Source organism: Trachemys scripta, chromosome 1 (genome assembly GCF_013100865.1).
Source record: "Trachemys scripta elegans isolate TJP31775 chromosome 1, CAS_Tse_1.0, whole genome shotgun sequence".
In the NCBI taxonomy this organism is placed as follows: Eukaryota; Metazoa; Chordata; order Testudines; family Emydidae; genus Trachemys; species Trachemys scripta.
The window spans coordinates 306,733,171-306,968,328 of NC_048298.1; the positions used below are offsets into that span (position 1 = coordinate 306,733,171).

The 235,158-nt window shown below is 42.4% G+C and overlaps 4 protein-coding genes across 5 annotated transcripts in view; 2 read left to right on the plus strand and 2 right to left on the minus strand.

Moving 5' to 3' along the window:
* Positions 1-12,255: 12,255 nt before the first annotated feature.
* Positions 12,256-25,693, plus strand: EEF1AKMT1 (EEF1A lysine methyltransferase 1). 2 transcript variants are annotated; one of them, XM_034758776.1, is made up of 5 exons: positions 12,256-12,407; positions 19,578-19,736; positions 20,929-21,011; positions 23,252-23,532; positions 25,517-25,693. In XM_034758776.1, the coding sequence occupies exons 2-5, from the start codon at positions 19,581-19,583 to the stop codon at positions 25,669-25,671; spliced, it is 675 nt and encodes a 224-aa protein (XP_034614667.1). In that variant the 5' UTR covers positions 12,256-12,407; positions 19,578-19,580; the 3' UTR covers positions 25,672-25,693. The 2 variants fall into 2 exon arrangements, with proteins under 2 accessions (XP_034614667.1, XP_034614668.1); XM_034758777.1 differs by having other exon boundaries at positions 20,932-21,011.
* A 16,684-nt stretch (positions 25,694-42,377) lies between these two features.
* IL17D (interleukin 17D) lies at positions 42,378-64,004 on the minus strand. Its single transcript, XM_034758778.1, has 3 exons — positions 63,781-64,004; positions 62,912-63,210; positions 42,378-43,443 (listed from the first exon to the last, which is right to left on the minus strand). The coding sequence occupies exons 1-3, from the start codon at positions 63,793-63,795 to the stop codon at positions 43,125-43,127; spliced, it is 633 nt and encodes a 210-aa protein (XP_034614669.1). The 5' UTR covers positions 63,796-64,004; the 3' UTR covers positions 42,378-43,124.
* Positions 64,005-68,935: 4,931 nt separating this feature from the next.
* Positions 68,936-162,787, minus strand: IFT88 (intraflagellar transport 88). The gene is given in 27 exon segments (XM_034758779.1): positions 68,936-69,249; positions 70,083-70,181; positions 90,040-90,100; positions 95,988-96,094; positions 100,163-100,228; positions 101,402-101,454; positions 111,040-111,155; positions 117,587-117,737; positions 119,679-119,776; positions 119,778-119,788; positions 121,106-121,292; positions 122,787-122,873; positions 132,142-132,241; positions 137,120-137,206; positions 139,766-139,836; positions 142,726-142,957; positions 143,080-143,194; positions 144,096-144,198; positions 145,727-145,831; positions 150,816-150,906; positions 153,962-154,031; positions 154,119-154,182; positions 154,896-154,949; positions 157,928-157,984; positions 160,016-160,078; positions 161,615-161,710; positions 162,646-162,787. Coding segments are annotated over 26 exon segments (2,460 nt in total). The 5' UTR covers positions 161,705-161,710; positions 162,646-162,787; the 3' UTR covers positions 68,936-69,127.
* Positions 162,788-178,439: 15,652 nt separating this feature from the next.
* Positions 178,440-235,158, plus strand: part of CRYL1 (crystallin lambda 1) — a 66,546-nt gene continuing 9,827 nt past the window's right edge. The window contains exons 1-6 of the mRNA XM_034758780.1: positions 178,440-178,623; positions 181,338-181,445; positions 201,225-201,351; positions 212,052-212,213; positions 213,837-214,031; positions 231,823-231,928. Coding sequence (XP_034614671.1) covers positions 178,583-178,623; positions 181,338-181,445; positions 201,225-201,351; positions 212,052-212,213; positions 213,837-214,031; positions 231,823-231,928 — 739 coding nt within the window. The 5' untranslated portion in view covers positions 178,440-178,582. The remainder of the gene's footprint in view (positions 178,624-181,337; positions 181,446-201,224; positions 201,352-212,051; positions 212,214-213,836; positions 214,032-231,822; positions 231,929-235,158) is intronic.

The following is a 235,158-nucleotide window of genomic DNA, read 5'->3' on the forward strand; positions in this document are numbered from 1 at the left end:
TTTGTTGGACAACATCCCTTCACAGTTAATATTGTATATCGTCTATTTGAACATATTTTTAGTAATATTTGCAAGACAGTGAATTGTCTTCAAATTCATTCCTAGAAACCCTATCGCTTTCCTTAAGAGATTTCTTGTGTGTGCAAAAAACTACTCTTGCACTAGTGATGGGGAATTACCATTGTATCCTTCTGCATTATTCCATCTTCCTTCCAATTGTTCCAGCAAATGGATGACAAATTTATTGGAGCTGCTTTTAAAGTTCATGTCTGAGTTTTTACTTTTTATAAAAGTAAGTGTCTTCAAAACATAGGCCTTTGGCTGAAGGGCATTAAGTCCTAGAAACATGAGCAACAGTAATAATTGCTAATCTTCCTGGTAATACCAAGAGTTGAACCTCTGGGGCAGATTCTTCTAAGGGATAATGACAAATATTTTTATTTTTTCTGGTTCTTATTGATTAAGAGTAATAACCACTGTCATAACAAATGTCTCCAATATTTTCAGAACTACTTTATTTACCTCAATGTGAACTTCTAAATTTTTATAAACTATGGAAATTTGGGAATTCCCTAGAATAATTAAGTCAGCAATAAGTCAGCCTACTAATTTGTTAACATTCAAACAATATAATACACCTACCAATTACCTCTTAGATGAATCTGGCCCATTGTGTGTTCAAGACAACTGACACAATGTAGCTGTTTTCGTAGCTACATTGATGTTCAAAAATTGTCAAAGATTACTTAAAATGTTATGTTTGTTTGCTCTTTCATTTTAAACATGTTTTATGTTAAAGGGACACTGTCCAGTGTTTTTAATTTGCAATTTTTTAAACTTTGTCACATATATCTCATAAGCTTGACAACATATTTTTCCTATTTTTGTTCTTTTTTTCCTTTCATGTCAGAATGTTAAACATTGATCTTCCCACCCCATCTAGTGTTTCTTATAGAGCAAATGCAAAGATATTTCTGCATGCTTGTGTAACAACCTCATAGATGTCACTAAAGTTCTGGGAATATGTTTTTGTTAAGCTCTGGCCTTTCTGCTGGCCGTTTCAGTACCTAAACTACTTGATCACACTCTCTTCTTAAAGACAGCCTTCAATGAGATTCTTTGAAACTCAGCCACTAAGAGCAAGATCCGAAGTCTATACAACAGACTCCCAATGACTTCAGGGGACTTTGAATCAGGTCCTAACCTTCTGTTTAGAGACACTGATGTGATTAACATCACTGCATTGAGTTTCCTCTCACTGTACAAAGTGAATAATGCTTTTTAAAACTTGTCAAATTTAAAAAAAAATAGGCATAGAGAAATCAAATTGATTTAATTATAAACCATGTATCATAACTGTACTATATTTTTGTCAAAACTTAAGATGATTTTTTACCAAAATAGATTGCTATCACAGTGTCTTAATTCTCAGGTTAGAGATCCAAATAATTTTTCTCTTCCCTGCACCTCCCCTTCTTTTTGGTTTAAACGATAATTTCTAGCTTCAGGGTTTCCCAACCCCACACAGCTACAGTTTAGCACTAACCTAACTACTTCCCTATGCTTCAACCCACTAGAGGCTAGAGTCCTGTAAACAAAGGGTATCTGGTTGGTTAATGAAATACAAGGACTGGGGGAACAGAGGTCCATGCGGATTAGGGAGGGATGGTGTTCACCGAACCTCCACTTCCAGGCCTCATTACATCTTAATTATCTCCTGTAAATCGCATAGGAAGTCTGTTTAATGTGGTATTTAATTGGCAAGAAGTTTTCTCCTTGAGTGATAAAGGACTTTGTTTTCCTCAGAATTTGGAAAAAACTGTTTCCTCCCTGCATCTAAATCCTGCTAATCAAGTATGTCCGAGATTTGAATTTGGGTCTTCTGCCCGATAGTGTGTAGCACTTACCTAAGCCACAATTTTTAAAACATGCCTTGTTTTAAACATTTAGCTGGATATCACCCTATATGTTATTTAAACCATATGGTTTTAGAGAACAAGCTTGGTCCAAAATGTCGATTGCATTTCTTAAATCTAATTATAAAGAAATCATCTTAATTAAAAAATAAAATTAAAATAAATTTAGTACTTCTATTATAAAACATTTTATATAATTGAAACTGAAATGACTTAGTCACCTTTTAAAATAAAGGTGTGGGTTTTTTTATGAGAATGGTCAAATGGACTGAGCACAAGAGAGGAAGACAAACTCCTAAATTCTAACACCAGATTTGCCGCTAACTTTCCCTGTGGCCTTGGACATGTCATTTAAATTCTCTCTCTCGGTTTCCGCATCTGTACAACTAAGAATACTTACATACCTCATGGGTTGTTGTGAGGATTAGCTGAAATCTATAAAATGTTTTGAAGATCTAAAATGCTATCTAAGTGCTAAATATTTTTCATTTTACTGCTTATGTAAGGTGGAAGATTGACCACACTGAAAATTGAAGTGCTTTGTACCCATAAGAGAGATACAGCACAGGCAGCAGTAGTACTGCAGTATTTCACAGTAATAACACCTGCTGTAAAATTTAGTTGCTTGGATTGCTACTGTCAAATAGGGTCTTTTTTTTTTTTTTTTTTAATTAAGGGAAGCTTCCCTACCAGTGTGCGCCTCAGTTCCGTTCTAAAGAGTGAGATGGTGGTAGTTTCTGTGCTAACTCAGTCTTTGGTGTCTCTACTGAAATTGCCAGCAATGGTGCCAATTACAGTAGTATTTGCTTTTTGGGGGGAGGAGGGGCAGTATGACCATGAACAACTAGCTTGATTAGGAACTAAAATTACTAGCTCAATTTTACAAGGCCCCTGTCTGTGCTGGTGAGAGAAACAGTGGTCAGTGTACCATGTGATTTAATGAATCAGCTTCTAGCATGTTTAGATCCCGTCTGCTGTGGTTGGGAAAAACAAGATAGTGTTTTCTAACAAGCACAATGTGGTTTATTAGTGAAGTGTTAACATGATTTCCCTGGCCAGGATAAACACAGTCATAAGTTATCAGTTAATTGTTAGAATCTTTCTCACTAGAGTTTTTTGTGGTTGTGCCCTAGGAATCAAGGCATGAGCCTTCCATTCTGCTCAATGGACCAAGATTCTACTTTTCCACCACCACCCCTTTTTTTTCCTCTCCATTTTTTATAACTTCTGTCACACCACACTCTTTTGAAAAGTTTAGAATATATTGGTAGATGACCCTCATCTCTTCAAATGATAGATGTTACCTGCACTATATTCCCATCCACTGTGCCTGATGGTGGCTAAAATCCTTCCTGAGCCCAGTTTTCATGACACTGCAATCTGCCATTGGATTATTCTGGATTTTACAACTAGGAAAATATAAAATATCTTATTTAGTTGATCCCTTTGTACAAAATAAGGAACCTCTATGCAGTGCACTTGCAGTTTTATGGTGACAAATGTCACTCAGTCTCTGTGTAAATATTGTAATTTTTAAGAAGACTGTTTCAAGTTTAAATACAGGGATTGAAGTGCTAGTTAATTTCAAGTATAATTTTACCTGGACATAGTTGAACTTTACTGTTGAAGGTATGAAGTTGCATAATACTACTTCAGATATTGCAGCAATAAGAACTTAGGAAACAAATGGCTATGTAATCAAGCCTTGTCACAAACTAATTTCCAATTTTAAAATGAACACTTTATGTATTTTTTAACATCCGTAAATGGGGGAGGGTAACATTTTCCACTAAAGATTTTTGTTACATTTTGTTTTGGCCATGTGTGATTTGTGTGTATTCTTGTTTGATATTTTTTCTAGTATTTAACTTGCATTCAAGCCCTCAAATAGGTGTTTGTTGTACAGTCATATAATAGAAACAGAATATTATGAAATCACAAATCAAATTTTGCTCTTGATTACATCAGTGCAAATTGGGGGTAAATCAACTGAAGTTAATGGAATAACTCTAGATTTACATCAACATAACTTGGAGCAGGAATTTGGTCCTAAATATCCAAAAATGCAAATAGGATAGATGGTACACAGTAAAACAAGTATTCAGTATCTTCATCAAGAGGGGGAAGGGACAAATGTAAAATACAGTTGCCCCCCAAAAGCATGTAATGAATTTTCAGTTACATACTGCATATGAACAGAAATTGGTGATCTAGAAATCTGTATTCATCCTGAACATCTAAACAGTTTATTTCACTTCTTGGCACTGAAATGTTTTCCAAACTTTATCCTTCTGCTGTGGCACATAAAGTTAAATCTACATATATGTTACAGATGCCTTTCAGAAATGTTCAGTTAGCGGCTTTGGTTTCTCATGTGCTGTAAGCTAATTGTATTTGGGTTAATCAATAGCTACTCTGAATCTTTCCCCTTTCTCCTCTGCTCATTTAAATGTTCCAAAGAACCGCTTCACAAACCCTGAAAGTAAAATTACACTACAGCTTGCTATATCTTGACTATGTATCACTTTAAACTTACTGGCTTCAGAAGTACAATTATGACCATAATAGCTATATATTGGCCTGTTTTAGTCCAGTGAAAGCCTGGGTAAAGGAGAGAAGCGTTTTAAGTAGTTTAGAGCAAATCTCAGAGAGCAACTGACAATTTTAAAGCAGCAGCGTATCAAAGAGCCTTTCATGTAGATATTGAGTTAATCTGCTTTACGTTAACAAATGAGGTCTGGAATAAACTTGAATGATTTGGGTAAAAGCCTTTATTCACACTTATTTGTGTAAGTGTACGCACAAAAAATTTCATTTTGCCTTTATGTACTACTTGCCTTGACTGTGCATTGTAGATTTCTTAAATTCAATAGGTTCCCTCCGGCCCCCCAGTTGCCATTTGTTGTAAACAAAAATGTTTGAAACAGTCTTCCCAGTGAAATGATTTTATCAGCTATGTTTTAAAGATCAGCAAGACAAAGCTGAAATTAGCTAGTGAGAACAAACAAAAATCTGCAATCGTGATTTAAAAAATATTAAGTTAATCTTTAAAAATAAATAAGTCACTGAATTTGTTATCCAATTTCATCTTGGTGGGATAAGGAAACATTGGAATTTAAATTAAGCACATTTTTTAAAAACACAAAAGACACGTTTTGGAATTGCATTGGAGATCTGCATTCAAAAATAGCATCATAGTAAGGCTGATACTGCCAAAACAATTATCATTAAGTAGGTTTTACTACTATTAACTAGAAATATTTATTTCTGGGTAATACAGTAGTCAAATTATTCTCAGATAATACTGCAACTATAAATTGTGATTTGTTACTAATCACAATGCTTACTTCCATTCACATATTTAAGCCTCATGAAACAACTGTTTTCAACTTAAAATCTGTTAATGCAGTCAAATTATTTTTAATTGCCTTTACAAATTAGCAGAGTAATATAGTAGCTTTGCATATCATGTGTCTTTCCCCCCCCCCCCCCCCAGCAACTGGCCTTCGGGGTTACTAGTTATTGTTGCAAACGAGTAGACATTACAAACTTTATTAGCTTTATCTCAGTCGTTGGTATTATTGGTAATAGATACCAGTTGGGACTATGCTATGTCCCACCACATATCTGTTGCTGAATTTGGTATTTACTGCATGGAAAGAAGTCATCACAATAAACCCAGCAAAAGCTTATTGATTTGAAAGCTACCTTCAGATCTGTTGTTCTAATAAGTTGCCAGGACACTCAATATTTTTAGTACTGTATCCACGTTCCTTAATTCTTGGTTTATGCCAATGCTCTTTAGTGGCATTTTGTTACTTCAAACCATTGTTGTAATTGCTAAAAACACCATTTGAAGTCTTTGGAAGATCACTGATGTCCTCTCACAAGATCAACACTATACTGGGAAGGCTTACATTCTTCTGCCATTCGAAAGAAAGACTGTTCTTCTAAAGTACTTTTTGCCTGCCTTCAGGCTTTTATGCACTTTCATGATTTCTTAAAAACTGCTGTTGAAAATGTACTGTATCTTGCATATGGATTTTGATAAGTGCACATGTATTTAAATATTAACTCACTCAGACTCAGGAAAACAAGAAAAATTAGATACCTGTTTTGTATCTTGGTTAAAATGTTTGTTACCTACATCCTTTAAGGTGGCCAGATCATGTCTAGATCCCATGAGTGTAATTGTATTTAATTACTAGTGTAATCTGTAAAAGAAGGGCAGTGTAGTTGGAATTTATGGAAACTTCTGTCTGTCTTACTTTTGTTAGACCTATAGTCTGAATTGGAGTTTTTTTTAAAAAAAATCCCATTTTCAGAAAAATATCTATTTTTTTCCATAACCTTAGTTTATTTCTATTTGCTTCCTCCTCTTAAAAAGAAAGTATGAAATAAGTGCAGAGGTATCTGTAGGAAAACTTGTGTAAAATGTGCTGCTGTACAAAATGTTTGCTACTTGACTGCATTTTTGTTCCACTTTAATTTTACTGGTTTTGCTAAATATATTTTATATATTTTTCTTCCTGCTTCTTGTGATGGCAGAGTGTGATTACATCTTTGTTTGAAAAAGGCCAGTTGAAGACCCTTTTGTCAGCCTCTCAAAGGCCAACAAAATCTGCATGTTACAATAATATACATGTTGTGGTAAGACTGGGAGGACCTTGAATAGCTTATACTGGGCTTTCAGAGAAAATAGGATGATCCCACATTTATGCCACATAGCACAGTCCATTGATATGGGAAATGTTCTGTTAGCTCATTTAGATATTGGAAATTCTATATTGTTTCCATTTATAACAAGAATTTTTAAATTAGTCCTCTGGTTGCTGTTAAAAAATCAAGTTTCCACACAGTTTTCTCCCGTACTTGGAAGAGGAGATCTGTGGTAATGGCTGGCAAAGGTGGACTTATGAATGGCTTCTATGGTAGTCTGACCACAATCACCAACACAGCCATCATGGTAGGCTCTAATTTACACCTTAATCTGCATTCTCAGCAGATGTTCAGCTCTCCCCTGAGGGGAACAAAGGGATATACATCTAGGGTGGTTGTGTAGCCTGGGGATTGCCAGTGTTGTCATTCTGCTACTTTTCACAAACTTTCCAATGAGATTCTAGTCTTAAGTGACTCTCAAAATGGTTGCGTGGAGGTGCATATTTGTGGTTCAGTGGCTTCCAGGTGAAAGTCACTGTTTGCAAATGAAAAGTATTTTGTTAATCTCCCCCTCCCCAACTAGCAGCCTTGAAAATTCACCTAGAATATGAAAATCAAGCTCTGTTCTTTCTGGCTTACACATCACTAACAATAAAGATTCAGCAATTGTAATTTAATTTTATTGATGTGCCAGTCAGAATAGAATACCACTTATTCTTTCATAAAGCTGGGGTCACTTTTCAGAGTAGAACTGCATTGTTTAAAATTCATTATTTTTCCTAACAAAGAACTTCTTTCCCTTATGATCTCTACTAAGATCATCAAAAATAAGCAGAATTGGCATTTGCTTGCAAGCAGAAATTCTCTATTGCATCAAATTAGTTTTTAGCATATCTATCCAATTTTAAAGATAGCAATGTCAGAGGAAAGAAATTGAATTCTGTTGAATAAGTTAGTAAGAGTCAGTGATGCAGCTATAAAGAAAGGAACCAGATCTGTTTTTGTGAGAGTGCAGTAAGTGATTTACCTAGAAGTGAGTTTACTCACAGAGTAGGAAACTGACTAAACGATCCTTAATCAGATGCTGCTTTTGGCAGCACACACTACCACAGACACTCCTTTTGTTTCTTATGATGGCTTTTGAGTTTGACCCTACAGCCATATAGAAAGGACCCAGCAACTCATGGTTCCTAGTCATCAAGTTTGATCTCTGGTTTTGTCTGCTACCAGATAATGTCCAAACCCATAATCAATGATTGTCTGCCAAATCCACACATCTTTAATTCCCTCCAGCTTCCGGTAACTTTTTTGGGGGGGAAGAGGAAACTTTTAGACAGAAATCTGGATCAGAAGTGGAGCTCCTCCCTCTGTCCTGTACCTTATGCTTGAGCCTTATAGCCCTTTCTGTAGAGCTTTACATCTTAAATACTTTTCATTAAATCTTCATGGCATCCCAGGGAGGGAGGTAAATAACTTATTAAATTGGGAGCCGATCCCTAATATGCAATATTCTGTACCACTAATGGAGGTAGAAAGTTACCTCATTTAAAATGTCAGCTATTTTTGATTATTCAGCAACTCAAAGGAAGTTTTGGAATTGAAATAACCAATGCTATAGTAGCAGTGGACTTCCCCCTGGCTCATTGGTGCCATGTGGCAGAATCCTCCACAGAATCCTCTTTTGCTGGATTTTAAGTAAAGGCAAGAGACAGACAACACATTATATTGGAAGTATGGGACTGGTGAAGGGTGTAAGAGCCTTCAACGCAAGAGCTTTTAGTTCTCTCAGGGATATATGCAATCTCCAGGAAATAGCCATAGAGAATAAAGTGTGGTTCTACAGCTACTAGATGAGGAGGAGGATTAATGAATTGTTGCTTGATAGCTTATATTTATCTTCTTCTCAAAATATTTTGAGTAGCTTAATGTTTCTTTAAATTTGTTAAAAACACATTCCAGGCTACTAGTTCTCTCGTACTACTTGCCTCCTGAGCTGGAAAATGGCACTGAATGTAAACAAGGTAAGGGAACTTAAAATCATCATCATCTACACATAGTCTACTAAAGACTGTTGCACAAGCCCCTGCCTACGGTTGATGGTGTCACACCATGCGTTGTGTAGTAAAGTTCCCAGATCTGACGAAGCGCTGTCCACACCAATACTTTTCGTTGTTAAAACCTTTGTTTCTCAGGGGTGTGAAAAAACACACACACCCCGAGCAACACAAGTTTTAACGCCAAAAATGTCAGTGTAGGCAAAACCTTATTCTTGAAAACCTCTGATGCCTGAGAATTCACAACCTCCCTAGGTACTTGTCCCCATGCTTAACTATCCTTGTAGAGTTAGAAAGCTTTTTCTAACACCTAACATGAATCTCCCTTGCTACAGATTAAGCTGATTACATTTTATCCTCCCTCCTCCCCTCAATGGATGTGGAGAACAACTGATCACAGTTCTCTTTATAACAACCTTTGACAGAGTTGACAACTACCCAGTTGTTTAACCTTTCCTCAGAGGTTAGGTTTGCTGAACCTTTTATCACTGTTTTTGCTCTAGTCTGGATTCTCTCTCGTTTGTCCATTTTTTTTTTTTTTTTTAAGAAAAAAGTGTGGTGCCTCACCACCACTGTGTAGAGAGTGTAATTTGTCTCAATCTTACATATTCTACTCCTGTTAACACAACACAGAATTTTCCTTTTACAATGCATTACATTAACTCTCAGTAGTGATTCATAGATTCTAGGACTGGAAGGGATCTTGAGAGGTCGAGTCCAGTCCCCTGCCCACATGGCAGGACCAAATACTGTCTAGACCATCCCTGATAGACATTTATCTAACCTACTCTTAAATATCTCCAGAGATGGAGATTCCACAACCTCCCTAGGCAATTTATTCCAGTGTTTAACCACCCTGACAGGAACTTTTTCCTAATGTCCAACCTAGACCTCCCTTGCTGCAGTTTAAACCCATTGCTTCTTGTTCTATCCTTAGAAGCTAAGATGAACAGGTTTTCTCCCTCCTCCTTATGACACCCTTTTAAATACCTGAAAACTGCTATCATGTCCCCTCTCAGTCTTCTCTTTTCCAAACTAAGCAAACACAATTCTTTCAGCCTTTCTTCATAGGTCATGTTCTCAAGACCTTTAATCATTCTTGTTGCTCTTCTCTGGACCCTTTCCATTTTCTCCATCTTTTTTAAAATGCGGTGCCCAGAACTGGACACAATACTCCAGCTGAGGCCTAACCAGAGCAGAATAGAGCGGAAGAATGACTTCTCGTGTCTTGTTCACAACACACCTGTTAATACATCCCAGAATCATGTTTGCTTTTTTTGCAACAGCATCACACTGTTGACTCATATTTAGCTTGTGGTCCACTATAACCCCTAGATCCCTTTCTGCCGTACTCCTTCCTAGACAGTCTCTTCCCATTCTGTATGTGTGAAACTGATTTTTCCTTCCTAAGTGGAGCACTTTGCATTTGTCTTTGTTAAACTTCATCCTGTTTAACTCAGACCATTTCTCCAATTTGTCCAGATCATTTTGAATTATGACCCTGTCCTCCAAAGCAGTTGCAATCCCTCCCAGTTTGGTATCATCCGCAAACTTAATAAGCGTACTTTCTATGCCAATATCTAAGTCGTTGATGAAGATATTGATCCACTGGAACTCCCCAATCCTTGTTGACAATATCCTTTATTCTCTATTTTGTATTTGGTTTTTCCTTTTTAAGTGTAGTACTCTGCACTTGTCTATTGAATTTCATCTTGTTGAATTCAAACCAATCCTCCCAATGTATCAACATAATTATGAATTCTAATTTTGTTCTCTAAAGTGCTTATAACCCCTTCCAACTTGGTGTCATTTACAAATTTTATAAGCATACTCTTCACTGTCATGGGCAGCATGTGATCCCCCATTTAGGGAGACAAGCCCCTGGTCCCACCCTGCTGGAGCACTACCCCGAGTCCCAGCCCACAGCCTGGCCTTTCCCAACCGCCCTGTCCTGGCCCAGCTGCCCAAGCACCAACTAGCCCAGCCAGCCCGAGTCCTAGGCCACCGGCCTGTCCCAGCCACCCTGAGCTTCCTGCCAACCCTACCCTACCAGCTTTGGGGGAGAGGCTGAGTGAGGGTGGGAAAAGTGGGACACAGGAGCAGGCCCTCAGGGCAGAGCCTGGGCAGGGCCACAGCCTGGCTATTTGGTTTAGCCTCCCCTGGACTACTATGCCTTGTGCCCATGGCTACAGCTTCCCCCAGCTGCTGAACAGGTTGCCCTGCCATAGGGTTGCCAACTGTCTAATCACACAAACCTGAACACCCTTGCCCTGCCCCAAGGCCACACCCCTGCCCTGCCCCTTTTCTAAGATGCTGCCTCCTGCTCACTCCACCCCCCCCTCCATCACCTGCTCTCGCACCCTCACCCCACACACACACTTTCACTGGGCGGTGCAGGGGGTTGGGGTCTGGGCTCTGGGCTGGGCCTGAGAGGTTTGGAGTGTGGGAGGGGGCTCTGGGTTGAGCCTGGAGCAGGGGTTGGGTTGCAGGCTCTGAGAGGGAATTTGGGTGTGGGAGGGGGCTCAGGGATGAGAGTGTAGGGTGTGGGTTCTGGGAAGGAGTTTGGGTACAGGAGGGCACACAAGGCTGGGGCAGGTGGTTAGGGCGGGGGCTCCAGCCAGGCAGCATTTACCTCAGGTGGCTCCTGGGAAGCGGCCGGCATACCCAGCTCCTAGGCAGCCAGGTGACTCTGTGTACTGCCCCCGCAGCTCCCCCATTGGCTGTGGTTCCCGGCCAATGGGAGCTGTGGAGTTGGTGCTCAGGGCAGGGTGCAGAGACCCCCTGAGCCTAGGAGCCAGATGTGCCAGTCACTTCCGGGAGCCATGCAGAGCTAGGGCAGGTAGGGAGGAATCTGCCTTAGCCCCTCTTTGCCGCTGGACTTTCAGTGACCTAAAATCTCCTGGTTTGGCTTCAGTAGCCTCCGGGAGATCAAACCCGATTCTGGGAGACTCCTGGCCAATCTGGGAGGGTTGGCAACCCTACCTGTTAGAGAAGGAAATTAGATGGGTTTGGCATAATTTGTCCCTATGTTGGCTATTACTTTTATGACCTTATTATCCTCCAGGTTTTACTAAACTGTTTAATAATTTGTATTTTACCCTGTATTTGGGGGGGTATTGAAGTTAGGCTGGCCTATAATTCACTCCAGAGCTTCCTTTTGCCCTGTTCTGAAGAAAAGTACCCTGACAGCACTGTGAGACCAACCTTTAGCAGGGAGGATTTAAGTAAAAGCCCGAGAACAAGAGAAAGCGACTCAAAAAGGCCCAAAGTCAAAACTAAAACAATCCAACCCCTAGGGTTGCAGGTGGGGCCAGGCAGGCAGGGCTGCCGCAGGAGCAGACCCCTGGTCCAGCAGGATGCGCCGGGCTGGAGCAGTGGCTGCAGCGGGGCCGTCGTCCCCTTCCACCCGGGGCGCGTAGGCAGCCCTGGCCAAGGCAGCGTGCGGGGCTGACGGTGCCCTGGGCCGAGCACCGCCCCCCAGGGCTGCAGTTACTGAGCCAGGCCGGCGCGCGGCCCCGCACGAGGCTCAGGGAACGGGCCGCGTGCGACGGGAGCGTTGGGCTCTCAGCCACAGGGCGGGCCCGCCCACTGTGACGTACCCAGGGGGCGGGAGCGATGGGTCGCCAGACTCACCAGAACCGGGCGCAGCCGGCATCGCGTGCGCGCCCCCGCTGGCAGGGTCGTGCACGTACAGCGGGAGTGCGCCTGGTCGCTCGCGTAGGTCTCAGTCTCTAGTGTCGGGGTGCCGGGCCCGCGCCCGGAGCGAGCAGTGTCCGCGGTGAGTGAAGTGATGAGGCCGCTTCGCCTTGGGGCCGGGGGTGAATGGGATGAAGGCTCCAGGGACAGGAGTGTGGGGTGTGGTTGGGCGGGCGGAGCATTGGGGTCGGGTTCGGAGGGGTGGTTTTTCGGGGGAGCATTAGGGTCAGGTTGGGGGAGGGGGAGCATTGGGATTGGGTTTGGAGGGGTGGGTTTTGGGGGTAGCATTGGGGTCGGGTTGGGGAGGGGGTGGGTTTTGGGGGAGCTTGGGGTCAGGTTGGGGGAGGGGGAGCATTGGGAGTGGGTTTGGAGGGGTGGGTTTTGGGGGTAGCATTGGGGTCGGGTTAGGGAGGGGGTGGGTTTTGGGGGGAGCTTTGGGGTTGGGTTGGAGGAAGGGGGAGCTTTGGGGTTGGGTTTGGAGGGGTGGGTTTTGGGGGGAGCATTGGGGTTGGGTTGGGGGGAGGGGTGGTTTTGGTGGAGGTGTTGAGTTGCAGGGGGGAGCGTTGGAGTTCTGTTGTGTTAATTTTGATGGATTATATGGGCCTAAAAAGTTAACGTGACCCAGTCACCGACCAGCATCAAACTCGGTGTTAAAGAAGGTTCAGAGTTCGGTATACAGACCTCAGGCTGTTTAATACCAGGGCAACTGGCAAACACATTATAAATCCTCTTTAAGTTTTCAATAAAGGTACAGGAAATGAAGGGGGGGAAACAATTCAGCATTTGAAATGTAAAGTATTTAAATAAGGCTTTCTTTTTAACAACATCCTTTGTTCACTTTTGTGTTAGCTATAGAGAGTCTGTAGAAGGAAAAGCCTCCTTGTTAGTTGAGATGAGCTGCTGGTGGTGTTAAAATCCAATCCAATTTTCTAGAAGAAAAAACAAGACAAACACAAGAGAGCAGAGGAAAAAAACAGCAAAGATGGAAAATGCAGTTTTTGTCTCCAGTGTTGACTCGCTTACTGGAGAAACACAGACCTAGTACGTGGTCTTGTTGGCCACTCCAAGTACTGGCAACTTATACCAGCATCAGGCTATCTACGGCCATGGTTCTCAACCTTTCCAGACTACTGTAGCCCTTTCTTGCATATTCTACATGTCACCTCATTTAAAAACTACTTGTTTACAAAATCAGTCATAAGTATCACAGCACACTATTACTGAAAAATTGCTTACTTTCTGATTTTTACCCTATAATTATAAAATAAATGGATCGGAATATAAATATTGTACATACATTTCAGTGTGATACTTGAGCCTGTTTTTCACTTGTGAGCCTTATCTGAAGCCTGAGCAAACTCCAGCAGCAGGGCTGAAGCATGTAACTTAGCTTTGCAGGGCCCCCTGTGGCATGGGGCCCTGGGCAGTTGTCCTGCTTGCCACCCCCTAATGCTGGCTCTGCACTTATGATCCTCTGAACCCATCCTGTGATCCCCCCTTGGGTCTGCAACCCCCCAGTTTGAGAAACACTGATCTAGATGAGTTGAGTTACCCCCTGGAAGATCTTTGTATACCCCGAGGGGTATGTGTAACCCTGGCTGAGAACTATTGATCTGCAATGATGTCACTTTTATCCTTATTCTGATCTGGGCTTCAGAATGATTTGCTCTAGATAGAATTGGTCAAATTCAGAACCAATAGCAAGAGTATAAATTAATGGCGATATCCTATCTCCTAGAACTGGAAGGGACCTCAAAAGGTCATCCAGTCCAGCCCCCTGCCTTCACTAGCAGGACCAAGTACTGATTTTGCCCCAGATCCCTAAGTGGCCCCCTCAAGGATTGAGCTCACAACCCTGGGTTTAGTAGGCCAATGGTCAAACCACTGAGCTATCCCTTCCCCCTGCATTATATTAGTAGTAATTTTATAGGTGTTTATGCTAGGCAATTTAACAGACTACTAAGAACAAAATTAGTCTTAAAAAGACGTATTTGTGTTGGGTAGCTTGACTGCAGAATTTTCTGCTTGTGTGAAAGCAGTGAACCAGGCGTCTTTACACTCTAAAGCACAGGGTTTAGCCTTTAGGCCCTGTAAAACTGAATCAATTTTTTTTTTTTTTTTATGGGGTGGAGAAGAGGACATAAAAAAGCCAGTTTTTGGAACCCATTTTTTGAACTTATTTCTACATTCAAATTGATAATAAATATGTCCCCTTTCTGCCAAACCAGTCTGAAAACCAAATTAACTACTACATGATATTCTGAAAAGGCCTGTGTGTGTTCGGTCAGGGCTCTGATCTATAGAGACAAACACTTCCATTGAGTCTGTGGAGTGACAGACTAAACATTCCCAATGAGCACTGTTCAGTTGACCATCTCACAGTTGAGGATTAATGAACATTCCATGTTAAATATAACCTCTTAGCAAGTGGTCAGATGGCATGTGCAATCTTAGCAAATCAAGTTTAGAATGCATGTTTTGATCAGAGTGCTGCAAAGAGAGAGAAGCCTGGGCAAAGAATTATGGGAGGTGAACATAGTTGTAACTAGGATATTGAGAATTAAGTGTGGGAAAAGAAAAGGGTAGATCTTTATATTTAAAAACATCTATATTTATGGCTAATTATCATAAAGAATTATACAATTTGTAGGGCTGTCAAGCGATTAAAAATTAATCGTGTGATTAATTGCACTGTTTAAATAAATGGTATTCTATTGTTTAATATTTTGGATGTTTTCTACATTTTCAAATAAATTGATTTCAGTTATAACAGAATGCAAAGTGTACAGTGCTCACTTTATATGTATTTTTTATTACAAATATTTGCACTGTAAAAACAAAAGAAATAGTATTTTATTATTCACCTAATAGAAGTATTGTAGTGCAATCTCTTTATCATGACAGTTGAATTTACAAATGTAGAATTATGTAAAAAAACCAAACTGCATTCAAAAATAAAACAAAATAAAACTTTAGAGCCTACAAGTCCATTCAGTCTTATTTTTTGTTCAGCTAGTCGCTCAGACAGACAAGTTTGTTTACGTTTGCAGGTGATAATGCTGTCCGCTTCTTGTTCACAATGTCACCTGAAAGTGAGAAACAGGTGTTCTCGTGGCACTGTTGTAACTGGCGTCGCAAAATATTTATGTGCCAGATGCACTAAAGATTCATATATCCCTTCATGCTTCAACCACCATTCCAGAGGACATGCGTCCATGCTGATGACAATGCAAAGCAATGTGGACCGACATATGTTCATTTTCATCATCTGAGTCAGATGCCACCAGCAGAAGGTTGATTTTCTTTTTTGGTGGTTTGGGTTCTGTAATTTCTGCATCGGAGTGTTGCTTTTTTAAGACTTCTGAAACTATGCTCCACACCTTGTCCCTCTCAGATTTTGGAAGGCACTTCAGATTCTTAAATCTTGGATTGAGTGCTGTAGCTATCTTTAGAAATCTCACATTGTTACTTTCTTTGCGTTTTGTGAAATCTTCAGTGACAGCGTTCTTAAAATGAACAACCTATGCTGTGTCATCATCTAAGACTGCTATAACATTTAATATATGGCAGAATGCAGGTAAAACAGAGCAGGGGACATACAATTCTTCCCCAACCAGTTCAGTCACAAATGTAATTAACTTTTTTTTTTTTTTTTTTTAATGAGTGTCATCAGCATGGAAGCATGTCCTCTGGAACGGTGGCCGAAGCATGAAGGTGCATATGAATGTTTAGCATATCTGGCATGTAAATACCTTGCAATGCGAGCTACAAAAGTGCCATGCAAATGCCTGTTCTCACTTTCTGGTGACATTGTAAATAAGAAGAGGGCAGCACTATCTCCCTTAAATGTAAAAAAACTTGTTTGTGTTAGCAATTGGCTGAACAAGAAGTAGGACTGAGTGGATTTGTAGGCGCTGAAGTTTTGCATTGTTTTGTTTTTGAGTGCAGTTATATAACAAAAAAAATCTACATTTGTAAGCTACACTTTCATGATAAAGAGATTGCACTACAGTATTTGTATGAGGTGAATTGAAAAATACTATTTCTTTTATTGTTTTTACAGTGCAAATATTTGTAATAAAAATAATATAAAGTGAACAGTGTACACTTTGTATTCTGTATGAGGTGAATTGAAAAATACTATTTATTGTTTTTACAGTGCAAATATTTGTAATAAAAATAATATAAAGTGAACTGTACACTTCGTATTCTGTGTTGTAATTGAAATCAATATATTTGAAAATGTAGAAAAGCAATCAAAAATATTTAATAAATTTCAATTGGTATTCTATTGTTTAACAATGCGATTAAAATTGCGGTTAATCGCGATTAATTTTTTTGAGTTAATCACATGAGTTAACTGCGATTAATTGACAGCCCTAATTTTTAGATACTATAATAATAAAAGATAGTTTCCATTGATGCTTATGCACAACTTCCATGAACAGTCATTTCTACATGGAGAAGAGGCTATATTCCTCAATTTACAGTCTTGTATTACATTCAGATTACATATACTATTGTGTTCTTTAATAGTAAATATTAGTATTTCATTATTTTGTTGAATCCTTCGATCAGAAGTAGGTGAAACACATTTGTTGAAAGAATAAACTTCTTTATCACTTCTTCCTAGTAATTATCAGGTGTCTAATGATTTCTATTTGACCTATTACTCCACCAGGTGGCACTATTTCCAGTGAGAGAATGATTGTATTTAACTTTCACAAAAAAATAGTATGGTTCTTCCAACAAATTCATAGAGTTTAAGGACAGAAGGGACCACTAAATCATCAAGTGTGACCTTCTGTATATCACATGCCATAAAACTTCATCCAGTTACCCCTGCACGTATTTGAGTAATGCATAACTTGTGTTTGGCTAAAGCTAACTTCCAGAAAGGCAACCAGTTTTGATTTGAAGACATCAAGAAATGGAGAATCCACCACTTCCCTCCATACCCTGTTCATCACAATTACACAATCTTCCGCTTTCAGCAAGGGCTGTCCTTGTAAACCTACCTGCTTACCATGTTGTGTGAATAATATCTATAACGTGTTACAGAAGAGACACTGAGCACATCTATGAAGGAAGAGACTTGTCCACTCAGTATAGCATTCGGCAGAGAAAAGAAGAACGTAAACAGATTTGCAAGAGATTACCTACAAACCAGAAGTATCAGTGGCCAAGGAGTTCCACTTTGAACCTGCCAGTTTATTCAACCATGTTTTAGTATGAAACATCATCATATATGTTTAAAATAATTCTTTGACACAAAAATAAAAATGCATCTCAGGTTTTAAGATTTTCAGCCAAAGAATCCAATCCAATCCAAAATGGGCATTAAGGTATTGGGGAATTGTATATCTTTTGGAGTAGGCACAACGGTGCTATCTATATAAAGTAAAGAAATAATATTTGAATACACATACTGCTTACAGAGCACCAAAGTACAGCGGTATGTTTCTCTCAGGTTGTTTTGGTTGGATAGACATTTATTAAGCATATTAATGCTTACTGCTTAATTAACCTGTGTCCCAGACAACTACAACTTGGCCAGTCATGCTTCCAAATATTAAGAAGAGAAAGACAGGTTCTGCAGCACACAGCAGGATCTCTTTCTTTCTCACATCATTACTCTCAGCATTTCCAACGAGGTACCAAGTTTGCTGCATTTTGTCCAAGGGAAGCATGGCAGTGTTATGAATGTTTGTATTACCTAAACACCACCATTTCTAAAAATAATGGTGGGGAAGGTGTAACAAATGCCTTTTAGTTATGCAGAGGGTAAGGACTGGAGTTAAAGGAAGCGGTACAAGATGAGATAACTCGGTTGAAGGATTCAGATGTCATTTATAAAAATGCCAGAACTTCTCAATTGATGTACAGTGTGCCTGTTCATCCAGCTGTGACCCCCATTCATATTTGTAAATATACAAATTTCTAATCATGCAGTGACATTTGGGAGGGATGTCTTCATGAGCCTCCCGTCTGCTTTGTTTTGGCTTATGGAGGACTCTCCAGCATTTAGGGACATCTTTATATAATGTGATATTAGAGTGAGGTGAGGGCAATATTGATCCTAGGACACAAGTTTATTTCTTGATGACCCCGGAGCATCACTTATCAAACTGACTGCTGTGCAGTTTTGTGCTTAGTTTGTTAACATCGAAGTGGCCAGTAGTACTTCCAAAGAGTTTGTTGACATTTTCATTTTATACTTAGGGCCTTTTATTTTACTTGCTCTGTTTAATGGGGTTAAATGCTACCATTCTGATTTAGTGGCATTTTACACTCAGATTTCGCTGCTGGAAATGACTACACAAGGTGTAGGGCAACAGAGTCAGGCCCTAAATTTGTAAAGGGCTTATAATTAATAAATTCAATTTATACATTTTAATACACTTTTTATTGAAAAGGATATTTAAAAATAAATCTACATAATATGATCATTTTACAATATGTTCTTAATAATAGTTTGTAGCATTATCTCTGTACTGGATGGCTGCTTTCTGCAGTTAGCTTGTTAACACTGAAAGAAATCCCATGTAATGTAGTATGTTAAGTGACTGAATTTTCATTATGAAAATGATAAACACAGATGAGAGTCTGCTTTCCCCGCCCCCTTTCACTCCTGGTAATGCAGATCTTTCGTGTCAGTTATTATTCCTGCAGGCAATTGATCATTTTCCACCTGATTAATAACCATGAGCCTGTTCCAACAAGTTAACAGGAGAACATGCTTTATATTGGTGAGCTGACCATATGAAATGTGTTCTAGTTCTTGCTAATTATTTAGCACTAATTGCATCACACTTTTTAGGTGGAAAGGCAGGATCAGAATTCTACAGGACTTGAAAAGTACGCAAAGGCCTAATTAGTTAGAGGCTGATAGTAAAAAAATGGTGAGTGGTCCTGGAAGAATAACACACCAGTAAGATCAGTCAGCCCTCAGCTGTAAAGAAAGAGAATGGTTCTGGGACTCTGCCCTGGACTGGGCTTGGAGACAAACTATTTCATATCTGCCTCTGGCTGGTAGGTATTTGATACACTTAAATATTACCCATCCAATCCAACCTCCATTTTACACTGCAAGAGAGAATGTGCTTTATTTTGTTGGCTCCTGGCTTCAGGACGTTTAGTTTTCTGGTTAGTAGGTGTTTCACTGTTTGACGTTTTATCTCAAATGAGCTGGTCTTTACTAAATGCTATTGTCATTGAGAAAAGCTGAGTTTAAACACTTCTTAACATCTAGAGAATGGGTGATGATGATGATGACGACGACATCCCTCAGCTTTCATCCCATACGCTGGCTGCCCTGCAGGAGTTCTATATAGATCAGCGACAGAGAGAGGGCACAAAGATCTCCCAAGGGTTTAAACAGTATTCCGTTGGCTCAATAGAGGAGGACTGGGTAAGAAACTAAACTTCAGAGTCTGCAATTCAATTACTTGTAGTGCCCAGTTACAGAGGAGCAGAAATGTGAGGCTTCTTTTGGGAAGTGAAGAGGAAGGGGGAATGAAAAAGGGCATTTTCAAGAGTGGGGGACTCTAATGATGCTGCTTCCACACTATAAAAGTCAAAGTCTCCTTGACTTGTTATTGAAGTTGGATGTGGTGTTTTTTTGTTTGCTTGTTTGTTTTATCTGGCACTAATTGAAATTGACATGGGGGGGGGGGGGGGAGAAAGATGCCAAGACAAGTAGCTGCCCTCTCTAGAAATTTTAGTTCCAGACTGGGAGGGTGGAGGAAGTACAGATTTTTCCTTTGGTGCGTGTGTGAAAGAGATGCAATTGCGACATTGTAATAATGTGGAAATAGCACACTCTTCCCTCTCTTCTCCCATCATGCTTCTCTGTTTTTTACCTACCTTACTTGGACAGGTGACTTGTCCCTTCTTACCTGTGACTGATGATTCTGGCCATGAGGTTTTCTGGCTCTCCTTTTCCTGTTCCCCGCCCCCCCCCTTTTTTTCTGATTGCTGTCATCCCTGACTTTCTCCTTCCTACCCTCTGCTATCTCATTTTTCCTTTTCTTCACTGCTACCACTTTGACTTTTCCCATCTCTCCACTCTGGCTATCTCCTTGCCTTTCACAATCCTGAGCTGGTATAAACTGTTCCCAACCTCAAAATAAATGAATGACTTCTTAATAACACAATTTTAAACTACTTAAAGACTGGGAGTTAAAATATCTGCACGCTGCAGGTAAACAATATATTTGGATTTGGATTCAGCATTGGTAACAGGGCAGAGGTACTAAATAAAGGAATGATCTAAATAGTCTGGTATAGCTTGGTTTTGTTGAAATAGTAATAGATTTTTATAAAACTCTGGCAACATGTAAGTGTGAAGTAGCTACTATTTATCGGCTTGAAATACTAGTTTATAGAGGAAATAACAAAACTGTCAGTAAAGAAATCCCTTTTCCAGCTCAGTTAGTAAGAGTTGTTCAGATGTGCAGGATTGCAATTTATGATACAAAAAAGTTGTTGTGGATTTTGGTTTTCCTTGAATGGGGCTGATATTGGTTAACAAAAAGTGTCATATACTGCCCAGTCAGAAAGACTGATGCTGTCAGTAATTGTTTGTGCATGATTTTCCCCAGCAGTTGAGCCAGTTTTGGTATGATGATGAAACTGCATTGTGCCTGGCTAATGAAGCTGTTCTGGCAGCTGGAAGAGGTGGCAGGTAGGTTTTCTTAATTATTTTATAAATTAAACATTTTGTGCTTCTTCTTACTTAAAATGTTCTAGGTAGGCTACTTTCAATCATGTTTCTCTAGATAGTACAGAAAAATCAGAATTTTGGTAGTAAGAAGTAGAAATCCAGATTAGACAAACACTTGTCAGGGATGGTCTAGATAATACTTAGTCCTGCCGTGAGTGCAGGGGACTGGACTAGATGATCTCTCAAGGTCCCTTCCAGTTCTATGATTAGCAGTCACTTCATGGTTAGACCACAGGACTGGGAGTTGGAAGGCCTGGATTTTAATCCTGCCTGTGACTGATTCCCTATGTGGCTCTGAGCAACTCATTAACCAGCCTAGTTGATCACACTTACCATATCTACCTCATGGAGTGTTTTGCAGCTTAATATTTGTAAAGTGCTTTTATGGTCCTTGAGTAGAGGTGCTGTACAAATGTTTATCTTTCATTTTATTAATAACTAACAACACCACACCAGTCAGCATGTCCGTTATTTTAAACTTCTGCTCTTAGGATAGGTCTACATTACTGCTTGAGTCGATCTAACTTGCGTCACGTAGGGGTGTGAAAAAGATACCCCCATGAGCAACGCAAGTTACAGCGACCTAAGCACTGTCCACACTGGCGCTGTATCAGCAGGAGATGCTCTCCTACCTACATAGCTTCCGCCTCTCGCGGAGGTGAATTAATTATGGCGACAGGAGAGGTCTCTCCCCTCAGCATAGAGTGTCTTCACCAGACATGCCACAGAGGTGCAGCTGCACTGATGTAGTGTTCCTAGTGTAAACCTGCCCTTAGGCATGTTTGTAAGGAGAGAGACTGGAAGCTTCACTCCGGATTGCTTTCTTCACACAATAAAAACCACAGACTAGAGTCCTTTTTTATGTTTTGTTTTGGCGTTCTGTTTGTTTTTATTTTTTAAATTATGACTTAGTTTCCCCCTTTCTTATCCCCCTCTGTCCATTAAAATAACATAACAGGAAATTTTGTTTTTTTCCCAAAAATTCGTCTTTGAAAAAAATTATTTTGAACTTTATTATTAAAATTTCAATTCTGTTTGCATATTGCTATAAAACAAGCTTTGCTCAGTAAGTAGTGCTTAAGTACCCAGTGCAGCAAGGTACTAAAGCATACATTTAAGCATATTGCTGAATCAGGGCCTAAAAACCTACCGTATATACTCGTTCATAAGTCGAATATTTTTGGTTTGGTAAAAAAGTGATGCATCAGAGCGGGTGTATAAATGGGTCTACACCAAAATTTGATTATTTTAAACTCTATGGAATAATTGAATTGAATATCTAATACATTGTCATTTTGTTTACTTGGAGTGTCTGCAGGCATGGAGCCCCTCAGCTCCGTGTGGCCGCGGTTCGCTGTTCCCAGCCAATGGAAGCTGCGGGAAGTGGCGCCGCTTCCCGCAGCTCCCATTGGCTGGGAACAGCAAACCGCGGCCACTGGGAGCTGAGGGGCTCCGTGCCTGTGAACGCTCCAGGTAAACAAAAAGCCAAAGTTTTCCAACCCCTGAAATATAGGGTCGGCTTATGAAAGGGTCATACAGTTTTTGCTATTTTTGCCTACGCATTTTGGGGGGTCAGCTTATAAACGAATGGGCTAATGAACGAGTATATACGGTAATATATTTATAATATATTAAACCTATATTAATTATTGTAATTACATTTGTTTTGAGAATGTGTATGTGCTTATCTGTCTGCTGAGTGCTGGTGCTACAAGCAGCCATACCATTGATTATCTATGCTGCTAGTACTCTATTATCATTAGCATGATGTAGTTCATTAATAACCTTCATAACTATCTGCATGTAAATCCTGTCATTTTTAATACAAAGAGGTAGGCCTTGATCCCTGCTGGGGGACAACAGATTCTGCTCAAATGAATGCATCATTATGGCTTTTATACTGAGAGGCTTGTTGTGGTTGATTGGTTTGTTCAATGCAAAATTATAGTGAATGTATTAAAAGCAGAAATCCAAGTGAAAGCAAAAGGTTATAACTTAAAAGTGAGGTCCAATTCAAAACCCAGGATCTAAGTACCTCAGAACTTTTGGGGCTTCGAAGAGAGGTCAAAATCCAGATCTAATTTTGCAAATAGACCTGACTTTGGGGTGTTAGAAATCTAAATCTTATGGTCTGCGCCCAATTCTAATATAATCTTTGTCTGTTAAAAAGAAGGTTCTGAATTATTTCTTTTTCTTTTCAGGATAGCGTGTGTTAGTGCTCCAAGTGTTTACCAGAAACTGAAAGAACAGGATGGCAAAGATTTTTCAGTGTGTATACTGGAATATGACAAAAGATTTTCTGTATATGGAGAGGAATTTATCTTTTATGATTACAACAACCCATTGAATTTACCTGGAAATCTCATACCACACAGTTTTGACATAGTATTAGCGGATCCACCCTATCTGTCTGAGGAGTGTCTCAGAAAAACAGCAGAGACAATCAAATACTTAACAAAAGGAAAGATTCTGCTCTGTACAGGTACACCATCTGTGTTTTTTGAGAGAGGAAAAAATATACTCAATGTTGTTGCTCTAAATATTTTTATTATCTATTTTGGTGATGTTCCAGTGGAACCCAGGCAGGGGTCCAACAGAACCCTGTCTGCCAGGCAGGCTTACTTCCGGCTTGCCTGCTGAGCTCCTGCCTGCCAGGCCGCCCTGCAGTCAGGGACTCCAGAGTCTTCAGGGTCCCTGGCTGTGGGACAGCCCACCAGGCAGACTGGCCTGGAGCAGGGCTCCATTCCCTTTCATGGAGAACTTCAAAAATTCTGGGTTTTGTTCTGAATCAGAACTAACAAGTACTGTTACTATGCTGTAGGTTCTTTAACTGTTTACGTATGTTCCCTAACATTTTAACTGCCCCGAGGGCTGAGATTTTAAACAGTGGCAGAATCCTTCTACGTTACCTTTAGCGATAAATGGGTCTACCAATACACTTGTGCTCCTCGATGAAACGGAATTGCCTTTCTTAGTACAGCTCTAGTTGTATTAGGACAAAATGCATTGTTTTTAGGAAATCCTGACCACTGAGCTGTACAGTTTTATAGCCTGTGTATGCCTAATGCCCCTCGTACACATAGGGAATGTGTATTCAATGCCTGGGAATCCCTATATATTTCTGGAGCTGAACACCATTGAGAGTCTGTTCTGTTTATAGAGAGCGATTTGTCTAGTGCTTAGAGCAGCAGTTCTCAAACTGTGGGTCAGGACCACAAAGTGGTGACTCCGTTTTAATGGGGTCGCCAGACCTGGCTTAGATTTGTTGGGGTCCGGGGATGAAGCCTGAGCCCCACCGCTCAGGGCCAAAGCCCAAGGACTTCAGCCCTGCGTGGAGGGGCTCAGGTTATAGGCCCCCTGCGTTGGGCTGATGCCCTTGTGCTTTGGCTTTTCCTCTCCCTCCCCCCGCCTGGGGCAATGGCCCCTTCACCCAGAGCAGCGGGCTAAGGCTTCGGTCCCCCCTCATGGGGTCATGTAACAATTGTTGTTGTCAGAAGAGAGTCACAGTGCAGTGCAATGAAGTTTGAGAAACCCTGGCTTAGAGCAAAAAACTGAAACTTGGGACTCTTGAGTTTTCTTCCCACTTGTGCCACTGACTGCTGTGTGAAGTTGAGCACACACTCGAGCTCTGTGCCTCAGGTTAGCTAACTGTTAATACCCCTGTGAAGTAGGTATTGTTTTTTATGAGCTTATTTGTTGTTTGTAAACTGCTTTGAGATCATCTAAGAGAAGAATAGTGTTGTTCTAATTAACTAAGAATTCTCTGACAGGAACACACACTGTAATTAAGGGGGTTGTTTAAGTTTAGTTACACTAACATGAATACCACTTTCAAGGGTGATTTTTTTTTTAAACAAATAGTTTTAAATTTATTTGAACTCATTGAAAATAAGTGAAAAATGCTGCTGCCTTTAGGAATTTGCAAGTTCCTAAATTCTGCAGCTGCTGGCTGAGGTTTAAGCTGCCACATAGCTCTTCCCTGAGTTTTTTTAAGAAGGTTGTACTTGAAAAGTAAAGGTTGGGAGCCTCTGCTCTAGTGCTCTAGTGTGTTACTTCCCTCGAGCAACTCTGGTTTTGAACTGGGTAGCTTTAAATATGACACTCTGGAGCTACTCACTCATCAAATGGCAGCAGTGTGTGAAATTTGAGACTGTGTCTCATTTGGCTCTTGATCTACAGTTGAGCATGTTCAAGGGAGAACAATCAACCCCAGGGGAAGGGGATAGCCGAGAAAGCACCTAAAACCATTCTCAGACCTTTTCCCTCCTTTCTCTCCTTCCTTTTCCCTCCCTTGGGACTCCAACCCGCTCTGTGGCCCAAGAGCGCTTGATGTCACAGAGCTTTACAGAGGATTGTAGAAGGGAAGTAAAAATAGGGGGATGCTGGAGGGACAATTTAAAGAAAAAAGCATAGAATGTGCTGTTACCTTTCTTTGTCATCAAATCCTGTTTTTTTTTCTGCTTCAGGTGCAGTCATGGAGGAGCAGGCAGCGAAGCATCTTGGTGTGAAGATGTGCAATTTTACTCCAAAACATACACGAAACTTAGCCAATGAATTTCGATGTTATGTGAATTATGATTCTGGACTAGACTGTGATTCTAGCTGTTCAGAGTGTACATAAAATAAGCGAAACAGTCTATCAATCAAGTCCATTTATTCCTTCTTTCAGTGATGTCTGCAATCCTCATTGCTTTGTTAAAGGTGTTGCTCCAGGTAATGGTTTCTGGGCTAGCTTTAGACATCTAAATATGACCAACTCTGTAATCTGTTAAATCTGCCAACATTTACAACTGATTTCTTTTGTTACCCTACTTAGGGCTTGTCTTCACATACAGCGAGAGCTCCTGAGGCACAGTTGCACCAATGCAGCTGTAGCGCTTTAGTGAAGGTGCTTCGATGCCGACAGGGGAGCTTCTCCCATCAACATAGCACTGTCTACAGGGTTAGGTTAGTATAACTACATCACTCAGGGATGTGGAATTTTTCACACCCCTGAGCAACATAGTTATACCAATATAGGTCTGTAGTGTAGACCTGGCCCTAAGTAGATGAATGGGGACTGGTTGGTTCAGATGACTTGGTAATGGGAGCTTTTCTATTCTAAGTCATCAGTTAGACCTGATCGGTGGCCTTTCCCATATGAGGGCTGTTCCATGGGTGCAATGAAGGGGGGCGGGGTCCAGGTGGCCTGGTCCAGCTGCCCCTCCCACCCGGCCATAGATTAATGCTACTACAAATTCCCAGTCCCAGTCTCTCCAATTGGAGGGTGGGGAGAGGTTCAAGCCAATTCTGGTCTCTTTGTGGGGGAAGGGAGAGATCCTGAGCTGTCCAGGAGGGGGGTTTCCTGAACGTGGCTCCCTGCTTCCCAGAACCCCAGGCCACTATCTCCTCATGCTTCCTCCTCCTCCTCCACTTTTGCTTCCAGGCTCACTCCAGAAGGAGAGATGACAGCTCAGTGAGGGCATGCACAACAGCGCGACAGGGAACCTTACGCATGCCCACACACACAGGGCTGGATGAATGCATTGGCAAACCAGGCACATGCCACATTTGTTGGAGTGGGGTGGTGTCCCAAAATGTTTTGGTTTTGTGTTTGTTTAACCATGCAGATTCGCACACAAACTGAAGGAACTTCACTCACTTGAGGAAGTGGTCATGTGCCCTGGCACACACAGTCACATTCGCAGTGTCACTCAAATTTTACTCAACTGCCCCTCTGTCATAATGAGGGGTGGCCAGGCCATATTTCAGTGGGGTTACGACCCCATGTGCCAGGCCACAGCACCACTCACTCAAGTGAGTGAAATTCTTTCAGTTTAGACACAAATCCTAGAATCCTAGAATATTAGGGTTTGAAGAGACCTCAGGAGGTCATCTAGTCCAATCCCCTGCTCAAAGCAGGACCAACCCCAACTAAATCATCCCAGCCAGGGCTTTGTCAAGCCGGGCCTTAAAAACCTCTAAGGATGGAGCACCAGTGGAGGAGTGGGCAGAGACAGGCCTCGCACACAGCTGAGATTCACTTTCTCCTTGGTTCTGTTGGGAATAGCAGAGGACAGCACTGGGTAAAGAAATCGCTTCCTTCTCAAACAGCAGTAAGTGAACAGGCTGGGATGGGAACTTACTGCAGTAATATGTATGGGATAAAACAACACAGAAGTGTATTTTTTCCCTTCCCATTTATCAGCTGTTTGTTACTCACATTAGAAGGTAGGGACCCAGAAGTGTGTGTTTGCCTAGGGCCAGTGATGGTTAATTCGGCCCTGCCTCTCAGAATGCAATGCATGCATAAAGCGGGGTCCCACTGCCAAAGAAATTGTGAACATAGCACATGTATAGTGAGCTCTGCTTCTTGGCAGGTAATCTGGGTCGCCTTCTTAGGAGAATTCTGGTTGTGCCTCATAGCTGTTCAGTGGGCTTGATGGAACGAGTTTGTGGACGCAGTCCAGTTTCTGATCCACAGGTGTCTGTCTCACAGGAAATCACCATCACAATTTGTACTAATTAGTCTCAGCAGCCACCCCAACTAGGCACAAAGACTGATTAATTTTTTTTTTCACCCCTAGATATGGTCCCTCCAGAACAGGGGTGAGAGCTGTCTGCACTGTACTTGTTGTGTTTGGTCCCCCTGGTTTTCAACCTGGCACCTTTCACAAGCAATAACTATTTGAGTGGAGGGGAAATAGTGATGTCATTGATATATTGTTAAAAGCAGAGAGAGGCCTCTTCAGAAGCAGAACTAGCTAAGGTTTATCAATTACTTTACACCTAACCAGTAATGGGCATAAGTGAAAAGGGATTAATTTGGAATTTGCAGCTGTTACTTTTTAAGGAAATAATTTCATTTTGACATAACACATGCCTGTCAGCTATTGATTCACAGTTTTAAAATTTGTAGTTATTTTTCAACTTTTCTGAATAGTTAAAACAAATCCACACTTTCTTTTATTAGCAAGATGTGTAAATTTTCATTATTGCTTCCCACCTTGTAAGCTGCTCTATGATGAACATCTGCTATTCTGGGGAAAAATTAAAAAAAAAAGTTTTATTAACTAGTAAACAATTCTCTGCAGAAATGAAGTGCATACATTTGGAATGTTCTGTATTAGATTTTTTTTAAAGAGCCCATTTTGGGTTCTTAAGTCAGGCATATTACTGTTCCAGAGGAACTGTAAACCTGACATTTTAGTGGGAAAAAAAACCTAAAATACTTATTTCCCCATTAGGAGGAGCTTGACCTTCATTAAAAATTCTACACAAATGAGGCAATAGCATTTTTGTTTACTGCGGAACCAACCAATAGTCACTTTACTGCTTCATACTGTGTTCATATGTTTTCAGTTTGAGCTAGTGTAATAGCTGGACATAAGTTATCCATGCACTGCACTAATGCTCACAGTGCACCCTGGGGTGTTAAATCACACATAGCAACTAATCTGGGTAAAGAGATCTGCCAAAACGCTGGCATTATAATTTTTAAAATCAAGGTGAAGACCATTTATAGGGTGAGTCAAGTGTGTAGCTTCAAGAACTTGCTGCTCTATTTCCAAAGTCCCGTTTTTTAAATTTTTGCTTCTTATTCCACAAACACGTGCACCTTAGAGATTTTTTTAGAGGTAGTTGGAACTTATAAAGTTACTGAGGCATAATGGAACCTATTGATAAACTTGTACCATGAAATAAATGTAACGTTTTATATTTGTGGAATTTGGCTGTATTTTCAAAAGTTAAAACAGATAGTAATTAAAAACATTTCTCTTTTAGAATACCAGACATTTTTGGTAATCTGGGAAACTTGAAAAGACAATTTTATCTAGCTCTTTGGCTACACTTATGTGGTAGTCTTCACCCCAAAATCCCAAAGCACTCAATAATTTTATAAACTATATATGTACATATCTTCCTGCACACACATTATATATAGGGATTACATTTAAAAAACTACAGTAAAAGAAATGCTAAGATTGAATCAAGCACTCAAAAGTTAGAAAATGTCAGAATTAAAGTTGCCTGGGCAAACTTAATTCAGCCCACTTGTACATGGGTATGCATATGATAGTCTTCAATTACATTATCACATACTTCCTTTTTTCACAGGACCCCGGCCTCATTCACACACTTTATATATTTTTGCAATATGTGAGCATTTGGTATATGCCAGATAGAAACCAAAAGGCGCATATTGAAGGAGAGTGCTGCATGATGTTAAGTTTGAGCTGAGCTCCTGTGCTACTCCTCAAAGCAGTTATCTTCCCCCTTTGTGACAGAGGGACAACATTATTGAGCCCAGCTACGTTCTTTGAATAATGTTATTGTAACACTTTTTCCTTTGTAGGTACAGTAGTTCTTCCTATATCAAATGATAGCTCTAGGGTATCTAAATTGGATATTTTTACAACAGTGGTACAAGTGTAAACTAATACTGTAGTAAATTGCCACTTTGCACTCTATCAGCATTAATGCTCTTGTAAAAAGATATAGTATGTATATACCAAATCTCAGTCTTTAGCTATTCTTATGTTACAATGGTAATACAGCAAAACACAGAATGTCCACTAAGTTCTTGCAATGTATTGGGGACAACTTCTTGTTTCAGAAGGTGGAGGAAGTAAGCAGGAGGACAGCTATTTTGAGTCTGACCAATAGGGAGGAATTGGTTGCATGTCTGAAGATGGAAGGCAATTTGGGTGAAAGTGGTCATGAAAATATAGATTTCATGGTTCTAAGGGAAAGGAAGGCATGAAAGCAGCAGAATAAGGAGAATGGACTTTAAAAAAGCAAACTTTAACAAACTCAGAGCACTGGCAGGGAAGAAAATCTAAGAAAGGAGTTCAAGAGAGCTGGTAGTTTCTCAAGGTGACTATTAAATGCACAATTGCCAACTATTGTGATTCTCAGGAAAGATAGGAAGAATAGTAAGAGACCAATATGGCTCCATCACAAGCACTTTACTTATCTCTCCAGGTGTGGGGGCTTCTCTGGAGATGTTATAAGCTGAGTGAATTTGCTTAAGCACCCACTGCTCTTCTCCTATTTACCCTTTCCATTAAATTCATACAATTCCCACAATACACACACACAATTGCATTTTTAATGCAATGTACCCAAAATGTATTGAATGTATTCAATAAGGTTTAATTTAATTCAGGATATTGTCTGTCACATGGAGTACAAAAAAATAGCATAAGCAGATAGGGACAAAATCAGAAAGGCTAAGGCACAAAAAAGGGTTAAAAAAAGAACTAGATAAGTTCATGGAGGACAGATCCATCAATGGCTACTAGCCGGGATGGGCAGGGATGGTGTCCCTCACCTCTGTTTGCCAGAAGCTGGGAATGGACGACGGGATGGTTCACTTGATGATTACCTGTTCTGTTCATTCACTTTGGGACACTTGGCATTGGCCACTGTCGGAAGACAGGATACTGGGCTAGATGGACCTTTGGTCTGACCCAGGATGGCCGTTCTTATGCTCTTACAAAATGAGTTACGCCTAGCAAGGGACATAAAAGGCGACAAGAAGAGGTTCTTTAAATGCATTAGGAATAAGAGAATGATGAACTTAACTGTAGGCCCTCTATTTAGTGGGGAAGGAGAGCTAATAACTGATGATGTCAAGAAGGCTGAGATGTTTAAACCTACAGTAAAACCTGTCTTAGCAACCACCTCTGAAGAGAGACCACCTGTCACGAGAGACTATTTACAGAGGCCACAGAACTTTTTCCCTATAATTTAACTGTGAAGAAACGGAAGAGCAGCCACCTGTCATCTGTGACCAGTGACTACATTTTCTTTCTCCCTTCAGAGGTGGGTGCCCAGCCAGCCGCCACCACTCTCCGCTCTGCCTTCAGAGCTGGGCAGCTGGAGAGCAGCGGCTGCTGCCCTTACTTCTGCACTGTTGCTGGCGGCGGCACTACCATCAGAACTGGGTGCCGAGCCAACAGCTACTGCTCTCCACTCTGCCTTCAGTCTGTGTATGAATCAGAACTGGAAGTTGAACTTGAACAAACAGGAACTTGAAAGGAAGATGTGAACGTGTGGAAACGAAAGATGTACTGTAAGTTACAATTTAAAGCTAAAAGAAATCAACATGGAAGCAAAAAAGAAAAAATGCAAATGCAAAGTGTTTCTTACACTAGAGCATCATGTTAAAGCAATATCACAACTAGAAGCTGGTACCAGTGGCCGTTAAATTGCCAGACAGTTTGGAGTTGGAAAAACAAAAATCCAAAATCTGTTACGATGGAAGGCAGAAATCCTCGCTGATTATGAGTTAAATGCAAATTCTTCAAAGAAAATTAAATGTGCCAAAACTGGAAATGAAGAAGTCAAATTTGTACGTATAGTTGGGATTTTTTCCCCCAATGTGCATTAGCTACATGTACGATGGCCACTGTCTGCTTCTCCAGCACTGCGTGTAAATCTGTCTAGATGTCTTGGGAGACCTGCACCCTTAACACACCGCAGGTAATTCACCACATGGTTCTCCTGGTCATCACAAACCCAACTACATATTTCTAATAACTGAATCCTCCATACTATTACCTGTCTCTTCCTAATAACTGAGTTCCCGCCCCTGGAGGGTATTCTCAGCGCGAGAGGATATCACAATGTCAGCTGGAAGGAGGGTCCCAAGTAAATGATCATTCCCTCTACTCCAGTTTGATGTTCTCCTTTCCAAAGCCTTTCATCTACCTGAATAGCACAGAGGCTGTCCGAGTAGGGGTGGGACAGTTCTACTGTGTCCCAGAAAGTCTTGTCTATGTACTTCTCTGTCTGCCTTAGCTCCTCTGGTTCCGCCCCTGTGGTCTCAAGAGTCTGATTTGGTCTCTGAGAGCCATGAGCTGTTTGTACCAAATGTGCACACGCATGCCACCTGTCCACAAGGCTGGTGATCATACATGCTGCATTCAGTGCAATAAACTGGATAGCCCAGCCCCCTCTCTGCTGCTGGACTTCTGCCTGCATTATTTTTACTTTTGCAACTTTTTGTTTAGTTTCTTTGGCAGGTGTTTATTGGCCTAAGTTTAAAAATATGTTTATTAGGTGTATCTGGCTTTCATGCTCCCTCTCTAAGCTCCCATGTTTGTGCTCCTGTTCGCTATCTCCTCTGGTTACTTAGGAACTGGCTTTTTAAACCCCTGTTCTCTCTGAGTAGTCCCGCCCCCTTGTCAAGGGACCCTAAATGGATCAGGAAACAAAGGATGGTAGACTAGAGCCTCATTAGGAAGCTCTCAGCCTTGCCTAGCAGGCTGCTAGGCTCAGCACACAGCCCCCCAAACAGACAACACTATAAACTTCAATCAAGGAGGCCTATGGCAAGCAGCAAGCACACAACAAACTAAAACTAACAGACCACAAACTCACCCCAGGGTTATAAGGAATAGTCAGGATGGATTTGTCAAGAACAAATCATGCCAGACCAACCTAATTTCATTCTTTGACAGGATAACCTGCCTAGTGGATAGGGAGGAAGCTGTAGACATGATGTATCTTTGTTTTAGCATGGCTTTTGACACAGTCCCACATAAAAACGGCCATACTGGGTCAGACCAATGGTCCTTCTAGCCCAGTATCTTGTCTTCTGACCGTAACCAGTGCCAGATACTTTCTAGGGACCGAACAGAACAGGGCAATTTATCAAGTGATCCATCCTCGCTCATCCAGTCCCAGCTTCTAGCCCATGGCATTCTCATGAGCAAACTAGGGAAATGTGGTCTAGATGAAATTATTATAAGGTGAGTGTATAACTGGTTGGAAAACTGTAGTCAAAAAGGAGTTATCAGTGGTTTGCTGTGAAACTGGGAGGGCGTATCTAGTGGCATCCTGCAGGGGTTAGTTCTGGGTCCAGTACTAGTCAATATTTTCATTACTGACTTGGATAAGGGAATGGAGAGTATGAATATAAAATTTGCAGATAATGACAAGCTAGTAGAGGTTGCAAGCACCTTGGATGACAGGGTAAGAATTCAAAACAACCTTGACAAATTAGAGAAATGGTCTGAAATCAACCAGATGAAATTCAATAAAAGCAAATGCAAAGTACTTTGCTTAGGAAGGAAAAATCAAATGCACAACTACAAAATATGAATAACTGACTAGGTGGTAGTTCTGCTGAAAAGGATCTGGGGTTTATAGTGGATCATAAATTTAATAGTAACAATGTGATGCATTTTTCTAAAAAGGTTGATATTCTGGGGTATATTAATAGGACAGTTGCATGTAAGACATGAGAGCTAATTTTCCCACTCTGCTTGGCCCTGATGAAACCTCAGCTGGAGTATTGTGTCCAATTCTCAGTGCTACGTTTTGGAAAAATTGGAGAGAGTCCAGAGGAGAGCTACAAAAGTGATAAAAGGTTTAGCAAACCTGACCTATGAGGAAAGGTTAAAAAAACTGGGCATGTTTAGTCTTGAGAAAAGAAGACTGAGGAGGAGACAAAATAAGTCTTCAAATATGTTAAGGTCTGTTATAATGTGGATAGTCATCAATTGTTTTCCATGTCCACTAAGAGTAGGACAAGAAGTAATGGGCTGAATCTGGAGAAAAGGAGATTTAAGTTAGATATTAGGAAAAACTTTCTAACTATAAAGATAGATTAGTGCTGGAGTAGTCTTCCAAGGGAGGTTGTAGAATTCATGCCATTTGAGGTTTTTAAGGACAGGTTGGACAAACTTCTGTCAGGGGTGATCTAGATTTACTTGGTCCTGCTTCAGCGCAGGGGGCTGGACTTGATGACCGCTCAAGGTCCCTTCCTGCCCTACATTTCTATGGTATTAGGCATAACCTTTGGTATAATACCTTTACTACTGGTAAAAGTTCACTGAGAAGAGAAGGAGTTAGAATTTTAGTCACATTATTTTGGTGAGGATGAGCTTAGTGAACCTTTTGAAGCTAGCACTAAAATGGTTAAAAAAATAATACTTTTGTCTTTATAGGTAGCTTCTGGTTTGGTCCTATGACAGGACCCCAGGCCCTAATGAATGGTGGTAACCTAGACATCTCAGTAAAGATCTTAGTGTCTGGAAATGGTTTCCCCTTAGGAGATGGATACTTGCCCATGAAGTTACTTCCTCAGTTCCCTACCTATTCCTCACCACTTTCTAAAAGACTGCTCCTACTTCTGGAGTCCTGCCTGGTGAATGCCAGAAGAGCCCACCCTTTCCTCTCCTTCAGAGGGAGAACCTCTGATATGCTACCTCTGTTGGCCCCATCTGCCTGCATGGAATATTTGCAGGTTTGCTGCTGTTTGTTCCTCCCTCAACCCCCATGCTGCTCTGTTCCAAAAGGGAGGGGTTGGAAATGATCATTTTTAGGGAGGGAAGGTGCACTAGGGGGCTGCCCAAAAGCAGAGTGGAGAGGCATGGTCATTAGCGAGTCACTGCGAGCATGTGTTCCAACACAGCCCTGCCTCTCAAAGACCAGAAACCCTCCTTGCCATAATATCCACCACTAGCCTGAATCCCCTAAAAATTAAAGTACCCAGGTGACATCCAGCTGGGGTTTAGTTATTTTGCAAAGGATTATGCTCTTACTTCATTATGAAAATAGGAAAACAGAAAATTAAATCCATATACGTTTGCACACAGATTTCTATCTCACTATTGCAGCGTGGTTTAGATTCACTACCTCAGATCTCCAGACCACCATCCAGACAGACAATGTAGTACCTACTCACACACAGAAATCTTGTCCCCAGCTAGGTGACTAGCTACTCCTGCTTTAAATGGGACAGGTCTCCAGACCAGAAGCAATGGGTTTCCAATTAGAGAAGTTCTTCCTCCTCCTTAATCTGTTTGAGCAAACTGCTCCAATCACAAGATGCATCTAAATTGTTGCTTCACCATTTAGGTCCTTGATTAGTTTTAATCTCCATTTATGTCTGATTCTTAATATAAAGGCATCTTACTGGGCTCTATGTTGTATTCATATTTAAAAAAAACTACACTAGCATCTCCAAAGACCAGCTCAACATGCAATCTATTTTCCGGTGGTGGAACTCAATTTCATCCTGCCTTATTCACCCACCACCAAGAAAACAAAATCATCTCTTGATGTATAATGTACTTGTTTATGCTTTAAAATTAGCACTCTGTTGACACATGATTATGAAGATGAGCATAAATTTAGATTTTTGTAGATGGATGCTCAACAGAGTAGGTCAGTTTCTACTGGCATCTGTCTTTTGAGTATGCTAAGCTTTATGAACTATTGCTTTGTCCTTGTGCTCTCAAAAAGTGTCTTTGTGGAGCAGGATTCTTCAGCTTTCACACTGTATCTTCTTAATATTGAAATGGTCTGGCTTTACTGGAGATTATACAGCAGCTTGGGTAACAGCATTCACACCTGGAGCTGGGGGAGCGGAATGGTTTTCTCATCTCTGAAATGTTCCAGGTTTTGAAAATTTTCCCATTCTGTAGTGGGACAAAACCAAGACCTTTCAAAGTGTTTCACTGAAAAAAAGAGAGTGAGAGATGCCCACCTCAGAATATCCAATAGCCTGGGGATTAGGGCAAGTGGGTATGGGAGACTGTGACCGAATGCACCCCCATATTCACTTCCTAAACTATAATCTTTGTATAAAATATGACTTGTGGGGTATCATTTGAAAACTAATAACTCACTGGTCAATAATGTCATGGTGAAATGTATGTAGCAACCGTATATGTAAAGTTGTGAACATAAACTGAAATTATGACTGAAATGTGTTTACCTGACAAGTCTGGGGAGGGGGTAAATCTGTTTCTCAAAGACAAAGGACAAGCCGATGCCTCTAGCCAGGTGCAATCAAAGTTGATTGGCAATCACCTGCCAAGTGGCCATTCTTTGCCAATGAAGGGGGGCAGGAAGAAGCAATCATGTAGACCCGTTTCACCATGAGACTCCATATCTCCATCCTCACTGTGGGAAGGAACTTTATCTAGGGGTAACCCTCTGGAAGATTCATTTCAAAGGGTGATTGGGCTATAACAGTGAGGGGCAAAAACACCCCAGGTTCTTTCTCCTTACCTTGCTCTCTCTTTCAGCAAAGGAGACAAAGGAACCAGCCCTTTGACTTCATGGGGGTGGATCCTGGCTGGAGAATTAGGTCAGCAATGTTGCTGGGAACACATGGTAAGGATTTTACCTTGAACCAAGTCTAGCTTGTTAAGTTTTAGTTACTAGAAAGTGTTTCGTCTTCATATCTTTTGTAACCATTTTGGACTTTAATACCTTGTATTTGTTCTCACTTAAAATCTTTGTAGTTAAATAAACTTGTTTTATTTTTTAATCAAAACGAATCCAGTGCTGTGTTTGAACTGAGTTGTGTGGATAACTCCAATTAAAGTAGCAAACTGTTGGATATTGACCCATTACAGGGGCAATGGTCCTCTAATATCTGAACTCTCCAGGAGAGGGCTGGACAGTGCAGAACACGGGTTTTGGGGAAAATTCAGGCCTGGGAGTGTGTTGGGGTCACCATGCAAGTAGTAATCAAGGCTGCTGGAAGCCAGAGTGTGGTTGGTGTGTTGCTGACAGGCTGCTGGGGTCAGAGTTACTGGACCAGTACTGCAACTATATACAGATACTCAAGGCATGACCTGCTTGCTGGTACGCTGTTTGTGAGTGACTCAGGTTGGGAGCTACAGCCGTAAAGCATTGTGAGGCACCCATGGTTGATTGGCAGGTGGTGATGCAACCCTCACTGGTCTGGCTTGCAACCCGGAATATGACAGAGACTGTAGTTCAAGTCCCTGGTCTCCATCAGGCAGAGAGAGAGAGACACACTCACCTAAGCATATCCAATAGCCTAGTGTTAGAGCAAGTGGAAGTGGGAGACTCTGGTTTAACTCCCCAGTCTGGGCTGTCTCCCATACGCCCAAAGTACCAGCTATCCTGGGTTGGGTGTCTACTCTTGTCCTCTCTCGGTTTTGACAAGTGTAGAAGCAGGGAACGTAAGAGAGGGTTTAAGTGCAGCCATTTAAGTGTCAGAGACAGAGCAACTGTTCTATCAAGTCTTAGCCTAATATCGCGAGACCTGTAGAAGCAGGGCTCATGTCAGAAGCGAGTTGAAAACAGCAGAATAGTCAGTGGGACCTAGCCTTGAGATAACAATGTTTGAGACGAGAAAGTGAGAAAACACTGGAATAGATAGCAAATAGCCTAAATAAAATGCAGATGTTTTTAATTAATGCACGTCACAAAGAGGTATAAATGCTTGTGCGATTTTGCTTGTACTTTGGAGCAACTGAGGCAGAGATACTCTCTGTCAGCTGTGTTCTTCCCTTGCAATTGCATGTCCTGAATAAAGCTGTCTCTGATTTTGTTCTTCCAACCTGAGAGTGGAGTTCGTTTCTTCCACACCAGCAATTCCATTTTGGACCTGAAAACCTTTCATGATGCAACATTTGTCAAACCTGATACAGGAGTTTTGAGTTCACTGAAAAATTCCCACCCACATCTATTCATGGCGTACTCTTTGTTGCAGTAAAGCAGTTAGCATTTCACACTAGTGTGACCACGAAAGTGTATTCATCAAGTGCGGTGGGACCAAAGACTGGTCTAGCCCCTAAGCTGCATTTGCAGGCTCTGGGCAGCGGAAGGGTTTCTCCATATCCTCACAGTCACATATGTGGTGACTGAAAATGTGGCATTTGGAGGAAAAATGTATCCATGGTCCTTGGGTGGAGTGTAACAGCCCTGTGTGAGACAGGTCACAACACAGCTCTGTGCACTCCCTTCAGGACACTACTGAAGTGGTGCAGCCAATCACACTGTCTAGGACTGGCCGAGCTGCTTTTACGAAGGCAGCATCTGCATATACATGAAGAATGGTGCAGTGTGCATCCCACATGTAATGCCATACAGATACAGACCATGTACATGCACACACACACGCACACACACGCACACACATCATGCACCACTGCACATGCAAGATATCTGTATCTGTGGGGTGGCTGTGTGCCACTCCCTCACAAGTAGGTCACCTCCCACAAGCACATACCTCAGAAAACATGGGTCTGAAATGGGTCAGCTCCACGATCCAAAAGCCACTGGTCAACAAATATCTGCTCAGAGCTGTGCTGCCTTGCTGTCTCTCATTTTGTTTGCTGACCCCATATCTGAGCATGAGCTGGGCTCTCCTCTCAGCAGGAGCTATTGTATACACAAGAGGAGGCTAGCTGATGCCACCACACAATACATTATCTATGAATGGCTAAGTTTCCCTCACATGTGTCTTGGCCATTTCTAGCAGCTGACCTGTTGCCTAACACTTCAGACACCCGTGTATGTAGATGTCTACCAGCTTGCTGTCTGGCTGCAGGACATTTTTTTTTGTGTGTGATTCCACATACATTACGGTCTGTCTCGCATATTTACACTATAGTGACTGGCTAATCAAAACAAAACTAGCCTCTCAAGATGTTCACAACCTTCTTGCATGACCTGAATTTTCCAGTCTCTCTTAGGTTTTTACTATACAGAAGCCTCTCTTTACTAAGGAGAGCTTTGCATGTATTGAAGCTCCTAATTTATTCCAGGACAACCTCAATAAGGGAAAACATTTTCCTGGCACAACAGAAAAAGTAGTTTCAGCTTTGAATTGTTTGCGTTTATTGGACCTGAATTGGGTTCAAAGAGGTGTATCATGCCTTCCTTGTGTCAACAATTTGTGAGCCTTGAAGTAATGCCAATGAACCTTCGCCCCACCCCTTTCATGCAGATGTAAGGCCGTTCTAACGTGGTGGTATCTGAGGGCTAGGAGCTGGAGTATGTCACATCACAGCTGATGTCAGATTGTGATAAGTTCATAACATGGTAATTAAAAAAAAAAGACGTGGCTAAATTTAAGCTCCTAACGCTTCAAATGCAGCAATAAAATGGAGCTTTTAATAACTATGCATCAAAGGAGTGCTGTGAGAAGTAATATGTGTACAGTGCTTTGGAAATGTAAAATGCTTTTGCTGTTAAATAGCACTATTAGTAGCAAACAACTATGCACTCTACAACAGCCAGCATAGTTCTAAAAACCAGGCACCTCTCCTGAAAGGAAACCGTCTCCGCTGACAAATTATTCACACACGTGACCGAGAAGTGGATTAATAAAGGAGGTTTGTAACTCAGGCAAAATTTTACATGAGCTCACTTGTAACCTTGAGAAGATGCTTTCTGCACCTGTTCCTGTACAAAGAGGGAGAGGCCTCCAGCACACATAATTTATTGATCCGCTGAGATTTTGCACTGGTCTAATACTTTCCTCTGACTCAGCCAATTTTCAAAACTTTCAAGTCTAAGCCAAGGCATGTGTAATTTTTCTTGGTTTGAATTGACCAGATCATGTTCCACTTACCTGATTTTTCTTCAGCCTGTTATTCCCAGTGGCTCTCAAGAACGTGCGCTTGTGACTTGAAAATCTGAAACTGATCTCATGGCTTGTGCCTGAAAGACTTCATGGAGAATTGCTTAACAGGTGGTCATCACATAGCAGCAACTTAAAACAAACACCACAGTCACTGAGATACTTTTATGAGAAATAGATTTTCTTTCCTCCACATCATGCGAATAAATCCATGTCCGCTAATAAATGATTTGTTGTAATTGGCAGTGTTGTTGTAGCCATGTTGGGCCCAGGATATTAGCGAGACAAGGTGGGGGAGCTAGTATCTTTCATTAGACCAACTTCTGTTGGTAGAAAAAAACAAGCTGTCAAGCTACCCAGAGCTCTCCCTCAGGTCTGGAAAAGGTACTTGGAGTGTCATAGCTAAATACAAGGGTGGAATAGATAAAGCGTTAACCCATGTTTCAAGAGACCATTCCAAGCGATGTTAACAGCTCATACAACAAAGGAGGATTATTGGGTTATCGATTGTTGTAATGAACCATAAATCCAGTGTCTTTATTAAGTCCATGATTTTTGGTGTCTAGCAGAGTTATGAATTTAAATTCCCAGGCTCATCTTTTGAAGGTGTTGTGGAGTGTTAGGATTATTAATAATATTTGAAATTATTAATATTAATGGGAAACCACCCTACAGTAATTTTACCATACATTCCTTTATTTAATCCAAAGGCCAAACGGTACTTGATGAAGTTGCTCTTAAAAATCTAACTGATAAGCAATTTACTACAAACAGTAACAAAACATTTATAAGCATTTGATCAAGATATTTATAAACAGGCTAAACCCAGGGGTGCTGAGACCCATATTGGTTGGCTCCAGCGTGGGCTGGCAGGTGTTAGCAATGAACCTGTTAAAAGATAACTTTTTATACCCTTTGTTGCGGATTGTGGGGGAGTTAGGGCCCTGCACCCCTCTTCCCGAGATTCACTGCGAGACTCAGCCAGCCAGTAAAGCAGAAGGTTTATTTAAGGACAGGAACACAGTCTCAAGCAGAGCGTGTAGGTACGACCAGACCCCCTCAATTAGGTCCCTCTGGGAGGTTCAGGGAGCTTAGACCCCAGCTTGGGGTTCCCTGCGTTGCACCACCCAGCCCCAACCGAAACTAAACTCCAAACTCCTCCCGCTGCTCCTCTCCTTTGTTCAGTCTCCCGGGCAGAAGGTGTTAATTCTCCCCACCCCCGTTCCTGGCTCAGGTTACAGCTCAGGTAGCTTCCTTCAAGGGAAGTCCCACATCCCCACTGCAACCCCCCTGCAACATTCCCAGGTCAAATCTGCCCTGCTCCCTGCTCCGTCACACCCTTTAACAAACAAGTGATGTCATTGCCAATTACTGGCTTCATCTAAAAACCCGTTTGAGACAGTTCACCCTTAATTCCGGTCTTAATCCAGATAAGATTTACAATCTCTTTTCTTCCCAAGGCCTTTCCTCCTTATCTCTTCCCCTCCTTTCTGAGGACCAACAGCTTTTTCATTGAACCTGGGTTCCCACAGGAGATAATGCGGATATGTGGGGTGGGAAAGGGCCCTGTTGGCTCATTTTAAGACAGATTCTTTGTTTGATTTTTAACCATCTGCAGTCACCCCTATCGGTCAGAGGCCTTCTTTTTAGAAACTTCCTATTATTTCATTAGTTATTCTTTGAACCAGCTATCCTCCCTACTTCATTCCTTTTAGCTTTATCACTTAGTATTTTTGAGGCCTTCTACTTGCTACTCAGGACCTTTCTTTACAACACATATATATTTCCTTAACCAATAAGCTAATTTTAATTCTTTAATTTTATACCTATCCTACATGCAGGGTCCCTTTGAGGATGAGGACTGAGAGGTCAGATATGGAGTGATCACTTGGTGAAACATAGTCACCTATGGATCAAATGGTGTTTTTGTCTTTTATCATTTTTTTGTATGTGTTCATTTGAGAGTGTAATGATTGTCTGGTTTCACCCACATAGTTGTTATTGGGGCCTGTAGTGCACTGGAGGCGGTACACCACATGTTTTGATAGGCATGTGTAGGACCCATGGATCTTGAACGGTGTATTGCAAGCTCTATATCCTGAAAAATTTAGGGCACTGCTTAGTGAAGAAATATAAGTATGTAAAATTCTGAAATTACAGTATAATCTAAACAACATATGGATACCACTGTTAGGTCCACCAACTAGAACATCAGACCTCTGCAAAAATATGAGATCTTACTGCCCTCCAGTGACTGTCGCCTGCTGGGGGTTTAAGACCAAATGCTGCTACATACACAAGTGCTGGAACTAGGGGTGCTCGGAGTGCTGCCACAAGCCCTGGCTTGAAGTGGTGTCCATCATATAAAGGGTTTACAATTTGGTTTAATGGTTCTCAGCAACCCCACTATACAAATTGTTCCAGAGCCCCTAACTACATAATCAGAAATCTTTCACGGGTTGTTAGCCAATTATTGATAATGCACAGGAAAGACAATAACACACATTGTACAAATATCTGAATTTCATTAGTTCTCTTTACTATTGACTTTCCCTCAGTGGGATTTATTGTCAACATGAGAAGGCTTGCAATGTTACAGGATACAGCTGTCATGACTAACAATTAAGAGGTTGACAAGGAATGGGATATAATGTAGAATACTTGTGTCCCAGAGTCCATCTCTTTATTATATTTGTGTCCTTTTACTACTAGAAAGATTTAAACCATATCAGAAAAATTAATATTTCAGTTTTGTAACATTCTAGTCAATGTTTTATCAGCAGGTTTTGTACTTGTAGCAGAGTGGAGAATTTAGCAATAATAAAGAGAGTTTATTAACTCAGTTTATTAAAACAGGGTTCAAAAAAGAACTAGATAAATTCATGGAGGATCATGAATAACCATCAATGGCTATTAGCCAGGACGGACAGGGATGGTGTCCCTAGCCTCTGTTTGCCAGATGCTGGGAATGAGCGACGGGATTGATCACTTGATGATTACCTGTTCTGTTCATTCCCTCTAGGGCACCTGGCACTGGCCACTGTCGGAAGTCAGGATACTGAGCTAGATGGACCTTTGGTCTGGCCCAGTATGGCCATTCTTACGTTCGTATGAGTGTCTCCTTTTATTGAGTATTATATGAATGACTTTAGCAAGTCAACACAGTTGAAAGATACTAGGTGGCAACGGTTTCCCATTTTGTAGACTCTAAATAGCTATGGTTGTAGCAGCCAAGAACATCATTTGGAGTTTTACAGTCTGCAATGTAACAGGAGGACCCCAGCAATCAGAATTACTGGCTTCCTTTCTACTGCTAACATGGGACATGTGCCGTAGTTAAATGACTTTACATAGAATTACCAAAAGGCAGAATATAAAATTATTGTAAAATATTTGCAACCAGTAGTTTGTTATGAAAGTAGCTGGCATGTTACACGGTTATAGCACCTTCTAAAAATTCATCCAAAATAAGCAAGGATAAAATAAAATTGCGTTTAACTCTAAACAATACAAACTTAAAGAAGCTGAACTTTGAAAAGATCCTTCTTACTTGATGTGTCTTGTCTGCCATGGCTGAGTAACAATCTACTGAACACAGCCTTCGCTTTATAACTGCAACAGATGTAGTTAGAAAGACAAAATTGTTTCCCCCCCTACTGCTATATAATCTCCTGAGTCAGTGAAATAGTAACGTGAAGCCAATGTTGTACACAGGGGTCCTTGAATGGGTCTCATTCAGATGCTGGCTTGTTGTTCTGGTTTACCAACAACTTCATTTCTTGCTTATCTATGCTGGAATTGACACTGTCTGCCTCTTTTTCCTGCTCCGGTACACAAGTGCACCCCACAGGGATAGTGACGTAATCCTCTGTGTACACGTAGCGACCCCCAGCACAAGCTGAAGTGCGGCGCAAGATGACGGTTGGCATGTACACTGGGGTGCTGCGGAAGTGGAAATTCTCCTCGCCATAAATCCCAGTGAGACAGCCCTTGCACAGACAGTACGCTTCAGGAATGTATTTGGGATACCTTGTGGGATTGTAGGAAATTCTGCATGGAAGTAAATAATAAATATTCATTTCATGCTTTTATGTAAGCCAGCTGGAAAATATTATAACAAATGTTGACATCAAATCACATTATATAATGTGTTGGGGTTTTTGCCAGGCAAAACAGCTGTAGCAATTGCTGTCATGCTGCTTAGTTGTAAAGTGGAAAGAAAAAGTGCTGGGCAGCTTACTGACCTGACCAGGGTCTGGGACACGGAGATCTGACTTGCCTTAGTTTCTAAAACTGTCAGATCGAGACAGTCAGACACAGAACTGTTTTGAATCTTGAACTCAGCAGCAAAGTAAGGGGGCCACCAACAGGAGACTCTAACATGTTCAAAGCTTCAGGCTGTCTTTCACGGGGGTTTGCTGCAGCCACAGCTTTGAGGTAGAAATATCCTTTATTATCTACCACCCCTGGAGTTAGGCACCTTAGCCAGGTCAGCTGTTTTCCATAACCAATTAGAGAGCCTCCCCCAGTGGTTAGGGTACTCACCTGGGCTGTGAGAGAGCTGCTGATCTGGCCTGAGTTGATGCAGGTATTTGAACCCAGGTCTCCTGCAGGGTAGGCGAGTGACTGAACCACTAGGCTATTGGGCATTCTGGGATGCTAGCTCTCACTAGTGCCTGATGAAGCTGTTCCCATTATTTATACAAAGGGAACGGCTTCAATAGGAGAGACTGCAAAAGCTGCACCCCAGACTGCCCAATAGCTTGGTGACTAGGGCACTCTCCAGGGATGTGGAAGACTTGGGGTCAAGTCCCTGCTCCAAATCAGGCAGAGTGGAGATCCCAGGCTCTTGGGTAGCCTATGGCATGTGCCTGCCAGCCAGCCACAGAAATTCCCAAGCTGCTGCCCCCTGGCTGGGGAGTGTGTGAGTTAGGTGTGCTCTGAGCACACCTGCTGCAGCAGGCCCTGCTAGTGTGATAGGAAGGGGCATGAGAATCCTGCAGGGCTTAGACGTGAGCACAGGGCATGGAGCAGCTTGTTAGCTCTGGGACAGTGTCAGGAATTAGGCAGATTTGCCCACTGGTGGAAAGTTGGATGATTATGGGGATTTAGGTGCCTTCAGCATTACCTGGCAGCTGAGCAGGCATTTTGTGAATTTCAGTGGCATCTAAATAGGCAGTTGGCTAAGTCCCTCTGTGACTCTAGTTCCAACTGCCCAACTAGAGGTGAACTGCAAAACCAATTTTATTTTTTGCCCTCTCCTGCTATTTTATGAGGTGGCAGTTGTGTATTATTTTCATAGAACAATTTTTCTGAGGCAAAAATTAAGTTAGATTGAGGGCAGCTTGTAAATAAAGATTAAGCCACAGGTCAACTACCCTCACCTCCACATCCTTCCTCAAGAGCCACTTCTGCTCTGCCACCTACAAGAAATCAGCCACGCAATGATGGGTTAGTTGTAGATTCAGGGAGAACTGACTACTTAAACTATAAGAAAAGTCCATAGCCCAGAACTCCTAGTCAGACCCGGCGCTTGCCCTCTGGCAGGACCTGATCTCTGCTGAGTTGGCTTAGACTGTTTTATCAGAGGACCTTATGTAAAAGGAAAATGAATATGCAGAATTAGACTGTGGAACTCATTGTTACAGGATGTTATTAAGACAAGAAAACAAAAAATCATCACTAATAAAGTTTGCAGGTGACACAAAAATTGAGAGAGTGATAAATAATGAAGAGGTCAAGTCACTGATTCAGAGCCATTTGGATTGCTTGGTAAACTGGGGGCAAGGAAACTATATGTGTTTTAATATGGCTAAGTGTGAATGTATACCTCTAGAAATAAAGAAGGTAGGCCATGATTACAGGATGGGGGGAATCACAAAATCACAGTACTGGAAGGGACCTTGAGAGGTCATCTAGTCCAGTCCCCTGCACTCATGTCAGGACTAAGTATTATCTAGCCCATCCCTGACAGGTGTTAGTCTAACCTGCTCTTAAAAATCCCCAATGATGGAGATTCCACAACCTTCCTAGCAGGGCCAGCTCCAGCTTTTCTGCTGCTCCAAACAGCAAAAAAAAAAAGGAAGAAGAAGAGCGGCAGCACTTCGGTGGCAGCTAAATCGCGTCGCTTCTTCGGCAGTGGGGTCCTCCCTCTCTTCCCTTTCGGTGGCAATTCGGTGGCAGCTCAAAGAGGAAGAGAGGGAATGAGGGACCTGTCACCGAATTGCCTCCGAAGACCCGGACGTGTCGCCCCGATACCAGATGGAGTGCCGCCCCTTTGAATTGGCCACCCCAAGCACCTGCTTCCTACGCTGGTGCTGCTCCCTAGGCAATTTATTCCAGTGCTTAACCACCCTGACAGTTAGGAAGTTTTTCCTAATGTCCAACCTAAACCGCCCTTGCTGCAATTTAAGCCCATTGCTTCTTGTCCTATCCTCAGGTTAAGAAGAACAATTTTTCTCCCTCCTCCTTGTAACAACCTTTTATGTACTTTAAAACTGTTATCATGTCCCCCCCTCAGTCTTCTCTTCTCCAGACTACACAAAAACCCAATTTTTTCAATGTTTCCTCATAGGTCTGATTTGTGACTCTGAAAAAGACTTGAGGGTCATGGTGGATAATCAGCTGTACATGAGCTCCCAGTGTTACACTGTGGCCAAAAGAACTACTTTGACCCTGGGATGCATGAACAGGGGAATCTTGATGAAGAGCAGGGAGGTTATTTTATCTCTATATTTGGCAACTGCTGCTGAAATACTATCTCCAGTTTTGGTGCCCACCATTCAAGAAGGCCGTTGATAAATTGGAGCGGCTTCAGAGACGAGCCACAAGAATGAATAGAGGATTAGAAAACATGCCTTAGACCTTGTCTACATTGGCAAGTTTCTGCGCAGTAAAGCAGCTTTCTGTGATGTAACTCCTGAGGTCTACACACTGCCACGCCACTTCATGTTCAGAACCTGCACAGTTACAGCATTGTAACAATCCACCCCGACGAGAGGCATAGAGCTTTCTGCACCGGGGCTACAGTGCTGTGGTGCCAGTGAAGATACCCTGGTCGATTACAGCGCTGTGATTGGCCTCCGGGAGGTGTCCCACAATGCCTGTTTTTGCCTCTCTGGTCATCGGTTTGGACTCTACTGCTCTGCCCTCAGGTGACCAACTGTGAGCCCTGCCCCTTAAATTCCTTGGGAATTTTGAAAGTCCCTGTAGCAATGCGAAGACTCACCAGTTTGGCGCCTCCTGCTGGTCGTCCTGGGAATTAACTCTCCAGCTCTGAAGCACCATCTGTTGGCCGAAGTCCCGCTTGCCGTTGGCCCCCATGTCCCTCCCGGACCCCGGTGCCCCTTCCCTTGGGGTTCTGCCCTCTGCAGTAACCCCACAGTCTCTGAGTCACCTCTCCCAGGGGAACCCCCAACCCTCTATCCCACCTTGTCTCAGGGGCTACTGCCAGTCTCCATTTAGCCCCCACTCACTAGGGCAGACTGCAGTCTATAAACCACTCATCATCGGCAAGGGGGGGGTTGGACCTGCTGCCTTTGCCTACCCTGGGCTGCACCTCTGCAACCCCCGTACCTGCTTTGGGCCTTCAGCAAGGCCTCAGCCTGGGGAGTTGCCAGGCTGGAGCTCCCCAACTCCTCTGGCCTTCCCCCAGCGCTGCTCCACTCCAGGTACCCTTTTCTCCCAGGCAGCCCAGTTCTTCTTTCTCCAACAAGAGAGAGAGAGACTCTTTTTCAGCCTCTGACTCACAGCCCTTTTATAGGCAGGGCTGGCTTTAGGAACTGCGGGGCCCGATTCGAATACCCGGCAGTGGTCCGGGTCTTCGGCGGGTCCTTCACTCGCTCCGGGTCTTCCGCGGCACTGAAGGACCCGCCGCTGAAATGCTGCCGAAGACACGGAGCAAGTGAAGGACCCGCCACCGAAGACCCGGACCGCCGCCGAGTGAGTAAAAAAATTAAAAAGGCGCCTTAGGCGCGGGGCCCTCTTAGGCGCGGGGCCCGATTCCGGGAATTGGGGGAATCAACCTAAAACCGGCCCTGTTTATAGGGCCAGCTGTGGCTTGATTGGGGCATGGCCCCAGCTGTGGCTGCTTCCCCAATCAGCCTACCCTATTGGCTCCCTGGAGCAGCTCTTTCCCAGGGCTGTTTTAACCCCTTCGGGGCTGGAGCAGGGTAACCGCCCCACTACAGTCCCCTTCCTGTTTTCTTGTGTGCGGTGGTGTCAGCGCATCTTTCCAGGTGACCATGCCTGCTCCACGCACCAGGCGATCCCCTGCTTGGAACAATTCCAAGGTGCTGGACTTCATCTGCATTTGGGGAAAAGAGGCTGTTCAGTTCCAGCTGCACTCCAGGAATTATGATAGCTATGGTCAGATTTCATAATGTCTGACAGAAAGGGGCCATGACTGGGACACACTGCAGTGCAGGGTCAAAGTGAAGGAGCTGCGGAACGCCTACCACAAGGCACAGGAGGCAAACAGCCGCTCCGGTGCTGCGCCCATGAGCTGCCGGTTCTACAAAGTGCTGGATGCAATACTCAATGGCAACCCCACCTCCAATGCAAAGGCCACTGTAGCTACTTCCGTGGCTCACTTATCAGTCAAGAGTGGACCATTCCGTGGCTCACTTATCAGTCAAGAGTCGACCAAGCCAGGAGGAGGAAATCTTGGATGAGGATGTGGAGTGGGAGGGGGACCCAGAGGCAGAGGAAGACTCGGAGGTCAGAAATGCATGCAGCCAGGAGCTCTTCTCTATCCTGGAGGAGACTAGCCAGTCACAGCTGTCAGAGCTTGGCGAAGCGCAAACAGGAGAGGAGGCTCCTGGTAAGTGGCTTTGATTTTGGGAATTGCTGAAGCAAGTTGTTAGGGGCAGGAGGGTTGCAGAAAGCAGGCTTGTGTTTGTATGATGCGTGTACCACCACATGTCCAGTCTGAGTGGCGGCAGGGTGTTGATTGACTCCCTCACTTCGCAGGAATCTGAGACTCCATGAAACTCTCAAGGAGATACTGGGCAATCCGCTGCTGCAGGTTCTTTGGCAGAGCTGCTTTGTTTCTTGCCCCATTAAGGATAACGTTCCCACGCCACTCTGCCGTCACGGGGTGGGGGGGAGTGAGGCGACTATTGCTGCACACAGGCGAGCTGCATAAGGTCCAGTGCGGAAGCTGCAGTCTTGAAGAAGATACTCCCTTGATTCCCTGCTCACCCTCAGCAGTGAGATATCTTCCATAATAAACACAGCCTGTGGAAAATGTGGGGATAGAAATGATTATAAGGCCCCCCCCTACAGTGCTGGCTCTCCCCAAGAGCCACGTGTGCAGTACGGTCCTGGAACACTGATTTACCCAGCCCCTGCGGTTACTCACCATTTTGGGGGTCTTGTGGCGCATGGGTGCTTGCCTGGGGTCAGCCAGTTAGTAACAGTGTTTTAAATCACCGAATCAGTTGTCTCTGTGTTGCAAACAATACTGCTCCTGTAAAATGTTGCATTTTGGCTTCACAGATATGACCGTGGGAGCCCAGCCTCCCTCTTTATTATTGCCAGCTGAACAGCTGAGCAGAATTAGAAAGTGGCCATGAAGAACTAAAGAAGACTTTCTTCGTGATGTCATGATGCAGTCCATGGCCGAAAAATAAGAATTGAAGGAGTGGTAAGATAGCGAGAAGAGGGACCAAAAGGAGAACACGGTGCGCCAGAATGAAGCCACGGAGCAGCTCTTAAATGTTATGGAGCTCCAAGCGGACACGCTCCAGGAGATACCAGCACTGCAAACTGAGCAGCTCCACGCCCGCGCTCCCCTCCCAGCCGGTGTCGCAAAACTCTTTTCCATGCGCCCTCCAGACACTGCCAACACACTCTTATCAACCTCCTGGCTCCAGTCTGTACCTGCTGCATTCCACTCCTCCCCCATCACAGTCCAGCCCTGCGGACTCCCAGTACCCACTGCACTCAACACCCGTCCCTCTGCAGTTTAGCCCTGCTGAAATACAGTACCTGCTGCACTGTACTCCAAAGGAGAAGATTGGATATGATACTTGGACATACACAAATCTTTAACTGTCCCGGGACCCCACCTCCTCCTGGGACCCTCCCTTCCCCCTTCCCCCTCAGTGCTGATGTGGTTTTTTTTGTTTGTCTCTCTCCTCTGGTTGTTGTTTTTTAATAAAATAATTGTTTTGATTTGAAAGCAATCTTTATTCTATTAATTGAAAGCAAACAGAGCCTTGCAAAGCAATAGGCAATTTTCTTAAATCTTCATAGTGCATCGTCTGCACCAATCACAATCACCTCCTAGAATTACAAACACTACACTATTAGTGTCTTTCAGCTTCAAATTCTGCCTCAAGGCATCCCTGATCCTTATAGCCCAGTGCTGCGCCCCTCTAATAGCCCTGGTCTCTGGCTGTTCAAACTCAGCCTCCAGGTCCTGAGCCCCTGCGGTCAAGCCCTGAGTGAAGCTTTCATCCTTCCCTTCACAAATATTATGGAGCATACAGCACACAGCTATAAGCATAGGAATATTGTCATTGACCAGGTCCAGCGTCCCATTTAGGCAGCGCCAGTGTGCCTTTAAACAGCCAAACGCACACTCAAAAGTCATTCTCCACTTGCTCAGTCTGTTGTTGAACCACGCCTTGCTGCTGTCAAGGTGGCCCGTGTATGGCTTCATAAGCCACGACATTAAGGGATAGGCAGGGTCTCCCAGGATCACAATGGGCATTTCGACTTCCCCTATGGTGATCTTCTGGTCCAGGAAGGAAGTTCCTGCTTGCAGCTTCCTGAACAGGCCAGTGTTCTGAAAGATGCATGTGGCATGCACCTTTCCAGACCAGCCTGTGTTAATGGCCGTGAAACACTCACGGTGATCCACAAGTACCTGGAGCACCATTGAGAAATACCCCTTCTGATTAATGTACTCGGTGACTAGGTGGTCTGGTGCCAGACTTGGAATATGCATGCCATCTATCGCCCCTCCGTAGTTAGGGAAGCTCATTTGTGCAAAGCCATCCACAATGTCATGCATATTTCCCAGAGTCACAGTCTTTTGGAGCAGGATGCGATCAATGGCCCTGCACACTTCCGTCAACACAAGTCCAACGGGTAGACTTTCCCACTCCGAACTGGTTAGCGACCGATCAGTAGCAGTCTGGAGTAGCCAGCTTCCACAGTGCAATTGCCACACAATTCTCCAGTGACAGAGCAGCTCTCATTCTTGTGTCCTTGTGCCGCAGGGCTGGGGTGAGCTCATCAGACAGTCCCATGAATGTGGCTTTCCTCATCCAAAAGTTCTGCACCCACTGCTCATCATTCCAGACATGCATCACGATGTGATTCCACCACTCAGTGCTTGTTTCCTGAGCCCAAAAGCAACATTCCACTGTGGTCAGCACCTCCGTGAACGCACAAGCAATCTCGTGTTGTAGCTACTACACATGGCGAGATCAATGTCACCACTCCTCTTGCCTTTGTAGTTTAAGGACTAACTCCACTGCCACTCGTGACGTGTTAGAGCGAACAGCGTATTGGTCCACAGTGCGGGAGCCATTTCTGCAGACCGAAGAGGCAGAGCACACAGTACACAAACCGTTGAAAGATGGGCGCCAAATGCTGACGGAAGCACAGGGATTGCTGAGATACGAAGCAATGCATCACATGACCCCCTCCACCTTCCTACAACTCTTAGCAGAAGAGAAAAAGAGGAAGAGATGCTCTGTGGGATAGCTGCCCAGAGTGCACCGCTCCAAATAGTGCCGCAAGTGTGAACATGCTATTGTGCAGGCAGCTGACACACAACAGAGGTTTCCTTTCAGCTCTCTCTGAATGGCGCTGTCACTGCTGGTGCTGTAACTCTGGCAGTGTAGACATACCCTAAGATTGAGCTCCTTGAGTCAACCACTATATTTAGCTTAACAAAGAAAAGGTGAAGGCATGACGTGATTAGTCTGTAAGTATCTACACGGGAAACAAATATGTGATAATGGGCTCCTCAATCTAGCAGAGAAAGGTATAACACAATCCAATGGCTGGAAGTTGAAGCTAGCCCAGTTCAGACTGGAAATAAGGCACACATTTTCAACTATGAGAGTAATTAACCATTGGAACCACTTACCAAGGGTCATGGTGGATTCTCCATTACTGACAATTTGTAAATCAAGATTGGATGTTTTCTAAAAGATCTGTGCTAGGAATCATTTTGGGAAGTTCGTTGGCCTGTGTTATACCGAAGGTCAGACTAGATAATCACAATGGTCCCTTCTGGCCTTGGAATTTATGAATCTATGAATAAGAACTTAGGAAGAGTCAAAGACAGGTAGGATGTTTATTCAGATAATAAGAATATCCAGTTATAATAGTTAATGGTAAAAATAGAGTATTGGAAGAGAGGTAAAATCTCATGCTTCAGGATTTAAGCCAATCTCTAATTAAAAGGGATCATGATTAGACCTTCATGGAGGGCAGGCTACCTTACATCTGCTTACTCTGGGGTTCTTGTCCCTTTGTCTGAAATACCAGGTGCTGGCCACTGTTGGAGACAGGGTGCAAAACTAGATGGACCACGAATCTGATCCAGTCTGGCAACTCCTGTGTTCCTATACGAGAGTTAAAATTTCCCTCTTTATTGAAAAGAATGAAGACATTTACTCATGTATAATGCAAACTAAACTCATTACCTCCTTACAGTCTCTAAATTAACTAGTTGTAAGCTGACATGCTGGACTTCACATTGGTTGCCTGAACTACATTTCCCAGAATGCCACAGGCCTAGGGTCTAGGGTCACACCCACTTCCCAGATATAAAAGCCGCAGCCTGTTGGTGTATCTTTATTTTAAGGAGTATGCTGTGGTGGGTAGACTACAGGGATCCCCCTCAGACAGAAACACAACTGATTTCAACAGCCCCATAATAAGGTAAATTTTGGCAATCGATGCATACTTTGGGTTATACCATATGGTATGTTGTTGTCTCTTAAATGTTGGCTTTTCCCACAGAACATAAATAACTCCTTTAAACTCAAATGTCAACAATGTCACAGGCCTCTTGCAACCTTCCTCTTTCTCCACTATGCCTGCTCTCTTTCTTTGGGTAATACCTGTGTGTTTCAAAATTACCACAAGTCAGATCACCATGAAATAAAAAGATTTGGGACCAGGAAAAGGGGGATGATGAATAATCTTCATCTCTTACATTGATATATGTAAAACTCTCACCTCACACTGAGCTATGACCAGTAATTTCTATGCCACACACCTCTGCCACTTGATTTAGGTTGTTATTGGACCCCATGAAAGCACTTCATAGAATATCAGGGTTGGAAGGGACCTCAAGAGGTCATCTAGTCCAACGCCCTGCTCAAAGCAGGACCAATCCCCAACAGTTCCCTCAAGGATTAAACTCACAACCCTGGATTTAGCAGGCCAATGCTCAAACCACTGAGCTATCCCTCCTGCCTACTTCTTCACTGGCTAATAGAGGCTTCTTGCCTCATGCAAAGATATGAGTTTTTAGTTGTTTTTTACCTTCACTGATCCACCCTGAACTTTCCCCAAAAATATCCTCTAAGCAGAGGGGTATATATTCTCAATTTCATGGTGCGGGGGAAGGGCACTTGGGAAAGATAGATTGGATCAAAATGGGTGTTGTATGGAAAGTGTCTTACAATCTGAACTGTGGGGTTGCTACCTTAACTCCATAGTAATAAAAGGAAGGGAAGAAATCTGAGCTGATTCTGAGCCTGAATCCAAATTCTGGAAAGGTTTTGGAGCCGGACCAGAACTTCACGGCTGGTTTCACTCCATAAAATAGGCTGAAGCTAAACTCTGCACCCAAATGTCCCTGAACTTTGAATCTGGATCCAAGCTTCTGAGGCTTCAGCCCAAATCTTAATAGGAAACCTTTACTCTAAAGCCTCATTGTCTTTCTGTGCTTTGTCTCCTTTGGGGTGAATTGCTCAGAGATCACCAGGGCTGCTGTCATGAAAAGTCCGTCAGCTTTAATGTCTTCCTTTCATACAATCTGTGCCACTGCACACCTGTTCCTGTATTCATGTGTAGAACCTGAATGTTCACGTACAGAGTCCATGTACATCCTCAACTGTGGCAAATCAGTGTAGCTCCATTGCTCATAGGATTGCAATTCATAACATACTTGTTTCTTTCCCTAGAAAAGGACTAAAAATGTTTTATTTGTTTATAAGAAGTATCAGTACTGAATAGGTTGGGGCATGTTCTAATTTCACATGCACACTTTCCCACATGTGACTAAAGATGTGACCATGTAATCACTGTGTTATTGGTGGTTAATGCTAACTGGCCTTTAGGCAGCAGTTCAAACATACAGAAATGATCTCCTGGCAGTCAGCTGTACAAAAATGTTGTGTTTAATGTTTGTTCTAAATAAATTTAAATTCCCTACTGAACTGAAGCGGCTGGTGAAATGTGACTTGTTTTTGGCTTTGCTCTTTCTCGTGACCCTGTTGAGTGCTTTGAGAGCTCCCAATGAAAAGCAAACTTCCTGCTGTTTGCTTAGTATGATTGCAAACTTTGAAAGGCCACTTTGTCAGAAGGGGCAACACTTGCAAAGCATTGACTTGTCTAAAGATTTGGTTGTCCTATAGTGCTGTGCCTGTAGGTGATCTTCATAATCCTACTTTATCACTTATGTTGCACTTTACAATTTCCGAGCGCTTTACATGCACTCTGTCAGATTCAGTGCTGGGATGAGCACCTGCAATCCCGCAGAATTGCAAAGTCAGTGTCAGTGTGTCCGTTCACACCAGCAGTCGATTGTCCAATATATATGTGAAACAAATTAAGTGTAAAGTGAATTAACTAAAGAACTCTACAACACTTCCAGTAGAGAAGTAGGTACCTCTCCATAACAAAACTAGCACCATTGAAATCTCCACCCTGTAAACTGTTCAGAATGTTCAGTAATAGGAGGATGCTCTGCATTCTAGAACTCTGATAAGGTCCAGTTGATCATTACACAGATGCATTAAAGTAAGGATCTGATTAATAGCAGATTTGTGTTCTGCGGCACCTCTGTGCTATTTCACTGTATCATACGATAATGCTGAACTCTGTAAAATATCCTGGATATGGTGCTTGAAAAAGTCAATGGAAGTTTACTCACAAGAAAAATCCCTTCCCTTGTATAATTTCTTTTAAAGTACTGCAGTTTTTTAAGCCAGCCTGAGCCTCAGTTAGCAAAGATGAAGATGGATTTCCTCCTGTAATTCTTTACTAGAATTTTAAATACATGAGCACTAAAACTGGCATTTTTATAGAGAGAAAAATCATTTGTAAAAAACAAAACAAACACACTAATAAAAACCATTATCACTTGGAAGAGGGATGACTGAACATTAGATTATAATAAGTGTATGAAGAAGAGGGTATTAGAAAGTAAAGGATATTCATCACCTTCTCCGTATGGGAAGCAGGACAAGACTCCAACAGGAGATCAAATCACAATTGGTGCTGCTGTAGTAAAATTCCATCTGACTCCTACCTTAAATATTTTGTTGTACTAAATGTTATTCAGCAGGACTCAGCGGGGGAATAGGATGGCCAAGAGGAACCCAGCAATTTAGCTCCTGTTTAGGAAATTTTGGAGATGTTTGTTAATATATTCATCTTAGGGTATATCTTACTATGTAACCCACTGCTGAAGTAATAACCTGAAGTATGTTGTAAAAAGGAGATGGTGATTATTTAATTAACAATGACAACGAGCCTGATATTGTACAGAACACAAAAATAAAGGCAGGCTAAGGCCTTAAACCTGCTTCAGGATCCACTAGTGTGGACACTTTCCCCCAGGCCTGGGGGCTGCAGAAGCTGATCCTGATGCAGGATCGGGTCCTAAGAGACAGACACAGAGAGGCTATACTGGGGAATCCAGAGGTGAGAGGGACTTCATGGTTGTTTTTGTGTAATGTATCTAGCCACTTCTTGTGGGACTCAGGGAGAAATGGATTTTTTGGAGAGACTTGAATACATTCCTACCAATCAGCTATAAATGATTATTACACTATTTATATACTGGAGGATAAAAACAAATCTGATTAATACACCTGCCTTATTGGAATGCCTCATGCACCCACAACTAACTATTGGATGGACATTTTGCCATGGATGTCAGGGGGACCAGGATATACCATGATTCCGAGACTGAAGATCAGATCCTGCAAACATTTAGTTGTGTGTAACTTTACTCGTTGTGTGGCTCTGCTCACATGAAGAAAGCTGCTCATGTGTCTGTTGATACAAGTTTAGTGTGTGGGGCTTCTCTTACTTTAAGTGAGCGCAGCCCCTTCTGTTCAGGGCAAGCAGCACTTTGCAGGTGGCAAACCAAGCACTAGTACCAATGTTACTGAAGCAGTGCTAAACTTGAGCAATGACCAAGAAGCACAGGCCTTGCCAGCTCCTCCTAAAAGCAGATGTCAGTTGACCCCAATGCATATTCATGTAATATCCTTAGAAAGGAAGAGCAGTCCCTGAGTAGACATATGACCCTCCAGAGCACAGGCAACCTGCAGGGCTCACTGTTCACAGGAGCTCTTGCGGTAAGCATGGATAATTCTGGGCCCCATCTTGTGAAGTGCTCAGCAAATCCAGTGAGATCCTGAGCGTGCTCAATTCCCATTGACTTTAATTTAGTGACTTCAGTTTACTGGCTCTTTATAGCTCTGCAAAGTAACAGTGATATGGGTAATTAAATTTCATGCGACAGGTCGTATACTGATCTTCTTTGGCCAGCAGGATGGGATTTCAATATTAGGCAGATGTACTTTTATGCATCCCCCCTCCAACAGCCTCCCCCTGAAGCACCACGGGTTAGGTACTGCCAGCAGCGAGATCCTGGACCAGATGGGCCTATGGTCTGATCCATATGGCAACTCGTGTGTTTTGGAGGGGTAGCAAGCCAAAAAATGATGTAAGTCTTGATGTTTGCATAAGCAAATGAAGGACCAAAGGATAGGAAAGCAGTAATAAATGCATAACAAAGATAAGGGAAGAGGCTGCAGATGGATCGTGCATGCATCCTTACAGCCTAAGTTGATTGCTTTGAAAATATATCTGTGTAGATGGATATAGAATTACACACTTGGATGAGGGATGTGGTAGGTGAGTGTCAGACACTAGGATTTCAGTGCAGCATTTGATTCTTTCTCAGGAACTCTTATATGACAAATCCCAGGTGGTTTGGTTTGGAATGCTGTCATGTGAACTGAGAGATTAAATAAGGAACTGTGATAAATGGCAGTGTGCTGAGCTGGGGGCAGGTGTCCTGGGAGGTACTACAGGGCTTGGAGCTAGGCCTGGACTGACTTAACCTCTTCATTATTCATGATGGGGGATAGAATTAATGATGGGGGTATAAACAGGATGTTAATGATAATGAAATCTGCAGATGCTGCTGCATTGAGAGCTGCTGCAAATACCAAATGAAGACAGAGAAATAATACCAAAGATCCCAGACAGATTAAAATCAGGGGCAGAAACATAAATTTGGGAAAAACTAAGCTAATGCACCCGGAAAGAAAAAAAAATCTATAATGTAGCTCTTGAATGGCAGAGAGAAAACTGGAGAGCACTAAGGCTGCTAGACGTCAGGGTGACAGTGTGTTTGTGGCAAAATCTGAGCGTTTTTAGACCTGCATGTTCAGTGGTGTCATGTCACAGAGTAGGGGAAGGGACAATCCCTCTGCATGCAGCACCAGTGTGATCATACCTTGGACTCTACACTCACTTCAGGGCAGGCACCCTGCCACCAGAAAAACACTGGCAACTTAGCGGAAATTAGAGCAACAAATGATGATCAGATTGATGGCGGGCAGTGGCTTGCAAGGAAAGTTAGAGAGAAGCTAGGCTAAGAGGCTGCTAAAGTGGGGATGATCATTATCTACAACAGGGGCGGGCAAACTTTTTGGCCCAAGGGCCACATTGGGGAATAGAAATTGTATGGTAGGCCATAAATGCTCAGAAAATTGGGGTTGGGGTGTGGGGGGGGCTCTGACTGGGGGTGTTGGCTCCGGGGTGGGGCCAGAAATGGGGAGTTCAGGGTGTGGGAGGAGGCTCGGGCTGGGGCGGGGGGGGTGAGGGGTGTGTGTGAGGGGGTGAGGGCTCCAGCTGGGGGTGTGGGCTCTGGGGTGGAGCTGGGGATGAGGGGTTTGGGGTTTAGGAGGGTGCTCTGGGCTGGGACCGAGGAGTTTGAAGGGGGGATAAGGGCTGGGACGGGGGTGCAGGAAGGGGTGCAGGTTCTGGCTGGGGGTGCGGTCTCTGGGGTCGGGCTGGGGATGAGGGGTTTGGGGTTTAGGAGGGCGGTCTGGGATGGGATCAAGGGGTTTGGAGAGCAGGAGCGGGATCAGGTCTGGGGCAGAGGGTTGGGCCATGGGGAGAGGCTCAGGGGGTGCAGGCTGTGAGCGGCGCTTACCTCAAGCGGCTCCGGAAGCAGCAGCATGTCCTTTCTCCGGCTCTGCACGCTGCCCCGTCCGCAAGCACTGTCCCCACAGCTCCCATTGGTGTGCATAGGAGCTGGAGCGGAGCCACGCTGGGTCCAGGAGCCACGTGGTCTGGCCGCCAACGTAATGCCCCGGCCAGAGTGCTGGAGCGGAGTCGAGCCGTTGGTGCAGCTCGCAGGCCAGCTTAAAACTGCTTGCGGGCCGGATTCGGCCTGCAGGCTGTAGTTTGCCCACCCCGGTCTACAATGACTCAAAGAATGAAAAATATCAAAGAGGGAGAGGAAATATTTAGGGTGGCACTTGCAAAGCTAGATAACCACTGCAACAACTTACCCAGGGGTATGGTGGATACTCCATCACTTGAAATCTTTAAATCAAGATTGCATATCCTTTTAAAAGATATGCTGTTGCTCAAACAGTTACGGGCTGGATTCAGGCATTACGGGGTTAAATTCTATGGCCTGTGATACATAGAAGGCCAGACTAGATGAGCTAATAATCCCTTCTGGACTCAGACGTCTATGAAATCACAGACTGACATTAAGAATTTACAGTACCATAGACAGTAGAGGACAAGAGAATATATGTCTTAAATAAGATAATACATTTTTATTGTTTATCGTATGATGGCTCCTGGAGCCCCATTATAGTAATGATCTAATAAGACTGAATATCAGGCAAATTTTCCTGCCAACTAGATCTAGTTTTAGGCAGTGAATGCTAGGTCTCTGCATCACTGGGCCAGTAGTTTGCAGGACAGCCCCAGGATTCCCCTCCAATCATGTATTATTTTCAAACATTCTTTTGCCTTCATTCTGAGCTCCAATTGAAAATTTAAACTAAAAATAAAAAAACAGTTGTTATAAAACATGGGGGGCTTCTCTGTTGTTCAACACAAGCTGCCCTCAAGGTTGGGAGGAACTCCCCAAAGCCACCTCTTTGTCTTCCTTCAAAACCCTCTTCAAAATTCTCCTTTGCCATGATGCTGACAAAAAGTGTGAGGCCAATGACGTGCAGAGACCACTGCCTCTCTCACTAACCAATACTAGCTCACTGTTTCCTTGTGCTCCCAGTCTGACTGTATCCATCTGTTGTCTCTTGTCTTATACCAAGAATAGCTTGTAAACCCTTGGGGGCAGGGAATGTCTTTTTGTTCTGTGTTTGTACGGTGCCTAGCACACTGGGGTCCTGGCCCCTGACTGGGGCTCTTAGGTGACACAGGAATACAATACTGTAAATAAATATTAAAAGTCTAGGGTTACTTGAATGGCTAGAGAGAGGTTGGGGCTGTCTGACTGGCACAGTCTGAGATGTCTGGAGGAGGATTTATGGCTTTATGATCCCCCTTTTCCTAAGACTGGCCCCATTCCTGTGGTTGGTGCTGGGTGAACAGACGGCTATACCTGTGCTGAGATCCACTGAAGTCAAAGAAGTCTGTCCACACAGATACGATGGCAGAATTGAGGCCTTGCTTTGTTGTTGTTATCCCAGGTAGAACAACATCCTGAGAGGACCAATATATGGCAGAACAAATGGGTGTGAAAAGAACAGTACTTGTGGCACCTTAGAGACTAACAAATTTATTAGAGCATAAGCTTTCGTGGGCTACAGCCCACTTCTTCGGATGCATATATAGCCCACGAAAGCTTATGCTCTAATAAATTTGTTAGTCTCTAAGGTGCCACAAGTACTCCTGTTCTTTTTGCGGATACAGACTAACACGGCCGCTACTCTGAAATGGGTGTGAGTTAGTTAAGTTATTGGTATATGCTATTCTCAGCATTTCAACATATTTGGGGTTTCTGTGTATTTTTTATGTAGCTATAAAAAAAATCCTCAATGTTTACAAGAAAATGTAATATTCCTAAATACGAGTTTGTCTATAAAGGCCTCATTGAGCAAATGAACTGTTTTTATCTCACATGGGATTATTTTTTGAGCTAAAAACAAGCAGGGAACATGCCACAAAGTAAATATTTATTGGAGGTCCTTAATGAGGTGGTATTTTTATCTTCAAGCCTGCTGCCCGACTGTGACTTTGTCCTTTAATCAGAGCATCATAACAGGAGCACGTATGAAATTTAAAGAGAAATACAAGTTCTTTTGGGTTTGGGCTTGTTTTTAACTCTCTATTGTTCAATCTCCTTTTAGAAGATTGAAAATAAAGGACCCAGTCCTCTATTCCTTCTTCAGACACAATGCCCAGAGAAGTACAGGGGACAGGATCATAGCTTGTTTTCAATGCTTTAAAAAACTCATTTTATTTTACTTCCTTGTGTGTGGCCTGGCATCCTGAGAGAGAGAAGCCAACCCCTTTGTAGTGGGGAATGTGAAGGTACCTCCTTGGAACATCATAACTGTAAACATGGCACACGTTGCACTTGGATGCATTTTAGATCCCAGGACAGGGTCTGGGCTTAACGATACTAACTGCTATGAAATGCATGGATCTCACTGTTATGCTGTGTCCACACACACACTTTCACTATTAGTTTTTTTAAAATATCTTTGTTACTCAACAGGATTATCACCCATAGCCCCATGGGGGCTTCTGACCTAAATCAAGGCATTGTGAAAGCACAGGGCCTCCTGCCTCCTCATCCTGATCTTTTCTGGATTTCTCAAAATCGCCGAGTTTCAGTGGGGAAAACCCCTTCTGTCAGAGTGAGAGTGGCTGCCCCAAAAGGAAGGATCAGATAGCATTACCAAACCCCTACACTGGAGTAATCTACACAAAAGACAATGTGGACCTAAATTTCAGCTTAACTTTCCGATTCCAGGCTGTTTTCAGGGCCAGCAGTCAGGAAAAATACCTTTTTATTTCTGAGTTTCAGATATGGTACGGAGGATCTTAAGAGTCAAGCATGAAGCCCCATGGTATTGCTGATACTGAGGGTTTGTCTCCACTACCAGCTAAATTGGCACTGCTGCAATCGATGCAGCAGCGTCAATTCAGCGGGTCTGGTGAAGACATGATAAGTCGATGGGAGAATGCTCTCCTGTTGACTTCAGTACTCCACCTCCCTGAGAGGCCGAAGCTGTGTCAACAGGGGAGTGTCTCCCGCCGATATAGTGCGGTGTAGTCGATCTAAGTTACATCGACTTCAGTTACATCGACTTCAGTTACATAACTTAACTAGTGTAACTTAGATCAACTTACCTCGTTAGTGTAGACAAGGCCTAAGTCGTCATTTAGAGTATAACTGCACTTTAGGATATGGTAGCTTTTCTTTATTTAGTAACAGATTTTTTTTTAAGTGTACAGTAATGTCTCTCTCTTTGAGGAAATCATTTTAAAATATTAATGGTTCCCACCATTGTTGGTGTTCTGCTCCTGCTTTCTTCATAGTTTATTTTTTCTGCTAAAGGCCAAATGCCTCCTAAATGTTTAACTTTACCTTGGATTGGATTTCCTTTATTTATTTTCAGTGAAATGTTAGGTAATCGAGTCATGTTTCCACCCACATTTCTCTCATGCACGTATCTGTTATTTCCTGCTGTAACTGAAAAAATAAATGTACTGAAAATTCAGAGCTCTTCACTGAAGAGGTTACTGTCCCTTAGTCCCAGTCTATGTCGTTATATCAGATTCCTGCACTGTCCTAGGCTCTGACTGCCAGTCAGATGCTTCCTTTCACAAGGTGCAGTTTATTAAACAGGAAAGATTGTGTAATTTGTAACTACCGTTCCCTTTCCAACGGCATCTATATCATGTCCGACCTGGTATAAACCTTCATTTCAATTAGGAGTGTAAGAGTGCTCCTAAACTACATGTTTCAGAGTAACAGCCGTGTTAGTCTGTATCTGCAAAAAGAAGAACAGGAGTACTTGTGGCACCTTAGAGACTAACAAATTTATTAGAGCATAAGCTTTCGTGGACTACAGCCCACTTCTGACTTGACCAATTGTGGGTGTGTACCTCCATGGAACAGCTGCAAAATTATGGGGGATTCTTGGTGGCAGTTTTACAGGAGAGAGTTGATTCTGCATGGGGCAGTGTGTACCAAGTGCCACCTTCGGATGGTGGTGAAAAACTTTCTATTTAAGAAAAAAGCTTAATGTCAACTCTATTTCCTTGTTCACTTCTCTTTCTAGCCTGTTTTATGCATTTCTCTTGCAGCTTTATATTTTTACCTCACACTGCACTATTTTCTAGCATATTTTAATTCTTTAAATCTCTTTGTCTGTTTTTTTTCTAATATCTTTTAACCACTGCGCTCCCCAAGATGATTCCTCACACCTCAGGATCAATGCTACTGAACCCAGCCTTCGGCCCGACACTTAGTTCTTCCGTCACTGCAGAGCAGCAGGCCAGGCCATTCACACCCAACTGCAACATCAAAGGAAAGTCAAAGTGACTCCTGAGTCAGCACTGACAGCAGGTGGGGAAGTGAGTGGGCTTCAGCCTTTTTCTTGGGGGGGAACACGGGACCTTGACATTATTGTCAATGTTAGGAGTAAAATCCTGGCCCCATTGAAGCCCATGGCAAAGCATCCATAGGGCCAGTATTTCACTCCAAGAGTTTACACTCTTGTGTGTTCCAGCATCACTACTCCATGTGCAAATTATTGTGAGACATTCTCTTAGAGACTGATGCTCAACACATCTCTGTTCTGGGAGGCTTGTCTGAATGGAGCTAGGTCCTTACATGAAAAGTAGAATCATGCCACAAAGTTACAGAAACCTTTATGCATGTTAATTAAGGAATCTCAGGTTTTCAGAGGTGTAGATTTTAAGCCCACAAGGGACCGTTATGATAATCTAGTCTGACCACCTGCATAATATGGACCCATAGAGCCTCACCGCAGCAACTTCTGCATCAAGCCCATAACTTCCTACTGAGCTAGCACTTATCTCCCAGAAAGACATCCTGTCTTCATTCCAGCCTTCCTTCTCTACCTGCCTTTGTTGTGCTCTGTGCCAGGGGAACAACTCTGATCTGACAAGAAACTCGGCCTGTGAAGAAGACCATGGCAGCGGTGGCCCCATAATCCCCACACTTGGCTTATGACACCCTTGCGAGTGTAGCAAAGTAAATAAGGGCTCTAGTCACCTGTAAGACCAGGGGGAGACGCTGTGCAGGTTGATAGGGAGGCGGTACTTTTTCTCAGTGGCTGCTCTGCCCCCTGCCGGACAGCTCATGTTATGTTCTTTCTCCAGCGGTTCCAGCTGCAGGGTGTGGTGGAAGGCGCTGAGCATGCCCGCGGTGAGCCTCCCGTACAGCTGTTCCAGCAGCTCCTCCGGCCGATCGGCGCAGGTTCGAGTCCGCACCGGGCGCCTGTTCACCTTGAAGGCCTCGGATGTGGGGTGACCCAGCCCAGCGAGGAGAAGAGCTGCCAGCAGCACCCAGCCCTATAACAACACAGCGAGAAACGACGCTTCCTCGTGGGCTGCTGCCTCCTTCCTGCCCTGCCCGCCAGGCCGCGCGTTCCTATGGCCCCTGCCCAGCGGCCGCCCCTGTAATCCCCGGGGCCGGCGCCGGGCGATTCGTGGGAGTTGGGGGCACGTCTCTGTCCCCGAATCCAGCGCCCCTCTCCCCCCTAGAGGAGCCCCCACTGCACAGCGCTCTCCGCTCCCCTGGCACCGACCGAGAGCGCAGCTCCGCTGCCTCCAAATCCCCCTGCCGGGTTCAGCTCATCCCAGCCCTTTGGAAACGCATCTGATCTGTAGCGCTGCAGCTTTTACTGCCCCCCGCTCCCCCCTCCCCCGTTACCCTGGCTCTGAATCAGCCCGCGCCAAACGGGAACGAGCCCCAAGGCATCAGCTGGCAAAAGAGAGTGTGTATATGTGTGTGTGTGTGTGTGTGTGTGGGGGGGGGGGGGGGCGTTGATCGCAAGACGGAACCACAAGTGTCTGCCCGATCGTCTGCTTCCCCTGGCACCGTATAACGGAGCCGACCCGTTGCCCTCCCCCCGCCCTTACCTGGCCTTGCTGCATGGTGGGACTGGGCTCAGGCGAGCCTGGCCGCGGGAGCTCGCCGATGACAGCGCCGGGGTGTTAGAGACCCGGACTCGCTCGGTGGAGGAGCTGGAGCGAATGTTGGACAAGTGCCCCGCGGCTCGCTGCAGCGCCCCGGGTGCCAAGAACATTTTAGACGCTCACAGCGGAGGCTAATTTTCAAAGCCTCGAGCTCGCCTGTCCTGGCGTATGGGGAGGAGTGGGGAGGGTCAATGAGCCCATGTCCGAATATGGCAAGCACCCAAGGACGCTGCGCTGAGCAGTGCCAGGCGAAGGGAACAGCTGGGTCTACCTGGCTCCTGCCAGATGCTGCCCGTGTCAAAAGCCAAGCCCCTAAAATTGTAACGTCAAAACAGAGACCCGGCTTAATTGCCCCCGATGCTCCGAAACCCGCGCCCCGCTGCATCCGGAGCATAAGCCCTGCAAAAACCCGGATCCGGCACCTGGAGCTGCTGGATCCCGCCATATTTTGGGCCCTAACCTGCAAATTCTAATGCTTGACTGGGGAACATGTCCATCTTCTCCTACTGCACTTAGTAGTTTGGAACAGGCGCGAGCACCACAAAAAAAAAATCAGTGATGGCCCCTGGATCTGGATGGATTTGGCGCTTTTGGGCCCCAAATCACAATCTGTACAATCATGGACATGGAAAACAAACCGAGCCACTCTTACTTCACCTGGGCGCGGCTGCATCATGGTGCACTGTACATGCACCGCATGGCTACTGCTGATTCTAACATTCAATTGAAACGTGTTTAAAATTAATCTGAAAGATGTCTCAGGCTCCACACTGCTTTGAAAAGTTCACTCAAGAGCCAACTACTGTAGCTACCACACATAATGTGATCAGTCCCTCTGCAAAATATGTGTGCAAGGGCTTGCAATTTAGCTGTATCTAGAAAGATCAAGATAGGAACTCTGGGCTGCTATAGCTTCCCTGGAACACAGTAGCTTGGAACAGAGTCCTTTAATATACAAGATCCTGGTCTAACCAGAAGGTAACACTTTGTGGGCCTAAATGGAAAAATAGGTACAGCTCTCCTGGATCCAGGCCCATATGTGGGCTTTTCAAGTGTGGCAGAAGGCTCATTTCATATGGGACCAGGAGCCGCTGGGCTTGGTCTCTATGTAGTAGAATTTAGAGGTTGGTGGCCCCAAAAATTCTGCATTTGGCATGGTCCAGGGGTACCATATGTTTCTGCATTGCTCTTGCATGGGGTTGTGCCAGAACCTGTGCTTTCTGTTATCTATTTTGATGGTAAAGTTTGGGGGGATTGGTACCCCAAAATAGTAGGACCCAGCAGGCTCCAGGTGCTGGCTATGTATCTTTGCAGAACCACTAAAGAGGGGTGCATTGGGGCAGGGGGTCTGGATTTTCCCCCCAGTAAATTTGGAGCAGTTGCACTTCTCTATGTAAGTGGGATTGGAATCTGTAAAACTAGCTGGCTGTAGGCAGCAGATCTATCTTGTGTTTGTTGTGGTGCTGTACCACTTCGCTGAATGGTCTGGATTTTTGGTGCACTAATGGCTGCTTCATTTTTCTTGCATTTAGCCTGTAGAATTGGGGGACAGAGAGTTGAAAGTTTGGCAGGATATATACAGTATCCAAGGGAGGAGGGATAGCTCAGTGGTTTGAGCATTGGCCTGCTAAACCCAGGGTTGTGAGTTCCCTCCTTGAGGGGACCACTTAGGGATCTGGGGCAAAATCAGTACTTGGTCCTGCTAGTGAAGGCAGGGGGCTGGACTCAAAGATCTTTTGGGGTCCCTTCCAGCTCTATGAGAGAGATATATGTCCATGTTTTACCATTCCTGTTGGGCTGGGAGGCATCAGCATCCAGATTTTCCTAGTGAAGCAGAAGTGGCTATGTTCACTTTCTATCTATTTTGCCTTGGGACCCAAAATTGCCCAACTGGGGTTTTGCCGTGCACATGCTCTAAATTCCAGAATATGTATGTGCACTAGGAGCAGCAAGGCTAATTCTCTATTTAGACATTTGAATTTGGGGGCTTGAGGCTGAAAATGTGGCTGGATCTAGGTTTTTGTAACCCTCCTGCACTAGCCTCCATTGAGGTCAGGATTGTTTTGGTGCAGAGCCATTTAGAATTGCTCTTTATTTGGATGGTATAATTTGGGAAGTTGGGCCAAAGAATGGCAGGATTCAGACAGATCCAGCTTTTATCTTTTCCCAAAAAGATTATCAGAAAAGCACTTTGGAATTGCTTTCAGTCTACATTCATATGGGAGAAATGAAAGGAACAGTTAGTTTATACACATGAAGCTCTACAGGTCAGAATAGAAAGATTGTGTCACTGCTGCCTTCAGAGTATGGATGGTGGAGATTCTAAGCAATGAGTACAAGCCTGATTGCAAATGGCTGAAATAATTCTTAGCGACCATAGACTAGGATCAGCACTTCAGAGCCAAACACCTTAGAACGGGATCTGAGCTTTGCTGCTTGCCCTTGCCTTTAATGGTTGTAACAAACCCTGGATCTATTCTAGAGGCGTTTTATACCACACTCATGACGGTTGTCTCCTGCACAGACAAGATTTACCCTTATTGGAGGGAGTTCCCTTGTGCCGGAGGAGTGAAGTTGTTACCACAGTCTTCATCCTGCAGCTTTAGCTGATCTTTTAGATGCCATGGAGCCTCTTTTAGACAAGGACTGAGACTTTGAACTTGATTTGACATTCTGTGGGAAGCCAGTGTAGAGAGCAGAGGACAGGTTTGGCAACAGGTCATACCTCAATGTGGCTGAGAGGAAGTGCTGCAGTGTTCAATATTACTTGACATTTCCTCACTGCTGAAGGTTTCATGGCCAGGTATATTGCATTGCTGTAATCCGGCTGAGAGGTGACTAAGGCTTGAATAACTGAGGCCAGTTCATTGTCCACCAGGCTGGGACAGAGTCTCTTTGCTAACCAGAGACAATAGAAAGCATTGCTTCCAGATGCTGCTATGTGAAAGCTTAGTTTCAATGAGGCATGTAAGAGTGCTCCTAAACTACAGGCTGACTTGACCGATTGTGGAGGTGTACCTGCAACCAAAGAAGACTGCCTCATAGTTGCAAATCTTCAAAATACTTTCCTCTGACCACCAGCATCACCACTATCTTTCTCAGGTTCCACTTCAGCCAGCTGTTCTTTACTGATAAGCAGATCCCATCCAAGCACTGGGCCTTCTTGGTGGCAGTGGTTTGTTTGTATGTACTGAAGGATAGGTAGAGCTGTGGGTCATCTGCACACACTTTGGAAAATTTCAGATGTAGATCCAAATTATGTCGCTCAGGACCACAACTGTTAATTAAAGGCCCAATCTTCTGGTCTTTATTCAATCAAATTTCCCATTGAATTCTCTTGTAACTTTGCAGCTAATGGAAGTTTTGCTTGAGAGTGTGGAGATTTGTCACTGTACCTAGCTCTTTCACCTCTATTTATTAATAAGAGCTCATGTTTCAAGAGAGTGAACAATAAAGTGTATCAATATGTTTAATATGTACTAGTGTAGTGTAGTTTGACTTCAGTGGGCCTTGGATGAGGCCCACAATAGCAGCTGCATTGCATGCCTAGTTTTCTACATCATGAGAGGGACAGAGAAATGCAAAATTCTGACCTGACCATTGTGTAATGGCCCCATGTATGAGCAAGGTGCTAAGCTACTGGTGCAGTGCGTGCCCTAGACAAGGCTTCCAATCCCTTCTGATGCTGCAGGTCCAGGACTGCAGGAATTGCTGATGGAGGCAGCTGAGGCCCCAGAGTTACTTCCTTTGTCATGTCCCAAACTTCAAAAATTTGAAACAAGTTTATATTTAATGAAAACTATTATGGCTGGATGGAACCCATATGGGGCAGCTAGGCTTAGCTCGTCAACAGCTAACTATCTTTGAGGATCTCTGGACCCTAATTCCTGGCCATGCAGCTGTCTTTGATGCAGGGTTCTACCCCAAAGACTTCTCCAACAGATGATCCATCAGCCAAGGGTTGATGATGTCAAGTGATTTGATTCCATCTCTTGGGTTTGGAAGTTGGTTCAAGTGCCTGGTTGATTTTGTGGTTAATATAAATCCGTCACTTGTGGTTATCAATGTCAAATAATTAAGGCAATGTTTATGTCACGGAGGTCATGGATTTTGTGACTTCCAGAGAGCTCCCTATAGTCTCTGCTTCAGCCCTAGGGGCTGCAGGACTCTGTAGCAGACAGCCAGCGGGGCCCTGGCAGGGTTCCAGCAACAGGTGACAGCAGTGACAAACGACAAGGGGCCCCCTGCAAAGTTCCAGTGATAGATGACAGACTCTTGAGGGGCCCTCCTCAGGGTTCCAGCGACGGGCAACAATCTCATGTGGGGACAGGGGGACACCTTGGGTGAGTGGCTGGGGTGTCCCATTTTCTCTTTGGGAAATATGGTCACCCTGTAAATATCTCCATATCAGACTTGTTCGGTTCACAAGTAAAATGATGTTTTTTCTGTCAGTTCTGCACACAACCTGGGATCTGAAAATCAAGCTCAGTTCTCAATAACTAATATTCTGCAACTGAAATTGAGTTACCAATTCTGTTGATGATGCACATGCTAGAATAAAATCCAGCGCCCTCTGACCACACACTGGGCTAACAGAAGTAAAATGACAAAAATATGATACTTTCCTTTTAAACACCCAAGGGCTGACCTCGAGTGAGGAAGTAGGTGCCAATTTTGAAGTCTGAGTGTAGCTGCATTTTGGCTCAGATTCAGCAAATCATTTAAGCCTGATCTTAAGTATGTGCTTAAATCTCATTCAATTAAGCATTTGCTTATGTGCTTTGCTGAATTGGGCCTTGAAGATGACAGTGTAATGTGTGACACCATTAAAGTAAATCAGTTCATATTGATTATGAAATAAATTCTGCTCTCTCATTAGGCCTGTGAAATTCCCATCCTTCTTGCATGACCTTTGAGGTATTTGGGGTTGAAAGATGCTATAAAAATGTAAACCACTCAAGAGACATCTATGCTTGATACTGTTAGAATGTGTAATATCTGTGCAAACAAAAGCTTTCTAAATTTGCTACAATTCACAACCAGTTTGTTAGAAAAGTGCCTGAGCACTGCTTATATGCACGATCAAAACAAAAAACTCTTTTTACTGTTTTTATTGATTATAATAGAAATTCTTGACTTGATATATATATACACATACACACACACATTACCATAAATACAACATAAATTTTTCTCAAACATTTTATCAAATTCTAATACAAAATTATCATTTCTGAATATTTTTCTGCTAAAACTTTCAAAACACATAAATGTTATCCTGTACTGCACATTATTCTGGAAGCAAATCCTCTCCTAATTCTTCATCAGCAAACTCATCTTCATCCATTCTTTTTCTTGCTGCAGTTTTTGGTCTCTCTGTTTGTGGTCCAAGTGGATCTACATAGGAAGCATCTAGGATTCAAAAGAAAAGAGTTGAAACAAACTTTATTTTAAAGCAATTTAGCTTGTATCAATCACACAAGACTAAAATCAAGAATTATGTGGAGCATGCTATAGATGTGCATGATGCTTTACAGGACACATGAACGACACTGATTTCATGCCCTGAAAAGTTTACCGCATTGGGATTTAGTAGCTAAAACCATTATACCCAAGTGCAGTTTTACTGAAGTCAATGAGATTCTGCATGGGTGTAAGAGTCTATGCAGGTTTGGGTTCTACATTACCCCATTACAGAACAGGAGGAAGAGAACAACAGTGGTCATGCAAATGTTCTGGTGGCTAGAGTTTCCTTTTCAAAATTATTTCTATTGCTTTATTACAACTATATAGTTAATATGCAAGACTTAGAGAAATAGGTTTTAGGAAGGAGCTTGGCAGAGGAGGAATGGTGGATGGGTTCAGTAAGAGAATTCCAGGCATTAATGAATTTCAATGGGATTGAGGTGCCTATCTCCCTTAGGCTCTTTTGAAAAGCTCCCCTTAATAAAATAAGAATGTGTGATGGTAAAAGTACAAAAACTGGCAGAGGATTGCAGTGAGCAGATTCAGTAGTTTAAATCACTTTTTAAAATGGATACGTCCCTTTGACAACATACAAGCATAAGTTAATGATTTTATGGTAGACCTGGGAACAAAGAAGCTATAACTATTTTTCATCCATGTTTCATGATGAAAATGCTTCCACAATTTATGCAATTCAATATGATTTTCAGCAATTATTTTTCTCATTCCATTTGTCTAGGCAAGATGGAGCAACTTAGAAGGTACCACAGTCCACTTGCCTATTTCTTTATTACCGCTGCTTTCATAAGGCTCATTTGTTCCAGGCAAAGCCCTTAGCTTGGCGCTTAGTCGTTCCCCCTTAGAACTACCGCCACTATCTGGAAAAAAAAAAAAAAAAAAAAAAAAAAGAGAAAAACCACAATAAAACACTGTCGCATACTTCATGAAAGCAAGATAGGCAATTGAAATTGGACTAATTTGCATTAAATAATTTTTTTTATATCTTATACCATTATTTTCCTGATGGCCATCATATTGAATTTTAATACAGATTTCTAAAAAATATGACCTCTGTGATCTGTGTATGTGTGTCAAAATACGCAGTGCCACTCATGCTAGGATAATTAAACTTTTATTTTACATCTTTTTAGCTTCAAATTCTAACATCTTAAAACCTCTATTAAAATTAAGGAAAAGTAATATTTGAGGGTTTAAATAGATTACAACATGTGGTTCCTACAAACAATGCCTGTTTTACAATGCATACAAACATTTCAGACACGTATATCTATTCATATATTAGTGTGATCCACCTGTCAGACAGTATCAGTCTTAAATCAAGAACACTTACTTTGCCTTTCATTAGAAAAGTCTGAGTGGCATGTGCTGTTGGCATGGCAGTGAGGCACAGTTCATACATACAGTACATCTTGGCTCTGCGTCTTGCTGTAAACATTCTATTCACAGCTCAGTTTGCAATGGGCCCCCTGGAATGTGACTGTTCTGATGGCTGCCTAGTATCCAGACACTGTCAGATTAACATTCTATTGCCACAGCAGTATTCCAGACCCTCTAAACGGTCCATTCACAGGGCAGCCTTGAATCTTTTTCAGTTTATAGGAAGCTTTCAATTTTGTCTGCTGGAACAATTTGTGATTTAATATTTTGCTTCCAGGGGAAAATGCCCCTTGTTTTGGATTGGTGTATTTACAGAGCATCTTATGCCATGCAGCCAAACATAAAAATACTTCTTTGCAACATGCAACAATGCTGTTATTAGAAATGTTCCCAGCTGAAAGGGAACAGGCAAAGGGTATGAAGTCAGGAGAGGGCTACAAATTGTAATTCACATATTTATTACAAATATTGTTAATAAATTGTTATAATTTTTACAAAGGTATTCTTCCCCAAGGAAGACAAATATTTATTTTACTCTAATATTATTGCTGAGTGCAGCGTGCTCAGCCATTCACATGCCTTACAGGAGGACACTGCTTCTGCTCCAAGGAACATATAATCTAAGTCAGACAGAGAAAAGACAGTTTTGGGTATCGGGTGAGGAGAAGGATTTATTATTTATCTATCTTTGGTGGATTATTATCAAAAAGCTTCATGGATGAAATGTGTTTTAAGGAGGGATTTGAATAAACAGAAATCAATTGGGAGACAAGGGGCCTGATCTAAAGCTCAGTGAAGTCTCTTATTAACTACAATGTGCTTTGGACAAGACCCAGGGGCCAGGAAGCGAGTAGCAAGCTGGAAGAAGTATGGAAGAAGGTGTGAAGATGAGAATCGGAGGAGGATTAAAAAAGGTCTGCAGGGAGAGTGAGAGAATAGGTAGGATCTGTGCACGTAGGTGTTACAATAATACAAATAATAAATAATAAAACCTTAGGACTCTGAAGACAGTAAGTTTGCACTTGATGATGAAAGTGACAGGAAAGGAAGGGATTTGAAGGGATATGAAGAGGGGAATCACATGGCTGGGACTGCCAGACAGGAAGACTACTAATGGCAGCAATTGTATAGATTTAATAGGTTAGTTTCAGAGAGAAGGAGGTTCCTGAAACCAAGATAAAGAAAATCAAGGTAGCATGTGAAAGGGTTCTGACAGTTGTAAGGAAGAGAGACGCACATAATTTAGAGATATTGCAAAGAAGCAGCAGCAGGGTTTGACATAAACAGAAAAGCAGAAGAGCTGAACATAAATAGGAAAACCAGAAATGCAGACAGACTATAAATAAACTGAAGACTTGAAGAGCTCTGTGTCGCTCAAAAACTTGTCTCTTTCACCAGCAATGTCTAATGAAAGATATTACTTCACATACTTTGTGTCTCTCATAAATAAACCATCCACTGTACTTTAGTACCCTAAATTGAGCAATTTTAACTATGAGGCCTCTTGGACTGAATCCTAAGGCCCTTATGTAGCTTTTACTTAGTCCTTACTCAGGCAAAATTCTCATGACATTAAGTTAATGGGACTTGTGACTGAATAAAAAAAATTGGGAAATCCACATCTACTCTAACACAAGAAACCACTTTTTTCTGACAAAACAAAACTAGCAGACTGAAAAAAATGAACGTTTTCTGAAGTGAAATACATGTGATTTGCTTTGTTTGCATATTTACTCCTTACACATAAAACAGCACCCATGTAAAATACAGTTCATTCTACTAACTAGTTAGACCTACCACTCTTTTGTATCTGCCTTTAAATACTGATACACTTTTACTAAGTTATTTGCTTTTTCAGCACCTAGCCCAGGGATCGGCAACCTTTGGCATGTGGCTCGCCAGGGTAAGCACCCTGGCGGGCCGGGCCGGATTGTTTACCTGCCGTGTCCACAGGTTAGGCCGATCACGGCTCCCACTGGCCACGGTTCACTGCTCCAGGCCAATGGAGGCTGCGGGAAGCGGCGTGGGCTGAGGGATATGCTGGCTGCTGCTAACCGCCACCCCCATTGGCCTGAAGCGGCGAACCATGGCCAGTGGGAGCAGCAATCGGCCGAACCTGTGGATGCGGCAGGTAAACAAACTGGCCCGGCCTGCCAGGATGCTTACCCTGGTGAACTGTGTGCCAAAGGTTGCCGACCCCTGACCTAGCCTATTACCAAGTTTCAAACCAATCTGAATTTGCTAAAGATGTGCTCTGTTGATGCTGAGCTGGCTGGACAGAAGTGGAGGTCTGTTAATCATTGATATAATTCTGAAATCAACTGTCCTGTCTTCCATAAGTTTACTTCCATAACTAAGATGCTCACCTTCCAGACCAACAACCTCCCAATTAGCAATGACTCCACCCATTCTTTTTCCACTCTGGGCTTCTAGACATTTTTTTTCCCCATTTGTTTCTTAATAGGCATAAAAAGACCCATTCTTTTGTTTTCATCACTTCCCTTTTAACTTTTAAAATAAAGTTTTCACTTAGAGATTGAAATTAGAGCTTGATTTAAAAACTTTCAAATGAATGCTATATTTATATAAATACTTTAGAATGACATACAAGTTCAGAGAAAGAACACTTCCCAAAAACTCTGCTGAGTTGGGTTTTTTTCTGGAAAAAACTGAGTAAGGACCTGAGGATTTAGATCTCTATGCTAATGGGGTGCATATCCACGTTCAAAACATTTAAAAAAAAAAATCCCACAAGATGGAATAAGCCTGGCTGTAAAACCCATAAAACAATGTAGAACACTTTTTTGTATCTTCTATATAAGTAGTACAACACAAAATAACAGTGTTCACCTCTCATTGATTTTTTTCAGTCTTAAAAACATCATATTTAGTGAGCTACCAGAGTCAAACCAACCAAGAAACTGATCCTTTTGCTTTTGCTCAAGCAAAATTCCCATATCCTTGGGGGGTTATGAATAGAGATTGAGAGCCGCTCCTACTTATCACTAAGGTAATCTTTGCTTTTGGGAGGTGTTAAACCCTAGCAAGGGATGCATGATTTGGCCGTCACTGGGTAGTAATTAATAATCTTGCTGACTGAGAGCTTTATAATACGATTGGTAAGTAGTGAAAACTTCTGTCATAAAATTTTACATTTTGCAGCTCTCTTTGCTTATAAATATTTTATATATTTTTTCACTCTCTCTGAATGTGTAATTTGGCCAACTCCATGGAACTTAATTTTGCAATGTAGACTGTAGGATCTTGGGACCCCACACTGGACAGAAGAATTTCAAAGGAAGAGCTGGCTCTTAATGCATTTTAGCACAAATGTGCATACTTTACAGAGGTGAGATTTTTAGTCTGTAGTGAACAGAAAATCTGGTTTGCTTTAATATGCATTCCTCACTTGTGGGTTATAGAAATAACACCAAATTTCACCAAAAATGGCCACTGATTGTCTGCCTGTCTAGCCAAGGAAAAAAGGAAACAGCTGTAAAATTAAATAAAAATGTGTTATTAAAAATGCATCACCCTTGATTAAAGAATAATTTACACAGACCTTTTAACACTTCTGAGAAAGGACTGTACCTATTTTCAGGGAAAAGACAGCTGCCAAAATGGGAGGAAAGACAGAGATCATGCAGAGAAAGTCAAAAGAAACCAAAAGCAGGACAAGTTCACAAACCTATTATAACCACTGGGTTGACAGAAGGCATGTATAAAGAAAGAAAAATATAAAGATAATCATAGAATCATAGAATATCAGAGTTGGAAGGGACCTCAAGAGGTCATCTAGTCCAACCCCCTGCTCAAAGCAGGACCAATTCCCAGCTAAATCATCCCAGCCAGGGCTTTGTCAAGCCGGGCCTTAAAAACCTCCAAGGAAGGAGACTCCACCACCTCCCTAGGTAACGCATTCCAGTGTTTCACCACCCTCCTAGTGAAATAGTTTTTCCTGATATCCAACCTGGACCTCCCCCACTGCAACTTGAGACCATTGCTCCTTGTTCTGTCATCTGCCACCACTGAGAACAGCCGAGCTCCATGCTCTTTGGAACCCCCCTTCAGGTAGTTGAAGGCTGCTATCAAATACCCCCTCATTCTTCTCTTCTGGAGACTAAACAATCCCAGTTCTCTCAGCCTCTCCTCATAAGTCATGTGCTCCAGACCCCTAATCATTTTTGTTGCCCTCCGCTGGACTCTTTCTAATTTTTCCACATCCTTCTTGTAGTGTGGGGACCAAAACTGGACACAGTATTCCAGATGAGGCCTCACCAATGTCGAATAAAGGGGAACGATCACGTTCCTCGATCTGCTGGCAATGCCCCTACTTATACAGCCCAAAATGCCGTTAGCCTTCTTGGCAACAAGAGCACACTGTTGACTCATATCCAGCTTCTCGTCCACTGTGACCCCTAGGTCCTTTTCAGCAGAACTGCTACCTAGCCATTCGGTCCCTAGTCTGTAGCAGTGCATGGGATTCTTCTGTCCTAAGTGCAGGACTCTGCACTTGTCCTTGTTGAACCTCATCAGGTTTTTTTCTGCCCAATCCTCTAATTTGTCTAGGTCCCTCTGTATCCGATCCCTACCCTCTAGTGTATCTACCACGCCTCCTAGTTTAGTGTCATCTGCAAACTTGCTGAGAGTGCAGTCCACACCATCCTCCAGATCATTAATAAAGATATTAAACAAAACCGGCCCCAGGACCGACCCTTGGGGCACTCCGCTTGAAACCGGCTGCCAACTAGACATGCAGCCATTGATCACTACCTGTTGAGCCCGACGATCTAGCCAGCTTTCTGTCCACCTTACAGTCCGTTCATCCAGCCCATACTTCTTTAACTTGGCGGCAAGAATACTGTGGGAGACCGTATCAAAAGCTTTGCTAAAGTCAAGGAATAACACATCCACTGCTTTCCCCTCATCCGCAGAGCCAGTTATCTCATCATAGAAGGCAATTAGGTTAGTTAGGCACGACTTCCCCTTCGTGAATCCATGCTGACTGTTCCTGATCACTTTCCTCTCCTCTAAATGTTTCATAATTGATTCCTTGAGGACCTGCTCCATGATTTTTCCAGGGACTGAGGTGAGGCTGACTGGCCTGTAGTTCCCCGGATCATCCTCCTTCCCTTTTTTAAAGATGGGCACTACATTAGCCTTTTTCCAGTCATCTGGGACCTCCGCCGATCGCCATGAGTTTTCAAAAATAATGGCTAATGGCTCTGCAATCTCACCCGCCAACTCCTTTAGCACCCTCGGATGCAGCGCATCCGGCCCCATGAACTTGTGCACGTCCAGTTTTTCTAAATAGCCCTGAACCACTTCTTTCTCCACAGAGGGCTGGTCACCTTCTCCCCATACTGTGCTGCCCAGTGCAGCAATCTGGGAGCTGACCTTGTTCGTGAAGACAGAGGCAAAAAAATCATTGAGTACATTAGCTTTTTCCACATCCTCGGTCACTAGGTTGCCTCCCTCATTCAGTAAGGGGCCCACACTTTCCTTGATTTTCTTCTTGTTGCTAACATACCTGAAAAAACCCTTCTTGTTACTCTTAACATCTCTTGCTAACTGCAACTCCAAGTGTGATTTGGCCTTCCTGATTTCACTCCTGCACGCCTGAGCAATATTTTTATACTCCTCCCTGGTCATTTGTCCAATCTTCCACTCCTTATAAGCCTCTTTTTTGTGTTTAAGATCAGCAAGGATTTCACTGTTTAGCCAAGCTGGTCGCCTGCCATATTTACTATTCTTTCTACACATCGGGATGGTTTGTTCCTGCAACCTCAATAAGGATTCTTTAAAATACAGCCAGCTCTCCTGGACCCCTTTGCCCTTCATGTTATTCTCCCAGGGGATCCTGCCCATCTGTTCCCTGAGGGAGTCAAAAGTCTGCTTTTCTGAAGTCCAGGGTCCGTATTCTGCTGGTTCATGGTAAATGGATTCTTTGGTTCAGTCTTCACGGCTGAGGATGTTAGGGAGATTCCCAAACCTGAGCTGGCTTTTGTAGGTGACAAATCTGAGGAACTGTCACAGATTGAAATGTCACGAGAGGAGGTTTTTGGAATTAATTGATAAACTTAACATTAACAAGTCACCGGGACCAGATGGCATTCACCCAAGAGTTCTGAAAGAACTCAAATGTGAAGTTGCGGAACTGTTAACTAAGGTTTGTAACCTGTCCTTTAAATCGGCTTCTGTACCCAATGACTGGAAGTTAGCTAATGTAACGCCAATATTTAAAAAGGGCTCTAGAGGTGATCCCGGCAATTACAGACCGGTAAGTCTAACGTCTGTACCGGGCAAATTAGTCGAAACAATAGTTAAGAATAAAATTGTCCGACACATAGAAAAACAAACTGTTGAGCAATAGTCAACATGGTTTCTGTAAAGGGAAATCGTGTCTTACTAATCTATTAGAATTCTTTGAAGGGGTCAACAAACATGTGGACAAAGGGGATCCAGTGGACATAGTGTACTTAGATTTCCAGAAAGCCTTTGACAAGGTCCCTCACCAAAGGCTCTTATGTAAATTAAGCTGCCATGGGATAAAAGGGAAGGTCCTTTCATGGATTGAGAACTGGTTAAAAGAGAGGGAACAAAGGGTAGGAATAAATGGTAAATTCTCAGAATGGAGAGGGGTAACTAGTGGTGTTCCCCAAGGGTCAGTCCTCGGACCGATCCTATTCAACTTATTCATAAGTGATCTGGAGAAAGGGGTAAACAGTGAGGTGGCAAAGTTTTCAGATGATACTAAACTGCTAAAAAACTTCAAAAAGATCTCACAAAGCTAAGTGACTGGGCAACAAAATGGCAAATGAAATTTAATGTGGATAAATGTAAAGTAATGCACATTGGAGAAAATAACCCCAACTATACATACAATATGATGGGGGCTAATTTAGCTACAACAAGTCAGGAAAAAGATCTTGGAGTCATCGTGGATAGTTCTCTGAAAATGTCCACGCAGTGTGCAGAGGCGGTCAAAAAAGCAAACAGGATGTTAGGAATCATTAAAAAGGGAATAGAGAATAAGACTGAGAATATATTGTTGCCCTTATATAAATCGATGGTACGCCCTCATCTCGAATACAGCGTAAAGATGTGGTCTCCTCATCTCAAAAAAGATATACTGGCACTAGAAAAGGTTCAGAAAAGGGCAACTAAAATGATTAGGGGTTTGGAACGGGTCCCATATGAGGAGAGATTAGAGGCTAGGACTCTTCAGCTTGAAAAAGAGGAGACTAAGGGGGGTTATGATAGAGGTATATAAAATCACGAGTGATGTGGAGAAAGTGGATAAGGAAAAGTTATTTACTTATTCCCATAATACAAGAACTAGGGGTCATCAAATGAAATTAATAGGCAGCAGGTTTAAAACAAATAAAAGGAAGTTCTTCTTCACGCAGCGCACAGTCAACTTGTGGAACTCCTTACCTGAGAAGGTTGTGAAGGCTAGGACTATAACAGCGTTTAAAAGAGAACTGGATAAATTCATGGTGGTTAAGTCCATTAATGGCTATTAGCCAGGACGGGTAAGAAATGGTGTCCCTAGCCTCTGTCTGTCAAAGGGTGGAGATGGATGGCAGGAGAGAGATCACTTGATCATTGCCTGTTAGGTTCACTCCCTCTGGGGCACCTGGCATTGGCCACTGTCGGTAGACAGGATACTGGGCTGGATGGACCTTTGGTCTGACCCAGCATGGCCATTCTTATGCTCTAGCTAGAGCGCAGGGTCGGGGGCTGGACTGCACGGCTCCCGGAAGCCGTGGCATGGACCCGCTCCGGCTCCTATGTGCTCCAATGGCTCCCTCCGGCGCTCCAATGGGAGCTGTAGGAGCGGTACCTGCGGATGGCGCAGCGTGCAGAGCCGCCTGGCCATGCCCCGCATAGGAGCCAGAGAAGGGACATGCCACTGCTTCTGGGAGCTGCTTGAGGTAAGCACCGCTCAGAGCCTGCACTCCTGAGCCTCTCCCCATGCCTCAACCCCTTGCCTCACCCCTGATCCTCTTCCTGCTCTCCAAACCCCTCGATCCAGGCCCAGAGCACCCTTCTGCACCCCAAACCTCTCATCTCCTGCCCCACCCCAGAGCCCGCACTCCCAGCCTGAAACTGCTCCCCTTCCCACACCCCTGCCCCAGCCCTGATTCCCCTCCCACCCTACGAACCCCTTGGTCCCAGCCTAGAGCACCCTCCTATACCCCAAATTCCTCATCCCCAGTCCAACCCCAGAGCCTGCACGCCCATCCAGAGCCCTCACCCCCTTCCACACCCCAACCCCAATTTTGTGAGCATTCATGAGCCGCCATACAATTTCTATTCCCCGATGGGGCCCTCGGGCCAAAAAGTTTGCCCACCCCTGTGGTAGAGGCTCATGCACTAAGCTCCAGAGGTCCCAGGTTCGATCCTGCCTGCTGACATCCAGGGTCTGTTGGTGTAACAAGTGGGGGCTCGTCCGAGATTTCAATTGGGGGAGTCTCTGAAGCTCGGGATACGCTTCCTCAGCTAGGGGAAGTATGTAACCCCGCCCATCAATAACCAGAGTCTGTCAGCATTACACATGTAACTAATCTGCCGACTAAGAAGTACAAAAACATTTGCAGAGAAATGAGAACCTTTTCAGCTGGATATAGCAGTGCCAAAACTTTTAAGTATTCCAAAGTAGAATTACGTATACAAGATTTTGTTGTACTAATCATTCTTCCACATAAAAATTACCGGTGATTTTGTTTTATATGTTCATTCTTTTTAGTTTAATTTTCCCTTCTAGCAATCTGCACCATCTGTATGTACAATAATCAACAGTAGCTTTTAAAGTGCAGCTGAAAGTATATGAGTGAACAATAATAAATGTGCACATTTATGCATAATGTAATTACACTAAATTTTACATTAAGCATATGACATAAGTAGCTAGGAAAAGCAGAGACACAAGGTGTTTTAGGTAATATCTTTTATTGAATTAGCTTCTGTTGGAGAGAGAGAAGCTTTCAGCTCTTCTTCTGTGTTAGCTCAAAAACTTGTCTCTTTCACCAAAAGAAGTTGGTTCAGTAAAAAATATTAACTCACCCACCTTGTCTCGCTAATATCCTGTGACCAGCACAGTTACAACAATACTGCATATTGGAAAATCAGAGTTAAGGCTGCTACTCTACCCTTAATCCACAGGCTGCTACTCTACCCTTAATCCACCTTGTTTTGTATATTGCAAAGGTCAGATATAAGTATATATTATTTATTTATTTTAATGCTTTATTTAGGAAGTTTTAACAGGTTTACAAATGCATGCCATGTAGATATAAAAACAAAGCAATAATCCTTACAACTCTATTTAGCAGAGTGTTACGATCTTACTGAGTGAGCATGATTACAACGTCCATGACTTGTCTTTTCTAGGGATTTTATGAACTCAAGTGAAATCTCGGATTTCATATTTAACAGACTAGTCATGTCAATCAAATGTTAATTTTAAAAATTGGTTAGGTGTGCTAGTGTTTTCACAGGGGAGTGTACTTTGTCTGAGTATTGAATAAATTGTCTCCAAATCTATTCTGCTGTGAATGTAATTGGTGCATTGACTTTTCCATAACAACCTCCGATTTTTTTGTTGACCTTTCCTCTAGAGTTAGCCTCACACTTGAAAATGACAACTAGTCTATCAGTAGCCTAGCAGCTACTAGCAGATGAGAGGTTAATTCTTCATTTTCTTGTGTGTGACCATTTGTGCTAGGAAACCCCAGGAGGATTGGCACCGGATTTTGTGCAGAGTAATAAATGCCAGGATTCGGAGTGTATTATCCATCTCTATGCATGTATAAATCCGATTAACCATTATGCACACAGATTGAGAGGAGAAGCAAGGGAGATTATGAGAGTGGTAGCCATAGTTCCAAGTTTACTTGCTTTTCGTGATTAAATATAATTTTTAAATCAAATTTATAAAATATCTTAACCTGCTTTTTGTACTCAAATTCTTTTAAAGGTTTTTTTATTTTTTGGTTCTTTAAACCAAAGAAAAATATTCCTTCAATTAATATTGTATTGGTCTATTGGCATTTTGGATGGACCAAAAATCAATACAGTGTGAATGGCCCTGCTAGACTAATTACAGCGATGATGTAGTAATGGCTTTTTAATAGAGAATGATAAATTGCTCCTTTGCAGATTAAAGTTAGTTTACTTTCACTAGAAGTTAGTCACTGACACAAAGAGCTAGTTCGACTCTTCACTATATGTGCCATTGTTAAATAAATAAAGTGTAATTGACTAAAATTTTGTGACTGCATAGAATATTGTTTTCATTATGGACAGTAACTCTTATTATTTTAAAAGTAAGAAGAGCAATTTTATCATTTACAATTTGTGTTGTTTCTAGAATAATGTAGGCAGAACTTATTTTCAGTCTGAGAAATGTTTGCAGTGGATCTTTACTGCAAATGCTTGTTTAGTCTTTCCAACAATTACTATAACTCAAAATTTATACCGTAGCAGATAAAACCTCTACAGAAATTTTTTGCTTCCATAGAGTTTCCATTGTCATCCTTTGTCTTAACATTATAACAAAGTGCAAGCTGGTCTCCATACTGGAGGAGAAGGTTCGAGGGCTGGAGAAACAAGTATCGACTCTGCGTTGCATAAGGGAAAATGAAGATTTCCTGGACAGACGTCAGGAGATGCTTCTACGGCCACAATGTTCTGAAGATTCAGAGCAGGCGGAGCAGGGACAGAAGGATTGTGAGGAGGTTTGGCAGCATGTGACCTCCAGAATAAGAAAGAGGAGCGTCCATGCACCAGCAATGGAGATACAGGTGAGCAATCGTTTCCATGTTCTCTCTACAGGTGCTAATGCGGAGAGTGGACTAGATGGCCCATCTGAGGGAAGGGAGCAGAAGGAGACTCCACCGATTGGAAGGCAAAAGATGCACTGTCCTAGGGATGGGGGTTCCACGACCACCACTCCCAAGAGGAGGAGGAGGGTGGTGGTGGTCGGGGACTCCCTCCTCAGGGGGACTGAGTCATCTATCTGCCGCCCTGACCGGGAAAACCGAGAGGTCTGCTGCTTGCCAGGAGCTAGGATACACGATGTGACGGAGAGACTGCCGAGACTCATCAAGCCCTCGGATCGCTACCCCTTCCTGCTTCTCCACGCGGGCACCAATGATACTGCCAAGAATGACCTTGAGCAGATCACTGCAGACTACGTGGCTCTGGGAAGAAGGATAAAGGAGTTTGAGGCGCAAGTGGTGTTCTCGTCCATCCTCCCTGTGCAAGGAAAAGGCCGGGGTAGAGACCGTCGAATCGTGGAAGTCAACGAATGGCTACGCAGGTGGTGTCGGAGAGAAGGCTTTGGATTCTTCGACCATGGGATGGTGTTCCAAGAAGGAGTGCTAGGCAGAGACGGGCTCCACCTAACGAAGAGAGGGAAGAGCATCTTCGCCAGCAGGCTGGCTAACCTAGTGAGGAGGGCTTTAAACTAGGTTCACCGGGGGAAGGAGACCAAAGCCCTGAGGTAAGTGGGGAAATGGGATCCTGGGAGGAAGCACAAGCAGGAGAGCGCAAGAGGGGAGGACTCCTGTCTCATGCTGAGAAAGAGGGACGATCATTGAGTTTTCTTAAGTGCCTATACACAAATGCAAGAAGCCTGGGAAATAAGCAGGGAGAACTGGAAGTCCTGGCACAGTCAGGGAACTATGATGTGATTGGAATAACAGAGACTTGGTGGGACAACTCACATGACTGGAGTACTGTCATAGATGGATATAAACTGTTCAGGAAGGACAGGCAGGGCAGAAAAGGTGGGGGAGTTGCGTTGTATGTAAGAGAGGAGTATGACTGCTCAGAGCTCCGGTATGATACTGCAGAAAAACCTGAGAGTCTCTGGATAAAGTTGAGAAGTGGGAGCAACAAGGGTGATGTTGTGGTTGGAGTCTGCTATAGACCACCAGACCAGGGGGATGAGGTGGACGAGGCTTTCTTCTGGCAGCTAGCAGAAATTGCTAGATCGCAGGCCCTGGTTCTCATGGGAGACTTTAATCACCCTGATATCTGCTGGGAGAGCAATACAGCGGTGCACAGGCAATCCAGGAAATTTTTGGAAAGTGTAGGGGACAATTTCCTGGTGCAAGTGCTGGAGGAACCAACTAGGGGCAAAGCTTTTCTTGACCTGCTGCTCACAAACAGGGAAGAACTAGTAGGGGAAGCAAAAGTGGATGGGAACCTGGGAGGCAGTGACCATGAGATGGTCGAGTTCAGGATCCTGACACAAGGAAGAAAGGAGAGCAGCAGAATACGGACCCTGGACTTCAGAAAAGCAGACTTTGACTCCCTCAGGGAACAGATGGGCAGGATCCCCTGGGAGAATAACATGAAGGGCAAAGGGGTCCAGGAGAGCTGGCTGTATTTTAAAGAATCCTTATTGAGGTTGCAGGAACAAACCATCCCGATGTGTAGAAAGAATAGTAAATATGGCAGGCGACCAGCTTGGCTAAACAGTGAAATCCTTGCTGATCTTAAACACAAAAAAGAGGCTTATAAGGAGTGGAAGATTGGACAAATGACCAGGGAGGAGTATAAAAATATTGCTCAGGCGTGCAGGAGTGAAATCAGGAAGGCCAAATCACACTTGGAGTTGCAGTTAGCAAGAGATGTTAAGAGTAACAAGAAGGGTTTTTTCAGGTATGTTAGCAACAAGAAGAAAATCAAGGAAAGTGTGGGCCCCTTACTGAATGAGGGAGGCAACCTAGTGACCGAGGATGTGGAAAAAGCTAATGTACTCAATGATTTTTTTGCCTCTGTCTTCACGCACAAGGTCAGCTCCCAGATTGCTGCACTGGGCAGTACAGCATGGGGAGAAGGTGACCAACCCTCTGTGGAGAAAGAAGTGGTTCGGGACTATTTAGAAAAACTGGACGTGCACAAGTCCATGAGGGTGCTAAAGGAGTTGGCGGGTGAGATTGCAGAGCCATTAGCCATTATTTTTGAAAACTCATGGCGATCGGCGGAGGTCCCAGATGACTGGAAAAAGGCTAATGTAGTGCCCATCTTTAAAAAAGGGAAGGAGGATGATCCGGGGAACTACAGGCCAGTCAGCCTCACCTCAGTCCCTGGAAAAATCATGGAGCAGGTCCTCAAGGAATCAATTATGAAACATTTAGAGGAGAGGAAAGTGATCAGGAACAGTCAGCATGGATTCACGAAGGGGAAGTCGTGCCTAACTAACCTAATTGCCTTCTATGATGAGATAACTGGCTCTGCGGATGAGGGGAAAGCAGTGGATGTGTTATTCCTTGACTTTAGCAAAGCTTTTGATACGGTCTCCCACAGTATTCTTGCCGCCAAGTTAAAGAAGTATGGGCTGGATGAACGGACTGTAAGGTGGACAGAAAGCTGGCTAGATCGTCGGGCTCAACAGGTAGTGATCAATGGCTGCATGTCTAGTTGGCAGCCGGTTTCAAGCGGAGTGCCCCAAGGGTCGGTCCTGGGGCCGGTTTTGTTTAATATCTTTATTAATGATCTGGAGGATGGTGTGGACTGCACTCTCAGCAAGTTTGCAGATGACACTAAACTAGGAGGCGTGGTAGATACACTAGAGGGTAGGGATCGGATACAGAGGGACCTAGACAAATTAGAGGATTGGGCCAAAAGAAACCTGATGAGGTTCAACAAGGACAAGTGCAGAGTCCTGCACTTAGGACGGAAGAATCCCATGCACTGCTACAGACTAGGGACCGAATGGCTAGGTAGCAGTTCTGCAGAAAAGGACCTAGGGGTCACAGTGTACGACAAGCTGGATATGAGTCAACAGTGTGCTCTTGTTGCCAAGAAGGCCAACGGCATTTTGGGCTGTATAAGTAGGGGCATTGCCAGCAGATCGTGGAACGTGATCGTTCCCCTTTATTCGACATTGGTGAGACCTCATCTGGAATACTGTGTCCAGTTTTGGGCCCCACACTACAAGAAGGATGTGGAAAAATTGGAAAGAGTCCAACGGAGGGCAACAAAAATGATTAGGGGTCTGGAGCACATGACTTATGAGGAGAGGCTGAGGGAACTGGGATTGTTTAGTCTCCAGAAGAGAAGAATGAGGGGGTATTTGATAGCAGCCTTCAACTACCTGAAGGGGGGTTCCAAAGAGCATGGAGCTCGGCTGTTCTCAGTGGTGGCAGATGACAGAACAAGGAGCAATGGTCTCAAGTTGCAGTGGGGGAGGTCCAGGTTGGATATTAGGAAAAACTATTTCACTAGGAGGGTGGTGAAACACTGGAATGCGTTACCTAGAGAGGTGGTGGAATCTCCTTCCTTGGAGGTTTTTAAGGCCCGGCTTGACAAAGCCCTGGCTGGGATGATTTAGTTGGGAATTGGTCCTGCTTTGAGCAGGGGGTTGGACTAGATGACCTCTTGAGGTCCCTTCCAACCCTGATATTCTATGATTCTATGATTTAGTTTCTCCGCAATGACTTTATCGTCTTTAAGCGCTCCTTTTGTATCTCGATCATCAAGGGGCCCCACTGGTTGTTTAGCAGGCTTCCTGCTTCTGATGTACTTAAAAAACATTTTGTTATTACCTTTGGAGTTTTTGGCTAGCCGTTCTTCAAACTCCTCTTTGGCTTTTCTTAATACATTCTTGCACTTAATTTGGCAGCGTTTATGCTCCTTTCTATTTTCCTCACTAGGATTTGACTTCCACTTTTTAAAGGAAGTCTTTTTATCTCTCACTGCTTCTTTTACAGGGTGTTAAGCCATGGTGGCTCTCTTTTAGTTCTTTTATTGTGTTGCTTAATTTGGGGTATACATTGAAGTAACTAGTACTCTTTTAAACCCTGTTATAGTCCTAGCCTTCACAACCTCCTCAGGCAAGGAGTTCCACAGGTTGACTGAGTGCCAGAGCGGGGTAATGCCACGGAAACTGCGTAGTGCAGCCCCTGACCCAGTGCCCTGGCTGGAGCGCTGAAGCAGGGCCGAGCCACGTGGTGAGGCCTGTGACCCAGCCGGAGCGCTGGAGCGGCCCCAGCTGGAGCAGGGCCAAGCCACGTGGTGCAGCCCCAACCCGCGGGCTGTAGTTTGCCCACCCCTGCTGTACCACATGAGCTAAAAACCAACTGGCTCTTAGCTAAGGGCTGGTCACTGGGGCTGGTGCTGCCACGTATGCAGCACACAGCTGCCTAGGGCACCATGAAATTTGGGGCAATTTGGTGCCGCAAATTTCATGGTGCCCTACACAGCTGTGTATGCTGCGTATTCCTAATTTAAATTTTTTTTTAGCAATAAACATATCCAAAAATCTTGAATAAAGTAACCCATATTTATGTTATTTGTGTGCCTCGGGCAGATTGCGTACATAGCATTTTTAAACTGTGAAACACAGATTTGCAATCCTGTTAAGCTATGCCAAGCACAGAAAAAATGAGTATTTAGGGCTTTTGGTCCCACTGGATCTTACTGCAAGTTTGTAAATGGGAGCTATACTACAATACAGTCCTTATGTCTATTGCCTCTTGTGTACCAACTTTTTCACCGATAGTGTTTCCCAAGGCTAGCATACCCAGTTATCAATCTGTGGTGCCTTTGACTACTTCTGAAAAGTTTAAGTAGTACATCTTGCCTCAACTTTTTATTGGGAGCACCAGTAGAAATACCTTCAGGCTCAGTACAGAGCCTCCTTTGTAATACTGCTTATTTGTTGAGCTGTTTCAAAAACTGTTTGATTTTTTGTCAGTTTCACAAAATTTGCATAAATGAGCATCCTTAGAACCTTTTCCTACAAAAGTTTGTTCCCAAAGCCTAAATTCTTTTCAGTCTCTCAGGCGTTAAATACAATAACTGAAGAACTCTGCACAAAAATCGAAATCAATATGGAAGAGTGCACAGCTATAGCTCAACTCGGACCCATTGCTCTTATGAGATTTGATCTCCTACATTAGCGTTCCAAGTGTCCATACATTTCTCTACTTGTGGTCTATGGTGGATGTATGAATCTGTGGAGTTGAAAAAACTCAGTGCCTTAGAATGACTAGAGCTTGTGGTAGAAGTTCCTAATGAGTTCAACTCTCGTTCCATTTTCCACATATATTTTTTGTCCTTAAGAGAAGTATTGACAAAATGCTAGCTCAGGATCTTTAAAGCTGTCTTAACTTCTTCTCAGCTAGGATCTTTCTTATTTCCCCTATTAGCTTTACTCTTGCATTTACATCCTTATTTATTAAGCTACCAAACATCCCTTTCTCTCTCAGGCTACGTCTACACTACCCGTCTGAATTGGCGGGTAGAAATCGATCTCTCGGGGATCGAATTATCGCATCTCGTCAGGACACGACAATTGATCCTGGAATTGACGCTTGTACTCCACCAGCGCGTAGGAGTAAGTGCCGTCGATGGGGGAGCCGCGGAGGTCAATTTGCCACCGTCCTCACAGCGGGGTAAGTCAGCTCGGATACGTCGAATTCAGCCACGCTTTTCACGTAGCTGAATTTGCGCATCTTAAATCGACCCTCCTCCCCCGTAGTGAGGACATAGCCTCAGGTAATGTTCCACTCTTTAACTCTTAACTCTTAACAAGGGTACATACGATGACAGAATGTAGCTGTGAAAGAGGAAAGGGGCCCTTTGCAACACTTACATGGATATCAGGGCCATTGTTTTGCACAAGTCTGAAACCTTTGGTCTGAGCCCAACGTTGCCCTCCATTTCTACCTAAACAAGCATGGGGTCCACAGGTCATCCTGCATGACTACTTTGTGACCAGACCATAGGTGCAGAGGACTTTGTTTGGGCCCAGCCCACTACAGTGAATTTCTTCCTTAGGGTTCATAAGTAGGTCCCTACCAAATTCATGGGCCATTTTGGTAAATTTCACAATCACAGGATTTTAAAAACCTGAAATTTCACGGTGTTGTAACCATGGGTGTCCTGACCCAAAAGGGGGTTGTGTGGGGTGGTTGCATGGATACTGTCGAGGGGATGTAGTATTGCCACCCTTACTTCTGTGCTGCTGCTGGCGGCAGCACTGCCTTCAGAGCTGGACCCCCAGACAGCAGCTGTGGCGCTTCCTGCAGCCAGGGGAGGTTCCTGGAGGTGGGTCTGACCTGGCTCCGGGAGTGGTTCATGCAGGGAAAGAGGAAGTTCCATCTCTCCCCAGCTCAGCCATCACCCACCCGTAAGGCTGGCCCTGCCCCCCGCATACCATGCCACCCTCACTTCTGTTCTGCTGCTGGCGGTGGTGGTGCCTTCAGAACTGGGTGCCTGTTAGCAGCCACCACTCTACATTCTCCAGTCACCCAGCTCTGAAGGCAGCAAAGAAGTAAGGGTTGCAATACTGCGAGCCCCCTACAACAGCCAGATTTCACAGGGGAGAGCAGATTTTATGGTCAAGAGCAGATTTCATGATCCATGACGTGTTTTCACAACTATGAATTTGGGTAGGGCCCTATTCATAAGGATCATGAATCTCCAAGATTCATATAGGTGACAAGAACCCAAAAATTAGTTATCAAAAAAAGAGGCAATCTGAAATGATGATATGGTATGTTTTCTAGGTATAACAGTTTCCTATAACTTCAGATTTAATTAATGTGAATAAATGTTTAGATGACAGTACAAGTGTGTGTGATAAAGCTGACTAAAACATCCACATACATACACATGTGGCAGTCATATCTATGCAATAAATTGCAGAACTATGTATTGTTCATCATGCACTTTTGACTGCCTGACCTGCACTTTGCTTACTAATCGATCTCTGTAGGATTTATTCTAATATTTCAAATCCCTGAGCAGATTCAAAAAACTGTCCCAGAAATCTTTTCTTCTCTCCCTCCTACCAACATGAGGAATTTCCCCTTAAAATTATCTTAGCCTGAGGCTCAAAACGACAATCCCCGACAAGTGATGGGGTTTCTCTATATAAAAATGTAATTAATTCAAAGTCTATCTCGTAGGACTGCAGAGCTAAAAATGGGGGCTTCATACCACTGCAAAATAGAAAGATAATCTCTTTGCTAAGGCACTCCAGAACTCCGTTCTAACCCCATAAGATCCTAAGATAGGAGACTTAATAGATGTAAATTATTTAAGTAATGAAAAGCTATTCTGGGTTATGTTAGTGGTTTTCATGGTTTTTTATGAGCCTTGTACAATTGGATAAGTGGTAATTAAGACATCTGGCTTTGCAGGTGGAAGGACAAGAAAAATAGTTCAATTTTTAGTAAAAAAACCAAACGTCCTGAACCATTCCACACATTGGTTTTCTGTAACAGGAAATGTAAGCAAAATGTACGATAGGTGGTATGAAGGCTTTCTAAGCATGTATTTGGTACCTGCTTAAGTCACTCATGGCTTTGCCATTCATGAGCAATGTGATGTGACCATTCACACATGCACAGTGACGTTCACTTGTGTGTGATCAGTCCAAAATGTCTTTTTTATAGCATCTATGGAAAAAACCCTGTATTTCTTATTTTATGGCACTATGCTAAATTTCTCTTGGGCCACTTACACATTATAGTGATCACCTTTGTTTATAAAATCCTCTTATCCCTGCTAGATTTTTGAAAAGCTGATTTTCTGTTGCATCTGTAAATCAAGGTGGTTATGCTGAACTGTAAATCTAAATTTGTCCCAGTATTGTTGACCAGAGAACCAATTCCGAGTTTTAGGATTGTGAGAAAGTGTCTACAAGTCATTGCAAAAATCTCCCCAATTAAAAACAATTCACAGAAGCATTTTACAAACCTGTTCTTATAGCTATTTTTTCTCTTTCTCAGGGCACTTGACAATAATAATTAATGGAGATATCCCATCTCCTAAAACTGGAAGGGACCTTGAAAGATCATCAAGCCCAGCCCCCTGCCTTCACTAGCAAGTACTGATTTTTGCCCAGATCCCTAAGTGGCCCCCTCAAGGACTGAACTCACAACCCTGGGTTTAGCAGGCCAATGCTTAAACCACTGAGCTATCCCTCCCCTCCTATAGACAATGACTCTTTAAAATGTGTTGTTTATCCAAAATTTAACATTCAAAGAGTGTTCAGTTAAACTATTTTATAAACAGGTCACAAATTTATTTTTAGAAAAACTGTGAGACCTGTATGTGCTATATAAACCCTAAAAAAAAACAAAAAAGCTACCATATTAGTGGAGATTTTACAGAGCAAAGATTAATATTCACAATACTAAGACCAAAGGAGCTAAAAAATGTAAGTGAAGTTTGCAAAATAATATTTATGCATTACTCAATATGTACTTGCATAAATATAAAAGGGTTTACAACACTTTAAGAAAAACTCTTCTTTTAGAACGTTGACAACTCCAACACTTAAGCAAAATTGTTATTCCAGGTACTTACCCCCACTACCACTCCCTTCTCTGCGGCTACGCGCACTGCCATCTCTGCCAGATTTAACACGCTAGAACAACAGTGAAATAAATTTGAAGGAATAAACACAAAAACCCTATTTAGCATAATTAGATTAGATAGAACTGCTGAAGCTCAAAATTCAATTTACTGCTATAAACAGTAGAGAACACTAAATTGGACTTAAATTACAGTAATACTGTATTGTGCAACTAAAATCTTATTTCTTCAGTACAAAAAGTTGCATTTAAAATCAGAGTTAAATACAATGTTTACACAGAACTAATGAAGTTCAAATAAAAAAATTCAATAAAATCTGTTCTTTCAGATAACATTTATATAAGAATAAAAATACCTTACATGAAGTTTTGATTAGTACAGCTGAAAAAATTCTCAAGGTATTCCCCTCTACATGAAAGTAGTATTTGCCTACTAACATCTTGTAAATCCAAGAAGTGTTTTATTATTGTAAAGATTCAAGTGGGGAGGAAGAAAATTTAGAAAGAGAAATATTTACCCCACAGGTCTTAAATTTCTAATATTTGGCACAGAACTGTATGTCAGGAAAAAAGTTAATTTAATTTGTTGTTGAGTGCTAAATCTAACATGAAGGCAATGGTAAATATTATAAAAACTATGTTTAAAAAGTCAAGTTTCTAGGAATGAGGAAAGGACCACAAACACCTTCCAGCTGTGTTATTTTTAGGATTATTTTAAAATGTTACTGTTATTTTGTCCAAGCAATACCTCTGTATTGCACGATTGACTGGGCCTCTGATTTCGAAATCCCAATATTCAGAGGCATATATCTTGTCAATTACAGAAAATATACATCTTAATAAGGAGCCTTTTGATGGACAGTTGCAAAGATTCAATATTTAGAGCCTCCATCTGTTAATTTATTTTTAAAAAAGCTCTATCTAAATTCAGTGTATAAAATTAAGAGCCTGTTTAAAAAAGATGTGTGGACTACATAGGCCTTTGGTTGAAAATCTAGATCATGTGACATAAAATGACTTTCCTAAGCAGTTTATTTTAATAGTTGAAATCGTTTAGCTGAGTGGAGATTCAGTAATAACAAGTTAGTTGAGGTTCTTTAAAGCCTTAACATTTTAGGACCTCATCCTGGAAACATGATGTACATATTTAACTTGAAAGCATGAAGCATAATCTAGTTAAATTCCAGTGAAGGGAGTAATCCCTTTGAACTCAGTGTGACTACACACATGAAGTTAAGCATCTGCATGACTGTTTGCAGGATTGAGGCCTTTGCCATCATCTACGCTATAAATACAACAGTGTCTGGTGGATTATTTATTACCTCCATCACAACCAATCTTCTCAAAGTATCCTAAAGATGTATGTAAATTCACATGCAAAGGGTCTAGTTTTACTTTGTGCATGGTTTTTATTATTTGATTTTAATTTATCTTGACCTCCAGTTAATGGTTGCATCATGTATAACTGAAAACAAAAAGGCACTTTAAAAATTCTGGAGACTGAGCAGCTGCAAAATGATTCTAACAGTCTCTAAACGATATGTACTGTATAACATACAAAGTGCGGGCACATGCATTCCAACTTCATACCCACAGCACTGTGTAAAGAGTATTTCAAACATAAGGGCAAATTTAAAAGGAAAAACTGAAAATGAAGGTAGTGGGTCTAATGTGAAACAAGTAGGTTTTATGTGTTGGCGTTTCATTTATGAAAACGCAAGATCAAATTCTCTAATGGGTCACAAGTGGAAATGAGTTTGCTTTACATCCTATTCCCACGTGGATGACAGAATCATTTTTGGCACAACTGGCAGCCTCTGGTCAAGAGTGGCCCAGGACTGGAAGAGCAGAAATGTGTTGCACATTAGAACGGAGATGCACTGAGGAAAATCATACCGTATGGTGTCTGTACATATTATCCCTGGTTCACATCACAGTTTATCATGTGCTCATTTTCAGTCATTAAATTCACGTAGAGAAATAAATATACAATACTACTACCTGTATTTGAACCAATGCCAATAAGATTTTGTAAATTTCTGTACAAGTACCAGTGTGTGCGCATCTCTTTTAAATGAAATACCAGGGAAATGTTAATGCACTAAGGAATATTCAGGTGAATATTCACCTACCCCCACAGATGTTTCCAGATCTCTGGCTGGACACCTTTAAGCGCTTGTCTACACTTGGAAATTTACAGAAATAGTTATTCAAGTGACATCATCATAGGACCTAATCACATCAGCCATACCATCAGGGGCTCGTTCACCTGCACATCTACCAATGTGATATATGCCATCATGTGCCAGCAATGCCCCTCTGCCATGTACATTGGCCAAACCGGACAGTCTCTACGCAAAAGAATTAATGGACACAAATCTGACATCAGGAATCAAAATACTCAAAAACCAGTGGGAGAACACTTTAACCTGTCTGGTCATTCAGTGACAGACCTGCGGGTGGCTATATTACAACAGAAAAACTTCAAAAACAGACTCCAAAGAGAGACTGCTGAGCTAGAATTGATATGCAAACTAGACACAATCAACTCCGGTTTGAATAAGGACTGGGAATGGCTGAGCCATTACAAACATTGACTCTATCTCCCCTTGTAAGTACTCTCACACTTATTATCAAACTGTCTGTACTGGGCTAGCTTGATTATCACTTCAAAAATTTTTTTTCTCTTAATTAATTGGCCTCTCAGAGTTGGTAAGACAACTCCCACCTGTTTATGCTCTCTGTATGTGTGTATATATATCTCCTCAATACATGTTCCATTCTATATGCATCCGAAGAAGTGGGCTGTAGTCCACGAAAGCTTATGCTCTAATAAATTTGTTAGTCTCTAAGGTGCCACAAGTACTCCTGTTCTTCTTTTTGCGGATATAGACTAACACGGCTGTGTTACAGCCGTGTTACTCTTACAGAATAAGAGTGGCCACATAGGAGTTTTCCAGAATAGCTATTTTGGTAAATTTCCAAATGTAGACAAGACCTTAGTAAGACTCATTGAAAAGAAGTGCATATTCCACAAATATTTAATTATCTATTTACTGCCTCACCACTTGGCACAGTAGTAAAGAGATCATGGCTTAGCCTGAAATATTGAGGAAGGGAAACTGAGTTTAAATTGCTGATGAAAACAGAGAGCAATAATTGACCTGTGCCTTTTTTTGTGGACTGAAATCAGTATCTGCAGGGAAACGTAAGGGGTGAATTTTACAATTTCTGAGCTACAGAACTCAACCTTTTAACAACTGGAGAGGCACAAAGTGAATCATAGTATGAGACCCTTATTTTGCATTGCAATGCTGGTGTTATGAAAGAACATGTAGGAATGATGCATTGTTGTGATTAACATAACATTCCAGTCATCTGCAAATTAGCCTCTCCAAATTATGGTTAATTTACCATAGCAGTAGAAAATGATTGTATTAGAGTTTGTGCTTCTATATACCTATGTCGTGATTAAATGGAGAAGGGTAGTATTCAGCAGCTAGTCCCTGGACTTTTAATGTATCAAGTCAAAATGAAATATTACATTTTTAACATCACTGAGATATTACTATAATCTTAAACAACTAAGTTAAACAATTTAATTGTTTAAATATTTTCACTAGTACTTTAATGCACAGAAGTAGTAAGTGTTCAAAAGTGCCCAGAAAACTCAGGTTCACATCAAATAAAGATGTTAAAAACAAACAAAAACACCTAACCAAACGAAAACAGTATTTGTATAAAAAGTGTGAATATTTTTTTTAAAAAAAGGAAAAAGGTGCTTTTCTTACATTTCTTAATATTTGCAGGTCTATGCTGCATAAGAACTCAGGAAAAAGTAGTGCTAATATTGTATACAAGTGAGTAATTACCTCTCCAACCCCAGGGACCTCCGCCCTCCAATTAAAAATTAATCCAGTTTTTATACAAGTTTAGTTTCTGACCTTTCCTGAGTAGAGTTTACCAGTTATTTCATGTTGTGGCAAACTGAGTGTGTTTGTAATGTGGACCATTAGCCACTAGAGATAAAGCAGAACCCATTTAACTCATTTCAGTGAGACCCTCTTGGAGTTGTAATCTGAAAAGGTAATGTTTTATCTGCTTAGCTGTTTCGTTACTAATGCCATAGTAGGGTGGCAGCACCACCAAAGTTAAGGCTGAGCCTTGTTTACTGTTTAGCAGTCAATTTTTCTAAATGCACTAAGTCCCACATGCTTCGGGAAACTGTCTTCAAAACTGTTATGTTGCAACAGGGGTTGCGGTTGAGTTTGTGGTGCAAATATGGGGTCATTTGATTGAGGAGTTCCCAATAACTAGTGCCCTACCAAATTCACTGCCATGAAAAACGCATCACAGACCGTGAAATCTGGTCTTTTACCTTATACTATACAGATTTCATGGGGAGACCAGCGTTTCTCAAATTGGGGATCCTGACCCAAAAGGGAGTTGCAGGGGGGTCACAAGATTATTTTAGGGGGAGTTCCAGTATTGCCACCCTTACTTCTGCCCTGTCTTCAGAGCTGGGTGGCTGGAGAGTGGCAGCTGTCAGCCAAGCGCTCAGCTCTGAAGGCAGCGTCGCGCCCGCAGCAGTGCAGAAGTAAGGGTGGCAATACCATACCATGCCACTCTTACTTCTGTGCTGCTGCTGGTGGTGGCTCTGCCTTCAGAGCTGGGCTTCCAGCCAGCAGCCGCAGCTCTCCAGCTGCTCACTCTGAAGGCAGCTCCTCCGCCAGCAGCAGCACAGAAGAAAGGATCGGAGTACTGCAACACGCCCTACAATAACCTTGTGACCCTCCAAAATTCCTTTTTGGGTCAGGACCTTTACAATAACAATACTTTGACATTTCATATTTAAATAGCTGTAATCATGAAATTTACGATTTTTAAAATCCTATGATCATTAAATTTACTAAAATTGACTGTGAATTTGGTAGGGCTCTACCAATAACCATTCCCCACATTATGAGCTTCTTTACATTTTCAATATGCAGTGAAATATATGTAGCTAACGAGATTATCTTGAATACTGGTATGACACGAGGGACCAGGAAATATTTCTTGGGGTAAATTTGGAGTCATTTATCAAGATGTTTCTCAGATACAGCCCTCTCCCCCAATAAGGAGCTGATTTTATTATTCAAATTGCTCTAAAGTCCATGTGCATAATAAGATTGTCTTGAAACCTGGTATTGCATGGCTGGGCTTGAGGTAGATTTTGAGGTAGAAGGGGGAGGGGAGGAGAATACATATTGAAATGAATGGGTCAGATCACACCACTTAAGAGCTGTTGTCAGGCTGTATTCATCTCCATGAGGTGTTTGGATTCACCTGAAAACATCCCCTTGAGATGAATGAGTCACTTCACATCTTTGCAATCCTCCTATGCTGCACAGGGTTGTGCAGAACTCCTTCTCCCTATGCTAGTCCCAAAAGTGGAGTACAGACTTTGGGGCTCCCTCTCACCCTTGCTACCACCATCTGGTGGATGTGCTCTTCACAGGCTTCTGTTTATTGCCTTCCTACTTGCCCTTGATCCTACTGGGGGGGCACGATGGAGGGCAGAGCTGATAGCTGAGTGACAGTGAGGTAGTCCCAGTAACCTGTCTTGTGCCCCCCGTCACGCCCCCTTCACTACTACCACTTCCTCAAAGCCAAGGGAAATTCACTGCCCAAAAACTTCATTAAGGCAGAATGTTACGTTGACTAGATGTGCCTTGTACCCTTACAGAATGCATCTATATTTAAACCTCTGAAAACCAAAGAATCCAAGAGTTATGGCAAAACCAACTTAAACGTCTGTACACCAGGAAGTGAAGGTACACTCTAGCTAGGCTAAAATATTATAGCAAATATTATTTTACTGTTCATTTTGCTAGGCAGTGAAGCTACATAATGAAAATGAAAAAATAATCCACTTTTCATAGGAGAAAACAAACATACCTGTTCCCTTATTTCTTTTAGTTTTTCCACTCTCTTGAGCTTTGTCACATATTCTTGAACTTCTTTCAGCCCCATATCTGTGCAGAGACGAACTAAGAACCGTAGACCTAATTGTACATTAAAAATATATTTAGAAAAGGGCTTGAAAGCAGGTGAAAAAATAGCAGTGTGTTTAACCTAGTCAAACTGAATTTATAGAGTAGCAGCATGGTCTTCTGGACATAGCAAAGGACTGGGGATCAGGGGTTCCTGCTTTCTAATACCAGCAACTCAGATTGGAATCTTATGCAAGCAATTTTAACTTTTCTGTGATTGACTGTAGAATGGTTAATAATACCCAAGGGGTGTTGTGAAATTCAGTTACTTAGTGTTTGTGAAATGCCTCGAAAATAAAAAGCATTATACATATGCTAAACTGCTATCGCAAAACCATTCCCCAATAGCATTTTATTGAAAATAAGTCATCAATGCCAAATGAGCTGAAAAGAATGGACACTAGCATAGTTACATTTTCTAATTACTCCAGTGTTGAGTCAGCACTTCTGACGCATAGTGGGTGGCCTTTTAGCTCCTGCGTTAATATCAATCTCTATAGAGTTCAAAAATTGATATGAAGGCTAAATGTGACTATGGTTGTCTATGCTATGGAGACTATGGCTGTGTCTACACCACAGACCTCACAGCAGCACACCTGTACTGCTGCAGCTGTGCTGTTGTAAGGTCTCCTGTGTAGCCACTTTATGCTGATGGAGATAACTCTCCCGTCGGCATAATTAAACCACCCCCAAAGAGCAGCAGCAGCTATGTCTGCGGGAGAGCATCTCCTGCCGACATACCGTCTCTTCTGTCGGTGAAACTCATGTCAGTCAAGGGTGTGCTTTTTCACACCCCTGACTGACAAAAGTTTTACCGACAAAAGTGCTAGTGTAGAGATAGCTATGCTGGTGTAGGTATGCTGGCATAGCCCTGTAGTGCAGATGCAGCCTACACTGACAGAAGGGGTTTTTCTGTCACTGTAGGAACATCACTTCCCTCAACAAAGCCCTCTTCTATTTTGACATAGCTGTGTCTACACTGGGGGTTTTATAACTTTTCAGTGTAGACCAGGCTTATATGATAAAACAGGAAGGACTTAGGGGAAGAGAGAACTCCTTTGAGCCACAGTCCCCAATTTGGAAAAGAGCTGCCACTGTCTCTGTGCACAGCAGCATGGAATGACACCTATCTAAATACGACGCTAAACTATCAATAACCAGTAAACAGAAGAAAACCTCAACAACTAGTTAAAAGGTGATTTAACAACAGCTGATGAAGCATAGGGAGATGGGAGAGCTTCTGACTCATTGCCTTTAGAAATTAATAGAACAGTGGAATGATGAACAGTGACAACTTTCCTAGTAGTTCTGTACTGCATCCTCAGTGTCATGGATTTGTGCCAGCAATGTTCAAAGAATGTTAGAATTACTGAAAGATTTTCAAAACAGTCCACTCCTTTGATTCACACACTACAAATATTAACATGCCTTATATTTTTTTACCTATAGATCTTAAAGTGAGAAACCATTTTGCAAAACTTGTGTTGCCATTGTTGACTTAACTGAGGCAAAAGTTTTGTTTTTCTACTGCAGTAGACCTCCGTAAAGCCTACTCTTCAAGAGAATTTAGGAAACCTGGTAAAATTACACATCTCTACCCCAATATAACGCGGTCCTCGGGAGCCAAAAATCCCTACCGCGTTATAGGTGAAACCCTGTTATATCGGGGTAGCGGCGGCAGGGCTACAGCGGTGATTTAAAGGGCTCTGGGCTCCCCACAGCAGCCAGAGCCCCAGGCCCTTTAAAGCGCCACACGAGCCTTGCTGCCGGAGCCCCGGGGTTACCGCGCTATATGCGAACCCGTGTTATATCGGGTCACATCAGGGTAGAGGTGTAGTAGCTGAAAAAAATGCTGCAAGTCTACTTTTAAAACAGGGCCGGCTTTAGCAAGAGCGGGGCCCGATTCCTGGGGGCGGGGCTTGCTGCAAGCCCCGCCCCCAGGACCCGAGCCACGCCGCGCTGCCGGGGAGGGCCGGTGGGGGGCCCGAGCCGAGCCGTGGGGGGGACCCGAGCCGCAGGGGGCCCCGAGCCCAGCCGCGCCGCAGGGGGGCCGGGGGGCCCCGAGCCGAGCCGCGCCACAGGGGGCCCCGAGCCCAGCCGCGCCGCGGGGGCCGACCCGAGCCGCGCGGCGGGACCCGAGCCGAGCCGAGCCGCCGGGGGGGCCCCGAGCCGAGCCGCGGGAGAGGGATGGGGGAGCCCGAGCCGCGGGGACCGGGCCGGAGCCGGGCCATGCTGGGGCCTGCGGGAACAGGCCGCGCCTCCCCGGAGCCCTTCTCCCGCCCCCACCCCAGCTTTTTACCTCATGCTGCCGGCCGGCCCGCCCCTGCTGCTTAGTCTCAGACTTCCCGCGAATCTCTGATTCGCGGGAAGCAGGGGAGGGGGCGGGGCGTGCAGGGCTGGGGAGGAGGGGGAAGTGGGCGGGGTGAACAGCTGCAGCGCGGGGCCCTCTTGGCGCGGGGCCCAATTCAGCCGAATCGGCTGAATCGGCCTAAAGCCGGCCCTGTTTTAAAATATAGTAAATGTTCTGCCTTAAACTGTTTAAAAATGTAATTCTGGTAAGTGGCAAACTGACTGTTGTAGTACTGAGGTTTTAAACAATAAGTGAGGTAAGGAGACTGCTACGGCAACATAGAGCAATGGTTCCCAAACCATGCTCTGTGATGCTCTTCCATTCACCCACAGAGCTGTTTCTGCCAGTGGTGAAGCATCTATCAGTCTTCACGAAGTGATGTTTCCTGCTACCATGTATCCCCAGTCTGGCACTCTCTAAGGGTTTCCAGAGACTACTTGAACAACTAAACTTTAAAAAAATGCTTCATGCCTTTTTGGTATACTTGGTTTTGGTAAAACTTTTAACCACAGTAAGATTTGTAGACTATAAAATGGAAGGATGTCAAACACAAGAAGAGAAACAGTCTGGTCTGGGGAGATGACAGTAGTAGGGTCTACAGGTAACAACGGATGTTTCTGTAAGTACACACACAGAACTTAAAGGGCTGGTCTACACTGGGAACTTACATCTCTCAGGGGTGACAAATCCACTCCCCTGAGATACACAGCTATGCTGACCTGACCCCTAGTGTAGACAGCACTAGGTCGATGGAAGAATTCTGGAGACCTAACTACTGACTCTCAGGCTAAGGGCTACACTACACACTTCCTTCAGTATAACTATGTCACTCAGGGGTATGAAAAATCCACCCCCCTGAGCAATGTAATTATACTGACCATAATCCCCATGTAGACAGCGCTATGTCAGCAGGAGAGCTTCTCCCGCTGACATAGCTATCGCCTCTCATGGAGGTGGAGTTATTAGAGCATCTTCACCAGAAGCGCTATAATGGCCATAAGGGAGGTGGATAACCTACGCTGATAGGAGAACTCCTCCCATCAGCATAGGTAGTGTCTACACTCAAGCACTACAGCAGAACAGCTGCAGCTGTGCCACTGTAGCGGTTTAAGTGTAGATGTACCTGGAAGAGTAAATAAACAGAACAGTTATAAAACTGCAGGAAGAAGATAGGAGGAAGGAAGTCAGTAAGCAAGTTTATTTTCATCTTCTTTCCTCAATATTGCCCTAGTATTACTTTAGTCAAGCCCTAGTCCACAAGGAATGTTCAGAATTAGTATTGGGAAAGAAGGCAGTCTGTGAGAATATTTTCTATCTTTAAAATACTTACATAATATGGATTACTAATAGATATATTCAATATAGTGTAGAGTAGGGGTCCCCAACATGGTGCCCACGGGTGCCATGGCGCCCGCCGGGGCGTCTAAGTGCACCCGTGTACTGACCGGCGGACGAGCATCCGCCGAAATGCCGCTGAGAAGCAGCGTCATCCAGAGGCGTCGCCGCCAAAATGCCGCCAACACCTCTGGATGACGCTGCTTGTCGGCGGCATTTCAGCAGCAACGCCTATTGACATTGCCGCTTGTTGGTGGCATTTTGGCGGATACTCGTCCGCTGCCACGATCCTCCGTGGCTCGTCGTCTGGCGCCTGCCAGACAAAAAAGGTTGGGGACCACTGGCGTAGAGTTTCCTTTACCTTGAAAGCTGCACCACTCAATGAAACAACTTACATTCAACATTCTCTGGAAATTTTCTGTGTATCTCCTTATATGTATCTAGAGCTTTTTGGTAGTTACCTGCAAACAAAATAAACAACATCACACACACACACATGTACAATGGCACAGTATCAGACCAGAAACTGATGTGACTTGGTACCTTCCAGCTTTTTTCAGCTGCTTTATTTTTAAGAGTATGTGGTTTAATAATCCTAGATCACAACTGATGCAGTTAAAGTTGGCATTCTTTAATTATTACCTGACTATAATAATTAAGGCTGGTTGTGAACAGCTGAAAAAAAATTCAAACATTTTTTTTAAATGATGGGTGGGGCTCAAACTGTCCTACCAGCACATTCCAATTCATACTGGGGATTTTCCCAGCATATCTAATGAACATAATGGTGGCCAAGCTGTCTTGCTCCTTTGCTGGGAAAGCTCTTCTGTGCTCGATTTTGGTTGGGTGCTGACTTTATCTTTCAATTCACATAGTCACCCAGCTTCCACTCCCCCATCCCATAGAATCAGGTAACTGGGCAAACAACATAAGAAAATCTGCAAATTTGTCATTCGGTTCTTCTCTGTGAGGCTCTAAAGGAGCAAGGGAAAGAGTGGGAAAAATGGGACAGCATGAAAGAAAAGTATTATTTATTAAAATATCTTAAGTGTTTTGGTGCGGAACAATACAAAGAGGAAGACACGGTCTCTGTCCCAGTGTGGTTATGATCAATAGCAGATTCAGATTGTAGAATCCCAGTTATAAAATTCAGCAGGTGAGAGCTCAGTCTCGAAGCGGCAGTGTGTATTCTGTTTGTACAATTTAAATTTTCAATTTTTTTTAATATCTAGAAATTGTACCCACTACATATATTGTAAATGTGGTCTGTTCAGCTGAGCAACTCTAGAAACTTCCTACTTGGCTATTGTGACATCATATGGTGCTCTGACATAAATCAAATACAATATGACTATTTACACTAGTTTGGCCTGTTCTTTACTTGCACAGGACTGCTCCACTCATAAGTACAAGACAGTACAAAGAGGAGTAATTAAATCCAGAACTTCAAGGAAGGTCATGCTTTGTTATACAGAAAATTCACAAAGCAGAAGCATGCTACAGGCTAAGGAGATTTTAGAACCAAGAACTCATCGAGAAGATGTACAAAAGATCAGTAGATAAAAATTCAAAATATATAAATTAAAAAAAATACCAATTATAAAAAAAATCACAGAACAAGTAGAAACACTTACCACTTCTTCTGTAACAACTAGCAACCATCAATTGCCATTTCACTTGTGTTGGTCTATGTATAAATAAATAAAAACATTTAGTACACAGTACTAGCAAATGATGAAATAGACGAATTGTTCTGTGAAGTTCAAAATATTGGTGTACATCCACTATTAAACCAGTCTCACAAAATTCTACTTGTCGCTCACTCAGGGTGAATCCTTTCTAGGAAGGGCACATAAACTAACAGCATTTTTTCATTATTAGCAAGTTAAAAGATAATAAAGATATAGCTATGTGTGGGCTGGTAAGTTGCCATGTCAATTCTTCAAAGCTGACCGAAACCATATGTGGAAAGCTCTTTGGACTGTATAGTCCTGATTGTTAATATGTCCTAGAAGCAGGGGCAGCTCCAGGCACCAGTGCAGCAAGCACGTGCCTGGGGCGGCAAGCCGTGGGGGGTAGCCTGCCAGTCCCTGTGAGTGCGGCAGCAGTCAGGTGGCCTTCGGCGGCGTGCCTGCGGGAGGTCCGCTGGTCCTGCAGTTTCGGCGGAAGCCGCGGGACTCTCAGATCACCCACAGAAACGCCATCGAATTTGCGTGACCGCGGACTGCCTGCAGGCATGCCGCCGAAGGCCGCCTGACTGCCGTGCTTGGGGCGGCAAAAAACATAGCGCCACCCCTGCCAAGATGATATTGCATTCTAACAATTTGTAGGGAGGCTTCTCTAGTGGAAATCTAGCATTTTTCTTTACCTTCCTGGCTGTACTGTTCGTCCATTATTTATTTATTTATTTTTATTCAACCACAGGTTAAGCCAATTTGATCTCCAAATAATTTCTCTGTTTGCAGTCTAGTGTTCTGCAAAATAAGCTTATGTAAGACAAGTCTGCTGCATATTTCTCAGTTGCAGCACATGTGTGCCCGCTGCACACAGCAATGGAATCCAAGAGAGCACCGAACACACCTCGATTGTAATAAAAATTATTAGTAGGCAACTTTAGGGTTACCGTATTTCCTCATTAAAAAAAAAAGAGGACACTCCACAGGGCCCTGGCCCTGCCCCAACTCCACCCCTTCCCCAAAGTCCCCGCCCCAACTCCGCCCCCTCCCCTGAGCGCCCCGCATTTCCCCTCCTCCCTCCCAGCTGCGAAACAGCTGCCCAAGCGCTACCGGCTTCACGGTTTGCTGGGCAGCCCCCAGACCTCCAGACCCTGCGCCCCCGGCTGGGTGCTTCCCCGGTGCAGCCGGAGCCCAGGAGGGGAAGCACCCGGCCGGGGGCACAGGGTCTGGAGGTCTGAGGGCTGCCCAGCAAACCGTGAAGCCGGTAGCGCTGGGGCAGCTCCGCTCTTCAGCTGCACAGAGCTGAGGTGTCTGGGGGGAGCTGCAGGCGGATTCCTCCACAGCGGCGGCTGCTGCTGCTCCCCCCAGACACCTCAACTCTGTGCAGCTGAAAAGCGGAGCTGCCCAAGTGCTACCGGCTTCACAGTTTGCCGGGCAGCCCCCAGACCTCCAGACCCTGCCCCCGGCCGGGCGCTTCCCCAGCACACCCAGAGCCCGGGAGGGGAAGTGCCATCCTAACTGGCCCCCTAGGACCCTATCCCCTACCTGTCCCCTGACTGCCCCAACCCTTATCCTCCCCCAACCCCCAGACAGACACCAGGGACTCCCGCGCCCCATCCAACCACTCCCCACCCCGACAGCCCCCCCCCAGAACTCCCGACCCATCTAAACCCCTCTGCTCCCTGTCCCCTGACTGCCCCCTCCTGGACCCCTGCTCCTAACTGCCCTCCAGAACCCCCCCTACCTAAGCCTCCCTGTTCCTTGCCCCCTCCTGAGACCCCCCCACCCTAACTGCCCCCCCAGGACCCTACCCCCTGCCTGTACCCTGACTGCCCAAAACCTTACACCCCCAGACAGCCCCCCCAAACTCCCGACCCATCCAACCCTCCCCCTGCTCCCTGTTTCTTGACTGCCCCCTCCAGAACCTCCCTGCCCCTTCTCCGACCTCCTGGCCCCCTTACCGGGCCACTCAGAAGAGCGTGTCGGGCTCCACGCGCAGCCCGACACGCTGCCGCGCTCCCCCACAGAGCGCATAGCTCGGTTCCCGCCCTCGCAGAGTGCTGCTGGGCAGGGGGAAGAGCTCCAGACTGCCGGAGGCCGGTTGCAAACGGCCGGCTGGCCGCGAATGCAGGGAGCGGGAGGGAGGGAGAGAGAGGAGGGGAGTGATCTCAGCTGCAGGAGAGAGGAGGGGGAAGCGGAGGAGGGGCTCTCTCTGGCTGCCGGAGCCCCATGCAAGTGGCACCATCCGTCCGGCTGCATTGTCAGCCGTGCGCACTCTGCATGGGGGGGAAGTCCGGACATTTACAAATTCCCCCCAGACGCTATTTTTAACTGAGAAAAGCCGGACATGTCTGGGGGAATCCGGACGAATGGTAACCCTAGGCAACTTGGTATGAAAATCCTACATTTTTAGGGCCCAGAATTAAGCTCCACAACTCCTTATACTGTTTGAATTGCATATGTTGCTAAAATTTGCCCCTGCAAGCTTCTCAAAAACACAATTCTGAATTCATTTCAAAATACATCTTAAAATGCAAGTTAAAGGGGGTGATTTAAATATAAAATATCACTGAATGATTGGAATTAATATACCACTAAAACAGAATTGAGAACTGGGGATCAGGGTTGAGGCAAAGTTACCATTTAAATGTTATTTTATTTACAATCAGCATAATAACAGCTGTTTAATGACTGTGGCATATTTTTAGGATTAACAACTTGCAAATAGCATGTACAAGTTTTAGCGCCAAACAAACTCCCAAATATTTATGTTCTGTTAGCTATAATTAACAATCTCCTCTCCTGGAAAATGAATTCTCACAGATACTGTAATTACACAGAAAAATCAAGAATTTCAGAGGTTAATAATTCACAGATACTTTTCAATCCATATGCAATACACAAAGTTTCATGCATTGAGTGGTTAGAGAATTAGGCCTTAAATGTTTAGGTCTGTGCCAGAAGAAGATTATGAAATCAGTATGAATTTTTTCTAGTTTCAGCTGTTTTCTTTCCAGTGTTTTAAAATGGACTAAGAGTGCCAACATACGTGACCCAAGAGCCTGACTGCATTACAAATTTGTAAGGGGTTGGCAGCTTCACTGAACAGCATGATAGCAAGTCTTTAAATCAGTGTTTCACAAATATGTTCACTGGTTTGTCTCCAGTTTTTAAAGCTATTTATTTTATAAAAGAAGCCAGTGGGTTGGGAATTTCCTGGTAGTAAATGACTAGTTGGAGAAATTGAGGCCTGAGGCAAACAACAAGACTTCAGTTACCAAGCAATGTCCAGTGCTGAAGATGCCATTTTGATTAACATTGTTTCTTTCCCCTTTCTGTGTCTGTTGTGTCTAGAGCTGCATGCTGCTGCTGCATTTGTTTTTGTTTAGGGTACCAATCCTTTCCTTACAATTAATAACAACCACAGTAACCAGTGGGAAAGTAGAACTTCATTTTGAGCATTTTACTAGAATTTAATTTCAATTATTTTTAGACTTTCTATATAGTAGTATATGTTAGTAAATGGGGCTTTAAATACAAGGAACTTCCCATGTGGACCTGACTGCAAGGACAAAAGGGATAATGGAATATTTCTATAAATTACTTTAACTATTAATTTCTATATTTAATGTTTGGGATTCTTTTGTAATTGTAATTTTCTTGTTATAAAGTTTGTAGAAGAGTCATATAAATATACTGTCTCAATCTTAACTACAAGACGAAAGGTTTTTGCTGATGACTTTCATTATTATTTGTAAAGGAAAAGTTGACAGATGGTTTTTGTATGTCATCCTGGAGATGGTGAGATTTCAGGTCATTCTGGTCTCATGAGGAAGGAAGTACCCAACAGTAGTGGGCCAGCCAAGAAAGCGGTCTCCATTTCTCATGAATTGTGGAGCTATGGTGGACATCCTAGTCATGGGGATAAAGGTGGTTGTTAGGTAGCTGAGGGTATGTCTACACTATGAAATTAGGATGATTTTATGGAAGTCAATTTTTAGAAATCGATTTTATACAGTTGATTGCGTATATCCACACTAAGCGCATTAAGTCAGTGGAGTGCATCCTCACTACGGTGGGCTAGCATTGACTTACGGAGCGGTGCACTGTGGGTAGCTATCCCACAGTTCCCGCAGTCTCCGCTGCCCATTGGAATTCTGGGTTAAGCTCCCAATGCCTGGTGGGGCAAAAACATTGTCGCGGGTGGTTTTGAATACATGTCGTCAGTAGCCCCTCCCTCCATGAAAGCAACGTCAGACAATCGTTTCACCCCTTTTTTTCCTGTGCAGACACCATACCATGGCAAGCATGGAGCCCGCTCAGCTCAGCTCACCGTCACCGCTGCTGTCATGTCCTGGGTGCTGCTGTCAGCAGACGGTGCAGTAGGACTGCTAACCGTCGTTATCCACAGCTTCTGCTGCAACTCTGCTCTCCTGCTCTTGTAAATGAGTTCAGTCTCAATAGCAAATTTCTCCAAATTGTCAGAAATCTGTGCGGTGCTAACCGTCATCATCCATTGCTTTCGCTGCAACTCTGCTCTCCTGCTTTCCTGCAGATACCATACCACGGCAAGCATGGAGCCCACTCAGCTCACCGTCACCGCTGCTGTTGTGAGCATTGTAAACACCTTGTGCATTATCCTTGAGTATATGCAGAACCGGGCTAAGAGATGCCAGCATGAGGAGGCTTTTGATGAGGACATGGACACAGATGTTCCTGAAAGCATGGGCTGTGGCAATTGGGACATCATGGTGGCACTGGGGCTGGTTGATACAGTGGAACGCCGATTCTGGGCCAGGCAAACAAGCACAGACTGGTGGGACCGCATAGTGTTGCAGGTATGGGATGATTCACAGTGGCTGTGAAACTTTCACATGCATAAAGCCACTTTCCTGGAAGTCTGTGAGTTGCTTTCCCCCACCCTGAAGTGCAGGAATACCAAGATGAGAGCTGCCCTGACAGTTGAGAAGCGAGTGGCGATAGCCCTGTGGAAGCTTGCAACGCCTGACTGCTACCGGTCAGTCAGGAATCAATTTGGATGGGCAAATCTACTGTGGGGGCTGCTGTGATCCAAGTAGCCAATGAAATCTTTGACATTCTGTTATCAAGGGTAGTGACTCTGGGAAATGTGCAGGTCATAGTTGATGAATCATAGAATATGAGGGTTGGAAGGGACCTCAGGAGGTCATCTAGTCCAACTCCCTTCTCAAAGCAGGACCAATCCCCAGACAGATTTTTGCCCCAGATCCCTAAATGGCCCCCTCAAGGACTGAACTCACAACCTTGGGTTAAGCAGGCCAATGCTCAAACCACTGAGCTATCCCTCCCTCCTTCTCCATTGCTGCAATGGGGTTCCCTAACTGTAGTGGGGCGATAGACGGAATGCATATCCCCATCTTGGCACCAGACCACCTTGCCAACCAGTACATAAACCGCAAGGGGTATTTCTCAATGGTGCTGCAAGCACTGGTGGATCACAAGGGATGTTTCACCGACATCAATGTGGGATGGCCGGGAAAGGTGCATGACGCTCGCATCTTTAGGAACTCTGGGCTGTTCGAGCAGCGGCAAGAAGGGACTTACTTCCCAGACCAGAAAATTAGCACTGGGGATGTTGAAATGCCAATAGTTACCCTTGGGGACCCAGCCTACCCCTTGCTCCCACGGCTCATGAAACCTTACACCGGCAGCCTGGACAATAGTAAGGAGCAGTTCAACTATAGGCTGAGCAAGTGCTGAATGGTGGTAGAATGTGCCTTTGGACATTTAAAAGCCGCTGGCGCTGTTTGCTGACTAGGTCAGACCTCAGCGCAACCAACATTCCCATTGTTATTGCTGCTTGCTGTGTGCTCCATAATATTTGTGAGAGTAAGGGGGAGACGTTTATGATGGGGTGGGAGGTTGAGGCAAATTGCCTGGCGTCTGATTATGAGCAGCCAGACACCAGGGCAATTAGAAGAGCACAGCTAGGCGCGCAGCGCATCAGAGAGGCTTGAAAACCAGTTTCATGACTGGCCAGGCTTCAGTGTGACAGTTGTGTGTGTTTCTCCTTGATGCAAAACCGCTCCCTTTGTTGATTTAATTCCCTGTAAGCCAACCACCCTCCCCGCATCGAAATAAAGTAGCTATTGTTTTGAAACCATGCATTCTTTCTTTAATATTTTTTTTAAAAAAAATTAGATAACGGACAAGGTGGGGTGGGAGAGGAGGGAAGGACAAGGCCACATTGTTTATTGTAGCGACACTACAAATCAATCTTCTGTTGCTTAGGCCATCCTCTGGAGTGGAGTGGCTGGGTACCTGGAGCCTCCCCTCTCCCCGTGTTCTTGGGCGTCTGGGTGAGGAGCTATGGAACATGGGGAGGAGGGTAGGCGGATATACAGTGGATGCAGCTGGGGTCTGTGCTCTTGTTGGCTTTCCTGCAGCTCTAACACATGCTTCATCATGTCTGTTTGCTACCCCAACAGACGCTTCAGCATGTCCGTTTGCTCCCCCATTAGCCTCAGCATTGCATCCTGCCTCCGCTTTTCACGCTCACTCAATTCTTTCCTGGCCTCTGCCACTGAATGCCTTCATGCATTGAGCTGTGCCCTATCAGTGTGGGAGGACTGCATCAGCTCGGAAAACATGTCATGGTGAGTGCATTTTTTCACCTTCTAATCTGCGATAACCACAGAGACGGAGATGATAGGGGGAGCATAGAAACATTTGCACCCGGGGGGAGATAAAAAGGGAGAGTAAAATTGGGTTGGCTTCTTACGCCTTCATAACGTGGGAATGTTTTCAAACTGCAGCGCCCCCCCTTTCCCAGAGCAAGCAATGGGTTGGGTTTCACATTTAAAAAGGAAGGGCTGCAGTATTCGGGTAGATGTGCAGCACACACCAACCCCCACCCCACGGCTATTCTCTGGGATGATCCCTACCCCCACCCCCCGCCGCGTGGCTATTCTCCGGGATGATCCCTTTTAGCCAAGCGCAAACAGCCCAGCATGAACGGGGTCCTTTTACTGTTCCCTTACAAAAATTCCCCTATTTCAACCAGGTGACCATGAACACTATTGCTTTTAAACCCTGTACTGTAGTTACAAATGTGCACTCACCAGAGGTGCCTTCTCTGGCTTCTGGGTTGGGGATCCCACCTTGGGAGGGTATTGGCTCCAGGGTGATGAAAAGTTCCTGGCTGCCGGGGAGAACGGATTCACCACTTGCCTGCTGCGCATTCTCCTCCTCCTCTTCCTCATCTGCAAAATCCTCCTCCGTTGTCCGTGAGACTCCCCCCTTGCAGGTGTCCACGGACAGTGGTGGGATAGTGGTGCGTCCCCCCCTAGAATGCCATGCAGCTGTTCACAGAAGTGGCATGTGTGGGGCTGTGACCTGGAGCGACCGTTTGCCTCCTTTGTCTTTTGGTAGGCTTGCTGAGCTCCTTAACTTTCACGCAGCACTGCTGTGTGTCCCTGGTGTAGCCTCTGTCCAACATGTCCTGTGAGATTTTGGCAAATATATTTGCATTTCTTCTTCTGGATTGGAGTTCTGTCTGCACAGATTCTTCTCCCCATACAGCAATCAGATCCAGTGTCTCCCTTTCGGTCCATGCTGGAGCTCATTTGTGATTCTGGGACTGCATGGTCACCTGTGCTGCTGAGCTCGCCATGCTGACCAAACAGGAAATGAAATTCAAAAGTTCCCACGGCTTTTCCTGTGTACCTGGCTAGTGCATCGGAGTTCAAAGTGCTGTCCAGAGCAGTCACAATGGAGCACTCCGGGATAGCTCCCGGAGGCCAATACTGTCAATTTGCATCCGCACTATCCCAAATTCAACCCAGCAAGGTCAATTTTAGCGCTACTCCCCTCACTGGGGAGGAGTAGAGAAGTCTATTTTAAGAGCCCTTTAGATCGACGGAACGGGGTTGGTTGTGTGGATGCGGTCATTTTTAAATCGACCTAACGTGGCTAAATTCGACTTAACCCCGTAGTGTAGACTACGCCTGAGTGTGTTGGAGATCAGGAACATGATCTTGAATTGGATCAGATAATCAATGGGGAGCCAATGTATCAATATAAGAGTTTATATATATATATATATATATATATATATATATATAAAAAAAATATCAAACTTGTGCTTTTAGTATTATTATTAATAATAATTTATTTGTTCTGTGGTTAGTGCCAGTATTTAAGGCCCCAATGTACATGTGATGTACAAATGCACAGAGAAATCTCTGCCCCAAAGAATTTACAATCTACACAGACAATGCAGACAAAAGGTGGGAGAAAGAATCCAAAAATACAGGCAATTTTGCCAGGGTGGCGATAGGCAAAAGTCCTGTTAATTCCAGTTTTATTTTCATTTTTTTGTTTGGTTATTTATGATTATCCCCTTGCCTATTTTTTTTAAATTATGTGAACTCTTGTGTTTATTCTATATATATTTTGCATTTAGCCCTAGTCTTTCTATTTTTGTTTACAATTTACTCAAACATTTGAGTTTAACTCTTGCCTTTTTTCCCTTTTTATTACATTTAACCCTAGCCTATTTGTTTTGAATTATTTTAAACCATTTTTTGTTAATAATTTTATATATATATATACACACATATATACACACACACACCACCTTTCCCATTCAATTAAAATATTAATTTCTGCTGCATTTTTAATAACCTTTCTGCAGTATAGTCTTTTCTTGAATGGTGTCTGGATTGCCCAAACACATAAATAGTTCCTTGTACTTTCAGGGGTATTTTAACCTTAGTGCCATACATGAATCAGACAGACGGTCAAATTTTAGATCATCATAAACAAGCCAAGTAATAATGGAGTTTGGCTCAGTCTGATTTTGGATAGGATTCCCAAAACACACAAAAAGAGAAATGGTACCTCTGGATTTCACGGGGTTATATGAATTTTAGCTTGTCTGTTGACACAAATTCCACATGGAAATATTATGAGGAAATATGTATTTTTCTATAGCTATAAATAATTTTGGTTGAACTCTAAGCTCCAGTTTCAAATTTGGCCTAATTTTTACATGTAGGTCACATGTATGTTAAACTCCCTTTGTAAGTCTAGAATAAAATATGCAGACTACCTTAAGTAGCTCATTCTGTGAAGTGCACAAACACAGTTTTACTAAGGCCAAACGTCACAAACACAGTTTTACTAAGGTCAAATATAAAATTCAGAATAAATTAGATTAGTCAACATATATCCATTGTTAGCTGTTAATATTGTACTGTTCGTGGTTTTATTTAATGTTTTCTGCAATTCTTTTTATGAGAATAGGAACAAGGAAACAAAATTAATTGCTGAAAGATGCTTTTGTTTATGAGGTTGAATCAACTGTCTTTACCAGATGAGGAAAGCATGGAAAGGAAGTCTTTTACTTTTGTTTGAATTAGAGCTGCCAATAGAAACAAAAACACCCCTCCAAACAAATACAAGGTGAAGAACCTGATGAAACAATACCTAAAGCTGTAGTTAATGCTAACATAGCTTATGGCAATTAACGTTCATGTCTCCGAGATATAATTACAAGAAGAAAAACCCTCAATACAAGATATTTGACTAAACATGCAATAACAATCATTACTTACTGAATAAGCGCTGCTCTCTCAAAGTACTGAATGGCTTTTTCACAAAACTGGGTATCAATGTAATAGGCTCCAAGCCATTCAATGACCTCAATGTTCGAAGGGAAATACCGATATGACTGACAAAATAAGGAAGGTGAAAGAAACATAATTTTAGTGATAAACAACATCTTTATTTTACTTCTGGAATATCTTACTCACTTAAGTGTTTAATTCTCCAGATGCCAAAAATATGTAATACATGAATGAAAGCACTGTACTATACCAACTAATCCCTAAAGAGAACTTGTCAGGTTTTGTAATTACAAAATACGTTTTAGAAGAGTTACCTGAGATGAGTTTCACATTTTCCATCAATCCTTACTAGAATTATTATTTTTGCATAGTTAGCAGCAGCGAAAGAGTATTTTTCCACACAAAAAAGTTTGCTTTCTTAGATTACTACTGTATGTAAATAAGTTAATTAAAAGGTTAAGCAAGTTGTTTCTATTACAAATTACACTAATCAGTTTCAGATAGCCAAGTAGTCTGCTGGACAACTCACTGAAAAACTTTTTTTACTATAAAAGTTTTCATTTATGTTTGTACAAATAAAATTAGAGACTTTCATTAAAAATAGCCATTTCTGAGAAAAATACTGGGCCAAATTAATCCCCAAATTAACATAGTTCCACTGACTTTCAGAATTACACCAGTGACGGTTGTGGCCCACTGACTTTACAATCTGAGGACTACATGACATATGTGAGATGGGCTGATAGTCTCATTCCTGTTCCTAAGGGAAAGGCATCTGCCTACATCACTCAAAATACCCTCTCAATTGGCACCTTTGTGGGCAGTCTCAGAAAAGATACCAAGGAAAAAAGTAAGCATGGTGAGTGAACTACTACTATGTCACATGTATAGCTGGCCCCTTTCAGAACAGGAGTGAGACACCCAATCAGAATAGCGCAAAGAAGCTAGTGCGGAGTGCCCTTGCTTTACATGTTCTGTGGATAAAGAGGCCAGTCTACAGAGCTGTCAGTCCTACACTTGGACAGGCAATAAACTAACTCTAAACATCTGAAAAAGAGAGTCAAGTGTATGCACATATCCACTTTATTTCAGTGGAATACTTCTAATCTGTTTTTAATTAATCTTGGGATCAATGCCATATAAATTAGCAAAACTTTTGTATTGACTATAGATTTTAGTTTTACTGATGGGGGAGCGGGTCTTGGGTATTATAAATAGGACTAATCTCTGGATTTACTAGAAACAAAATTTGTTACAAGTGTTCTATTGACATCAAGTGGAAATTTCCTATAAACTCTGTACAAAATGTTAACAATTCCAAGGAAATTAATACTAAGGGAACAATGCTAATATATCTGGAAGTGTACATTTTATATATATACACCTCTAACCCGATATAACGCGACCCAATATAACACAAATTCGGATATAAAGCAGTGCTCTGGGGGGGAGGGCGTGGGGCTGCACACTCCGGCAGATCAAAGCAAGTTCGATATAATGCAGTTTCACCTATAACATGGTAAGATTTTTTGGCTCCTGAGGACAGCGTTATATCAGGGTACAGGGGTGTGTGTGTGTGTGTTTGCTTATTTATTTATTTATTTTACCAGGTGGTCTGGGTTAAAATTGGCACCAGTAAGTAGAAAACCTGGGGTTTGGAAAAAGGCAAATTTAAACTAGACCAAAAAAAAAAGTAGTGAGGCATTTAGACTTTTAAACTTCATTCCAACAAATATCAGAGGGGTAGCCGTGTTAGTCTGTATCCACAAAAACAATGAGGAGTCCGGTGTCACCTTAAAGACTAACAGATTTATTTGGGCAGAAGCTTTCGTGGGTAAAAAACCCACTACTTCAGATGCATAGAGTAAAAATTACAGATACAGGCATAAATATATATTGGCATATGAAGAGAAGGGATTTCCACCTTACAAGTGGAAAACCAATGTTGAAGGCCAATTTAGTCAGGGTCGATGTGGTCCACTCCCAATAATTGATGAGGAGGTGTCAATACCAAGAGAGGAAAAATTGCTTTTGTAGTGAGCCAGCCACTCCCAGTCCCTATTCAAGCCCATATTGATGGTGTTAAGTTTGCAAACGAATTGCAGCTCAGCAGTTTCTCTTTGAAGTCTGTTTTTGAATTTTTTTTTTTTGTTGAAGAATGACTACTTTAAAAACTGTTATTGAGTGTCCAGGGAGACTGAAGTGTTCTCCTACTGGTTTTTGTATGTTATCATTCCTGATGTCTGATTTGTGTCCATTTATCCTTTTATGTAGAGACTGTCCAGTCTGGCCAATGTACATGGCAGAGGGACATTGCTGGCACATGATGGCATATATCACATTAGTAGATGTGCAGATGAATGAGCCTCTGATGGTGTGGCTGGTTCGTATAATGGTGTCACTAGAGTAGATATGGGGACAGAGTAGGCAACGGAGTTTGTTACAGGGATTAGTTCCTGTGTTAGTGTTTCTGTGGTGTGGCGTATAGTTGCTGGTGAGTATTTGCTTCAGGTTGGGGGGCTGTCTGTAAGCAAGGATTGGCTGGCCTGCCTCCCAAGGCCTGTGAGAGTGGGGGATCGTTTTCCAGGATAGGTTGTAGATCGTTGATGATGCGCTGGAGAGGTTTTAGCTGGGGACTGTATGTGATGGTCAGTGGTGTTCTGTTATTTTCCTTCTTGGGCCTGTGCTGTAGTAGGTGACTTCTGGGTACCAGTCTTGCTCTGTCAATCTGTTTCCTCACTTCCCCAGGTGGGTACTGTACTTTTAAGAATGCTTGATAGCGATCTTGTAGGTGTTTGTCTCTGTTTGAGGGATTGGAGCAAATGTGGTTGTATCTTAGGGATTGGCTGTAGATAATGGATCATATGATGTGTCCTGGATGGAAACTGGAGGTATGTAGGTATGTATAGCTGTCAATAGATTTCCGGAATAGGGTGGTGTTTATATGACCATCACTTATTTTCACTGTAGTGTCCAGGAAATGGATCTCTTGTGTGGACTGGTCCAGGCATAGGTTGATGGTGGGGTGGAAATAGTTGAAATCCAGGTGGAATTCTTCAAGGACCTCCCTTCCCGTGGGTCCATATGATGAAGATGTCATCAATGTAGTGTAAGTAGAGGAGGGAGCGTTAGGGAACGAGAGCTGAGGAAGCGTTGTTCTAAGTCAGCCATAAAAATGTTGGCATACTGTGGGGCCATGCGGGTACCCATAGCAGTGCCGCGGACTTGAAGGTATAAGTTGTCTCCAAATCTGAAATGGTTGTGGGTGAGGGCAAAGTCATAAAGCTCAACCACCAGGTGTGCCGTGGCCTCATCAGGGACACTGTTCCTGACAGCTTGCAGTCCATCCTCGTGTGGAGTATTGGTGTAAAGGGCTTCTACATCCATGGTGGCCAGGATGGTGTTTTCGGGAAGATCACCAATGCATTGTAGTTTCCTCAGGGAGGCATGGTGTTTCGAAGATAGCTAGGAGTGCTGGTAGCATAGCGTCTGAGGAGACAGTCCAAATAGCCAGATAATCCTGCTGTAAGAGTGCCAGTGCCTGAGATGCTGGGGTGTCCAGGATTTCAAGGTTTATAGATCTTGGGTAGCAGATAGAATACCCCTGGGTCGGAGCTTTAAGGGTGTGTCTGTGTAGATTTGTTCCTGTGCTGTAGCAAGGAGTTTCTTGAGCAGATGGTGTACTTTCTTTTGGTACTCCTCAGTGGGATCGGAGGATAGTGGTCTGTAGAATGTGGTGTTGGAGAGTTGTCTGGCAGCCTCCTGTTCATAATATGACCTGTTCATGATAACTACAGCACCTCCTCTGTTAGTCCTTTTGATTATAATGCCAGAGTTGTTTCTGTGGCTGTGGATGGCGTTGCGTTCTGTACAGCTGAAGTTATGGGACAAGTGATGCTGTTTGTTCACAATTTCAGCCTGTGCATGTCTGCGGAAGCACTCTATGTAGAAGTCCAGTCTGTCATTTCGACGGTCAGGAGGAGTCCAGGCAGAATTCTTCTTCTTGTAGCATTGATAGGAGGGTTCCTGTGGGTCAGTTCTCTGTTCAGTGGTGTGTGGAAAATATTCCTTGAGTCGGAGATGGCCAAAGTAGGCTTCCAAATCACTTGAGTGTTTTGCTGAATCAGGGCTTATAACAATAAGGCAAATGCTTCTTTTTAACATTGATCTGGGGGGAGTTAGAGCGGGGTGAGTGTGTATGTATAAGTATAAATAATAATTTTACCTACTTCTAAAATAAAGCCAACTATGGGGAAGAATGTGGCATGTTTACCAGTGCCAGTCAAACTATAAAACAATTTAGGACAAGAAATGAAGAATAATTTATCTAATTGTCACTATGGGAGAGATTTAGGTACAGTAGGCCAGGATGTAAATACAAGAGTTGGAATTTTACCAGGGTTAACACTCCTACTCTCCTGGAGAAAATGCTATGGCATTTTTTAATGGCCACAGGTGGTCAGAACTTCAGAAATTTTATTTCTGAGTACTAAAAAAAAAAAAAAAAAAAGCTTAGATATGCTTAGGTAACAATAGAAATATTGTTGCAAATTGATTGCATAATAAAGGTAAACAGAATGCACAACCAATACAGTAGAAGAGGCTGTACTGTACAAACATTAATTAGCTTATTGAATTAGGTATTAGCACAAATAAGAAAAGGTAGCCAAATAACCAGACACTGGTCACTTTAATCAAGTTTCACATTAGTAAGTTTCCATGGAAAGAATGTCATATACTTTACTTTTTTCTTCTATCAGCATTGCTGAGGCTTTGGTTCACTTCTGATTTACAGAGAGGGGGGATATTTACTAATGCCCTGATCCATGTCGGGACTAAGGCCATGTCTACACTTACAAGCTAGCGCTCGTGTAGCCTCATTATGCTGATGTGAGAGAGCTCCCCTGTTGACATAATAAAACCAGCTCACCAAGTGGCAGCAGCTATGTTGACAGGAGAGTGTCTCCTGCTGACATAGTGCTGTGCACACGAACACTTATGCCAGCAAAACTTATGTTGCTCAAAAGTGTGTTGTTGTTGTTTTTTTACACCGCTGAGTAACAAAAATTTTGCCGACATAAGCGCTCGTGTAGACACGGCCTTAGGCGTTGTGATGCTGAGCATCCCAGCACCTAACTTTTAGCCCGGGTCTACACTACAGACTTATGTCAGTCAGTACAACTAAATCACTCAGGAATATGGAAAATCCACACCTCTGAGCGATGTAGTTATACCAACATAAAAGTCTATAGTGTAGACCAGGACTACGTCAATGGTAGGGATTCTCCTGTTGACATAGCTGCTACCTCTCGGGGAGGTGGAGTACCTACGCTGATGGGAGAAACTCTCCCATTGGTGTAGGTAGCATCTTTACTAAGTGCTACAGTGGCACAGCTGCATTGGTACAGCTGTGCCGCTGCAGCGCTGTAAGTGTAGAAAAGCCCTTAGGTGCTGAAAAAAAAATCTCAGGAACAGCACTATTATTCACAAAGCCCAAGTTAGGGGCATAGGCTTAGAATGAAACCCACAAAACCAGCATGCTAGACAGGGAGCCAGCTAATCTAGCCAATGGGAGATGCCAACCAGAGGGGTGCATGCACTAATGCTCCCCCGCCCCTTAGAGTCTTTGGTGCCTAAACCCAGACTACAGGCAGGCATCTATCTTTGCTTGTGATTCACAAACCAAGGGAAGATAAGCATTCAGCCACCTAAGTCACGTGCAGGGTCTGATCTGGTAGATGTGCTCAGAGACCACCTACCATATCAGACCCAGGAGGCGGAAAGGGAGGGAGGCACTCTTTTATAGAAGCAGTTAGGGTATACTCACCTGGAATGTGGGAAATCCCCAATTCAAGTCCTCCCTTTTCCCTGATGAGAAGGGAATGAGGAGAAGTGATCTGAACAGGGATCTGCCATTTCTCAGGGCTTGACTACACCACCGCGCGGAGTCGATCTAAGATATGCAATTTCAGCTATGTGAATAGCGTAGCTGAAGTTGACGTACTTAGATCTACTCACCGCGTTGTCTTCACTGTGGTAAGTCGACAGCTGACGCTTTCCTGTTGACTCCGCTTACGCTTCTCGTTCTGGTGGAGTACCAGAGTTGACGTGAGAGCGCTCAGCAGTCGATGTATCACGTCTATACTAGATCCGGCGGGTAGTATAGACAAGCCCTCAGATGAGTGACCTAACCATTAGGCTATTGAGCCATTCCAACTCTTTTCACTGACCCAGTTAATATTTAATTATTAAATTATTTAATTAAAGAGGAAAAACTTCAATAGGAGAGATTGAGGGAGCCACACATCAGAATATCCCATAGCCTTTTTTGGTGTGCTCCTTATTATAAAGATCTGACAATAAAAGCTTGATTTACAAATAATTATACTTTCCTAAGGAAAGAATCTGATTCTCCTTACTTTCTGTACATACTTTTGGCAATTTAAATACTACTGTAAATAAACATTGCCTTGTCACATGTGCCTATTGCACCCTTTTATTTCTATAAATATTAGAAAATGCATAGGTCACATACCTCATAGTAATACTGAAAAGCTTGGGATTTATCGCCTTCGTTATCATACAATTCCCCTAGTTTCGACAGCGCATGTGAATCAGTTGGAACTACACTGATAAGCTGCATGAGCCACTCTATGGCTTGGTTGGGATCCTCCATTATTTCATATCTGAGGTATCTTCAGTTAAGGACAATTCAAATGGTGATCATATTTTGGTTTATCAAGAGGAATTCTTATCATGTTATATAATGTAAATATAATCCAAAAGTTGCATGTTGAAAAGATTTGCCAGACATAGCAATGTGACATATATTTTGTTTTTTTTTGCAAATTTACTTAACAATTTCTTCCCACTCAGAAGTACTTTAGTTTACTATAAATAACATAATTAAGTGTTAACAGTCTAGGCTTCTCTTTCAGCCTTAAAAACACTTTCGGCCTGGTTCTTCTCTCTCTCACTAATTTTACATTGGCATAATTCATTAACTTCAATGGATTTGCTCCTGATTTATAACAGTGCAACTGAAAGGAGAATTAGGCACCCTATTTCTATGCCTCACAAACTTCCTACGTTTTCTTAGTGTGGACCTGTGCTAAACAAAATGACAAGGCAAAATTGCCACCACATTATGCAGTACATCTGTTCCTTATGTGCCACTCTGTGCTGCATCTCTAAGAAGCACAGCACAGAATTTATGGCTCAGGAGAAGGGAGCTTTAAGCCACCTTTGCCCTCTTCCACTTCTGAGCAGCTCTGAGGGCTGGAGCAGTCCCCACTGTAATTAGACAGCTGTAAGGGGCCTCCTTGGGCTGCCCTACGGGTGCTAGCCCTGTTCATAATCCCCACAGAATGATGTACTGTAGCTCCTCCCCAACACACTCCTCCGACTCTCAACCCTGTCCCCAGAATGCCCCCTATGCCAGAGCTTGCAAGGGGGTCCTCTGAAGGCAGAGTTACCCAGTGTCAATACAAGGGAATACTCCCCCAGCCAGAACCAGAGCTTTAGAACCCCTTTATGCCACTCCAGTGCTTTAACCCATTGTAAAGAGGTGGGAGCAGGAAGAGGACCTCACCCCTTGTGTATAGTTAGATTCATATCTACTTACTTTTCTGACTATAAAAGTTTTATGACTTTCACTACTTTTAAAATTGCTGAGCCAATATTGCAATGGTATTCTATTATGCCTTGGAAGGGATTCTATTGTGGTTTGCACATCATCAACAGAATGATTAACTAAGTTCTGGCTGCAGAATCTTTACTGCTGATGAGGCATAGAGCCAAGAAAGACCCTAACTTGGCTTTCAGATCCCAGGCTGAGTTTGCAGGACTGACAGATGATTATGCTTTTACATGTAAACTGAGCACATCTGGTCTGGAAGCCACTGACACAATAAACAAGGAACCCTATGGAGCTATTTTTACAAATTCTCTTGTCAGAGTAGAACTTCACTGTAATGAACTATAATATTTTGTTTAAGGTTTTACATCCATTATACTTATGTGTTATATTATTTTCAAAATAACATCACTTGTATATTTAAAGAGTTACAGGGCTCTCCTTAGCTTTAATTATCCTTATACGAATAGGCCTTCCTCGGTGTTAGTCTACTGCAGGGGTCGGCAACGTTTGGCACGCGGCTCGCCAGGGTAAGCACCCTGGTGGGCCGGGCCAGTTTATTTACCTGCTGACGTGGCAGGTTCGGCCGATCACGGCCCCCACTGGCCGCGGTTCGCCGTCCCGGGCCAATGGGGGCGGCGGGAAGCCGCGGCCAGCGGGGGCCGTGATCGGCCAAACCTGCCACGTCAGCAGGTAAATAATCTGGCCCGGCCCACCAGGGTGCTTACCCTGGCGAGCCGCGTGCCAAACGTTGCCGACCCCTGATCTACTGGCTTCAGTGACACTGTTCACCAAAATAAAGGGTTGCAGAATCAGGCCTTATTTTTACACACCACATATATTTTAACCCCACATGAATGTCTCCTGATTAAATGTAAATTTTTTTTAGCCATACAAAAACAACTTTTATGTCTTGATTAAGACTAATCTCGTCTAATCCTCTAATAGAGACTAAATTCAATATTTGGCATCAGGACCCAGCAAAAGATACAAGCTTGCTATTTGGTAGAGAACTTGGGCACTGTTTCGAAGGATTGCCTGAAGTTTCAGAAAACAATCCAAAGCCTCGTCTATTCTGTTTAACTTTTTTATATGTTAAACCTAAAAATAAAAATTACAAAATGAATTCAACAAGCAAAACAAAACATCTGTACAGGCACAGTAATTTAGCGGTATAGTAAAGGAGAATGAAGCAGAAATGCAATATTTAGAGGGATGCTATTAACTTAAAAATCATATTTTTGTCTGAATTTTTTATTCCTGTATTATTGTAATAGGGAACACATGAAAGAGACTGAAAAAATATTTTTCTCAGTTTTCAGTTTGTTTAATTTGTACATTTGGCAGCCCTTTTCAGATAGTCAGTTTCACTGTTTTGATAGTCGGTCAGTTTTCCTTGTTTGTATTGGGTTTTCATAAAGCAACAACAGATAGAAAAAGCTTTTTTTTTTTTAAAAAAAAATAGGAAAACATGATTGTAAAGCCACAAGGATACTCAAGGCAGATGTGGTATTTGAAACTACCTTTAACTTTTTTTTTTTTTTTAAGTTGATGGAGTTTTTTTAAAAAGCAAGCTGCATCACTGCCTAGAGGTAAATGCAAAATAACTGCACTTTCTCCAATGATCACTCTCTCATCTCAACTGCATCTCAGTAGATTTGCTGTGCTGTTTGCTTAAGAACCATCCTGACAGTCCTTTCAGGCAGTGTGACCTGAATGAAGCAAAGCTGATTAGGGCAATGGTCATTATTTCAGTCAAGGCCCACAGCCATACATAATACCATCCCTTTAACAAGGGGCATCAGAAAGGGAAGGGGAGATAATTTGGTTGAGAAGTTCTATTTAAAACCTACATTTTGAACAGAAAATAGTGCTTTGTAATTTTCATCTTCAAAGTGATTTACCAACGTCAATTAGTCTAAGAACAGATGAGTAATATTGGTGCAGAGTTTCTGTGGAAGAGGTCTGAAGCAAAGGATATTATAGAATAGAATCACAGAATCATAGAATATCAGGGTTAGAAGGGACCTCAAGAGGTCATCTAGTCCAACCCCCTGCTCAAAGCAGGACCAATTCCCAACTAAATCATCCCAGCCAGGGCTTTGTCAAGCCGGGCCTTAAAAATCTCCAAGGAAGGAGACTTCACCACCTCCCTAGGTAACGCATTCCAGTGCTTCACGATCCTCCTAGTGAAATAGTGTTTCCTAATATCCAACCTGGACCTCCCCCACTGCAACTTGAGCTTTATCTCACTTTACATCTTAAATCATGAGCTAAAAGAATTAACAGTTTAATGGAAATGACAGAACATTTTAATTTCAATTAACATTTCTAAAAAAGACAAGTTTGAAAACTAGAATCTCAAACACATTAGTAGCCTTATCTAAACTCTAAGCCATGCAAACACCTTTACATTACCTATATTGTAAAGTGCTTCAGTGCATGAGGAATCATTCCGTAGAGCTTCCTTATAAAACTCTGCTGCTTTCTCATAGTCTCCATTTGCAAACACAGTATTTCCTTTATTAGTGAGAGCTGATGGGTTGTATCTATCAGAATTCACAGCTAAATCTGCATAGTTGGCTGCTTGTGCTAATTCATTCTCCTGTGTAAACAAGATATATATAGTATATTAACAACTTGTCAATCAATAATTTTCTTTGGAGCTAACCTTAGTCTGTTTATGGTTGATATAATAGCAGTCTGAAAAAATATTTAATACTCTTCAATCCTAATACTATTCTTTATGAGCTTGTAGAAAACAGACCAATCACACATTTTTCAGGTCATAGAAACCTGAAAATTAGAGAGTGATATCTATATTATCATCTTGTCCATCTCCCTCCCAATGCTGACTTGCTCCTTATATTGGTAGCAAAGGTGGGAGAAACACTGTAGAATCATTTAAGCCTCCGAAATGAACTTATTTTATATTCTACTTGAAAATTAATATTAATCAGAGAGGCAGAGAAGACAGCACAGAGCAGTATTCTAAATGTCGTTGTCTCCACTTCTCCCCAAGTCTAGTTATGGGAGTTAAGGGTGGGATCACAGCCCTATTACTGATGTGCAGGTGAACAGAACCCTGTTAGAGATGGAGGGAAGTAAAAGTGCAGGTGAGCCCAGCAGGAGACAAGGAATGGGTGACAGGCCAGGCAGCTGAATACATACATTCAGAGAGCACTATGGCAGCAGGAAGCCAGGGAACAAATAAATAGCAAATAGCTATAAGAAGAGCTTCATGAACATTAACTAATTCACCTTCACAACATCCACATGAGGGAAGAGTCTCTTATAGTCCAGTAGGGGCTCAGTCTCACTCCTCCTGGCAGCACAGCCAGAATTCTTCACCCACTTTCTAACTGCTGCTGCAGCCAGGAAAGGGGGTAATGGCATAGCAGTTGGAACACTCCTTTGTCTGCTCTGCTTCTTGTACCTCTAGAAAAGCAGAGCACTCCCACACTTAGGCGCTGATTTCATGCGTGCTCTGGAGCTGGAGCACCCATGGAAAAAAGTGCTCAGCACCCACCGGCAGTCCTGCCAATCAGCTCCTCTTCTTCCACCTCAGTGGCTCTCACCTGCCAGTGATCAGCTGTTCAGCAGCATGCAGGAGGCGCTGGGGGAAGAGTGGGGGCAGGAAGAGATGCGGGGAGGGGATGTGGTATGGGCCAGGAAGAGGCGGGGTAGGGGTCGGAGAGGGGGTGGGAAGAAGCGGGGCAGAGGCTTGGGGGATGGGGTGGAGAAGGGGCAGGGCCTGGGTCAAAGCAGGGGTCGAGCACCCTCTGGGAACTCATGAAGTTGGCGCCTCTGCTCCCACAGCCCCTACCTTCAAATAGGAAGTGAAGGCAACAATTGAAATTTAAATATTTAACATTTATAATAAAAAATAATAAAGTACTTTGCTCTTGCATAGCACTTAACAATTCAAATCATTGAACAGACATTGACTAGTTAAAATGGTGTCTTTTCTTACCTCTTGTTTTCATGAGCATTGTCTCAATGCTGAGACAGAACATGTAGATAGATACAAAAATTGCTATGGAAGTGTAGGCTCTTCTGAGCTCATAGTTAACAACAACAACAACAAAGGCATACTTACCAAATAATAAAGAAATGAAAGGTTTGTTGCAGCTGCACTTTTTACTCTGCTATCCTTTTTTTCAAACATTTTTAAAGTCTCCACAGCCTAGAATTAATTTACAAGCAAGTTACTAAACTGTAACAAACTTACTCAAACTATTACTGTGCAGGTCAATCCTATGGTTTTGTGAAGGAATAAACAACTAAAATTACTACTTGACTTATATTACTAGTTAGTAATTTATTAATTACTACTTAGACAACAATTATACATAACCTTTTCTACTGCAAAATATTTGATATTTTGTACTTTTAAAATTCCCACAATACTGGCAGTTTTGTTATCCAGCATATGGATTAGATTGAGAAAATACCTGAACTTTCTGTTCATATATCCACACTTTTCCATAGAAATTCCATTAATTAATTTAAAAAAAAATAATAATAATAAAAAAGAAAGCTTCACTGACGTTTTCATTTTGTCAACTACCTGTATTGTGTAAATATTTTCACTTTTTCTGTATCTTTACACAAGACTCACAAACAAAGATATAAATGTAACAATACAAAGAGTATGTAACAATACGTTGGGAGTACAAATATAAATACACAAAGCAAAATTTCTAACAGAAATGGCTAATCACTTTCACTTCTCATATTACACAACCTGCTCAGAGAAGTGAGGCTTGAGGACAATACATATGCAAATCTAAGGAGTTTTACATATCCCTTTGTACATCAGAAATTAACTTCATAAACTTTGGCGAGGTGATACTGATATGTGAAAAGAGTAACAAAAATGATATAATTAACTAACAAATTTAAAAATAGAGGGCAATTTTTTCAGCAATATAAGAAAGATTTATATCTATAGACCAAATATAACAAAATCTTTGGCTAGTTTCTACTAAATATTTACATTAGGTACATAAAAAATCTGTTTAATGATACTTTTGCCTCAGTTCCATTCTCCATTACATCAATGCAAATGTAATGACTTCAGGTTACCCACTATTTGCAGTTAAAATTCCTCCTTTTTCTCTACACAAGTTAAAATCTTGAATTTGCTTATCATAGTAATGTGAATGCATAATGCTCTCTGGTGGTGTGTCAAAGCAGGGGAAAAAATACAAGGTTTTTAAATGATCCACAAACATGCTATTTTTACATTACTCAAAACACATGACTAAGGCTAGGTCTACACTCCGGGGGGGGGGGGGTCCGACCTAAGATACGCAACTTCGGCTATGTGAATAGCGTAGCTGAAGTTGCGTATTTTAGGTCGACTTACCTGGCTGTGAGGATGGCGGCGAGTCGACCGCTGCCGCACCGCCGTCGACTCCGCTTCCGCCTCTTGCTGTGGTGGATTTCCAGAGTCGACGGCAGAGCGATCAGGGATTGATTTTATCGCGTCTTCACTAGATGCGATAAGTCGATCCCCAATAGATCGATTGCTACCTGCCGATCTGGCAGGTAGTGAAGACGTGCCCTTAGTGTGGCGTAAGAGGACATGTGAAGTTTACACAGTCAGCTGAAGTTTATTGCTCCCTAGCAAACTACATAGGAAGTACAAACTACTACAAAGCCGAACATTTTTTAATTATATAGAGTTCTCTGAAGAAAAGCACCAATTTGAGAGTCAAGGAAATAGTTTCAAAATGCATGACTTCAGATTTTATGGGCTTTGAAACTCAAGACTTTAGCTATAAGGATTTTGGTTCTCATTATGTATTTGACTGAATCAAGAAAGAACTGGTCCCACAGATCTACAAGTACAGTACTATGTCATGTCTGAGGTATTCTGCCATCAAATTGTTTCTTCAAGTTCAGGCTGCACATCTCAGTTACAATGGAATTTTGGTTTAGTGACCTTTCAGCTCTCTCTCTCTCTCTATATATATATATCGAGTTGCTTTCCTAAAGTCAATTTCCTATTGTTGCCGATTTGTTTGCCCTTTCCTTCTACTGATATGGTGGCACCTTTGGTTATAAAGATTAAAGCGGAAGTAAATAGACTGTGTGAGCTAGATGAAGCCATGACATGCCTTGGTATTAAAATGCCTTAGCGGTACTCATTTTATCATGGTGGAAGGTGGAAATGTTGATTCTATGTACACATCTCAATTTGGGAAGTTTACTTTTTAATGTATCATGAGGGTAATGGTCAATCGGAGACAACCATCAAAACACATTGTCAAAACCAATCCTTATAACTGGATTCCGATGTACACATTATATATATACAAGGGCCAAGTTTAAATGTAATGCACCTGGCCTAAGCTGTGTATTCCCAGTAACAGTAGTAGAACTCGCAAGGCTAAATCCCAGGGCTCTGCTTTAAAATTTTATACCAAAACCATCTTGTAAATTAAGAGAGATTCAAAACACCATTAACACACACAGATTATTTTAAAACAATATGGAAGTCTGAAAATAGCCAGGTAGATGGTCAGTAGGGATTTGATATCTATTTTACTTATGAAATTTATTTGTATCATTGACCTGAAACCATCTAATTGTGTACCTATCTAGTCCACATAACCATATGCTCATGTCACTGCTACTCTCACGTGTTAAAATCTTTTGTTAAATTACATTATAAAGTCTTCTGGGCAGATACACCCTTACTATGTGCTCGTACATAGTACAATGCCTAGAATGGTGAGGCCCTAATCCTACCCAGGGACCTCCCATTACTACCATACTAACATTAATAATGCTCCTCAGAATGTGGGTCCTTCATATTATTTCATGATTTAACTGTCCTCTGACTTCAGATTGATGCTACTGTTTCACAGTACAACATTCCAATCTCAAACTCTGTATAAGGTTTCAATTCAGCATTCCAGAAGTTCACCAGTTCCTGTACTAGCCCCGCAGAACAGAAATACCATTTAAATCTCACATCTGTAATTTTATTTCTCTTATAGTTTCCAGTAGAATTTATGGAAAAACTGTTGGATACAATGAAGCATGGAATTGGGGCAAAGAAGTTGAAACTCTAATTGATAACTACTGAATAGAGAGGATAGTTAGAATAGGTGACAGGGAGCCAGGAGTCCTGGGTTTTATGCCTGTGTCTGCCACAGATTCACTGTATAACCATGAGCAAGTCATGTAACCTCAAGATGCCTCCTTTTACCTACTCTCCTACCTTAGAGGGATGCTATTGTGAAGTTTAATTAATGAATTTTCACAAAGATCTTCAAGACACTGTGCTAGAAGGTGTTACATATGTAATTTTAGATAAAAATATACTTGAATTAGATGCAAACAGTTCTAACACAGCATAAGATCAAGAAATTCAAAAGGGAAGTTCCCACAGCAGCTTTAGGTCATATTTTATAATTACATTTTTGCTGCTTTAAAAAGATCCAAAATATGGAACAGCAAATTTTGTGTTATTTTAAGGTGAATTCAAAATTATTATTTTTCCTCTTATTTTTAAAGTTTTAATGCTTGCATCAATGTATGCTATAGTGAGTGTTCCGTTACACCCATTATAGTTACAGTGGCAGAAGATTTTCATTGTGACCTCTTTTTACACACTTAAAAAACTTCTTGAAAAGTTTACTTTGGGGACTGAAATTTTCCATGTTTGTTCTTTAGCCAAAGGTGAATGGTGGTGTAAGGTGGTTTTGTTGGTGGTGGTGGTGTTTTTGGAAGTTTGAGCAAAAATCCCATCAATTGTTCCTGAGTTTGCGGTTGTTCAGATGAAGACATTTTTTCCAATTTTATCATATTCTGTCCAAGCCTTTACCCATGGAACAGGAACTCTCTTCCATATTTTTCTTTGAATAAGATGCTAGAGTAATGCAAAGGTAAAATTGGAAATCTATGACACGTGAAAGTTAGGGAAGAGCATATTATGTGTATACTGTCTCTGTGTACATTCTCGAATTACTATACATGGTTACGGGTTGTATTTAAGTTTACAGAAATGCATTTTTCATTATATATTTGAGAAATTGTATGATCACATAAGTAAATACATGCATGCAGTGTTAAGGTAGTGCACTGTATCTTAACTTTCACATTTCCAGTCTTCTGAGTGTGGAGTGCAGCATAAAGAATCCAAAGCTACCATGTGTTTGCATTTGTAAGGGTTTTCCAGTTTAAGAAAATGATTCATTTATGTATTATGTACATTACCCTTATGTGAATATGGAGGAGCAAAAGGTATATTATGATCAGGAATGAGGCACTCAAAAAAAATGCAGCTTTTTTGTCTGAGGTTCTTACTTGCTTTGCCTAGGCTAAGCCCCAATACCAAGGCACTGAAAATAGTGACAGTGTCATGGAAGCAGCAGTCAGGTCACAGGATGCCTCCTGGTTATCTTGTTAATATAGGTGTGTCAAAAGAACAATTGAAAAAAGGGACTTCTTGGCTGAGTTTACATCATCAAGGCACCCAATCTTTTATATTCACAGATAGAATTTGTGCAGGTAATTCATTGGACTCAAAAGTATGAAAGAAGCATAGAACTTATTTAATGGAAAGAGTAAGTAGATGTTTGCATATTGCAGAACAGGTTGGAAAAGACAAGATCCTCCAACATACTATTTCCAAACTTGCTTATTTTTCATGTTGATGCCTTTCACTCATTCTTTATGCTTCCAACAATTTTAATAATTCAGTAGGAAACCAAGACAGTAGGGTTTCTGCTTTAAAACATGCTACTATTCAATTCTTGACGTTTCTTTTATCATTTTAGGCAGTGAATCTTCTACAGTTAAACAATGATAGTCAACATTCTACTTTCTCATTCTATCACTCTGATGGGGCACAATACACTAACATCTTCCATCTGTCTCAAGCATTTGCCTCAGATCTTCAATATAATTCTATACCATTTCATTTATTAGGTGAAAGTTTATTTCAGAAATTAAAAAAAAATAAAAAAAATGTTAATATTGAGTTAAGAAACACAATGGACAGCTATTCCAGTACCCCAGCCAATAGCACATGTAGATGTGGGCGGCAGAGAAGAGACTCAGATCCAAAATCTCTCTCAAGACTTGTGTATTGTGGCTCATCAGAACTGGGTAACATCACACAGGCCATGATCTATCACAGGACAGTATTGCACTGCTCTGCAAACACTGTCACCACATCACCTGTAAGAATGCATACTAGTGAATGCAGTATGGAGGGAATGGGAATGATAGAGACTAAAAGCACCTTCATTTAAAGAAGAATTGTTAGAGACTAGGGACTAAGATGAGCTGCACCACCATTTGGGTATTTAAGAGTAGGTAAATACATACACCTGAGAGGCCAAGGTAGAGGAAACTACTGCTCCATAAAAATGGCTAGACCAGGTGACTCCAGAGGTTTTTTCACCCCTGTTTTCTTCTTCCAGTACCCCATTATGGCAGCTGCAGCCAGTTTGAAATGTGTCAGCTATTTGACTCCAAACACTTAACTGTGAAGGACTAGGAAAGTGGTGTTCTCAGTATAGGACACTCAATTCTGAAATTAACTTCCAACAGAAACCCAGCAGAGTTTGAGATTTGCGAGGTTTAGGGTATGATATACAGTAAAATGCAGCTCTTTCATTAAGTTTTTTTTTCCCCCTAAAAATGGGTATCATAGGAATCAGCATCTGGACATTATTTGAATACAAGAAAGAATATAAGAATACAAGAAAATGGTCTAGAATCTGAATGATAAAATACTGCTCTCCTGAAATAGTTCCTCTAGGGTCAATCCATTTGTGTGTCAGGAAATGGGAAGGTAAAACTGGGTTTGTAAGTGAAACACAAAACCTTCATAATATTTCCACTAGAAGTACTGTTTTACTTACTCTTTTATTATGGGTGTAGCAAGGAAACTTTGCCAAGTTACAAACTAGTCTAGAAGACTAAAGCTAATTAAGGGCCATATTTTAATAATGTACCTACCTCTTCATACTTACAGTATCAAATAAAATGCGAGACACACAACGAAAGTAGCAATAGTGAAAGGAAAGCAAAAATTACATTTTTAAAAACACAGTTAAATTAATCTTACCATCAAGACACTGAATGTGTTAATGGAGACATATAAGATGAAAATATCTACTAAAGCATCAATCAACATGTGAGACTTTTGTGCTCCACTAAGAAATTGTTCAAATTCATCCAAATTTGAAATTTCAGAGTTTAGTCCTGGTCACTAATCTAAAACCCCAAATCATTGCACAGCTGCTGTCATTACACATTAGACACTGAGTCAGCTGTCAAATTCTAATGGGAGAAAAGCCAATATAAAGATAGAAACCTATCCTAACAGGCAGAAACGAAAAGAAAGGTTTGCAATGTGTCTATGAAGGAAAAAGTAGGAATACTTTTGCCTCTTTTGTCAATTCCTTGAACTTCCAAACAAAACAGAGCATATTTGTCTTTCAACATTTTAAAATGATCCTGTTCTACACTACAAAAGCATACTGTAAAATTAAATGGGATGATGAAGCATTTGAATATACCTATATTGTGAAATATTGCATATTAATATATTAATGCTTTGAGTGAGTATAACTTTATCTGGCTGTATCTATATATTCAAGACAATTTGTGCACATGCCCCATTAGATGATCCTCCCTATTGGCTCCTACACATCTATGTCAGCTCTAGTGTCAGCACTAGAACAACGGTGGCTTATCCTACACCTCCCTGGTAGTTCCACTGGAAGGACAGGCTTAGAACATAGATGCAAGGCACTGCCCACCCAAAATTAATCACTACTGTTTTTTTTATAGGAGATGGTCTGCAGAAAGGGCGGTCTTGTGGTTAACACACCAGACTCAAGACAATGGGGTTCAAATCCCAGTTCTACCATCAACCTGTGTGACCTAGGACAAGTCATTTAATACCTCTATGCCTCAGTTCCCCGTCTGTAAAATTGAGCTAATGCTACTTCCGTACCTCACAGAGACGTTGCTATGATAAAGTCATTAATATTTGTGAGATGCTCAGACACTATGGTGATGGAGGCCATAGAAGTATCTGTGTAGGTACTAACATAGCCCCAGAATCAAAAGTACCTAAGTGCTTTGGGGAACACTTTCTGTTTAAAAAAGTAGTATGTTTTTAGAGGTTCCTATATTATTATTTAAAAGTTCTATTGTAGTAGAACCTAGAAGCCAGTCAGACCAGGGCCCCATTGTGCTAGGTGCTGTACAAACACATATTAAATGACAGCCCTTACCCTACATTACAGTCTAAAATACAAGACATACCAGGTAGAAGAGACAAGTGGGTCTGAGTGGGGGCAGAGAAGAAAGGGTAACAAAGATAACAATTCTTAGCCAGTCAGGAGCTGTACTCTTTCTATATACTTTTCCTATAGTTTAATTAGTAGTTGTGTACATTCAAAGTTGCAAGGGTTTAACTAAAGGTGAGTTTTTAAATTGATTTAGTTAAATCAGTGCAAACTCCCTAGTGGAGACTTTTATATTACCTTATATACTCCATCATAAGCCAGTTCGTTTATAAGCCGCCCTCCGCCCCCCCCCCCAGATGGATAAGTAAAAATGGAAAATTTTTATAACCCGTTCATAAGCCGAATTATAATTCAGGGGTCAGCAAACTTTGGCTCCTGGGCCATCAGGATAAGCTGCTGGTGGGCCGAGATGGTTTGTTTACCTCGAGCGTCCGCAGGCACGGAGGTAAACCAAAGTAAACAAAGTGTCCCGGCGTACCGGCTGCTTACCCTCATGGGCCAGGACAGCAACTGGTGAGGAAATTTTGGGGGGGGGGGGGGACGGAGTATCTGGGAGTCAGGGGAGTAACCCCTGTGACCACCCCCCACATGACCCCACCCCTAGTCCGCAACCCCCACACTCTCTCCATCCCATCCCTTCCCACCTTATCTGGGGAGGGCCAGGGGAGGATGCCTCTCGCCTGGCTGGAGCTGCTCCGGCAGGCCAGACTGGGCGGCGTGGCCGCAGCATGTTCCAGCAGGCTGGGCCGGGCGGCACGGCCACAGCGTGCTCCAGTGGGCTAGGTGGCATGGCCACAGCCTGCTCTGGGGGGCGGGGCCGAGTGGCATGGCTGCAGCCTGCCAGCCCCAGAGCTGCAGCTGCTTCGGAGGCTAGGGAGAGAGCAGCGTGGCCAGAAGTGGAGAGACTCCAGCCCCGCCTCTTCCCTTCTGGCTCTGCTGGCTGTGCTGCCTCTCCTTGCTCCCTCTGTTGGCGGGAGGGGCTGTGTCCCACCTCTCCCTCTCTATACCCGTTCATAAGTCGATCTCCTTCTCTGGTGCTTCCCATTTTTACTAAAAAAATCTGGCTTATGAATGAGTATATACGGTAATTTAAAACTGGCTTCTATTTAGTTTACATTAATTCCTAACTGAATTATGCTAACAATAAGCCAGGTTTAAATCTGAGAGTCCACACAAGCATTTGCATTGGTTTAACTAAATCATTTAAAAACTGGTTTTAGTTAAACCAGAGCTACTTTGAGGATGGATAAGGCCTCAGAATACCAAACAAACAGAAATGTGACCCCTAAAGCCCTTTATTGTTAAAATATATGTATTTTTAGGTTCACTTTTTTTGTCCCAGTAGAATTAATTTAAAAATATCACAGTAAAATAGACCCCCCCCCTCTCCCTACCACAGAAAGTCTACTTTAAGTATGGAAAGACTATACTCATGCTCTTCCTTTATAAACAGGTTACAGTGTTTAATTCTTGGGGCCACTGCCTTACCTCTATTTCCTAAGTTTGTGCCTGCATGGAAGGACAAGAAGATGGACTGCAGTCCTGACACAGATTACAGTACCCTAATGGGGTGCAATAGTACATATGCAGGAATGGAGGAAAGGTATCACTGTTACAATACCACAAGCAAGAATATAACAGCAAGTGCATCTGCTCATACTCTGGTCTCCTATTAACTCCCTCCTGTGACAATAGACAAATTTAATGTAGGTAAAGCCCTCCTCAATCAATGTTTTTTGTAGAATTATTCTAATGAAGACCAATATCAACACTTTTATCAAGGTTGTGAGCGACTATTAAAGAGGAAGTTCTTGCTGGAAAAATATGGCCTTGCTGCTTTACATTACACTGGAGTTGAGAGCGCGCCTCCCAGTCCAGGTAGACAAACTCGCACTATCTTGAACAGAGCTAGTACATTAAAAATAGAAGTGTGGACATTGCAGTATAGGCGGGGTACCGGCTAGCAACTTGCATCCAAGGCTGTCAGAAACTTCTGAGCCTGAGCTTGGCTGGTTAGCTTGAGTCACTGCCTGTGTCACAACATCCACAGTACTATTTTGTGCACTAACCAGCATGAGTTTGTCTACTCCCACCCACATTGTAGACATACCCTCAGATGCCTCTGCCAATACAATATTCATAAAAATGTTTTTTTTTAAAGTACGGTACCTGATAGAAGTCCTTTTGCCTCAAATATGTAATTGCTTTATTTATTTCCAGGTCATTGGCTAACTCTACATAGTGGGAAGCTTTTACTACTTCAACACACCTACAACAAAAAGGAATTCACAGAAATAATTACTATAAATAATAAGTATCTGCATTAATGTCACTTCAACTCATGAGTGCTGCTAATTAATTATCTAGACAAAGTTTCTCTGCTATGTTAGGTACTCCCATGTTTGCAGACACATACAGTGTTTCCATACATTAAAAGTGTTTTAAAGAACAGTTCAAATTTAATCAAATTTGGCTTTTTGGATTCTATGAAAGAATTTGTAATGGTAAAACTGTACAAAGCTCAGGCCACATCTATAGTTTGGTCCCTGGGTACTACAATGACATAATCCCTAAAAATAAATATGTATTGATTCAATACATTAATTAGAAATGGTATACATGTCCCAGAAGTTGTGTAGTAAATGTGTACTGTATGAGAAAGTGAATTACAAAAAAATCTCTAAGGATACTCTCAGACATTATAATATAGCACCAGCCAAACTACAGTAGAGCTGGAGTCTGGCAACACATGTAAAGTTCATTTTTCAAACATCTCTCAGAAGGTTCTTTTTAGTTATAAATTATTCATGCCTGACCTCAGCTCAACCCCTCTTGTGTGTGTGACACCATCATCTCTAGAACCCAACTTATTTAGCCCAAGCCTCCAGCTGCATGATGCTAAACAATCATCCCTCTTCCTGTTCATCCCCTCTAGGGCAGTCTTTCATTATGCAGTGGTACCAGGAAAAGAAAGCTGACATGGAACTGAACATTCATAGCTTCCCATCCATTGAGGCACTCTCTTCCAGTCAGCACTTCTTTGGGCTTTATAAGGGTGGTATGTTCTGGAAAGAATTGGTGATATGGACCAGGATCTTTATTATATTGACAATCTGATCTTCTAGACAGTTTGGACTTAATTTAATTAAAGAAACCCCTCTCTGGTATGTCTCTGGAATCTCTCGTTTTCCTTGGGAGCTGGAAGTGAATGCTTTTTTATTACTGCAGCTTTGGCTTAGGGCCTTGTTAAATAACTTTGCACCATCAAAACCAGCAGATGCTATAATTAAGGCTGCGTATCTATCATGGAAGTCATGGATTCCGTGGCTTTCTGTGACCTCCATGACTTCTGCAGAGTCCAGTGTGGCTGGCTCCGGCTCGGCCTGCCCCAGGCCAGTAGCAGCAGCAGTTTGGATGTGGGAGGGGGCTCAGGGCTGGGGCAGGGGTTTGGGGTGCGGGGCAACACTTTCCTCAGGGGGGCTCCCCGGAAGCGGCTGGCATGTCCCTGCAGATCCTAGGCCAAGGGGGCTCTGTGCATTGCGCCTGCCTGCAGGCACCGCCCCCGCAGTTCCCATTGGCTGCGGTTCCTGGCTAATGGGAGCTGTTGAGCCGGCGCTCATGGCGGGGGCAGCTGTGGAGCCCCCTGGCCTTCCCTCCCCCTAGGAGCTGCAGGGACATGCTGGCCACTTCCTGGGAGCTGCGTGGAACCTGGTAGAGAGCCTTCCAGCCCTACCAACCCTCCCCCCACCCAGCACCAGCGAGAGTCTCGGGCCACACACTTCCACCTGCTTCCCCTCCAGCACCCATGTGCCCCTGGACTACCCCCCGTCAGAGCACCTGCGGCCCAAGTTTTAGTTAGGGGTATATAGTACAAGTTATGGACAGGTCACGGGCTGTGAATTTTGTTTACTGCCCGAAACCTGTCCATGACTTTTACTAAAAATACCTGTGACTAAAACGTAGCCTTAGCTATAATCTGTTTGGCATGTGAATCACCTCTTCACTGCCAAAGTCTCTTGACACCTCTTGGCATCAGAGGAAAAGGATTGTACTGAAAACATTACAAAACAGTCTGCTATGAGAGAAGAGGCCAGAGATACTTTGATGGCCAGAGTTAAAACCTTTTTAACCAAAAGATATAGGTCAGACCTGAATACTCCATCAATCCCTCATGGGAGGAAGATCAGACAATAGTCTCATGAGTAAGTTGCTTGTACTTCTTTTTAACTGAAGTTTGAGACACCTCAGTAACATAAGAAATCTACATAATATCCATGCCTACTTCATTTCTCTAAAGAAAATTAATCTGATTAAGCACAGATACCTGTAATATGCCATGAACTCAATGGAAAATAGCTGAAAATTCAACTGTCTGGTTAAGCTAGATTTTCAACATCTTTGTGTGGCTAGAGTTGTGCAAGGCAGCTAGAACATATGAGTGAATCTGCCCCAATATACACAAACCCATCTAATGTGTCTAATCATTTAATTAACCATTAAGTGAATGTCCATAACTTTGTCGTAAGCTATTAGATATAAAGAATAACTTTTTTTCAATATTTCATGGCAAGTATTTAGTGAATAGAGGCAGCACTAGGAAAGTTGAATGAAAACAAAAAGATAACTGTATATGTATTTATATACACCTACATGTATGCACAGACAATGCATAATGAATAAATGAATCTATTCTTTGGCTTCCTTTGAACACAACACCAGATCCACAGGAAGCAAATCTGACTTGCTAACGAGAAGCCACTCCTCACCAAACATATTTGTTTAGAATCTAAGAAGCCAGAGCAGCTATACTAGGGAAATAATATGATTCTATCTATTATTTAATCATCAAAAACCACATTGTGGGCTTCAGTGGACTAAAAACTTAAAATAACCTCTTACAGTAGAAGAGTGATCTATAGATAGGCGTACTAACAAAATGTAATTGTAGGATCTGCAAGTCTTGAAAATGTTCCTTTGCTTGTGTATATTCATAAATCATTAATAGTGGTAACTTATTTTCATTTTTATGGGCAGGAGAAATGAGTAGGGAAAAGCCCTTTTTCCTCAACAAGTTTCCTTCACTTTCATGTTACAACTATTTCAAATACTAAGGAAATTCAACACAAAAACTTCCTCTGGTGAAGCCGAAGCTGTAGGCACATATCAGTGGTTTGAGAGCATATTATCTTTCACGAATATTACAGTTAAAAAAACAAACAATAAGCCGTTCAAACATCAGAAACCTAGAATTCAAATTGCATTTTGAGAAGGCACCCTAATACCTTACTCTCTCCGTGTAGAGCATTTATATACTATCTTCTTGTCTTGAGTATTATGTGTACCAGAAAACTTTAGTTTAATATATTAATACATATACATCTCTGATGCTAATGAGCTGCTTTATGACCATGTTAACTTTTACACTTGTCGTGCAAATGTTCTAATAGAATGTGCTAGGCACATAAGGTTTATAAATGGAGCCAAGATAGCTCTGTCTAATGATGTAAGCAGAGTCTGAATGATCTCTCCCCTGACATCTAGTGATGAGCTTTAGAAGAGGACTTCAGGAGCTGATCTCATTTGCTTGGGCACACCCATCCTGCCTAGGTGCTCAGCATGATAGGATTGCTTGCTCAAATGATCACTTTTGGCTGGTGTTGGATCCCCAGTCTCCTTGTTATTGGGGCAGGAGTAATAAAAAGGCTGTTATCCTTGTTGTGTGAATCAAGGGCAGCAGAACTGTACTAGGCATACACTCATTGAGGGACTCATCCTCAACTAAACGGCACTCGTCAGGCAGGGGACATGGGTTCCAAAGCCCAATGAGTTGGGGGGGCGGGGGAAGAGAACAAGTAATTGTACCAGGTTGTGTGGGCCCTATGTAGACACTTACACACCATTTGACCCTTCCTCTCTCCACTGTGTAATACAAGAGCTAATTTAGACTCAAGTGAGAGTCTTGTTGCGCACACAGAGCTGAAATCACTGGTATCTAGGTCTAATACTTAGACCTGCTTTGGGATAGTGTCTCTGATGCAAGAGACTGCCCAGTGTGCACCAGCAGTGAGGTTCCTGCACTAACGGCTGAATTCATTGAGAGCTGTGTGGTGGCCTGAAGACCATAGCTGGTGGAGAGGCATGGTTGCTGGTGAAGAGGAGGGGCGAGCGAGTGCCCGGGCAACAGAGCAAGAAAGGTGCCTTCTTATTCTCCCCCTCCAACCAGGGTGAGAGGTGAATCCTGCAGATGCACCTGTGAACTCTGGGTCTGCATTGACCAAGGAAGACAACTGCACAGTGGGTTGCAGAGAAGGGACGGGTACGTTAAAGGGACTTTTGGTTGCTGGACTTAAGAACCTCAGGGAAAAGGACACTGCCCAACTTACTTGAGGGGTGGGTCTTTTGCTCATGGATAGTGTTTATGAATCCTGTTTGTGGTGTTTTCCCAAATTAACGCAGAGTTACTTTCCCCCTTTTATTAAAAGATTTTTTGCTACACTCAGACTCCGTGCTTGCAAGAGGGGAAGTACTACCTCTTAGAGGCGCCCAGAGGTGGTGTGTAATTGTTCCAGGTCGCTGGGTGGGGGCTCGAGCCGGTTTTGTGTTATAGTGTTGAAAATGAACCTCTAGATTCTGAACACACCTTTGTTGCTGCCAACTCTGACTGGCAGAACAGTTACATAACATTTAAACAATTGGTTTGCACATGGAACCAGAGGCCCTGATCTTGTGTGAAGTCATTAGCATCGGAAGAGTAAGACACTGTATATCTTCGGCATGTCACATTTAGACCTTTAGTGAAGAGTACAGAATGACTGTCTTCTGTATGTGATTTGTCTAATCAGGAATTTGTAAGATTCTTGTATGAGTACTTTGTATGAATGTAAACAGTCGTAAAGCAGCTCAATAACTATATGACTGACATTTGAGTTTCTATGATCTGTGAATTAAATTGTTTTGTAGATGGATAAAGCACAATATTTCTGATTTTTTTTTTCAGGACATTGCTATCAAAGCTGCCTTAAAAGTACTTTGGGTGCTTTGTTCGAGAAGCACAACTCAAATGCTACATTTCCACATTTGTGAACTTGGTTTTTTGATTATGGGCAGAAATTGGCATGCAGTTAAACTGAAGAAAACTGTCTCCTACCAGTCATAGCCTATGGCAAAGGAGGTTTCAATCGCTGGTGCAATCAATTTTGCAGCTGTCATGATATATTTTTCTGCCATGCCTTTCCTTAGGAATTAAAATATAGATATATATCAGTGTTTAGAGAAAGGATATATGAAAACATCAAAAACTTAGCTACCTTATCCGGTGCCTTGAATCGCTATTCACCAACTAAGTCTGAGCAACATCTATACAGTAACTCCTCACTTAATGTTGTAGTTATATTCCTGAAAAATGCAACTTTAAGCGAAACCATGTTAAACGAATCCAATTTTCCCATAAGAATTAATGTAAATGAGGGGGTTAGGTTCCAGGGACATTTTTTTCACCAGACAAAAGACTTTTTTTTTTATATATAAACACACACACACACACACACACACACACACACAGTATAAGTTTTAAACAAACAATTTAATACTGGTACACAGTGATGATGATTGTGAAGCTTGGTTGAGGTGGAGGAGTCAGAGGGTGGGATATTTCCCTTACTGCTAAATAATGAACTAGCAATTGGCTGAGCCCTCAAGGGTTAACTCTCTCACTCTGCAAGGCAGCAGAAATGGAAGGAGATATGCGCATTTCCCCTTTAAGTACACTGCCTTGTTAATTATATCAACTTGCTGAGACTGCAGCTGCTGCAAGCTCCCTCTGTCCTGAGCCCTGGTGTGTTACCCCATCTTCCATAGAGCAGAGGGAAGCGGAGAGCAGGGGGGAGGGGGACACCCTGACATTAGCCCCCCTCTTCCTTCCTCCACCCTGCACAGCAAGCAGGAGTCTTGGGGAGCAGCTCCAAGACAGAAGGCAGGAGCAGCACATGGCAATGGGGAAGGGGGGAAGGACAGCTGCAACTGCTAGCCTGCTGGGCAGCTGCTGCACAGGGAACTTAGGAGAGTGGGGAGCTGATTGGGGGGCTGCCAGTTCACCCTGGTTCCAAGCCCCCACCAGCTAGATGCAACGGGCTGCTCTTCCTGCAAGCAGTAGACAAAGCAGACAGCTGCCAAACGACGTTAGAAGGGAGCATTACATAACTTTAAATGAGCATGTTCCCTAATTGATCAGCAACATAACAACGAAACAACGTTAACCGGGATGACTTTAAATGAGGAGTTATTGTATTATTGTTTAATCAAGACATCAGTAAAATAATAGTATGATTTAATATTACATCTTTCAATGCGTAATATATAGATTGGGTAGCTAGTAATGCTACAGTATTTCTTAAGGCCAGAAGTTTTGTAAGACTTGCATAAATCCAAGAGAGAGGTTAGTCACTAAACTATATCATTACACAACAATCCTATCCTAGCATATGAATAGGAGCATAATAATTTATAATACAGAAAGAAGATCTGATAATACAGTATCTCAAAATAATAAAGGCCCCTTCGGGTATGCTTATATTGCAGTTGACAGTGAGCCTTCTATGCAGGTAGACTCATGCTAGCGGGGCTTGCGGTAGCATGCTAAAAATAGCAGTGTGGACTTTGTAGTTCGGGTGACAACTTGGGCTCTCAAGCCCACCGAGCCCCCAGTTCTGAGGTCAGGATAGTCACCTGACCTGAGAACCGCCTGAGTCTCTGCTGCAATTTTTAGCACACTAGCTTCATCCCTGCTGGTACAAGTCAGTCTTACTCGGGTTGGGAGGTTACTCCCAGCTGCACTGTACAATATCCCTACAGTCTAACATTTATATTACCTTCCAGTGCCAGCAGGCCACATATGCTGGATGCTTTGCAGTGGTCTAACATACTCATATACAATCCAGTGTGGCTTTTGCACAGGGCTCAGAAAATTAAAAAAGCCCTCTCCCCCCCCCACCCCTGAGCAGTGTATTTCACTGATGGGGAACTCGCATCAATAAGTGTTTTGTAACTTCTTCTCCTCCATTTGTTCGTCTTCCCTATCCCACTCCCTAGGGATACAGGACTGTGACCAAAGGCCAGATTTTTCTCCTTTTGCTTCTTTATTTTAGACCAAATACCTCCCCAGTTCCTAACTAACAGTTAGGAAGTAGAAGAAATGTTCAGAATAATGGAGCCCTTTGTTCTACTTGGCTGAGCTTCAAAATGGAGCTGTTAGCCAAGGACACAAGATTGGTTTCTGAAGGTCCCTTAAAATCTTATTCCCTGGCTACTTTTCAGCCAACCAGGCCAAAAATTGCCCACCTGTTTTAGCATATCTAGTATTTCTCCTGACACTTTCCACAAGCCCAACAGTCATTACTAGGGAATTTATGTAGTATTTTAAAGCCATCCCATCCAGAATAAGGAATAGCTCTCAGGGTACATCTATACTTACCTCCGGGTTCGGCGGTAAGCAATTGATCTTCTGCTCACCGTCGACACCGGTACTCCTGCTCCGCGAGAGGAGTACGCGGAGTCGACGGGGGAGACTGCCTGCCGTGTGTGGACCCGCGGTAAGTACCTTGTAGTTCGAACTAAGATACTTCGACTTCAGCTACGTTATTCACGTAGCTGAAGTTGCATATCTTAGTTCGAACTGGGGGGTTAGTGTGGACCAGCCCTCAGGCTTTGCAGCTTGGAAAGCTGATGTCAATTTCCATATGCTAGCAACCACGGAAGCATATGTGGAATGGATAGGGACCTATGTTTCCAGTATTACCTTTCACGTTCCATTTGCCGTAATTGATCATTTTTAATGGCTTCAATCAATAGGTTAGTATGTGGATCATCCTAAAAAATCAAAACAAAATAAGTTATGGAAATGTATATTTACATATATGGTACAGCCATATATGTACATTAACACAGAGTATAAGAAGCAACTGACATATTATACACTATACATTTTTTAAAAGGCATATTTCAATTGAACAATTAGACTGTCATTTTTCAAAGAACTTACGTAGAAAATATTTTTTTTTTTACCATTTTATAGGTTGACATCCTCTGACCTTAGGAATAATGAACTATTGGTTGTGGTTAACAAATTCTAATTACAAAATTAAAAATAATTACATTTGTGACTAATAGCCTTATACTGTTTGTCTGCTACTATATGTGGATCACACTTCATGTTAACCACATAGGTTACCAACTATTGTACTCTGTGTATCATATCTCTGGCCCTGATTCAGCAAGGCATATAAGCATGTGAGTCGTCTCATTGACAGCAATGGGACGACGCTCATGCTTAAAGTTAGGCACATGCTTAGTGCTGCACTGAGGCCCCAATTCAGCAAGGTAGACAGGGAGTCTGACTACATCACGTAATAGATCTTTTCTGTCTTCAGGTTCTATGATTATACATAATCATAGGTCTTTTCCATCTCTAGAGTCTATTAAATCATGAAGTCAGTCTCTTGTGTCAGTCTCACACACAGCATATCTAAAAAACAAGTGTGTGTGTGAGCGCGCACACGTGTACACACAGACACACACACTCCATGTATTTGTGGAGGATCTCTCATCAATACATAGATTATAAAACCAGAAGAGACCACTGCGATCATCTAGTCTGACCTCCAGTATAACACAGGCCATAGGATTTCCTAGAATTAATTCCTGTTTGAACTACAGTATATCTTTTAGAAAAACATCCAATCTTGATTTAAAAATTTCTAGAGAGGGAGAATCCACCACAACCCTGGATAAGTTGTTGCAGTGACTAATTACCCTCATTGTTAAAAATCTGCACTTATTTCTAGTCTGAACTTGTCTAGCTTCAGCTTCCAGACATGGGATCTTGCTATCCACCTTTGTCTGACAGACTGAAGAGTCTTTTATCATCAAATTTCTGCTCCTCATGTAGGTGCTTATAGACAGTGATTTGATCATCCCTTAACCTTCTCTTTGATAAGCTAAATAGATAGAGCTCCTTGAATTGTGTACGCCAGAACTGGACACACTATTCCAGGGGCAGTCACACCAGTGCCAAATGCAGAAGGAATATAATCTCTCCCCTCCTCCTCCTTAACAGTCTCCTATTTACACATCCAAATGTTGCATTAGCTCTTTTGGACATAGCATCACAATGGGAGCTCATGTTCAGCTGATTATTTACTGTGATCCTCAAGTGTTTTTCAGAGTCACTGATTCCCAGGATAGCTCCCTTCCATCCTCTTAATATGGCCTACATTCTTTATTCCTAGAAATGACTTAACGTTTTGGCCACATTAAAACACACATGGTTTGCTTATGCCCAGTTTACCAAGTAATCCACATCACTGTGTGTGATAAATGAATTTGACTTGCCTTTGAGCATTCATTTGCATTCTGCCCATTAATCCAGCTGTCTAGGATTACTTCTAAAACGTCAAACTTCTGAGTGGATTAGAAAAGATTCCCTTTTCCCCATAAATTGACCTGTCACAAACAGTTTCTTTTTTTCTACCAAATGTGGAATTTTATTCCAAATTATGCTGAGAGGCAGTGCAGGACAAACAATATTTAGCCCTACATCAACAACATCATCTTTAAGGTCCATTACATCGTCATGATGTAGGGCTAGAAATGGAGCTTTACTCCAGAAAAAGGGATTCACAGCTTTCCCACAGGATATAGAGGACTTGCTTATAGCTCTAGTAAATCATGACCTTGGATAGAAAAACTATTTTAGGCTATTTTAAGAGGTGTCTTAAGTTTATCTCACAATAGCAGATGTAAAGGTAGCCATCTTACAGCAAAAAAACTTCAGGATCAGACTCCAAAGAGAAACTGCTGAGCTTCAGTTCATCTGCAAATGTGACACCATCAGATCAGGATTAAACAAAGACTGTGAATGGCTATCCAACTACAGAAGCAGTTTCTCCTCCCTTGGTGTTCACACCTCAACTGCTAGCAGAGGACCTTACCCTCCCTGATTGAACTAACCTCGTTATCTCCATACTGATTCTTGCCTGCATATTTATACCTGCCTCTGGAAATTTCCATTACATGCGTCTGACGAAGTGGGCATTCACCCACGAAAGCTTATACTCCAATACATCTGTTAGTCTTAAAGGTGCCACAGGACCCTCTGTTGATTTTTAAGTTTATTTGTTATTTTTTCTTACCTCAGAGTCATGAACAGTTGGTCTCATGGTACAAGGGAGCCTAACTTTATTGGTGGAGGAATATTAAAAAAATAGTTCCAATAAACTAAAATGAACCAAAACCAAATCCTCTGTAAAACTTTAATAAAATTGTTTTTCTGTATAATATGTGTGCTATGATATTATAGGTTTTACTGGCACTCATTTGAGATGACTTGCATAACTTACTCACTGATTTGTCATTTTTATTATTTTAAACACGAGTATTTTATGTAAATGTTTTATAAATAAAAGTGGCAAAGCAGTAAGTCATCCCAAATGAGTGCCAACTCTATACTACAACACACAAATACATATTTTATGTATGTCACATTTTCTAGAAAAACTATTTTGGAAATGTTTTCAAGAGTACTATCACTAGTGAGTAGTACTGCCATCCTCAACTCATGCTGGTAAAACATCACACCATCGTGTGTATGTGTACACAGACATGTATGTACACATTATATAGAACAGATTTTTTTTCCTCAACATTCAAAATTTTCCCTCTGCAAATAAAATTTGTAGATTTTGCTTGGTTCATACTTACATTTGGTGAAATATATTTGTCATCATAATCAATTTCCAGTGGAACAGTGATCAGTTTTTGGAAAGCTTTTTTCATTTGTTCACGGTCTCCAATGGCAAAATAACAAAGAATCAGGTTGAAGCCTGCTTTCAGGTTTGGAGATGTGCTCATTATGTGTTCAAAGGAACTGATGCCATCAGTGTACTGGCCAGTTTTAATAAATGCAACTCCAATGTTCTGCATTATTTTAATCCTAATTAAAGAAATAATTGTTAAGTAATATTTATATTATTATTTTTTATTTTAATATTGTCAAATGTTCTACTGTATATACAAAACAAAAGGAATTTCAAAACTTTTACAGTATAAACTCACCTCATTTCTTTATGGACATTTGGAATCTGATCTAGAGCCATACGGTAGAATTTGATAGCTTTTGAATAGTTTCGTTGTTTTAAATAAATGTTTGCCATATTCACCTTCAGTCTGCCTATCACAAAAATAAAGTGAATGAACTATGTGCCAACCTTTTAAAAATATTCATATCATCCCTCCTCATGCAAACTTTGAACCAGTGAGACTGCAGAAGCACCTTTTTCATGTATCAGTACCTGTATCAGGATCTACTGGCCCTTTAAGCTAAAGCATGGTCCAAAACAGCCTGTTCCTGACTTCCACTCAGAATGGAGAGAATTCAGGGAGAGACAGCAAGGAATTCTAGGAAAGAAAGGACTATATAAAACAAGCTTCTTACTGAGTCTAGGAGATCAGGGATGAGACAGGATTTGCTGTGGTGTTCTCTGCTGAGAAAGCTTGGGGAAGCAGACCAGGAGAAGGTCTGGGAAGAGACCTGGAGACAGGCAAGATACAGAAAGAAACTGGAGAGGGTGGGAGAAGGGAATGAAGAAAGCGGCACAGAAGGTTCAAGATGGGAAGTGTTAGCTTCCTAATTTGGGGCCCATGGTTGGGGCTTCCATAGGACGAGAAGGAACCTCTCCTTCACTTCAGAATCAACAGGGGAAAACCAGGGCAGACAATAATGGAAAGGACTATTGAACTGTTCAGGCTAGGAAGGGAAAACTACTGTTGGTAATGACCAACCCTGCGCATCAGCAGTGATGAAGGAGGGCAAAGAATGTATTTTTTTTAATCTGGACTTATACTTAGCCTGGAAAGAGAACACTTTTTGGATTAGCTGGAGGACTAAACCACATCAAATCATCCAAGGACATGAGGTCTGACATTACAAGGTGGTGTTTGCTGTCAACTCTGACTGGCTTTCATGGGAGTTGAGGGCACTCAGGAGGTGCTCAGCATCTCACAAGTGAAGTCAAACAGCTGGTTAGTGAATGCGTTGCCATCAATATCAGGCATTTTGGTGTGTAACTTACCTCCATTGCTGAACATCTTATTTTTCACTATGACTTGATATGTATTTAGTGCTTCAGCATACATTTCATTAGCAGAATATTGGCTGGCCAAGTTGAAAAGAACCTGTAGAAAAAAGAAGGGAAAAAAAAGAAAAGAAAAGAAAAAAAAGAGAATACGTAACATAACCACATCTCTCTCTCTCAAAAAGTAACCAATATGAATCAAAGCATCCATTAGAAAAATTTTAATATACAAAATAGATAGAAAGATGCTTTAATATATTTGTTGACTGTGTAGCTCTTTCACCAACAGAAGTTGGTCCAATAAAATATATTACCTCATCCACCTTGTCTTTCTCATACTTCCCATTTTCCCAGTTATCTAAGGAAGAGGTAGCAAACATTTTGCATCCTAAATATGTCGGTACATAAGCTGTGGAGAACACACAGGACAAACATAAAATGGAATTTTTTTATCTGCAAATGTATCTTGTAGTAATGTGTTCCATGGTCTAATTGTGTGTTGGGTGAAAAAGTATTTCCTTTTATCAGCTTTGAACAATTTTGGACTTTCAATTGAATTGAATGCCCCTTGTTCTTGTATTATGAGACAGAATGAACAGAAGTTGCCTATCTACTTATTCTATACCAGGGTGCCCAAACCATGGCTCCCAAGCTGCATGTTAACTCTTTTACAGTTAAAGTGCAGCTTGCAGAAAACCATATGTCCCTCCCCCCATTCTCCGCCTACCAGACTTGCGGGGAGAACGTGGGGCTTCTTCCCTACGGCAGGCTGGTTGGGCTTCAGCCCTGCAGGAGGCACCTGCCGGGGCTCAGGACTTCAGAAGAAGCGGGGCTCAGAAGATCATAAGTTTGGCCATCCCTGCTTATACTGTTTGTTATTTTGTATACTTCTATCATGAGCCTCATGATATCCACCTATTCAGAGGAAGCTATCCCTTGCCAAAAGAACTCTCTTCACAGTTAATGTTACTTTTTAGGCCTAAATATGAGTAAATTATGAGGTGAGGTTGTTATTAAAATGTTTTTTTATTTGTAACTCATAGAATGTGTGTAATTTTTAGCGTAGTTCAACAAGGCGTACGCCCCTATTTGTGGTCTATCTGCTCATGAAGGGAGACTTCTGCAAGATGCTATTAAGAAAAACAGACAATCCTTGTCTGCATCCAGATAAATTATATCCATCACTTTCTTATTTTTAATTTTTTAACTTACCTTCAAATATATTATCAGTTTAGCCTGGCTTGACATATTCTTAGTGAAATATTTCCAGTACAGTATTAACTAATGTACAACTTTAAATTCTCCTTAAATATTAGGGCATAGACCCTACATAATCTTTTCTTAAAGCCTACTACCAATTTTAAGAGTTGAAGACAAACCCTTAATTTTAAAATTATCATTAAGCTTTAGGAATATTAACAACAACAAAAGTACCCTTTAATTGCTATTTTCCAAAATTACAGTAACTATTTCTAAATATACAGTGTATCTGATCTGGAAATTTGTTCTGGGAACTCTCAGAAAATACGTGCATTACAGCAAATTCAATTTCATTAAAAAGGCATGTTACTGAAAAGTACACTTTACACCCAGATCTTATTCAGGCACACAGACATTTCAGCACTTACTGAGTAAGTGAGATCTAAGTTGATGTTTTCTGGAGATGCAATTTGTTCACGTTGCCTCACCAACACTCTTTCCTTTCTTCCAGCATCTTTTGCCTTTTCCAGAGCCTTAAAGCAAATATTACAGTTTAGTCTTGCCTTCTGTCTTCCCTCTCAAGACCCACTCCCATATATTTAAAATAGAAATTAATACATTATTTTCATATATATATTTCCTTTATGCACACAGAGCATTTGCACACACACACACACACACACCTTATAACAGCTAAGCACAGGGCCGGCTCCAGGCACCAGCACAGCAAGCAGGTGCTTGGGGCGGCCAATGGAAAGGGGCGGCATGTATGGCTCTTCGGCGGCAGGTCCCTCAGTCCGTCAGAGGGAAAGACCTGCCACCGAATTGTCGCCGAAGAATGAAGCGGCAGCGGCGGAGCTGCCGCCGAAGTGCCACTGATCGTGGCAAAAATGCTGGAGCCGGCCCTGGATAAGCAGTAATATTACACAAAAAGCATGTTTAGATTAAAACAATATTCCGAAAGAAAATTCAGCAAAGCAACCTCCATAATACACTAGTCACCCTACAGTTAATGCAGGATCTCAAAAAGAGCATGAGAAGTAATGTCATAAACAAAATATGAAAACAAAAAACAGTCACACCATTTTACTTAGGGCCAGATTTTTAAAAGTATTTAGGCCTAATAACTTAAAAAAAAAAATAAAAAAATCTAGCCTTAAAACACTATGGCCTTGTCTACACTGGCTAGTTTCTGCGCAGTAAAGCAGCTTTCTGCATTGTAACTCCTGAGGTGTACACACTGCCATGCCACTTAGTGTGCAGAAAATGCGCAGTAGCAGCGCTGTAAAAAAGCTGCCCCAATGAGAGGCGTACAGCTTTCGGCACTGTGGCTACAGTGCCACGGTTCCAGTGTAGACACCCTGGTCGATTGCAGTACTGCGATTGGCCTCTGGGAGGTGTCCCACAATGACTGTTCTCACCTCTCTGGTCATTGGTTTGAACTCTACTGCCCTGCCCTCAGGTGACCAACCATGAGCTCCGCCCCTTAAATTCCTTGAGAATTTTGAAAGTCCCCTTCTTGCTGGCTCGGTGACGTGTGCAGTGGTCTCAGCCCATCTTTCCAGGTGACTATGCCTGCTCCACGCACCAGGTGATCCCCCGCTTGGAGCAATGCCAAGCTGTTGGACCTTATCAGCATTTGGGGAGAGGAGGCTGTCCAGTCCCAGCTGCGCTCCAGACGTAAGAATTATGATACCTACGGACAGATTTCACGATGCATGACAGAAAGGAGCCTTGGGTGGGATACACTGCAGTACAGGGTCAAAGTGAAGGAACTGTGGAGCGCCTACCACAAGGTGCAGGAGGCAACCTGCCACGCCGGTGCTGCACCCATGAGCTGCCGGTTCTACAAAGTGCTGGACATGATACTCGGTGGTGACCCACCTCCACTGTGAAGGCCACTATAGATACTTCAGTGATTCATGTGCAAGTCGAGAGTGGACCGAGCCAAGAGGAGGAAATCTTGGAACGAGGATGTGTAAGTGGGAGAGGGACCCAGAGGCAGAGGAAGACTCGGAGGTCAGAGATGCATGCAGCCAGGAACTCTTCTCTACCCTGGAGGCGGCTAGCCAGTCACAGCTGTCGAATCTTGGCAAAGCACAAACAGGAGAGGAGGCACCTGGTAAGTGGCTTTGATTTTGGGAATTGCTGAAGCGAGTTGTTAGGGGCAGGAGGGTTGCAGAAAGCAGGCTTGTGTCTGTATGATGTGCGTACCACCACATGTCCAGTCTGAGCGGCGGAACAGGGTGTTGATTGACTCCCTTACTTCACAGGAATCTGCCTCATGAAGATACTGGGCAATCTGCTGCTGCAGGTTCTTTGGCAGAGCTGCTTTGTTTCTTGCCTCATTAAGGGTAATTTTCCTATGCCACTCTGCCATCATGGGGCGGGGGGAGGAAGGTTGACAGTGCTGCACACAGGCGAGCTGCATAAGGGCCAGGGCGGAAGTCGCAGTCTTGGAGAAGACCCTCCCTTGATTCCCTGCTCACCCTCAGCTGTGAGATATCTTCCACAATAAACACAGCCTGTGGAAAATGTGGGGACAGGAATGATTATAAGGCCCCCCCTACAGTGCTGGCTCTCCCCTAAAGCCACGTGCTCAGTGTACAGTACAGTCCTGGAACACTGATTTACCCAGCCCCTGCGATTACTCACCATTTTGGGGGTCTTGTGGCTCATGTGTGCTTGCCTGGGGTCAGCCAGTTAGTGACAGGTATGTGAATAGTGGCTGTGTTTTAAATCACCGAATCAGTGGTCTGTGTGTTGCAAACAATTCTGCTCCTGTAAAATGTTGCATTTTGACTTCACAGATATGACCGTGGGAGCCCAGCCTCCCTCTTTGTTATTGCTGGCTGAACGGCTGCACAGAATTAGAAAGCGGCCATGAAGAACTGAAGAGGACTTTCTGGATGATGTCATGATGCATTCCGCAGCCGAAAAACAAGAATTGAAGGAGTGGTAGGACAGCGAGAAGAGGGACCAAAAGGAGAATGCGGCACACCAAAACGAAGCCACAGAGCAGCTTTTAAACGTTATGAAGCACCAAGCAGACACGCTCTAAGCGCTACTAGCACTGCGAATCAAGCATTTCTACACCCACTCTCCCCTGCAGCTGCTGTCGCAAAACTCTTTCCCACGCGCAACCCAGACACTGCCAACACACTCTTATCAACCTCCTGGCTCCAGTCTGTACCTGCTGCATTCCACTCATCACAGTCCAGCACTGCAGATTCCCAGTACCCCCTGCACTCAACACCCACCCCTTTGCAATTTAGTCTTGCTAAAGTACAGTACCTGAGGCACTGTACTACAAAGGAGAAGGTTGGATATGATACCTGGACATACACAAATCTTTAACCGTCCCAGGACCCCACCTCCTCCTGGGACCCTACCTTCCCCCTCAGTGCTGATTTTTTTTTGTCTCTCTCAAGTTGTTGTTTTTTAATAAAAGAATTGTTTTGGTTTGAAAGCAATCTTTATTTTATTAATTGAAAGCAGAGCCCTGCAAATCAACAGGCAATTTTCTTAAACCTTCACAGTGCATCGTCTGCACCAATCACAATCACCTCCTAGCATTACAAGTACTGCACTCCCAAGCATTGCAACAAATATTAGTGGATTTAAGCTTCAAATTGCTGCCTCACGGCATCCCTAATCCTTATGGCCCCGCACCGCACTGCACTCCTCTAATAGCCCTGGTCTCTGGCTGTTCAAATTCAGCCTCAGCGGTCCAGCCTTGAGTGAAACTTTCACACTTCCTTTCACAAATATTATGGGGCATACAGCATATGGCTATAAGCATAGGAATATTGTCATCAGCCAGGTCCAGCCTCCCATATAGGCAGTGACATCGGGCCTTTAAGCGGCCAAAAGCACACTCAACAGTCATTCTGTACTTGCTTAGCCTGTTGTAAAACTGTTCCTTGCTGCTGTCAAGGTGACTTGTGTACGGCTTCATAAGCCACGACATTAAGGAATAGGCAGGGTGTCCCAGGATCCTAATGGGCATTTCGACTTCCCCTATAGTGATCTTCTGGTCCGGGAAGGAAGTCCCTGAACAGCTTCCTGAACAGGCCAGTGTTCCAAAAGATACGTGTGTCATGCACCTTTCCAGACCAGCCTACGTTAATGTCTGTGAAACTCCCACAGTGATCCACGAGCGCCTGGAGAACCATAGAGAAATACCCCTTCCGATTAACGTACTAGGTGGCTAGGTGGTCTGGTGCCAGAATTGGAATATGCATGCCATGAGGGAGGGTCCAGAGGGGGGTCTGCAACTAGGGAAGCCCATTTGTGCAAAGCCATCCACAATGTCACGCACGTTGCCCAGAGTCACGGTCTTTCGGAGCAGGATGCGATTAATGGCCTTGCACACTTCTGTCAACAAGAGTCTAACGGTCGACTTTCCCACTCCGAACTGGTTAGCGACTGATTGGTAGCAGTCTGGAGTAGCCAGCTTCCACTGTGCAATCACCATGCGCTTTTCCAACGGCAGGGTAGCTCTCATTCTCGTGTCCTTGCACCGCAGGACTGGGGCGAGCTCATCACACAGTCCCATGAATGTGGTTTTCCTCATCCGAAAGTTCTGCAGCCACTTCTAGTCATCCCAGACATGCATGACGATGTGATCCCACCACTCAGTGCTTATTTCCTGAGCCCAAAAGTGGCGTTCCACTGTGATCAGCACCTCCGTGAATGCCACAAGCAATCTTGTGTCATAGCTACTACGCGTGGCGAGATCAATGTCAAACTCCTCTTGCCTTTGTAGTTTAAGGAATAACTCCAGTGCCACTCGTGACGTGTTAGTGAGAACAAGCAGCATGTTGGTCAACAGTGCGGGATCCATTCCTGCAGACCAAAGAGGCAGAGCAGAGGGCGCAGTACACAAACTGTTGAACGATGGCGCCAAATGCGGATGGAAGGGATTGCTGGGATGCGAAGCAATGCATCATGAGGCATTGGGACAGGACCCAGGATGCCCCGCGACCCCCTCCACCTTCCGACAACTCAGCAAAAGAGGAAGAGATGCTCTGTGGGATAGCTGCTCAGAGTGCACCACTCCAAATATCTCTGCAAGTGCCGCAACTGTGAACATGCTATTGTGCAGGCAGCTGACACTGCGAACACACTACAGTGGTTTCCCTTCAGTGTTCTCTGAGCGGCGCTGTAACTCTGCCAGTGTAGACATACCCTATGTGACAGCAGTGATCATCATTATATAATATTAGGCACATTATCTTAGCATTTCCAAATATCACTGACTTGGGTGGAGAGGAGAGAGAGAGAGAGACACACACACACACACAAAGCATCAAGCTTCTGTCTCCTTTGTGGCAATGCAGACCACGACCACAAAATCAGCCATAACAATATCAAAATTAAGACAACCTAACTTTAACAACTGGAAATTTTATGACCAACCAAAAGTCAATTTAACATTTAAAAAGCATATTTGCATGTTTGAAATGTCCCTGCATATAATAATATTAAAAGACAAATGAAACCCAGATAACTTACCAATTTTAAGTCTCCACAGCTGTTGGCAATGCAGCTTTCTTCAACCAACTCATTCACTTTTTTTTCTAACTGTCTAATCTTTTCTTCTGGACTAAAATTGGGTAAATAATGGATCATTTGTCTTATGCAAATACCAGTAATAATAGAAATATTTTTGAATACAGTATATTAAAAATAATGTATTATAGCTGTCCTGGGTCTCATTAACATGCCATAGCATCTGACATTTCTTAATGGACAATACAACTGTACAAGTGGCCCTTTGTTACTGCACTATCAAAAGTTCTATCAATAATGTGAGCTAGTGAAGAAAAAGAGAAGATCCTGCAGTTTTACCATGTTCAGCGAGCGATCCATTTAATGACAGAAAAGAGGTTTGGGTTATTGGGCTCTAATCCTCTTAATGTAACAAGCCTCAACTTGAGCTGTTTGGATAAAGATAGTATAGATGCATGCATTGGGTGAAACTTTCAAGAACCCACTGGAAATCCAATAACGCATATGTACTATTTTAAAGAGCTAGTTTAATCAAAAGTAGAAATTCAATTTGTAATGATAATTTTTTAAACAGTGTTAGCACAACTTTTCATCAAAATTACAGATTTTATCAAAAGCTGTGATTGATCCACAATTATTTAATCTGTGACAAAAAATTAGCTGCGTAATAATCTGATTATTTCCCTTCTTTCTCCACTTGCAGCATGTCCCACTATCCCTGGCATTCAGGAAGCCCAATGGCCCTGCATGAATCCCTCCTCCCCAATCTGCTTTGTGCCAAGTCTCTATCTAGCACCATCCAACATTTACACTAGACTAGTAACATTCACCACCTCAGTTCTGGAATAGGTGAAGTCTGTTTGGGTTATGAGATCCTGGAAAGAAGGAACAGAGGGAAGAAGTGGTAACATTTCCTGTGTCTTTCCTAGTGGGAAGATACGCTGAAATTCCTGCTATCAGTCTACAAGCACCACTAGCATCCCTTGCCAAGCAAGTACTCTTCCAGTCCTCTAATGGATCTGATCCTCTTCTGTACCACAGCACTCAGTGATGACAAAAGCCACACCTATATTCAGAATCCCGAGCCACGGACAGAGCACAAAATACAAGAGTGGGGTGGGAGGAAAGCTAGGTTTTTTTTAACCACTAGAGGCTCTATTCTCTTTCTGCAGGATATGAACAACCATGACTTCAACAGGAATCACACAAACCCCAAGCCTGCAAAAACCTAAGGACACACTTAACTTTAGTACCGTAAGTAGTTTCATTGAAATCAGTGGTACTATTTATGGTGGTATCACATTGGTCCAATATTATTTAATATTTTTATCAACAATCTAGACGATTACAGAAAATCTTTTGTGGTAAAGTCTACTAGGGTGACTAGACAGCAAGTGTGAAAAATCAAGACAGGGGGTGGGGGGAATAGGAGCTTATATAAGAAAAAGCCCCAAATATCGGGACTGTCCCTATAAAATCGGGACATCTGGTCACCCTAAAGTCTACAGATGACACAGATTGCTGGGATAGTAAATAATAAGAGGGATAGGTTACTGTTACAGAATAATCTGAATTACTTGGTTACCTTGGAATCTGTGAATTCCCCGGGTCATCCCCTTCCTACATGGCCATGGAAAGAATAGAATAGGATCCCTGCATTGCTGTGAGCGTGCTCTTAATCAGGGGTGGGCAAACTACGGCCTGAGGGCCGGATCTGGCGCATCAGGGCTTTGGATCCAGCCCACGGGATTGCCACCCCACCCCTGTGGCGCAGCAAGGCTAAGGCAGGCTCCCTGCCTGCCCTGGCCCCGCGCTGCTCCCGGAAGCAGTCAGCACGACGTCCCTGCAGCCCCTAGGAGAGGTGGGGGCCGAGGGCTCCACACGCTACCCTCAACTGCAGGCACCGTCCCCCACCGCAGCTCCCATTGGCCAGGAACGGGGAACCGCGGCCAACGGGAGCTTCGGGAGAGGTACCCATAGGTGAGGGCTGCACATGGAGCCCTCTGCCCACTCCCCAGGGGCTGCAGGGACTTGGTGCCGGCCACTTCCGGGAGCGGTGCGGGGCCAGGGCAGGCAGGGAGCCTGCCTTAGCCCCATTGCGCGCCGCTGCCACCCCGGAGCCACTCAAGGTACGACACACCGGGCTGGAGCCCGCACCCCAAACCACTCCTGCACCCCAACCTCCTGCTCTGAGCCCCCTCCCGCACTCCACACCTCTCCCTGCACCCCCCTTTGTCCTGAGCCCCTTCCTGCACACCGCACCCCCTCCCACACACACCGCACTCCTTCCCGCACCCCAACTGCCTGCCCCAGCCCTACATTCATGGCCCTGCATGCAATTTCCCCACCCAGATGTGGCCCTTGGGCCAAAAAGTTTGCCCACCCCTACTCTTAATACTTGCTGCTCCACATTAGGACAATGAAAATAATCAAACCCCATGTTTCAGGACGTCAGCAGGTCACCTGCAGGGAACAGGACGGAATCTCCTGACCTGATGCACTACTGGTCAAATGTATTCTTAGGGTGGGGATGGGGTTCACTTTCTTTTGAACCATCAGAGATTGGACCAGTGCTCTGAGATGGTACAGAGAATCGTCTTAGATGCCTGGCTGGAGTTTCTTGCTGACATACTTAGGGTCAAACTGATGGCTAGATTTTGGATTGGGATGGAATTTTTTCCCCCTAGGTAAGACTGGCAGGAAACTTAGGGGGTTTTCACCTTTCTCTGTAGCATGGAGCGTGGATCGCCTGCTACGCTTACCTGGGCGTAATCAATTCCCTGCCACTGCAGGGGCCTCAGGCATTGGCAGCACCTCGGTCTCTTTTGTTCTTTGCCTGGGGTACATAACAGTTTAGCTTCCCAAGGACCGAAATACTTTAGTCGATCTAAAATAACTAGACTGAACATAAGGATATCTGGGTGACAATTAATAGGGAAGACAGCGTAGATGATCTAATGGTCCCTTCTGGCCTTGAACTCTATGAAATCTAGTAAAGTTAAGCTTGTGCATGTTTGCAAGATCTGGGCCTCTTCCTGCAGAAAGAGAATCTGGCCCTTAGGCTTCCTGAGTACCATGTTGTTGTGATTTTTCTAAGAACACCGAAAGCATTTGTGGCAAAACAGAACAACAAAAACATGGCTACATACGTATCTTCATTTTTCATTTCTAAAGGAGGAGCAGGACCTCTTGCTTGACCAAGGGGATCAAATACAGAACCTGCAAATTAACACATGGCACTGAGAACAGTAAATTCTACGACAGACAGTGAATTCCACGACAGACAATGAATTCTATCCATCCTACCTCTCAAGGCTGCTTTAGTGTAACCTGCTGCATGAACTGCTGTCAGAGGTCGAGCAACTCCATCCTTAAATTAAAAGAAAAAGACATTTTTATAATTGAAAATATTCTGAAAACCAAAAATGGGGGAAAAGCAGGGGGATAAATTACATATTGGAACATAAGTGGGAAGCATACTTTATGGTTGATACAGCCTGACCTAGCATCAGTAAGCCTTGTTTACGCTGACTAGTGTCTTTCACAACCCTTAGGTATACTATAACAGACTCTACAGTAGCAAAATACATAACTGAATTATTTCTAAGTAATAAGTTACAAACAAATTGTTTTATTCACATATCTTATTCCAAATGCCTTTTTACATAGATAACCCTAATCCTTTTTGTTTTTGTTGCCGATAATTTTAACATATGCCATATAACTGTCTCTGATTTTTAAAATATTCTTCTTAAGGGCTGTCCTGTTAAACTAGTGGGTCTGTAATGTGCTGTCACATGCTGTCATGCTGAGTGTCAAGAGTTCTTTTTTTTCCTGGGCAGCAAGGATTGAGAGCCCTGAGAAATTAGGGGTCAGATTGAGTAGAATTGGACAAGACAAAGAGGCACAAGCTGTCTAGAAACCAGCTGTAATTCAGTAGCTGAGAAATCCCCAAGCTTGGGAGAGTTCACAGCTGGCAAAGAGACAGCATATCCACCTCCTGGAACATTTGCATTAAAAAGAGAACGTTCACAGTATAACTTCAGCGTACTGAGCCCACACTCAAAGTAAATAAAATATTACCTGTATAGCTCCTGTCATTGGTCTTCCCATTGATGACGATAATGCGGTCTTTGACTACCAAAATAAAAAAATATTAAAATTAAGAATCATAGGCTCTTTTTCTACTTTAGAAGTTTAGAACCAAAACTATAAATACTTAAATACGTAGTTGTTTCTGTCTCATGAATGTACAACTTTAGGATATGATCCTGCTCCCCTTGAAATCAATAGCAAAACTCCCATTGACTTCATTGAGTCAGGATATGCTTCTATTGGAGGGCATAAATATTATGAAGGTACATGATAACAACTCCATAGTTATGGTTGAGTTATAAAATGGATTTAAAATTTAAATAAATTCCCTGTTTTTCTCTAGAAGTAAGAGACAAGCCTTGTAAAATTTCACAGATTTACGCCCTTTGAATTTTCTGTATACTTTTTGTTTAGTCTCTGTTCACCATTTTTTAATGGGCTCTGGTTGAAATTTGTCCATGGCAATTGTACATTTCATTATTGACTTTTTTTTAATTGTCAATCAACACAAAAATTAGTAGAGAGGTGTATCCTGATAGACCTGGTACAATAGGTAGTTTTTATTTTTTAATTAGATTTAGGAGGACTTTGGCTGTTGTTCATGTTATAACTATAAGTTATATGCTTTATACCTAAACTAGAAATGTAAATATTGTTTAAAAAGTTAACCATTTAAACGATTAAAATTCTATTGGTTAAAGGGTTAATCAATTAAAGGGGGGAGGAGCTGGGGTTGTTCTGGCCGTTGAGCCAGCCATGGGGCTGGGGTCAGCTGAGGGCCAGTTAACCAGTTAACATTTTATATCCCTAACCTAAACCTGATAAAATGGGGCCAGGTGCCCATAAAAGCTTCTTCACTGTGAGCTATGCTTTTCTGCCAGATTTTAGCCTACAACAGAAAAGATATACAAGGGTTAATTTGCAACAGATAATTGATGATATGTTTTCCATCAGCAGATACACTTCTACCCCCTTCCCTGCCACTTAAGCATCTTCATTTATAAACAGTAACGGCTGCTGCATGCATAACACACGACAGCAAGTGAATGAAAAGTTAAGCCACCTAATAGTAAAGACCATCTACTTCTCCACCCACAGGCCCCCACCTTACTGTTGTGATAACTACTGTATACCGTAGATCATGCACCACAGTTTAAACTCTGTCTCACTAGAGATTCTTTCTGAATAAGATATTTAAGATACATCCTTTCCTATCTAGCCACACAGTTAAAACTTGTACTCTCACTATATTGCATCTTGATTACTGCATCATTCTTTTTCTGGTCTTAACAAATGCAATCTTGCCCCACTCTTATCTATTCATAATACTGCTGCAAAGATCATTTTCCAAGCCCACTGCTTTGACCATGTCACTCATCTTGTTGATTCCCTTCACTGGCTTCCTCTTCTCAACTGTATCAAACATAAGCTGCTTGTCTTCGCTTTCAAGGCCTTTCATGACACATCTCACGTGCTACCTATCATCTCTCTTCCAGTATTGAAAGGTTGACTCCTGCCTCCAATCATCTCATTATGTCAGCCTTTATTGAACACTTGTTAAATTTTCAAGCACCTTCATGATTTCTCCCAAATTTACCCCGCATGCTTGGGACAAGCTCCCTATAAACATCTGAAAACTAACTCATTATGCCCCTTCAGAATCCTCCTTTTCAGTGAGGCCTACAAAAACATTGACAACAGTTAGACTGTTGGAGTGCTGAGACCACAGCGTACCAGTCTGACCATTTTGTCTCATTGCTTCCTTATACTTCCTCATTGGTCTGTTTATATTTATCTTTTTTCTCTTGTCTTATATTTGGACTGTAAACTCTTGGGGCAGGGAGTGTCTTTTTGTTCCATGTTTGTACAGTGCCTAGCACAATGGGGTCCTGGTTCATGACTGGAGCCCTTACCTGCTATAATACAAATAATAATAATGCCAGCCTTCCATTACCATGGGAACTGCCCCTTGCACACAGCCCTTTACTAAACTAATTTCTCCAAACACCACTAATTCCTACACCAAATATCCACAACTATGAGTGTGTGTGTGTGGGGGAAATAATCTGGTAAAGGGGTGTGTCCAGATCAAAGGGCAGGGACAAAGGAAAGCCTACAGTTCAGTGACTTTCAATGGGACTTAGGCGCTTTTGAAAATTCTAACCAGCGAGCTTGCCTAAGAGATAGCTAAAGCAATATACCTGTCTAGAGAAGCACATACTTAAAGGATCTAAACACTGAGGAGAATGAGGAATTTTAAGGTGTTCCGAGAGAGTGTAACTAGAAGTAATGACATCAAATTAGACAACAGGAAAATTATGACTATTGGGAATAATTTCCTAACTGAAGTCCAGTGCACTGTGGAATAGTTTATAAGGGTAGTTCCATTGCTTGAGTTATTTAAATAGGACTAGATAAAAAGCACTCAAGAATGTTCCTTCCAATTTAATCTTGCAATGGCAGTGGGAGCCACAAGATGACCGAAGAGAAATTAGGCATCAAATATAGCTATAATTAAAGTAATTAATAATTAGTTATTCAAATGATCTTGTCTATATTTAGGGTTTAAGTACTAGAAAGAAATCTGTATAAAATTAAATGTAATTTGAAAATTCTTTAAAATTTAATATTTACCTTAGCATCATGCAATTTCTATAGCATACTCCAAAACTGTCCACCACATAAACACAAAGGGTACAGTCCAATTCCCTCTGCAATCAATGGAAGCCTTCCCATCAATTTCAAAACAAGTTCAATCAAACCTTTAATGTTGGATTCTGCCCCCAATTCAGTACCTAGGAAGCACTGTCGTGTATCTTGAAAAATCAGTAACTGTGACTTATCCAAGTGCACAGCTGCTGATATTCAAAGTTAAGCAATGAGTGTGGCTCACTGGAGGAAAGGATTGAGACAAAAAGAGACAACACCGTACATAGGCTTTAGAGGATTGTATAGACTCAAGCAAGACTCCAGGTAGAGCCTCTCTTTGATTAAGTTTAAAACACAGAACTAAAACTTACCCCAAACCCAGTAGCTAAAGGTCGTGAAGCTGATGTGCCTGGAATTTTGGCTGTCATCTTGGTAAAAAAAAACCAAACAAACCATAATTAATCCAAATGAGATTACTCAGTCTTTTTTACATTGGTTAATAAAACAAGTTCACAGAAATGATCATACATTAAAAAAAGTACAGAAAGTTCTATAGTGATGTCTCTATGTTCAGTTTTATTCATATAAATCATAGCTCCCTCTTTAAAATACACCTCTACCCCGATATAATGTGACCCAATATAACACGAATTAGAATATAACGCGTTAAAGCAGTACTCCGGCGGGGTGGGGGGGGGGGCAGGCTGCGCACTCCGCTGGATCAAAGCAAGTTCGATATAACGCAGTTTCACCTATAACGCGATAAGATTTTTTGGCTCCCGAGGACAGAGTTATATCGAGGTAGAGGTGTATGTACCTTTCTGGTGATTAAACTGCACATGATTCTTAACGGTTTCAGATCTTGTTTAGAAGCACACAGTCCTTACAACAGAATACAAATTTCAAAAGTAGGGTCTACATATCAATTTTCCATTTATTTTGAAAAAGGGTGTAAGAGTTTTGAAGTCATAACTAAATAAAAGTAACCAACATTATTTGAATAAAATTAAATTGTAACAACACTCCAGAGTTTGGTATATTATACTCCATTCCACCCTTGAGGTATGCCAAGGCCAACTTCCTTCTGAATGGATGCATTATGTGGGGACTCTTTAGAATCTGTCATTTCATTCTAATCAATATCTGGCTCATTTTATCCTTTTATATAGGAATAAGGTCAGGCCACTCTGCCATGTCGCTTTTAAGGATTTGAAGGATCCAACATAAAGACCTAGATGGGATATGTAGAGGAAGCGGTCCTGGGAACGAACAATGCCTGGAAGGAAATCCTGTCATTGTATCTTTAAGGGCCTGGGGCAGGATCCTTGCAGAGAGGGTGGAGCAAGGCTCCACCATTCCCCCACCAATTGGGAATGAGCTGGGAGAAGGGGACCAGCATAAATGCTGTCTCCTCTGTCATCTCAGGGAGCTGCCTGCAAACACTGAAGAGAGTAAGAAGGCTGCCTGCTGGATCCTGCTAGCATCAGGATTAACTGATGAAAAAGGGGCTAGTTGAGGCAGAAGCTGGCTAAGGCCCTACAGCTGGCTAAATTATAACCCAGCCCCAAGAAAGAGGATTGAGGCTCTTGCTATGAGGAGACTGACTGGCTGGCTGTTTCATTAATATATATCCTGCTGCCCCAGGAGGGATTGTTTGAAGCATAACCTCAGCTCCAGGAGGAGGTCTCCTGAAATGGGACAAAGAACTGACGAGGAGTCTTATAAGGAGCCAGAGCAAGGTGACTTTTGTTAGTTCCTCCAGGTAAGTCACACTTTGTAGAAACTTAATAAATCAGACTCCACAGAGGGGTGCATGCTCTTGAGTCAATGTAAATCTGGTAATTGATTGAAAGAACCCAAGGGGGAAGGCACATAAGGGTGTGTTGGAGAGGCTCACCCCCTGACAGATAAACACAAGAACAGCCAAACTGGGTCAGACCAAAGCCCAGTATCCTGTCTTCCGACAGTGGCAAATGCCAGGTTCCCCAGAGGGAATGAACAGAACAGGTAATCATCAAGTGATCCAGCCGCTGTCGCCCGTTCCCAGCTTCTGGCAAGCAGAGGCTAGGGATGCCATCCCTGGCTATCCTGGTTAATAGCTATTGATGGACCTATCCTCCATTAATTTATTTAATTCGTTTTTGAACCCTGTTAGTCTTGGCCTTCACAACATCCTCTGGCAAAGGTTCCACAGGCTAACTTTTCCCCATCCACATATTTAAGAAATAATCATTTATAAGAACCATACTTACTGTATGGTGGAAGTTTAAAATCTCATGCTGTAGCTCTAATAATTTTGGCCTTGTATCTCACATAAATGGCTAAACATTCTATCATCATTTTAGAAATGTACTGAGACGGAGACTTGCCCAAAGGCAGTGGGTGGCAGAGCCAAGATTAGAATCCAGATCTCCTGAGAATGTTTAGAAATATTGCAATATATTTTAAAATTTACTTACTGGGGGTCTTCTACCATGACTAGTTCTCACAGCCTGCTGAAAAGCTGTGTCATTTTCTAAATCCTGAAACAAAACAAAAATGTAAGAACTATCCAAAGACAACAAATAAAAATAAGTAATTTGCTCCTACAGTGCTTTACTATTGCCTGGGAGATGAGGAATAGGAGAGGGAGTGAGGGGAGATACCGAGACTTGCCTGGTGGGCGGGGAGGGGAGTGGGCAAGCCAGTTCCAGGCTGGAAAGGGAGCTTGGGGGTTCCTATCTGCTCCCAGGCCTGATTTTGGGCCCTGCAGCAGTCCCTTCAGCCCCTTTTGGTCTGACCCTCACCTCTGCCTCCCCTTCATCCCCACCAGGCATGCAAAAGTATATGTGAGGGTGGAGCCCCCAATATTTCCACTGTGGGGGACTAGCTCCGGTGTTCGGATGCCCTTGGATATTGCCAAATTACAGTTTGTAGTGTCAATAAGCTATGATTATACCACTAAAAGAACTTTTAGTTTACACAGAACAATGTCAAAACAGAGTAACCACTGAAGAATAGTAAAACACTGGGAGGAAATTGAGCTTGATTTATAATAGTTAGTAGTTACCATACACAGCATTTTTATTTCTGTCTAAAGGGCTGTACAGGCACTAATTTGAATGCTTAACTGATCCTAGTGTGCATCTCATATTGCTATTCCATAAACATATATTGGGTATTCCACTATTTATATATTTAAACATGCAGGATGTAGTATAAATCTTACTAGCTTATGGAGGAGGACATAGTGTATTTTCAATATGCTATAATGATCAATGAACTAGATGACCTATTATGTCTTTTTCCGGCTCCGCTCCAGCTCCAGGCAAAAACCTGCAGCTCCACTGCTCCGGAGCTGCTCCACACTCCAGCTCCGGGCTCCACTCCAAAGCCCTATTTTACATGACTTATGAAATCATGGAATCATAGAAATATATAGGTGCATGTGGTGAGGGACAGCTTTAGGGCAAAAGAAATGAGTTCTAGAATACTGGACCCAAGAAGTTCAAGTAGTTCAACATTGAATAGAAGCTATTAACTGAATGCTTAGTCTGCATTCTTATTTAATTGGGTTAAAATGATTTTATGCAACAGTAGTTTTCCAAATATAATTTTATTTTGATAAATTCTTGATTTTATTCAATTTAATATGTAAATTTGACTCAAAGAAAATCACAATGTGGTCCCATTGAAGGTGATGTCAAAACTCCCATAGAATTCAATGGGGCTAGGATTTCACCCCAGATGCCAAAACACAAACCTACTAAACCTCTGCTTTTAAACTGTTACAATTTAATATTTCATAAATTCTAATCTTCACAGCAAATAGACACTGGTTGAAGGTGCATAACAAAACTATCTCAATAGAAAACCGGCAATGAAATTATAACCACTCAAAATGATCTCTGAGACTTTTGATAAATCTTGATGGATGGGTGGAAGAAAACTAACTTCAAAGCAGTGATGCTTGTTGGTTTGTTTCTGATCATATCTAAAGCACTATCAGAATGCCAACTCCAGTGAAGATTGCCTTATATCATACACATATATAACTGAGAAATGGTAACTAGTTTTACCTCTGTGTCAAAGGTGGGGTTATAGTCATTGTAGCCAGAATAAAGATCATCTTCATCTGCTTTAGGTGCCAGGTGGACATTTTGCATCATTTTTACCTGAGAAACATTAATTATGCCAAATATTTTCTCAGCATAAGTCTGCTTACAATTGTAAAATTATGAATAGTACTAAGCTTTTTTTCGTTCACAAGAACTAGAACTTCAGACCTAATCCAAACCTCACTGAAATCGAACCCTGACTTCAGCGGGTTTCAAATTAAACCCTGACAAAAACGAACAGGAGTACTTGTGGCACCTTAGAGACTAACAAATTTATTAGAGCATAAGCTTTCGTGGGCTACTGCCCACTTCTTCGGATGCATAACGAAGAAGTGGGCAGTAGCCCACGAAAGCTTATGCTCTAATAAATTTGTTAGTCTCTAAGGTGCCACAAGTACTCCTGTTCTTTTTGTGGATACAGACTAACACGGCTGCTACTCTGAAACCTGACAAAAAGCTTCAACACAGACTTAAAGGGACACCGTCCCCTTGAAATCTAGTCTGTCTGAAAAAGTAACAAGCCCCGCTGCAGTCAAAGAGCTTCTGAGCAGATTCGAAGTACCCGGGGTTAGGAGAACGGACTAATAACTGGCCCGATGCGCTAGTCTTGCCATGCCTGTATCTGTGGCAGGGAGACAGAACTGAAGCTCGCACACGCCGGTCTCTGAACGCTCGCCCCTCGCCAGCGCTACACGATGCCGGACAGAGAAGAGCCGGGGGCTGGTGGAGCCCCCGCCCCTACCCCAGCCGGAGGGCGAGGGGCCCCACTGCGGTACGTCGCGTACAGACACCGCGGGAGACATGGGCGCCTTCCCAAAGAGCCAGGGCGACTGACCACGGCACGGGGAGGGGAGGGGAAGGAAACCGTTAGACTGTAACGGCGCGATGCGCCGTTCGCCCCCGGTTCCCCAGTACGGCCCCCGCCCAAAGCCCGCTCCGCAGCTGCTCCTGCATCGACCCCAGCCCCGTTATCTTCCCGCTCAGCCCTCTACCTTGTCCGGGAGCCCGCCCTGCGGCCCCGCTAGCAGGGGAGCCGTTAACAGGCCCGCACCACCCGGGCTCCGGGCAGTGGTCACTCACACGATCCCATCCCATAATGCACCGCGGCGAGCGGAGCGGGAGGGAGCAGTGCGTCCGGTTGCTAGGAGACGAGAGCGTCTCGATGCGGGCCCAGGTCCTTGTCGCGTCAGAAACAGCCTCCTGCGAGGCTCTGCCCTTGCTGAACGTGCGCCAGCGATTGGCGCATGCTCAGTAGCAAGTCTGGAAGCCGTGGCTCTCACTCTGCCCTGACCCTCAGTTTCTGCTCCCTGAGCGAAGGACGGGAGAAGAGCGGGGCCAAAAAGCGGAGGCGAAAGATCCACGGGGTTTGTGCTGCTCCGCAGCGCCCTATACAGGGCTGTGCTGTTAGAGGCCTCCTCTACCCCAGTGCCCCGGGCTCTAGCTGTGCCACGTGCGTCAGGGAAGCTGTAGATACCTGCCTGCTGGAGACTTGATTCTGAGGCAGGTCTTCCTTTTCCCTGCTAGGGTAGGCAGGTTCAGCCGTGAAACCCAGTCAGTTTCAGCAAAGCCAACCCCCGCCCCAAAACACACCAAACAGGCAACCTTGGCCTTGCTGAATGTGGAACAGAGAAAGGTGGAGGGAGCAACGCGCACAAAAAGGAGACGCTCCTTCATGACCCACAGTTCGCAAAGAAAAAGATTTGGAGGTGGGGGGGGGTGGATAATCAGCTGAACATGAGCGCCCAGTGCCAGGCTGTGGCCAAGAGAGCTAATGCAATCCTGGGATGCATAAATGGGAATCTCGAGTAATAGTCAAGAGATTATGTTTACTTCTGTATTTGACACTGGTGCAATTGCTGCTGGAATACTATGGTCAGTACTGGTGCCCACAACCAAGAAGGATGTTGCTAAGTTGTAGAGGGCTCAGAGAAAAGCCACAAGAATGATTAGAGAGTTAGAAAACTTGGCTTTAAGTGATTGACTCAAGGAGCAAAATGTATTTAGTTTAACAAAGAGAAGGTTAAGGACTGACTTGATTAGTCTACAATTACCTAAATGGGGAACAAATATCTAATCTATCAGAGAAAGGTATATCACAATCCAATGACTGGAAATTGAAGCTAAACAAATTCAGACCAGAAATAAGGCATACATTTGTAATGGGGAGAGTAATTAACCACTGGAATAATTTCTCAAGGGTCATGGTGGATTCTCCATCACTGACAATTTTTAAATCAAGATTGGATGATTTGGGGGGATTTCTATGACCTGTGTTATACAGGAGGTCAGACTAGATGATCACAATGGTCCCTTCTGGCCTTGGAATCTATGAATCAATGGGAAAAAAGATTAGTGAAAACTTTTAGGCCCTGATCCTTAAAGAGAACTGTGTGGACCACTGGGATAGATCAGGCACCTAAATATTTTGGTTGATGTAGGTTGACTATTCCTGTTTGATCCTTCTAGACTTCTGTGTAGCATCCATCATCATACCATCTGAGACACCAATCCTTCAAACACTTATGCATGTTCCTAACATTATGCATGACCTATTGAGGTCCCTTCCAGTCCCATGATTCTATGATTCTATGTGAGTACTTTATGGGTTACGTTAAGCATGTTTACAAATTGTAGCCTATGTGCTTACCAAGGGGCAGCATAGTCTTCTGCTCATCTTTCCTCACTCTTTAGACCAGAAAATTAGGACGGATGATGGTAATCCTATCAGAATATGCTTCCCCTCACTCACCTTTCCTCATCCCCTGGTTCAGGATAGCAAATTCTGACAGATGCTCATCTGTCAGTATTTGCTACAATTGTACCTGAGAAGAAAGATAAGCATTTTGATAGGGAGGCAAAAAATGAGATGCCCTCAATATGGGAAGTGTTTTCTGACTCCCGCACTCAGCATCCTGCCAATCATACAGTGCAGAGGCTGGAGTCCCGGACGATCTAATCTTGACTGCCCGCTGAGAAAAGTTTGTCTGCTTTATTGGGAGTGATGAGCATTGTATGCTTAGCATGTGTATTATGTTTTGGTAATTCTTAATAAATGGAGGTTAAGGATATTACTGTGTAAGGTTCTTTCACTGGTAAAAGACACTTCAAACCTGCAGAAGATTATGCCCTGAGTCCTAGGAATTGGGTAAGGGTGGCCCTAAGCTCTAGGAACTGAGTAAGGGTAGTTTCCTTTCACCCTGAGCCCTAGGAACTGGGTAAGGGTTGGGGTGCTTAAATTAACTGGGTTATGCCTTGAGCCCATGGAAAGGTAAAGGTGGGGTGCCCTAGAGTGTGAGGGTAACACATTCTGGAAACTGTTTTGCTATGTTTCTCTATATTGCATATAATAGAAAGTCATAACATTTATAACTTGTTTATTATTTGTATTGCCGTAGTGACTAGGAGCCCTAGTCATGGACCAGAACCCCATTTTGGTAGGCATTGTACAAACACAGAGAAATGGTCCCGAGCCTACACCAAAGATTTTGCAATCTAAAGCCATGTCTAAATTAGAAAGTTTTCCTGGTAGAACATTACCGACATTTCTATGTCAGTAGAGCATGTGCACACTTAGCAGCCTTTGTTGCTATGCTTCCTCACTGTCAGAGGTTCTGTCAGCAAAAGATGTGGTGCAGTATGTTTACGTATCCTAGTGTACCCAATACCACCTGTGACGAGTTGGATCACAGAACCCCCTTGGGAGCTGCCACCTGATGTGCCAAGACTACTTCTATCCCTGTTTTCCCTGCCAGCTCAGGACTCCAGCACCCTGTCTTGCTGAGCCAGTCACTCCCGTCTGCTCCAACAAAGACCCAGGGTCTGAATTACTTGCCCCAAAGCTGCAGGTTTACCTGAAAACAGCTCACAGAAGTGTGCTTGTCTTTAGCACTCAGATGCTCAACTCCCAATGGGGTCTAAACCCAGATAAATCCGTTTTACCCTGTATAAAGCTTATGCAGGGTAAACTCATAAATTGTTCACCCTCTATAACACTGATAGAGAGATATGCACAGCTGTTTGCTCCCCCGGTATTAATACATACTCTGAGTTAATTAATAAGTAAAAAGTGATTTTATTAAATACAGAAAGTAAGATTTAAGTGGTTCCAAGTAGTAACAGACAGAACAAAGTAAGTCACCAAGCAAAATAAAATAAAATGCGCAAATCTATGTCTAATCAAACTAAATACAAGTAATCTCACCCTTAGAGATGCTTCATTAAGATTTTTCCTCAGACTGGACACCTTCCAGGCCTGGGCACAATTCTTTCCCCTGGTACAGCTCTTGTTCCAGCTTAGGTGGTAGCTAGGGAATTCTTCATGATGGCTCTCCTCCCTCTGTTCTGTTCCACCCCTTTATATATCTTTTGCATAAGGCAGGAATCCTTTGTCGGTCTGGGTTTCCACCCCCCCTCACTGGAAAAGCTCCAGGTTAAAGATGGATTTCAGTTCAGATGACCTGATCACATGTCACTGCAAGACTTCAATACCCACTTGCCAGCACACATATATACAGGAAGACTCACAGGTAAAACATAGCCATCTGCAGACAATGGTCCTTGTTAATGGGAGTCATCAAGATTCCAAACCACCATTAATGGCCCACACTTTGCATAATTACAATAGGCCCTCAGAGTTATATTTTATATTTCTAGTTTTAGATACAAGAGTGGTACATTTATACAAATAGGATGATCACACTCAGTAGATTGTAAGTTTTGTAATGATACCTTACAAGAGACCTTTTGCATGAAGCATATCCCAGTTACATTATATTCATTTATTATCATATTTTTATAAAACCATATAGACTGCATAACATCACACCACCATCCGGTCCACAGTTTTGTGGGAAATTTTTGCAGTTCATTGTGGAATACCAGCAATACATTCAGGAAATTATGGGAGCTCGGGGTTAAATTTCTGCAATTCCCTTTCTTCCAGCCCATAACTTTTGTGACTTTTTAAAAAATTGCACAGTTCTTTGTGCTGCTCTTTCAGTGTCTGTTATCTTGCCATCCAGGATCACCTTGCACAGATTGGAGTTATTGTGTTTGTTTTAAAGACAAGTCTCATGATCCTTCTATATTTGCAGAGCTTCAGTGACAGCCACTGCCACAGTAGCTGGTGATGCTGTGATGAAGATGAGACAAACAAGAAGGAAGAATGGATGATGCAGAAAGTGCATAAAAATTGCAAGGTGCTGCCGGCATTCGCTGACCAGCTCCACGTGGTCGAGTGGCATTTCTGGGCCCATGAAATGAGGATGAAGTGGTGGGGCTATATTGTGAGGCAGATCTGAGATGAGCAGTAGTTGCTGTAGAACTTTCAAATACAAAGGCCACTTTCCTGGGGTTTTTTTATTTAGCTCGCCTTAGCTCTCCATTGCAGTGACATCCGAATGAGAGCTGCTTTGACCGTAGAAAAGAGGGTGGTGATTGTGCTCTAGAAGTTTGCAATCCCAGGCTGCTATCAGTCCATGGTGGGGGTGGTTTTCATCCAGGTGTACGTGGCTAATAAGCGTGTCCTGCTGCATAGTATTGTGATTCTGGGCAATGTGCAGGAAATAAAAAAGGGACTTGAAGCAATGGACTTCCTGAACTGTGGTGGGGTGATAGGCTACATAGCCTGATTCTGCTGCCTGCTCCCCCCGACCTTAGTGCTTAGTACATAAACAGAAAGGGATACTTGTGCCTGGTTATGCAAGCACTTGTATATTACCAGAGGGTGTTTCACTGACATTAATGATGGCTGGTCAGGGAAGACTCATGACGCTCACATCTTTAGGAATACAGGACTTTTTGAAAAGATGTAAGCAGTGATACTTATCCTGTACCAGCACAATCACATTATCACTGCTGGAATGCTGTGACATTCTCCAGAGTACAATCTGGACTGCTGGACAGCTGTGTTCCCTCAATTCTCCAAGCCGGGGTGCCTTTTACACTGCTTTGCTTTGAGAGAACCTCTCCTGGCCTGCTCACAGGCAGCCTCTAGTATGTAAATTACTTCCAGCTGAGTTATAGGAGTGTTCCTAGCCAGCCATTCCAGAATTATATTGCAGAACAATACCAGCAAATTCTCAGTACCAGACTTGTCCCCAGAAATGTGCATCTTGTACTGCCCCGCACCCTCTGGGATAATACAAGCTCATAGAAAATGAAATGACAGACCAACAGCAAATGATATTCACAAGCCCTCTTATCTCACATGGAGATTCCAAACACACACAAACAAGATTATTAACTACAGAAAGATAAATTTTAAGTGATTACAAATAATGAGGCATAAAAGTCACAATTGGTTACAAAGAAATAAAAGGTAAAACACAAACTAATACCTAACTTAACAAGCTAAGTGAACCTGAAGCAAAAAGGTTTTTCTCACCACATGCTCACAGCAGTCTGTCTGGATTCCTTCAGTCGGGACCACTCCCCCAGTTAAATGATGCTTCATTTGTCTTTCAAACGTTGTTGATGCCGTGAGTCAAAATGAGGGGTGAGATGTGTTTTGTGTCCTCTGTTCTCCCTTCTTATAGCATTTCTCTTATTTGAGAATTATCTTCAGCTGGGGTTCAGGTGACAGCAAGTCTGTTAGCCAAGATGTAAATTTCTCACTCACACTCTTCTTTCTGCCGAAAATGGCCACTTAACCAGGTGATAGTCCATTTGATTTTGTTGACACTTGGCTGAGGCATCAGTTTGCCTTTTGTCTCTGAGGAACTGGTGTCTGTCTGCTTTTCTAAACTTGGAGCATGTCTCAACAATGTCATACAGTATAATCTTATAACTTTACATACAGTGTTGCCATACACATTTTACCACGACAACAATGATCAGCAAATTATGAGGTTTCAAATGATATGTCACAAGGCATACTTTGTACAGGATTTATCATAGTTTTGTAAAAAGGATGAACACCAGGGTACAGACTGTGACAAATGCCACTAGTGAGTCTGGGGAAGCTGCCCTACGCTTTGTATCCCTGGCTCATGAAACCATATACCAGATACTGGACAGCATCAAAGAACGATTTAATTACTTTCTGAGCAGGTGCAGGATAACTGTTGAATGTGCATGTGGCAGGTTGAAAAGACACAGGCAATTGTTCATGAATAGGGGGATCTTAGTGAGGCAAACATTCCTGTTTTGCTTCTATTGATTTCAATGGAAGTTAGGAGCCTAAAAACCCTTAAGTAGCTGGGCCAAAGGTGCTTCTTGATAGCAAGTTATCTTTAATGAAACAAACGAATCATCTCCAGATTGTTGACTGATAACGTGTTTTTAAATAGTTATGGTACAGTTTAACTTAGTTTAGATTATAGCTGGGAACAAGTTGTACCATGTTTACTTAATAGATGAACATAGGTCAGCTGTACTTGTCTGGGTGTCTTGAGGGTTGGGAGAAGCTATACTGTGAAGGTATTGGACTCTCAGGTTAATTAATGACACAAACTTATAGGAATTGTACCTTTTATTCTTTCCAGAGCAATAGTGGCTCAGGACCCCAGACAGGAATTAAGGCCTTCTTGTACTATACCTTATACAAATAAATAACAGAAGAAAATACCTGCCCTAGAAAAGTGGTTCTCAACCTTTTTGGGCTCAGGAACAATTTGTAAACTCGATAGCCTGTCACAACCCAATAAATAGCTTTAGAGCAAAACAAATAAATGAACCTTGTTTACTTAATATTCTTACCCACAGTATATGATATACACATTAATATAATAAGCACACTATGTGTACCATAGCAGGAACTCCTGCCCCACAGGTCTGGCTGGACTTGGCTTCCTGCTCTGGGTGTTGTGACATACAGGGTCATAGCGTCACTCAGGGGGGCCAGCCACTTTGTATAAGTGGCATTGCAAACTGGCACCTGGGATCACAATGCCAAGCACTCAAATTTGGCATGGCTGGCCCTCAATCATAATGATGGAGCGCCAAACCTGAGTGGTGCTATGATCCCTGCAAGAGGTAGCAACTCCCAGAGTGGGAAGCCAAGCCCCGTCAGCCAGCCCCAGGATTGGAGCCGCAGGAGCTTCTGCTGTGACATAGGTGCAGGCTCTGAACCCCTTCCACCCCAAGCCTCCCACACCTCCGTGGGGACAGGACCCAACTACTCTCCTCCCCTCAAGGGCCTCCATGTCCCTTTGACACATTCTGGTGATTCAATTTTGGGTCACGACCCATGACCCACAAGTTGAGAAACCCTGTCCTAGAGAGTTTGCAATCTAGGATTTATACATTTAAGTTGATACAATTTTGTAAAAATATGGCCCAATTGGGAGCTGGTTTCTAGGCCCTGCAAAGCCCAAGGCAACTCTTCCCCCTCCCCCTTATCCCACTACGTCATTTTTTAAAAATGTAGTTTTCTGTCCCCTTTCCTGGCAAAGATATCCTGATATAAACTGTTTGCTATGATTGAAAGTTTGTCATCAGATTATTGTCTTTCTAAAGATCATAGTATTCATGGTCCCTCCCTGTAGCTGGCCCCTCGTGTCCATGTAAACCAGAGCCAAAGGTACTTTGATTTTTGGCAGAATGCCCATTCAGTTCATGGCTTTTTATGAGGCACTGCCTTTCAGGATTCTGTTGCTAGTAGTACAGCTGCCACAGTTCCCTTCTAAGCTGTCTGCTGGTAACTGAGCTGACTCAGCTGTTGATAGCCACTGTAGCATCAACAAGAGGAAGCCAAAAATAGCGAGAGGAAGCATGATCTAGTGGACTAAGCACTGGGCTGAGAACAAGGGACTTCTGCATTCTACAGCCCCATATATACAACAGAAATAAACATGTTTAATATGGTTATAGCTAAGCCATGTTATAACATGCTTATTCTTTCCCACGTGGAAAGAACTGCTCCCTCCACTGTTATGGCTATGTTAAGGAACCATATTTTAGCCTAGGTAGCTATCAGGGTTAAAATATAGTTTTCTTATAGATTTCTGGTATTGTTTTTATTTTTTTCTGTACAGAGGCAGTTTTTTAAAAAGTTATAATGTGATTTGTCTAACCATGTTTAAACATGGTTATCTTTGTTGTATAGACAAGGCCTAATCCCAATGTTTATAACAACTCCTTCAAAGGGAATGAACAGAAGAGGGAAATTATCAAGTGATCCATCCCCTGTCGTCCAGGCCCAACATCTGGCAGTCCGAGGCTTAGAGACACCTAGAGCATGGGGTTGCGTGCTCTTGGCTAATTGCCATTGATAGACCTATCTTCCATGAATTTATCTAATTCTCTTTTGAACCCAGTTATACTTTTTGTCATTCACAACATCCCCTGGCAACAAGTTCCACAGATTGATTGAGTGTTGTGTGAAGAAGTACTTCCTTTTGTTTGTTTTAAACCTGCTGCCTCTTAATTTCATTTGATGACCCTAGTTCTTGTGTTATGAGGAGTAAATAACACTTCCTTATTTACTTTCTCCACACCAGTCATGATTTTATAGACCACTATCATATCCCCCCACAGTCATCTCTTTTCCAAGCTGAAAAGTCCAAATCTTATTAATCTCTCCTCATACAGAAGCTGTTCCATACCCCTAATCAGTTTGTTGTTCTTTTCTGAACCTTTTCCAATTCCAATATATTTTTTTTGAGATGGGGCGACCACACCTGCACGCAGTATTCAAGATGTGGGCATACCATGGATTTATATAGAGACAATCTGATATTTTCTGTCTTTTTATCTATCCCTTTCTTACTGATCCCCAACATTCTGTTAGCTTTTTTGACTGCCACTGCACATTGAGTGGATGTTTTCAGAGAACTATCACAATGACTCCAAGATCTCTTTCTTGAATGATAACAGCTAATTTAGACCCTCATTTTGTATGTATATTTGGGATTATGTTACTTTGCATTTATCAACAGTGAATTTCATCTGCTATTTTCTTGCCTAATCACCCAGTTTTATGAGATCCATTTGTAGCTCTTCACAGTCTGGTTTGGACTTAACTATCTTGAGTAGTTTTGTATCATCTGCAAATTTTGCCACCTCCCTGTTTACCCCTTTTTCCAGATCATTTATAAATATGTTGAATAGTACTGGTGCCAGTACAGAACCCCTGGGGGACACCACTATTTACCTCTCTCCCTTCTGAAAACTGACCATTTATTCCTACCCTTTGTTTCCTATCTTTTAACCAGTTACCAATCCGTGAGAGGACCTTCCCTCTTATCCCATGATAGTTTACTTTGCTTAAGAGCCTTTGGTGAGGGATCTTGTCAAAGGCTTCATGAAAATCTAAGTACACTATATCCACTGGATCCCCCTGGTCCACATGCTTGTTGACCCCCTCAAAGAATTCTAGTAGATTGGTGAGGCATGATTTCCCTTTACAAAAACTATGTTGACTCTTCCCCAACAAATTATCTTCATCTACGTGTCTGACAATTCTGTTCTTTCCTATAGCTTCAACCAGTTTGCCTGATACTGAAGTCAGGGTTACTGACCTGTAATTGCCAGGATCACCTCTGGAGCCCTTTTTAAAAATTGGCGTCACATTAGCTATCCTCCAGTCATTTGGTGCAGAAGCTGATTTAATGATAGGTTACAGACTACAGTTCATAGTTCTGCAATTTCACATTTGAGTTCCTTCAGAACTCTTGGGTGAATACCATCTGGACCTGGTGACTTCTTACTGTTTAATTTATCAATTTGTTCCAAAACTTCCTCTGACACCTCAATCTGGGACGGTTCCTCAGATTTGTCACCTAAAAAGAAAGGCTCAGGTTTGGGAATCTCCCTCACATCCTCAGCCATGAAGACCGATGCAAAGAATTCATTTAGTTTCTCTGCAATGGCCTTATCGTCCTTGAGTGCTCTTTAGCATCTCAATCATCCAGTGGCCCCACTGGTTGTTTAGCAGGCTTCCTGCTTCTGATGTACTTAAAAGTTTTTTTGCTATTACCTTTTGAATCTTTGGCTAACTGTTCTTCAAATTCTTTTTTGGCCTTCCTAATTCTATTTTTATACTTCACTTGCCAGAGTTTATGCTCCTTTCTATTTTCCTCACTAGGATTTAACTTCCACTTTTTAAAGAATGCCTTTTTGACTCTCACTGCTTCTTTTACTTTGTTGTTTAGCTATGGTGGCACTTTTCTGGTTTTAATTTGGGGGTATACATTTAAGTTGAGCCTCTATTATGGTGTCTTTAAAAAGTCTCCATGCAGCTTGCAGGATTTCATTTTTGGTACTGTGCCTTTTAATTTCTTTTTTACTAACTTCCTCATTTTCGTGTAGTTCCCTTTTCTGAAATTAAATGCTACTGTGTTGGACTGCTGTGGTGTTTTCCCTGCCACAGGAATGTTACATTTAATTATATTATCATAGAATCATAAAATATCAGGGTTGGAAGGGACCTCAGGAGGTCATCTAGTCCAACCCCCTGCTCAAAGCAGGACCAATCCCCAACTAAATCATCCCAGCCAGGGCTTTGTCAAGCCTGACCTTAAAAACCTCTAAGGAAAGATTTCAGAGTAGCAGCCGTGTTAGTCTGTATCTGCAAAAAGAACAGGAGTACTTGTGGCACCTTAGAGACTAACAAATTTATTAGAGCATAAGCTTTCGTGGACTACAGCCCACATTTTCGGATGCATATAGAGTGGAACATATATTGAGGAGATATATATACACACATACAGAGAGCATGAACAGGTGGGAGTTGTCTTACCAACTCTGAGAGGCCAATTAAGTAAGAGAAAAAAACTTTTGAAGTGATAATCAAGATAGCCCAGTACAGTTTGATAAGAAGTGCGAGAATACTTACAAGGGGAGATAGATTCAATGTTTGTAATGGCTCAGCCATTCCCAGTCCTTATTCAATCCTGAGTTGATTGTATCTAGTTTGCATATCAATTCCAGCTCAGCAGTCTCTCCTTGGAGTCTGTTTTTGAAGTTTTTCTGTTGTAAGATAGCCACCCGCAGGTCTGTCATTGAATGGCCAGACAGGTTAAAGTGTTCTCCCACTGGTTTTTGAGTATTATGATTCTTGATTTCAGATTTGTGACCATTAATTCTTTTGCATAGAGACTGTCCGGTTTGGCCAATGTACATGGCAGAGGGGCATTGCTGGCACATGATGGCATATATCACATTGGTAGATGTGCAGGTGAACGAGCCCCTGATGGTATGGCTGATGTGATTAGGTCCTATGATGATGTCACTTGAATAGATATGTGGACAGAGTTGGCATCAGGCTTTGTTACAAGGATAGGTTCCTGGGTCAGTGTTTTTGTTCAGTGATGTGTGGTTGCTGGTGAGTATTTGCTTTAGGTTGGGGGGTTGTCTGTAAGCGAGGACAGGTCTGTCTCCCAAGATCTGTGAGAGTAAAGGATCATCTTTCAGGATAGGTTGTAGATCTACAGCCAAGCTCTAAGATATAACCACATTTGTTCCAATCCCTCAGATAGAGACAAGCACCTACAAGATCTCTATCAAGCATTCTTAAAACTACAATACCCACCTGCTGAAGTGAAAAAACAGATTGACAGAGCCAGACGAGTACCCAGAAGTCACCTCCTACAAGACAGGCCCAACAAAGAAAATAACAGAACACCACTAGCTGTCACCTTCAGCCCCCAACTAAAACCTCTCCAGCGCATCATCAGAGATCTACAGCAGCAGATATTTTTTAAAACTGATCTAGAAAAGTAAAATATACAACACAAAAGCAAAATTAATCACAGTAATATAGTAATGAGCCTAGATGATCTAGTATATATATAGTATTTTATTCCAAACAGCAATTCAGTGTAGTCTCACTTTATCTAAATATATAAACTGATCCAATATGGAATTTGAAAATAAATAAATGAGTCTAGTGACTATAGTGAAAAAAACCTTGATTATGAACAGTGCTTGCATTGTAGTTTGTGTGCAAAGCAGATGTTATCTAACAAGGAAATCCATCTTTAAGACAATTTTCTGTTAAATCACATTTATAGCATGTCCTTTGTAACATCTACCTTCCTACTACACTTGCTCTTTTGCCTCATGTAGACAGCTTTTTACAGGATCATAGTATTTTTACGTATAATATTGGTAATAAGTTAGAATCACATAATTTGCATTGAACATTACCGGATACATTTAACTCTACAAAAGGTGGATAAACGTTACTAAAACAAAAGCATTTTAACTAACTTTCCATTCTTCAGCATGATCAGCATGATTTGTCTGAGCTTTTAGTATTGTAACTAGCAACATACCTTAGTTTGCTTCAACTGAAACATGCTATTTCTGATTGCTTTAGTGACCAAGTAATGCATTTAATATTTAACAGATGTGAACTATGCCTCTGTTTTCATTCCACTCCAGTGGGGTTGGTAAATTTTTCCTAACTCAAGAAACACTTTGTATTTCAGAAATACATGATTCCTTGCTTTCCTGGGAGAAAACAAACATTTACTTTCCTGCATATTTCCATTTCAGCCTGTTTAAAGTAATACTTTGCTCTGTCCTGCTTTGCTTCATCCAAGCTACTCTTATAGAGCCCTAGCTCCTCCCCCTACAGTAAGATCCTGCCTACTGTCTTCAGCCAATAGCAGGTTTTTTGCCCTTATATGGTATAGAAGTGGAGCAAAATAATGGAGTGGTCATCTTTGCTGCTGTCAATGAAACTGTGAAAGGCTGCTCCTACTGCTTCTAGAATAAGGAGAAAGAATCTCTGTATTGAGAGAAGAAAAGAATGCCCAGTTTGGTGAGTGCATGTTTGCTCCACTTGGACATCTCATATGTCAAGATAAACTTTGCTTTCTTTTTCTAATTAAGCCCAGAATCTTTCATCACATCTCTGCTAAATAGGCTTACGGTTTCTGATCTTTCCACAGGGATCACAGGAAAGAGAAGAGTCACCAACCATCTACTCAAATTAACGGACCTGCAAATATTTATGCTGTGATAGGCAAGGGAACGCTTCTTTCCTTATTCCACTCTCTCTCCTGTCATTTTGACCTTGAAAATCTCACCTCCTATGTCCTCCCCTTTTCCTTTTCTAATCTTTTCATTGTTCTTCTTTTCCTGTTCTTGCCCATCTATCTATTCACTGGTGACATGGAAGCATTAGACTGTCTGATCATCAGTGACAGCAGGGAATATGCCTGTTGTCTTGTTCTTACACAGAAGAATCTATTGTCTTTTGTGGAAGTTTTGCCTGGGTAATGGCTAATGGGGTCAGGCTCCAGTATAGGGTTGCAAGGCATCTGGTTTTCGACTGGAATGCCCAGTTGAAAGGGGACCCTGGCAGCTCTGGTCAGCACTGCTGACCATGCCATTAAAAGTCCAGTTGGCTGCCTGCAACAGGGCAGGCAAGGTGCCTGACTGTCTCCGCGCGGCTCCCAGAAAGCTGCCGGCACCTCTCTCTGGTTCATAGGCTTAGGGGTGGCCACGAGGGTCCTGTGCGCTGCTCCCCACACCTAGCACCATCTCCGCAGCTCCTATTGGCTGGGAACCGTGGCCAATGGGAGCTGCAGGGGTGGCACCTGCAGGCAGGGGCAGCATGCAGAGCTGCCTGGCCACGCCTCTGCCTAGGAGACAGAGGGAAATGCCGACGGCTTCCTGGGAGCCGCCTGAGGTAAACGCTGCCCGGAACCTGCACCCCAAACCTCCTCCCACACCCCAACCCCCTGCCCCAGCCCTGAGCCCCCTCCTGCACTCTGAACCCCTCGGCCCCAGCCCAGAGCCTCCACCTGCACCCCAAACCCCTCATCACCAGCCCCACCCCAGGGCCCACACCCCAAGATGGAGCATTTAGAACATTTAGAAAATGACATTTTAAATTAATTTATTGGAGAATTAAAAAGTATATGTGAAAAATACTTTAAAAATGCTAGGCCATTTGTGAATTATCCCAACAGAGGTTCACCAGACTCTACCAAGAAAACAACAAACATTCACATTTGGTCTGAGTATAATAATTTTTAACCCAAATTTTTCTGAAATTTATAAGCTCCTGAAAATAGGTGCTTAGAATGTAAGTGTCTTTTCAACCACTACTGTAATGCTAATACCACAATGCTATAGCTTTTAAGAGCAGGTGTGGCAAAAGAAGGTTAAGGGTGATGTGATCCCAGTCTATAAGTACATACATAGGGAACAAATATTTGATAATAGGCTCTTCAATTTAGCAGGCAAAGGTATATCATGATCCAATGGCAAGAAGTTGAAGCTAGACAAATTCAGACTAGAAATGATGTGCAAATTGTTAATTGTGGTGGATTCTCCATCATCGTCACTGTTAAAATCAAGATTGGATTTTTTTTCTAAAAAAGAGGCTCCAGTTCAAACAAAAATGAATTGAGGTAAGTCCTAAGGTCTGTGTTATTCAGAAGACCATGGTCTGTGATCACAGTGGTCCCTCCTGTCCTTATAACCTATGAATTTAAAATATTAACCTTTTAATGGTTCATTTTCAGGGAAATCCAGCGTAAGATTACAAGAGTGAATGCTTAGACAAGTAGCAAATCCATAGGATTAGTGCACAGTAATAGGAGATGCAGCACTACAGTAGGAACAGAGGATATTGTAAACCAACTGAAGGCATTAAATGAATATTATCAAGTCAAATGTGGCACAACATTTTGTTTTTTAAAGAAATAAGTTTTTACAAAATCAGATCAACAGAAATATTTCCATTATTTTTTCTTAGTTCTAATGGAAACTTACTATTTCAAAACAATAAACCTCTCCTGCCATATAAATGCACAGAATGGATTTTGAAGGTCTCAACTTCAGTATGGAACTGCTATCAAGGCATATCACTGATTAGGCTTAAGACAAATAGTTCATATAGAAATGAGGACAACCGTAGTCTGACAAACTACAGTATTTCTTTCTGTCCAGACACTGTGTTCAGAAAAGACCTGCCAATCTCATTATTGGGAGCTTTTAATTTAAACAAAGAGGATCAGCTCAGCATTTCCTCTTTCTGAGATAAATACACTGAGTACCCTGCAGTTTAATGTGTGTAGCTCTTTCAAAGGACCTTAAACACTCGAGTTCTGTCTGTATTGCATGGACATTATAGATGGCATGGCAAAAGGGTAGGAGTTTGTCATTTTTGTAGGTAAAACAGTGGTGGGGTAGAGAGGGAAGAGAGATGTTAGATCGCCTGAAGGACAGGCACATCAATCATGGCAGAACAACTGGGGAAGCATGTGCTCCTTTGTTCTTGATTATGGGCAATAGCTGGAATTCCATGTCCACCCTCAGCAGCGGCCTCAGCAGTGACTGCACTGCCTGGTGGGGAGGGAAAAGGGACGTTTCCAGTGCATCCTCCTGCTGCCCACGGAAGGGTAGAGAGAAGAGACACCAGCAGGGGGAGCTGATGTGAAGGTCAGGGCAAGCAAGAAAGAGGGGACATTGCTGTGGGGGGAGCTTTGAGGAGGAGTTTGGGGCAAGGGAGGAGAGATGGGAGTGAGCTGTATTGGGGGGAGGGTTGCAAGGGGGAAGAAGTTGAGACTAGAGGACGTTGTATGGGGGTGTTTGGGGACTTGTGGTGGGGGCTGGGAGATGGGGCTCCCCAAAGATAACCTTGCTGGAGACTCTTTGCCTCCAAATTCCACCCTCCCCAGTCGTTCTCACAATGAACCAAGAAGAAAATCACTCTCCTAACGCCGGGTAATTACGGGTTGACGGGTGAGCTTGGTTGTCGTGCCCGCCCGCCCCTTTTTTTTTCAACCCGTCGGGTAAGCGAAACATCTCGGCACAGGGACTCTATAGGAGCAGCTGCTTAGGGGCCCTTCGGGGAGCCAATCGGAACGTTTGTACAGGGAGCCAATCAGAGAGGCTGTGACATCCTGTGAGGGATGGGGAGAGAGCGTCCCTAAGCAGGAGGTGCCCCAGGAGGTTACTGCTCTGGTGGTGCGACCCGCTCCTGCAGCTCTAGCGCCTCTCCTGCAGCGGCAGGGGTCCCTGCAGGACATGGAGCCTACCCAGGCGGGACAGGTTGTGGTGATTGGCAGGTAAGCTCCAGCGGTCTCTCTTGTTTGGAGGCAGGGTCTAGAGGCTAGATGCAGTGGCCAGAGGGAGCAGCAGATACCAGGGGCTCTGGTGACAAATGCCACAGGGAAGTGCGAAGGGTTTGGGCATTTCACCTCAACCCTGCCAGTGAAGCCACAGCCCTGGACTTTGGGCTGTTGGTATTGATTCCTGATGATGTCTATATGCTGCCAAGAGGTGCAGGCACAAAATGTTGCCTTAGTTTTTGCTGCTGTAACAGCAGCCAGATACCACAGCAAGGTGTTAACTGAGAATAATGTATCTAAATTGTGCAACAGTGGAAAATTACTCAGAATTAGTACAAAAGGCATCAACTGTGAAAACTTTTGCTCTAGTGCAATTGGTTTACTATATGTTCATGGGTCATTCTGTTTCTGATAAATTTGGATCCTTCTGAAAACTTTGTGCTGCAGTCCGGTGTAGAGTCTCATTTGTTACCCCTTTTTATAGCTCTGTGAGCATGTGGTCATTTTCTCCATATTCACTTATTGTGCAGCACAACCCTGCATGTATTTGTCTGTGTTATGTGTGGGTGAATAAAGTTGTGTTCAGATTTATGTAAAGGTCATAAAGCATGTAGAGAAACTTAGAGATAAGATACAGTATCACAATGGTACTTATTTGAAGCAAGATATGAAAAAGTAGCATTTTGGGACTGAGGTATTAATACAAGTCTCATTTCAATTTGTTTTTGAGATAAAACTGATTAGCTTTTTTATTTAAAAAATAGTTTTTTCCAGTTACTTCAGATTTATCAATGGCTCTGAGTAACCACTGTAAATGCACACCTGCTACTGACTGGCTAAAGTACTCTGCCGCCTGCCTTGAAAGACCATTTGAGGTGTGAGTTATATTTTCAGGCACGTGTCTTTATGCTGTCACATGACAGTGACCAGACTAATAGCTAGTGGTCATACTTAGTTACCCGTCATTTGCCATTGGTATGCTGAGGGTCAGAAGGCTTGTCCTGTCTGTACATAATGTGTAACGCCACCATATGACATAGCCTAACCAAGACAAAGTGTGGGGATGTTGTGAGAGGTGGGCAGCTATAACTACTTGAAACTAAGGCCTGGGTCCTTCTTGCACCAGTGTTGTGTTGACATCTTACAAGTGCTGTGCTCTCTGAGTGTGTTAGTCAAAGTATGGAATGGAGATTTTTAAAAGTATGCCAAAACTTGACTCCTTTCTTGGGATCAAGACACCACAATATATGGATTTCTCCTTAATATTGAAGGTGAAAAATAGTAAGCTTATAATAGTTTAAGAAGCACTTGACAAATACTTTAGTGATAACCACAATATAAGGATGCCACAGTGGCTAACAAGTTTTAATCCTAGATGGACCTTTGGTCTAACCCAGTACGGTCATTCTTATGTTCCATATCTGCATGGGTTCACTAAACAGCTTAGAAATTGATGAGAACTGGGTTTATTTATTTTTTTTATGGAATCCTGTTTCTTTTTTCAGAGAAAGAGGAGAGAACAGATTTGTGCCAGCTCAGCAACATTTAACATGAAGTTAAATTCTGTTTTTGTTCCAATTATTTCCATTGTTTCCTTGTCTCCTTGAAAAGCTTCCTGTTTTGTTTTTAACTGAAGACTTTTCCAGTGTTCTTTTCTCTTCTGCCTTTCCTTTGCCTCCTGGCCTATTGCTGATTGTTTCTTTCATTACCAATGTTCTTCTTCACTGTTGATCACATGGCCTTGTAGAATGAAACTTTCCAAGTTTGTGGCATTCATGCAGTTCAAAGGAAAATACAAGAGCAGTTCCTCTCTTAGCAACAAGAGGAAGAATGGTGTAATAGTTAAAAACACATAAATGGAAGTAAGGAGATCTGGTTTCTATTCTTGACTAATGTCACACAGCAAATTTGTAACAAAGCCAAGTCATTTAACCACTCTGTACATTAGTGTCCCTATTTGTTAAAGGAGGATAATGGGTCTTGTGAAGCTTAATTTATTAATGTTTATGAATTGCTTTGAGATCCTGGGAGAGTAGTGCTATAGAAATATGAACTATGATTGTGCTCTTCTCCACTCGTTTGTACCACGCATGTTGCAAGCTGTGACATGACCTCTCTAAAGGCTGTTGACTGAGCTCTCCTGCACAGGCTACTGCTTGGTGGCACACCTCAGCGTGGGAGTTCTTAGGCTTCTCTAACTCAAGCTTTGGGGTGTGTCCAGAATTAAAGGACACAAAGATGCCTTAAAGCCATGTTTGCCCCTCTACTTATCCCCTGCTGTACCTCCTGAACTGCACTGTCCAGGAGGTATAGCTCAGAACAGAGTACTATGTTTTCAGTGACTTGTCACATCACTGAGAGCTTTATTTAACAGTTTAAATAAAAAACAAAACCAGAAATTATTTGTGCCCCCCTCTTTGTCCTTCCCTCTTCCAACCTTTCACTATTCCTTCCTCTTCTCTAGTTTCCCTCCTACCTGCCCCTGCAAAATCCTTTGGTGGCTGTGCAGCAGCAGTTGATTACTCATATAAATTATTATACTGGTGTTCTAACAAATAGAGGCCATATTGTGGTGTACTGCATTCAATGCACGTTTTTCCCAGGTAGGAAAAGTCAATACTCATTTAAATCAACAATCCTTTTGATGGTGCAGAAGTGAACTATGTAGTTACACACATAAACATTTCATTTTCTATTTATTTCCTCTTTAGCGGACTGATTGGTCGCAGCTGGGCTATGGTGTTTGCTGGTGGAGGCTTCAGAGTGAAACTTTACGATATTGTGCAACAACAGATAACAAGCGCTCTGGAATACATTAGGTAGGTCACCTGATTTATTCGACTGAGATAAACTGGCACTACAACATAAATCTCTATTCAGGTCTAGCATTTACAATCATAAAAATATTCTGACCGCAATCCCCTTTCTTAAAAAAGGAACCTAAAGTTCTCCATATCCATCTTTAGGCTCCTACGGGTTTTAATTTTCAAAAGTGCCTAATGACTTAGGAACACAAGTACCATTGAATTCAGTGGGATTGTGCTCTTAAGTCATTTAGGGGCTTTAAAAATTACTACCCGTAGGTGCCTAAAGATGGATATGAAGCTTAACCTCCTATTTTTGAAAACTTCAGCCTACAGGATCTTAGGGTTTAGTCACCCACAAATTCTAAACTTGGTGACTTCATAATTCAGGAATGGAGTACAAGAGAGAATTTGGTACCACTCTACAATTGTAAGCTGAAAATATATGCACGTAGAGGCTTTTGAATGAAAAGGAAGCAGAGTCTAAATCGTTTCCAAGATATCAATGGTTGTGTACCTCAATGATCACTGCTGGGTTCAGTGTTCTGTATCTATTAACAACCTGGCAGAAAGGTTTCAGAGTAGCAGCCAAGTTAGTCTGTATCCGCAAAAAGAACAGGAGTACTTGTGGCACCTTAGACTAACAAATTTATTTGAGCATAAGCTTTTGTGGGGTACGAAAGCTTACGCTCAAATAAATTTGTTAGCCTCTAAGGTGCCACAAGTACTCCTGTTCTTTCTTCTGGCAGAAAGGGTGACTAGTGAGGTAGCAAGTTTTACTGATGGATCAGTTATTGTTAATTAAAATGGGGAAGTGTTATAAAGAACTCAAGTATCAGGGGGTAGCCGTGTTAGTCTTAAAGGTGCCACAGGACACACTGTTGCTTTTTACAGATTCAGACTAACAGAAGTATTGGGAGCATAAGCTTTTGTGGGTAAGAACCTCACTTCTTCAGATGCAAGCTTATGCTCCCAATACTTCTGTTAGTCTTAAAGGTGCCACAGAACACTCTGTTGCTTTATAAAGAACTGTAAGCCATCTTACGGCTAGTGACAATCTAGCCCTTATGTGATCGTGCGGGGGTGGGGGGAGGTACAGCTTTTCTCCCTCCTTCTTCTCCAATTTGTCTGCCAAGTTAGAGCTATGTGGGATCTTTCCTCCAAGTGCTGGGGGGAAGCACAGAGGCTGAGAGGCAGGTACTACATCCCAAGGAACCAAGTTGGAGAGGTGACATGTAGCTAAGCTGGTTCTGGTGGGTGGAATGTGGGGAGGCAGAGCCAGCTGACTCTGTGGGGAGAGGAATATGAACCAAAAAGAGTTGTCACAGATTACACACCAGTGAACTAGGGTGGGCAGAAAGGCACAATGTCTTCTGTGGTTCTTTGTGGTGCAGTCCAGCTACCCACTGTTTTACTAAACTAGGAAATTGGGCAAAATGATGGGAGATGAGTCCTCCTCTTACTGTAGGCATGACTTTTGTTGTTGCTTTGTGATGTTTGTTGTGACATCAAATAACTTCATATGTTCTGGTGACACCATAACCCAATATAAATACCTTTATACCACAATATCACAGGTTGTGCCATTCTGACTTAGAGAAATCTGTGGTGGCTGTGAGGGAGTTAAATAAAATAAAGGCTGGACTACACTGAAAACTCCCATCAGTATAGCTACATCTCTCAGGGTGTGAAAAATTCACACCCTGAGAGATGTAGCTGTAGACAGTGCTAGATCGACAGAAGAATTCTTGTCAACTTAACTACTGCGTCTTGGGGAGGTGGATTAACTGCAGTGATGGGAGAACCCCTTCCGTTGCTGTAGTGTGTGTCTACACTGAAGTGTTACAGTGGCATAGCTGCAGTGTTTTGAGTGTAGACATATTTTAAGAAAAGGTTATGCGTGAAATGCTGGCAAAACTCCCATGGACTTTAATGGGGTCAGGATTTCACCCAAGCACTTTCAGCACAGGAAAAAAAAAACGCATAAAAGGAAATAGATTAGTTGGATGTTTCCACATAGTCTCTTCCTTCAGGCATAACTCTCAAGGCACTCTGTAGTAAAAAGCAATACATGTCAAGAGACTTAATTCTTCTTTAACACAATATAATTAATTGGTGAAACTCAGTGACACAGCATATTTTAATAGAAGTAGATTGCTGAATGATTTCTGAAACTCATTCAATATTTATACGAGTCAGAACAGATTGTGCAGTTACATTAGCTGATGTTTTGATGATAAAAATTATATTGGTAGTTCAAATTCACATTAGCATGAAAACTCTTAACACAGTGACTTTACAGCAGGCTGCTGTAATTCACTCTGAACTACTGCCATGATGCTGGTTTCTGCTACAGAAGCTGAAATATTTAATTGCAGTGAATGCTGAGTAAAATGATGATTTTACATGGTGTTTTTGAACGCATGTACTGTGTCTCCTACAAAACAAGTTGACAGGTACTCCTTTGTGAATTTGGTGTTATTGGTTTTCCTTATTTTTAACTCCTCTAAAAGAAGATTGGGGAAGACGTCAGCATATCTATCATGTTACACACCTTTAGAACTGAAAAAAGGGAATTTTGTTCCACTTTTGTATCAAATATCTACTGTTTTATGGTTCACATACCCTGAATTTATTGTATACAACTGTTTGAAACCATAAGACATTTGAGTATACCAAAAAAAAAAAAATGTGAAGATCACCCTTTTTACCAAGAGAGAATGTGTTTAAAAATAATAAATGACTGCAGATGCCAAATGACTTGTGCAAAGAAACAGAATAAAACTTGGGTATTCATCACTTTTTAGGATGTAAACCTGGTTTATAAAAGGAAAACGCAGAGTAATGGTTTGCAAACCATATCTGAAGCAAGTGTTTCAGGTTTTATGCAAGTCTTACACAATGGATATTAATTACCATGTATACAGCTGCAAAACAGACTAAATTATTTCCATCATACATAGCCCTGTGACTGGAGAGGAGAACCAGGTGGAACAAGAATATCAATACAGCTGTCTCCATAATAATGTCAGTATTGAAAATTTAAAGCATGCCCTGTGGCAGGTGTGTTGACTAATAGAGTAGTTATATGCTAGGAAATAACAAATGAAATAATGAAATTTGGGCCCACTGTGGCAAGATTGAAAATATGGAGGTGTATCAGCCAGGAGCACACATCCAGCACATCAGCATAAGGCAAGGAAACAGAAATGTATAAGGTATAACTAAGTGAGACAGATTTCCTGCCTAGCTAATCGTTATCAGGCACACAGCAGTTAGAGCTCTGACACAGAGGAAATGGGAGGAAAAGGGGAAGGTCATGCTGTAAAAGTGACACATCCAGCTAGAACTAACACTAGAAGCATTCTTAACAAGAATTCACTGTATTGGAACAGACTAGAGGTGCTCATTTGAATGGACAAGTTAGTGAAGAATTCTGCACCATACGAATTGCTAAATTCTCATGGTCTCTGTTCAGTAATGGTGCAACCTGCTGTGTAAAGTGTATACTGTAACATTTTTGCCATTCATTAAACTCCTTTCCTGCAAGTAACAGTCCCTTTGGTTTATGAGTACAATATTCTTTGAGGACAGCGTGTTAAAGTTGAAAGTTAGTGGGTTAGAAGACCAAGTAGTATCCTATTTTTGAGACTAAACATAGAACTCATGTATATTGCATTTGCTTTTGAAAAGGCAAGAAGGAAGCTATATACAGTAATGGGAAGTCAGATTCCAAAAAGACTTTGCATGAATATGGCTTCATATTCTGTTCTATAAAATGTTTACACATTAGAAGTGTTTCATCCCACTGTGGACTGCTTAACTATGCAACTGAGATAAGAAATGTCTGAAAAGGATGACAAGTATTTTCCCTTAGGTCACTGATTCATGTTTTATGGAGCAATTTTTGTTCCACATCAACATTTAACTTATAAGGGAAAATAATGTAAAGGAAAACGTGAATTACCGGGCAAAAGAGGGGAAAAAAGGAACTTGTGTTAGTTTTGTGGTCAGTTTTTCTTCTTGCAGAAACTAATGTATTGTATTCTGATTGTAGCTGTGTGTGGCCGGCTTTTACCCATATATTATTGTATGTATTTTTAAGCATGCCACTTACAAAATTGCACCTCAGCTAACACTTAGAGATACAGAGGCAAGACTGGGTAACATTATTCTATATAAATAAAACACTATTCTCTCTATATCCAATTAATTAACTTTTTAAAAAGAATTCCAAAGCCTAAATTCAATAGAACAGACTCTTATGGAATCCTGAGTGGTAAAACATTGGACAGTAATCTTTCATCTCCTAATTATATCAATGGAAGTTATTGGCAAAATAAGTGGCAACAAATAGCATATATATCTTATAAAAGTTCTTTTTTGTCCCCCCATTTCTCCCTCATATTCACCAAATAAATAGAGATATTTCTGAGATACCCTGAGAAGTTTGTCACTTTTTGAAGGGGTCCTGAGTAAGCTTATCTGAAAGTTGTTTCTTTGCTCATGCATTTAGTGAACTCGCCAAAAGAAAAACCAAGTGTTTGAGTTAAGAATTTAGAACAATGCAGTAAAAAATGACCTAAGTATTAGAATCTGGAAATACCTAGCCATAGCACCAGCAACGTGTTTAATTTTGGCCCTTCCTGGGGCTTGTGGTGGCTGCCCAGTCAGTAAGGGAGAGCTCCACTAGTCACTGTATGAAAGAAATGAAAACCAGAAGCTTTAAACCTAAAGTTAGGTTCCTGAAGCAATATTTATGTACCTAAATAAATAGCCTGATTTTCAGTAGTGCTGAGCACCCATAAATCTTACTGAAGTTAGTGGGTGATGCAGGAGCTCAACAGCTTTGAAAATCAATCTGCTTTTAACCAGGAGCCTAGCTTTAGGCACCTACCTTTAAAAATGCAGGCCTTAGTTTCTTTTGTTACATATATGAATTCATAAGTATTTTTCTATGTATTTTCTTTTTTTAATATAATCTGCACCTACCTTTTTGGTTTACCAGCTATAGAGAAATCTTGTGGTATCGGCGTGTGTGTAGCCTTGCTTAAACCAACAGACTCCCTAACCACCCACTACCCTCAGATACACGGGCAGGATACCCTCTATCACTAGGCCATGGACTTCCTCTTTCAGTAGGGCCTGAATCTATAGGACAAGTTAGGATAGTTCCTCCATCTCCCTTCCTCCCCACAGCTACAGGATATTCTATCACATAGGATCCCGCAATATGCTATTCCAGAACAAGACTTCGTGAGTTCTACCTATCCCAACCTCACAGCTTGAATTCAGTGCCTTATTGCCACTGCTGTTCAAGCCTACCATCCATCTGCACATCTCTCCAATCTGAGTCAGAGCAGGAAGGAATAGACAGAGGAAAGACCAGCTTCTGGGTTGTGATCTTGTCATGTCTCAGTGCCACATTGTCTATACTTGAATTTTATTTTTAACAAAAGAATCACGTAAAGAAATTCTTCTCAGAACAAGCGAATTTTCAGAAGTTTTTTGAAGGAAGTATCCTGGTTGCAAATAACACATCTTACTCATAGGCCTGCATTGTTTTGTACTGTCTTGTACACTTTAAAATGTGATCTCCGGGCAGGGTTCATGGTCTCACTGTATATATGTATATTTTTCCCACTCCAATTGCCGCTCATCTTAGCATTATTTGTTGCTCTTTCTTTTAAAAACAGCTATCTACACAACTCCTTTGAGCAATGGGCCCTCTTCCTTTACATAACATCTTAACTCCTCTCTCCCGGTCTCAGGAATCTCCTGCTCTCTTTTGCAGTCCGGGAGTCTAGGGTGGATCCTTACAGCCACTGGACCGAAGAGGGCAGAAAGTTCATAGGTCAGTTTTGGAATGTAAGCTCATATGTCACTACTGTCTGGAGCTGTGAAGTTGCCACTGGGGCTTGTCCTTATCTACCCCTCTTCCCAGTTATCTCCACTTGCCCCTTCAACCCCACACAACTGTCTCACACCTCTCACCCAAGCCATCAGTCTCCCAAAACAGCTCACAGAATCCGGAATTGCTGACTGAAATGGCTCGTCTGTGTAAATGTGCTGCCCCCTGGCTCTGCTGGAAGGAGGAAGGCAGACTGCTGTAGCTACTGACTCCTTGTTTGGGCTTGTCTAGTCCTTGCCCCTAACGCTGCTGAACATTGCTTCTGTTGCTCTTTTCTTCATGCAGGATGCTGGCGGCTCACCCTGGTAAATTTTTTGGATGGTTCCATCCACAGAGTACTCTGATGAGGGGTATGGTGGTAGCTTTAGCGTCATGTTGGGGCTCCTGTGACAGAAACTTTTGTCAGAGTAGCTTTCCCTTTTAACATAAGATAACCCCTTCACTGCCCTTCCCCAAAACCGGCAATATTTTGTTTCGTCTCTTGCTCATTTGATCAGAAGCAATAGCTAACTAACAAATCTCAAAAAGTATGCAGTACAACTGTAATAATTTCAAACGCTTTCAGAGGGACTAAATGGGAAGGGACAGCATTGCTAGAATAGTATTTTTCAAGCTTCTAGAAATCAGGAAAGGTGCAAAATGAATAATCAGTAAAGCCAGTATCTTGACAGTGTATCTTCTTATAATTTTGTTTATTATGATACTGCCTAAGGACCAACCAAGAATGTGGCCCCGTTGCGCTAGGCACTATACAAATACAGGGTAGTAGATGGTCCCTGCCCTGAAGAGCTTACAATCTAAATAGACAAGATGGACGCAGGGTCGGGGGAGGGAGTGTAACACACAAGCAGAGTGTACAATGTGATGGCTGCAAAGTTGTTAGTTCCACAGTTTTTTGGGGTGTGGGTTTATTTAGGAAGGGATAAGCTAAATGGAAAGAGAAGCAAAGAGAGAGGGCACGTTGAAGGGAAGGGACGTATGTGGGACAGGGTAGGGGAGAAGAGTGTAAGAGGGGCAGGTGTGGACCGACCTGTAGTGACAAAAGACTACGGGGAGGGGGAGAGGGTTGGCACAAACAGCCAATCAAGGCAGAGAAAGTACAGTCAAAACAGTTTTATTAATTAATAGGATATGTTGTTACATACCTCAAAACAGACTCCATCTGACATAGATTGGTAATATGAATATTAATAATCAGCAACAGAATTCTAGATGTGATAATACAGTGCACTTTGCAATGCCAAAATATTCTTGTCTCTCTGAGAGTAGTTGAAAATACTAAATGCTTGTGGAAAAGTACAGAAAACTATATCACATTTCTTAATCCTTTGTAACACATTTTGTTTTAACAAGAGGTATTTTGTTCCTTACCTTCACCTTCAGGGTACTTCAGGAATCTCTTTTTGCTTAGGCTAGTTGAAGCATGGGGCAAATGTGTAATTATGGGATTAATATATCACTCCTAATACCTTTGGCAAGTTACTAACCTCTCTGTCTTAGTTTGCACACCTGTAAAATGGAGAAAATAATATCTAATTACCTGGTGTACAAGGGGTTGTTGTGAGGATTAAATAGTTAATCTTTCTATGGAACTTTGAAGATGTAAAGAGCTAATTATTAATAATTAGTGGTGATAGTCGTATTGAGTGGAGGCAATATTGTGTAGTAAATATGGCATGAGACGGGGGCCCAAGAGACTGAGGGTCTGTTCCCAGCTCTGCCACTGACCTGCTGTGGGACCTTAGGCAAGTTACTTCACCTCTTTGTGCCTCTGTTACTCTCTAACTGTTTGTCTCTCTTGTCTGTTTAGATTGAAATCTCTTTAGGTCTGCGATTGTCTCCTGCTCAGTATATATACATTGTTTAGCAAAATGGGGGCCTTGATCCTGGTAGAGGCCTCTTGGTGCTACTGTAATAGAAATAGGAAAAACTATATTGCTCCAACACAAAATTGATTCAGGCATCACAGTGGTGACCCCTCCTTTTCTGTATTTAAAAAATGATTGGTAGCAAAATTTTGTCTGTAAAGACTTTTCCTTTGGATGTAGTACATATCAGTGCTGGGAGTTCTCTGCTTCTAAAAGGCAGGATTCACTCAGCTTAGTACAGGGATTTCCTAAACACTTAGGACTGGTCTAAATCCAGAGGATGCCAACAAAAGGTTTAACTAAAGGTATTGCTTTTTTTTTTTTTAATTGATTTAGTTAAACTGGTCCAGTTTTGTGAGTGGTGAAGCTTACATTGGTTTAAACCTGGCTTACAGCAGTTTAACAAAGTAAGTTTACAAATAAATTACACCAACTTAACTAAAGGTAACGCGCGTGTGTGTGTGTATACAAGACCAAAAAAAAAGGCAAATACAGTACAGCACTGTGTTAAACATAAACTGCTAAACAAATAAAGCAGCATTTTTCTTCTGCATAGTAACATTTCAAAGTTGTATTAAGTCAATGTTCAGCTGTCAACTTTTGAAAGAACAACCATAATGTGTGTTTAGAGTAACGAGCATTTCAGAGTTATGAACAACCTCCATTCCTGAGTTGTGAGTAACTCTGAGATTGTACTGTACCATTTTTCAAATAGGCTGTGGAAAAAACGGAAATTCAGAAAAAAACTACAGAATGATTGGAGATCTGGAAAACCTGTCTTACAGTGAGAGACTAAAAAGCTCAATTGATTTAGTTTATCCAAGAAAAGGGTTAAGAGGTGACTTCATTACTACCTGTAAGTACCTACATGGAGAGAAGATTTCTGATGATAGAGAGCTCTTTAATCTAGCAGACAAAGGCATAACAAGAAGCAATTGCTGGAAGCCGAAGCTAGACAAATTCAAACTAGACATGAGATGTATTTTTAACAGTGAGGGTAATTAACCATTGGAATCATTTACCTAAGGGTGTAGTGGATTTTTGATCTCTTGAAATCTTTAAATCAAGGTTGAATGTCTTTCTAAAAGGTATACGCAATAGCTAAAGTTATGGACTTGATGCAGACATTACTGGGCAAAATTCTGTGACTTGTATTATTCAGAAAGTCAGACTAGATAATCATTATGGTTCCTTCTGGCTTTTAAAAGCAATGAATCTAGATGAGTTTGTAAGTAGAATTAACACTCTGTCCAGCAGAGGTCATTGGTGCAAAATACTATACATAAGCAAGCCAGTGCATTACAAACTACTTAGAATCATAGAATCATAGAATATCAGAGTTGGAAGGGACCTCAAGAGGTCATCTAGTCCAACCCCCTGCTCAAAGCAGGACCAATTCCCAGCTAAATCATCCCAGCCAGGGCTTTGTCAAGCCGGGCCTTAAAAACCTCCAAGGAAGGAGACTCCACCACCTCCCTAGGTAACGCATTCCAGTGTTTCACCACCCTCCTAGTGAAATAGTTTTTCCTGATATCCAACCTGGACCTCCCCCACTGCAACTTGAGACCATTGCTCCTTGTTCTGTCATCTGCCACCACTGAGAACAGCCGAGCTCCATCCTCTTTGGAACCCCCCTTCAGGTAGTTGAAGGCTGCTATCAAATCCCCCCTCATTCTTCTCTTCTGGAGACTAAACAATCCCAGTTCTCTCAGCCTCTCCTCATAAGTCATGTGCTCCAGACCCCTAATCATTTTTGTTGCCCTCCGCTGGACTCTTTCCAATTTTTCCACATCCTTCTTGTAGTGTGGGGCCCAAAACTGGACACAGTATTCCAGATGAGGCCTCACCAATGTCGAATAAAGGGGAACAATCACGTTCCTCGATCTGCTGGCAATGCCCCTACTTATACAGCCCAAAATGCCGTTAGCCTTCTTGGCAACAAGAGCACACTGTTGACTCATATCCAGCTTCTCGTCCACTGTGACCCCTAGGTCCTTTTCAGCAGAACTGCTACCTAGCCATTCGGTCCCTAGTCTGTAGCAGTGCATGGGATTCTTCCGTCCTAAGTGCAGGACTCTGCACTTGTCCTTGTTGAACCTCATCAGGTTTTTTTCTGCCCAATCCTCTAATTTGTCTAGGTCCCTCTGTATCCGATCCCTACCCTCTAGTGTATCTACCACGCCTCCTAGTTTAGTGTCATCTGCAAACTTGCTGAGAGTGCAGTCCACACCATCCTCCAGATCATTAATAAAGATATTAAACAAAACCGGCCCCAGGACCGACCCTTGGGGCACTCCACTTGAAACCGTCAGCCAACTAGACATGGAGCCATTGATCACTACCCGTTGAGCCCGACGATCTAGCCAGCTTTCTATCCACCTTACAGTCCATTCATCCAGCCCATACTTCTTTAACTTGGTGGCAAGAATACTGTGGGAGACCGTATCAAAAGCTTTGCTAAAGTCAAGAAATAACACATCCACTGCTTTCCCCTCATCCACAGTGCCAGTTATCTCATCATAGAAGGCAATTAGGTTAGTCAGGCACGACTTCCCCTTCGTGAATCCATGCTGACTTTTCCTGATCACTTTCCTCTCCTCTAAATGTTTCATAATTGATTCCTTGAGGACCTGCTCCATGATTTTTCCAGGGACTGAGGTGAGGCTGACTGGCCTGTAGTTCCCCGGATCCTCCTTCTTCCCTTTTTTAAAGATGGGCACTACATTAGCCTTTTTCCAGTCATCTGGGACCTCCCCCGATCGCCATGAGTTTTCAAAAATAATGGCTAATGGCTCTGCAATCTCACCCGCCAACTCTTTTAGCACCCTCGGATGCAGCGCATCCGGCCCCATGGACTTGTGCACGTCCAGTTTTTCTAAATAGTCCTGAACCACTTCTTTCTCCACAGAGGGTTGGTCACCTTCTCCCCATGCTGTACTGCCCAGTGCAGCAATCTGGGAGCTGACCTTGTGCGTGAAGACAGAGGCAAAAAAATCATTGAGTACATTAGCTTTTTCCACATCCTCTGTCACTACTTAAAACTAATGTAAGGAATAAGAAAGGCCATGGGAAATCTCTCTTCCTTGCCCACCACCAAGAGATTCCAGTCTAGGAAGACACTGCCCATGATCCAAAGAACTAACAGTTTAAGACAAGATACAAGTAAGTATTATAAACCATACAAGAGAAGGGGGGAAAAAGGAGACAAAAATGATAGCAATAACTTTTCATCATTATGTGTGCACCTTTGGATATATTTGAATAATAACTGGTATTTATTAAAAGCACTCTTAATGCTGACCTCTAGTTAGCCATTGTTAATTGGCTGGGTTTTTTTTGTAGAAATGGGTCTTGAGGCTGGACTGTAAGGATAAGAGGGCTGTGGCCTTATGGGTTCGTTCAGGGATGGTGTTTCATGTGCACAAAGAGCAGTGTTTAAGAAAGAACCTGGACGGCTAAAGGGGAGATGAGAGCCTGGAAGCTCAGTCTATATGAAACGTTTCGATTTCAATAAATCTGTATTCTCCCACAGAAAAATAGTCTATCAGAGAATTTCGAATCAGCTCTAAGTTTCAGGCAGAAAAGGTCTGATTCTTCTTCGAGTGCTGGTTCCTGTATGTATGGGCACACATGCTCATGTGCATGAGACTGGAGATTTATAGCAAGAAGTGTCCGTTGGTCCATATGTGTGCAGTTTTTCTCTTTGTGTTCCAAACTGAGGGCATAAAGGGTGGTGTGGACCGATGTCTCTCCAGTTCCTTCTTACCTCTGTTTGTCCTGAGTCAGAATAGTATGTCCACTATGATCTTCCTCTACAGTGAATACATATTGTAAAAAGTTTTTGGTAAGTTTAGACTTAGTGTTTTTATCGTTCGTTTAGTCTCCCATCTGTGGGAGCTTCTCCCCAAGGAGGACTATGCCAAGAGCCCTGTGTCTCCTGCCTCTGTTCCTTATCCATCAGTGACAAGCTCCAGCACTGCCTTTACTGCTATGGGGGGCTCACATTGCCACCAAGTGCAGCACCTGCGGCTCCCTACCCTCTTCAGTCTTGTGAGGGACAGTAGCACCTCGTGGATCAGGCCATGAGGCCCCAGTTGGATCAAGGCCGAGAAGATCCCACCCCCTGTATAGACTGTGAGCAGTGCTCCTCTGAGCACAAGGTCCAGAGTAGAGGCAAAACACTTAAGCCTAAGAAACCCTCTCATGAGAATCGGGGACATGACCATAGCATAAGGACAGATCCTCATTCAGATCTGCCTCTAAGAAAAAAGGGTTCCCTTCCCATCTTGGTCCAAATCAGGTGAGTCCTTGAGCACAGGTCCTAAGGAATTAGGCCTGCACATACATCTTCTTCCTTTGAGTCTTACCTTCCATAGAAGAAGATGTATCCGTGCTGATTCTAGCGCTGTCCATAGACAAAAAGATCAGCACCCACCAGTCCAGTCTGGAAGCTCTATGCTGGACCCCCATTTGACAGTTCCAGAACATTCCCTGTGGGATCCTCTGAGTACCAGACCTTTGGACACCCCTGATTCATTGGTTCCCATCTCAGGGACTCCTCAGACTGGACTGAAACCTTTGCCCTATCCACAGTCTCCTCTTCTATTGGCCTGAGTCCTTAGAAACATTTCTACACCCAAAGAGACCATCTTTACCTGTCCTCCTTCCCCTCTGCTTGGTATCCCATCTGATTCGCATAAGAGAAGGAACTGGAAAGGTGTCAGTCTCCGCTGCCCTTTGTGCCCTCAGTTTGGAGCACGAGAAGAACAACTGCACGTGCACAGACCAACAGACATTACTTTCACAAATCTCAGCCGCATGGAGCACATGCGTACCCACTTGTGGAATATAGATAGGAACAACACATATTGAAAAATCTCCAATTACAGGTCAGTCATTTCCATTTTCTGTCATAGTTATGGTGAACTCTCAATATTGTAGATGCATTTGCAATCAAAACAGGCAAGAATTTATGAATAGAATAAAAGTCTCAGCAGAAGGTTAAAAATGTGCATATACTAAAATGTAACTTCTAATGCCGATTATGGATTTAAGCAACTGCAGGGAGTTGCAAGCCAAACTGACCCCAGAAATTTTGTTCTCATTTCAGACTTCTGGTTTCATTCCCTTAACAAAGAATTAATTACTGGATTTTTTTTTTTCAGTACAGATGCTCAAGAGAGAATAGGAATGCAGTATCTCTGGCTGTTCACCCAGGCTTGCACTTCTTAGATTGGAAGTTAAAGATCTTTGTGTCATTGATCCATTTTTTTTTTTGTTTTTGTTGGCATTGTTGACTCTACAGCACAGTAAAACTTATCCAAAGTTACTTACAAAAAAAAAAAAATGTGAACTCTATTTAAAGAAAAAGCCAAAGTCAATAGGAAAAAGTTATTTTAAAAATCATGAGCCAGAGTACATGCTGACATCTTGCATGTTCCAAACAATGACTAGCCTCACTTGTTCTTTCTAGTATAATAGCAATTCCACCTTCTTTATAATCCATTGAGCCATTTGGAGTTAAAGGCCATAACTAGGGCTTCTTTAGGGTTTATTTAACTTTATTTTTCAAGGTTTGTTTTTAGCAGTTTATGTTCTATGTAGATGTACAAAAATCAGGCGTTTTGAGGGGTTTCTCTTTGATACTGTATTGGGAAGACTTTCTCTTGGTAGCTTGTTCTGATGGTTAATCAACCTCACTGTTAAAAATGTCAGAAAATAAATGACTGTTTGGTTATTTCATTTACCAAAGGTAATTGAAGCAAATATTTATGAAGTCATTGGGAGGTGAACTATCTCCAGTTCAACAGGTTAATCATTAATATTTGGAGGATTTTCTTGCCATGCTGTATTAGGAGGAGAACATCACCAGACAGACATTTAATTTGTTTTATTTAACTAAAACAACAACATTATGTATTCTGGATTTTTGTCTTCAACAGCAAACATACTATTTTAACAAAACAAGCATATGAATTTTTGAATTTAGTTAAACATTCAAGTTTATTAAAATCAGGTTTGTTTTTGTTAAAATTGTTTAACTAAAATAGTTAAATGAAATATTAAAAAAAACCCAAAATTTAAATTGACTATATTAGCCAGGTCAACATGAGAAACTTAAAATATTGGCTTCTGCAGCTAACTCAGTCATTTTCACCTTCATTTTCCTGTTTGTTCATAATCTGGAAAAGAAAAACAAGCTTTCTTTCCTGCTTTTTCAGGTCCCAAACGATTTCTCAGTTTTGAATTAATTAGTCCACAGGAAGAAAATATTCTTTCTACACCAGCAGAAGAAGCTACTGCTGTTAAGTGAGATTATAATTTCAACAGTCTCTGAATCCAAGTGCTTAAGTGACTTCCACCAGTTCACTGGTGTGACTTTCTTTAAAACATCATCAGCAAATATATATTTCTTGAATGGTTCACCCTTAGCGCTGAAGTTTATTATAGTTTGCATTATGGAGGGATGATTTCTGGATGTCCATGTCATAGCCAACTCCTCTTCTTCAGCAGTTAAGGTTTGACCCTGGTACCGAGTATTGAGAATATTTGCAAAAAATGAGCTGGAGATAGTGCTTGTCCCATTCGTTTTTTTTAATGCTTGTAATTTAACTCCGTCATTGCATATTTCTCTTTTTAAGATCTCACCCAGTTCCTTCCAAATTTCAACAGCATTAGCAATAAAACTGCTATTTCTCTGCATTTTGTTCAAGGCTACAGAAATAGGCTTCAGGGTACTCAGCATGTGTTCAACATTTCTCTGAAGCCCAATGTTGAGAACTTTGGCTGGGACAGTGCCATCTGTTTTTTCACGATTTTGTTCACAAACTGTCATCAGACTAGCCCAGTTCTTGATATAGTGCTTAAAACAGTCCACTACTGAGTTCCATCACATGTCTTGTGGGAGAGTTAGCTTGGTTCCTCCCACTTTTTTCAGCGCAGCTGCTGCAAAGTGGTTGTTATGGAAGTATTTTGCAATTTCAACAATATTAGTCTTTATTTCTGGAACACTGAAGTCTTTGGCTAGGAGGTGCATCAAATGAGCACTGCAACCGTATGTTATTAGCTTGGGACTCTCTTCTAAATAATTCTTCTCATCTTGGATACATTTGCAGCATTTTCTGTGACCAAGCTGCGTACTAGACATTTGAACTTTTTTTTCCACAGTTTGTTATAGCTTTTACTGCTACTTTTTGTAAGTATTCTGCTCTGGGTGCATTTCCTGATGTATCAATTGTTTCTGTAAGGAAGACATTCCCTTCTTCTGTTGTCACACAAGCACATACAATAGGATCATTGTGGACATTGCTCCACCCATCAAGACTCAGGTTAACAATTTTACCCTCTAGACCTTTTGCACACTGCTCAATTTCTCTTTCATACATTTTATGCCGCAATTTGCCTGCGACATCTGCTCTGTTGGGTGGACGGTATCCTGGTCTTAATGACTGAACCATGTTAATAAAGTGTGGGTTCTCAATCATTTGGAAAGGAGAGTTTGTTGCATAAGCAAACCGGGCAGTTTTTTTTTATCAGTTACCTCTTTTTTTAATCTGCTGGTACTTATCACAAACTTACCTATGGATAAGAGATTCTGGATGATGGAAATTTTTTTTTTCTTTTTGCTACAGGTGATATACTGTGGCTATATGACATACATGATATGACTGAAACACTATCATTGGCAGATAACTCTGAAACTATAGAAAATGATTGTGACCTTGAAGGTGGATAGTCTTCGGAATCCTGTATGTTAAGGATGGATTCATTTAAAAAAAAAAAAAAAAAAAGTCAGTGCAGTTAATTAATTATTATTACCATACTGCTCTTTTAGTATTACTCATTGCATTCACTGACACTCAGTACTACTTTAAAAGTGAAATTGCGAAAGGAAGATCTGCCTATTTCAGCTATTTATTTTTATCACAACTGCATCTAAAATGAGAGTACTATAGAGTAACAACTATATTTTTTTGCTCAAACATGAGAATTCAAGAATAGTCCAGAAGGAGGACAGGCAGTCCTTAAGAAAGAAGTATGAAATAAAAAAGTTTACGAACCTGAAGATCCTGCATGTTCAGACATGTTTCTTTCGTCATCTTCAACGCAGCTTCCTCCTGAGAAGGTACACCTCTCTTGATGTTGTTTCATGTGGGAACCCAGGCCTTGCATTTCTTTGTTGCACTGTTTGCATTTTGCACGCATGCCTTTCTTACCCACATTAAAATATTCCCAAACAGGGTCTCTTTTACAGCCTGCTGCCATTATAGGTTTTCCCTTCTAGTGAGAGAATGGTATGGTAGAGTTCAAATCAATGAAGGCTACACTCAGAAAGACCTCAAGACTTCTGGAATATGCTGTTCAAACAGTTTCATTTTTGTTTCTACTGCCCGTCCCAATGTTCTCACATTTATCTCTAGACTTCTTCTCCTTGTCTAGATCTATTCCGCCCGCAACAATCTTATATTCATTGAACTTTTTGAAACTTTACACTTTTAGAGAGAGGTAAGGGATTGAGTCTGCGTACACAAATTTGCAGAGGGACAATAGGGTTGAGGTCTGGTATTTCTCACCTCTATATTTTATTTATTTATTTTAAACATTTTTGTGGTTAACAAGCATGTTATCTCTGGCGACACAAATCCACAGTTTGAGAACTGCAAAACTAAGCATCTCTGATGGTATCTTCTAGACCAGGGGTCAGCAACCTTTCAGAAGTGGTGTGCTGAGTCTTCATTTATTCACTCTAATTTAAGGTTTCGCGTGCCAGTAATACATTTTAACGTTTTTAGAAGGGCTCTTTCTATAAGTCTATAACATATAATGAAAGTATTGTTGTATGTAAAGTAAATAAGGTTTTTAAAATGATTAAGAAGTTTCATTTAAAATTAAATTAAAATGCAGAGCCCCCCAGACCAGTGGCCAGGACCCGGGCAGTCTGAGTGCCACTGAAAATCAGCTCGCGTGTCGCCTTTGGCACGCATGCCATAGGTTGCCTACCCCCGTTCTAGACTGAGCACTGAGTTCCATTGGGTAGATAGAAAGATTAATTTAAATAATCTATACAGAAGCCCCTGGAACCACATAAGATTGGGTCCCTAATCCATGAACTATTGGAACTCATTTACAAAACTTTTCTTAAACATTACATGAACATATCGTCTCATACTATAGAATTAGAATTTATAATTCCTATTCCATGATGAGATACATTATAGCTCAAGGATATCTTAATTAAAACTATCTTTAGATTGCTTTTTTCCTCAAAAAGCATTTATCCAAAAAATCCGATTTAAATAAAAAAAAAATCAGATTTTTTTTTTAAATCATTGATTTTTATCCACCCTGGCTTCCAGTCATTGGTTCCTTTTATGTCTTTCTTCACTAGAATAGAGAAGCTTATAGTACCCAGTATTTTCTTCCTGTGGAAGGTACTTACACCTTGAAATCAAGTCACCTCTCAATCTGCTTTTCGATAAGCTAAACAGATTGACCACTTTAAGCCTCTCGCTATAAGGCATTTTCTCCAGCCCTCAAATCACTTGTGTGGCTTTTCCAATTTTTCAATATTCTTTTAAAAATATGGGCACCATAACTCTACACAGTCTTATCAATTCTGTACAAAGATTAAAGATACTGTACACCTCCCTGTTCTTGCTTCCCTGTTTATATATCCAAGGATCGCATTAACCCTACTTCCAACATCATCACACTGACATTTCATGTTGAGTTGTTTGTCCACTATGACCCTTTAAAACCTTTTCAGGACAGAGCCCCCAAATGCAGTAGGTATGGCCTCCGTTCCTTGTTCCTAGATGTGTTAATTTGCAGTGTATCACAATTAAACAATAGAGATTAATCTTAAAAAAGGGATTCGAAGGAAGACAGAGTAGTGGCTCAGATAATTGATTTGGAGAAGGTACATCATAGGGACAAGCCCCACAAAATTGCATTTAAAAACATAAAACATATTTCTAAATTATATGAGAGTAGGAGATTCCTCTGACAGTGGCTTTTTTCCCCTAAGAAAGCAAAGGTTAAATAGAAAACGCATTCTTTCCAGGCTATGACCATGTACTAAATTCTAAAACACGGAGCGGCAACCTTTGGCATGCAACCCACCAGGGGGCTTACCCTGGCAGGCTGCGGGCCAAAGGTTGCCGATCCCTGTTTTAAAACAAACCATAGTTAACTTCATGTTATAAACACATGAAATAGTAGGTTTACAATAGAACAGACCTCTACTTTCATAAAATAGTGCTTGATACTCTACAGTCCATTAATGCAGAGTATGTTCCCTCTTTCTGTAGAAATTGATCTGTCCTAAAATACAGACACTTTATGTGTAGTCGGCTTGGTGATACAGTCCAATTTCAGGTGGACCATTTATTGCCCCTACTACCAGCACAACCACAGTAAGGCATGATCCTCTTTACATTGAAGGGAATAGCAAAACTCTCATTATTTTCAATGGTGCAGGATCACACAGTTTGATTATTTAAAAAGTTGATGGAACCAAGAATGATCCTAGAGCCACATTGAGGAGGACATAAGAGGGTAATAAAAAGCTGTGTGTAGGGGTCATGTACCTTTCACCCCTCCCTCCCCAGTGATTTCACCTATGCTTTCCTTATCTCTTTTCTCTCCTCCAACTGGGAAGCATTAACTGTTAACCATGTGTGACGGGTTGGATCACAGAAACCCCCTTGGGAGCTGCCACCCGATGTGCAAAGACTACCCCTGCTCCTGTTTTCCCTGCCAGCTCAGGACTCCAGCACCCTGTCTTGCTGAGCCAGACACTCCCGTCTGGCTCCAGACACAGACCCAGGGTTTGAATCTCCTGTCCCAAAGCTGCAAGTTTACCTGAAAACAGCTCGCAGTAGTGTGTTTGTCTTTAGCACTCAGATGCCCAACTCCCAATGGGGTCTAAACCCAGATAAATCCGTTTTACCCTGCATAAAGCTTATGCAGGGCAAACTCATAGATTGTTCGCCCTCTATAACACTGATAGAGAGATATGCACAGCTGTTTGCTCCCCCAGGTATTAATACATACTCTGAGTGAATTACTAAATAGAAAGTGATTTTATTAAATACAGACAGTAGGATTTAAGTGGTTCAAAGTAGTAACAGACAGAACAAAGTAAGTCACCAAGCAAAATAAAATAAAATGCGCAAATCTATGCCTAATCAAACTAAATACAGATAATCTCACCCTCAGAGAGGCTTCAGTAAGTTTTTCTCAGACTGGACATCTTCCAGGCCTGGGCACAATCCTTTCCCCTGGTACAGCTCTTGTTGCAGCTCAGGTGGTAGCTAGGGGATTCTTCATGATGGCTTCTCCCCCTCTCTCTTCTCTTCCCCCCTTTATATATCTTTTGCATAAGGCGGGAACTCTTTGTCTCTCTGGGTTTCCACCCCCCCTCACTGGAAAAGCACCAGGTTAAAGATGGATTCCAGTTCAGGTGACATGATCACATGTCACTGCAAGACTTCATTACTCACTTGCCAGCACACACATATACAGGAAGACTCACAGGTAAATACAGCCATCTGCAGACAATGGGAGTCATCAAGATTCCAAACCATCATTAATGGTCCACACTTTACACAATTACAATAGGCCCTCAGAGTTACATTTTATATTTCTAGTTTTAGATACAAGAGTGGTACATTTATACAAATCAGATGATCACACTCAGTAGATTATAAGCTTTGTAATGATACCTTACAAGAGACCTTTTGCATGAGGCATATCCCAGTTACTTACATTCACTTATTACCGTATTTTCTCTAAAACTATCTCAGTTACATTATATTGACTTATTATCAAGTTTTTATAAAACCATATAGACTGCACAACGTCACACCATGCACTTAAACTTATCAAACTCATAAAGTGACATTGCAAAATAAGAAAAATACAGTTTTCAAAGAATGGCTAGACGTGGTTGCCAACTGGTAAAAAGAGCATGTGATGTAACAAATTTATATGCGTATTCTGTGTTTTCACTAGCAAAGAAATGAAGGAGCTGGAAAAGTCAGGAATGCTGAAAGGAACTCTGAATGCAGAGAAGCAATTCTCTCTCATTAGTGGCTGTACGGAGTTAAAGACAGCAGTAGATGGTGCTATGTTCATTCAGGTGAGCTGAGGACTTTTCCATTTCTAGCAAACAAAGGTTATTGCAATATTTTGTGGTGTTCGGTTGGGGGCAAACTGTTGAATCCACACGTAAGCAGTAAACATTAAACCTATATATATTGTCATTTATATGCTTAACTCATTTTTATTTGAAGAAAAAATTGTCATGCAACTGATATGAGACTTAAAATCCTGATGCCTTATCAGGGTTCATAATAATATTTACTAGCTAAGCTCTGTCATAACCCATTAGCAAAGTCTGATCATTTAGAACCTTATAGCAGTTGGCTAAAAGTGAAAAATTATTTGAATTCATCTTACTCACTTTCTGCCAGAACTTAAGAATCTTTGCACTAGACCATTTTATTCCTTTTGTCTTGGTTGTCAGTCTGCACCCTTCACTGTACACAAATTTGTAAAAAGTGGCCACACTAAGTTATTTGTGTCTCATGCAACAAAAATGATTAAAGGTCTAGATAACATGACGTATGAGGAAAGATTGAAAAAATTGGGTTTGTTTAGTCTGGAAAAGAGAAGACTCAGAGGGGACAACAGTTTTCAAGTACATAAAAGATTGTTACAAGGAGGAGGAAGAAAAATTGTTCTTCTTAACCTCTGAGGATAGGATAAGAAGCAGTGGGCTTAAAATGCAGCAAGGGAGGTTTAGGTTGGACATTAGGGAAAAATTCCTGTCAGGGTGGTTAGCACTGGAATAAATTGCCTAGGGATGTCGTGGAGGTTTGTAAGAGCAGGTTAGACAAACACCTGTCAGGGATGGTCTAGATCAGGGGTGGGCAAACTTTTTGGCTTGAGGGCCACATCGGGTTTTGTAAATTGTATGGAGGGCTGGTTAGGAGAGGGGGTTGTGGCCCGGCCCCCACATCCTATCTGCCCTCCCCCCACCCCCAGGACTCCTGCCCCATCCAACCCCCCCGTTCCCTGACAGCCCCTCTGGGACCCCTGTCCCATCCACACTCCCCCACTCCTTGTCCCCTGACCACCCCCGGAGCTCTGCTGCCCCATCCAACCCCTCCTCTCATTCCTGACGGCCCCCCTGGGGCCGCCCAGAGCATTGCTCCGGTGGTGGAGCGAGTGAGCTGAGGCTGCGGGAGGAGGGATAGCTGGGAAGGGGCCGGGGGCTAGAGTTGGGAGACTTCTGTTCCCCTCAGGTCCTGCTGAGAGGGCCTAAAGCTTAGCAAAGATTGTAAATAGGCAGGAGCACGGGACTGTGGTGATATTAGTGAAGAGAAATAGAAATAACGTGTCATTAAGAACACCCCTGGTGGAGTCTGTGAAGTTTCTGCAGGAAACTGGATGGGGGAGGAGCCAGGGCCCTGTTACAGGTAGCTTCTCATAAATCCATACTTTATTGTTAATATGAGTCAGCCACTCCAAGATGGAATCCCTGTCATGCTTGATCAGCTTAGCAGCTATAAGACAAATACTGGCAGCATGGCCATTCTTGAGCTTACAGGCTGCCCTTTGAACCTCCTTGACAGGGACATCCTCTGTGTTACATGGAAAGGCAGTCACTGGACTCTTGGGTGCTCCTGCAGCTAGAGATCTGCAGCTCTGATGTGGTTAAGACGCCTGTCATAGGTTTCACCTCCACTCTGGACTTTAGAGTACAGATGTGGGGACCTGCATGTGAACCCCTAAACTGAATTACCAGCTTAGATCTGGTCTGGCTGCCACCACCCAAATAGTTTGAGTCATTTGGGAAACTCTGTCTTCCCCCACAAAAACCTTTCCCTCCCTGGGTAGTCCTGAGAGACTCCTCCACCAATTCCCTGGTGAACACTGATCTAAACCCCTTGAATCTTAAAACAAGGAAGAATTACTCATCTCCCCCGCCCCCAATCCCTGGTGAGTCCAGATCCAATCCCCTTGGATCTAAAAACAAGGAAAAAAATCAATCAGGTTCTTTAAAAAGGCTTTTAATTAAAGAAAAGAAAGGTAAAAGAAAACCCTCTGGGAGATTAGCTTACAAGCTGATCTCACAGACAAAACACAGAGGATGTTCCCCTGGGCAAAAACTTAGTTACACAAAAAATAACCAATTTGATTATTCCCTAATGCCCAAGACAAGTTATAAAAAGAAAATAAACAAACCTATTTATTCCTTTTCTAATACTCACTTCTCTGATAACAGGCTGATTCCTTGATCTTTTCCACTCCGGCCAAAACTGAAACTGACTCTAAACAAAGGAAACTTCCCTCCTTCCTTTTGAAACATCTTATCCCCCTATTGGTTCCTCTGGTCAGGTATAAGCTAGGCTAGGTGAATTTCTTAACCCTTTACAGGTAAAAGAGGCATTAACCCTTAACTATCTGTTTGACAAAGCTCATGAAAGTTTTCTCTCTGTCTAGTCAGACATTCTGCCCTGGGGTTCAGTATGTTACCATGTCCATCTTTGACAAGCAAAGGTTTGTTTCATGGACTGGCTTTTAAGTTGTGCAGTTCTTTATAGACAGTGCTGTAGTTGTTTCTGGCAGATGCAGCTTTCATCAATTGAGCCTTCTTTGCCCAAAACGTCTTACTGTCCTGTTCTAAAGCTGTGTTATGCAAGATATTGAGGAGTTGGTATTCTTGGTTGGTCCTGTTTAAGCAAGTCATACATCATTTTTCTGTGCTATCCAGGGTCTGTTGGCCGATCCATTGATGTTTGGGTCTCCGATGCCTTTTCCCCAGCACTTTGTTGGTGACAGCCATAACAGAAGACTGGAAACAGTCCTATAAATTGTTTATTTGCTTGTGTTCAAGGCTTTAATCTGCAAGGGCAAGAGCAGGGGTGGGCAAACTTGTTGGCCTGAGGGCCACATCTGGGTGGGGAAATTGCATGTAGGGCTGGGGCAGGGGATTGGGATGTGGGAGGGAGTGCAGGGCATGGGAGGGAGTGGGGTGTGCAGGAAGGGGCTCAGGGCAAGGGGTTGGGGCAGAGGAGGGGTGTGGGGTGTACAAGGGGGCTCAGGGCAGGGAGTTAAGGTGCAGGAGGGGTGTGGGAGGAGGCTCAGGGCAGGGGATAGGGGTACAGAAGGGGGCTCAGGACAGGGGTTCAGGGAGGGGGCTCAGGGCAGGGGGTTGGGGTGCAGGAGTGGTTTGGACTCTGGCCCAACACTGCTTACCTTGAGTAGCTCCAAGGTGGCAGCAACGCGCTGCGGGACTAAAGCAGGCTCCCTGCCTGCCCTGGCCCCACGCCACTCCTGGAAGTGGCTGGGACCACGTCCCTGCGGCCCCTGGGGGAGGACGGGGGACAGAGGGCTCTCCTGCGGGTACCTCCCCTGAAGCTCCCATTGGCAGCAGTTCCCTGTTCCTGGCCGATGAGAGCTGCAGGGGGAGGTACCCGCAGGTGAGAGCAGCACCCGGAGCCCTCTGTTCCCCCTCCCCCAGGGGCCGCAGGGATGTGGTGCTGGCCGCTTCTGGGAGTGGTACGAGACCCACGGCACCACAGGGGTGGCAATCCCGTGGGCCGTATCCAAAGCCCTGATGGGCCAGATCTGACCTGCGGGCTGTAGTTTGCTCACACCTGGGCTAGAGCATCAAATCGTTTGCAGATTTCAGCCTGGTATACCATTTTGACAGCAGCCTCAGCATTTTAGGGGCTTTGGAATTGCATCATCTCCTCTCTTCCAAGATTCCCCCACCCAAAATAAATAAATACAACCTAAAATCCTCTACAGGATTTCCCTGCATAAGATCATGCTAGATCTCTCTCTCTCGGGGTTGGGGCAGTGTTTTGCAATGTTGTTGTAACCGTGTTGGTCTCAGGATATTAGAGGCTCGAAAGCCTGTCTCTTTCACTGTAGAGGAGCGGACTCACCCAGCAGCGCCTCCTGCTGGTGACTTCCGGGAATTAGCTCGTTCCAGCTCCAGAGCTCCCTCTGCAGGCTGGTGATCCACCTGTCCTCTGGCCCCCGTGTCCCTCCCTGGAGTGGGGTGCTGCCCTCTGGCAGTAACCCCACAATCTTAGGGTCTCCCCTCCCCGGGGACCCCCCCACCCACTATTCCCACCTCACCTCAGTATAAGGCTACTGCCAGTCAGAGTCTAGCCCCACGCGCTGGGGCAGACTACAGTATCAGCCACTCATCACTGGCAAGGTTGGGTTTGGACCTGCTGCCTTTGCTTATCCCTGGGCTGCCCTCTGCCACCAGTACCTGTTGGCCCAATGCTAGGCCACAGCCTGGGGCTTTCCAGGCTGGAGCTCCCTGGCTCCTCTGCCTTTCCCCAGCCCTGCTCCACTCAGATACCCTGTCTCTAGATCCCTGCAGCCAGGCCCTTTTTTTTCTCTCTCTCTCTCTCTCTCTCTGAACACAGAAAGAGACTGTTGAGCTCCTGGCTCCCAGCCTTTATAGGGCCAGCTGGGCCTGATTGGGGCGTGGCCCAGCTGCAGCTACTTCCCCAATCAGCCCAGTAGCTTTTCCCTTTTCCTCAGCCCTCTGCCAGGGCTGTTTTAAGTCCTTCCGGGCAGGAGCAGGTGACCACCCTGCTATATTTACCAACAGAATAAAAGGTCCAATAAAAGATATTACCTAACCCACCTTGTCTCTGTTATACATGTGTAAAGTACTTCAGCTATCTAGTTAATAGGCTATATTAAAGGATACAACATCGAAGCAGAAGATGGGGGAGGTTAATTAAGTAACGTAGTTCTGAAAATTAGTGTCCATGTACCCTGTCTTGTATTTTATATTAAGTAAAATTGAACAGACACTTGTAAGGCAGTTACTTGTTCTGAACAGCATGCAATAGATTTCAAGTACAGTAATCTGAAATTGAAGGAACTAGAACACTGATAGCCTATTTGTTTTCTGAACTGTAGAAAAGTACAAAATGTTTCTTTCAAGATTCTGGATTTCACCTTACTGAGTTAGTGGTTATCTGTACAGTATCATATGGGTAGAGATTTTTCTGTCATTTTAAGAGCCAGTGTATTTAGCAAGTATCAAATTTCATATTAGTATCAGCTAAAGCATATTGGATATCTGAGTAGTTTTTGTTTCTTTAGCCTTGAGAAGACTTGCAGCAACTGAGTTAGGAGTTAGTCATTCTATAAAAAACAGCTAGGTTGGTGATCATACCACCATCAAAATGAATATGCAGGTTTACCACAGTTTACCTTTATTCGTTTACCCAGTATGCATGCCCACTATGTGTTGGTTTGGGACTCATTGAAACCCCATTGAAGTCAATGAGGAGCCTCTTCATTAGTTTCAGGGGGCACTGAATCACGCCCTTTGTTAGTCCTATTGTACCTTGCACAGTTTCACTGGTTTGCTGTTGTGTGGTTCACCTATTATGACTGATCATGCAGGTCATCGGTGCCATACAGACAAAAATCTCTGTTGTGCTTGTGGCTTTGATCATAGACTACACCTCTTCAGCATTCTGGTGGACTTGTGCTGAGCTTAACCTGCACACTGCTCAGCAGCTGTAGAATTATGGTTTCTGTTTCAGTGAACATCCTGTTTTCTGATTTGCAGCCTAACCACATTTTTGCTTGTTCTCCCCTTTCCTAGTAAGCACATTGACTAATCAGGACTCCATAGCTTGGTTGCATGGATCTTGTTTTCCTCACTGGAATGTATGACACTGTGTGTGCAAAGAGGGGATTCTACATATGTACTACCATCTCTTTGTTGTACTGTTGAATCCACTTTTGTCGGTACCTTTCTGACCCACTTGATAATGAATGCACGGATTCTGCAGTTTATCTCATTATGTATCTCAGCTCTTACACATGCATCCTTCCTACTGGAGGGGCTGGTCAAAATACGGATGTACTCCTGTACTGCCACTTAGAGATATACTTCTCTCCCTCCTCTCCCCCCCCAAAATCTTAAATGCAAATTTTGGAAGAAAACCATAATTTGGTCATAAGTTATAATGTTCAATTTACATAGAGCTAAGCTTGGACTGTTTCTTGGCAGTAACTTTGGAGTGTGAACATTATTTCTTTCCCAAGTGGCCGGCTTTCTACAGGAGTCACTTTTCTAGTAAAGATATGCTGCAGTTTTACAAAATTATCTTTAACTAACTATGGCCACCAGCTTTATAGCTAAGTGACACAATGAGAGAATTTCAAGGGATTCTTGACTAAATTTCCAAATATCTTTTCCAAATATTTGGTAGTGCCTATCGATATACTGATAAGCTGCTTCCACATTCTTTATGTAGGCTGACACTTATCAGGCCTTTTGTTTTTAAATCCAGGTGGCTTTTTTAACTATTTCAGTAGTTGGATGATAAAGCAATAACTATGCTTGAATTCTCTGTTTATCTTTTCAAACTGTTTTTCTGAGTGAATTTTATCTATGCAAGAAGATGAAAGTATTTGGAAAAAGTGATGTCACTTTATTTCCCTGATGGGGTTTATTGAGTCTGTCTCAGAACCATAAGGTTTCTTCTTGTGTTTTAATCCTTCCATTCACTGCTGCATCTCAACAACTGTCCCACTAGCTGAGGGATAGACTGGAGATGGCTCCTGTCACAATAGTGCTGCAGTAGACCGAGAGATTAATGATCTGCTGTAAAGTGTATATGTATGAGAAATCATCCTGCCGGGGTCTGTAGTGTAGGAAAACCTCGATCTAAGTTCACATAACCAGAGTACGCTTTGTAATCATCAGAAAGTGATCAGGATTTCTTTGTCACAGCTTCCTTGGTTCAGCAGTTACTCCCATAACCACAGGAAAGACATTATGGGCTTGATTTTTAGAAGTGCTGAGCACCCACTCCAGTAAAAGTCAATGTGAGCATCTCTGAGTGCTCAGCATTTCTTGAAATCAGGCTTTAAATGCTGAAAAGCAGAAGAGTGAGGTAGTGGTTAAGGGAAGACCTCAGGTGCCATTATGCCCCTGGCAATGTTGATTTGTGCTTTTCCTTTCAGAAGTCCCCCCCACACCTTTTTCATTAAGAAAAGACAAACCGCTCTTTGAGGTTAGAAGCTGAGACTCTCCATTACATAAGAGTTGCTCAACCCCATCCAAGAGAAAAATAGGGCAGCAATGTGCATTGTGAGATGTGATTTCTAAAGCACACTAATGTATTGCACATTAATTGGTCAGTGTAGACGCAGTGGGTGCACACTGAAGGTTCCCTAACGTGCTTCTGAAAGCAGGTGGGGGAACCTTTAATGCACACTGGCAGAGTCCTCACAGACCAATTAGTGTGCAACTCATTAGTGTGCTTTAGAAATCACACCCCCATAGGGTGCATTACCCAACTGTACAGACAAGCCAATAGTGAAAATTGTGTTTAGGATTACTGTAGCCACAATCCTGCAATGAGATCTGTGGGGTCAGACCCATTTGCCAATGCAGAGCACCACTGCAGGATCAAGGCCAAGATTGCAAGCCCTTTGGGGGCAGAGACTTCTTGTTATTATATGTGTTCAGTGTCACTCTATAAGAATAGAGCCCTGGTCCCTGACTGGGGCCATGAGATGATACTGCAATACAAATACTAAATAATAATTACTTGCATACACATGGTGGAAACAGTAACTTTGGAATAGGCATGCACATTTAAACATGAAAATCTTTAATAAAAGTGGCCCATAAATATTGTAACAGCCATGAAACATTTATTTTAGCAGATGGTCATGTATTACTGTATATTAACCACAAAAAAAACACTGAGTTTTTGAAACAATTATGTTTAGTAGTTTTGAATAAAAACGAGATTCTGGGAGAATGTCCTGATTGCTCTCTTACAAAGAATTGATCTAGTATCAGAAGACCGAATCAATAATAATAATAATAATAAACACCTCTAGCTGTTATAGCAGAGGTTCTCAAACTGGGGGTCAGGACCCTTCAGGGGGTCGCGAGGTTATTTCATGGGGAGTCGTGAGCTGTCAGTCCCCACTCCAGACCCTGCTTTACATCCAGTATTTATAATGGTGTTAAATATATTAAAAGTGTTTTTAATTTATAAGGGGGGGAGTTCACACTCAAAGGCTTGCTATGTGAAGGGGTCACCAGTACAAAAGTTTGAGAATCACTGTGTTATAGAGTACCAGACGTTGACATAGTACCTATGAATTTGCTTTTGGCAGGTACAGTATGTTAAGGTTATGAAGGCTGGAGCAGGCTTTTAAAAGGTTCGTTGAATGCACAATATAGCGAAGTTGTGCAAGATAATTCAGACTACATTGAAGTCTTTGGGTTTGTCTCCACTAGACTTTTTGATTACCAATTAACTGGAGGTAGCTAAGTTTTTAGAGGCCTTTTGTTCTGGGTTACAAACATTTGTACTTTACCCAAGGCTGAGGCATAGCAATAAATTAACTTGAGGTAAAAAATTCTAGTGTACAGCTACCCTTTTAGAGTTGCCAGATCTCTCAGGATCAGGCTCTTAATTGACAGGTGGAGTCAATGTTTCCAGCTTGGACGTGTATTTACTCTGAATTGTTTGAATTTAGATTTTAGATTCACAGAGAGGTTTTAAATTAACTGGAAAGGTTGCACTGTTTGGAAATTGGTTAAACTCTAAAAGGTATTAAACAAACTTCTGTACAGTGCAGCCTCTCCAGGGCATTGTTGTTGAAAGCCATCAAATTGGCATGTTCTTGTCAGGCTATTACAAAATATGTTTATTGTAAGGTTTAATTAAGTTGAAAGTTGGGTTATAGTAAACTTATTCAGGCATTAGAGACTTGGAATAAGGGTGTACTGTTTGCAGCAAAAGAGAAGTGTGATAGTCTCAAAAAAATGCGTGTGGGGGGAGGCATAGATATATACAGTGTCACTTAAAATGCATTCAGATGGACTCTAACCTTATTGCACTGACTATTCCAGAGAGCAAATGAGAGAGGCTTAGTACTGTATTTTAACTACCTATAATTTGATCTCCTTTTTCTCAGGGTAAACAGAATAGCTACAGACTTCTCCAAGTTTTCTAATTGACAGCAAGTGAAGTTCCAGATTAATAGGTTTTTTAGGGCTTAATTTTCTCTCTGTTCTTCAAGGAGTCAGTATCCCTGATTGAGAAAATAATTCCAAGCTTCACAAGGACAGAAACTTTATTCCACTGGTCCAACAACTTGAATACAATTGTGTCACTATACAAGAAACTTCAAGCAAATGTTCCATTCAGAAACCTTACATAATCATAGCTGGTTTGGGTTTCCTACAGTTCTGAGCTTTCCCTTTTTGATTATCATATGATCTGAAAGAAGGCATAGTATTTCAGGTAGAGAGTCTCACAATAAGTTCTCACAATAAAGCAATTCAGTGCAACTCTTTTATTAGTTTGAACAGTATCTGCAGAGTTCTCTTCATCTGTGGCTTTGATAAAAGAAGCTATTTAAATTTAACCAGCTTGCTAGCTTAACTGATCCAGGAATTACAAGCAGAGTATCATTTTGTTTTGATAATGGAATTTATTACAATGGACTCTATCTACTGTTCTTAAATGACCTCACTTATCCTTTCTGAGTCATGGACATTTTATGACTTAAAGCTTAGTAAAATCCCACACAAACTGATATTTTTTAAAAAGATTTTTTACCTATTTGTATTCAGTCTGATGGAATTCCTTACCCCCAAAACATCCACAGAGAGTCCGTCTGAAGTTATATAAACCAAATGTAAGCCTCCTCCCCCATCTCTTCCCATAATGTAACACAGGGGAGTAATGCTGATGGGTGGAGGATGGAAATGTTATCTGCCCTTTTATTGAGGGGATAGACCTGCCTTTTCTTACAGAAATTCACATATGAATTTGGATCCTAGTTGAACCTTGCCTACTATTAGGTGTCCAGAGAGCAACCATAGCCTGTAGAAAAGAGTTGTGTGTGGTTTTTGTTTTGTTTTGTTTTTAATTTTTGCCATCTTCACTTGACAAAGAGGTTGCAACTTTTGCTCTTGGTTATGGACTCCACTGTAGTAATCCTCTGTGCCTTAGTTACTTCGACTGGCTTATTGCAGCATGCTCTGCATGGGGTTGCACTGGGAGACCATTTAAAAACTTCAGGCAGTGAAGAACGTGGCTGTCCACCCACGTAGTAAAATTTCATACATGTGCTCCACTGACTGCATTGACTTCCAGCTGGTTATTTTGAATATTTTGACCTACAGTGCCCATTAAGGTTTGGAGACCTCTTCTCTCCTTCACAGATGAAGTCATCTGGGGCACTTCAGATGTCAATCCCATAGCTTTGCATGTCTCAGGGCCACTGTCAGACATTTCCAGTGCAGGGTCCTGATCTCTGAAACTTGCTTCGTCCCTCTTGGTCCTACAGATCCTGAGTTTGTCTACCTTTTAAGGCACACTGCAAGGCATATCTGTTCACTTACGGCTTGCCTACATAGGGAGATTGACTGGCATTGCTATAGCAGAATTATGCTGAAGAATAGTAATTGTTCTGAAATAAAGTCCCTTTTATTCCAGGATAGCGCATCGACATGAGGAAGTTATATTGGCCTATCCATAGCAAAAGAATTATTTCATTATAGCTATGCTTGTCAATTTCCTCATGTAGACGTGTCCTAAGTGGATGAGTTGATCTGAGAAGAGTATTATGGCTGGCAGGTACATCTAAATCAGTTTGCATACATATTTTAGATTGTTTGTTCGCCTGGGTGCCCAGATCTCTTTGGAAGCTTCAGTATATGTGTCGGAAAAATAAATAAATGTACTGATAACTAGTATTAACTGGAGGATTTCTAATGATATTTATTACTACTTTTTATTCCAGGAATGCACGCCAGAGAAACTAGAATTAAAAAAGAAGATTTTTGGTCAGTTAGATCTTATTGTCAGTAATGATGTTATCCTAAGCAGCTCAACTTCCACGCTTTTGCCTACTAAGTTGTTCACTGGCCTTAAACATGTGAAGCAGTGTATTGTGGCACATCCTGTAAGTACTCCAACAGACTCTGTTAATTGCTTTATGTTTAATCCTACATGTTTAATCTGAGTTTTAATACCAGGGTGGTATCCTGCAGGCTGCTGAGTGCTCCTGAAAGAAGCCTAGAGTGCCCACGGGCTAATGCCGAGCGCTCAGAATCTGACTTTCCGAAGTGTAGAGGGTTCACAACTCCAGCTGAGGTCAGCAGGAGATTCAGGTACCTGAAAATAAAGCCCCCTGTTAGCTCAGGATCTGTGTAGAAAGGCTTCTGCATAACAAGGAGGATGGTCCAGTGGTCTGAGCACTAGTCTAGAATATGAGAGACCTGAGTTCAAGTCCATGCTTGGTCACAATCTTTCTGTGTGACCTTGGGCAAATCACTTAGTCTCTCTGTGCCTCAGTTTCCCCATTTGTAAAATAACTGTATTTTCCTAATGTTGGACTGTGAGGTGTTCAGGTGCTGTGGTAATGAGGGCTTTAGAAGTACCATAGATGGATAATTTGGCAAAAGGTGCACATTGCTCACTAAAGTCTGCACTTAGATGAGCACAGTTGAGGAAAAGTGAATGGGATTACAATTGCAGTAGGGGTTGGGGACAGCATTGATGCTTTGTTACAATCCAGTGTATGCAAATACTATGTGTAGTGGCCATTTATAGCATTTCGGGTGCTCTTGCCGGACAATACTATTGTTCATGAGAGCTGCCCATATAAGAACTTGAGAGCAGGGCACGAGGACCAGCCACTGACAGAAATGTGTCCATGCCCATGCAGTCCTTGAACTTTCTGCTGAAACTCACATGGGTGCCAGTTGTCCTGTGGCTCCATGGAGTGCTGGAAAGGAATGTGGGTACAATTTCCAGCTGTTTATAGGACTTTCTTTCAGAATTCCAGAACTTTAATAATGAACTGTTTATTTAATTATTCCTTAATGTTTACATAATAAAGTTCTTGATTGTGGTGAGAAATGCTGCTTGGGATTGAGATATGGCTGGGAGAGGTTTCTCTTTTGTTAAATGAACGGGTGTAGTTTTTGGAGGCGCTCTATCTTGTAGCTTTCTTAGAATAGTGTTTTATGTGACATTCACTAATGCACCCAGAGTATGTTAGAGGGACAGGTCAATATAAATTAGTAAGTAAAATAAATTAATCTTGAAAGAAGTTGTGTAGACTGCTTGGAAGTGTAGTTCTTATGACAACAGCAAAATTATTGCAGAAAATCTTTCCTTTGAGATGCTGTCTTGAAAAGAAGTATGTTATTTATAATCAGCATCTGAATAACAAACAGTTTTGAAAATTAGAAATGAATGAATTGAATTGAATTGGCATAAAGTAAACTGATAATATTGGAGTGAACTCATGCTTGGTGTAACTCCATTGACTTCTATGGAGTTAAAGCCGTGGTGGATTTGGCCCCCTGGGTCTGATTTTCTGATATGTTGAGTGCATGCCATTCTTGTTGTGAACTGGCTTTGTGACTGCCCTGTACTTCTGAAAATCAGGCCCATCCTGTTTATTGGAAAAGGCCCATTCTGTTATAAAATTGTACGAGCAGAAATAGGCTTTAAATTTAATTGGTTCAATGTAACAATGTTAATTAATACAATATTTTTTTTGTTGGTCCTTGTCAAGGTAAATCCGCCCTATTATGTGCCACTGGTTGAACTGGTTCCCCATCCAGAAACAGAGCCTTCTACAGTGGATAAGACCCATGCCCTGATGAAGAAGATTGGACAGTCACCCGTCAAATTAACCAAAGAGATAGATGGGTTTGTTCTGAACCGTCTTCAGTATGCAGTTATTAGTGAGGCATGGAGGCTCGTGGGGGTACGTGTAACTTCGTTTTCTTTACATACGCTTCTAGTTTTATAGACACAACAAACAAAGAATATTGTAGTATTTAAAATTCCTTTAGCTTTCTGTCTTCATCATTATTAAACACTCAGCCCCTTAGATTACATAAAAATAAAGACAGGTATGTAAATTTTACAAAAATTAGAAGTTTTGATGCTATTAAATACTGAAGACCGAGGAAGAAAAGCTAAATGATAGCAAAACGAGAAACACTAGAACTGTTCAAAAATATGGTCATTTTCAGCATAGCCAGAAGAGCAAGGTTAAAGGGTCAGAAACCACAATACTGATTTTCAGGTTGTCTCTTTTCATTTCCTGCTGCTTTCAGAATGTTGTTGGCATACTTTCTGCGCTCAGTGAAAGGGTAATGAAAATAATATTTTAAATAGAAATCCATTTACCTTTCAGGAATTCCTCTCTCGGGTAGCTATTTGATACTGGTATTTAAAGACAGATTTCTCCACCTCCTTCCCATTCAGACTTTTAGCTCATAATCATCTGTTTGTGACACTGCAACTTTTCCCAAAGCTACATGTTCTGTGCCACAAAGTACAACCTTTCAGCAGGAGGAGATGAGTAGTGCACCCACTATTACTGTGGCAGATTAAATTGTGTTTTGAACATGGCCAGTTTTTTTTCTTGAAGAACGTTCTGATTTCTCAAGCTGTTTAAAAATAAAAAAAGCACAGGAATCTCAAGTTGGTATGTAATCATAATTAGAATAATAATAACTCGATGTTTATCTACCACACATCTTGAAGGATCCCGAAGCACTTTACACATTTTATATTTATATTTCAGTTCACCCATGACTGATGCACAGCCTCTGTTCATAGTCCCACAGGAACACTGTCTAACAGTTTAGATCAGGAAGTGAATAAGAAGGCTGTGTCCAGTTTATACTGTACTATGTTGTGGGGTATTGACTGACCTTGAATGTATAATGGGAATTGCTTTTTATAAACAAATAATTCTGACAAATAAGTTCAAATAGTGAACAAAATGGTGCTTGAAGTTCTGAAGTATAGGATATTTCAATATTTTAGTTGAAGAAAGTGTGTAACAATGCTGTGATTCTAATTGCCATGTATTATGATATAGGTTCCCCTCAGATATGTTAGTTTTAAGTTGGCCTCCATTTGTGTTAAGTGGGATAATAAGACAATTACTCTGTCTCAAATCAAAAGAGAGTGAAATGTAGTGAAGTGTTTAAATCATTGATAGTTTAACCTCCAGGAACAGAACACTCATCCACAAACGTCAGGCTGCACTCAAGTTTCTAAGGACAAACATTCATGGGGCCATTTTTAGAGTCTTTGGTTCATGCGTTCCCTATGTGCTGGAAGAGTTTGGAGTATATTTTTGGTTATTTTTCCTGAATTTCATTATCAAAGCCCTCAGGGAGACTATCAGCCTTCACTTTTTCCAGCAGCCTCATAAGTGAGTGTATAATGCCTGCAGCTTTGCAGTCTCCCCAATGGATAATTGTCTCAAGTGAGGCTGAGATTTGGAAAGTTAAGGATCTTACTATGGCATATGTTAATCATGCTTGTCGTCTTCTACTCTCAGCACCTAGTCTCACTTTTGTCTGCCATTATACTTGTCATAATTTCAGCACTTGGATCAGACCCCACTGACTTTGTTGTATAATTGTATAGTTCTTCTCTATATAGAGATGCTTGTATTACTGGTATCCACACAGTTAATGAACAATGTAGATTAATAAGTGCTTGGGTACCTTGGTGATATGTACCTTTCCTTTACATACCTAAGACACAGACAAATCCCCTCCCACCAAAAACCTATATACCTGCAAATGCCTTGCCCTGGCGTGATTCTCCAGCATTTTTACGTGCAGGGCAGGTGCACTGTGGACCTTTAAATAGATATTGAAGAGTCCTTTGTCTGTCATCTCATCCTCTGTGGTTAGTGGATGGATCTATTTTATTTATACTTTGTCAGTTCCCATCCATCAGTCCATTAAGAGGTGAGCTTTGAGGAGGAATTTGGAGGAAGGAGATGGAGGCTGCATGGAAAATGAGATTGAGGATATTATTGCAAGGGGAGAGGAGACATTAGGGAAATCACAGAGGTGCTAGAGGATGCAAAGTGGACATGAAGGGAAGCAAAATTAGAACAACATAAATCCTGAGTGGCAGAGTGGTGCAAGAGGAAAATGTAGGAAAAGCGGTGGTATGTAGAGCCTTGAAGGTGAGCAATTGGAATTTGCAAAATTAATGTGGAAGGAGATGTAGAGCCTTTGAAGAGACTCAGGAGGAAGAGGATGTGCTCAGAGGGGCAGGAGAGCATCTGGCTCCCTCAGGGACTATGCTTTAATGGACTTTCCTCCGTATTTTGAACTTTTGATCAAAAATATAGAGTCCACAGTTCTGAGCTATTTTTATTCCAGATGCTTCCAACAGCTCTCGGAAAGCTAATGAATTCCTCTCCCCCTCCCTCACCCCTCCCCCCCAGTGTCTCCAGTAACATAAGTATCACATCAAAACCCTGGAGTCGGGTAGTACTGAATGCTCCCTATTTAAAATTACCTTTAATGATGCACAATTTTAAAGTTTTTTGAAAGATCATTTTTTAAGAACTGCATCCTCCTCCCAGAGCTTGATTACTTTATGCTGGAAGTTCTTTGCTGCAGTCAGGACAAAACCGAACTGAGAGTTGGGGTATGTTAAATGAGCTTTTCCTTAAGCATGTGTGAACCTTTTTTGAAAGATTCCTTTAGGATGGCCAATTTTTTAGTTGTTGGTGCACCCAGAAAAGTACACATTACCTATTTCTCCCACAAAATCTGTAATTGTGAGTGCAAATACTCTTTTGTGGTTCCAAAGTGAATTACTGCACATGCAAATCAGTAGTAAAGCACGTTGGGCTGTGCATGCAAATATAGGGTATTGTAGGCATGTGTGCACTTTTTATGCACATGTTGCTCCCACAGCTGCAAACTTTTGCTCGCTACACTCAATATCCAAAATTCTGGTTTCTGTGAAATAATGATACTAGGACTTTAATTGTTCGTGGCATTGTTATATATGGCCAAAATGTTCAAATTTAAGTGTGTAAAGTTGGGCATTTACAATAAGTATATTTAACCACCAAAATAAGTGGCCTGATTACCAAAGATGGTAAGAACGCCAATCCCCTTTGAATTCACTGTAAATTATGGTTGTCCAGAATTTCGGAAAACCAGGCCTCCAGCTTTGTGCCTAAAGATGGATTTAGGTGCCTAACTCTGAAAGTTTTGGCCGTATTTGACAAAATACTGACTGTAAAGTGTTAAGAACTTGAAAGATCCTAGTTAATTGTTAAAATGTTGACTTACAGTTTTGCATTCTCTAGGTTGCTTTTAATTAGAGTTGAACTTTGACCACTAAGGAGATAGTGCTGACAAAAAGGCATGCAACTTGCTTGCTTAGGTTTTACCCAAACCTCCAAGTTTCACATCCCTGCCACCTGCCATTCTGTTCTCTTATAACAGATAATTGTGGTTGTAATCTTTAACCACTTGATGACTAAATTTACATTCTGTGAGATTATACAAATAGAATAACTCAAGTATTATTGGGACATTGTGATTCCTAACATTGCCCACTACTTTCTTGCCAACTTTTGCAATTTTATTGCAAGTTCTGCAGTTCTTGGTGTTTTTCTAAATGCCCCAGCTCTTGGAGTCATGTTGCTATGTGAGAATCTCAGCTTCCATTTAAAAAAAAAAAAGTCACTTTCTGGCCCTCAAGGATGAGGAGAAAATCTTGAAAATGTGAACTCTAAAGGTTCAAAAACAAGTTAAAAGAACCCCCAAATATATATACGTATATTGTGCCAATGGCTTGATTTTGGGAGAGGAGAGTCTTGACTCCCACAGGTGTGCAAGCAAGGTAAGGCAGTGGTCACTCCTGCTTGGGGGCAAAGGGCATCACTGGGCATGCTGGCTGGTCAAACAGGCTAGTGCTTAAGGGCATGTTGTGTTTAGAATATGGGTGCCTCCTGTGATCTCTCCTCATCCACTACACCCTGGCAGGGGTATCCATAATTTAGCCCATAAAGTATTGTTGATGGAAATGGGCTAGTAGAGATACAACGCATCCTTGAAGGTGAAATCTGATTTAAGAGCTCTCATTAAAAACTATACGGTTATTTAACTTGTTTAAATTTGGTGCAGTTTCTCTCACTTTATGCTATTTTTCAGTGGTGATCATTACTTAGCATGAACTTATTCATGGCACTTTTATGTTACACAGCCAAATTCTGTTCAGTTATATAGGAGCAATCCCACTGTTGTCAGTAAAAGGACTCCAGTGTAACCTTCGTTCTGTTCCTGCAAACTCTTACACAGCTGCAGAAAATACACGGTCACAGGCATAAGTCTTTCCAGGACCGAGGTGTATGTGCAGAATTCAGCTCAGAAGTATCAGAAAATTTTAGAGGAGAAATGAACATACAGTAGAACCTCAAAGTTACGAACACCAGAGTTACGAGCTGTCTGGTTAACCACACACCTCATTTGGAACTGGAAGCATGCAATCAGGCAGCAGCAGAGACAAAAAAGCTCCAAACTAAATACAGTGTTAAACTGTAAAGTACTGTGTTAAACATAAACTACTACAAAATAAGGAGAGATTTTTAAAAAAAGATTTGACAAGGTAAGGAAACTGTTTCTGTGCTTGTTTCATTTAAATTAAGAAGGTGAAAAGCAGCATTTTTTCTTTTTGAAAGAACAACCATAATGTTTTGTTCAGAATTACAAACATTTCAGAGATACGAACAACCTCCATTCCTGAGGTGTTCGGAACACTGAGGTTCTACTGTATGTATCAGATCCATCAAATATGTTAAGTTTAACGCCCTGTTCTGATCTTCAGCACTTGGCTTTCATTTGGTGATGTATCTTGCATGTGATTTGAAGGATGTAATTCCCACTATTTTGCTCTCTACAGTATTGCAAAATGGCAGGTAGGAGAAGATTTAGTTCAGGACACATTTTACTGTTCATTTTATATTGTGCTATGGTTAAAGCAAACTTAAGGAAACAATGCAAATACATCTGCATAATTAAACAAGTAATCGTATTCCTCTATAAATATGCACTGCATGCAAGGGGGAAACAGGAATTTTTTAATCGTACTGTCCTAAAAAGAATTCCTATGGAGCTGAGGATGGTGTCAGTGGTCCATCTCCTGTGCTTTCCAGAGCCTGGTTCATCCCCACAATAGATCATGCTCTAGGAGATGTTACACTAAAGCAAATGGTATCTCTTATCAAGTGCTACAATGTACAATCAATGTCAGGGGTTAAAGAGAAATTTAGAATATTTAAAAGTAAGTAAAAGAAGTGAGTTTTAATGCAAAAAAAATCATTTTGTCCAATGATTCCAAGGTTACGATTAAGAGAAGATTATGGTATGAATAAATCACTGACAACACAGTTTGCTAAACCTGTTAGCATTTTCTTTGTTTCTTTGCTTTAAAGGGATGAGAAGCTAAGGAAAACTGCTTACTTTGTGCATTTCCTAATACCTTTTAAAGGTGAACTGCAAAGCAAAAGTAGAGTTCATGTAGAGTTTTCTCCCCTCATTTATGATGTAGAAGATAGCCTTTAAAAATATTCTGCTTGTTTTTCCACATTAGGAATATCAAGCCTCTTCTCTTCTGGAATCCTTAATTAGGGCTAGGTTGAGATAGAGCTCAGGTTTCATCCTCTTATGATATCACTATGCAGGCCTTTGAATGATCTTGCTGAGGTCCTCCAACAAAGAGAGGGAAGTCTAAACATGATGGGGTAGATCCTTAGTTGAATCCAGTAGAGCTATATCAGAGTTTAGATCAGCTGAGAATCTGCTATGGTATTTTTAGAATAAACAAGCACGTGATTTTTGTGGGCAAAACTCTGGAGACTTTATATATTTCAGTTAGTTGAGTTGTGAATTCTTAAACCTCTCAAAATTCTAGATATCTTGTTAAAATTGAATATTTTAAACACATGCATATTACACAGAAAAGAGGTGATAACTTCATTGCTTTTGAGCAGGTGCATTGTTGAGCCAATTTTAATGCTAGCCTTCCATCACTTTAACCTCTCAGTAGTATGTATGAGTTTTATGTACACACAGATAAGACAAAATTCTCTTCTCCAAATCTAAGATGTTTCAGTTCACATTTGATTTTTCTTATACCCATTGTCTGGGTCAATATTTACATATTTCTGTTGCCTCAGCACATTACAGTGTGGCATCCACCATGAACTTAAAAAACATAGAAAGTAGAAAGTTCTACAGCTTCAGCACTTGTAGTTGCACATAGTGATTATGACTATAAAATGTTAGGTGGGTGTCTTCTAGTTAATAGAGAACTTGCTTGGAGAATTCAGAAATAAATATAAAAAGATGCATGTTTTTAAGATGATCATCACCCCAGAAATAGTGGGCTATGCCCTTATTCCAGAAGAGGTCAGGTCTATTTGATTTAGCTTCTTATTCCCTGATGATCAAAAAAGTACCTTGAATGCTTAGTTAACAGGTTCCTAACCTCATGGTGGTAAGAGTCCCATGTGTTTTCTCCTTTCTTGGCATGGCAAATAGGCTATTCCTTTCTCTTCTCAGTAAACCCAGAAGAACAGTATGGATTAGATTTCCACAGGCATAGCCACACCTGAAGGTAGATAGGGTGTGTGTGTGTGTGTGTGTGTGTGTACAGATACTTGTGCACAAATCAGGGTTTGCATATATACATCAGAGTTTGCATCAAATCAGGTACAAGCACTTCTGAAAATCTGACTCTATTTTTCCCTGCTACAGAGGAAAAATTTAAAGACGTGGGTTCCTTTCTCAGCAGGATCAGATAAACACTGCGGGCCAAATCCACAGATGGTGTAAATGAGTAGCGCTCTATTAACATCAATGCAGCTATGCTGATTTACATTAGTTGAGCATCTGACCCTGTGGGTATGTCTTCACTGCACAATTAATCTGGCTTCTCACCTGGGTTTTAGCCCACCCTCTCCACCATACGCACAGAGAAATTTCTGACCTGAGTTTGGTGGTGCTTTAAGCCTGGACTTGCTTACCCAGTTTGGACAGTGGGTTAGAGCCAGAGCTTCACTTTAACTTGAGCTACAACGTTTCCCCCCCCCCCCCCCCCACACACACACATACTTTAGAGTGAACACACAGGCAAAAATCACTCAAATGCTGATAGTACTCCAGTGCCCTTCCCACAGTTCCCCCTGAAGGACAGACAGGTTCTCCTGCAATTGACTGGGAAAGAATCCTGGAGTAACTCAGCAAAAAGATTCCTGGGATGTGCCCCCAGACACACATGTGAGAGTGCAGAAACAGGGAGGACACAGTTGTGCCGATAGAGCTTTGCGATGGGAATGCTCATACTTGGGCTATGTTAACTCAGGTGCTGAGACCCAGATGCCAATCACAGACTAACTGTACAGTGAAGACATACCCTGTAAGTCTTCCTTTTGCACCCAGAAAAGTAGCCACCCAGCTTCATCCCTTGCTTTTTTTTTTTTTTTTTAAGAACATTCCATCGTAGGCTTTCTACTTAATGTGAGAGACAGTTCAGATCTTTGCTGCCAAAAAACACTCTCCTCCTCCCCGCACCTGCTTTATGGTTGTCTCTTAATGAGCCACACCTGAAGGTTCATTAAGAGATCTAGCTCCTTTCCTGTTCATATGGTTCTGAAGTGTATACACTCCATCACAATATTCCATTAAAAAATCCAGACAATTTGAAACTGTTTGACTTAAGTTTTAGTGGAATATTTTTCACATGAAACTATCCCAGCAATAAAATGTGTGTCTGAAATGGGGTTTTACAGCTATGATGCAACAGTTAAAAGTAACGCACCATCATTATTAGTCAGCAACATGCTCATGTGCAACTGAGCAAGAATGTTTGTGTTTTGCATCCAAGGATAGTGTACAAGCAATTTACATAGTTAACCACAAAGGCATGAGTAACATGGCAACTTTGAACAGGCATGTTTTATTATATTTTGCTTTTAATAATCTCTTATTGGCTCCCACTCAGCATGCTTCTCAGCATGAAGGATGACTTTATCACAGTCTTCTAAATACTGCTCTGCTTTGGGGCAATGGAAGGGAAATAGGCTTAGATTAGTATTGTTAGGTAAGATTTGCTTTTAAGGAGCGTGCTGCAAAACATCCACAAAGGGAATTATGTTCCAGGGGAAAAAATGGGTATTCTTGTTCTTTTTGGTACCTAGATCCTGAAAATACATCGCCCCCTTCCCACCCGCTGTCAACCACAGCCCACCATCCAAATTCCCCAGTTCCAAAGATCTCAAAGATTTCAGCAGAGTTTTTAATGGTTAGTGACGGGGCGGCTCCAGCACCAGCGCAGCAAGCGCGTGCCTGGTGTGGCAAGCCCGGGGAGGGGTGGCGTGCCAGTTGCCGTGAGGGCAGTAGTCAGACAGCCTTCACCAGCACGCCTGCGAGAGGTCTGCTGGTCCCGTGGCTTCGGCGGCATTTCGGCGCAACCGGCAGATCACCCGCAGAAATGCTGCTGAAGCCGCATGACCAGCGGACCGCCCGCAGATGTGTCACCGAAGGCTGCCTGACTGCCGTGGTTGGCACGGCAAAAAACATAGAGCAGTCCCTGGTTAGTGACTAGTCTGGAAACATTTGTTGAGGGACCAAATGGGCACAGTTTTTGTCACTCTCAGTTTCTAGGTAGTACCTTAGCTGGGGTACAGTTAATTGGGCTACAGTTACAGTGTTCTGTTTTTTCCATGCAAGTTTCTCTATTGCTCAGAGATTGATTCTGCCAAAATAGTACTCCAAAAGCAACAGCACATAATCTACAAAAATGATTATCACTGAATAAATCCTATTTCCAATTATATTGTGAAGCGCCAAAGGAGCTATACGTTTAACATTTTCCAGAAAGCCTGTTGGCACCCTGCAGAGCACTTGCCTGTTTAAAGCAGTCAATGAACTAACAATCAGCATGTTAGGTTAAGGATACTTTTTATGGTGGCTGGGGACAATAATTTTACTTAGCCACCTGTCAAAATGAGTAGTGTTTTTTTTTTTTTTAACTGACTTGCTTTTGGTTGTGAGCGCTGAAGAAATACATAAATAAAATATACATTGTTGATGAAGTACTACGTATCAATGTACTGTAACAGTTCCTTGGCGGTATTATCAGGTACTCAGATGCTGTGATGATGAAGGCCATACTTGTACCTAGACAGACCGGCAGTCTTTATGAAAGTGTCTTGAGTCGACTTGAAGAATACATTAGTGGTCCATATAACAATATTAAACCTATCCCTTTTAAACAAACAGCTGTCTCCTCAGTCTGCTGAGGACTGTCTCTGCGGGGCACTGAGCTAGGGAGCCTTGGGCCAGGTCTAAACTTAAAACTTTTTCCAGTACAATAATGTTGGTTAAGGGTGTGAGATAGATAGATAGATGTATTAAACTACAGCTTATTTCATTTGGGGAACTGATACAAAGTTTTACTGGCAAAAGCAAGCGTTTGCTGGTATAAGCTGCATCTAGACTAGGAGAGTTTATCCCTATAGGTTTAACAGCAAACCTTTTCTACTGTAGACTAGGCCTTAGATTCAAAATTAGTAGCTTTACCAATTGATCTAAAGGGAGTATCCAATAACTGCCATCAGCCACTGTGAGGCAAGACCACCGGAATGAGATGTTTAGTAATATGCTGTCTGACGGAAGAGAGGCAGACCATTCAAAGTCTGTCAGAAATCCCTTTCTAACACTATTTTGATTTATGTGTCATAGCAGCACTCAAACTGCACAAGCATTTGTAGTCATAGCACTTCAGTATCACTTGCCTCCCCCTACTCCAGATTCACAGTGGTCCTACTTTTGCCATATTTGGTCAGTATGTTTCATGCTCTAGGTCTCTGCCTGTGTCTGTGTTTTAAGGTCACCCATCACCAGGGGCGCCTTCCATGAGAAGTTAACACAGAAGCATCCCTCTCTTCCAGGCTTGCTCATAGGAACAAGCTTCATGTTATTGTTGGGATTTTCATATAGATCAGCTATAGCTATTATAAGTTTTTGTTTTTAATGGGAGGAACAGTTAGCATATCTCAAAGACTTTTTGCTGTTGTAATCCTCATCCTTCCACTTTATTTCTATTATCATCCTCGCTGTGTTATATCTTAGATTGTAAGATCCTTGTTGCAGGGACCTATACATTTATTTGTTAAGCACTGTACACACCCGCAGCATTGTATAAATAACAGTGGAATCTGTTTGCAGTTCCTTATCATTACTCCACCTTCGTACAGTAGCATAGGACTATATTGCAAAATCAGACAGCTGGGCTCTATCTTATTCGAAAGATAACCATAAAGCTGTAGGGAACTCTTCCTGCCACCCAAGATCATTTATTACAATAGTCGCTTTGAGATAGTTTGGTCTTGTTTCGAAAATTGAGGACTTTTGTTGATTGATGATCAAGACCTTATTATAAATGTCAAGCTGGTGTTTGGAGTGGTTCATATGACATGGCTACAGAAATTGTGAGGAGTAACAAGGCAGTTTTTCAGGAGGTAATGATCCGCTCACACTTTGGCCTGGGCTACACTAGCGGGGGGTTGGGGGGGGGCAGTTCGAACTAAGATACTTCGACTTCAGCTATGCTATTCGCATAGCTGAAGTCGAAGTATCTTAGTTCGACTTACCTGGCCATCTTCACGGAGGCGAGTCGACTGTCGTGGCTTCTCCGTCGACTCCGCTTATTCCTCCTGCCAAGGTGGAGTACAGGCGTCGATTTGTGGATTGATTTATCGCATCCAGATGACACACAATAAATCGATCCCCAATACATCAAACACTACCCGCCAATCTGGCGAGTAGTATAGATGTACCCTAAGGTTCTTGAAAGCAGCATCAAACTTGAGCTCCCTGTTAGAACTTTTTCCCCCCCATGGAACTTGAGTGTACATCTTAGGATTCTGTAATTTTCCTCTATATGAAACCCGGTGACAGTTTCAATTTATTTTCTGTTTAAAAGTGGGTTACTCGTGGCTCGTCTAGTCTAAAGGAGGAGAAGGGAAGAACTGGAAGCCCTGTCATTTGGGCCTTTGTTACCAGCCTCTTGCAAAGACAGTCATTTTTCTGTCCATTCAGATAGCTTTCATAGCAATGAGGTGCACTGGCTTCACTCCCTAGCCTCTGTACCTCTCCATTCTCAGTTGAATAGCTTTGACATTCCCTGAATATTGACCGGGATCTTTATTTCTCTAATCATTATTATCTGTTGTTTTATTTGTATTACAGTGTTACTCGGAGGACCTTTGAGACAGAATAAGGAGAACAAGGTAGTGGCTTCACTGGCTAGTTTGGGAAGGGTGTTCCATACATGAAGGGTGGCATGAAAGAAGGTTTAAAGATGCCAGTGGGAAAAATTGGACAAATGGATGACTGAGGCTAATGTTGGGAAGTGGGGTGGATGAAGGGGCAATGAAGTGAGGTACATGAGCAGAGAAGGAAGGAGGAGCGGAGCTGTGCAGGGCCTTAAAGATAAAGACAAGAAGTTTGAATGTGATTAAATGGAAAACAGGGGAGATGGTGGAGGGATCGAGGAGAAGTGTGACATAGAATGACAGGACAGGAAGGTGATCTCAGCAGCTGTGTTTTGAATGGACTTGTTGAAGATGACATAGGTGTCTGCGAGGCCAGAGGAAGAGGTGGCAGTAGTCAGTCTGGGAGATGAGGGCCTGAATGAAAGTCTTAGTGATGTTCGGAGAGAAACGGCTGGATCTTGAACATGTTGTGGGGGAAGAAGCAGTGGATTTGGGCAAGGGGGCAAGAAAGAGAGGACTGAGTCAAAGATAAATATCAGGTATGGGCCTGAGTGATGGTGATGCTGTCAACAAAGAAAGAGGCTGGCATGCAGGGTTTGAAAGGAAAGGTAAGATTCAGTTTTGGCCATGTAAAAGGTATGTTGCTGGTACGCCATTGTCAGATGGGCCAAGATGTGGGATTGGGTGAAGAGATGGGGTAAAGGTAGACTTGTGAGTCACAGGCATATGGATGGTGGTTAAAGCGATGCAGTGAATAAGCTCACTAGAGAAGTGGTGCAGAGAGAGAAGTTGGGGACTAGAGGTGGAGCCCTGTGATACCCCTCCCCTCAGACAGTGAGAGAGGGAAGAAGACCTCTTCAATAGTCAGAGACCCTGAAGGAACAACAAGACAGATCAGAGAAGAACTGGGAAGAGACAGAATTGCCGCAGCATAGGGAGAATAAAATTTCAAGGAGGATGTGATTAGTGGCGTCACAAGCAGCTTAAAGGTCAAGGGTGGAGCAAAGGCCCTGCACATAACCCGGAAGAGGTCATTAACAACTGTGGTGAAAGCAGGATCTAACTAAGGCGCCGATCCTATTGCCAGTAAAGTCAATGACAATGCATGGTGCAGGGTTACCACCACCTCCTGATGAACACGCATTTCACTATAGTTCAGCTTCCTCTTGCCATTTGCATAAGTGCTCAGCTGACAGCCTTATCACTGATTGCTTGGGAGGCAGAGGGGGACAATGCCTTCAGGAAGGTTGGGTTCCACACCCAAGCACAGTGAGTTGGGAGTCTTTCTTTCTTTACTTTCTTCCCATAAGCACCAACCCTTGAGGAAAACACCTTGCTGACTATAGCTTTATTTCTTTTCCCCTTTGCTGAATCATTCCACCAGCTAACACTCTCCTTCACTTTAAATGGGAGCTGGAACATTCCCTAAGGGAATTAGTTTAGTGAGTTCCTTATTTGATTGTCTTTAATCTCTGAAGAAGTCATAAAGCTAAGAAAACAAAAGCTTTTGTTTTTATGGAGCTCTGCCTGGCAGCAGAGAAGCAAACATTTTTCTTTGAATAGCTGAGCCCACTTCACTAGGGTAATGTGAAACCTCAGTTGAAGGAATCTGTCATGCATCTAGCTGGAAGGCCATCTACTTCTGTTGTTCACATTTTGACTGGATGAGACAGTGTCTTCAGGTTCAGCGAGCCATAAAGTTTGTGGAAGATACTGACAGAGAGCAGAATCATAGTTGAATGGTTTTGAGTGTATTGCTCTTCATATCTCAGCATTGTGAAACTGGTGTGTCTACAGTAGTAGAGAGACTAATTTATTTCTTATTTGAAAATGATCTTACAGTGATTCCGAGCTATTGTGAGAATCCTGCCAGATGCTAGAGTGAAATATTATACCATTATGTTTACAGTTTTTAATTTAAATGAAACATTAATCAAAGCTCCATGTTTTGTTAGAACATTGCCATTTGTTATGTTTACATCCAAAGTCTACTTCCATTTGCAAACCGTTTTGGGTGGTTAACATGGCTTCACTGATCTGCCCAGATTGCAAATGCAAAAATTCCATAAACAGTTGGGAGTGCTTAAAAATTTTCAGTTTAAAGTGTGATTCTAAGCTTCTCTAGAGATGAAGGATGATCCTGTGGATGAAGCACTAGGCTGGGACTCTGGAGACCTGTGGTCAGTTCGCAGGTTTGCCACAGACTTGCTCTGTGATCTTGGGCAAGTCACTTCATTGTGCCTCAGTTCCCTGTCTATAAAATGGAGATCACACTTCTTCCACCATTGTCTGTCTTGTCTAATTAGACTGCGAGCTTTTCAGGGCCTAGCAGAGAAGGGGCCTGTTCTTAGCTGGGGCTTTTAGGCATTACTGTAAAACAAATAATTGTATGACCTTTTCCACAGCAGGGGTGGCCAACCTGAGCCTGAGAAGGAGCCAGAATTTACCAATGTACATTGCCAAAGAGCCACAGTAATATGTCATCAGCTCCCCCATTAGCTTCCCCACCCTGCTCTCAGCACCTCCCCCTCCCTCCCCACACCTCCCAATCAGCTGTTTTGTGGCATGCAGGAAGTTGGGGGAGGGAGGGGGAGGAGCAAGGGCACGGCAGGCTCGGGAGGGGGCAGGAAGGGGTGAAGTGGGGGCAGGGCTTGTGGCAGAGCCAGGAGTTGAACAGGGAGCACCCCCTGGCCCACTGGAAAGTTGGCGCCTGTAGCTCCAGCCCCGGTGTTGGTGCCTATACAAGGAGCCGCATATTAACTTCTGAAGAGCCACAGGTTGGCCACCTCTGATATACAGGGTGGTGTTAACCATAACAAGCCACCTGCAACAATGAATCAACTGAGTGCTACATCCTCTAACAGGATCACATCTGCTAACCGATTGAGATTTGACATTAAGACCTTTAAAGGGCTCCTTTTAAGGCTGTAGTGATGAAATCTCCATTTCTTTGTACTCGGTGAGGATGTGCTCATCAAGTACACAGGCAACTGTAAGGCTTATGGTGTCATTAGCTTGTCAATTCTTTGTTTTTCAGTGGGTGTGTACTTACCCAGTCTTGTAGATGATGTGAGAGTAAAGCTTGCTGCTGTTATACCTTTATGGGGTTTGCAACTAAGTTCTTGTTTCTGGACCCCAGTTAGCGATTGAATCCTAGCATTCAGCAAAAGGACAGGTGGGACCCTCATGTTGGGCCTAATCCGAACAGGTACTGGGTGCCCTTAACTCCCACTGAAAGCAGTGGGATTTGAGGGCGGTCACTGGCTCAGGCTTTATAGGAGGGAGTAGCAAAAAGGAATTCCTTCCATCAACCAAACCTTATCAGCCACGGAAAAGAGGTAGGGGGATAGAGAGCCACCAGAAGGGGAGGAGAATAGCCTCCCTTTCCCTTCAAACCTCACGAGGGGAGAGAAAAAGGTAGAAGAAGCCTGACAACTCTTCTACCTTCCCACCAGCCAAGAGAATAATTTGTTAGGTGTTCATTGGGGTGAAGGGGGTTGGCTTGATGGAATAGGATAGAACATGGTCTTAGTTCAGTCTCCACTTTCTAATCTGAGAGAGGGCAAGAAACATCCTTATAAAGGAAACATTATTCTCAGAAAAAGCTTTGAGGCAATACGCTATAACCTGTAAAAAAGAAATTATGATTTGCCTGTCCCAACTGGTTATGAGGGTGTGATGGCTTCTTTGTAAGTGTACCCCATGGGTGTGACTGCTGTGCTGAGCTTTCAATAAGAAGGTTCTCCATTTCACAGACTTAGTGTCCTGCCAGATCTGAGACTTGAGGTTGGCAGTGAACTCGAGAACCCCAGGCAGGTTGAGGCCAAGCAAAGTTCCATACATGATGCAACCAGTTTCCAGTTAAATGGGTGACAGCTGCATTGTCTCTCTTTAATCATCGTTTTTCCAGCTAATTCCTTGGGATGGCTTCAGGGACAATGAGAAACCTGCCCCCTCTGTCAAAATGATTATTTTGCGTAAGAGCCAGCAACCAGGGGGATAAATGCTAGAGAATAAAAGGGGGGCATGAACACTAGCTGAAATTCCTATATTCAAAAGTTCTGCTGCAGTCTATGGATTTTGATAAAATAATATCTTGTCCCGGTTCTGTCAATGATGATATGCTTAGCAATACTATCTCCTTTGCTCCCTACCTCATGAGAAAAGCACATAATGACTAAAATGAATTAAAATTGGTAATATGCAGATGTAGTAACTAAATAATAGAATGTGGTCTGACAATTTAGTGAATGTGCTTCCCCAAATACTGTATGTCCTGAGACTCATAGACTCTAAGGTCAGAAGGGACCATTATGATCATCTAGTCTGACCTCCCGCATGATGCAGGCCACAAAAGCTGACCCACCCACTCCTGGAATAATTCTCTCCCTTGACTCAGCTGTTGAAGTCCCCAAATCATGATTTAAAGACTTCAAATCACTGAGAATCCTCCAGCAAGCGACCCCCGCCCCATGCTGCGGAGAAAGGCGAAAAACCTTCAGGGCCTCTGCCAATCTACCCTGGAGGAAAATTCCTTCCCGACCCCAAATATGGTGATCAGCTGAACCCCGAGCATGCGGGCAAGATTCTGTAGCCAGACCCTCCGGAAAAAGTTCTCTGTAGTAACTTTTAATATCCCATCATTGACCATTGTTACTAATTACCAGCGATGGCACGTTATTGACCTATTGACTAAAATCACTTTATCCCATCAAACCATCCCCTCCATAAACTTATCAAGCTTAATCTTAAAGCCAGAGAGGTCTTTCGCCCCCACTGTTTCCCTCGGAAGGCTGTTCCAAAACTTCACCCCTCTGATGGTTAGAAACCTTTGTCTAATTTCAAGCCTAAACTTCCCGACGGCCAGTTTATATCCATTTGTTCTCGTGTCCACATTAGTACTGAGTTGAAATAATTCCTCTCCCTCCCCGGTATTTATCCCTCTGGTATATTTAAAGAGAGCAATCATATCCCCCCTCAGCCTTCTTTTGGTTAAGATAAACAAACCGAGCTCCTTGAGTCTCCTTTCATACGACAGATTTTCCATTCCTCGGATCATCCTAGTGGCCCTTCTTTGTACCGTACCAGTTTGATTTCATCCTTTTTAAACATGGGAGACCAGAACTGCTGTATAGCATTGCCTGCATCTTAAGCATCTCTTGAAGGACATATTTGGTCCTGATGCACTGGGAGCACCAGAGACTCCAGAATTGTGTTGATGTGGAGAGAGCTCCATAGGGTCAGCCAACCAGCTATAGCCTGTTACAACTTCCTGGTCCAAAAGAACCTCCCTAATTTAAATTGTCTGTTCCAGACCTGGAACTAAGATTTGTGTATATCTTGAACCCTAGCCAGTGGGGAGCTGCCTTGCAATATATTAATAACTCTGCTATTGCTCTGCAATGAAGGTTGATCCATCAGAAGATTATATTTTGTTCACATTGGTGCTTGGAAAGGTTACAGAGCCTGGGCCTTGTCAGAACAAACTGCTGCTGGAGATGTGGGTCTCTCAGAGCCACACTGGCTCACATGTTTTGGGACTGTCCCTGGATACAATCCTTTTGGCTAGAAGTAGGCAGGAGGATTAAGAGATAATGGATAGCCCCTTAAAAATTACTTCCCAGAATTGTGTTCGGGGATATAGCCCATCATCTTGGAAACTCTCCAACTCATGGAAAGCTTGGTTCTCTGGAGCACTGCTTGTAACCAAATAACTCATGTTGCTTAGGTGGAAGAGCAGACTGCCTCCCGCGATAGAAGCATGGCTCAGCGACTTGGCTGCCCTGACAGCTAAAGAGCGGGTAACATTTTGGAGAAGAGGAACTTTAGACAAATTTGAAAAGATTTGGTTTGACTTCTTAGAAATTTTTGATTCATCCTTAGTGGATGGAAACTGAGGTGTCACTCCCTTTTCCCATTCCTGCCTCCTTCCCTTCCTTCCTTTCCTTTTCTTTTCCATTCCTTTACTACTTGTGTTTTTTGGGGTCTTCCCCTATTTTGGGAGTTTTTTTTGGTGGGGGGGAATAAGTAAAATATTAATACACTTAAACAGAACTTCTAAGCAATTTCATCTCTCTTTCTGGTTCTTTCCCCCTTAAAAATAAATACTGTCCTAAGCAGCCCCTGGGATCACAGAAGAGACTCATTTGTTCAGATTTACAAAGAATATAATTTGACACTAAAACATGACAATCATATGCAAAAAATCCACCTCTTAAATTAGCTAATACATATAAATGCTAAACAATAATAAGTCCTGTCATAAGAGAGATGTGTCTGGGGATCTGTTTTTCTATTTGCATATTATTCGCTATCTCTAGTGGTAGTATTTTGTAATTTTGCTATAACAAATTATATTCTAAATAAAGAAACTAAGCGAAATTCTATAAAATTATTTGCACTGAGATTTTTCTGTCCCCCTTTTGCCACTTAGGAAGGAGTAATATCTCCTGCTGATCTAGACCTTGTGATGTCTGATGGATTGGGAATGCGGTATGCATTTATAGGGCCGCTTGAAACGATGCATCTCAATGCAGAAGGTATGCAGTTTTTTCCCTTAAGACTTAAATATAATACTTTCCAAGGCAAAGATTTCTTGCGTAAAGCTTTGCTAATATTGTCTTAACAGTTCAGACCAGCGTAAAATTGACTGTAAATGTCTTTTCTCTTTTCATAATAAGGTAGGTCTCAAGTACTGAAATCATATGAAAGCTTTCACAGTTTCAGGGTAACTGCACCTGTATTCCCCTTTCATGTCCCTAAAGGGTACTCACTTGAAGATTTTTGGCTCCCAGTCATCACCTCTCTGGCAGAGACCTGCGTCTCTCCCCCTCCTGACTGGGGTTTTTAGGCTGCATAGCTCCCTGGATTTATACTATGATCCTCAACAAGCCAGGCTACCTAAACAGGCCAGTGCCTGCATTTTGCTTTCTTTAAGAAGGCTATAGCCAGTGTATTTTCTGCAGTTATAAATTATCACAGTTTCTAAGCAAGCACATTTATTCTTGAGGTAATAGCATTATAGAGAAAACATATAAACCCCAATAATAAAAACTGACAAAAGTTCCTATACATATGTTAACAGGTTACCAGAGGTCACCTATCAATCTTATGCAAGTCAATTCCTTCCAATCCTTCCACAAGGATTACCCCCACCCCAATGCTGCTTGCCCATTTGCTGAATCAGAAAGAAGGCCCTGAGTCAATTTAAACTCAGGCTATTTATCTAAAAGTCCTTTTTATGTCTGCTGCTCTCTGGAGAATGTGGTTTGAACTGGTATATGCCTTTTCTCCCCAGGAGGTGATACCTCTCTGGGAGGCTACACCTAGCTGATTTGCCTTAATTGCTACCTACTGTTTAGTTCCTGGATGAGCTGTGGTAGCCCTGTCCCCTGGAGCAGAACACAATTATACATAAATCATCCATTTAAAACAATGAACCCCAGTGATCTGTCTCATCTTCCCCCAGGGAGGTTACATTCAATCCCAGCCGATATAATACATAAATGTAACACAATATGGGCTTTCAGGGATATTGCAGGAGATTGCCATATCTATCACAGAAGGGGGTGGATGTTGAGCAACTCTTTGTCTGAGGCCAGATTAAGTTTCTGTTTTTTAAATCAGTTAATTTAGGCTGAGTTACTAATTTTTGTCCCAATCCCTTGGAAACATCCACGTACGTGTAATTCAGCCCGGTTTTAGGGCCATCAGCAGAAGGACAAGTCAGAAAAGTTCACCAGAGGCTGAGGTGCGAATACAAGATCACTCTCTTCGAGTGGGTGCAGGGGTTCTAGGTTCATTCACATTGATACCAATTTGATAAATGTGTCTAGGTGCTGTGAGTACAATAAGTGGTATATGCAATGCCCTAAGTCACTGCAGTTGATCAATTAACAATACCACTTGACATTTCTCACATGTTTTTTAAGATATTGTGTTAGTCATAGTGATAGATATTAAGTCTGGAAGGGACCACCAGATCATCTAGTCTGACCGCCTGTATGTCACAGGCCACCAACACTTCCCATCACTTGCACACTAAACCCAACAACTGAAATGAGACCAAAGTATTACAGCCCACAGGAGACTAGACTAATACATGCCACAGGCAGAGAATAGGGGGGACTGAAGTGCACCAATGCCCGAAGCCCCTGCAATGGAAGGGAAATGGTTAAGTGAGATATACCCAGATAATCCTGTCAAATGATCCGCACTCACACGCTTCATAAGAAGGCGAAAACCGCCGAGGTCACTGCCAATCTGACCTGAGGGGAAAGTCCTTCCTGACCCCACATGTGGTTATCAGTTAGACCCTGAACATGTGAACAAGAACCAGCCAGCCACGTACCTGAGAAAGAGAGAATGCCCTGGCCCACCCCAGTGTCCAATTTGCAGCCAGGACTATCCTCGATGCTTTAGAAGATTTTAAAAAATAAACCTCTCAGAATACTCTGCGGGAATCCCTTCCTGACCCCTGCAGGTGGAGGCTGAAGCCCTGAAGCATGAGCTTGCTTAGCCAAAATACAGATTTAAGATATCTTTAGAATTTTGTTAATTTTATTAACCACAATAAAATGAACAAAAAATGGTAAATTACAGAAAATAAAGGTGGTGTTACAAAATTTAAAAAATCTGTTAACACAAAATGTGAAAATATCAAGAAATAAAAATGAAATCACTGCGAACCAAGAATATATATATGAAATATAATCACACAGTAGTGAAATAATCACAGAATGTAATGGCACAGTTATAAATTTTATCCTAAGTCTATATCTTCAATTAGTCAAAGGATGGAAACTTGCCTTACATCTCTACTCTCTGAATAGGCAATTTTGGTACCAATATGGAATTATGGATCCTCAATATAGATCCTTCAAAAAAAGAACTTGTGGCACCTTAGAGACTAACAAATTTATTAGAGCATAAGCTTTCGTGGACTACAGCCCACTTCTTCGGATGCATATAGAGTGAAACAAATAGATCCTTCAGTTTGCCAATCCAGTTGCATACCAGTCAACTTAAACACCACTTAAATTGTCTGCTGTTGCGTACTCTTGCGAAGCTCCACTCCGGAGAGCAAGGTCCATTTTAGATATTTTCATTTTTGATCTGCTGATTTCTTGCAGTTTTTCCATCCTCTTCTGGGTTTATAACTCAACATATAAATCACATAGATATTTTCTCTTAGCTTGGTACAGCAGACAGGTAATGAAATGGCAAGGCACAGAAGCCGTGTGCATCTTTATCTGTTACATCTTTGTTAACTTTTCCATTCAATCATGCAATTAAGATCATTTGTGCCTGTTTTTCTCAACTGGGTTTGTGTTGCCAGTTGACAAGTGTCTGTGAGTATTCATTTGGCTAGTAACCTTGTGATCAGGCACGCTGTCCCTAAGAAACTGTTTAGATGAATATAGTCTTTTCTGTGGAGCTGTTTAAGCAAGTTAAGAAAGAGAAGGATCCCCTTTGCCATCATCATCTGTACTGCGAGGAGCTGGCTTTTCCTGTTCTCACTTAACTCACATTGTTACACTCAACAGCTGATGGTCATAAGAATCCTTAAAAAGAACAGGAGTACTCGTGGCACCTTAGAGACTAACAAATTTATTAGAGCATAAGCTTTCGTGGACTACAGCCCACTTCTTCGGATGCATATAGAATGGAACATAGAGATATATGTTCCATTCTATATGCATCCGAAGAAGTGGGCTGTAGTCCACGAAAGCTTATGCTCTAATAAATTTGTTAGTCTCTAAGGTGCCAC

Bases quoted from the DNA above. Each gene is read 5' to 3' on its own strand.
- EEF1AKMT1 (XM_034758776.1), top strand. From the start codon at position 19,581: ATGGGTGATGATGATGATGACGACGACATCCCTCAGCTTTCATCCCAT. The intron at 21,012-23,251 runs GTAGGTTTTCTT...TTTTCTTTTCAG, and splicing joins GCAGCTGGAAGAGGTGGCAG to GATAGCGTGTGTTAGTGCTC. The intron at 23,533-25,516 runs GTACACCATCTG...TTTCTGCTTCAG, and splicing joins AAAGATTCTGCTCTGTACAG to GTGCAGTCATGGAGGAGCAG.
- IL17D (XM_034758778.1), bottom strand. The intron at 43,444-62,911 runs GTGACTAGAGCC...ACTTCCATGCAG, and splicing joins GTCTCCCCCTGGTCTTACAG to AATTTCCTACAATCCCACAA.